Source organism: Cyprinus carpio, chromosome A11 (genome assembly GCF_018340385.1).
Source record: "Cyprinus carpio isolate SPL01 chromosome A11, ASM1834038v1, whole genome shotgun sequence".
Taxonomy (NCBI): Eukaryota; Metazoa; Chordata; class Actinopteri; order Cypriniformes; family Cyprinidae; genus Cyprinus; species Cyprinus carpio.
The window spans coordinates 10741689-10984088 of record NC_056582.1 but is presented as its reverse complement, the minus strand read 5'-3'; the positions used below and the strand labels follow the sequence as shown (position 1 = coordinate 10984088).

At 36.4% G+C, this 242400-nt stretch overlaps 2 protein-coding genes across 4 annotated transcripts in view; one reads left to right on the top strand and one right to left on the bottom strand.

Moving 5' to 3' along the window:
• Positions 1 to 33957, top strand: part of LOC109061219 (chemokine-like protein TAFA-4) — a 43282-nt gene extending 9325 nt beyond the window's left edge. Inside the window, exons 2-6 of the mRNA XM_042766193.1 lie at positions 7461 to 7565; positions 7678 to 7792; positions 18518 to 18673; positions 27502 to 27626; positions 32156 to 33957. Coding sequence (XP_042622127.1) covers positions 7678 to 7792; positions 18518 to 18673; positions 27502 to 27626; positions 32156 to 32167 — 408 coding nt within the window. The 5' untranslated portion in view covers positions 7461 to 7565 and the 3' untranslated portion in view covers positions 32168 to 33957. The remainder of the gene's footprint in view (positions 1 to 7460; positions 7566 to 7677; positions 7793 to 18517; positions 18674 to 27501; positions 27627 to 32155) is intronic.
• A 19546-nt stretch (positions 33958 to 53503) lies between these two features.
• On the bottom strand, positions 53504 to 193765 carry LOC109063640 (chemokine-like protein TAFA-1). 3 transcript variants are annotated; one of them, XR_006161107.1, is made up of 6 exons: positions 193066 to 193761; positions 191293 to 191430; positions 82340 to 82480; positions 64027 to 64151; positions 59925 to 60011; positions 53504 to 55461 (listed from the first exon to the last, which is right to left on the bottom strand). XR_006161107.1 is itself a non-coding variant. In XM_042766192.1 (5 exons), the coding sequence occupies exons 2-5, from the start codon at positions 191414 to 191416 to the stop codon at positions 55444 to 55446; spliced, it is 408 nt and encodes a 135-aa protein (XP_042622126.1). In that variant the 5' UTR covers positions 191417 to 191430; positions 193066 to 193765; the 3' UTR covers positions 53504 to 55443. The 3 variants fall into 3 exon arrangements, 1 of the variants encoding a protein (XP_042622126.1); XR_006161108.1 differs by lacking the exon at positions 53504 to 55461 and adding an exon at positions 56244 to 58854 and having other exon boundaries at positions 193066 to 193763; XM_042766192.1 differs by lacking the exon at positions 59925 to 60011 and having other exon boundaries at positions 193066 to 193765.
• Positions 193766 to 242400: the final 48635 nt, after the last annotated feature.

Genomic DNA, 242400 nt, shown 5'->3' with positions numbered 1-242400 from the left:
CAAATGAGCAGCGAGTTTAGGACTTCAGCTTACCTCTAACTCCACATCTAATTCAGAGTGCTTAAAAGTGATGTGTTGAAATCTGTTGAGAAAGAGATACAGGTGCTTTTTAAATTATAAGGCAATTGTGCATACACACACACACACACACAAACACACATACAGACCCTGGAAGGAAAGACTCTGGTTACAGATATTTCTTTGTACTGGGTCTGTGAGGAAATGGAAGAGAGGGGAAAAAACTGTCTGGTGGAGTCATTGGATCTATGGGACTATGACTCCAGTCTGAGCAACAGGCTGTGGATGGGACTTAAGTGCAATGAAGATCAATTCTTCTGTAACTTTAACTCAGTACCCTTGTCATCATTTTACCCTTGGGCTTTATACAAAAAACTGTAGTAAGCGCTGGGCTGTGTTACAGCTGACAGCAAAAATTTGCATAGATACATAGATTTTTATACCTGAAGCACACCTGCTTACAAATACTGTTTTAGTGAAAATACATGGAGAATATCTTGTGTCTGAGTACAGACCTTGAGCCATTCAAGTTGTATTAATGTTTTTCTATACATAACAAATCAGCAGTCATGTACTTTTTTGAAGGACATGGCCATGGCCAAATATATATATATATAGATATATATATATATATATATATATATATAATAACCCATTGACTTTAATAGTATATTCTCAATAAATTAGAATGCCGTGGAAAAGTTCATTTATTTCAGTAATTCAACTCAAATTGTGAAACTTAAAATATTATTAAATAAATTCAATGCACATAGACTGAATTGGTTTAAGTCTTTGGTTCTTTTAATTGTGATGATTTTGCCTCACATTTAACAAAAACCCACCATTTCACCATCTCAACAAATTAGAATACTTCATAAGACCAATAAAAAAAAAAAACATTTTTAGTGAATTGTTGGCCCTCTGGAAAGTATGTTCATTTACTGGACATGTACTCAATACTTGGTAGGGACTCCTTTTGCTTTAATTACTGCCTCAATTCGTGGCATGGAGGTGATCAGTTTGTGGCACTGTTGAGGTGGTATGGAAGCCCAGGTTTCTTTGACAGTGGCCTTCAGCTCATCTGCTTTTTTTGGTCTCTTGTTTCTCATTTTCCTCTTGACAAACCCCATAGATTCTCTCTGGGGTTCAGGTCTGGTGAGTTTGCTGGCCAGTCAAGCACACCAACACCATGGTCATTTAACCAACTTTTAGTGCTTTTGGCAGTGTGGGCAGGTGCCAAATCCTGCTGGAAATGAAACCAGCATCTTCAAAAAGCTGGTCAGTAGAAGGAAGCATGAAGTGCTCCAAAATTTCTTGGTAAACAGGTGCAGTGACTTTGGTTTTTTAAAAAACACAATGGACCAACACCAGCAGATGACATTTGCACTCCAAATCATCACAGACTGTGGAAACTTAACACTGGACTTAAAGCAACTTGGGCTTTGAGCTTCTCCACCCTTCCTCCAGACTCTAGGACCTTGGTTTCCAAATGAAATACAAAACTTGCTCTCATCTGAAAAAGAGGACTTTGGAGCACTGGGAAACAGTCCAGTTCTTCTCTCTTAGCCCAGGTAAGATGCCTTTGACGTTTGTCTGTGGATTAGTGGCCAAGAGGAATACGCCCAACTGTAGCCAAATTCCTTTGACCCCAGCCTTGACCCTCAGTCCATTCCTTGTGAAGTTCACTCAAATTCTTGAATCAATTTTGCTTGACAATCCTCATAAGGCTGCGGTTCTCTCGGTTGATTGTGCATCTTTTTCTTCCACATTTTTTCCTTCCACTCAACTTTCTGTTAACATGCTTGGATACAGCACTCTGTGAACAGCCAGCTTCTTTGACAATGAATGTTTGTGGCTTACCCTCCTTGTGAAGGGTGTCAATGATTGTCTTCTGGACAACTGTCAGACCAGCAGTCTTCCCCATGATTGTGTAGCCTAGTGAACCAAACTGAGAGACCATTTTGAAGGCTCAGGAAACCTTTGCAGGTGTTTAGCTGTGATTAGCTGATTGGCATGTCACCACATTCTAATTTGTTGAGATAAATTGGTGGGTTTTTGTTAAATGTGAGCCAAAATCATCACAATTAAAAGAACCAAAGACTTAAACTACTTCAGTCTGTGTGCACTGAGTTTATTTAATACATAAGTTTCACAATTTGAGTTAATTTACTGAAATAAATGAACTTTTCCACGACATTCTAATTTATTGAGATGCACCTGTATATATATATGCGGGGAAGAATATGTATATGATGTCAGAATTTTCAATTTAAAGCAAATAATTAAGAGAGAGTTGGAAGTTCTGCCACAACATTTTAGACAAACACACATTTGTTAACCCACAATAATTATGCAACTTATAAAAAAAATATTTTTTGGAAATTGCATTAAAAATCTGAATGGGCAGTTTGCATGGGCATGATGTCTATTCCACAAGTGTGTGTGTGTGTGTGTGTGTGTGCATGCATATGTGCTTTTGTGTGTGAAAAGGTAAATGTATTTATATAGCCTTGTGTCGTCTTGTAGATTAAACTAAATCTCACTGTTCCAATAGTCTCTAAAATAATCCCACACGCACACACACAAGCTATTAAATACATATTGAAATGAGATGCTGTATAGTGCAGGGTGTTGAAATTGCCTGCTTATCTCCAGTAATATCGGCTGAGTGAGAGCTGATGTACTCATCTGCAAACACACTGATACGGCAGGGCCAGCGGTGTGGAAACTCTCTGTGTCCATTCGGATTGGCTGTCGGAGCTTTACTGTGAGCTTCCCCGCAGATGCTTGTGCACATAAATGCATGCACCGATATTGCCTGGAGATGTGGGAATGCAGCAGGCTGGAAATGTTTCAATGAAAAGCCAGATAAATGCACAGGAAGACTTGGCCTCCCACCGCATTTCAATATTGTGCATTTTCTAGAAATCCGAGATGCTTTTAAGAACTTCTGTTGGCCCTCACACCGATTGGACTCATTTTCGGCAGGGCCTCTCGTTGGAGAGATAGTTGTTTTGCAGGGATTCATTTTTCTGCTCTGTTTGAGCCCCAGAGCATGAAATGGTGTATTTAGGATCAAGTCTTGTTGTTGCAAATGGCTTGTGTTTGTGTGTGTGTGTGTGTGTGTGTGTGTGTGTTAGTGAAAGAGAGGGAGCAAAAATGAGCGAGACAGTGACAGGGCGCAAGAAGGTTGACAGAACCACAGAAAGTTGATGACTTTTTTAAACACAGGTCCCCAACTGACAAAAATATATAAATAAACATTTTACTAACATTCAAAACGTCCAGTTCTTAAAACGTTTTGAGAACATAAAGTTCAGGTAATTCTGAATAAACATTCTATTAACATTACTGGTTCATTTGTTCTGAGAATGTTTTCTTGTTAGCTGGGTACAACTTACACCTTTGGCATAGTTAATGAATATAACGGAAAGACTAACATTATCTTTATCTGCTTACATATGTACACTGTTCCTTTTGATACCGGAAAATGTTACACTTAGTCGTAGGTTAAAATTCCAAACAACATCTAGATGATAATATTATCTGTTCAAAGTGCGATAACGGGTCAGTTAATTCTAGCCAAAAGGTTTAATACATTATATACATATTTAATGGACAGTTCACTCAAAAATAAAAATCCTGTCTTTTATTTTCTCATTCTCATGTCTTTCTGAAGCTGTATGACATTATTTCTTATGCGCACAAAAGGAGGTCATTTTTTAAATATTTGTTTTGAAACAATGTACGCTTTATACTCCTGTCCAGTAGATGGCAAAAATGGAAGAAATGTTCACTTGCTTCTTCTAGTATTTTAGTTGCAGTTAGCACACTAATGTAAAAAGTGTATATTTGCCACCTACTGTACTATACCTACTGGAGTGTGAAGCAGGAAAGCAATGGTAGCTGCCATGATTTCACTGCACAATTGCTTAAATATCACATTGTTTTTTCACTAAGAATTATTGGAACAGTTTGAAAATGATCATTCAGCCACACAGAGCTGTGCTTATTATGTTCCTATACTATAGACAATAGACAATGGGCCCTCTTTACCCATGAGGTGTTGCTAAAATGTTGCTATCGTGACTGCACCTTTAGTCAGGGGAGCGCCATATTTATTTTTTGACAGGAATGAAAACAAGACAAGTGAGAGATGCAAGTATGGTGTGTTCTGTGGCTTATACTCTTGTTTGATAACATGCCATTTGTTCAGCTCACACCACATCTTTCCAAAAAACGTGTGCATGCTGAACTAGAGGCTAGCGGGACGTGTGACATAAGATCTTAAAGGACCTTAAAGTTCACCCAAAAATTGAAATTCTGTGTCGTTTCAAATCTGTATGACTTTCTTTCTTCTGTGGAACATAAAAAAGATATATTGAGCAATGTCTCAGTGTTTCTTGTTTGTTCATACAATGGAGTTCAGTGGTTACCAAAACCAACATTCTTCAAAATGTCAGGCATATAGGTTAGGAACAACATAAGGGTGAGGAAATAATGACAGAATTTTCATTTTTGGTTGAACTTTCCCTTTCAAGACAACTCATTGAATAGGCTGTTTTTACAGCCTAGATTTCATATGCATAAAATTAAAAATTCTATACAAAATACTGCCAGTTTAACATCCCAAACAGAGTTATTTAAACCCGATTTCACCATAATGTCAACTTTTTCCTTCCAAATGTATTTTTTGTCACATTAGTAATAGGTAAACAAGCAGTTATCATCAAACCAATATTTCTTTCCTCAATTAATTTTTCATGTTATTGCAAGACTGATACGTCAAGAAGTCAAAAAGGGTTTTATTATCATCAGCCAGCCAGGCATGTGATATTGAAGTTTCATTTTGGTGCACCCCATTTTTGTGAGACTCGGAAATTCAATTCACAATTCACTGGTCAATTTAAATGACTCTGTCTAGCAGGTAATGTACAATTAGGACTGTGCTTTATTTTCAACAGGAAAATGGGCCAAGAATTCCACCTTGGGTGCAACATGTCGCCTCACCTGCATTCGTATTTATATTTAATTCTTCTGTTGTAAGATCCGGGCAGGAGAAATCGGAATTAAATTAAGGGCACAGTTCTTTATCTTAGTCAGAGGTGGCTTTGAGCTGGTGCATGTCAATGAAGCGCGGTTGTGCGCGTGGCTTTGTGTTTGTGATTAAGGTTAAGCCAAATGCAAATCAAAGCAATCTCCCGACAGACCTTTCTATGCAGACCGTCCCACTCCACTTAATGATCAACTCAGTCTGTTCTGCTGAAGAGTCCTTCAGTTAACACACTGATAAATACCACACACACATAGACACATTCACCAGTGAGCAAACACAGGTGCATTTGCATCTGTTTAGGGCTATTAGAGGTGTGCGGGATGAACAGTGTAACAATAACAGGATGATTTAATATGTCATAACTGTTGACAGCAGTTACTGTATGTGTGTTAAATGCGTATTCAGCTTTTTTGTGTATCTATTTTCACTCCAGTATGGGTTTCTCTAATGAATGTGTCAGAATACAAAGCTGTTGGTAATGTTGTTGTGTGACTGTCTGTGCCTAGAAAATGGACAACGTGCTGCACACACACACACACACACACACACACACACACACACACACACACACACACACACACACACACACACACACACACATGCTAATGTGTAAGGAGTGTTTAATTAAAGTGCTAGGGCAAATGCACACTTTATGAGCTCCTCATGCACGCCTATAATCAAAATACCATTGTAAGTGCCCAAATATGGGATATGAATCATACATAAACTCTTTTGTATCACAACATTTGGATCGATCTATTCACTGTTTATTTTTATTTTATCTTTGAGCAATAAATCAATAAAAATTATAATTCATAATATTTAAAAATGTAAAAAATAAAATAATAATATATTTTTGGAAAATGTATATTATAACATCTCATAGCTTTATTTTTATTTTTTCGTTCAAAGCAGTTCTCAGTTTATCCACAAGGGGACAGAGTGACACTTCAATGTACACAATCACCTATTCAGACCTGTGGGGGAAATCTCTACAAAACATGTCCAAGTGATGTCACCTCAGAAGTAATAAGAATACATATATATTCATTTTTTATGACAGTTAAGCATATTTGTGTATTTTTTTATAGTAATGCATTTGGGTGTTTATATATATACTGTATGTATATATATTTCAGTACAGTATGGGAGGAGTGCTTAACTATCATAAAATATGTAAATATCAATATGCATCACCTAATAATTCATGCAAACACAGTAATTCAAGTGCATACATTAACTTCCTTGTAATGGTTGCACACAATATATATGTTAATGATGGTACATTTTTCATGTTGTCATCTGTGTGCTATGGGCTCAGGTTCCTGTGGTACTCAGTATTCATTTATTAATCCTAATCAAACTATCGAGGTAAAAGTGTCAAGCAGGAATTTGACCGGGTCGTTTTGTGTTTTACCGAGTCTTTTTGCCTATGGCAATTTCTATTTATGGGCATGTTCACTGTGCACATGAGCAACTGTGTATTGGCATGTTTATATATATATATGAAAGAAGAAGAGAAAAAGAGAGCATGAATGTGTGTGTATGTGATTGAACTCGCAAGATTGGTGATCTCTGTGAGTGTGTGATGTGGCTGTGAGATCACTTCGAGCCTGGGGGTAGGTGAACTACAGTAAACAATATATCAGTCCCATCTCTGTGGCCCCACCGCCTGTGTGCGTGTGTGGGGTTGCCTTTGAAGAACAGGGGTTGCATCGGGCCCTGAGGGTGGATATCCCTCTCTGAAGCTGCCCTTCTTTTGCTCACCCCATCTCTGTTACTCTCATGCCCTGCTCCATCAGGACTTTCATTCCTCTCTCCCTTTCTGTCCTCAGACCTTCCATCTCATCTCACCTCTTTTTATTTCTTTCCTTCCAATCTCACTTTCATCGGTGCTGTTCTATTATCATATTCTTGTTTTTATTTTCTCGCCTATATGTGGGTGTTTCTTTAACAAAGGGAACTTTTATGTGCCAGGGGTTACTTTTAATTAAAACTAGCAAATATATCTTTTCATTTTGTTATATGAAGGTCACATAACAGTTTTGTAAACATTTGATCATGCCTTGCCTTATATATATATATATATGATATTTTCAAGTGATTTTTATGTGTAGATTTTATTGTTTAACATCCTCGATCCAGGTTTTCAGGCTTTAAATATGAAAATCCATCATAAAAAGATTAATTATTACAGTTTACGATAGTATAAAAAAAGGAAGAAATTACATTATTACACAAATTACAGCTTTCTTTCAGTTGTGGTGTTATTTGTAACATCTGTATGCCCAGAAGACCAAAAGTGCCCATAGTTGAAGAAAGACACATGTACTGCTTTTTACCTCATCTGACCTCATCCCTCTCCTTCTTCCTTCTGCCATCTCAGGATCTGAACAGTGATTGAGGACGTGAGGGAAGACAGAAGAGGACAAAGTAGGAGACATGGTCTGCTCACAGGGAAGAGAGTGAACAGAGAGCACAGGACAGAAAGGTAACACAGCTGACGTCTCCTCACAACCCTGAGGCAGATTGTGACTTGTGTTTACACTTTTCAATGCTCTCCCTTGCCTTCTTTCTCTCTCTTTGTCCTGGTCTTTCTCCAGATGAAGCTGTGGGGGCAGTCATTGTGGCAGTTGCAGGTTGTAGTCCTGGTCACCTTGGTAATGTGCTCGTGCCAGTCGGTTTCTGCAGGTACACGGAGTCTGCGGGGACACACAGGTATGTCAAAGCCCTGTTGGCTTAATTACAGGAGAGTATATATTTATGAACACAAAGCATATTTTCTGGTTTACTCCAAAAGTAGATCACTGAGGCTCAGAAGACTGCCACTCATAAGTTAATCTACTGCCTGTTGTGTGTTTGTTAAATAAACAAATATTCCAGGTAGAAGGTAAAGGGGACATCGGATGAAATGTTCACTTTTTTTTTTTTTTAAAGCTTTTTTTGCATTTAGTTAGGTTTCTGGTGTGTCTGCCAGCACAGAAAAGCTAAAAAGAAAACTTTCAGCCAGTTCGTTATGGTCTGTGTGAGTCTGAAACTGTCATCCAGTTGTTTCAGTTTTCTGTGTAGATAGCTAGCTATTTGAATAAGACCACCTCTGAGCCATATAAGGATATATTAACATCATGCCTCATGGCAGAGAGGGGCGGGGTGAGCAGTAGCTCATTATCATTTAAAGAGACATCCACCGAAACAAGTCGCTGTGAAAAGAGCTGTTTATGACAAGGTAAAAAGGGTGTTGTTTTATACCCTAAAGAATCATACTAGCTTGTGGAAAATGGGTTTGATGTCCAATAAACAACATTTGCGGCAACATGTTGATAATCACAAAAATTAATTTCCACTCGTCCCTCATTTTCTTTAAAAGTGCAAAAGTCTTTCATTTGTTTGTTTATTTATTTATTTATTTATTATTTTATTTATTTTTCTCTCTCTTGATTCCTGAAATTCATGTTTTATGATTCCTGTGGCTTTGGTTTTCTGTTAACTTTTCTATCCATTATGTACCCCATGATAAAGAGACCGTGGGATGAGGTTGGGGGAGGCAGGGAGGGATGTTGAATTGATGTGTTTTCATGTTCTTATTCCTGTTTGTGTATTGTTAACAATTAAAAAACAAAAACAAAAAAGTGCAAAAGTCTGAGTTACACTGAGCACTTACAATGGAAGTGAATAGGGCCAATATGTAAAAGTTAGCATAGTCACACGTTAACATGATTTTAGTGTGAAAAAACATCTACTACTATATTTTCTGTATGTTATGTGCAATTTTTCAGCTTTGTTGCTATGGCAAAATGCCACAAGGAAAGCAACAATGATAGTAAAGGATTCTTCACATTGTCTGTTTAATGAATTTGAAAAATAGCCTTCAGAAAGGTGCTATAAAGAAATGAAAAATTATTTTTAAGAGGTCTTTTGTCCTATTGTCAATCAGTTTACTGATTTATTTATTTTCCCATTCTTTTTCTCTGTAATGGACGTATTGTGTTTCTGTGTTTCGTGAATAAGCTGTATTGTGAATTTAGTAGCAAAAATCTGGGTTACAGTGAGGTACTTACAATAAAAGTGAATAGGGGCAATCTGTAAATATTAAAATAGTATAGTCAAAAATATGTAATCACATTCTAAAATAGCCACAAAAATGACATTAAAAAATTTACACCCCAAATAATACATACGTTTTGACATATGAATAATTATGTTTTTATAAAATTATAACCTTCACATTTCTGCTTGCAAATCTTCTAAAAATTTGCCCCATTCAGTCTCAAATATTTGTTGGTGTTTTTGGTAAAAAGTTTTTTTTTTTTTTTTTTTGTGGTAATTATGTCACTAATGTTGGAGATTAAGCTTAACCTTTATTAAACCTGGAATATTTCTTAAACTATGAGTGTGGTATGCTAAGCTCTTTAAACACATATCACCATGTTTAAATCCATTCCAAAAATTTCTATTCAAAATTAGTGTAGAAAAAAAAAAATCCTCAGATTCCATCCACCCAACGAGTATAAACCACAGAGGATGTTGGCAAACCTTTCAACATCAGTTTATTTTTTTCACCCCATAAAGGACATTTAACTATCTTGACCTCTAATATAAACACACAATTACTGTTTTTGTCAGTGCTGTCCTGTTAAGGAGATTAAATGCAGGTAATTTGCATCCATATCATATTTATGTGATTGTGCTCCTGCCCTACAGTAATATTATAATGGACAGCAGCAAAGTCACTCTTTTCATTAGAGTTCATGCCTCCACAGTAAGGAGTTTTAAGCAAAGGGACAATTCAGTAATGACTGTATTAATATGTATGATCTTAAATGGTCAGGTAATAAACTCGTCACACCTCTGCGTGCCTCTGTACACACACACACACACACACACACACACACACACACACACGGATACAGACCTACCCGTCTTTGTAAAAAAGAGGGAGGGTAACTATGTCCACTTTCCCACGCTAATTGACACCCACAAACTAACTAATTCTGATTTGCATAATTCATGAAAGCTTCTCTCATGGCGACGAAGTGACCAGCAGTACATAAATATTTTAGCATGCCAAAAAAGAGCAGACTCCGGCTCTTTCGCTGAATCATCATATCAATGCAAAGTCCTTCCCCAATGTCAGTGTTGCTCCAGCTAATTATCACACTTTCTTTAATTACGACTTCTCTTTGTTTAGTTGTTGCTAATGCAAGGTGACCTTTTTGCTGGCACAGCATCTCGAGTTGGTCTGACTGATGATATTACTTTTCATTTTGACGGAGAGAAGAGGTTACTTTTCTAAGGGGGTGTTTTTAATCAGCTCGCTGCTAATTACAACAGCAGTGTGTTGTGAAGGTCACCAAAGTTTTCACGTTTCATATACCACCAAAGTGGATGTCATTACCAGTTTTAGCCTTATCCATAATTTCAAGGAAGATTATTGCTAATTGGGTAAAAACAGTTTGTTGTGAAATTGCATATTTTTAAGGGGAACAAAAGAAAGGGGTCAATTGTTGGCACACAAAATTGCATTGCCAACATTTTTCATTGATTCGTTGTTCCTTTATTTGCCATGCGATGTCTATGTTGGGGAAACTTTCAGAGTGACTTTTTGCACTGAGTGGCTGCACAAATCAGCTATTTGTACCCCAATAGTCTGGAACTCGACCTGACTACAAAAAAATTACAATTTAGCTGTTGCAAAATTGGCCTGGAGAATAAAGCATGTTTAATATTTTGCAAAGGTGACCAGACTACTAACGAAAAGGGAAAAAAGCTGAAAAATTGTAAAAATTTACTATTATAATAGTATTATGCAATATATAATTATATTCAATATAAGTATAGTCTATTTAAAGTGTCACTTTCAATATTTATATATTGTATAAAATTATATAATATTTTAATATAAAATAAATGTTTATATCATACACTGCCTTTCAGAAGTTTGGGGTCAGTATGATTAAAAAAAAAAAAAAAAAAATACTTTTTTTAATCAAATTTGCATATGGTTACGTTTTATTTTGCACTCCTGTTCTGCATATACACTATGTACTTGTAATAGTAATTACAATATGAACCCACCCTTAAACCTAATCCAAATCCACGTATCATAACCCTAACCTTATATTTTATAAGTACAGTCAAGTGCATATACTGTAAAATAATGTGCAACCTATAAAATTGATAAAAAATTATAGTAAAGACATTTATAATATTACCAATGTCTATTTAAAATACATTCAGCAATATATTTTTTAGCAGTTTTCAACAACAATAATAATAATAAATAGGAAATGTTTCTTGAGCACCAGATCATCATGTGACACAGATGTCAGGAGTAATAATAGTAATAATGATATTATATATAAAATATTTTATATTCTGTAATTTTTTCATATTTTCCAAAATTATTTACATGTATTTAAGTGTTTTAATTATGTAATTATACTGTCTTATTATCTATCTTATTATACTATCTTATTATCTTGTACACAATTACAATATCAGAAGTGCAATATATGTTAATAACATTTTCCAGTTTATAAATAGGCTTTGTCACATCTTACAGGTACCTTGAGAAAAGCAAGTTCTTCACTGCAGTGTCATTTATGACCACATGGTGGCTCTGAAGCTCTATATATGCCTGCACAGGACTAACCCCTCGTGTGTCTGAATGAGAAGCAGTAATGGGTCATTTGTAAAGTTTTCCTGTGGAAACATGGACACTAATGGGAACGGATGGTCTGAATCTTACCCAAACGAGGCAAGGGCCGTTGACTGATGGTTGACACTGAAACCAGACACTATAACTAACAACCACTTTTTCTTGTCTTGCGTGTCCTGTCATGCTTGTCCATGCTTGCAGGTAAATAGACACAATAGCGTGTGAGCGGCTGCCTTTGTTCCTGTCTGCTGTAATAGACCCTTATATAGCCAACATCGAAGGCCAGCAAAGTCCCAATGCGCATTGCATTTAATGAGTATACTCACATTCACCAACATTCCTCCATGTCTACACAAACCATTCATGGCCTTTTTCGACACATTGCTTCAGTCGCCATATAGTACAGTGTATCAAAGTGAGTCGCCTGCAGCCAAAGGCCACCCAGTCTGAGACCTCATTTGTGTTATGTGAGCTGTGCTTTGGTCTGTGTCAGTCTTGGCCATTCTTACACTCATGACATAAAGATTAAATACACAAGTTCAAACGTCCATGCAACATTGTTCAAGCTTGTGATGACATTTGACACATCCAATTAAAAATAACAGCTAACCTGGAGCTATTACCTGGGCTGAGTTATGGAGGTGTGTGGAAAATGTCATCTGGGCTCAGGTAGTACATTACAGGTGTTCTTGTTAGAAAGCTTGTTAGTGGTCACGTTGCACATTTTCTTCTTTCATGGACGTTGACATTCATCTTTCTTGAACACTGAACCAATCATCACATGAGGTGTTATTTTATGAAATCCACATCTTGAATACCTTATTTTTAATTAGTAAAAGGTATGGATGGACAGATGGGAAACAGTGCTGTAGACCATGTTTTCTCAAAAAGGAATTCTGTTATGATCTCGAAACATTGCTCTAATTTTGATTAAATTATCAGTATTAGTATAGTATTGTGGTATCCCATTTATCCCAATATTAAAGCTTTGTTTTTCAACTGTTTTTAGACTTTTAGATGCCACTGTATCTCATATGTTAGCAGGTGTTTGAGTAATTAGTGGCTGCTCCGCTAGCTGATGTGGGTTGCTAGATTGTCATTATCTTGTCTAGCAAATGTTGCCAAGTATTAATTTGGAATTACAAACAATTGTTCTTTCAGTGAAGCTGGCGGACAGAGACAGAATTTGTACTCTGTAAATGCATTCTTCTCAGTATATTTTCTGACAGTCTGACAAGAAGCCATGCTGGCTATGTTTTATTAGACATAGATCCATGTATAAATGAGGGGCCTGAAAATTATTGTCACAGTTTCACTTTTATGTCAGTCAATTAGGGAGGTCAATCAATTAAAATATTTAATTAAATTAGCTAGACAGATGTAATTAATTAGAATTAAATGCATATCAGTATTTGCTGGGGGGATAAAACCTCATTGTGTCAGCCAAATGCATGAATAAACATTTTTGTGGTTTCAGTAAAAGTTTTAAAAAATGATTCCATACTCATGTATGTGCTGTTGCTTTCTGTAAAACCTCCTGTAAGGATTTTACGTATGGGTCAGAATGCTGGATTATGATTTTCTTTTAGCACATTTTTTAAATAAAATTAATCTCACTAAATTAAAAAATTACATTGACAGTCCTACTCATAGTGCATATTTTTTGCAGTCATTGTCATCACAATCTACCGAGTTCCCTCAACCCGAGTCACAAAATGTCTGCCCTTTTGGTGCTGACACGCCAATCGGCTATTGACAGCAGAAAGACATGCTTCTTGATAAATCGCACAAAGGCTCACCCACCTCGCACTGTCAGAATATATCAATCGCCTGGCTGCCCCATCAGCTCAAGGTAATGGCGTTTAGCTTGACACCCAGATGCGTCCGCCACAGGGATAGAGGCAGTTAGCCATGCTTGAAATCTTATTTGATTTCAGGCTGATCTGAGATTTATTACTCTGAGACCATCATAACAGCGCTGTAAAATACAGAACAAGATGGCTATGGTGGAACGCTGAGCAGTTAATTCCAGCGTCGCAGTCCTGGAGGAGAAGCTGTGCAAAAACGAGCGATTATCCCTGGAGTCTCCTCACTGTGCTTAATGGTGCGGTGGAGAATTTTACAAATGACTTCTGCTGCCAAGTGTGTAAGAAGAGGCAGATACAGAGAAAAGCTCATTCAGATGCATTTGAGCTGTTCATACAGCACAAATTTTCCATGCCTGTTCCCTCATTAGCTTAATGCCACGTCTACAAGCATTCTAAACCGTTTTTATGCTCTGAAAACTCATTTTTGTGAGTTGTCGGTTGCTGTAGTCCTTAGGGCTGGAGATGTGTCAGATGGAGTGTCCAAGATGTGATGCCTGCCTGTATGTGAGAAAGGTGTAAGACATGAGTGATAGTGTGAAGTGTGAGACCTTCATCCTCTGGTGGCAGTGTGATTTCTCTGCACAGTATGTTGTTAAATCCAGGGAATTGCTCATCTGATTAATTGTAAATGACTGTTAATGCTGTATAAAGGGTTGTTATGCACATGAGTGTATCATTGAAAGCAAGTGAGCTACTTAGGTAGGAAGTGGGATGTGTATACGCTTGATGCTTATGGCTTTCCCGTGACCCCGTTATGCAAGTAGGAGGCAGTATCGCCTTTGTTCTTGGGGTTTGGTGGTGATGGGGTGTCTTCCTCTGAGCACTGAGCCTCCAACCTCTTGATTCTCTGCAATCTGCACACTAACAAGGCCCACAAAGCCCCCACACACATGCACATGTGCAAATTGGAACACACGGTGCGCTTCCAGGAAAGTTACACTCTTGTGAAAAATAGAATAGCATGCTATATTTATATGCACACTACCATTGGAAAGTTTGGTGTCAAAAAGTCTCTTATGCTCACCAAGGGTGCATTTATTTGATTAAAATTATAGTACAACCAAAATATTGTGAAATAGTATTACAATTTGCAATACTTTTTAAAATATTTTAAAATGAAATAGCTGTATTTTCATCAGCCATTACTCCAGCATTTAGTGTCCCACGATCCTTCAAAAATCATTCTAATATGCTGATTTGATGCTTAAGAAACATTTTTTATTATTAATTGTAAAAAACAGTTGAGCTGCTTTATATTTTTGTGGAAAATGATACTTTTCGGGATTATCTGATGAATAGAATGACACACACAGCATTTTTTAAATATATATATTCACACACACACACACACACACACACACACACAGACACACACATATATATATATATATTCAAAGCATCTTGCATTTAAAAAAAAATGCATGAAACTGCAAAGAACCACTGAAAAACCTTAATATTTAAGAGTTTAACACAATAGTGACTAATTTCTACAGTCTTTTAATTCTTCATTGCTATTTAGTGTTTATTTATATACCATTATAGTATTTATTAATATTTTGAATTTATAGCTTTTGTTTTTATATTTTGAGTTTTAACAATTTCTATTTAGCTTCATTTCGGTTTTAATTTTTTCCAATTTTAGTACTTCAGCTTCAACTTATTTATTTCATTTAGTTGGCAAGGCAACATTTAAAATTCAAATTAAATTTTTTTGTTTTAGTTTTTCAGTTAATCTTTATATTTTATTTTATTTCAGCTTTTTGATCATTTACTGAAAATGATTTGTAATAGTTTTAGTTAACGATAACAACACGGTAAAGCTTCAGATACAAAATCACACATCAAAGACACTTTTTCAGATAAAATTCACACACGTGCCTCTCGTTGCAAAAATCCCCTACCACCTCATCTCGAGAATACAGAAGCACACCATCCATCATTCATTATGTCTCCGATACCCGTGCAGGATCCGACATGAGGCCCCGTGGTGTCAGTCATAGTCACAGTTAGAGATCTGCCCTTATCTGTTGTTTATCCAGCAATGTCGGAGCTGACAGAGACAGAGCATGTTGAGTTCTTGAGAGGCACGCACACGGCCATCCAGCCTGTAAGCATTCACCCCCTGGACTCCACACACTTCCTCTAATTAAAGCCCAGTTGGTGGGGTCCATGTTGGGCAGAGAGGACAGGGTGATGGGGTAATGTGGCTACACATGGAGCCTCAGGGGAAGAAGGCAGAGGGGTGAGTACAGGAGGAAATGAAAAGAGAAAGAAGAAAGAATGAGACCTCTCTAAGGTGAGGAGCATCACCTTTCCCAGGAGGAAGCTGTCAAATAAACTCCACATCATAGCAGGAAAGCAAGTTCATGGCCTGATGAAATGGAAACCATCATGCTGCTTTTTGTGACTGTGTGTGCAGACCCACTGTGTCCAACTTATGTCCAAAAAAAGAGTGAACATTTAAAAGAATAAGTGGATTTTATATTAGTTAAGATACTTTATTGCATTACTTTTCACCTAAAAACATAAAAAATTGACAGTTTATTATTACATTTTTTTTACCTTTTTTACTACAATGAAAAGTTATCCTTTTATCAATAAGTTGCAGCAAGGCATCTTCTTTTGCATGTGAATAAAGAAGATCTGATCACTAAAGATTTGAAAAGACTAGAAAGTCTCATAAAAATCCAAGAGATATTCTTCTTTATAAAAGTTAACACTCGTCCACGCCCTTGGTTGAATAAAGAAGATCTGTGACCTGCAAAGAAACGTCTCAAATCCAAGAGTAAAAGTTAACAACAGACGCCCCCCTGAAATATGTCTACAGTTAACACTCGTCCACGCCCCCCTGAAACGGCTGGGTCCAACGCCGCACAGATGTTCATGCAAAGAAAGAAGGCGTACCTTTTATACTTGTTGTAGTATTGTGGTTGCCGCCGCTGCCATGTCATATAGATGCTGTGTGTTTCACTGTGAAAGCAAAACTACTTTGTTTGGTCTTCCAAAAGAGGAAGATATCCGCTTCATCATGCCTGGAGCTGATCCGTGCTGGTCACTGAGGAAATACATCAACTTTGCACTGTGGATCGCCGAATCGGCTTTCACTGTGGACGAAGTGGAGTCCAGCCTGGGGTCGTCACATGTGGTTGCCTCAAGACCAAGGTATACTCGTTCATAGAATCTGCCTGCCACACCGTTCTCAAGCCGCCCACCTCTGCTCACTCAAGCCGGCCGCGGCTCACTATAGACCGCGGCTCACTCTAGGCCTCTGGCCTCTGCTCACTCAAGGCCTCGGTGTGTGACGTTGTTTCTTTGAGAAAGCGGAACTACTTTGTTTTTGCCTTCCAAAAGAAAACACGACTAGAAATCATGTTTATATCATGTTTATAATGGGTTTTATGTTTTTGGCTCGTCGCTCCGGCCGGACAAGGCTTCACAATATGTTAAGAGGTGTAACATTTCCGTCTCACGCTTGAGGCATTCGGCCAATCACAATGCGCTGGATAGCTGGCAAATCACAGCACACCTCGCTTTTCAGAGAGATGAGCCTTGTGAAAATCGACACTTTTCAGAAGGCGGGGCATAGAGAAGAAACAATAATGTACAGTATGTGGAAAATAATGTTTTTTTTAACCTTAAACCGCATAAACATTTCATTACACCAAATACACAAAATAATGTTCTTTTTTAGAAGCATCATATGACCCCTTTAGGTTTTTTACCTTTGCGTTTACCATCTGACGTTTATTCATTTATTCATTCATTTATTTGTTACTTTTTATCCAAAAATATGTGTTGCTTGGTCCAAAAATCATTGCATACTTTATTTTGCATTAGCACTAAAAAGCTTTGTCAGTAAAAAAAACAAAACAATTTTTTTTTTATTCTACTGCACTGCGTCTTGGATTTTTAAACACAAAAACGCTTTCTGTCCAGTAATGAATGTTGGCTAGCAATGTCCCAAGAGAAGAAAGCGAGTTATGTTCAACTTAAATCCATGTCGCCTGACACCTGCTTATTCTCTCTCATGACAGCAGGGCAGATGGTTATGCCACATATAAATTCATCAGTAAACACAGACTGACTAGTTACTTTTGTATTTGAGGAATGCAAATGATATTTGATGACATCATCCAAACTGTGATTTAAATAATTTGGATATGTTATTTTCCACAGCCACCTGTTGTAACAGCTCTAAATATGTCATAATGCATTTTCGTATTACCACATTCATTCATGTGTGCATCTCTGTCCAAAAATCACATATTATGATATATTCGTATTACCACATTGCATGTACAATGAGGCACTGACCAGTACACACACACCCCACTGCAAAGAGGAGCCTGAGTTTCTTGGAGACAAATCTTGGCTGTAATTGAGCGCTCATGTTAGACTGCCTGTAAAAGGAAAAAAATCCATTGCTCAAGCAATTTATTTACACTCCGAATGGAAGAATAGAGCTCTGTGTTCATTATGTACAGTATGTACTGCTAGGGGAAGTGGGAAAGAAAAAGAGCGAAGACTTGGACCTGGCAGCCCTTAAGCTGCTTGTTAGATGCTGACACTCTCATTAAATATAGATGCTGTTTCTTATATTGGGTGGGTTATTATTATTAAATGTTAGGGTTAAATCCATGAGCAAACCTTTAAATAACTTTGTTTATTTACATCTATACACAAATTAAGTTGGCATTTCCTCTCTTGATCTTTTGCTATCTTGCTCTGCTAACTGAAAGAACAAACTTTATATAATGTTGCAATTTTTCTGGCTGGGAAACGGAAGACCAGCATGCATCGATATTTGCTTTGAGCAAAACATTTGCTTTTTGTGCATATTTTTAGAACAAGCTTTACTAGGATAAATTAGAGAAAGTGTTTTTATTTTTTCCATTTTTTTCTGTCTCTTTTCTGCAGCTTCGTACCAGGTGAAGCAGGGAACCTGTGAGGTGGTGGCTGTCCATCGGTGCTGCAATAAGAACAAGATAGAGGAACGTTCACAGACCGTCAAGTGCTCCTGTTTCCCTGGTCAGGTGGCCGGGACGACACGAGCACAGCCTTCTTGCGTGGAGGGTAAGTGCTTTTCATGTGTTGATGTTTACCCTTTATTGTCAACAAAACAAATTATGATTACAGGGGCAGATTATCGATGAATGAAAGCACATTTTTTGAGTAGTTCCTTGCAAAATACTATGGTATGACCTCAAAAAATGTTTACTATAGTGCATAAATTGTTTGTTATTACATTTTTATTTCTTTATTTAATATTTATTGCACACTCTACAAAAGTACCCAAAGGCTTGAATAAGGAAGCTAAAATGGTAGTTCAGCAAATGTGTTTTTATCTCGTTTATCTCGTTATTTCTATCAGTTAGGATTAGGTTAGGGTTTAGTGTAGGTGGTATGTTCATTTCAAATGTGATAGATGTGGTTGTGATGGATATATATAAATAAAATAATATTTTATGATAATTTTTGAGAATGTTATTTATTGTCATTTATTTCAATTTATTTCTTTTTATGAATTGTAATTTTGTATCTTTCTATCCATATGCATGAATTTTGTAACATTGTGTTGTTTAACAAACCCGCTTCTGCAATGGAGAAAAAAATTATAGCCTATAGCACCTTTTGTGGACATGACCTCTGAAAAGTACATTGAAATTTACTCGGTGCAATGCATTTCAGGTCTTGCAGAAATGTAGGCAAAGTCAAATATTTCTAATGAGCCTGGGTTAGAAATATTATGAGGATGTGCAAAATAAAAAGTGCATCAACAGTAGTGTAGTACAGCATGAGGACATTAAAATGGCCCAATTTACCCTGGTATTATCATCCATCTTGGGTGATCCATTCACGCATGATCAGCACAGACAAGTTACCATTTATACCTGATGTTAACATTTCTCTTGTGGCCAATTGTGAATGGGTTTCATTGGGAAAGGTCTCTGATTTTGCAAAATATTAGGTGTATTTTGATATCAAAGCCATTATCCATGTGACAAATGTGACTACAAAGTCCTCCGCTCCATCTCTTCTCTATTACCTAAAGGTTTAGGACAAGAGAGTGTAGTTTGGGTGATGAAGGAGGTTTAAATGTGTCCCCTCGGTCATACTGTACGCTCTTTGGTTATGAAGGCAAAAGGGCGAATGCTGGCAGCCATTTTTCTTCTTTGTCTTCTTTGACACCCGAGACAAAAGACCCCAATAGAAAGTAGGGAGGGCTTCCATGTTATGACTTTCATGGCTCTCTTTGACTATAGTTCATGTAATGACAAAAATGGGTCCTATGCACATTTTGTATTTTCCACAGATGTGGACTACAGGGCTATATTATGGAGGCAGAAGGAATCTGATGTAACCGAGAGAAAGACAACAAAAGACTTTGTAATTTATTCTTAATGAAAAAAAAAACAAAACTGAATTTTAAGCAGTCATTACTCCAGACTTCAGTGTCTCATGATCTTTCACCAATCATTGAAATGTGTTTCTTATTATTATCATCAATGTTGAAAACAGTTGTGCTGCTTAATATTTTTGTGAAAATGGTGATGCCGTTTGTTTCAGGATTTTTTTTTAAATTTTTTTTTTTTTGATGAATTAACATTTCAAAAGAATAGCATTTATTTGAAGTAGAAATGTTTTGTAACAATTTAAAGTCTTTTAGATCAATTTAATGCAAAAACAGTTGAACCGTAGTATTCATACTAATCTTACTATTAGAATATTATGTGATTATATGCATGTACTGTACGTGTGATTGTCTTTGTCTTTTTTATATGCATGTGTGTGCATGCATGTCTTTGTCTTTTAAAACTATTGGTATACGCAGAACAGCAGAAAGAGAGTTGGAAAGGCCGTGCATGAACTCACATCAGAGGACGTTTGGCTTTGTGCTGATGTAAGAGAGAGTCAGTATGATTGACCTGTGTTTTTGTGCAGTGAAGGAGAGAGTGGTGAGGGTCATTTTCCTCTATCAACATCGCTGGATCTCTAGATCCCTCAGGCCATCAGTCTCACTTTCTCCCTCAGGACCACACAGGCCTCTGGAGGGAGGTCACATAGGAACATATTCTCAGCTTCTGAAGATTCATAAATATCTAATACTCAGCACAGAGCTGGAGAGTAGCTATCTAGAAGTAGTGACATGACTAACTACATTTTTCAGTAGCTTAGAAACTGTGTAGGTTTTCCAGAAAGAAGCTAGTTTTGTAGTGGTGTAGCATGAGAAAAAGCTTTATGTTATATTATATGGCATCAGTTCTGTGCTAAAGTTCCCGTGTGTAAAGCAAAAATGAATAAATATATCATTCGACAAAAATTATCAGGCAGCACAAGGCAGTTTTAAACATTGATAATAATGATAAATGTTTCTTGAGCATCAAATCAGCATATTCGAATGATTTCTGAAGGATCATGTGACACTAAAGACTGGAGTTATGATGCTGAAAATTCAGCTTTGCATCACAGAAATATATAAGTTCCATTTTAAATATATTGAAATAAAAAAAATTGTAAAAATATTTCATATTATTATTGTTATAAATAAATGTAACTTTGGTGAGCATAAGAGACTTCTGCTTTTTGCTAGCAGCTTGTATCTTTCTACCTTACAAAAGGTTTACTGTACTTTATAGCTCATGGTTTGGCTGCAGTTTAACTAGCATCTAGTTTAGCAAGCGCAAGCAACATTTATATATATATATATATATATATATATATATATATATATATATATATATATATATATATATATATATATATATATATATTCTCATGCAAACATAAAAATCGAAGGCGTTTTTGTCACTTTGTATACCATACAGTTCACCTTTAAACAGCAGATACTGAGAAATATATTTAATCTTATTTTTTAAATAAAAATAGGATGTTAAGAAAAGAAATGTGAGATGGGAGTAATTATGATTTTCCTGTGATATATTACAAAGTAACTTAAAGATCATATTTCTATTTCTATACCGTATTAAATATTTGTATTGTGTTGTTCCTCTATTTGGCCATTAGAGGGCACTTTACCCATTCACATATCATTAAAACATCAGCGAGAGCAAGAGAGGAGCCTGAGAAAGAGTTGATTGAAACTTCACTGAAACCTTAAGAAGAGAAGTCTTGAGATATACCTTCTTATGGCAAATCAGCTAGGATCAGAATTCGATCAATGATGCACTGAGAATTTGGACTTTAAATCTCATTCAGTGAGAATGTAATAAATAAGGGATTAGTCGTCTGATGCAGAGGTCCTTTGGTACTCTGTTCTGGCTGTGGTCGTATCTCTAGTCACTCCTCGGTGAGCTCTCGAGTCTCTGCAGGCCTCTGCCGACCTGCCCATTAAAATCTCATTAGAAGGAGTGAAGGGAAGGTGATTCCCTTTGGCGCTCTGTGGGGAGAACTGCTTTACTCTGCATAAGGGCCTCTCTTTCTGCCCTGTGTGCCCGGGATTTCTGCTCTGCTTTGGGGCTTGAGGCGAGCCCCCTTTGAGTCTCTGCCATCTGTGATTTGGGAATCATTGCTTAGCCATACATTCAGAAACATCAAGGCCCTGTCTATTAAGTCCAGCACTTAGTTCATCTAGACATTTGTCCACAGGAAGCGCCATGATTCAAATGTAAGCCTGGGTTTATTTTGCATTCATGCCAGACATGCTTTACCTTATTCTGCTTATTTTACAATAAATAAATAAATGACATATTACTTTTTGAAATGAATAGAGTGATATGAGCCACATGAAATTAGACCTATTAAAGAAACCTATTTAATAGAAACCATTAAAGTCAGTTGCCAGGGATGGTCATGGTTAGAGTGTCAAAAATAAATACATTGTAAATAAATAAATGAATGATTAAATAAATTCTAGATTGAAATTTTTATTCAGATTACGGTTAGAAATCTCTCTATTTTCCAGTGTCAGACTTTTTTCAAACATCTTCATTTTGTGTGCATTAGCTATAAGGCAGGCAAATGACCAATCAGAATCAAGTGTCATGTTCTCCTTTATTGTTTTAATTTCTTAAAATAATGCAACTTTTTAATAAAAAATAATTAAATAAATAAACACATACTGTACATACATGCATACAAACATAAATGGTTTAGATTATATGTATTCCATTATAAATTAGTATTTAGATTACAGTTAGAAATCTTCTAATTTCCCAGTGTTGCATTTGTTAAAGTCTATCAATCACCTTATCGTCTAATTGTTTTTAATAAACACTAATTTTTGTGCATTAGGTATTAGGCAGGCAAATGACTAATCAGAAACGAGTGTTGTGTTCCCCTTATTTAATTTCTTTAAAAACAATGTAGCCTTTTTTTAAATGAAAAATTATAATTAAATTATTTTAATAATTATATATAAATTATAAAGAAATTATTTATTTATTAATAAATGAATTAATGTTTTAGATTGCAAGGATTCAGATTCAGTTTTTTTTTTTTTTTTTTTTTTTTTTTTTTTTTGGTATTCTGGTTTTTTTTTTTTTTTTTTTTTTTTCTGTTGTTGCTGGGTCCTTGTATAAACACTTGTTTAAACACTGATTAGTCCCACCAGTGTTGAATTCGATTAGAAACATGCACAGTGAATGACTTATCTTATGTGACATTTACAACCAGCCTGTGCCTTACTCCATATCTTGTGCCAATGTAAGGCACAAGTTATATTTATGCAGTGGCAGATGTGGAGAAAACCCACAGTGACTTTACTGATGCACAGCAAGTCGTGTGTCGGATTCGTGAGCTGGAATGCCTGCTGTTTAATAAATAGGTCGTTGGGGTCAGGTGTGTTTTCTGCGCTGCTCTCCGGGCATATCCTTAAGGAGACAAATGTGCTTTCAGCCTGCGGAGAGTGATACTGAATTAATACACTGCATTAATGTGTGTCAAAGGCAGAATCTGTAGCTAAGCTGATAGTGTTGTAAATTAGGTCATTTCAAGCTTTGTGCTGCTGAGACGGAGTTCTGGCTAATCTAATAGACGGGTATAAATGGATTTGGATTGATACTAAGGAGTTTTGAGTCTCTGGCGCATAAACCACAATGTGAGGTGTGTTAGTTGGACTGCACACACATATGCATATACTTGCACAGATACACATTATTGTTTACCAATCCCATTAGTCTCAGATACTGCAAAATGTGCATGTTTGTGTTGTGCAGGTTATAACTTTGTCGCGTACTCACATCCTGTGTAGTACATTTATTATAATTTATAAGCTTGATTCATTCACCAAAACAGGCTGAATTCTGGATGCCTGAAAACATAATTAATTTGTACTGTGTAATTTCTGTGCTGCAAGTGTCAATAAATGTAATTGCAACAACAGAGCGCTGCAGGGATAACATGTTTTTGTTAGCATTTTTTAGCATGAGTTACCATTTTAGCACTTCTTTTTCCTTTGCCAGTCAGTGAGTTTTGGTTAAATGTCTGAAATAAGGGCTGTGGTTAACACAAGATCGAGATATTTTTTACGTTTTATTCTACAACATGCAAAATACATCAGTAATACCCCCTTGTGATACTTTTAAGCTTTTACTTGTCTTGAAAAATGCAGTTGCTAACAAGTGGTTAAATGGCATTACAGAGTCATGGAGGTAAACTCATTTACTCACTAGACCACTTTTTCAGCCTCTTGTTATATCGCACTTCGCAAACTATCGCAAACTATTAACTCAAACTTTCAAGAAAAATATTTTTAAAGACTGAAAGAGTTGCTGAAAGCTTAGTGACAGTGACGTTGAAGTTATGTGACTGCGGTGTAGTTCGTTTATAGCCTACGTTTAGCTTCTGATGACTTTATTTAGGCTTCAAAATTCACAAAAGTTGTGTTCATATGGAAGATTATAAGATTATGCTGGGTTTTTCGTTGAGGGAACCAGGTGTTAATGCTCGCATTAGCCTTTATAATGATGGTTTTCAAACAGGTTTCACAGACATGCCCTCCTCTGCCATTGGTTGGACAAACGGATAGTTTGAAGACCCCAAATGCACACCATTGCTTGAGTTAGTGTTGCTCTGTTGAGATGCTAAAATAAACAGATCAACGTTTGATGTTCAAATGAATTTACAAATGTCTTAGTTGACTAATATGAAACTCCATAAAATATGCAAATATTAAGTTTGCAAGCACACAAGTTGAATTGCTGATTGTTACATATGCTTCATATTGACAATAGTGGCAAGATTTGTGTGTTTGAGAGAAAGTCTACTTGATTTAGAATACTTATGATTACCACATGCTGGGTTTCCCTACCAGGCCCACTACAACATGCCACAAACCCCAGTGCCAACAATTGCAAACACAAACAAGAAAAGACAGACAGTAAGGCACTTTCTCAAGATGTCTGACATGCTGTTCCCATCTCATCTCTCTCTATTTGCCTTTCCCTCTTATCAGTTTTTTTTTCAATCTGTCCCCCTCTCTCTCCTTTTTCCTCCAAAGTTGCTTGTCGGCATCTTTTCCTGCAGTTTCCACAGCCGCCACATGATGTCAGACACATTTCAAACACAGTCCTTTATACCTCAGAAATGGGGGTAGCAAAAATATTTCTGTATCCTGGATAGTTTCTCACATCTGTTGCAATGATACTGTCTAAATCCTATAAGGCACCATACAGGAAACCAAAGCTTAAATTAGTGCCTTCATATCCTCAGATAGGGCTTTTCATGACTGGAAATAGAAGGACCATCAATGTCTTGCAGTTGTTCTTGCCACTCCAGCACTAAAGCAAGAAAAATCCTTCCAAGTATGTGGGCTTTGGCCAAACTCTTTCCAGTTAAATGCCTAAACGGTGGAGCGGGAGATTTGGTCAGGAAAAGCTGAAAAGAGGTTCAGATAAAGGTGTCCACAATTGCAAACCTATAAAGCCATTTAACTCCTGAAAAGCTTTAGCAGCTCAGCTGGCCTTTTTCTTTGGGAAAGTTTCAAATCCTCAGTTTAAAACACATGCTCTATCATGTGCTATAAAATATACAATTTTTTATTTTTTATTTTTTTTAAACAGTTTGGGGTTCTTAACCTTATTTGTAAACCTTTGATATATTATAAAGTGTAATGTATTCCTGTAATGGCAAAGCTGAATTTTCAGCAGCCATGTCAGTGTCACATGATCCTTCAGAAATCAGAATAACTTTTTTTTTTTTCAATTTAATGGATCCTTGCTGAATAAAAGTAATAGTTTCCCTTAAAAAGGAACTTTTAAAAGTAGTGTACATATACTTTAGGACTTGGCAGTTTGGGACCAAATGTTAACTTATTTGTTCTGCTAAACTTATGTTTCCTGTAAATTCAAGAAAAATATTTATCTGATCATTTTGTCTGATAATAACTTGGGTAACAGAGTTGAAGAATAGGTGTGTTTAATGTGAAATTGAATCATGACTTTGAGCTCTCCACAAGAAGCAGATGACCATGACCAATGTGTATCTTGCAGTTGCTGTTGGATGGTAACTAAAAGAATGCACTCATATTGTTGTGTGTATGTTTGTTTAGTTTCACAACACACTAACGCAGACAAATTATGGAGAGCTTTCAACAGTAATGAAAACATCCTTTCGTAAGGTTGCCATTATACCTAATAATGCCCACATTAATGCTAATTATGCACCCACTGATTCTCTGAACAACTGCAATCAGACATTACACACAGACGGAAAGATGCTCACACAGTAGTTACTGTATCCCACTGCCTTTGCAACTGCTAATTTTGTTGATTTACAACAGCATTATTTGGATATAGCCGTCCTACTCTCCAAATCAACAAACACACATGCTGTATGAACCCCTGCTTTCACTCCTGACGTTCACTCACAATGCTTGAGAAGATTTGCATGTGTTCCTTTGCATAATTCCATGTAAAGCTCATTTTCGCTGTGTATATCTTCTCTTCTCCTATTATTGGGGACAATGGGCTTGTGAGCGGCTCTTTTATGGACACACTCATCTCAATGAGCATCATTTGAACAGGCTATTGATTGGCTTCTCAGACCTGGATTTGAAATGAACTGAAATTTAACATTTAAACAGAAGATGTGACATCATGCGGTTTATTATGTAGTTACATTGGAGAAGCTGTTTCCAATATACCACTATTCAAAGTGAATAATGAAGCATGACTTCCTGTGCTATAACACATCAAGGTGGAAGTGAAAAGGAAGTTTTTTTTAATCTTCACGTGAGGTGTTAACAACTGATTTTCCAACCTGTGCTTCAGCAGGTGTCTGTTTGTGAGAAGATTTTGTTATTTTTCATGTATTTTCCTCTGTTTCTCAGTTGGGAAGTGATGAGATCTGTATTAGTCATCTTAGTTGTTTTACTTCCCATCACAGGAAAAACCTACACCTGAAATGTTCTATTATTACGGGTTGTTCACTCCAAGGATGATAACTATTACTAGAAAGTTTTAATAATAATTTCTGAGAAATTCAAAACCACAGTTATAACGACTGAAATCACTTTCAGAATTTCTTTTTCCAGCTGATGAACACTAAAAAAATTGACAATTAAATCAGAATCCCCCCAAATCTAAAGAGCTTGAGCATTTAAAGTGGCAGACGACAACTGCAACATTTATGATAAACAGAATTATCGTCTGTTGGTTTGGATGCTGAAGTTAATGTTATAGTCATCTTTATAGTCATCGTTCTTTGACCAGGCCTTTATCTGATGTATATCAGAATATAATTTTATTATTTTTATTCATCTCATTCGAATATTTTCACAACACAGAATATTCTTTGTTCATTTAGTGGATCGGCTCCATTTAAAATGGTCACTTTTGATGAAAATTCAAAGAAATGTTCAGTGATGCATACAGTAGGAGATAATCTGAAGATAATAATGTTGAGAGTAGTTCAATATTTCAATTTCCCCATCTCTTTTTCAGCTTCCATCGTGCTGCAGAAGTGGTGGTGTCAAATGCACCCATGTTTGGATGGCGAGGAGTGTAAAGTTCTTCCAGACCTTACTGGTTGGTCCTGCAGCACCGGTAACAAAGTCAAAACCACCAAGGTAAGTGGGCCAAGTAAATGCGAGTTGCATTTGATGTGGATTTGCTGATGTGGTTTATTTGGTTCTTAAAGGGATACTCCACCCCAAAATGAAAATTTTGTCATTAATCACTGACCCCCATGTCGGTGCAAACCTGTAAAAGCTCCGCTCGTCTTCGAACACAATTTAAGATATTTTGGATGAAAACTGGGAGGCCTGAGACTGTCCCATAGACTGCCAGGTAAATAGCAGTGTCAAGGTCCATAAAAGGTATGAAAGTCGCCTTCAGGATACTCCATCTGCCATCAGACATACAATCTGGGTTATATGAAGCAACGGAAACACTTTTTGTAAGCGAAGAAAACAAAAATAATGATTTTATTCAATAATTCCTTTGTCAACGGTCTCCTCTGTGATGGATTTGAAATAAAACAGCGCTTCCTTGTGGCGCGGATGACACAGAAGAGCATACACAGCATAAGGTGATATGGAGACACAGAGGAGACAAAGGAATTATTGAATAAAGTCATTATTTTTGTTTTTTGTCATATAACCCATATTGTACGTCTCATGGCAGATGGAGTATTCTGACATCTACTTTCATACCTTTTATGGACCTTGACACTGCTATTTACTTGGCAGTCTATGGGACAGTCACAGGCCTCCCGGTTTTCATCCAAAATATCTTAAATTGCATTCCGAAGATGAACAAAGTTTTTATGGGTTTGGAACGACATGGGGGTAAGTGATTAATGACAAAATTTTTATTTTTGGGTGGAGTAGGGTGGGGTGGAGAGAAAGAACTCGAATTCAAGATGGCGCCGATGTGTGTGGCTGGCCGTCTGTCTGGGGCAGATGTTTGTTTGTTGTTTTTATTATGTTTGTTTTTTTTAACCCAACAAATCTGTGCACTCCTAACTTATGACCGAGATCAGCTACTGTCCATCAAATTAACTGTGGATGAGTCACTGATGATAGATTGTACAGGAGAGGGCCGCAGTCCATTCCTGGCTAGTGTTCCCAACTACCTATGGCACTTGGCACATGACGCGCCACACAGTAAGCGTCGCAGGAAAAGAGGACGCCGTGGAGGCACTGCCGTCAAATTAAAGACGCTGTGGCCATTAAATCGTATGTCCACAGGTTGGCTTTCATTGCTCTCTCAGGCCAGTGCTTACAGGGGAGAGGTGTGGATCTCAAGAATCTCCGCAGCTTGCGTCATGAGAAATTCCATGTTAAGGATTTAATACCAATCAAGCTGGCCCTGACAAATGCCCGCTCGGTGGTAAATAAAACTTTTATCTTGAATGATTTTATTATGACATACGAACTGGACTTTCTCTTCAAATCTGAAACCTGCCTAAAGGTAGGAGACTCCTCGCCACTATCTGAACTCTTACCAGAGGGATATGTTTGCATTAATTCACCTTGCCCATCGGGTCGCGGGGGAGGTTTAATGACTATTTAAAAAAAACTCTCCAATTCCAGCTACTCTCAGTTGAACCACCGCAGAGTTTCGAACTGCAACTGTTTCAAATCGCACCTACAAACCCTGTTACAGTCGCTGTAGTGTATCGGCCTCCAAAACCAAATATAGTTTTGGTTAGGAATTTTTTGAGTGAAATGTACACAAAATATGATCGTTTTTTAATACTGAGTGATTTTAATGTCCATATCTGTTGTGGGAATGACACACTTTCAAGGGATGTAAATCCCGTGGCAAAATAGAGAAACAAATAGAGACATAATTAGCGTAGCTGCTGTTCCAGCCAAGTAAAATTAATTAGTTTAACCTAAGCTAAAGAATAATAATGCGCAATTGCTCAGATATAACTGCAGTACAAGATTATGAGATGCATTATTGGAATGCTTGGCCAAAGAGGTGTGTTTTTAATCTAGATTTAAACAGAGGAAGTGTGTCTGCACCCCGAACATTATCAGGAAGGCTATTCCAGAGTTTGGGAGCCAAATGCAAAAAAACCTCTACCTCCTTTAGTGGACTTTGCTATCCTAGGTACTATCAAAAGTCCAGCGTTTTGTGATCTTAGGGAGCGTGATGGATTGTAGCGTGGTAGAAGACTAGTTAGGTACGCAGGAGCTAAACCATTAAGGGCCTTATAAGTAAGTTATAATATGTTGTTACTGATACGGAACTTAATAGGTAGCCAGTGCAGAGACTGTAAAATTGGGGTAATATGATCATATTTTCTTGACCTGGTAAGGACTCTAGCCGCTGCATTTTGGACTACCTGTAGCTTGTTTATTGAGGATGCAGGACAATCACCTAGCAGTGCATTACAATAGTCCAGTCTAGAGGTTCAAACTTGGTTGTGTTTTAAATGGTGCTATATAAATAAACAAGAACAAGAACAAGTATCCCTTTAAGGAAATGTAGGGCCACACTAATTAAATCCTGGTTGCAATCTGACACATGCTACATTTAAGTCCAAGAGAGCCAGGTTGATACACAAATGATCTTCTACCCATGGTAAGAGGAGCATTTGAGAACCTTTTGGATAGCCATAAAAGTACCTTTTAAATAGACATTTCTAAGAGCTATATATGCCATCAAAACACTCCCCAGAAGTATCTTCAGAAGGCTTTTCTTTGAGGGGCCTTTCTCCCAATGCCTTTTTCTCAGGCAAAGCATCCTTCAGAGCAGCATTTTGTTGAAGCCTTACTTTTATAAGAGTGTTCTCTAAAGCCCCTGAGAGAAAAAGAGGGGCTATGTTGTGCGATAAAATGGTCATATAGGGTTTTCTACAACAATTAAACACACCACTTCAAATGATCTCATGTTTTATGGGCAGATTATTGCAGGGACAGCACTTTTTTTTCAGTCCTACAGTACATCTCTACAGTAAGTTATAGGCAGATACACCACTCAAACTTTCTAAAAGAGACTTATTAAAGAATGAGCAAAGCTTGAAGATATATACAATTTCAGTGGCTACACAGAGTTTGTGGCTCAGCGAATAAATCCCCAAGGACTTCAGTCGTACAGAGAAAGCTTTCAAAGGCCGAAGGAGAATTTTCAAAAACCAAGCCTAGACAAACATGCAGAGACAACATTGTTGGTCCATGCTAGCTTTGACTTGAAAAGGAAAATGCAAAATTGACTAATTTGCAATTAAAGATGTACAATTTGTGCACCAGCTCTTCTTCATATCTGAACTAGTGGTTCAATGCCTCAAAATGCCAGTATTCAAGCTAAAAATTGATTGATTGGTTACATTAGGTTTCCAAACAAATGTGCCTACCTCATAAATTGAAATAACAATTAGATATGAGAATTGGAGACGTGCTTCTGTTTGTTCAGTGAACGCCGGGGTAACTGCTGTTTCGTGCAGGCATGACATACATGTAAAGTATTAAAGAAATAACGGTGTCTGAAAACGCAACTGCCACAAAAATAATTGCTCAGAGTTATAAAGTAACAGCAGAACATCTGTTGTGTTCATTAAAATGCATTATGGCTATGAGCTCCACTGAGACTTTTAAATTAAGAGTCCTAATTAAATTGGTAAGAGGGAGAGATGAGAAATGTATGACGGCTCTGGATTTTCATTCAGGATTAATTACTCTGTTTATTGAGTCCATAATTGGCTGAGTTGACTGTCAGTGGGGTAAGCCCCGCCTTCTGCCACCACAGTAGCCAATGGGCTGCGGTGAGTCACAGATGGAATGCGGGAGGTGTGCCTTGCTCCAGTGAGCATTAATTCTGTATTTAATAGCAATGGAAATGGAACAGTAACCATCAGGCTTCACTGCATGTCACAGGAGATTGTGGCGATGAGCCAGGATACATAGTGTCTCTTTCCATCTGCCTTCTTATATCTTTACATTCTCCTCCTGTACCATCCACTGAATATCTGTCCTTTATTTTTTTATTATCCTTCCCCACTGTCTGCCTTTCTGGTGTATAGCCGCTGTCCAATTTATATTAAATAGTAATGTTATTATTTATAACAAATATATTACTGATATATAATTGTATATCAATTCTGTTTAATAATTTTGTTTTGGTTTAAAACATATTTAAATTTTTTTAAACATTTAATAATTTTTTTAATTTAACCGAGAACCAATAATTGTTTTCATGTGTTTGTGTGTGTATAATTTTGCAGTATAGTATATGTATTACTATAACATAAATCTATTATTATTGTTAAAACAAGACACATTCTATGAAAAAAATAAGATTTTTTTTTTAATTAGATATTTTTTTGTTTTTAAAAAATTCTGATCTTTACTGAAAATATTAATTAAACATCTCAATTAAACATTAAACATAATTAAAAATTAATTAAACATCTCCCCGGGTGCCGCAACATAAATGGCTGCCCACTGCTCCGGGTGTGTGTTCACGGTGTGTGTGTGTTCACTGCTGTGTGTGTGCACTTAGGATGGGTTAAATGCAGAGCACGAATTCTGAGTATGGGTCACCATACTTGGCTGTATGTCACTTCACTTTTTCACTCAAAGCAGATGGTGCCATTCCAGTGACTGTGTTACATTTTCCTTAATCCAACCTCTCTATTTATTCATAGGTCACACGATAGCAAGAACATGGCTGCCCTACCAAAAGGTCCACGGCTCCTTACCAGCCCCTAATGGAAAAGGAGACCCTCTCGTTTAAGACACTGACATTACAGAGGATTCCATACATGTGAAAGATGGACAAACTCATTATAGGCTATAGATGGCCGCCTTGCTTTGACAGAAGATATGAGGATGGAGAAGGATCTCTGTATAAACTTGAAGTTTGACCGAGGATGCTGGACACACAGGTGCTCACATGAGAGACTGCATCTGTCAGCTGAAAGTGACTTTTTGGATTTCCACTGGCTCTCTTGAGTGTATGTGTGTGCATCTGTGACACAGATTATAGTATGTGGGACAAACTGTGGACGGTTCAGACCTGTCAGGTTGATGAAGATGAGACAGTAGTTCAACACTGTTTATCTGCTTTCCAGCACACAGCAAACTTTCTATTCATGAGCAGGATGGGGATTGCTCTGAATGTGTGATTCACAAGTTATTATCAATTTGCTTTTTTGGGTTAAGTCATTACCCTGGAAATGTTTCCTTTAAGTCATTTTTCACATCTAATTAGGGTTGCTGAATAGGATCATAACAACAAATTAAAAATTCAAGGGCGATTTTATTTGGACTAGACAAGATAGGAGATGTTTTCCATTTTCTGGTCTTTTACTGTCAGTGTAAGATGGAATTCAAGAGAGAAACATTTATTAAGCTTTCTTCCACAAATGCAAAATAGAAATGCAAGTGATGTAGTCAACAGTAAAACAAAGGTAAACTGCAGTAAAATACGGCTCCTCTTTGCTGTAAAATGTTATGTAATGTGAGCTTTACAGATGCAATTCCCTTCAAAAAACATTTAAAACTGACAGCTGGCTAAAAATTTCTACTGTATGTTACTCTGTAAAATGATCCACAAACCACTTAAAGGTGCACTAAGTATTTTTACTGGATTTAACACCTAAATAAATTAATAATACTGATAAATATGGTTAAAATTGTGATTACTTAATAGAAACTGTTTTATTCTACAAAGGGCAATTCAGGTCCTCATGGGGCCCACCATGTTGCGATCACATGACCTGCCGAATAAAACTCGTTGGCAGCCCACTATTACCAATCACTGCTGGTTTCAGACTAAATTAAAGGAGTAGTTCACACACACACACACACACACACACACACACACACACACACACACACACACACACACACACACACACACACACACACACACACACACACACACACACACAAACCTTCTGTGTAATGCTACAAATACATCTATGCCACTAGGTGCAGTATAAGATTCCAGAAAGTTACTTAGAGCACTTTTAAACAAGGAACTTGTTTAACTTTGATCTTGCTTTTAACTTTGTTTTCTGGTTTAACTGTGAACCTCTCAAAAGTACTCTGTGAAGTTCTGAAAACAAGCTAGCAATGTGCTGACTGAGATAATGAACATGTTTAAAGATAAGCTCAGATGTGAAGCGGCCTAACTCGTGCCCAATACTGCATCATAATAAAGTTTGAAATAGAATCAGCTCCACCATTCATCATTGGTTTTCTGATCTCAGTGGGTTCCTCCACAGACTCTAACCTAACCTAAACTTGAATTCTGAACTCTAATTGGTACTTTTGTTCGCCCCTTGCTGAGCGTTACCTTTGCCAGGGTTGGATCGAACTTTCAGAAAGGACTTTGTCCATTGTGTCTTTATCTCTGTATGTCTTTCTCAGGGCTCTGGTGGCTTGTGAAGTGTTGAATGAGGTTTTCTCTCTACAAGACAGCTCTGTACGCTAGGCTCGCCCTGGGCCTGCCCAGACGTCTTCCTGGCTTCAAAGCCCCTTCAGACTCCAACCATCTGCTTTGTGAGCTATGATGAATGTATCAGACCCACTGTGATTCCAGTGTCGAGCCTTGGGAGATAGGGTCGAGTGCCATCTCAAATTCTCATTGCTGAAGCCCAGGATACTGCCAGCCCTCTCCTGGGATGGTCCGGATGTATTTTTAGGTCTGTTGCTATTGGGAAAAGTTTCAAGTGGTCAGCTGGAAGTGCAGGCCTGAAACCTGTGAACATTTTCTAGGTGTGTGTTTGTGTCTGTCTACATATGTTTATCTACAGATCCATCTAAAAAGGCTTTGTTGCATTGGGACATTCTCCCGTGGAAACAGAAAGCCGCTAAATCCTGATGCAGACATTGAATGTCTGCTTGCCATCCCAAGAGGCTGCCGTGCTCTGAGGATGAACCTGATACATAGACTGACCCAACATCACTTTTGGTTTAAAAATCAATATTTGAAGACAATTTCTGTACCACTCCCTAGTGGCTGTGGCCTGCTGTTGCAGATGCGGCCTGTCATCAAGAGAAGAAAAATGAGATGAGAATCACCAATAGGTCAGTAATATTTCAAACAACAGCTGCACTGCATTTGTAGACGTATTCAGGTGGTATTGGCAGAACAAATGCACATGCGAGTCTGTAATGTCCAAATAATGTATATATACAGTACACCCACTGTTTTCTATACCTCTAAGTGCTTTAAACAGCCTGGGAGGAGATGTGCCATGCACAACCCAGAACTTCGATTGGTTGATCAATGTTCTGCTCTGCCGGGTGACTTAAACCTCAGGATGAGCCTCTCATGAAAATAAAGCAAAAGAGAATGCCAATGAGTGTAAGATTGCAGGCAGATTTCATAAGAGAGTTTACTGTTTGTGCTCAAACCTCTCTGTGTCCCAGGAGCCCACTTAAACACTGGCTCACTCCATGGGGTGGCACGTACTCAGCATTCTCCTCAGCAATGAAAAGAAACAAAACCTAAAGCAAAGATAAACATAAGCAGTTCTATTTCTACTCTGGCTGTCATCTGTTGTCGAGTCCAATTTATGTTGGTTCAGAGTGAAAATTTCTTACGGCTGGGGTAGAAAGTGAATTGAAACCTTGATATAAACAATTGATTATCATGTGTTGTGAGGGAGCCGATGTAAACACCAGGACTGGGGAATGTTTATTACACAACTGAGCACACAAGCTGAATCGTCCCCCAAACTCTGAATGAATTTGAATGACATTCCCTTCATATCCAGTTCTCAAGAATTCTCTGTTGGCACCGCTGTCACAATACAATTTGTCAAAGTGCTACAAAGCATAAATAATCTATGATGTAAAATGCTTAGAATGAATAATTTATGGACACTAGACTATGAAATAATGAAAAGTAAGTATGAAAAGCAAATGACATCTCATCTAGTCTTTGAATTAGAGTGATGTGCTGCTTGCTTTGACAGCTGAAATTAATTACCGCGTATGACTACCAGCTACAAAGAATTATTGCTTTTCCGGGCATTTGAAAGGAGATGTAAAACTTGGATTTTGAGGACACGTGGGAAGGCTTTTTCAGAGTCAAATTACATTGCAGTTCGGTCTGAAGACATTGTTTTTTTGACGTAAGTAATAAAGCTTTTGTATAATTAAAGATGTCTTAGATGAAAGGTATCCTTGGTTGACTAAGGCTAAGCACTGCCAGAAAAGAACTGCAAAATCTCAGTCTATTTCTAGCATTTAAATTTAGGTGTTAACACGAAATTAATCATGTTATGGGAGATTTACTCAGAACATGTTTTCCGTAAAAATCTAAGGCACAGGGCAGTGGAGTGCGGAAAAAAATGCAATGTCTAGAGAGAAGTTTTTTTTCTTTTAAGTTGAACTTTAAACTTGAGTGCCATGTTTTTTGAACAACGTCATGCATGAGACGCTGCCAAAAACCAAGACAAGATTAAATTAAGTGAAAATGAATCTTGTTTAATGTTTTCGATTCTTGTGCACCCCTCAATTATTGATATATTAATATATTCATTGTATATTCAAATTATATACAACATATTCAAATAATAAAAAAACATGTATTTTATGTAAATCGTTTTCTGCTATGCACATTTTCATTTACAGCAATGGATTTATACATGTATAATCAACTCATAGTCTCCACCAAGGTTTGCTGTGCTGCATGGGAATGCTCCAGGTAATCACAGAAAGTAGTATGAATGTATGGTTTCCCTACCGATGTGGAGACGAGGAAAAAAATGATGCATCAAGTTTGATTCAATTCACACTTATTTGTATAGAACTTTTTATTATATACATTGCTTTACAGGAAATTGGGCAGTTTTATATGTTTATTCAGAGTTGGCCTCATTCAAAATCCTCTCAAGGGTTAGTGAAATCCTCTTCACAGGTGTTGGGTCGTCTAAAGTCTTCATAAGTGGCTGGATATAGTCAGGAGAGGCAATCTTAATAGCTATAGGTTACAACTACAAAATGTGACGTAACCATATTTGGGAATTTGCTCTTTTTCACAAAGAACAGGGAAAGACTTGCAAAACCCAGTGAGCTGAGAATCATTGTGAGAGTGATTACAGGGTGTCTTCGAGTGGTTCTTGTACTGAGAGCAAGACAGAGAAAGGAGAAAACAGGAGACATGGTGATCCATCTCCATCATCCAAATGATCCATCACATATCAGTCCTGTGGCATCACTGCTCCTCCACCACACAGTACTTCTACAGTTACCAAGATGTTTAAGTATAAAATGCAGTAATAATGTACAGGTTAACTGTGATTACTTCTATAATACAGTAGTGGTATATAATAAATTTTTGGTAATTTAGCCTATGATTCTGAAATGAAAACTGCTCGCCTATTTTAAACTTTTTTCATTCTCTCTTAGGTCCATCAGCATCCTCATGTTTTATTTTTCATTCCTGTTCTTTATAATCTAAAGCAAAGATGTATTGGTGTTGCCATGTTGTTTGTAAAATTAATTATTAAAATTTTTGTACGTGGATAATGTTCTGTGCAGAAATGTTCCCTCGCGAGGGCAGTTTTTATGAGCGCATAGTTGGTGAGACAGACTGTGACCCTGAAATTATTAGCTTTGTTTGTCTCTTCGTGCTACAATAATCCAAATCTGTTATCTCCCGAAACCAATTAATCACACTAGCATTCTATTTTGACCCCAGCATTTGCTCTGGATATGGGGTTCAGGAACATCCCTGATTCATTATCCTCAGATATCACTTTGCTTTTCACTAATATGTGCCAAGGGAGGTGCCAATGTGACCGAGCCTGATAATACAGACGCCTGTGGCCACCCACTTTAACTCATGGCCAGGGTTCCGGTGCTGGAGGCACATTGTCATGGCACAGCTAGTGTGTCGAATGGGATGAAAGCAGCAGATATTGCGACATTTGTTACATCTGTATGCTTTGAGGAAGAGCTGTGGTGATGGAGGAACCCTGAGTGAGAAACACAGTGCTGGGCACATGGCTTGAGTATTTATATGCTAAATCTAGCCGTGCACAATGTTTTGCTTGAGTGTCATCCATATATGCATGACGATACAGGATATTGTCGCATATACTGTGTAAATGGATCAAAATGTGCTTGTCAGTGATAAAACTCATGCATATTTGATATTACGCCATTCAGTTGTGTGTCTTGGTATACGTACATCCATGCAAACGTGTAAGTGATACTTGTAACCAAGCTGCTCTTTCAGTATCTCTTTCTTCCATTGGTTTTGTGACAAGATGAACAGATTTCTCACTGTCACATACAGCATAAACACAGACTGCCAAACAATACTTCATAAATCACAAACAGACTCAATATATGCAGAGACTTCATTACACGTCTTACAAAACCTTTGGAAAATGATGTAATACAATATAAATGGCTAGGAAAAACATGTTGCCCAACACAGCCTGGGAGTATGTCTTTTTAAAGAACTTTGCCCGAAAAATTGTGGAAATATGATTTACTGCCGTTCTTAATTACTGTCAAGGAGGCAGCGTGCAGGATAAGATTTAGAAACCGCAGTTAGCAAACGACCCACGGCAGCGTTTGGGTATAGTGCTAAACAACTGCTTGGGAAAATGTGGTTTTCTCTGGCACAGAACAAGTGTTGAAATGTTTGTTGTTAGTGGCGTTTTTTTTCCCCTTATATATCTATCATACATAATTTATCATTCATGCCCAGAATACAGGATTTGTAACCGTTTAAAAGATTAATAGGTTGTTTACTTGACAAATTGTGTCTGATTTCATGGGTGGAAGAGGGGAAAAGCTTAGAAATTTGATGGAGTTTGAAGCATAAAATGAACATATTTTTGTCCAAAATGAAACAATTAATATCGTCTTTAAATTATTAACAAGTATCTTGAGTATTTTCTAATGTACTGCCTACAGTAAATGTGTTCTTTCTTTCTTCACTGCTTTCTTACTTCAATTCCTTGTTCCTTATTTTAATTGCTTAATTTATTTGACTTTTTCTTACCTTTCTATCAATTCTTTAGTTTTTCTGTACTTACATTTTTCTTCTTTATGTTCATCCACTCTTATTTACTTACTATTTTCCCATCTTTCCTTCCATCTGTTGGTTCCTCCATTGTTCCTGTTTTCCTTTTCCTTCCATACCTTGAGTCTTTTCTTTTTTTTATAATTCATTTTTTTTTCTTATTATTCTTTTCTTCCTTTTTTTTTTTTTTTTTTTCTTTTTTAATGAGTTTTTTGAGGTAGAACCTTTTTCCTTTTCCTTCTTTACCTTCCATCATTTTCTTCTTTACATTCTTCTTTCCATTATTCCCAACTTCCTGCTGTCACAATCTGTGATGGTGAGGAACGATGGAGACGAGGAATAAACGAAACAGTCTTTAATCCAAGAAACACAGGGTACATCCAACACTGGGAACAGCAGGAAACATAAACATAACAAGTAGACCCGACAGAGACAGACTGCATAGACTATGACTTAAGTACACAGGGAAACAAGGATAATTAACACAGCTGGAAACAAATGATGAACTAATCAGGGAACCTAATGAAAACAGGAAGGACCAAATAAGGAAACACAGGAACAGCTGGGTGGGAATTAAGGAGGAGGTTCCGGAGGAGGACGGACACATGGGGGGGGGCTGGCAGACAGAGTCTAGGGAGGTGACGATGGAGGGAAGAGCCAGGGAGGAGCCAGGAGGGGCTTGGAGCAGGAGGAGCGCAGCTGGACCCAGGCCACAGCCATAATGTTGACCCATGGTGGAGCTGACGGAGGGAGGAGCCATGGAGGAGGAATGGCCGCCAACTACAGGGGGCTGACCAATGGCGGCGAAGCAGATGGTGGAGTCGTCCGAGGTGGAGACGAAGAGCCAACGAGCCAGGGGGATGCCGAGGATCCGGGGGGCCAGGGTGGAGCTGAGGGCTCTGGTGACCAAGGCAGAGATCCAGAGATCTGTGGCGGAGCTGGAGGGACTGAGGAGGAGTCAAAGGGATGAAGGAGCCTGATGGAGCGACAAGGTGCAGCCGGATGAGTCCAGAGGCGCAGGATGGTCGATGCCAGACCAAGGCGGAGCAAAAGGAATGAGGGAGCCAGGTGGAGCTGGTGGATCGATGGGTGACAATGGAGGCATGGGAGCTAGGAGCCGATGTGGAGCCACTGGGTCTACGGGCCGAGGCAGAGTCCGGGCCTCGGAGGGTGGAGGCGGAGTCAGTCCGTGGCTTTCTCCCACGTAGTGGGCTCTGAAGCCGGCTCTCGCACCTGGACTGACATCACAGCCTTCGGCTTTGCGATGATCCTTAGCTCTATCGCTCTCTCTGGCAATGGCTCATCGGTCACGATGGGTTCTCCGTCAGTTGTGGGCTTGGGCTGATGTGCCGCGCAGTGGGGTGATGGTGGGCTGGGCACTGTGTCTGGAGTGACACCGGTGACAAATGGTGACCGGGGATCGGTGTCTCACCAGTGTCCACTACACAAATGCGGCGAGGGCCTTCCTCGGACGGCGGTACTCTGTACGCGGAGTTTAAACTGGCGTCATAGAACGCACAGAGCGCGTCGTTCGGGTAGCTGGAGAGGTTGGCGAGCACAAGAAATACACTCTTAAAAATAAAGGTGCATCACGATGCCATAGAAGAACCTTTTTGTCTAAATGGTTCCATTAAGAACCTTTAACATCTGAAGAACCTTTCTGTTTCACAAAAGGTTCTTTGTGGCGAAAGAAGGTCTTCAGATTACAAAAAGGTAAGAAAGAGGTGGGTCTTTAAAGAACCTTTGACTGAATGGTTATTTGTGGAACCAAAAATGGTTCTTCTATGACATCGCTTGAAGAACCTTTTGAAGCACCTTTATTTTTAAGAGTGTAGTCTAGTGTGGCCCTCGAGTGATCTCTCCCCCTTCTCCATTCTGGACAGAGACCGACTGCACAGACTAGGACTTAAGTAGACAGGGAAATGAGGATAATTAACTAAACACAGCTGGAAACAAATGATGAACTAATCAGGGAACCTAATGGAAACAGGAAGGACCAAATAAGGAAACACAGGAACAGAAATGGGCAAAACACGACACAGAACAGTCCAGAGTCCTGACACCTGCCTTGCTTTCTATATATATTTTTTAATCTTTTGCTTTCTAATCTTTCTCAATTTTTTCCTTCCATCAAAACTTTTTTTTAATAAACTTACTTTATTACTACCATATTTCTTCCTTCTGTTCAGACCCTCCCCCTTTACATCTATTTTTCCATTCTTCTTTCTGCCTGTCAGTTCCTCTGTCCAGTTTTTCATTTCTTTTCTTATCGTCCTTCCTTTTTTGATTTCCTTTCTTGCATTTTCCTTCCTGTCTTTTCTCTTCCCTACCCTGCTTCCTTCATTTTATTTCTACTCTTGCTTCCTCCATCTGTCCTATTCCCCTTTTCCTTCTTCAACTTAATTTTTTTCCTTATTTCTTTCTCTTCCTCAAATTTCTTACATTTTCTTTAATTTCCTCTCCTTGTCCTTAATTCCTGCCTTTTTGCTTCCTTCCAAAAATGTTCAAAATGAAAAAAAGAGAGAGAGGGGGAAGTGAGAGAGGCAGATTACAGATGTCTTCCATTATTTGCTTGGCTGTGTTATAAATCTAAATACAGACTTCCATCTCCCTTTCTGTTGCTCTATATTAATTATTGCATGTTTCATAATCATTGTCGTTTGCGTTTATCTCATAAATGTGTCTCACACTAATTGTTCACAACATTTTTTGTCACAGTTCTCATTTCTCTAGAGAGTAATTCCAGGGGAATGTGTGTACAGTATGTGTTTGAGGGGATACTTGTCTGTGCCTCCTTCTTTCTGTTTTTATCGTTCTTATTCAGTCTCTTAAGGTGTTGGCAGGCTTGTCACGTTTAATATCTTCCAGCAGAAAAAGTGTATTTAAGATTGCAGGGTGCGATCGAGATAAAGACCCTGTAGTGGATACAGTGTCAGAGTGCACAGGATTGGAGACCTGTGACTTACAGACTCTGTGTGCACTTACATAACTGAACAGCTGATCGACTGAACAAAACATGGCATGCAGTCATGTCTCCTCAGAGGTCACAGTGGTTTAAGGGTGAGGAAGTGGACCAGTGATGGTTTCTTTGTTAGAGAAACAGAGAAAATCTAAGTTTTTTTTTTTTTTTTTAGAGGAACAGTTTACCACAAAACAAAAACATTGCCTTTATTTGCCTCAAACCACTAGGCATCATACAAAAACACCAAATCCATGTGGATTTCTTTCTTTTGTGCAACAAAAATTACATAAATCCTTATGAATGTATTTTACACACAATGACAGTTCATAATGTCCATTGCAGTTCAGCTCCAACATAGTCAAATATTACACCAAACCAGTTCTACAAAAGTAACCTATCCAACATTTTTCTGAATCTTCTAAACCCATACATTGTCTTTGTATGAGAACTAGACAGATTTTGAGTTATAGTTCATTTATAATATTCCCCTCCAGTGAGCTGTTAACTTCAGAACTGCTGCAACCTCACTGAGTCAGTAAATTGATTTGGTTTGTGAACGAACATTGAACCAGGTTCAGTTCTCTGTTCAGCTTGCAAAAGTTTTCTTGGGCATTAGAGATACAAGACATTGAACATTATATTACAATGAATACTGACATGCTAGTTATGATGTTTCATTGTCAGATCTCCGTTATAATACTGTAAATAATAAATTAAATGACATATTACAGAAGGACCTGTTAAAATATTCAAAAGTTCATCTGGGTTGAAAACGACATCAGTGAGCTGTCACACGAGAAGAAAGAAAGAAAGAAAAAAAGAAAGGCCACTGGTAACCATTGCTTAAAATATATTTTGTCAGATAAATAATTTTGGTTAATTCTTAATGTGTTTGATTTTTTTTTTATATATATATATTTTTCATATTAAAGAATTTTCACTTAATTTTTTTTTTTTAGTTTTAAAATTAAATAAAAAATTAATTTAATTTAATTTAAATGTAAAAATAAATTAAAAATTGTAAAATTAAAATATATATATATATATTTGTGTCCATATTGTTTGTGCATGTCTTCAGTGAGCAGATCATGAACAACATGCTGATCAAACAAATGTTTGCTGTGACTGTACTTAAGGCTTCTGAAGTCTTCCACTTTTGAACCGTAATAAGTTCTCTTTCCTTTTCCCCTCATGCTTACAAAGACATGCTCCAATCCCACAAAAACCTGGATTTCTTTTGGCTGTGTTCCCAGCTTGTGACATTCAGACAGGGATAGATGGAGCGCGTGGGTATGTGTGTGTCGTGCACAGACTTTGACTGACTCTCTGCCACCTGCTAGCTGCCTGTGAATGCCAAGGTGCCTCAGGGCATTCACCAGCACACCACTGATTCACATGTTTCCCATCCTGCCCCTGTGCCCCCTTTTATTACCACTGACTAAGGCCTGGGGAAGGGAACTCTCTCTGTTTCCTCCTTGCTCGCTCTCCCTCTCATCTCATCTCCCTCACTCCCTCAGGAGGAGACCACCACATGCTGATGTGACAGGAGCACAACACTAGTCATCATCCATCTGTGGAGTGCCGTCTGCTGCCACCCCGTCGTGACCTTTGACTGTCTCCAGGAGTTAAAAGGCAAGGGCAGCAACTGAGGGTCAGTCCCTGCTCTGTCAGGGGCCCAGAGCGCTAAGGCGAACGTGTCAGCAGAAGGAGGGGTGGGTCACAGACACCATGTTGACGTTCTGAACTATAGAGAATTCTCAGGTCAGGGGAGGGTTGTTAGAAACATGCAACGTTTCAGTTAATCAGACCTCTTACTCTATAGCTGTTTCCAATGTGGCGAGTGTGCTCTAGCATCAGTTTGGTCTCGTCTTATTAGTATTCTAACACTGACATGCCTGCCTTTTTATATGTTGATAAAATGGGTGTATTGAAAGCATCTAAAACATACAATTATTTAATATGCACAGCATTTGAAAAAAAAAAATCATGAATTCTTCATATTTGTATTATAAATAAATATATTTGTATAGTTCATTTTTACTTTTATCAAGATATTTTTGAGCCCATATCCCCAAATCTACCCTATACCTAACAGTGTCTCAACAATATAAAAAAAATAGTCACATAAATGTGCAAAGACAATAATTTGGTTAAACACTGGGGGGACCAATGTTGTCACAAATGAATGAATAAATGAATGAATGAATGAATAAATAAATAAATAAGAACTGAAGTTTATGGTAAAGTAATGCAATTGATCTTTTTAAAATATTCGTTTTATAATTTTTTACATTTATTTTTTAAATGCAAACATTTCTTGTTAATCATATGCCTAATATACTAAAAACAGCTCTGTTAATGTTTTTTTTGTTTTGTTTGTGTGTCTCATATTCAATTACAAATTACATTTCCTGTTTCACGTTAATAATATAGGCTATTTTTATTTCAAAATAATTAAAATTGAGAAAAAAAGTTTGCATTACTGCACAGTACTGTTGGTAACATCATAAAACAAGCTGGTTAATGGTCACACACAAATTGGGACCAGTTCTCACTATTAACTAACTATTAACTACAACTTAATAATCAACTCAATAAACTCCTAATTTGCTGCTTATTAATAGTTAGACTAACTAATAGTTAGTTTCATTGTTAAAAGTGAAGCATCACAATATCTATGATGGTTACTTCACTGGTTTCAATGTCTATGCAAATGTACCAGATTATGTACAAAAAGTGAAATATGGTCCCTACGTGACAGGTGGCTGGAGGAGTGGGGTTAAAAAAATAGGAGATGGAGCACGTTATTACATTTTACTGAACACTTACAAAGACAAAATATTTTGTTTGGAATAACATGCACTTAATAATTCACAATAAATCCAGGAATAAGAATGCAAATAGGGGCAATTTTCGTTTTATGGTGAATTTAAATTTTAAATGCCATCTTAGCCTGCAGATGTTAGCCTGTGTCTCACTGTTTGCCACACACTTTCGCCAGTAGATCCTAACTTGTTTATTCTTCAGGCTCTATTGGCCTATCACACCCTGATTTCACACTGCGCTGGAAATGACATGTTACCCAGCAGGCTGCAGTATTCCAGTCTCGCTGGTCTCTCCGCAGCCTAGAGACAATCACAACAACATGACTACATTATGATGGGTTTAACGTCTCCACACAATAACCTCCTTTCAGTCAGGGACAAATCAAACACGTTTCCAATAAAACAAATTGTCATGCAGATTGCCTATTACTGCTAGAGGTAATTATGAAATTTTGGAAATTATGGTTTTGCCATTGCACACAATTTTGGGGAATGAATCCTAGGGAAAATTGTGGTTATCTTTCACAAGTGGTTATCTAAAATTATATTCTCAGTGACAATCAGTTTATTTAGACAGTCTATTATGTAGTGTGTGTGTGTGCAGATTATCAGACCACAGTGGAAAGTAATCAAATCCTAGTGAAACCCCAGCAGGGATGAATCATATTGTTTTTGAAAAATAGAGCCGCTATTAAAATAAATAAGTGTCAGATTAAGAGGTTAGAAGAGTGGGATCAATTAGGTCCCAAGATCCTTAGTGACACTTTAATTATATTAGGAACAATGCTATGATAATTACATTGTCAATAATTAATAGCCTTTTAATGTAACAAATGCATTGGGAGCACAGACATCAGCTAATAGGTTATTGCTGTGTTGATATCATCAGCAATTCCAGATTGTAATACGGTGCTAACTAACTGTGAGTAGTGATAGTGTCAAACGACATGCTATGATGTATCAGGACAGTCCAGCATCAAAGAGAGGATCTACCTCCAGGGATTATATTGGCATGAATTTAAATTTTTAAACCCTGCCCCAAACAAACTAGTAAATTCAAGCCATTAGCTGATCCAATGTTACTGTGTCAGTAATTACACATCTCATTCACTCAATAAATCAGTCAAACCATTATATAAAAAGAGTGAAGCTATATTCAAGAGAATATGGTGTAATATTTATGAGAGCACTTTTAGCACCGGCAGTCCTAAAGGATGCAGCACTCACAGCTGTTTTTCACATAGTCTTGTCACACACAGTTCTCTGTCTGCGTTTGCCGTAATTTCAGTAATAACATAGCATATAAACCCATACCTATTCACGTGCCTGATCCACACGGGTTACCTGAGATTTCATGCATGTGCACCAACAATACACATATTCTTGTGTTGGCATTAGTGCATGTGTGATGTGACATGCTGAATTTTAGACTTCAAAAGAGCAGGATGTGGCACTAATATTAAATAAGGCTTTGAATAATGTCTCAACCTGTCAAAATGCGCCTTCCTTCCTCCATGATCTTTTATTCAGCTTCATCATGAGGAAGCACAGGGCTATAAAACACTTTCACCAATAGATAGAGGAAGAGGAGGAAAATGAGTGCCAACTTGCCAGTGAGCTGAAACACAATGAGCTGTGATTAATTTACTCAGCTCAACTCAATTCAGCACTGTCTACTCAAACTGTTCCAACAGCCTGGCACAGAGTTTGACCTTATCTTCTATTTTAGAGGATTTATTCTGCTAATACCCAGCACCCTTGAACATAAAACACATATTGACAACTGGGCCCATATTTACAAAACATCTTAAGGCTAAAAGTTGCTCATAACGCACCGATTTAAGAAAATCTTAAAAATAATTGGCGTGTCAGTCCTAAATTTAGGACTCCTCAATTTTTGCTCTAAGTATTGAGTATTTCACAAAGCGTTTTAGCTCTAAAACTAGCTCCTAAATCTGTGAAAGGTTAGGAGTAGTGAAGAGGACTCATAAGATCAAATCACAAACTATCCAAAAATGTATGTTGCCGGCAATCTGCCTCTGAACGTAAACATTTTAGAAACATTTGATGATAATGACCTTTTAAAAAGGTATCGCCTTTGGTTTTGGAGGTTATCCCAATGCTAAATTTTCCTTTGATTATATCCTTGTTTTCATTAACCAGTTGGGCAAGAATTAACAGATGTTCTTGCATTCAGTTTTTTTTTTAAATGTTTTGATTTTTACATTTGCATGTATTACTATCAGCCATGATTATTTTACTTAATTAAAAGGCTGTTTATATGCATATCCACTAATTGTTTATGAGAAGCATACATGCAAGAGGCTGACAATTAGCTGAACATATACTTGTTTAATAAGTAACACTTAGCCTGCATTTTAAAATCTGTATTTGAATGTGGCAACATATTTATTTTTAAATCTTTATATATGGCAACATGGTGCTCTACAATAATTTTCTATGAATAAATCTTTGACAGAGACTATCATCCAATCACTGTGTGCATAGTAAATAAGCACGCTGACATCATCAGTAGCAACGAGGTCAACCCCGCCCTTTCTCTTAGCTTAAGACTTCTCTCTATTCTTTAGTAAAAGTTTGTCTCGGCAGCTTTGTGAATAGGTTTTAAGAGAAAACTCTTAGCTAAAAACTTTTACTGCTATTTAGGAGAACTCTTAGTTTCATATTTATGAAAACAATGTTTTTTAGTCCAATATTAATTCAAATTTAATTTGATGTTTATATGGTTTCCAGGTTAAAGACATTTTGAAATTACTTTTTTATTAACAACCAATTCTATTATATATATATATATATATATATATATATATATATATATATATATATATATATATATATATATATATATATATATATATATATATATATATATGTCTCCATGGTGTCGCTGTTGAACAGCATTTTTATATAAAAATGAGTGATTTACACACTGTTTGATTTGAAATTTTGTGACTTTTGTAACTTTTTTTTTTGTTCTGTCAATTATTTTCTGATCTGAATATTTTGAGGAGGCACTGCCTGCTCAAAGAAAATGTCCTGATGTGTACATTCTGAATGATGGTGGAGGACAGATTGCCTTTCATGGTTAAAGGAGTGGAATGGAAAATCAATTTTACTTTTAGATTGAAAGTCTGGCTGAGAAGCTGAAAGACAAGTATGGGAGTCAGTAAGATGCTGTACATCCTATTCATCAAGAAGGCCTGTCGTGTACCTCTAACAGTCTTTACAGCATGTAATTCAATTTTAAATCAGATGAGCCTTCAAGTAAGCTGACTTGTATGAAATCTGCCATGTTTACTGTCGGCACCCAGACAAATATTCTGAATGTGATCTTTCGGGTGGTTGCTTATTCAGAGGCGGAAACCGACATGATTGATGAGTATCAGCAACAATGATCTGCTTTCAAAGTCTCTGATCCATGGGCACACGGGGCACTGATGCTGAACAGAGGATATGCACTTAAGCAAAGAAACCAACCACATATGTCTCCTCTTCTGTAGTCCACATTAATCACACAGATATTAGTGTCAGCTATAATTTTATCTGTTTGACTCCTGTGCATTTATGCAGACCTTCGTGCAGAGCATTAAGAATTCTATACAGAGCATTTTCAGATTATTATACATGCATTTCAGTACATTATGAGAATGCACATTGGAAACATTTTTGTCTCATGGTAATTGTCTGTTCATTAATTATGGGCCATTTTGGCCATGCGGACTTTTAGAGAATGCACTCTCTTATAACACACTTAATGTTCAACAAAGAATATTGTACAGTATATATGCATCATAGAAGAATTCTGTCATTTCTGTCATTTTTCTAAACATCATGAATGTTTTCACTACATCATGCATTCTGTTTAAAATAGATTCACTTTTCATTTACTCACCTTCATGTTGTTCTAAACCTCTATAGACTTCTTTGAAGATATTTTGAGAAATTGTCCATTCAGTGGATGCCATTGGTTGTGGTTACCAGCATTCCACATTCAAAATATATTCTTTCATGTAGGGATGAATGACATGAAGGTGAATAAATAATGATAGTATATTCACTTTTGGTTAAATGATCCCTTTAATAGCATTCTGATCACAACCGACTACAATGTCTGGCTAAGGATAATTTCATAGCTACTGTAGTATTACACATTATAAAATAATATTTTCATTAATTATTCCTTACAATAATATTATTTATGTAGGATTTTAATATTTTAAGATGATAAAAAAAAACAAAAATAAAATCCATGTATATAAAAGGCATTTAAAAAGTACAATGAAGATAGTGTGACCTCCATATGATTAAAAGAAAAAGTTTAAATCTGTTTTAATAAAATCAACCCATGGGACCTAAAAGTGCCTAGTTGAAGAAATACCAACTACAGGATCTAAACAAAGCTAGGTCAAGATTTAGACTAGTAGCAATTCCTTGAGGTAGCCTATATACACAATAATAAGCGTCCTCACAGACAGGCTTCCCAGTGCTCCTTAGCTGTTCAGTGAATTGTTCCCTTTTTAAATGGCTAAAAAAGGTGATCCATTGAGCTTTTGAAATGAAAAGGGGGGTCTTTCCCTCCTCTAGACCAATCCATTCATGTTTTATTAATGTCATATGCTCTTGGGTATGGAATCTTTTTAAAACAACTCACCAGGTTATCCTGTTCGTTGTCACAAATCAAATTAGCCCAGCGAGCGATTAATCTTCCTGTCGAACCGACTCTGAAAGGGCCCTGACACCTTATTCATTTTCTTAATTAGATCTCTTATTAGGTGTCGCAGTCGTCCACGTTAATTACAGCTTTCTTTGACTCTTGCACTTTCGAGTTGGCTATGCAAACTATTTGTAAAAAGTAAAGGCAAGAACGTAAGGTGATTAGAAGAAATGAACTGGATTAATGTTGGAAAGTACAGGGTGGAGGTGAGGCGATGTGTTAGGTGGCACATTAGTTTTGGACATTGTGTGGATTGCTATTGAACTTCATGCTGAACAAATATAAAAATGCAAATATGTGGACAAACACATTATTATTAAGCCCTATCACACAAAAAGAGTGCTGTAAAATATTTTGGAAAAAGACAACAGCACGATTGCGAGTGTGATTTACTTACTCAAGTTAGTCGCCATACTGAATTTAACGCTGATGAAAATGAGGATGTGAGGGATAGATTTACAGCAGGGGTATCAAACTCAATTCCTGGAGGTCTGGAGCCCTGCAGAGTTTTGTTCCAACACACATAACATGTCGTTTTCAAATAATCCCGAAGGACTTGATTAGTTGGATCAGGTGTGTTTAATTAGGGTTGAATCTAAACTCTGCAGGGCTCTGGCCCTCCAGGAATTGAGTTTGACACCCCTGACTTATTTACAATAGCACATACTATATAAAGGTCCTAATAAATCACCAAAATTTCACAACTCGCATCTTTCAAAACTGTTTTATGGGGTTTTTGTCTACTTAAAGTCAGCATAACAATCGTTGTTAAACAAAAGCACAATCCACTGAATGCACTGTAGCCTACTTCTATCCCTCACAGCATCATTTTCATTCATTCCAAAAAGTAAATATGACGCTACCCTGACTTAGCTCTATTGCTTAGGCTACAACAGTTCCAGAAGGTAATAGATACAAATTTGCCAGTTACCTTGTCTGTTTCCGCTCTGCAGAGAAAAAAAGCCACAGCAGGTGGTGTTCCGTTCTTGAACGAATAACTTGAATAAATGAGTCAGTGATTCACTCATAAGGACAATCACGTGTCGCCACCTACTGGAGTATCGAGGTAACCTTGAAAAAGAGTCATTGAAAAATCCCCACCACTAATGCACAGACTAACAGTCTGCCTGAAATGCAAAGACACAGACAAGAAGAGTGATATGAACAGTGAAAATCCCAGTGCTGTTATCCAAACAACCCGTTGATCCTAATTTATTTCTCCAGAGCTTGAGAGTGTCCTTCAAACCAGTTCATCTGAAGCTAAATTTAGAAACACACTGTGTTATTTAGTTATGATTAAAGGAACATCCTTGATCCAGCAATCACCCCAGAGGAATGAACCTTTCCTTGTGTCACACTAGCGTGTTACTGAGTTTCTCACACTCACAAATACAACAAAAACACTCATTAAACATTAGGAATGACATTTCTACAGGACACTTATTAGTTTGCAGTTACAAAATAATGAAAATAAACATGACAGCTTACTATAGGAAGCACAGCATTTACTGTAAATGGGTCAGTCAGTGTGGTTTGATGGGAAAGCCTCTCTTCAATTGCCCATTGCCTAGAGCATGAGCACTTTCTACCTTTGAAGTGAATAGCTGAGCAAAACGGGTGGAAAAGGGACCAGTAAAAAAATCAGAAAGTAAACAGAGTTGCGCTTGAAGCCTGGAGTTTCTTTACTTGCTGTAATGAAGTCTTTGGCCTGCTGTCAGGAGTGAATCTGATGACCCAGCAGGAGCGCAGCGTTGACCTGCATTTTATTGATCTTCTGGTCTTGCATAGTTGGATTGTACAGTGATGTAGAGCAGGGTTTGTATTAAAAATGACACGCTTGAAGGCTTTGGCTCCTTTGTTTGCTGGGCACCTGCTACAGATATCTGCATGCACAGCACTACAATTGTCCACTGAGACTGTCCACCTGCAAGAAGCCATTTTCATTTTTATTTATGAATCAGTACAGTTATATGAACATGTATATCTGTATAGCCTATAATAAATACTTGCAGCATTTTCAAAATACTTAAAAATCATATTTTAATCATATTTGTTTTGTAGGCTATTCTCAAATGTAACATTTCGCTTCTAGATGTTGATTAAATATTCCATATTAATTCCTGATTTGGAAAAAGACCACAAAAATCAGTGTTCAGGCAAAATAAACAAGTGTATGAATAAATAAATAAACAAGAGAATTAGCTGAGAAAGATTTTTTGTATATGTAGTAAACCCATCAAAACCCATGTTTTTTTTTTTTCTGAGAAAAACATCAAGAAGATCCAAAGAAGATTGTAGGGAGTGGATGAGAATAAATATTGTGATGAAAAAGGCTCTACCATCAGTGAGGCTTGTCTTTTGATCAAAAAGACTTCAATAAAGCTTGCAAAAACCTATTTAACTTGTCAAAACAATATGCAACCTATTTAAAAAATTGTTTTTTTTTTATAGTTACTTATGTATGCCATTTTTGGTTTGGAACGTCACAAGGGTGTGTAAACAATGATAGAATTTAAGTTTTTGGGCCAACTATTCCTTTAATTCAATTACGCTTATTCCAAATATGACTATATTTGAATTAAGGTATATAAAAATGCTGTTTTCATTTACTTCAGAGTATTGGAAATAGGATTCATTATTGCAGTCATTCTAAACATTGCCTGTGATGTTGTAATGTACATTAACTTTCCCATTCAAATACAATGGGTGGTTATAAATAAATGTTAGGTAACCCAAGAGCAGAAGCTTCTTCTAAGAACTCGATTGAAGTTTCCTCAGCAAAACAACAAAGAATTGGGCTACGGTAAATGCATTCGGTTATCTATGCAAAGGCAATTCTTGCTCTGAAAAGAAGCAGGGCGCTCTTCACAGCAAGACACCAGCATTCTTACTCAGAAAAAGCAGATGCATGCAAGAGAATTGAGAGCTCTTGGTTAAGCATCCATCCCAAAGCACCTTTTACGACCCATCCACATTAAAACCCTGAATACACAACGAAAAAATCCCTTGATTCCCATTTACATACTTTCCCCCCCACAATAATCTCACAATTCTGTCTCAGCGGCAAAGTCTTTTTCTCATGAAAGGTCTGCTGTTGAGGCCCTGGTTCCTATAACGCATTAAATGCACACTGAGGCTTTGAGCTGCTCTGTATCCTTTCAGATTGAAAAACAACAACAAAATGTGGGAACGCCTCATTGAAGAAGAGAAAACACAGCTTTTTGTTTGTAATTCCCTGCTTAGCATTCTGGGAAAACTGCTGGGAGATCGATGTAGCTGTCAATCTCTGGCCCTCTGTGACTTCGCTGATAGAAAAAATGACTTGAAACAAAAAAGCAGAGATTTATATATATATTAAATGATTAATAATATGGTACTTGTTGAGGAGAGAAAGCAAACCTGAATAAATATGACAGTAAGGAAGATTTATAATGGGAGTCAGATGGGAATATTCTTGATGTGGAACTGAAAATCTGTATACTAATTGAATAAGTTAACAAAATGGGCAACGCTGATAAATGCAGCATGCCAAAGGGAATTATATAAATCAAAGATCCAGTTATGCCTTTATATACAGTAGAGAATGCAGACATTGCCCTGCATTGCCATGCACACCTTGCTGTAACATTTAATATGTTTTCCTGTTTAAAAGGCTTCACTAGACAGGACATATTTACCATGATTACAAGTACCTCAAAGTTTTTTTTTTTATTGTTTCCTGTTTATATTCACAAATCAGACTGTAGAATTAATGTGTAATTGTTGAAGACATGTTCAAGTTCTTCTAATGGAGGCCAGCTTTCCTCCATGATTCTTCAACAGTTAGTTCTGATTCTCCAATCTGATTTCAGACAGTCATTCTGGTGATGATTTTTCAGTGCCTTTTTCTGCAGGTTGCATTGTTAGCCAGTAGGTGGCAGCAACCAATTTGTTCAAAAACATTGATTCATTCAGAAACAAAACAAGTTACTGTATTTATAGGTGAGGCACTGAATAATTCACTCAAAGGATTTTTTTTCAAAACCCTGATTAATTCAGCAATGAAACAAGCAACTCTTTTATGAGTGAGTCATTCAATGATTCACTCAAACAATGCATTCAAAACTACTGATTCATTCAGGAACAACACTGTGTGTTGCCTGGAGACATGTAACTGTCCAGCTGTGGCTTTGTTTTTGTAAAAGTTTTGATTTCTATAATTAGTAAATGGCAATGCTGTTCCTAAAATGTCTAAGTTACTCTTTGTAGTTTATTTAACTAATAACTCAAAATATCACAAAGAAATTATCAGTGGGAGAAATTAACAATGAATTGTTTACTTTGAGACTTCTAGAGATCTGTTTAAAACATCAATGTTCCCCATATCCATGGATGACATAAAATGTCAGCAGCAACAACTTGTGTAATTAAATAGATAAAACATGTTAATCAACAGAGAACAACATTACTAACAGAGACATAAAAGTAGACACAGTGTATAGAAAACCATTTTAATATTGATTTGATTCTGATAAGGCTGCATGTTTATCTACCAGAGCTACTGTAGTTGCATGTCTACTCATGCCAGTAAAGAGAAACGAAGCCCGCCTTTTTACCAACCCTTTAAAACTTTATTACACAGAAAACTAATCTCTTTAAAATTAGATCTCATCTTCCCTACGACACTGACCCTATCAAACTAGGGCTTCGTTTTTCTGAACTGAGTCAGGTTTCTGTCCAGTGACAAAGATCCAGTGTTTGCTTATCATGGTTATCACCTTTAACAAATTGAATGTCTTTTATTTATGGAACCTACACAAGCATAATGAAGCCTATCTATTCCCAGAACAGCATAGAACAAACTTAATCATGGACTGAACTGGCTATAGGTAAATACCAATGGTAAACTGAGTTCCAATAGGTGATTGTGGCCTTTTTTGTTGGGCTGATAAGACTGATATCCCTGCAAAATTACTAAGAATGAGTTGCGTCCGCCGACAGAGGCAAATAATTACTTTGTTTGCTGTGTTAAAGTGCCTGATTCAGAATTATGTAAATCAGATAACAAAACAATAGCACCAGCAAATTATATGCATGGCACAGTTCTCAAACTTGCTGGTTGCTTCTGTGCACTATTGTGGAGGATACAGTGGATACACTAACAACATTTGACGTTCGTTATTGGGACAGTACAGCACCAAGTGTAGTTGACTACTCCACACATCTGCTCTTTGCCAATATTTGCTCATTACGTGTTGAATTTCTTTTGCTGTAATCAGTAGAAAATGTACATAAAGTCATTTGCCATCTGATTTCCACCAGTAGTGGTAGTACTAGAGTAGCAGTACAGTTTTGTGAATAGGCCACAATCTATAATAAGCCTAATTTGCATGGAAACTTGTTTGAAATGAATGGCAATTACTTAAATACTTACAGCTCAGGAATATTTTAACACTAAAAAAATAGGTTTGTGTTGAAATATTATGTACAAAAATGTTGCAACTGTTTAGTGAATTTTCCTCTTTTTTTCATAATGGATCCAATGGAACAAATTCTCATTCAAGCAAAATAGCCGGATTTCCATTACATCAAGAGAATATGTATTTTCACAGACAGCCTTAAATTAGGGATTAATTGTACTTCTTGTTCAAGGAACAAAAACTATGAATACAGTATTAATTCAAACCCACTGAACAGGTTTTAGGGCACGATGGATCTTCATATGATGTCTTTTAATATGTATCTATATGTATATATACAGAAATATATACAGTTACTTTCAATACAAAGCTCCCACAAAATACATTGAGCATGCTGACAAATGAAAAGATATCTGGCCCATGTAGACAGTGGGGTGACCTTTGACTTGGGGGAATTCCAAACGGACAGCATGTGGGACACTAGCGGTGAGTGGTAAACCCAGAAGTGAAGGGAAATAGCAGGGCTTCACGAGCTCCTAGTCTGTTACCAAAGCCAGCGTGGACGTGGAACGACAAACTGATGGCAGGGATGGAAAAAAAATCTCCTATTGATTTCCACCTCATTTTCACAGACCAGTGCTTATCCGTCATGATCCTTCATACAGTCATTCACAGCTTATATCAGGATTGACCAGTTTACCTAGATAGGTAAAGGTTTCATATAGGCTCCGCTAAGCTGTATGAGTTTAGAACCAGAGGAAGGTGGTCAGGAGAAATGCAGAAAATCAAGAGAATTGGACACGGTCGAGTCTGCAGCGTTAGGCTCATTGATCAAAACCACAGATTAGCCTGCTTTATTTCTATTTGTCATATTCCTTGGCACTGAATGAGCAAATCTCATCTTTATCCCCAAGAATGTCAGTCACAGGTAATCCAGTCAAACACCCCTTTGAATGAATGGTTTCGTCCATTCTGACAGAAAGAATCCACATTCGCTGCCTGTGAAGGAGCTCTTTGTTAGGTCCGGGGATGAATCTGAAAACAGACAAAAAGGGAGAGAAAACACACATGCATGCTTAGAACAAAGGTGAAATGCTTGTGAAGAATGATTCCCAAATTCTATATTTTCAAATCAGAAATATCCTTTGAGTTGTGGCACTATTGTTTGTTTATAGATGATTATAATTTGTCTACTATAACACATCTATACTGGTAATGCAGCGATTGGCACAGTGTGAGTCAGTGTCTATGTGTTTCGTTGCCCATCTGCCATCTTCAATCTCTGTATGTTCCCTGTTTACAATGCACAGTGAAAAGAGCTCAGTAGCATTGCCAAGAGGGAAATAAGATTCTTTTCTTCCTCTCTGTTTCTCTATCCCTCGTTTTCTCTTTTTGTGACTTCAGGGACAACTATTTAGTCTGTCTGGTGAGTGTGTCTTTCTCTCAATGCTACATTGTGCTTCACTCAGACCGTTATTAACGATCTGTCTTCTCCCTCCTCAGACTGGAGGAAACGCACGATAACAGCCACAGTCAGTAACGATTAGCCAGTCTTATGTCAGCGCAAATCGTCTTTTGATGTGCTTCCAGAAAGCTTGTCACTGAACGGACATGCAGCAGTCCTTACGCAATGAATGTTTAATATCTCAAATACGCCACATAAATTATGACTGAGTTGTCATGCCATCCATCTAACTGTTCACATATCTATCTATCTATCTATCTATCTATCTATCTATCTATCTATCTATCTATCTATCTATCTATCTATCTATCTATCTATCTGTCTGTCTGTCTGTCTGTCTGTCTGTTCTGTCTAAAGAAGTGCTTTACTGGCATGATTGTTTCACATATAATATTTCCAAAATCCAAAATCGCTAATTAAATGCTCAAGCCTGTGGCTTTGCCCTCAGCGCATAAAGCATATGCTGACATTTCCCCATCTAGATGTGAAGAAAGGCAGCCAGGTGCGAGCTACAGATTGAGAGAGAGACATAGACAGAGACAGAGAGAGTGACTGGGGACAGAAATGAGAAGCACCCCTTGGGGCCCCCTATAACCCAACAGAGAGACAGCTATCATGTGGCAGAGTTACGCTCCACGTGCTCCCATCATCCTGGGCAAGGCACGGCAGAGGAGGAGGAGCTGTCCATCATAACGGATCCCCTCTGGAAAGGTACCAGTTCATGCCAATCAAAAGAGGTTAGCCAGCCAATGGCAAACAAACACAGCACCCTGGCTAACATCAGTAATATAATGCAACTCTGTGGCACTGCACCAATACTAACATGAGAAGGAAAAACAGCTGCTTCTTTGACAAAAGATGCAAAAAACACTTTGTTTAAAATAATAAGATTTGCTGGACTTGCTTATTTTATATACATGTAAGCGTTAACTGACAATTCTGACAGATTTTTTTTTTCGTGCTAATCATTTAGTTTTTTCGTAAGCCAAATGTTCCTTGTCTTTCCTCTCCAAATAAGAGCTTTTGCATGCTGTGCATACTTCCAACCCCCAAATACTACACAAGAACCAGTATAGTGACCCTGATGCAATTTGTATTCAGTTGCCTGCTAGTATGTATGGATCTGTCTCTCCCAGTGTGGTTTGTTATATTGGACTCTATGTAAATGCTGCCATATTTCCTCCATCTCTGCTCAGGTGTCCTTTACTGTCTGCTACCGCTTCTGTTGATGGGCTAAAGCACATCCTAAAGACATTTGTTGTACACCATTTGCATTTGAATTCTCAAATGATATCTCAATTTTGTTGTGCAAGCTCCATGCACTAAAACTGTAATCTGATTTAGACTATGCAGCTGTTGAATGTGACTTAACATACAGCAAGACTCCAGACAGCATAATTGTGTTAGAATTAATTTAATGTGACATTGACAGCTGAAAGAGATACAGATACAGTCAAGGCTCTGGGTTTAACAGGACTCTCGGGACACACTGACTTAATCATCCTGTGATTTAATCTTAAACCATCACTTGGCAGATTACTTTTACTCTGAAAATCCACACAGATGGGATTCTTTAAACAGCATAGGTATCTTGTACAAAAGCCTCCTGTTAAGAACATGTGTTTCAAACACAGAGGAACAGAGAGGAAACAGCAAGCCATTACATTTTCTGAGAACTAAACATGCTGTTTCCTTGTAAAAGTGTCTATTTGCAGAACATGCAAGAAAATGTTCTGGACAAATTGGCTGGATTTGAGTACTCACACTCCTTACTCATCTCATTAAAGTGTAGTTCTAGGACATGTACATTTTTGTACATAGATACTGAAATGCACAATATTAACATACTGACAGCATCTAAATGGTATGCATGTCACATATAAACAACATTAGAGATATATCAATTGTTTCTGAAACCTTTTAGCTTCATATAATAGTGAATTAATGAAATTATTAGGTTGTTTTTCACTGATGAGATTTATGAAATATGTTCAATCCCATCACGTTTAATGTATTTAATGCATTTATCTCAACAAAGTAGTTCAATAAAGAATGACAAATGCACCATAAAGTAATAGATGTAATCCCTTCTATTTATACAATACATTAAAGTCACCATTAACCTTATGATAGATTTGTGTGAGAAAAAGGCCACAATTTAACTCATAGACAATTGGCCCCATCCACTGTGACTTTGTATCACTGAAACTTATAAGCATTACAATGTTTGGTCTTGCATGTTTCTTAACCAGTTGCTTCATGAAAAATAAGACTTAAAAATATCAATATAATCGTACGGTAAATTTTAATTATAATGATTGTCATTGTACATTTATCTGCCTGGTACTTTTTAACACAGTAGAAAAGTGGTTAATTGTGGGTTTATGGGCTCAAAAATTTATACAATTGTAAAATGCAACTATACTAATATATGTATAATATAAAAATAATATAAAGGAATCATATATTTATGTTTCTAAATCTCTCTATAAGTAAATAGATTTTAGATACCGTCAATATGTCCATGTTGTACACTTCACCATCTATCTAAATGTATGTATAGATACCTATGAATATTAATAAGATCAGGATTCTTATCCACCAAAACTGTTCTGGCCTCTGACGTTCGCGACCAGCTGGATTTAGGGGCCAGTCCTGAGGTGATTTATCCAGCCTGGAGAAAATGGCTCACAGCTGTGCAATAGCTACAGGTTGAGTCCATCTCTCTTCTCAAATGAGGCAGATGAAGATACATAAACTGCAGTAAGATGTAAACCTTGTCTTTTTGTTTACACAGTGATTTTGGTTGTATTTTAAGGAGCTGAATGATATAGCCATTAGGAACAGGTAAAAGTAGGTCTATGCAGGGCGAGGGTGAGGGTGTCTCTCAGCCTCTCTCACTGAGTGCCTTCCTCAAAAGAGGGCTGCCTTGTCTGGAGCTACAGGCAAGGAGGGGTCCCTCTCTGTAAGACATAAAGAAAAAAAAGAGAAAAAAGGGTGTCAGGCACACGCTTTGGCTTTTTCTTACTCACATGCCAATTTGAAAAAAACGAGAATGGACGCCACATCAGCGTTTGTGAGTAAACAAGCTATAGTGTGTAAGCATGAGTGCTTAAACCGTAGTTTTCAGAGCAAAAAAGAATACTGCAAGTGATGGTTTTAGCATTTAGCTTTCTTTTTGTTTGCTCTGATCATAGACAAACATGCCTAGATTGCCTTGAAAGGACTGGGAGGGAGTGTGGGGTCAGGATGGGGGATGAAGGTGACCGAGCCAGGAAGATGGTCAAAGGTGTTTATAGAAAGCCAACGCTGGACTCAAATAGATGCCAACTCTCCAGTGGGGCAGATCAGACACTCCAGGTTAGGAGGTCACACATTACTAAAACAGGACGTGCACACCTACACACACTTAAACAAATACACCCTGGGATAATGGTGGGGAACCCACAAACATACATTGTAATCAAATCCTCACCATGCCTAGGAGCTTACAAAACGGGAGACAATGGAAGCAAACGACAAGGCAAAATAATGATTTCTGCATTATGCACTTATTACCGACTGTCACGCTTGAGCCCTTTTCACAGTGTGTGTGTTTGCACGCTTATTAATTTGAGCCTGTCCCTGGGTGTGTGTGACTGCGTGTTTGCATGCACGCAATTATGCTGCATTAGGACAATGGCACAGTATGTTTTGGAGTGTGTGACTGCACACGACAAAGATGGTTTGCTTGTGCATCTGTTACTTCATCGGTTTGTATTCGGTAATTACTGCGCAGACTGCCACGTTCACATTTTTCATTATGTTCATGTGTGCACATGCTTATAAATTACGCTGACGCGGGTATAGACACTGGAGGAGGAATATATTTGTGGCTTTTTAATCATCTGCAGCATATACACATGCTCAAAAACACAAACACTGACTCAGCAATAATTATGCTTGGGAGTGTAATGATTTTGATGAGCAGTGATTAAAATGTGCAAGTCTAATCATATGGCTTAAGATGTTTAAAAAAAAAGGAAACGCCAACCTTGATGAGGAGAAGGACACCACTGAGCTTCTGGCGAGCCAGCTTCAGTGGGCCTCAGAGCTAAAACGTTGAATATGGCTGGGTGTTCTGGAAAGGAAGATATGAAGGGAAAAAAGAGGAAGTTTAATAGTTAATAATAGCAGGTTTTTATTTCCCAATTACCTTTAAATATGGTTGTTTCTTTACAGTCCTTTTCTTCTGTTTAACCTCAGTTGGAGGTTAAGGAATAATTCACCTTAAAATGTAAATTACTCAACTTCATGTCGCCCCAAACCATTGTTTTTTTTTATTTTATTTTTTTACATGGAACTCAGAAGAAGAAATCACAATTATTGCTAAACAATGTGCATAGTAATCTACTGTAAATAAGAACAAAAACGTTGTAGTCGATGACTTTTATGCTATATTTCATATAAAATTGATGCTTTTGTGAGGTAAAGATCGAATGTTTAGTAAGCATTAACTTAGATTAGTCATCTCTACCAAAGCCTTCTTCTTCAAACATCCAAATTGCAAAATGGTGCATCAGATGCTTCAGCACTGGTTCTTGTGTGTGTAATAACCAAACATGACATTTAATTTTTGAATTTCAACAAAAATAAATGCAAACTTGGGCTAGACGTGAGTTTTAGAGCAGGATTATCAGTGAATATTGAGTTTTGAATTATGAATAATCAGTAATTAATATCTGATTACCTGTTCCTCAAAAACCTAGCAGATAATAGCACATTAAGGTTATTTTCAGAAAACAATGACATATTAGTTTGGAACGTCATAAGTGCATGTAAATAATGAGATTTAATAATGATGCACATTATTTTATTAATTCTCTTTAAAGTTATATTACACTAATAAATCAAGAGATGCTTTCTCTGGTTCATTAGGTTTGTATGCATGATCTTACCTTGGAAATCTCGAAAATCATCCAGCCACCATCGGATAAGCAGGGCTTGGGATAGTTTAAACACGTGCAGATGCCAAGGAGGGACCAAACCCTCTGTAACACTATCTACCTGAGCCTGTCCTCCAACAAAAAACGACCATATAGGTCGTTTGTGCAAGCACCTTATTACGACCTATATTTACGTTTTAAAGTTAAAGCGGCCTCTAGCGGGCGTAAAAATAATGACAATTGCGTTGCGTCTGTCGTCATGAAAAAACGCACGCTACCAATCAAAACGCACGTTTATTTAAATGCAATGTGTGGACTTTTTACACCGATCTCACAGTAATTCGTACATATTTTACTAGGTGGCTTATTCGTTCGAATGAACCACACCTAGCCCCACCCCCTAAACCTAACCCTCACAGAAATCATGCTAAGTTATGATTTATTGAGCATATACATTTTACGTGCACGTCCGTTCTCTGGGATAGAACCCATGACAGCGTGATTGCATATCAAGGAATAACGCAATAATCTACCAACTGAGCTACACGAAACGCAAATCACAGTGCAAATAAAAGAGTACAAAACATTAATACGAAAACGACCTTTTGCCGATAGGGGCGCAATTGTAGTATACGCTCTGATGGGTCGTATTTCAGGGATTTGGACAAACGACCTATACGAGCATATTAGTTGGAGGACAGGTTGATCTACCTGTGTTCACTGTCACATGACTCTCATAGATCCGCTGTCTGTCACCTCTCTACTGAATCAGCGTATGGGAATACTGATCTGCTCATCAAGTTTTAATATTGTGTCATGTGTACTTCCTGTCAGAGCTGTGATGTTTAGTTTATATTTGTCTGACTTGTCTCTTGATGTCCTGAACTTATTTAGTTTCTTATTTCTTAAAGGTGCCATAGAATGGAAAACTGTATTTACCTTTGCATTGTTGAATAATAACAGTTCTGTACTTGAAAATGACATACCGTGAGCATCAAACACCATTGTTTTCTCCTTCTTATGTAAATCTCGTGCATGCAAAAGACCACTGAAAAATAGGCGAATCAGAACATAACACCAACTGTGACGTTACAGTCGGGATCACTAACAGTTACGCCCCCAACATTTGCATATACCCGCCCATGTTCTGTGCCAGCCGGACCTGCACAGCAGAATCATCAGAAGTTCTGCAGGTATTGTTAAGAAACAAGCGAGGATAATAGCGAAAATGGCAGATCATGGAAATAAATGTTATGTTCCAGGCTGTGCAGGGATGGGTTGGTGTCTGTATTCAGAAAGGCACGGAAAACAAATATCGCGCATTCTAATAAAATAACGCGAACCACTAAAGGTACATGGTTAGCTGCTTGCTAGTGGTAGCCTGTTACATTACAGTACATAAGATTTCACTTACCACATAAACAGAGTAAGAAGAGATGGATGAGTGTGGTTGATGGCTGATTTACAGATCCTGAGCACCACTGACAAGCATCTTATGTTGTTGTATGTTTTGTGATTAGTGCTGCTGTTGTTTTTTAAGAGGAGGTGGTTTTTTTAATCTCGAAGGTGAAAGTAAAACGTGATTGTGCATTCGAACGCAGTTTCAATGCCCCACATATTAATAGCAGCTCCCTAATGCCCACAATTTATACACAGTATAATTACCCAATGATTTAACCTCTTAAGACCTGAGAAAAAAGTTTTAGGAAAAAATATTTTTTTCCATGTATTTACATTGTTTAGAGCATTAAAAATAATGTAAATTAAAAAAAAAAGATATTTCATTCATAAGTTATGCTATGTCCTCAATAGAGGACATCGGGACTCAATTTTATTTAAAAAAATGAAAAGACATGAATGACCATGCATAGGCAAAAACAATTGATATTTTTAAAATCACCAATACATTTTTAGTTTTCAAGATTTGTTTTTCTTTTACCAAACTCTGTATAAAGATGATTCTCAACTATGTTATAACAGGATGTTCATTACCATCTGCAAAATGTATGTAAAATGACCATAAACGGGTCTCATTATATACAATGTATCTATAAACTAAATCTAATTTGCATATTAATGTGTTTTTGGGGCTACATGTAATGAAAAAAGAAGTGTAATAATGGGAGTAATAATTGACAAGATTTTCATAATAATATATAATATTTCATAGAATATTGAAATTTAATTTTTTCCCCTATTCATTTGTTATGTCTCCAAAAATGCGTAATAAACATGCTTTTAGTCCCGGTGTCTTCATATGAGGAAATGTATGAAATCAACGTCCTGTTTCGTAACCGAAAGCCATATTTTGATTTGAAACCCCATAACATTTTCCTGAGATGTTGATTTATGACACACAATTTAAAAATTAGACAGATTTAAACGATAATTACAAAATATTATCATATTTCCAAAAGTGTGTCACTTAATTGATTTATTTGATGACCAAGTAGAGGGAGTGGTCATGGTGAAACATCCAATCATTTGGAATCTCTGAAAAGCCCTGAATGTGCTCTGTACAGGACATCCAGGCTTCAAACTGTGGCATCTGCAGTCTCAGAGAAATTCACAAAAATATAATGTCCTCATATGAGGATAACTGCGAGAGAAAGTATTGAAATATATACATTTCCCTGTGTTTCCTTCCTGTTGTGTGAGCTACCGGAATAGCCAATCATAGCAGAGCTCAACATTGAGCTGCACTGTGAAACAGCCAATCAGAGCAGAGCTCAACATTATTATTCATGACCCTTCCAAATAAGTAAAAACAGACCATTTCATTCTAGGGACTAATCCTAGGGTTGTAAATGGACATGTAAAACCGTTTCTGGAGATTGTTTGCCCTTACCTAAGCCACATACCTTCTATGTAGATATCAGAGAACAATTTAAAATATTGTATCAATGTATTCTATGGCACCTTTAAGTTGAACTCAGCACAGCATCCTTTATAATGCTGCATTAGGACTAAATGAAGAAGATGTGTTCTCTGAGCACAATCTACTGACATATCATATCATGAAGAATAAATAGGTCCAGAGTTACATGTGTCCCTTGGTCTTACTTGTCACTGAATCATTTAGTCGGTAAAGCTTGTTTTCAGAATACACAGGAAATTGTATTTACTTTATTTTTTTTTTTCCAGATAAATGTGTGTATATGTGTGTTTCTGTATGTGTGAAGTGATGTTCAGCATGTTCCGAACCCTCACCCTCGTGGTCTTGATCTTGTTCCCAGAGGAACACATCCAGCCGGAGTTGTCTGGTAGTGTCTTACACTCCTCTCCCTCCAGACACGGCTCCATCTCACACCACCACTTCCCAATCACGATGGAGGCTGATGGAGACACACACACAAACACAATAAAAGAGTTTCAAATGCATGGACAAATTAAGTACAGCAGGGTTTACAATACTCCCATAGTGCATGATTGCAGAAAAAAAAAAAAATATATATATATTGAACTTTGATGAAGCAAATAAGGCATAAAAGTTTTAAAACTCACTCCCAGTATAAATAAATACTTTACCTAAAGTAATATATTTTGCATAATATCTAAATTAATTCTTGTTCAAAACAATCACTTCAGTAAGTCTGTACTGTTTTCTTTATTTATTTTTGTTTAATTAGTATACTGTCATTAAAATCCAGAATATATATATAAATATTTTTCATATATATATATTCAGTAAGTCTGTACTGTTTTCTTTAATATACCTGCTAACAAACAATATGAAAGCTTTGATGGAGATCCCACAATAATGTATTATGTCTGTAGAGTAGAAAAAATAAATGTTTTATTATATTCTATAATTAATATTGTATTTTTAGATATGATGGTTTCATTATAAATGATGATTATATCTAAGGTAGACACTCAACTTAATAAAATGATATTAACTATCTGAATCTAACCATGTCATGTCAATAAATGAAAAAGACAGCCAGCAACTTATTATCATGTTCTAAGTTATTGTACTTTTTGTTTTTATTTCCTTGAACAACACTGAAGATCATTAGAGACATAAAAAACATTAAATGCTAAACAAATTCTATCCATTCCAAAATACATTTTTCATTGCTGCCTGCGATTGTGTCAAGAATCAGTAAAATTTCCATGCTCATAGTGAAATGCTGATGCTTAGAAAGTGCTGTGGTACGTTTTTGTGCCATCTAGTGATTTAGAGAAGAATAAAATCAAATGCTCATTTTACACTGATGCACCTTTAGCCCCACTGTACCCTATATCTGACTTATTAAATTAATCTTAAGCAATATGACCATTCTTGGCTTTTCACACTTTAAACCATTAACCAGGGCTATTCTAAACATTGTAATCACGGGTTATTGTGTACCGCGCTAATAATAATTTATCATGAGTTAGATATTAATCCTGGACATTCAGGTTTCAAGATTTCACACTGTAGTTTTGTAAACCCTGGGTTAACATTCTTATTTACATATTTATGAGGTCAATAACATTGACTGGATTTGCAACAGGTACGTGACCGGCTTTAAAGGGGTCATATGATGCAATTATAATTTTTCCTTTCTCTTTGGAGTGTTACAAGCTCTTGGTGCATAAAGAAGATCTGTAAAGTTGCAAAGACTAAAGTCTCAAATCCAAAGAGATATTCTTTATAAAAGTTAAAAGTCAACCACGTCCTCTTAAAATGGTTCATTCTAACACACCCCACATGTCTATGTGGGAAGATTTGCATAACGCTGCCCAAATGTTCACACAAAGAAAGAAGGCGTAACTTTGATTATCGCTGTAGTATTATTGTTGCCAGCACCATGTTGTGGAGTCACTGTGTGTTTCGTTGTGAAAGCGAAACTACTTTGTTTGGCCTTCCAAAAGAGGACACAACTAGAAATCAGTGGTTAAGTTGTATTTACAACACTGTTCCAGAACAGTTCAACCCAAATATTCAGATGTGTGCAGCACATTTTATGGAGGACGAGGACTGTTCCCTGAGCGAGTAGCCTATAATGCCAGTGTCTGTTTCTATAAAGTGGGGCGATAACAACTTTGCAAGGACAGTCTGGCCCTTCTGACACACAGTATGTAAGTATGTTTTCATATGTAAAGGATTTGCCAATGATGATTCAAACGTGAGTTTTGAGCAGTGTAGAGTAGTGCTTGTTGTTTTGTTGTTTTTCCGATCAAAAATGCAGTCATGGTTTTATGTTTACGCAGCGAGATACAAACGCAACATGTAAAAAGACAGTATAAGTCATTATAATCAGTAAATATGTCCCAAGTGGATGCAGCAAATGCCTTGTTTATAATGGGTTTTACTGGTTTTGTCTCGTGGCGCGGGGGGACATGGCATCACAATATGGTAAGGGGCGTAACATTTCAGTCACACGCCTGAGGTATTCCGCCATTCACAACGCACTGGATAGCTGGCCAATCAGAACAAACCTTGCTTTTCAGAATGATGAGCTTAATAACAATTGATGCGTTTCAGAAAGGCGGGGCAAAGAGGAGAAACAATAATGCACATTATGTGGAAAATAATGTGTTTTTTGAACCTTAAACCGCATTAACACATTGCATTACACTAAATATACAACATAATGTTCTTTTTAGCAATGTCATATGACCCCTTTAATTTGACTGTCCATCTGTGGAAATGTCATCATGTGAATCAATATGCCTGTTTTAGGTTACCTGATAAAGCATGTAAAGGTTTCTGTGACTGAACAAAGCTCATGAATATTTAATAAGGCAAGCACTGTTTAGTTTATGATTGATGGTATGTTACTAAACTATTGTAGCACTGTATGACACACTGCACATTTTTTGCAAGGTAATTCAGTGTTAGCACTGCAAAATCTAGACCAGGGTATCATACACTAGGGTAATCGGTAAGTATTTAGCCCGGGAATTAAAAAATGTGGTAATCCAGGTTGAAGTGCTATGTAAAAAGCCTCATATTTTACATTGATATTACATCGAAATTAAAAAAGGCATTCAGTATATTTTGACATAAATATTTCCTGAATAACATTTGCTGAAGAGGTCTTCTCAAGCTAAAAGCAAAACATGAAAAGAAAAAAAAACACTTCTAATCAGCATAGGTTTTGTGTATGTATTTGTGTGTGTACGTGTCAGGGTGCATTCACTGCTACAAACTACAGAGGGAGGAGAAAGAGAGGAAGAAACGTGGCAATGACAGAAATGGAGGCTGCCTCGATTCACTGTTTTCCCTCGACAAAACAAGCTCTTGAAATGTTTTCCACAGTTTCAGCACAGCTTCTGTTTCAGTTTCAAGCCAACAGACTAACATCACAATGGAAAATAATTTCAATTATCATATTTTTGAAACAAAACACACTATTAAGATAGTTTTTTTTTTTTTTAACCAAGAGATGAATGAAATTAATGAATGTAAACATTACTTTTGTTGCACTGGTCATGCAAATATGTACAGTAGTTTAAAGGTTTAATTCCTCCAGACACTGAGACACTACTCGTTTAGCTATTGATTTGGAATAATTAAATTAAGTCCATCTATGTCAAATCCAGTGTATATATGCTCATGTTTTCAATTTTATTATTATTATTTTATGTTCATAAGGTAAAGGCTTCCAAACAAAAAACTTTAAATGTTCCATTCCTTACATAAAAAGTCATCATTTAACCTCATGCTATTCAAAACCTGTATGACTTCCTTTCTTCTGCTACTTTCTTTCTTCTACAGACACAGTTCTCAAAATATCTTCCTTCTAATTTCACAGAAGAAAGTAAGTCACACAGGTTTGCAACAAAATGAGGAGTTAATGACAGAAGTATTATTTTTGGGTGAACTATCCCTTTAAGTCCGTCTACCAACAAACCCTCTTTTCTACTGTTCTAGTTCTGGCTGCAGAGAAGAGGATTTTCTGGGGTAAATTGTTTGGGATTTGAAGGTTAAAAGTCCAACTTAGATTTCATTATTCTGTACACTATCTTTGCTGTCTGTCACCAAGGTTAAAAGGTAAAAATGAATCAATATATAGTCTTAGCGCAATCCTCGCTCACTACCGAGTTAAATCCAAGCAGAGGCTGACTCCTTTCCCCTCACAAACACACTCTTAGCTCACTGCTTTACATCCATTTGATTTTAACAGCCGATTTTCAGTCTTTGTGAAATCCTCATTCTACTTTTCTCTGAGAAAGCCGGAAACACAGTTTGCACTTTTGGCATAGGTGTGCAAGTGAGTAAGCCTGGTTTAAGTCCAAGTTAAAATAACTTGATACAAATATATTAAAGTAATCTTCATGTTGTTTGTGAAGAAAAAAAAAAGAAAAAAAATGTCTGATTATTTATTTATCTAAAGCTTTTCTTCCCCTCAAATTACATCACTTTATCTTCCTATATCTAAATCACTACAATACCTGTTTCCTTAGTTGGTTGACATCCATGGCACCCATTGAAGCTCCACTGTAGGTCAGAAAGCATTCATACAGATTACTTTTTGACTAATACGCCACCTACTGTAGATATCAGCCTAATAGTCACAACAGATACCCAAACTCTGACAGCGTAATCTGTCCCATACTTCCTCCCTCTCATGTGCGGCGCACACACTAGCCCAAGGTTCATTAAGCACTAAACTCCCTCTGGTCTGAAAAGGATGGAGAGTGATTACCACAGACTCTTCCTGTTCTTTTACCTGCCACTTTTCTGTACAGCTCAGTTTTACTGTGTACCATCTTAATCACAAAGCAATTAGCGGTCAGCAGGGGTGTATCCACATTCTTTCTAGGTTAAAGATACACTGCGATTGTGTTGTTGTGCAGGACAGACACCTGCAGTTATTCATCCATGGATGAAATATTAGTTTTGTTATCATAGCCCATCTTCAGAACACACAGAAAAATAAATGGAAACACCCATCTGAGTGGTCAGACTCGTTAAAACTGTTGTAGCAAATTAGCTCAAAAGGGAAACATATTTAAATAATTACAATGAATTATAATTAATTACAATTATTTATATCAGCTGCCAGATGGAACTGTTGCAGGATTAATATTACAATCAACTAATCTGTTCATCCAGCAAACATTCAGTGTAATTTTATATCAACTCTAAGAAGCGATATTTTCAAAGCCACATAAAATAACTTTCTTTCAGTACTTAGCACATGTAGCACTATTGGTTCGTTAAATTGACTGAGTTTACAAGCAGTGATCTCATCTGGCTAAGCTGTCCTTGCTACCATCATAACAGTTACAGTGAATGGCTACTTCTGTTTTAAATGATGACTCCCACCCTTTGCAGAGTGAGTTTCAGCTTCTTCCCTCTGGACGGAGGTTTCTAGTCCCAAGGTGTAAGACAAAGTGGTATAAAAACAGCTTTGTTCCCTCTGTTTTAACTGTGTTAAATAAGCTGTAGGATGGTTTTGAGCTCTTGTATCATTTATCATGTTGTTATTATGATTTTATTGTGTTTATATTATGTTTTTAAATGTGTTTTGAAATTGTGTGTCAAGGTTTTGTGTAAGTATTGTTTTAGTGTGGATGTAATTTTCATTTTGGTATAAATAAAGTAACCTAACCTAACCATTGTGTACTTAAGTTGCTCACTTCTTCTCCCTCATTGTCTGGTATTTCTCGTTTATGTTGTCATGCTGTCTTGAGTTTGTTAAGCCTTTGGAGTTTGATATAATAAATATTACCGTTATTTAGAAACCTGACCATTTTTCTTCCTCATCTTGGAAAAAAATATGACAATGACAAACAACTACAAAAAATGTTGCATTCTTTTTGAGAGCAGATATTGCTCAGGTGTTTTGCCACAGGGTGCTTGTTCTCAAATGTAATGTTCCTGAGCTCAGAAATCGAGAGCAACCAACAAGCCTCTTTTTCATTGTGAAGGATTTATATTCACTCAAAATGTTGAAGCCATTTGAAAAATAATGAAGTAATACCTGCAAAAAGCAAAAAAGAGAAAAAAGAAATCAATTTCACAGAACAGAGCAATGATGGAAGCACTGAAGGACAGATTAAAACTCTGGCCTAACAGGGAGAATGACATGAAATGTGAGACTTTTTTGTACAAAAATTAATTGTATTCAGGGCACTCAGGCTTGTACTGTCTGAGGAGAATGTAGATAAATTTACATTCAGGACAACACATGTACTCTGAGATGGCTATTTGGAATTTATTAAGTAGCATGTCAACATTCAAATGATAAACACAATAGTTAGTTCTGGTCCTCAGATTTGAATGGTTGAATGTGTTCCAAAAGGTCTGATATAACATTGTGACTCTTTTTGCGGCTTAGATTATTTAACCAGCAGGGGCAACAATTAACTTTACAAGTGAGTCATTGAATCATTTATTCAACTGATTCATTCAAAGAGGTAGGCTGTGTCCAAAATCGCATACTCTCTTGAGTAGGTACTTTTTTGTATAAAGAGTATGTTCTATATAGTTTGAATGTAACCAACTACATTTTATCATTGTCACATGACCATCGTCAGTTGTGTCGTGCCACCGCCATTTATAAATCCTCTCCTGTGGCCTCATGGGAAAGTAAAGTACTGTGACTTCGGACATTTTGTCACATACTGTTTTCCACCTACTATATAGTAGGGAAGTAAGCGATTTCAAATGCAGTCACTAATTCATTCAATAATGAAACATGTAAGTGTCTTTATGACTGAACCATTGAAACAATGCTCCTATACCAACACTGGTGGCCACTCAAAAGTGAGAGCTGAACATTTGATTAACTGATGGGACACACTTACATCATAGTGTTGTAAAAATGCTAAATATTTACAGTGCTTTATTAACACAGTTGGCTATTCAATAATTTGGATTTTTTTTTTTTTTTTTTTAAATGTCTGTACGGTAGTCTCTATGTAACATATGACACAATTTAATTGTGCTTCTAATAAAGCAATAAAAAGCATTTGTGAAGAATAAAATAAAACCAATAAAATGTGCAACACTTTGTTTTGCTTCCAAATTAAATGTTACAGTTCCTGAACATGACAAATGAAAGGATTAGATATAGTGTAGATTTAGTGTATGTTAAACTTTTATAAAAAGCAATATCCCACTCACAATTATGCACTGTCTGCTTCTCTTCCACTCATGTGATATGGCTTAATTATGCAATTAAATTTTTTTTTTTATTTATACATCTCTTTTATAATGTACTATTCTATTTTCTTATTATAAGTTTCCATGATTTGGAATTATATCTGAAAGATATTGTTGTATAAACTTAAAGCAAGTTTACACAAAACATGAGGAACATGACAGATTTTCTCCAAAATTTTTTCCAGACACTTTCAGCACTTCCTGCCAGTACTTAAATGTGTGGATACAGCAGATTCAAAGTGAGACAAATGGTCACATGTCTGCCGCACCAGCGTTTGACACGTCAGACAGATGGCCCGCTTTCTCTCTTTCCATTGCAAACTTGGCAAGCAGGAGAGAACTCATGAGAGAGGACACCAGGGTCAGTGCTTTTGCTCTCAGACTTTTATCTGTCTGGATCCACGCCAGACCCTGTTCAGGTGACCTTCTCAGCCTGAAGACAGACCTTTCTCACCAGGCCTTGATCCTTATTTGGTCCCCTCCGGCTTCTCGCCCTCTTTTGGGTCCTCCCAGCCATCAGAAAGTCACAACCTCAGCAACTTTTTTGCCATTGTAGCCTCAGCAGGATAGTGTTTCCTCCCAGGAGAGGGCAAGAAAAAGTGGATTATTGGAGCAGAGCAGGACCCATGGGGCCCAGGTCTCACTTTCCTGGTCATCTGTCTTGAAGGAAGCGTAGGTAGAGGTTGACTCTTTTAGGCTGATTTAAGAGCAGTTTTTCCAGTTTGTTGTAATGGCTTGCGGTTGCGTTTGGAGAAGGTCCTTGATCACCATAAGTGCTGTATGATTGGGAGCAGGTGTGGACCTTGTGATGCGCTTGTAGATCTGTGACCCCGAGCAGCACGCAGGTTGGCAGCACGGTCAGGTATCAGATAATGTCATCTGTCACCCGGCATTAAATAAATCAAGCTGTCAAAAGGGTGTGTCTTTAACATCACACTATGTTGTCTATCACAGATGCAGAGGTGACACTTCCTCTCTCTCACACACACAAAAACACACACATATACAGAGGGTCATTCAAAAGCAAAACTGAGAGTGACAAAGTATCTGTCAATCATCTGTGGAAGAAAGCTCCTTGAGGAACAATTATAAGGGATTCAACCAGGCCCGTTTCTAGGTAAACTAGGCAGTCGCCTATGGCGTGACCAGCAGGAGGGGCGCCAATGAGCGCAAGTACTGGCACTACATTTTAGCAGAGTTGTAATAAAGAGTGGCACGGCCAACATGAAATATGATTGCCTCCCCCCACTTGATCCCCCAACATCACTGGGCTAGAGTTCTGTCAATCTGATGATGGCTGCATGCCTTTGAACCAGAGCACTGTCAATTGCTGCCTGATTGTTGCATGCAAAGTTTGCATTTGGAGCGCTCAACAACACAATCAGATCAATGGGTCCTGTCAATGCGTTGGCAATCTAATGCTTTTTTTTGCCATGAAATAAAGCTAAGTTCAAAGGCCAATTTAAAATACTGGTACAAGTAAAAAGTGCACAAAATCTGTATTTTGTAAGGGCAGTATTTGTGGCAGTAGAGGAAATTATGGTGCAAAATTGGTCCAAATGGGGTGCATTTTTTTTTAATGCTGGTTGTGGATAGTTTTATGTGAAAAAAGTCTAATTGTGGTTTATTTTTTATTGGTATAGTAAAATTTGATATTTAACAAGATCAAACAACCTTTATTAAACCACTTTGTCGAATTTAACACATCCTTACGGAAGTGCTGAAATTCATTCAAATTCATTCACTTCTAACAGTGCTTAATCGGAGCAGCGTCATACTCATTGAGGGTCAGTCACATACTTTTATGTGACTGATCAAGCTTTTATATGTACTGTAGTTTGGGGTAACAAAGGGTTTTATAGGTTTGACTTTATTAATATTAAGGATTTTAATATTAATAAAGCTTATTTAAAACTTAGACAACACATTTATATTTGCACTACTGCTAACATAAGGTGTTCCCTCACAAATAAGTATTAAAAATAAATAATTTTAATAATTTAGTTATATTGTTTAATGTATTATATTAAATATTTATATATTATATAATTACAAAAGAAATTAATATAGTTTGTGAATATTTAAGAAAGCTTATTTAAAGACAATTTAATGTATTATATTAAATATTTATATATTATATAATTACATATGTATTAAATGTGCAACTATTTTGCATTTAAAGACAATGTGTTCATTTACACATTGTAATTGCTATTAAAATTACTTACAGTTGCCATTAATTATAAATGTAACGTGTAAAATACTGTTTACCCAAATATAAAGTTTTGCACCCAAATAATAATTGCAATTACAGCACCTAAAAGTATATTTTTTTTTCTCTAAACAATCTTGGTACACCCATGTAGATTTGAATTTTATATGAAAACACCAGGGACCCAACGATGGATTCACCGGCACACTGTGCTTTCCCAACGTCACTCAATCGATCATTTCCAGCAGAGATTAAGAGAGCTAAGCAATTACACTTTAAATTCTCATGCTTTTCTTGCAGGTGTTAATTCACAGTGCCGGGGTCCGGATCGATACATCAGTGCAGATAATGGCCAGCCCCCTCTGGCCCCGCCCCCGACGTCCTGCACGTCATCAAAGTGAAGAATGAACTCGCTCTTTAAATCCACTCCAGCCACTCTCTCTTTCTTTACCTGCCCAGAGAAATGGTCTGTTAATGACCCGATTGATAAAAATAAGGCCTTTGCTGGGCTCTTGGTGAGGACAGACTGTTTTCTTTTTTGACTAGGCACAGGGAACATTCGCAATAAAGGCGGATAAGGTCAGAGGGCGAGCTGAGCAGCTCTAATGAACCTGGGGTGTAATTAACAGGGATCTGAGATCAGATCTCTGTCTGAGGGCCAGAGAAGGCCGACCTCGGAAGGGATGGAGTGCCGTTAGTCGCCATAAATCAGTTTTACACGGAGGAAGAAGTGTGGCTTGATTAGACATTCAAAGAGCAGTGTAAGGCCTCGTCAAAGCCCTCAACTCTTAATGAATAGACCTCAAGAGTCCTCAGCCTGTCCTTGAATTGAGCTTGACTGTGTGTGTTCTTCTTAATGAAACACTTGACTCAGCCGTGGTGTTATGATGAGTGCATTGTTTGGTCAGTTATGCTGACAAACTGTCCACAGCTCTCAATAAATGCACAAAACAATAACTAATTATTTATAGGATCAGAAAATTCTCAACCCACTAATTAGGCTATGTAAAGCAACTGTTTTGAATCTTGCTGGTAAACTACTTGTGAATATGTTTGACAAGTGTAGTTTTCTTTCCTGTATTTACCTGCTTCCTATTGGCACAGGAGGTGTGGGCGGGGCATATTAAAATGGCTCATCCTCTAATAGCCAGAAGGTTTTAGTTATAACCATAATTTGTTACTTGCTAGTTGGCTGCCTGTGGTATTAGGGGAGGGACATTCTCATTGTAGAGGGTCCAAAAAATTCACATTGTGAAATACAAAGTCACAGTTATGTCACAACTGAGGATGCAATTACAAGACCAAAAAATTGCAATTAAGAAATATAAAGTTGCAAGAGTAAAGAAGTTGCAACTGTAATAGTCGCATTTATGAGAAAAACTCATAAATGCAGTAAAGTCACAGTTGTGATATAAAAAGTGGCAAATTTGAAGTATAAAATCCCAATTGTAATTTATAAAGTTGCAACTGTGAAATAAAATGTCACAATTGTGAAAAATAAGTCCCCAATTAAATAGTAAAAAGTTGCAATTATGCTTAAGTTTGAGACAAAGTCGCAAGTGTTATGAAGTCAAAACTGAATTAAAAAAGTTTAAACGGTGATTTATATATATAAATATATAAATATATATAAATAAATATATATATATATATATATATATATATATATATACTGTATGTATATATACTGTATATAGTCACAATTGTGAGATATAAAGTTGCATTTGTGAGACATAAACTTGCAAAAAAGTTTGTGAGACATGCAATTTAAAAAAAAAGTTTGTGTTGAGTGAAATTTAAAAATAAGATTTTTGAAAAAAAGAACAGTCTTGTGAGTTACATACACAGTTAATTGATATATTTGAAATTTTTATTTGTGGAATTGTTAAAGATGTATTTGTTTGAGAGATATTAATTTGCAATTGTGAAGAAGTTGTGAGCTATTATACCTCAATGGTGATTTATGATCACAACCAATAGGAATAAAGTCACAATTACCTTTATATCCTAATTTTTTACTCTGAGCCAGAAAAGAGTTTCTATTAGAGACAAAGAGAGAGAGAGAGATCTAGAAAGAGCAAAATAAAAGGCCGTGTTTTTTGGTGCAGAGCTCTAATCCTGATCTGTCCTCTCTGCAGGCACCTGACTCACAGGTAGAGCTTTTTCAGAGTTCTTATGCCCAGGTGCTCAGAAAACTGTGTGCTCATGGATTCTGACAGCTCCGTCCTTGCGGGGTGCCACTGATGTTCATTATTTCAGACTTCCATTGGACGCCTAACAGTCACAATACTGCCTCTACCTCCGATGTGCACTAAACGCTGTGTTAAAACATCGTTATTAAAGTGAGAAGCGAATGACACCATAAATATGCAATTAATCTTCAGAACTGGGGCAAAGTTTAATTGCGACCAAACAAACAGACAGAATATGCAAATGTGGTAACATTATGTGAGCGGTTGTAATTATGAAGTTACACATAATGGTAATTAAAAAAGCTTGCATCCCGCAATGCCCTTGCTGGTTTTCATTGTGCTGTGCATCACTGCTCCTGATTGGGCTTCTGTATGAAGTCATACAATCTTATAGAACATGTCTGGACGAGCCTATGTACATAATCTCATAACCTGTGTGTTTTTTTTTTTGTGGGTGTGTTCATCAGCTATGTTTTTTTTTTTTTTGCTCTCTTCAAGTGTATCTTGTTTGTGTGTGTTTTGCAGGGCTTCTATCAAATGCACCATGACAACCTGTCATGCTCTGCATTAACGGCCCCCAGCAAAACAGAAGGGCTCATTCTACATCAGTGATGGTTATGGAAAGACTGTGTGTGTGTGTGTGTGTGTGTGTGTGTGTATGCAGCAGAGAGACGAGGAAAGGGGAAAAAAGGACAGAAAACATCTTGAAAAAAAAGAAAGAGAAAAAAACAGCAAAAGGGATGTAAAAGTGGAAACAGCAGTAGACTTTCGCACAATTTTAGCATTAGCAAAAGAGGAAACCTTTCTGAGAGGTTTTTTTTTTTGTACTTATGACCCTGCAAAATTGGGTCTAAAGATGGGTTTTTTAATCCCAATGTGTGTGAACAGCCCCCGTATGTGTGTATGTGGTGAATAAACCCTGCATTTGACATGTTAAAAGGGATGTTCTTTACTAAGAGTCTTGTTGGGCCTGACATAACTGGGACGTAGTTCTTCTTGTCAAAGCTAATAATCAATTCCCATGCTGGGATAATCTGACAGCACACTCCTATTTAATGTGCCACTGTCTCTGTGCACACAGCTGCATATCTACCAAAACAATCATTCTCCAATCTAACACAAAATTAGCTAATCTATGTCTTCGCCGCCTGTTTGAATGAAATATATTAAGCGCAGATATTATTCACTAATAATTTGAACTAAGTGGATTTGTATTGCAATGTCAAAAAAAAAAAAGGAGAAAAAAAAACAATAATAAAATTGCAAGATTTTTAACAAGATCTTACTTTTTTTTTTTTTTTTTTTTTACTCTAAAACTTGTATTAGCTGGACTAATCCCTATAAATACAGTTTTAGCATGATTGTGAAATGGAAAAAAGCCCTGCTGAAATAAAAACTGGTCTGCTGGACTTGAGCTGGTTCAAGATGGTCTCCCATCCTAGATATTGCAAAAAATGCCCCAAACCCCACTAAAACCAGCTCAACAGAGCGGTTAAGACCAGAAAACCATTTTACCTGGTTTAAGATTTAAAGTTTAAATGATTTAATGCAAAAGCAGCTCATGAAACAAATTTTGCATTTTTTTTTAATTAGATATTTTAAACATATTATGCTGTTTTTTTTTCTCCATATTTTTGTTTGTATACCCTTCAGGTTGAGAGAAAGCATCATTACCATGAGGTTTTTGAACTAGTGGATTTTTAATAAAATAAATACAATTTTAATACATTTATTTATTGAAATCGCTTTAATTTTAAGCTGGTTTGCTGGACTTAGCTGGTTTAATATGTTTCCAAGGCTGGACAAGGTTGTGTTTAACTGGAGAAAAGTGCCAAAGACCGCCATAAAACCAGCCACTAGATCACTTAAGCTTTGGTTTGTTTAAGACTTTATTTATTTATTTTCATTAAGAAATTACAGAGATTTAACAGAAATGTATCTAAAACTAACATATGAAACACAATTAGCTAATTTGTGGCTTCCCTGCCTGTTTGAATTAAATATTTTAAACAGGTTTTCCTACATCCATCCATCCATCCAAACAAACAAAAAAGCATTTAGATTTTATGATTATATAAAATATATATTATAAATGAATATATATTATAAATTTTTAATTGGCTTGTGTAGATAGTGAAAAAAGCCCAAAACACCAGAAAAAACAAAATTAAAAGGATTAAGAGGAGTTAGGTGCAGTTAGGTAGATTTAAATGGTTTAAGATATTTTTGTTGTTTTTCGGCAAGAAGTTACTGAGATGTAAGATAAAAGTAGCTTAAATTACCACATGAAACAAAATGAGCTAATTTGTGCCTCCTCTGCCTGCTTTTTTGGCACAAAGAACTTCATATTTTTTATTTGTTTACCCTTCAGGTGAAAAGAAAAGGAGATTGCATGTGTTTATTTTTTCATTATTAACTCTGCCTAAACGACTTCTAAAAAGTCAGATGACAGGAGGGCGACTGCTCTCCAAATTTAGCCATTCTCCATTTGGCACGTGTGAAGGATGTAAACCCCACTCACTGACAGATTTTGTAGGGCGGCACAAATTGTGTGAGTGTGTGAGTAATAGAGAGAGAATGGTGGTGACAAACAGTGTGTGTGCTTTAAATGTGTGTGTGGGGTGTGACTGTGCATAAGCATGCTAGTGTGTGACAGCAGCAGTGTGTTTGAGTCCGTCCCCGCAGGTCCTCCCTCAGGTCTCCATCAGGCTCAGCCAACAGAGTTGTTACTCATAAAGACAGTATTATTATCAAGCAGAAGATGAGTATATATCCAGGCAAGAGCACACATGAGGGAAGTGGGAACTTCCTCCACAACTGTATAATCACTCGATTGTCTCGATTTCATGAAGATGCAGAAAAAGGCTTCATTAATCAGCATTTACGCTCACTCAAACACTTCTGCAACTGTTTACATATAGTACTCTGATGAATATCTATACTGTGTTGGTTTACACAAAGACCAGACGTGATACACAGGTTTGTGTTCAGACAACATGATGCAAATGGTTTTAGCATCAGTGCGGCATTGTCATGAGACTGCAAGGAAGGCGAAAGGGTAGGATCTAAATGCAGAAGTTTAATGGTGTAAAATGAGTAATCCACAATCGTAGTCAGACAGGCATGAGGTCATACACAAAATCAGTCCAAACACTGACATAGTAAGGAGCTCAGGAAAACAGAGAAATCCTGGCTATCAGGCTTAAAAAAAAAAGACCATGAAACAAGTCCAGATCACGAAACAAGACTCAAGACAGCAGTGAAGTGAAGTGATGTGTGGTCAAGTATGGTGACCCATACTCAGAATTCGTGCTCTGCATTTAACCCATCCAAGTGCGCGCACACACACACACACCACACACACACTGTGAATATACACCCAGAGCAGTGGGCAGCCATACTGGGGGTTCTGTGCCTTGCTCAAGGGTCTCACTCCCTCCACCGACAATCCCTGCCAGACCTGAGACTCGAACCAACAACCTTCAGGTTACAAGTCCATTAGGCTTGTATGAGGCCACAACTGCCCCAGTGTGACACTATGTTAAGACTTCACAATCAATAGCAGAAACAAACAGGCTTATACAGGCAGAGGTAACAAGATAATTATTCTCAGCCTCAGACCAGGGACCGCTGCCTAAATGTCTGATGCATATGGCACACGAAAGTGGAAACACTTCAGGAGTTTCGAAGTCATCATCGGATTAGATGAATTATACAGGATTTCCGGTAGACGTTCATGTCGCGTTCTTTAATGTTCTGCCTGGAAACAAAAACCCCCTCACGAAAAAAGAAAGCCATCGTGTTTACAACTGTGACGACGAGCGCTTATCAGGATCAACTAAACACTGGATTTATAATAGTATGTGAAATATTTAAAGCTCGTGGCATAGAATCTTTAAAATATGTCAGAGAGTTTTACACAACAGTCTGTTATTGTGGCGACATTTCCACACCCCAAAACGTGACGATGAACCAAATGAACTGTGATTGGTTGTTTGACATGTCTGTCAAATGGTCTCATGGGCGGGTCTTGGCCAATGAAAGCTGCCATGAATTCCAGACCTCCAGCCGTCAGTCTGAAGGTCTGGCTACGTGAGACTACAAGATAATTAGACACAGGTGTGCTCAATCAGGCATAAGACTGGGCAGTGGTTTGTGGGAAAATGATGTAGAATGACAATGACGTAGAATGGAGTGCCCACTGGTGGACAACCAGACCACTCCATCTGACCATCGTTACAGGCATCAGACACTGGAAAACAAATCTTGCATGTAAATTGCAAACAGCTCATTTTTTGTTACTTTTTTAATAGACTAAAATAAATAGAAAATTAAAATATTATTTTCTCTCCAAAAATCCTGCTGCCTCCGCATTATTTCAATAACTTCTCAGAAATGGCCCAATTTGTTGCTAGTTCAAACTAATTCAAATTCATAATGAGAGGCCTCCATATGAGTAGATACAGTATATATCCTATTCAATTTGACGAGGAACTCTGTGACTGTTAAAAAATGTTTTTTATAGTATGCATGTGTATAGTTACTTTGTTTCACTGCCATTTAGCACTCTTCTTGGAATATGAAAGTGTCCACTGGATGTAGGGCTGTGCAATTAATCGCATGCGATTGTTATGTGCATCTCGTCAGTAAAGCTGGTCCCGGGATTAGTAGTAAATCTCTATCACCTGCTTTCAGATTGAGTGGCATTCACTACATAGAGCCGTAGTTCACTGACAAGCTGGGCAATAATGCGTTCCAAATCGAATGTGATTCATCTGCGATTATGAATGCGATATTTTCTAATTGTCAGTGAACTACGGCTCTGTATAGTGAATGCCGCTCAATCTTAAAGCAGGTGATGGAGATTTACTACTAATCACGGGACCGGCTTTACTGACAAGATGAGCATGACAATCGCATGCAATTAATTGCACAGCCCTAATTGGATGCGCACTTTATAATCTCAGTGGAATTATTAGATCATATGGGTACTTTTCATTTACTGTTTTATAAATGAAGACATACTGATCATTTTATAAACTGCTCTTCACCTACTATAAAGTAAGAAGTAGGCACATTCAGATACACTTCAACACTGAACTGAACTGATCTCAAGTGGATAATGACTATCTACTATTGTGCTTTTAGAGCTGCTTTACAGCAGAATTATTATTATTATTATTATTATTATTTTATTTTTTATTTTTTTTGCATTACTGAATCGCTATTTTCTTGTTTATCACTGTAAAGCTGCTTTGAAACAATCTGTATTGTATAAAGTGATAAATAAAGGTGTCTTGGCTTGCAGTGTTGGACTGTTGTATTGATCTGACCTATGAGCATCCAGAACTGTGCTGCACCAAATTCTGTGCCAAAGATACCATCTCTGATTAAGATACCATCACAACCATAATACAAATGTCACCCTTAACATGTAATTCAAATCCTACACTTGTCACACTCAAAGGACATGCATTTTGTTAATGCAGTGTATGTGCAACCATATGTAGATGGTGACTGAATCCAGACAGTCAACCCCTCACACATCACTGCCTAGTGATCTGTCAACTCCGTTCTTTATCTCACCTCCCCACATAACAAGCTGCCTGGCTTGATCGATACAATAGCAGATGTGCGAGACTTTGCCCTCCCTGCAGGACACTTGCATGGGGGCATGAAGTGTGAATCTTTCTTTATGCTATTACACAGATCACATCAGTATGCTGTGAAGAGACACACGGCTCCAGCTCTAGTGCACCGTACCACCTAGAGTTTGGCATTCTGAACAATCTGTTGTGGAACAGGGTGGTGAAATCACCGTATTGAAAGTATTCAAAAGACAAAGAGTGGAAAGCTTGAAAAATACTTCTGAGGAATGCTGAAAGTGATGTAGCATAAAAAAGTGACCTTTCAAAGTTTAAGAGTTTTATATTCTTCTGGTGAAAGGGAATTCAAGTGGAATACTAATTTAATGCCACTTTTGAACATGTGTATTTACTAATATGTGTGTGTGTGTGTGTTTGTTTTTTTTTTTTGTGTGTGTGTGTATATATATATATATATATATATATATATATATATATATATATATACATACAGTATATATAGCTCACCTGTTTTACACACACACACACACACACACACACACATACATACATATATATATATATATATATATATATATATAAGCATGTGAGATATATACATATATGCATACATATATACATGTTTGTAAATGTTGCATCTGCCATGGACATCTTGAGCCTAAGGCTTAAAGATTAGTTTGAGCTCTAATCTTGACACACACACACACACACACACACACACACACACACACACACACACACACACACACACACACAATGTATATTTACATATATTTTTTCTTAATATTTGTTTATTTATGTGTCAGCACAGGGTTATCTTGATTTAGTGAAGAGGTCATGTGGGCCCCTTGGCATTTGCATCAGATTTGAATAAATCCTCTAAAATCACGTCAAGGTGACAGCTGAAGCGAAATGTCATCTGAGAAAAGCTTTAAAAGTCTGTTATTCCAAATTATGCTTGTCTAAACTTATAATGGGCATTCCTTTTTGCATATTCGAATGGCTCACACAGGAATTGTCAAAGCACTTTATACACCTGCTCCAGCTTCAAAAAGAAAAAGAGACAACAATAAGTTTGTGATTTATGCAGTTTGCATCAGTGTTCACTTTTTTTCGTAATAGTTTTTGTCTTTTTATGAAAATGTCCTTCATATTTAGTCTATTTTGTGAAGTCCTATTTACTGTAGTCCATTTTACTCAAAAAGAAATTGCAGTTTGATGCACATTATAAGATTTGTTTTTATAGGAGGAAGCTTTATTTTTTCAGAACATTTCCCTAAAGGATGTATTATACCCGATCATGAAAAAGGTATCTAAACATGATTTTTCACTTAAAAAGGTGCTAAATTTTAGGCAAGGTGATATATTTGATAGTGATGATGCTGTGAAGTCACATCTGGATTCCTACCGTCTACACAGGAGGGTTTGTTCCGTGTTGTGCCGGCCACTTTTCCCGGTAAACATGAGCACTTGACTGTCTGGGAACGCTCCTCAATCCGGTTCTTGTTGCAACATCGGTGTGCTGCAATGACCTCACATGTTCCCCCCTCTGTGGACACACAAACACACACATGTACATGAGTGCCACATATGAGATACTCCTTCACCTTTGACACACAATAAAGATGCGCATATTTCACCATATTGGCATCAATGACATGCATCAGAAATACCCATTTCAGTAACGCGCACCTGAGATACAAGCACATCAGTGACAAGTAGACGTTCATGAGGTCAACAGTGGGAGACAAGCAAGATTTCGCAGAAGACTTTAGGAGAGGAAACGCAAAAGAAGTCATACTCATTTCCCTTTTCTTTTACATTAGAGAATCCTAGTCATTTATATTTGCATGTGGATGGTGAATAAGCAAAAAGGGGTTCAGCTTGCTTTACAGCAGGGATTAATTATGATTTACAGGGATTAATTACGATTAATTATTATTTGATCTCACACTAACCACTTCCTAACTTTTGTGCAAAAATTAAAATATACACAAAAACAATATCATGTCGACTTCATTCAGAGCTACAGTTAAGAAGCTCAAGCTCAGCTAAATGTTTTTTTTTGTCCCTGCCACATTACAATACCACATTCAAAATAAATAAATAGATTAACCTATACAAGCATCTCAGTCTGCTTGTATAAACAATTGAATTAATTTATTCTGTTCAGAAACCTTATGCTTTTCTACTTTTTACCTTCTTGATGATTACCAGTCATTAATTATCAATGAGATTCAGCTTCTTTGCAATGATCAAAACAATGGGAACACAGAATTTTCCACAAAAATCAAGATAATTTTCTGCACACATAAAAGGTGTTTTTAATTGTAATTTTAATTAATTTTAAATGTAATTTTATTATTATTCATTATATATATATATATATATATATATATATATATATGTATATATATATATATATTTTTTTTTTTTTTTTTTTGTGGTGTGTGTGTGTTTAGATATATTTACTTAAATCCATAAGTGTAAAAAAAAAACTGAAGCCTCAGCTCCTTAATTAGATTACCTTCCAAAGTCATCAGTTAAAAAAGCATTAGAGCAAATGGCCCTTGTAAAAAGCCTCTAAAGAGAAAATTATAGGCTCTTCTACAGACTCTTACTGCTAGGCTTTCTGTGTAATTACCATGTATTCTTTCTTTTCTCTACGTTGCAAATTGCCCTTGAAGCATGTTGATTATCTTATCAAAAGACAAGCCTTTTACCCTGGGGTGATGTAAGCAAGGGCTTTTATGGGGAGTTTAGGAAGGTGAGGGTGCTGGCGTGGGTTTGGACAAAGTGGTTACATATAGTACGGTATAGCATTGATGTGACTAAATAGGCAAGACTCATTCTAAATATAGGCCTTGTGACAATTATGAAGTCCTCACAGTCATTATCATCCTTCCTGCCATTTTAACACACACACACTTTACAGGATATCTGAATCTACACCATATGCACTGCGGCAAAGTGGACCCCATTGTGAAAAAAAGAGGAGAAAAGAAAGGGAAAAGATCAGAATGCACAAAAAGCTATGAGTGGGTCACCATAACAATAGAGAGCACCCTGAGGAGTGCTGGGGGATTGATGATGGGTAATGGTTTCCCCCTCAAACAGTGGGCTCACAGCTCCACACCAATCCCAAGACTGGAAAGAACAAGGGAACAGAGGAGGACAGAAGTGCAGGACAGGAAAAGAGCAAGAGGGAGGGAAGGAGGCAGGCAGCTCCCTCGCTGGTCCGGGCAGGGCCGGTTGAGTAATGACAGAGCTGTTGGAAGCACCCCTCTCACACAATTATAAAGCGGCCAGGTAATTCAGCCAGTGGGGTTGCTGCAGCGAGGCCCTTCATCAGATGCTCCCCTTTCCCCAACACCCGCGGAAACCCTCTTTATCTTCCCCTGACAGCTGTCCACCCATCCGATCCCACATCCCTCAATTACACCAGAGCTCATGCAAGGAAAAACGAGAGAAATCGCACCATTCTGACTGGAGCGAAAGCATACGAAGAAGAAGAAAGAGGAGGAAACCCCGTTCCCCACCATTCTGAGAGTCAACATGGCTTTTTGGGTTGCACAGTTTATCAGTACCCCATTGGTTACCGGCTGATAGATTAAATTTATGTTGATATTGGAGATGTTTTTTTAATTTATTGGTATTGGTGGAAACGGGCAAATATACTGTATATCTGCCGATATTAGAGATTGTTGAATATATCATTGTTGGTCATACCAGCCAGTTTTAGAGCCTTTTTTTTAATTGATCAATATATATTATTTGGTTATTTATGAAGGAGGTTCTGATAAACATTTGCATTCACCCTCCATGAAGCTGTATTAGAGGCCCAACTCCTGCTGCACAAAACATCCCCCAAACCAAGACACTTCTAGCATTATCCTGTCTTCTTGTGCATCTGTCTTACGTGGACAACCAGCCTTTTTGGGGAACTTGAATGAATTAGTGTCAATTAGCGTCATAGTGTCTGCAATACTCAAGAAATCACAGATTTGGAATGATCAACTTCTCTTGCAATGGCTGAAAGGGTCATTTCTTTAGCTATAGAGTGGCCATAGAGTGGCCCACCATTTTGCAATCTCAGTGAAAATTAGAGGAATGCTGCCAGTTAAATAGGGTTTGTTAGATAATTAAGGAAATTAGCACCAGGTGCCAGATTAACACCAATAACTTGGAGGTATCTGTAAGTGTTCTCTAATTCAATAATAACTTTTTCAAATATCTAATTTAAGGCTTCAGAATACAATTAATTTATGAAATATGCTTAAAAAACTGCCCTTCTATTAGGATAACTTCAAATAGGACTAAGCAGTAACCTTGAAATTTAGGAAATTGTAGGTTGTTCTCAAATTTTGATCTCCACTTCATATTAGGTACTTTTTTTTTAAAGATTTATCCACCTTTGATTTTTTATATTTGATACACATTGTCCAACACTAATATATATATATATATATATATATATATATATATATATATATATATATATATATATATATATATATATACACACATTAACATTATTCAATAAGTTACAGTAAATGTAAAAGTAAATAAAGTAACATCTATTTTTCATATTGTACATTGATTTTAAGATGCCAAAATTAATTTGTAGCATTTAAAACCATCAATGACTTTTTAGTGTTTTATTTCTATTTACTTAAACAAGATGGTATAGAATTTTAATAGCGTCCATGTATCAGTTATCGGACATAACATGAAGTATATAAAGGGTGTACATAAGAGAGGAAATTACAGTGTTCTCATGCTCGATCTCTCTGCACTTTAAATCTTTTTTCAAGCTCCTGTTTCAGGGTTTGAGTGAGCAATGAAAAACTAACAGTGCTAGGCCAGCAGTGAACATGATTTCCATTGCTGAGCTGTCATCAGTCCTCACGTTTGAGTGGGAGACATCCATTTGTCTAAGCGTGTTTGGCAACACGTACAGTACATCTAGTTTTGACCTTGCTTTAAAACATCAACCCCAACAGACTGATTTAGACTCAAAACACACGCTGCCATTCATGACATCTCACTCTGGACCTATTCCTTCTGTGCTCTCCATAATCTTGATTATATTTAAACCCTGTTAACTGCTTTAAATGTCTTATTGACTATTTTATTATTTCAGAATTCCTTCATATGTGGTTTCTAAGGCTGTTTTCTGGATAACATTCTCATACTCATTCAGTCAGACTAGTGAATCATAGCTTTCCATGGTGTTTTTTTAGAAGGTGAATGTTTAATACAACACCAGTTTGATAATAGTCATTATTATGGAACGTGGATTTCCATGAAGGTGGGAATGGCTTGTCATAAGGAATAGGTTCTTTATGGCTCTGCCCTATACTGGAAGCTCTAAAATCCATGCTATAGTTCATTGATCCAATACTGGCCCAGCAAACCATTAGATGAATGTTTTCATCTCGGTTTTTGACTGTTCAGAAAACGAGCTGACACACAAAATGAAAAATAGTGGACCACTACAACATTCACAAAGAAACTGACATTAAAATGTGAAGTGATATCCTGAAACAAAATAAAACATTCACCTCCCGGAGGTAATTTAATGTTTCAGCTTCTTCTCAGCTACAAGCATTTGTGAGCAGAGGGAGACAGTTTAAGGAGTATAACAAGCCTTAAACACAACTCTGAATAAAATGTTAATCTATTTGCCACTGCGATTAAACTCAGAATCAGCGTAAACACCACCCGACAAAGAACTTAAAGTAGGATGTGTTCCTGAATCAAAATTCCCATGAACCAATGAGTGTCCTCTAATTTTAGGGACAGAGTTCGAGCAGGAACGGCGAAAGAACTTCCAGACCCCAATTCCAGAACCCAAGTTTTTGTACTGATCTGTACTGATTTTTCACATGTTTAATGTGTTACCACATTTTAGTATCTTGATCTAAACAACTGGCTTCTGTTATTAATCTTGCACTTGCTCAAAAAAAAATCAGACTGCAAAGAACATTTAGAGAGCACATTTATCCAGTGACAATAAAAAGCTGTTCAGTATATCTGTTTTATGTGCACGTTGCTGGCTCAAATCACAAATTATGTGACACAGAAAGGTCTATTTTCTTGCACGGTATCTCATTGAGTTTGACTGTAATGACTTGAGGTGAGTCTAATGGAAGCTAATAATAGGTTTACCTACCGCAAGGAGCCTTTCATTGGGATTTAATGCTTTTTACATCCTGTGGCAGCAGAAGTATGTGTGTGCGGGTGTGCTTGCTGGTTTAATCTGTATGTGTGTGACGGTGAGAGATCAAGAGTGAGGCCAGAGAGGCAGCTTTTTGCACTGCCATCAGACAGGTGGACATTAAACCATCCTGCACTGGCACCATCTGTGCTCAGAATGAGTGTGGGGTAATGATGCCACCGGACTGTGAGCTAGCGTAATGCTGAATTTCTTAGAGGACAAATGGCCATTCCAGCCCTGCTGCTGAGGCCAAACTCATTCACACCATGTTTCTGTTAGCTACAGGTAATCACTACTCCATTACCTGTGCGAGTGTGTGTGTGTGTGTGTGTGTGTGTGTGTGTGTGTGTGTGTGTGTGTGTGAGAGAGAGAGAGAGAGAGAGAGAGAGAGAGTAGGTGCAGAAGTACATCTGTTTGCTTCATGACAGAGTTTTTGGGAGTTAAAGGGATAGCTCACCCAAAGTTAAATTATTCATGTTTGCAAGCGCTTCTTTAAGGCGTTTTAACTTTAAATCGTCGCTTCTGGACAAAATACCTGTCCATAATCCATAATAACACATCCTCCGAAAAATCTATTGGCTGTTGTCCTCTTATATCAAAATCTGCCGACATATTTGTTTAGAATTGTTTTGGACTGTTTTTGCTTGTAAACAGTGTTTGATCTGTGCACACTTCTCTCCTGATTCAGACAAGATGACTTTTTTCACTGGAGAAAACAATATTATGAATAGAGGACTCTTAGTTTAGCTGGAAGCAACGGTTTGAAGTTAAAAACATCTTAATGATGAATTAGCTTATTACAAACACAGCTTTTCACTTCACAAGATGTTAATGTATGGACTGGAGTCATGTTGTGGATTATTGTGATGTTTTTATCAGCTGTTTGGACTCTCATTCTGACGGCACCCATTCATTGCAGTGAGCAAGTGATGTAATGCTAAATTTCTCCAAATCTGTTCCGATGAACAAATAAACCTTCCAGCAGGTAGATGGCTTTAGAGTGAGTAAATTTGAAGCAAATTTTCATTTTTTTTTTTTTTTTTTTTTTGTGTAAACTATTACTTTAAGGTAAGTAAAGTTAAAGAAGCTTGATACTAGTAAAATTTACTTGCTTTTTGTTTCTTTTTCACTTTCTCTCTCTCTTTTTCTTCCCCTGGATTATGTTGGAGGTGGGTCACATCAATCAGTGCAACTCTGCTCATTCTCCCATCAGACCTTTCTAGACTCGAGGTCATTACAGTAGTGCATGTAGAGATTACCTTTAAGAAAATCAATGCTTTAGTGTTTTTGGTAAGTCAAAGGCTAATTAAAAGCACGGTAATGAAGGAGTGTGAAATATAGCAATGGGGCAAAGGGTTCAGAGTAATTAAAACAGCTCTGACACACTTTAGTCCAAGCTAATTTTTTCCTCTTGCTGCACATATGCCATATATTTCTGTATGTGGACATAGATAGTTACAGATAAAGAGAGAGTAAAACATTATGATGAATTACTATTAATAGCTTACCTTAAAAGCAAGTTGTCACTTTTTATTCCAGTTAATATTTCTCAGAGATGGTTTATTTAAAAAAAAAATAATAAATAATAAATGCATTCTCCTGTAATAATTCAATATATAATATCTGTACACTTATTAAAATTATTGCTCATTTGTAAACTGGTGTGGTTCAGTGTTAACGAAATATATGACAAGCTTGATAACAGGAAGAGACATGTGAATGTTCTTTTGACTCTTTTTCACCTTGTGGTGACAGGAATACAGAGTGTCATATCTGACAATCTGATGTATGCACACCTGTGATTTTTAACAAGGACAATTACCTGAGTCTCATATTAATAACGGGATTAATGCTGGTCATGATAGGGCTTGTAATATATAGAGTGCAAGAGAGAGGGGGTGGTTAGAAGAGTGGTTTGACAGAGATCTGGAGAGAAAATGCTCTGATTGGAAATTACTCTAGTGTGTAGAGGTACTCATTCTCAAATGGCACCCATTAAACTGTAATGTATTGCACAGGCAAAACACAAAACAGTGCAGCTAACCAGACTGATTCAGAGTTTCCATTAAACATGGCTTAATTACAGCTCGGCCTGGAGGACAGTGATGCTATAAATTCTCTTATTTTCTGAAGTTTGCAAACTATTTAATCTGAACTATTTATCAAATTCTTTGTCCCTTCATCTTTCTCTTTTGCCAATACAAATAGTTGAGGGACCCATGCTGAAACTAAACAAACAAATGAACAAGAACAAGAAAAATGCAAGTACTTCATCAGTCTGAATCCACAGGATGAAAAGTAATTACTAACTTTTTTTTTTTTTTTTCTGAACCATCAAAAAGTTGATAAGGAAAGAATAATCCCCAAAGATTAATCATTTTGAAAAAGTATATATTTTATGTAAATATATACATATTTAACTAATAAAATTCCATACAATATTACAATTACATTTTCCACACAACATTAAAATTATATTAAATATTTTATTATATTTAGTGTAATACTGTGTAAACACACACATAGGTACATATAAATACATAAAATATTTATTTAGCATCATGCTCCTCTATATATTTTTTTAAAAATATTAATGTAAATAATATAGATTTAAAAGAATCCATAAAATATACTATACAAAGTACCACAGCAGAAGTTATGCAAATATATGTTACACTGTAACAGGATGTAATTGTGGCTGAAATATTCTTGGGTCATATATTTCTAGGTCAGATGGACCCGTTTCATATGAACTAACACAAATCATACATAAGAAAGGTTTTTTCCCCTCAATAAAACTAACTCCGTCTGTTTCAATAATGCATGCAGTGGCTTCTCTTATTGATTATCATAAGAAATTAAAATCAGCAACACATCTCCCTACAACATGCTTCATCAAAGGGAATATGAACCAGCTGTTATCATGCATTTATGTTTAATACCTATAGCTTTCACGGCCGGCAGTCAGAATTTAACTTCTCATCTTTAAATCACCAATCTGAATTCCAACCCTGCATTTAAAACAGTATGTACAAACTTCTCACATCTTAAAATGCAGCCAAAAGCCTTTTTTGAGCTCTGTGGAATCATAAGATAACTCTCGACATGTTACTCCCTCTGGGCTGACATTAATTTTGCTCACATGACATATTTCTAAAAAATGTGCTGGGAAATGAAGCGTGAATGGTACAAAGACCGAATGCAGAGTTGTCTGAAGCAATCTTATAGCCCACATTGGCGGGGAAGATTATGTGTAAACACAAATCATTCAGTCTGAAAGCTCTTGGAGGGACTTTTTCAACACATAACAATAAGACACCGTCTGCATATTATGAGCCTAACATTTATTATTGCACTGCATTTGAAAGTGTTATAAACATATCATTGCATTTTGCAGATAAATGCTTATTGTTGTCTCATCCTGTGCACAATAGCAAACAAAGATATGCACAATTATTACAACAGTCAAGTTCAGACATAATGGCACTGTGAAAAAAGAAGAAAAAAAAACAATACTAGGGAAAATTATTGACTTGAAAATACATAAACACCTGACAATCAGAATTCCCCCAAATGTAGTCCCAACCAGTCAAACACAGTTGTCTGAATAATTCTAAACTGAACAATACTGCTGAAATGTTTAAGGTTTCTGAGTTCCCAGCATACAATGAATAAACACACACACACACACACACACACACACACACACACACACACACACACACACACACACACACACACACACACACACACACACACACACACACACACACACACACTATGCAGCATGAATAGATTATATAGATACTGTTATAAGTTTAAACTTTTGTTGTTGTTTTGTCATTATTGTTATTTATTTTTTGTGTTGTGATGTTGTTTTGTGATACACTCATTGATACACTTTTCATACAAAATGATACACTGTAAAAAAATATTTTTCAAAGTTGTAAATAAAACAGATTATGGGTGTACTTACAAGAAAGTACTATTTTACTACTACTTTATATTTCAAAATTTCACATTTAAATTAATGTGTTACTTGTTGTTTCTTTGTAAGTATTTATGAAATGTACCATTTCTTAGTAAAAAAAAAAATTATACCAATTTTTTTTAGTTATTTGTGAAATGTAGCATTTTCTGAGCAGAAATTGTTTCCACACCCTTTTTTTTAAAATTGTAAATCAGTTTACTGTATTACTAAATGAAAATTTGCTGAAAAAGACTGTGGTTCTTCGATGAATTTATTGGCTGAATAAGGCATTTTGCAAAATACAACAAGCAAATACAACAACAACATTTATTTATAAAGTACATTTAAACACAATACAGATTTATCGAAAGTGCTGTAGAGCGTGCACAAACAGGTCTTCACAATAAAAACTACAATTACAGACATCCAAAAGCTAAAGAATAAAAACAGGATTCAAGAATAGACTTGAGGTGCATATTTGGATTTTTTCAGATACATCAAGGTAAGTGCACAAAGGTCTCTCTCACACTTTCTCTCTCTCTCTCTTTCTCTCTCTCTCTCTCTCTCTCTCTCTCTCACACACACACACACACACACAATACAATTTGTTGTTATACTCCATATAACTCCATATACAAGCCAGAAACTAAGCCTTTTTTTGCACAGGCCTATCTAAAGGGTTAATGGTCCCACCTAGTGATCAACTGTAAAAAATAACAAATGTTACCTCTTCCCAACAGGGAAAACCACCAACAATCAAGAATCTCACACACACACAAACACTATAATTTGCTGTTATACTCCATATAGCTTCATATACAAGCCAGAAACTAAGCCTTTTTTTGCACAGGCCTATCTAAAGGGTTAATGGTCCCACCTAGTGGTCAACTGTAAAAATAACAAATGTTACCTCTTACCAAAAGGGAAAACCACAAACAATCAATAATGCATGATTTTATGGTGTCATGGCTTTGCAATCAAAAAATGTCGTTATAATGGAAGTCAATGGGGCAAAAACAGCCACGAACAACAAATGAGGGAGAAAAAAATTAAAATCTAATGCTGCACAAAAACTAACAATGCATCAAAGCCAAAGTTGTTACTAATCTTTGACATGCCCAAGACTGTGATAAAAGGTAAAAAAAATATCCAGTCCACAATCACTTTTTATATTGAAAATATGTCATTTTGTGTGTTTTTTTTCCCCAAATCAGTGACTTCATTTATGAACTTGGTAATTAAAGAGTTAAAATCTTGGATTTTTTTTTAAACATTTGGTAGTTTTGATCAGGACTGAGGTTGATTAATAGATTTATGCAAAAAAAAAGTAGAAAAAAATATTTATCTGATACATTTTTACAGAAGTTTAATTTAGTGGATGTTTTCATCCACGAACATAACGAAAGGGTAGTGAATTTGCCCGCAGTGTATTGTTAAGTTTTTGAAAATTTTCAAAGCATTTTTCCAAAATATGTGTCAAAATAAGATTTGTCACCAAAAATCATTCCATTAGCTGAAACACAGAGAAAGTTGTGGCCAAAATATGACTCAACTTTACCCCCTAGTGGACGAAAACGTCCCCAACAACACATAAGGGTTAAGTCCCATGCAGAGTCGCGAGATGAGCGGGTGGAACGTCTAGAAACTTCCCTCGTAGCCTTAACGGAGAGCAATGCAAAGTTCAAAGTCAAGACCACTGATTTGGAAGTGAGGAGTAGACAGAGCAACATAAGAATCATAGAAGAGTCGCAAGAGGGTCTGTGGCTAAAAACATTTTTCTCAGAGTTGCTTTTTGAAGTTTTTGGTGATCGAACATTATCTTGATTAGAAATTGAATAGTCATTGTAAACCATATTTGTGACTGAACAAGTGTTATTCGATGGGCTGTTAAAAATACATTAATTTACATTATTTCACATTTTTGTTGGTTATAATATTTTATTGGGGAAATATATGGTTTGCAGTTTAAATAGGAGTGAAAAAGGAAGTAAGGTATCCAAGTCACTGGTTGTTTGTTTAAGAGGAGATTGGGGTGGGTATTAGGGGCAGCTGACTTTTGTTGTATTTTTATGGATCGTGTTTTTTCGGTTTTCATTTTTCCCCCTCCCTCTTTTGTCTTTATCTCTTTTTTTACATCATATGGATCAGGGTCTTGCAATAGTTATTCTTCTACAAAAAATTCCATGTTGTTCAACTCTGCCAGATTTCAGAGTCTAATACTAAACAGACTGGCCTGACAGATCCCTGGAGATCAAGGTTTCTGACTAGCAAAGTCTTCTCTTTTTTTTTTTCACTTTTTTCACAACTTTCTAAACTAGACCTCCAATATTCTCTGACCCCTTCACCCACAATTTACAAAAAAACATCAACTTCATCCAGAGTATAATTTACTTCTAACTCATAAAGTTGAAAAGCAGCTGTTGATTGCCAAGCAGCATTTCTTTGAATTTGGTGAAAAAGCTGACAAATTACTTGCACTTCAATCTCGAACTGTATGTACTGATCCCCAAAGTTAAATCTCCTATGGGTGACATAGTTTCTGACCCAGAGGAAATGAATTCAATTTTTCAAAATATTACTCAGACCTTTATTCCTCAGAATGCAACTTAAAAATATTGTATGGCTCAAATATGACTCAAACCTCTTTAATCAACTTATATTCCCTTGTGTAAATGATGATTTGGGCAGGCCTGTGTTTACCAAGGAAGTACAGGAGGCAATTCATTCACTTAAAATGGTAAATCTCCTGGCCCTGATGGCTTAACCTTCAAATTTTATAAGACTTTCTCTTCTGTTCTAGCCCCAATTCTTCAAAGAATATATAACGAGGGCTTTCTTTCAGGTCAGTTCCCAACAACCAAGTCTGAGGCATCAATTTCATTGTTGCTAAAGAAAGATAAAGATCCGCTGCTCTGCAGTATAGCTACAGGCCAATTTCTTTGTTAAACGTGGACTTTAAAATTTTATCTAAGATCTTTGCCCTTCGCCTTCAGCAAGTGTTGCCTGCTGTTATTTCCCTTGACCAGACAGGCTTCATGACTGGTAGACACTCTTTATATATATATATATATATATATATATATATATATATATATATATATAATATATATATATATATATATATATATTTTTTTTTTTTTAATGCTATCCTTGTCGAGTGGGAATATTTTATTATTAATACTTTTTTTAGTATAAATTTAGTTTCAGCTCAAAATTTATAGCATGGATTCAATTATTATACTCCACCCCTGTAGCATCTGTGCACACCAATGCAGCACAGTCTAAAATCTTTCAATTGTGACCCCTTTGACAACAATATGGCACAAGGAGATCACTATTATTCCTCAGTGCATGGCCAGACAATGCCTTATTTACAAACATAAGGATATTAAAATCAACTCTGAACTTAATGGGAAGCCAGTGAAGGGATGATAAAACACAGCAGATATGGTCCCTCTTTTTAGACCCAGTCAGAAAATTCAAGTTGACAAAACAAAGTAGTGTTACTTAGAGGGTTTTTAAAGACAACACTTGAGAGAACATCAAATTTGAATGCATAAAATTACATTTTTCCAACTTTACTGTGACCAGGTCATAGGCCAAACAAGTCTGACACAACACCTGTGTGATCTGGTTAGTTCTTACAAAGCCACATAAACGGCTCATGCTAAAAAGGATGTGCATAGGGACATTTCCTCCCTGTGATATAAGGTGGCACACTGTCTGCATTCACTTGCCAGTATATCTCAAGTAGCTCCTCAAGAGCCCTTAGCCATAGGAGTGACTCAACGGAGACTCTGAGTCAACATCAACATATATGAAAAGCCAAAGCACCCTATAGTTTGAAGCTAAACACGGTGCATGGTCCTGCTGGAAATGTATCGCCTGTCTCAGAGAGTTTCTGCAATGTCAGGACAGTTTAAAGGAACAAATGGTTCATGCAAACGAAAAAGACACATAGCCATTTCCCTCAATTTTCCAACATCTGTAGAATATCTGTGTGTTTTCAGTCTATACTCCCACTCACAAACTAATATTAATGTCTGTGACCTCCTTTTAGAATACATACCCAGAATCCCCTGCAGCTGAGGTCTGCCTCCCCTGAGAGGCGAAACAAGCAAACACATACAAGTAAATACACACCAGCCAGTGGACACATGCGCCAGTGGGTGCTCGGATCAGAGAAACTCGCACACACATTCAAACATAGCCAGAAGCAAACAGAATATGGGAGCATAGAGAATTTGGTAGATAGGTTTTTAGAAAGTGGGTATTTTTCTAGTCGGAGTCTGTGAAATAGTAGTATGTCCTGTTTATTTAGGTGTCAGCAGAAACAGGCTGCTTCACATCAGTAAGTTTTTTTTTCTGTTAATTATGTTTATCCTCGTCGCAGCTGAGCAACACAAGTCTGGCCTGTTTATTTAGGTGTACACACATCACTTTATCTCTCAGTCTCCCTACTTAGGTGTTGACGCAGGTTTAGAATTCACAGGAAGAGATACTGAAATTAGGAAGTTAAGCAAGTACTTATTAATTCCTGTATAGAAACTGTTACAATAGCAATACATATAAAGAGCAGTTGTTAAACAAAACAGGATGATACTACAATATATGTATTTAAATGTAACACATAAATTCTAAATGAATTCTAACCTCTTTTAAAGAGAATTTCTGAGCTTTAAATACATTTTTAATCTCTTTTATTTTGAATTTGAGTTTAGGTTTGAATTTATTTTTTATTTGATTTTGTTTTTTTTTTATTGTAAAAAAATATATATATCTATGTATATATCTTTGTTACAGTAGCAGTATATATTACATGGGTTTTACACAAAACAGTGTAATATTACAATAAAGAAACAATATATAATATAACAAAACACAATATACAATATATATATATATATATATATATATATATATATATATATATATATATATATATATATATATATATATATATATCATTCTTTAGTATTATGTAATAAATAAATTTTAGAGAGCTCTAAATTTTAAGAAATATTTTTAATTTAAATAAATTTTAAAATATATATATTTATAGTTATTTAAACATAATAATAATAATAACAACCACTTCCTTGTACTTTGTTTCACTAGTAGCTCGGTTCTACCAGCTTATTGAGCTCTCAAAAAATGCCTTGTCTGCACACACAGTCCCTGCTGCATCCAGACTAGTCGTAAAAAGTAATGGAAGTGGTAATTACACTAAAATAAATGGGCTCTATCAATCCTTAATGTGTGTCACAAAATAGCTGTACATGACCCACGCTGTCTTATGGAGCCCCCAGCACCCAAAGTTACTATCAATACTAACACTACCATGAAATAACCACAGCCTGCTGGGACTTCTACAACAGGCATTATTAAGAAAACAGCAAAAACTAAAAAAGAAAAAAAAAAAGAAAAGATGCCTTGTACATCTAAAGAGAGAGGTGTGCCCCAAACCTCATATTTACACCGGAGTGTTGTGAGGTTACACTGAGGTCACAGCTGATGGTGCATTATGGGATGCCTGTTACTCTAAATGGAACTGCAACATTCACAGATCTTTTTTAGACATTAGGGAAATTTTATTTTGGCTGGGATGCTGCTGTAAAGAACTGCTCAAAACTGAACCACAAGATGCGGAATGGTGCCATGTAAATGGCGTTCAGCACTAAACTTAAGAGCATGCTGATAATGCCAATACCTTCTTTAGTGAATCAAGTGCTAAAACAATGCAGACAGCACATGCAAATAAACAATTCTTATTTAATTCAATTCAATAATTACGATTTCCCCTCCTGACAAGTTGGACCACATGATGAGAATAACTGATCAATGTGAAAAGAAAAACAATTACAGCAGAATGAATGAATTTTATGTTTGCATGTCAGAATTTGCAGTCTTCTGATCCAAAATATGGCTTACCTATCTTCTAATTTCAGATCTAAACTACAGTTTTCTTTATTCTCACCACTTGATACTGATTCAAACAGTTTAAGGTGCCTTTTCGACCCTGCATTAACAAAACAAAAGGCAAATGTCTGATCTGAATCTCTATTCATAGCTCTAGGAGTGTCAGTGGTTAAGAGAGAGACAGAACGTGCTTGTCAAGAGATGAACAGTGACAGTGCTAAATAAGTGGGGAAATCAGAAAAGTGGTGCAAAATCTTCTTGCATTTAACATACAAAGAGTTATACATGCTTGCGTTGAATACCCAAAAGCATGAAGTTATTAAATAAGTCATATCAGACATGTGCTTATGAACTGAGCACAAATCACCGAAGACTGAACTTTCTCTAGAGAAATAGTCAATCAATGTACTATAAACCATCTTTATTGTTTGAATAACGTTATTCACATTATTTTGAATCATTTTATGCTGTGAAATTTGAATTTTGACATCCACTGCAAACTTAATATCCAGATCAATTAATGGTTTACTCATAGATGTCTCTCTACATTAAGTTGGGATATGAGAAAGTAATGTAACATCAAACAAAATTATAGCTCAACATTAACTGTAAATGTCAAACAAAAAGTGTCCAAATTTACAAAATCCCATTAAATAATAGAACAACACTCTTAAAAATAAAGGTTCTTTACTGGCATCAGTGGTTCCATAAATAACCTTTAACATCAATGGAAACCTTCCATTCCACAAAAGATTCTTTATATTGGAAGAGCGTTCTTTGGAGGAGTTCTTCTTTCCTCTTCTAATAAATGTTTACTAAAAGGTTTATCAGGGAAGCAAAAATGGTTCTTCTACTGTGTTGTTGCACACCCCTCCTTTCTTATTTTAAAGAGTGAAGGACTAAACATTCAAAACAGTGTTTCTGCCTATAACACTTTCTAATAGCAGTTTCTATCAGCTATGCATTTTTTTAAGCAGTCTTCTCCTGCTTTAGCCTTGTGCTGTTCATGTTCCCGTCACTGAGCTTTTGGCATCTCACAAACTGTTCATTTATTAATAGGCATAATGCTTCAGTTGCCACTTATCTGCTCTGAATTATGCATGCATGCTAAAATCATTGTATGTGTCTAGAGAGGGAAATAGATAGACAGATACAGAGACTGAGAGAGAAAGAGTGAGAGAGATGCAGTGCTGTGTAAAAAATCCTTTTTCTCCATTACAATGGCACATTGGGGTCATGCATGAGTTTGCATAACAGGCCTCCATTTTCCATAAGCTCCAATTTATTCTGCCAGTTGTTTTTGCATGTTGCTTGTTTTTGAATCCTTTTCGAAGCATTTTTAACAGGACTGGCATCACTCCAAAGGTAACATGTTGTTAAGTCTCTCCAGTCATCTTCTGAGCGCCCGCCAGGCATCAATGCTATAGTGTCATCACACAGCTATGCATGATAGCACTCTTTTGTCATGCTTTGTATGTAATTGCTTGTGACATTCGCACTTGTGTTTCATGGTGGGGGATGTTGCCAAGCATCATCATATTAATAAAACCATCCTCACATGGCTCTCTTAAGCTTTTCCTTATTTGCCATGAAATTGTGCATCCATTGCTTTGGATCAGTCAACAATTGGAGTATGAAAATGTACAGTTTGACTGATATCTGTTTGTGAAGAGCTTGTTTTTGTTAAAGGTTTTTTTTTTTTTTTTTTTTTTTGTCAACAAAGGGATAGTTCATCCACAAATTAAAATGTCACCATTTATGAGCCATTCACACAGAGTTGAACTTCTTTTAACTTTAGTAGCATGCCATGCGTGAGATTTACAAGATTGATATGTCAGTGCAATTGTCAGTCTAACGAATGTTTAAACCCCCCAAAACTAACTTACTTTCTTCTGCAAAATGCAAAAGGTATTTTTGCCCATACAATCAAAGTCAATGGGGTTATATATATATATATATATTATATTATATATACATATATATTGGGGTTATATATATATATATATATATATATATATATATATATATATATATATATATATGAATACTGTATATATAACAGACCAATTAATAATCAGACAGATTAACATATAAATAAGTAAATAAATAAATACAACTTTAAAATTAATACAAATAAAACATTTCATTTTCAATTGTTTTCACTGTGTAAACAAACAAATAAAATTAATAAATTTCAAAAAGTCCCTTTATAGTGTAAGAGAATATGAAGAGTTAACAGAACGTAGACACTCAGTAACAGGAGCTCTATATTTGTGATCATGTGGGTGGAAGTAAACCTGAAATACTGACTCGCTCTGACTGTAATTTAGTTTAGAACACAGCAACTAAATGACACCTAACAAACAGACAAGAAGAAAACATAGTGTTCAATAAATTAACTGAGGGGCAAAAGGCACAGTGGCCAAAAGCAATCTATTCTATGTCAGTGAGCTCTGAAATTACATTTTTTGAAAGTGTAATAGTCATGACCCAAAAAAGAAACAGAAACAGTGAAGTGAGACAGATTTATCCACAGATGAGCTTCCCCATCAACCAAAAAAAGATCCTTATCCACTCATAGAATTACAGAAGAGCACTATATAAACCTGACTCAGTAAACAATGATTTATTGGACACTGTCTTTGTTCAAAAAAATCAATTGCTAAGCTATAAAAGGAAATGGGAGGATTTAGTGTGGTTAACAGCTGCAGACAAATGTTAAGAAAACTTTGCCAAAAATAATGACATCGAACAAACAACTGACTTCAAGAAACTACAAGAAAATATTTATGTACAACTAATCAAACTGCATAAAGTGCAATACCTCTGATAATGATGATAAGAGACATAAAAAGATGTGCAAGTCAGACTATATTAATAGACTATTCATTGTCATATTTTGATTTTTCGTTATATAATCAAACATGTAAAAGACCTTGAAGGTCATTTTGGTTACAAAACATGGAGACGGGAAGAAATGAACTTAATTAGGTAATACAGAACTATTAATAAGGTAGACTGAAACCATGTGCGTGTCTATTAAAATAAACTTTTACCAGACGATCTCAAGGGAACGTTGTGTCTCTTGATTAGAAAATTATCCGTCGCATATCAAAGAATAATTGTTGCATGGCTATGAAAATACTGTCTGTATAAACTAAACATTTTTTGGTGTAATTACAGGCAAAGTAAAAATGTAATCTGTGAAAGATTATTTTTCTGTAACAATTTTTCTATTCATTTAAATAAACATGTTGTCTCTACAGAGTAAGAAAGAACAGAGGTGAAAAAATGACAGAGAAAGTTTGTTTTCTGCTCACTGCCGACTACTGTGCTGACAAATAACCGATTCCCACAGTCAACCTGAGGCGTTTCATTTTCGGACATTTTAATGGCAACACAGTCGCCTCGGCAGAGATTAAATGTGGATGCTGCTTTTCTAATCTTCCTGGGCAACACGCCTTTAAATTTGATTTGTGCTATCAATGTGGACTGTGAAATCATGTGGCTACACATCAAAGTGTGACCGGAATTGGCCAGCATGTTAATGTTAAGCAGGTGTATGTCCTTTGTCTTGAGAAAGGTGACTGCATAAAGTTGCCTGTCTGTGTTACACTGAGATTAATACAAATGAGAAGTCACAATCCAGATTACAGCGACATTACTATGTTCCCTGCACCAATAATTTATTTAATCTGTGACAGTTGTTAATAAACTTAATCTACCATCACTTCATCTAAAACAGCACTGCTTAGATATCGCTTTATTTCTTTCAAATGCATGCTGACTGAAAATCTTTATTTTAACCACTTCTGCAGCACCTTCAATGGAATAGACTGTTCTGTACTGCTGTTATTGATGTTCCAGGTCTATGAAACTAAATCTGCTTTCATATAAGGTACACTTTTAGATAAAAATGCAATCCTATACTTTCTTCATTTCCTACTATGTCTAAGTAGTAGAGTATTTTTTATTTTTTCATTTAATAGTATGCTGTTCAGTTGTATTCAATTTTAAGTTTTATTAATTTTTTAAACTTTTTTATATAATTTTTTATTCTATGCTACCGTTCAAAAGGGGAAGATTTGTTGATGTTTTTGAAAGTATTGAAGTCTCTTAAACTCACCAAGACATTTCATTTATTTCATCTTAAATACAATAAAGACAGTTTCTATTTTAGCATTTTTAAAATGTCATTTATTTGTGTGATGGCAAAGCTGAATTTTCAGGGCAATTACTGGAAACCTTGATATATTGTTTCCAGGATGTTTTAATAAACAGAAAGTTCAAAAGAACAGCTATTATTTGATAGAAAAACTTTTGTTTCAAAAGAACAGCTATTATTTGATAGAAAAACTTTTGTTCTATGCATTCTTGCTCAATAACATTCCAAACTTTCGAACAGTAGTGTACAGTATTTATATTTTTTAATTACTACAGGCTAAACGTTTGACTGGCTGCGTATATGCATTTATGTCTTTAGATGTAGTAACTGTAGCTGCAGTACTGTTTCTAATAGTCCCTAAGCTAACAAAAAATAAAATATATTTCTCGTCTGGTTCCTCCATGTAAAATGATAATGGCTTTATTCTGGAAAGACCAGAAGCATATTGTTGGCACAAAGAGCTGCTCGCTTCTGGCAGGTTTGGGATGGTCTCTGCCTCAGCAGGTCCTCATTTGGCTGTTCTCTATGTGGTCGCTCTCTTTTTTCTCTCTTCTTGTAGGTAGGTCAAAAGAGAGATCCTTTCTGTCAGCTCATTGCTCACGTTGATGAAGTCGCTTGTTAGTGGGACTCTCTTCTCTCTCTCATTAGAGTGAGTAGAGCCGGAGAGAGCGGGGCAGGGGATGAGTGACCAGCCTGAACCCTGTCATGTCAAAGCGGGCCAGATCATTCTAGAGATGGGCTCTCATTACTCAAGGTCAGGGTCCACAGAAACCTTTAGCACTGGTCTGAGGACAGAAGCAAAGAGCCTACCAACACTGCCTCTGAACTGGCAAACATCTAAGGTCACGAGTGCTTGGCATGCTGGGTAAAAACAAGTCATAAAATAAAATGTAGTGTGTTTTAAGTGTTCTAAAAAGTGCAGTTATCTGTTAAAGTTGATTAAAAGTGTAAAATCAAAACATTACTTGATTATTCAAGACAAGACCAGCACGGCAACAATGGCATAACCAATAGTTTGAGTTTGGTGCGGGGCTATTGGTTTACTTGATCAATGGCAGATGGAGAATGTGTTTGGGAAAACCTGTTTTCAGAATTTTCAATTGTGTTTGTTGAAGGATAAATGGTGTAGAAATTAAATATTTTTAACAATGAATTATTGTTTTAAAATGCAATCCAAACTGCAAATGTTCAAAAGCAATTCAATTTAATAAAATGATTTAAACACACACACACACACACACACACACACAAACACACACACACACACACACACACACACACACACACACATACACACACACACACACACACACACACACACACACACACATACACACACACACACACACACACACATATAAATATAGCCTTAAAAATGTTGATTTAAAATCTTTTAAAATCTTAACCTTTTATATATATAAAAAATAATATATGAAAATAATACATCACATAAATGCTGTATAATATTAGTGAATTTGTCTGCTTCACAAATGCATTAAAAGCAATCAAGTGAAATGAAGCAAAGGTTATGATTCACTTCATATCAGACCAAGTGAAAATATAATTGTCTTTTCTCCAGCATCACCAGAGATGTTCAGAATCACATGATTTATCTCGTTATGGAGTAATTTGGGTATTAATATTTTCATCATTACATTGATTTGTCAACATCTATACAAACTAATTAGCAGAAAATATAATAACGTTATTAATTTGCCAGCTGCTATGGACATGTAATTTCATTTAGACTTGCACTCTCAAAATGGGTGGATATGAGACAGATGGAATTGTGGGTTGTTTAAATGCCTGAAACCTTGAAATGTGCATTTTTCCTGTCTGCGTTCACCAGTTGTTTTTTTTTCTTCATTTTTGAAAAGCATTAGAAGTTCAGAAAAAATAAGAGTAATGCGTCTGGAGACAAGTCAATTTCTCCTGTTTTTAAATGTCACTAATCGAACTAGCGAACGACCTCATATCACTCACATTCAGACTGCTGTTGTTGTCATTGTTGTCCTTGCTCGTGCGAGTCTTTTTCAGCCCAAATGTCGAGCCTTTCAGAAATGTAATTAATCAACCTCCTGTCCTTTCTCTCAAAACGCAGCACGTTCTCGCTGGGTGTCTCTGCCTTTGCTTCCCCCCCACTTCCTTTGTTGTGCACTTTTCAGTGTCTCTCCATCCACAGCTGTTGATGCTCTGGGGGAGGCTGTCATATGAAAAACAATGTTTAGGGGAGTGAGTGTACGGTTATCGCCCTGCAGTGACCCCATCAACACAAGCCACCATCATTGGCTTGGTCAGTACTTACGCAAGTTTACAGTTGCTAAAACACACACAAGAATCTGGCTCTTGTTTACCTTAAGGATGTGTAACACTATAATTCCCACATTAACAATGCCATAGAGACTACAGAAACAAAATTAGAGATCTGACAGAGCCCTAAACAGGTTGACAGTGCAGTGATTCTGTCATCAGCAACTTAGCAACATTCAAGCTGAAATTATACTATACTGAAGCAGCAGGGTATCTGAAACTACGGTAAAGTGAAACAGCAGGGTATCTGACACTACACTACACTGATGCCGCAGGGTCCCTGAAACTATACTACACTGAAAAACAGTGTCTTAAGTGAGTCAAAAATATATAGGAACAGAACAGACAGATAGATATACAGAAAGACAGTCAGTTGTTTCTTTTCTTGTCTTGATTTGAGTCCCAGTCAATACTTCAGGTCAAATTGTCATCTTTTCATAATCATGTGAAAAAAGTGATATCTGACAAATATCACTGTAGTTTATACTGATTTACTGTAGCTGGTAGATACTTAGACTGACAGACAATAGATTGATAGAACGATTGATAAAACGACAGAACGACAGACAGATAGACAGATAGATAGATAGATAGACAGACAGACAGACAGACAGACAGACAGACAGACATTAACAAGGATGCAGATATTGGAAAACTTTAATTAAACTGCAGCTGCAAGTCATGAAATGACCATTAGGGATTTTCCTAATTAAGTTACATTAAAGATGATCATTCTTCTTATTACTATCCATACAGCTATTGCATATGCACTGCTTTGATTTCATGTCTACATTATTAGTAGTGATTAAGGCAATGTTACTGCTAGAATTTCAGCCCAGTAACATAACGAGTAATAATTCATACTGAGATGGTGAAATCTTATGAAATCATACAACCTAACTTTAAACCTAACCATGATTGTAATGGGGGAAAAAACAAAACAAAACAAAACAAAACAAAACCAAAACTCATATTCATACCATTTTTCTGAGCTAAGTTGTACCGATCATTTCATTGTAGCGGCAAGCTTTGTGTACACACTGACCATTTGTGTTTGTTTCAGAAAATGTAAAAATGTAGTTTAAAGGGATACTCAACCCCAAAATGAAAATTTTGACATTAATCACTTACCCCCATGTCGTTCCAAACCCGTAAAAGCTCCGTTCAAAGATTCACTGTTTCTACATGTATTTAGCTTTGATTTGAAATAAAACAGCTCATCCTTGTGGCATGGATGATACAGAAGAGCATACACAGCATACGGTGATATGGAGAGACACAGAGGAGACCGTTGACAAAGGAATTGTTGAATAAAGTCGTTATTTTTGTTTTCTTCACTTACAAAAAGTGTTGCTTCAGATTGCATGTCTGATGGCAGATGGAGTATTCTGACGATGACTTTCATACCTTTTATGGACCTTGACACTGTTTTTTATTATTTGACAGTCTATGGGACGGTCTCAAGCTTCCAGGTTTTCATCCAAAATATCTTAAATTGTGTTCCGAAGACGAACAGAGCTTTCACGGGTTCAGAAACGACATGGAGGTAAGTGATTAATGACAAAATTTCATTTTGGGGTGGAGTATCCCTTTAACTTAGTGGTTGCAACTCCTGTAAAAATCCTACAAACCTATTCATGATTTTAATAGATAAAAAAACAAACAAACAAACAAAAAAACACTCATAGTTGTACCTTTTTTTTTTGTATGAGCCAAGTTACACCGACATAATTTAATTTCACCACCCTGAAGAGTCTAGAAACCCCCTAATAAGCACTCAGAAATGTCCAGGCAACCCCATAACAACCACCTAGCAACAGTAAGAACTTAGCAACCGCAACAAAAAAGACCACCACCACCACCCGAGCACTTTAGCAACTACATTGCAACATGTTAAAAACCATAACACAGCACTTAATTTGATGTGATTTTGTAGTAAGTCTACTCTTTTTCAGATTATTGACTGGTTAAAACACTTGAATAGAAAGGACAACTGATGGTTTTGAAGCGATGCATTTTTAATAAGTATACTAAAAGACTGATGGACACAGAAATAAATCAAAGCTTGCAAGAACAGTATGTATCTAGTCAGAGGTTTCAGGTACACTGTGGCCTGTTTGCACTTCCATAATTCATCTGGGTTGTACAGAATACAGGCATATGTATGTTCTCATTAAGATCTCTGTGTTCTCAGCCACAGGGCATTAGCTCCAAGCTAATACATTTGGCAGCTAATGAGCTGCAACGAGTCTTAGACTAGAGCAAAACGAGGGACTGGGCCAAGTGTCGCCTCTCCCTTACACTCTGCTCTTTACTGAAGCTAGAGAAAAGCAGCATAATGTCCATGCTAATGAATCAATCATGGCTCGCAGATAAATCACAACCAACATAACACTCTGGCTTACTGTCATTAAGATGAATCCCTTTATTTGGAGACACAGGCTCAGACCAAGAGCACCCTGTCTCCTTCATATGCAAAAAGTAATGATCATGGACAGAATGTGATACGGTGTGGCGAAACAGAAGTGAAATACACTGCACGCTCCACTGACTCATTTTTAAATTGCTGTGGCATGGCAGAACGAATGCATTTCAGAGGGGCTTGAAGATATTGAGGCTTAGAAGGCAATGATGAAGTTGTGCGATACATTTGACAGAGACCATGTAGAATATTAGACGAGCTAAGAGATGTTTTAAGGGTCTTTATTACTTCTACATTATTCCACATCTCATTGAATTTTACTTTGCATTGCTCATCTAGATTATAATTTAGATTCTAAAAATACTTTAAGATAGTGGTGGGTTGCAACTCAAAAATGAGTCTGCCAAAAGGGAGAAATATGTCATATGTTTTGTTGTTTGTTGTCAAATTCATCTGCAGAATAAAACAGATGCCAGTATGGACAGGTTGTGTCACATGCCCTCATCCTCCAAAACCATGAACAAAACTACAAATAAATGTAAATATATTCAGACAATATAAAATGCATGTTGACTTGCAATGAGGATAAATATGATTTGTCCAGTTGATACCTGGCTTAGAGTATCAAATTCATTCTTTTATAAGAACATTTCACAACAAGGTTCATTTGATTTTTAAATTTGTTATTTTGTTTATAGAATTCATTTCATTGTTTTATAATTTCACAACAAGGTTCAGTTTAAAGTGCAAATTTTTTGAGATATAGGTGCACAATAATTAAAGTTACTGTCTCTCAAAAGAAAGAATCGACTCTGAACAGCCTAAACGAGTCATCAGTAATTAGAATCCCACTTCCATGACGGCTACACGTCACTGGGTAACACCTTTGCATAATGCCAGTCTATGTTCTACGTTGGCCGGCCGTAAAAAAAAAAAACCTGACCCGCCCTCAAACACTGTAGCTTGTTCATGTCGAGAAGACACGGTGTCCTACGCTGTGAAAGTAAATTTGTTTTATCTCCACTTCCGTATGAAAAGGTTGCAAAGAATCAGTGGTTAAAATTCATTTTCTCCACAGTACAACTGCAGTACAACCCCAATCTTTTTTTGTGTTCCTGTCATTTTACTGACGACTGCTTCTATAATCTCGGGGAGTTCAACGCGGGATTCACAAAACACTTGCTCTTAAAAGATGGCACAGTACCCAGTTTATTTGGACCAGCAGTCTCCCCTGAATCACAACCTGTAAGTATGATGAATAATAGATGTTTATTTTTTCTATCAAGCGTTTAAAATATGGAACTATGGCAAAGGGTGAATCATTGCTGAATCACAACAAACTGGGCCATCTGACCAATCAAAGCAGAATAGGCTCACGGAAAGGAAGGGTTTAGAGAGACTGAATCTTAGAACTGCTTCGAACTAATCATTTGAGAATCGTTGGAAAATGAGGTGATATTAAATGCATATTGCATTTTTTGACCTTGCATGCATGTAAACCTGTTGTAGGAGACTCCCAAAGCAATATTAGGAACATTAAAAATGGCATAATTGAGCTACTTTAATACACTAACCATGAACATAAGTTTGTTCAGCATTTTTTAAACTTATTAATACAAGTAAATTTTTTTTTTTAAAAAGTTGTTCATTGTTAATTCGTGTTTGTTCATAATTCATAACAACAATTTCTAACTTGAAATGTTAATATGTATTAGTACATTTAGAATTGAAAATTAATCAAAATGAATAAACAATGTAGAAGTATTCTTCATTCATGTTAGTTATTGCAACTAATGTTGAACTATATAATGAATTTTGCAAAGTTTTGAAATCATCAAAATTCAAGAGATTTTTAAAAACCTACAGTAATTGTAGTTATGCAGCCAGGCATTTAAATACTATTGCATATTGTTGAGCCAATTAAATTCATGTTTTTACTTCTTTGTACATAGATAATTTCATACTGTTAGGCTGCCACTTAATATCTAATGTAAAATCTGGAGTTTAACCACTTTAATCACTGCTTTAAGATACCCTTGAAATAAACCTTTAATTTGTTTTTTATCTTCAAGGTTTTTACATTTTCATTAAATTAAAATCTCTGTTTAATTTGTTAATACATGGTTTAATATTTTCCACCAGGAAGTTGTATCAGAATGTGAACGGATTCCAAGCTCTAGCCTTGCTGAAGGGCTGTTCATCCGAAAAGTTTTTCCAAAATAACTAAATAATTAATGAGAGTAGAGACTGGTCACATAAGGAGCGCAACTGCTCGCTTGCAGCTGGACTGTCTGTTATGTAAATTTGCTCATATTCAAAACTGCAAGTTGTTCACACTTAGATGAAAATGCTAGTTATCATACAGTATACTAAATGTACACCAACAGGTTTGCCATTGCTCCTCCATTATTATCCATCACTTCATTGTTATTATAGTGAGCCAGTTTAAACCATTAGGAAATGCAATTATTTTTATGTTTGAATTAAGTTCATTATCCATTTTACAAATGATTTGGCACTTACATTGCATAGTATATGCACTTAGAAACATTTATATACACTCACCGGCCACTTTATTAGGTACACCTGTTCAATTGCTTGGTAACACAAATTGCCAATCACATGGCAGCAACTCAATACATTAAGGCATCTAGACGTGGTAAAGACGACTTGCTGAAGTTCAAACCGAGCACCAGAATGGGGAAGAAAGGGGATTTAAGTGACTTTGAACGTGGAATGGTTGTTGGTGCCAGACGGGCTGGTCTGAGTATTTCAAAAACTGCTGTTTTTCTCGGATTTTCACGCACAACCATCTCTAGGGTTTATAGAGAATGGTCTGAAAAAGAGAAAATATCCAGTGAGCGGCAGTTAAGTGGACAAAAATGCCTTGTTGATGTCAGAGGTCAGAGGAGAAGGGGCAGACTGGTTAGAGATGATAGGAAGGCAACAGTAAAAATGTTGCCTGGTCTGATGAGTCTGGATTTCTGCTGCGACATTCAGATGGTGAGGTCAGAATTTGGTGTAAAGAACATGAAAGCATGGATCCATCCTGCCTTGTCTCAACAGTTCAGGCTAGTGGTGGTGGTGTAATGGTGTGGGGGATATTTTCTTGGCACACTTTGGGCCCCTTAGTACCAGTTGAGCATCGTTTAACCGCCACAGCCTACCTGAGTATTGTTGCTGACCATGTCCATCCCTTTATGACTAGTGTACCCATCTTCTGATGGCTACTTTCAGCAGGATAATGCACCGTCACAAAGCTCAAATCATCTCAGACTGGTTTCTTGAACATGACAATGAGTTCACTTTACTCAAATGGCCTCCACTGTCACCAGATCTAAATCCAATAGAGCAGCTTTGGGATGTGGTGGAACGGGAGATTCGTTTCATGGATGTGCAGCCGACAAATCTGCAGCAACTGCGTGATGCTATCATGTCAATATGGACCAAAATCTCTGAGGAATGTTTCCAACACCTTGTTGAATCTATGGCATGAAGAATTAAGGCAGTTCTGAAGGCAACTTGTCTTTATGAGATGTTGAAATGTTATAAAAGTAAAGCAAATTACATGCTCACAATTTAATTCCACATGCAAGATGCTTTGTTAGCCTGTCTATGTTTTACTGAACAATATATTTGTTGTGGCTTCCTATGGAAGAATTCCAATAAATTACTTTGACTCATTGTGGCTAAACAGTTTAGCATCTGCATCAAATCCAATCTCGGCCAGGAAGTGTCAAGCACATTAAACTGTCTCTCCCTCTTCTCCCTGCTTTCTCCACCGTGTACTCCCATTAAGACAAGAGTAATAACTCGCTTAATTATTTTTTGCATGAAGAACAAAGTTCATAAATGAGCGTTTAAACGAGTCATGGTGGAGCCTGACATCCTCTCCTTATGACTTTATCTGATAATTAATTAAAAAAAACAAGATACTCCTTTGACTTAACTGCTGCTGAAACATGACCATGATATTGGAGGCATCCTTTAACGACATGGGATAGGGTGATAATTAAAAAGCTGTCAGGGCGCATTACATTATCAAGTCTACTTGCGTATGGATGTGTGTTTGTGTGTATCTTCCCACAGATGTATCTCTTGACCCCAGCCTAAGTTGATATGCAGGGTTGGCTACAGCGGGGGTCAAAGGTCACAGATTAATCACGGCCCCGAACATTTGTAATTTTCAATTATGATGCCCCGGGGAGCCCATCTCGAGGAAGGACACATGGAGGACGGCTTTGCTGAGAGGCTCCTACCGCCTCGCTCTCATATTTCAAACACATTGTCACCTGCTTCATAGGCAGAGTGATAATTAAAGCTGTGCTAAACACGCCATCTTTTTAAGAGCAATCAGCTATGAAAGGTCACAACCTGTGCATTCCAAAAAGAAAAGGCATGATAAATGGGATAATATAATATTGTAAATATACAATCTTTCTGAGTAGGCCAATAATGGTCCATAAAGAAGGTCCACTGCTGGTCAGCAAACTAATAGTCATCATGGCCACCCACCGATGTCCACTACTCACTGACCGGTTAATGACAGGCTTAGAGTGAAATGACAACCATTAACCTGCAGCGCTTTAATGGCTAACTTTAGGAAACACGCACCTACAGATTATCAACCTGCTGGCACCACTCAAACAAAGAGATTTTAGAACAAAAGATAACCTCATGCTACAAAATTGTGAGTGTTAAATTATTAGCTTGTTTACAAACTTTGGCAAATCCACAGATTATTTCTTCCATCACTGATACAGTAGTTTTTATTAATATTTTGAATCAGATTTTATTTGAACATTTTTTTTATATATATAGTTTTAACTTTTAAAGTTTTAGTGATTTTTTTGTTCATTTGTATTATTTTTTAAGCCTAAATAGTGTTTATTAATTTTAATATATAAGTTTTAGTTTAGTTAATTTGAGTTATTTTATTACTTCATTAAACTAAACGAAAATGACAAATGGTGCCTCAGCAACTACAGTAGCTGAAATACGTTTTTTTTTTTTTACTTAATGTTTATTTTATATAAATAAACAAAAAATAAATGGTTTGAATCTTAATTACTGATAATAACCTTGCCTTGAAAGCACTTGTTGAAGCATCCTGGTATCTTCTTAACACAACTTTGACAGAAACGTGTGCAGCCATCCTAGGTTATAAAAGCATCATGAGAACATTGTTTTAAAATGTTTCAAAAATGTTGACATGTCCAGTTTTCTTGTTGTGGTTATAACGTTATTTAAATGTTACAAAAATGTTTATTTCATCATTCTGCTACCTTTATTTTCACCCATAGTATAACATTATTTGAACATTTATTTGTAATATTCTAAGAACATTAAAATGTCCAGTTTTCCTGTCGTGATTAGAAAGCTATTTAAAGGTTACAAAAAACATTTCTCGGAACGTTCATCAAGTACAAACAACATCACGAGAATGTTTCAAGAATGTTGTTACAAGAATGTTTTCCCTCAATGTTATGAGAATGTATATCAAATATTAGTAAAGTTAGCAAACATTATTAATAAACATTACTGTTTTGTCTTAACATTTATACAACTTTTTAAAAAATATTAGTGAAAGTTGTGAGAATGTTCTCTTTTATCTGAGATCCATTAGCTATTGCTCATAGTAGCACTGGTGGAGCATGAACAATTTTACACAAACTTTACATTTAAATAGACACAGGTGTCATTGTGGATCAGAACTGTTTTAGAACAAAGTCAAGAGCATTTCATAAGCGCCAAACCAGAAATATCTTGGATGTGACATGCTAATCATATTAAGACTTAGCACACCAGGAAGCAGCGCTGTTGACCTTCATTGAAACAGCGAGTGATGAGTTCACCTTGTGCATACTGTATGTAAAGAAATTATGTAAATAGTGCATTCTTGTCCACATAAATCTTCACAGTGGGATGCTGAGGGCCTGTTGGGCAGTTTTCCATCAGACAGTTTGGAGCTGCTGAGTCCCAGCAGCAAGACGGTCTTTCACTCCCTCTGGGGCATGAAATGGGCTGACCACCATCCTTTAGATTTATCTTACTCACTTTCATTCACTCTAGCACACACTCTAAAACCTTCCAGGATGAAGCCAGTACAGAAAGCTACATTCACCCCAAGACATTTCCTCCTCTCCATGGGATATGTGGATTCGAATAGGTGATTTTTCAATTTCAACCTTGTCACATCTGTCAGAAGCATACATATATATATAGAACAATAGTGATATTTCTCTTAGCCTAGTTCAGTCAAAAGTTAACCCACTAAGGCTAAGGCCAGAAATATAATTTATTGAAAGTATGCAAACGCTGACAGAACATGATGGCAGAATTTTTATTTTTGTGAACTATCCCTTTAAGGGAGCTTTAGAGTAACTTTCAAAAGTTTGTGTTAATGCCAAATATAACTTTTCAAGTTCAAACTGTTGTTCCATGTTAGCAGTTGACCTTGAAGAAGATAGTTTACCGTAATGTCTACAACAGACTACTTGTTTTGTGTTATGAATTACAGTCTGACATATTTCGGAAAGCAACGACGCATGAAATGAGACAGTGTCATTAAAAAAAGTGGGCGAGAGAGTGGAAGAACAAAGGTAAAGAAATGCTACTTTGCACGGCAGACTCTCATTTTCTTTACACTGAAATCTGTATTTATAGACGACTTGCCTCATTTATCAACATAAACACCTGCCAGAGGGGGAGAGAAAGACAATGAGAGATAGAGAGCTTTCGGCATAAAGTCTGGTCCACATTGCACCAAGCAGAATTCTGAGTTCACATCTCACAACTGTGAGTTTACATTTTACAATTCTGTTTTTTAAGTATATATACATTTAAAAGTATACTTAAAAGTAACTTAGAATTTTGAGCTCACAATTCTGACTTTTTTCTCTGAATTGCAATTTATATGATACAATTCAGACTTAGAATCTCTCAATTCGGAGTTTATATCTCTCTGTTTTCTTTATATATATATATGTGTGTATGTATATGTATACATATATATATATATATATATATATATAAAACAATATATCTTATTATATTATATCCCGTGGCATATATATCATAGTGTGAATTGTTTAACAATAATATTATCTAATATAATATATCTAGCTTATGTAGCGGTTGATCAAAAAATGTTGTGGAAAAACTGTTAAAAATGCATACAGTTTCTGTCATAAGAATTTGTAGACTGAAGAAAAAAAGAAGAAGAATATACTGTACAGATTTACTCACAGATACCAACTCATGCCAGCCAATCAAATTCTAGCTTGTCACGAACATACTTCCCAGTTTTTTGCGCAAAAGAGAGTAGACGGTCATCAATCCCATCACCCTCTCTCTCTTTCTCAGCTTGTCACTGGTGTGGATTTTATGACACTGATCAGCCCCAAAATTACACTTCAGTGTCTCACTTCAGCGCAGCTCGTCATGCCAATCCAGCCAAACAACCCACAAAGTCAGGGAGGCAGTGGAGCATTCGCACCGTGGGATGAACCCAATAAAAATGCACATTTTCATTATTCCTAAAGGGGAAATGAATGAATTTATACAGAAATTTAAAGCACTGTCACAAAGCAAAAAAAAGCGTCTTAACATCTACTCATCATGTTCTGCAGAGCATCAATGTGGTCAAAACTGTCTCTGTTATATTTAGATTCTGAAAATGTAGGTGCTTATCAGTCTTGTGATCAGATTTCACAGCATCAGCCTCTAAAAATGTGATTTGCTACTGTAATACACAGTATGGACCACATGAAGGTTGTTACAAATGCCTTTTATTGAGGCATTTATGGTGTAAATATAATATAATATATATACTATATACTATATATATATATATATATATATATATATATATATATATATATATATATATATATAGTACAAATAAATTGGACCTGTTCCCTAAAGCAAGTGACCGCCGCTTTATTATTATTCATTTCATTTCATCTGTCTCTAGCGTCATTGTTTTGGGAGCTGTTTCAATGGGCTTAACAACAAGAGTTTGCAGTTATTATTTCCAAGCAGCACTGAGAATATTAATCCATTCCTAGATATTGCGTCAATACTTTAAATAAACCTTTCTTTGTCTGTCTCCCTCCCAGCACAAAAACAGAAAAGAAATCACCCCGGGTGAAGACCGGCAGAAGATATGTGGCAGCTGCTGTAAATATTTCAGAGTCCTTATGGCTTCTGAAACAAAATCAAATAGAGAAAATAAACACAAAACTGCATTAAAAGAGATAGATCATGCAAAAATGAAAATTCTGTCATCCAAACCTGTACACAAACCTTGTTTTTTTGCTTTTCTGCAGAACATCAAAATATATATTTGAAAAATGTGGGTAGAAAAACAGTTGCTGGTCACCACTGACCTCCATATTATGGGGGAAAAATAAATAAATACAATGGAATTCAATGGGGACCAGCAACTCTTTGGTTTTCAACATTCAAAATATCTTCTTTTGTGTTCAGCAGATTTGGCACAACTTGAGGGTAAGTACATTTTTATTTTTAGGGTGAACTATCACTTTAATTTAATTTAATAATGCAATTCATGATTTTAGTTGGGCATTTATTTCATCTTTTTATTAATGTATTAAAATGTACATGTATATGTACATTTATATAAATAAAAGTAGACATTTTTTTTTTCTATTAACCTAGAGGGCGGTATTAACGGCTCAATTAAAAGTAAATATCTGAGGGGTCTCACAGAAATTATTCATTAGCCTTCCTTTCATGGATAGTTTGATAGACTCTACTCTGTCCTTTCAAGGTCTTGTGCCCTTTGGATTTTCAGACCTACAACCACAAGTCAATAGAAAAGCCTTTTTCTTTGCTTACAGTTCAGTAAATACAGAGAGAGAGAGAGAGAGCCTCCATATCTCAAACTAACTCCCAGTAATATAGTCTGGTCACAGCGACCCAAAACAGAGGTGGTCTCTAAGAATGCATAGCATGTGCTGCCCTCTCCACCATACAGTCCCCTTCATATGCGCTTCCTGATGAGCACCAAAAATCACTTTTTCAAGGGTATCTCACGCTCTGCTTCTCCTGTGTCATGATTGATACAAGACACTTCAAGCCAAGTACTCATTGTTTTTAAGACCACATACCTGTGTTATGAATGTTGCATAAGTTGTGTGAAAGGAGAGAGAATTTGCCTGTGGTGGGAATAGAGGCTGGACACATGTGCATTCAATATTAATCCTCTATTTGTGGGGAAACTCCAAGGGATGAGTGCCGGAGAGAAGAACAGACGTTGGTGAAAGGACTTATTCAAAGATACTTTTTCTTTCTTTTACCTCTTGCACCACAAAAATCCTTGCCCAAAATTTCCTTGGTAAAAGCATCAACTAAAAGGACAAACCAAAAAAATCCACTGCAGTTTACACAGGGAATATCTGCTGTGACAGTCCCTCTCGCCCCTGTTTACGGGCAGGAGAGATTTATCAATATAACATGTGCTGTGCAGTTAGTTGACAAGCTGTGAAACTCCCACCGCCCTGAACCCACTGAGCAGGGAGAATTCTGGGAGAATGTAAGGCTCTTGGAGGTGTTCATACCTTCAGTGAACTGTGACCAGGAGAGAAAGAATGGAGAAACAGTGAAAGACATACTGATAGGAAGACGAAAGGAAAAGTGTTATGAATCCTCAAGAATCACGGAATTTAAATGCAATCAAGAGAATCTGAGGTTGTTAATGACAAGTGGAAAAAGTCATTATCAAAGTTGCGCCTCCCTTTCTCACTTATTCTCTTCTTACATAGAACAAAAAAATTATTTTCCAAAAATATATAATATCATACTACACACATATGACAATGACAATTTATTCATATAGCACAATTAAAAACAACCTATATTGACCAATGTGCTTTACAATAACTAAAACCACACACAACGAAATAAAAACAATAATTAAAATTGTAGTAGGGTACCATAAAAGAAAGTGTAATAAAAATAATAAATAATAAAAACAGTGCTGTACAAAGTATTAAATGTAATATGTATGTACTATAAATATAAAAATAATATAAAATAATTATAGATTTTCTCAAAAACAGTAAAAATAATAATAAATGAAAATATATTATAAATATTAATAATAATAATAATAATCTCCTTCCTACCACATCGAATCTAAAAAAAAAAAAAGATTGTTTGTACACATTTTCAATAAATAGGGGAAAAAATCAGACAGCACTGCATTTAATTTTGTATGAGTCTTAAAGGCACAACAGTGCAAAACAAATAAACAAAAAATAAAGTCTGTTCAGTTCTAAGGTTTGGTGAGAAACACTACTAACATTAAAGTTACACAAGTGGACACCATGGGAACAAAGTATGCTATGACCCATTTAAGATGACATGACAGAGCATGCCAGGATGTCATTCAGCACCTCAGCTGAGAAAGATACAGTAGGCGTCATGAGTGGTGGAAAACGAAACTTTACTGTCTGCTTAATGGACCTGAACAGGAGTCTTGAGGGACACTCTCAGTCCCTTATATTGCCCGACTGCAGTTACACTAATGTATGTTAGCATCAGTGCCAGTGGAATCCACACACAAAGTGTCTCATTCAGACTAATTCAGATGAGACGACGCTAAAGCAATGAGAGCAGCTTCCAGATGCATACTAATAACTTTCTCACTGAAAGCCATTTTCTTAATTAATATATTATATAAATATATAATATAAATATTACCATATATATATATATATATATATATATATATTTGTTTTTTTTCTAGCAAAAAACATCTTTACTTAATATTATAATATCTTGAATTAAGTTTATTTTATAATTGTGCTTAAAACAAAATTACTTGAAATTAAAAAAAAAAAAGATAATATGAATTTATTATATAATAGGCAGATTTTTCACTTGTTTACACTTAAAGGGATAGTTCACTAAAAAAAAAAAAAAAAAACCCTATGATTTACTCACACTCAAGCCATCCTACAGTAGTTGTATATGATTTCTTCTTGCAGATGAATAGAATCTTATTTATATTTAGAAAAAAAATAAAATAAATGTCCTGGCTCTTTCAAGCATTACAATGGCAGTGAATGGGGGTGGAGATTTTGAAGCCCCAAAAAGTGCAACCATCCATCATAAAAAGTGCTCCACACAGCCCCGGGGGGTTAATAAAGGCCTTCTGAAGTGAATTGAGCTTCTGCCAACTGTCATACACATGTTCACTAGAGAGTGGCGTTCCAGCAGATGATGTTGGACGTACAGTAGGCGTAGTGTAAACTTCGGTAAGCTTAAGCTCTGGGGTCATTTTTATTTTTGGGTGAACTATCCCTTTAATACCAGTGAAAATACACTGGGGATAGAGCATGTCTGATCACACGGTAATGTATTCATACTACAATCAGGCTAAGGGGGAATTAAGGCCACTAAGACATGATTCTTGATCTAGTGAATCTTATTAAAACAAACAACCTCATGCAAATTGCATCAGGCCTGTTCTAGTGCATTACCAGGGTCTGCATAATGCATGAATTCATGGATAATACACCTCTTTTTCAGCTAGTAAAGTACTTTAATAGTGCACAAAAGACAGATTTAATTAATTCAGAAATCATGGGACGGAAAAATAGTTACCACTGAAAATATTTAAATATTTAGTCAGTTTTAGTCATATTTAGTCTGTTTGTTTGAGAAGTGCATCATTTTTATGTGTAAAAAGAAAGTGGCATCAGAGCGGTGGTGCGACAACACCTGTCATAATGCAAATTAAAGAAAAGTAATGTGAGAATGTACAGTGTAAATAAGCTGCCATAAAAATAAAAGTCTAAGCTTTGCTGAGGATGCTGAGGAGAAACAAGCAGAAAAAAAATAAAATAAAAAGATTACATTTCCACAACAGAAAAAAGCTTGTGGTGCAGTAGTTGGTTAGCGCACATGTTGAGCTCAGATGCTCATGTGGCTGACAAAGGTTTGATTCCTGCTTTTTACAGAAACATTACCTAATAAAATTCTACCTTATAATTTCCATCCAATCTCTTGTCTCTATTTGATGAAGTGGAAAATGTACTGATAAGATTTAGCATCAAGAACAGAAGCTAACGTTTTTCTACTTATCAGAAATGATTAAGCACATTTGCATGTTAAACCACGGCAGTTACATCAGCCTACATCCTTCTTCCATTTCCTGTATTCAAACATTTCATTAGAAATGAGGGCATCTGCTTGATTTTCTCAGGGACAGCACATATATGTGTAACCTTGAGACTAGTCTCTCAGTAATGTCTTTCTGCACCAAAAAACAGAGCGTATTATACAGCATACAGAGATACTGCTGATCAATAAGGAAGTAAATAAATAAACCAAGAATTAAATAAAAATAAAATAAAACATGTGATTCAGTGAAATTAGGTTGTGTATTTGTAGTAGACAAAATATTAGAATGTGGGTGAAATTACAAGTCATTCACTTTGTAGACAAAATATTTGATTGTTGGTTTATATAGTATTATATAGAATACAAATAGAATATATAGAAATAACTATTATACCACTTTTGCCAGATTTTTTTAAAGCAGTTTTAAAACATTCTAAATTCTAATAAGGTCTAAATGTTATTTGAATACACACATTAAATAGACTAAATGCACATACTGCAGTAAAAAGTTGGGAAAAGCACTTTTCTTCTGTAGCCCGTCTGTCATTTTATGCAAACAAGAGTATGTTAGGGGATAAAGTAAAACAACAACAACAACAACAAAACACTTTTAATTGAAGTCAATGGCTACCAGCAACTGTTTGGTTACCAACATTCTTCAAAATATCTTCATGTTTAACAGAAGAGTGAAATTCATCTTTTTTGGTTTGGTTGATGAACACCATTGACTTGGACAAAGTCAACAAAAGTGACATGAACCGAAAACCTCAATGTCTTCGACAAACCTCATCAGCTGACCATCATGGCCTGGGGCAGCAGGGGCAGCTCAGTCAAATTATGGCTTGGTGACACTCAGACTGCCCTCTTGAAAAAGAGAGAGTTTGACTGGATAGTTGTGGCATGGAGCCACTGCTCGCTGGCGGACGAAAAGCTATTATTCAGCGGTTCTGAGTGCTCAGTCTCTCTGTCCACTGTCAGGGTCTCAAAAGGTTACCACGGCTGCATGGACATTGTGCTTTGGAGCAGCCGCTGTGAATTGACTTTGATTCAGTTGGCTTGAAAGAAACAAATGGTGGGTCCGGGGTGTCCAACTCTAATGCCCTTTTCATTGTTCAAATACACAGAGCAAAGATTTAACCCTTTTCTTCTTTGGTGTGCTATAAAAATAAACATTGCTCTCTTCCAGCATTATCAATGTGACGGGCCCTTTAAGACATGTGTGTTTATATGTGCACATAGTCCATTGAGATTTCACAGCAGAAAACATTCAGCATGAGCCTCCATTAAGAGTTGATGCTCAGAGCTATATTCAAAGTCATTTTGTACTTCTGACATTCTTCGCCTTTAACAAAGTCTTGCATGCACCCTGAGGATGCTTGAAAAAAAGGAACGTTCACTCTAAAACAACAAATGAATCAATTTCCTCTCTCATCTCGTCTCTCCATGTTGCTAACCATTTTCATTAATTAGATTTCTAATAAATATTATTACTTACTTAGCATTTATATTATATACATGGCAATTATGGTTTATGATAAATTGATTTTAATACACAAGCTGTAAACAAATACACACAAAAGTGGTATGTTTTGTTGTAGTAAAACATGTGATAGTAGTCCTAGTGAGAGAAGAGGCCAAAAGCACAATGAAACATCAGCTGGGCACTCCTCAGGCCGGGGTATCTTCAGTTCCTCTCTGGGGAGTTAATTTAGAGGTAAAAGTTAAGCTTGTGCTGTAGGACTAGACAAGCACACAGATGACTGACTGACATGGTACAGCGCTTCCTGCTGGAATACAGCCAGTGGAAAGTAACTGTTAACACATAAGAAAATGCAACTAAAAATGCATCTGAAATCTCACATCTGATAGTAAACCCTGAAGCCCTGACCTCCCTCCTCTCGAGTCCCTCCCAGATGTGTGAATGCACACGCAAAGGTACTGCATGTGAACTGTGAAAGTAAAAACATCAGCCACGTCCTGAGGGCCGATCCATACTCCATGGGCTGCATTAACCCAGCTGTCAGGCTTCTGGTCCTGTGTGTCTCTCAAAGCCTTGGAAACTCTCGTCTAGCCCTATGTGTGCAGCAACGACAATCACAACCTTCTATAATCAGATATATTTGAGAGTGGAACAGTGAGATATATGCAGCACAGGACTTATAGTTATTAATATCGATCTGAATGGATCACGAAAAGTGGAAAAGTGAAAAGTGAAAAGCCAGATCAAATGTTAAAAAATTTCCCAAATAGTTACAATGCCATTTAAAAGTTTGGGGTTGGTAAGTAAAAATCATTACCCCAAACTTTTGTGTATTTGGCTAATATATTATCCAATAAAATTGCTCTTGGCCTAAGAAAAAATAAACTCATTTTAGATTTTTCATTCTTATAATTTATGTTTACAGCCCGTGTTACATAATGGAACCATTTTGACTGCTAAACCAGTGCTAAAAGAGTTATCTGGCTAAGCAGAAAAGTCTTTTCAGAGGAGAAGCAAGTTATTAGATTTGAATTGGATTATAAAATAACAATGCACTGATGAATAGTTCACAATAAGACCAGGAAATCAAAAGTAGAAAAGATCAGTATTGATTTAATGTTCACTTTAAAAGCTAAAACCGCAATTCCTCAGTACTAGCTATCAAATGTACAGCTCCTTAGACACCTTTAATTAGATTAAATAACATAAACAATATTAAATTACATCAGTAGCACCTCAGAAGACTCCATTAGTTCAATTCTGTGATTCAGTTTTTAGCCTCCTAACACCCAGGCTAATTTATCACACAGCTAATCACATTGTCCAGGCTGACATAAGGCTCAAAACAATACATTTAACAACATCAGCTTGAGATACTTTGATATACAGTACTAATATTCTGACTGATGAATACTGTAGATTTAGATAGAGCTCAACAATAACAATGCTTATCTAGTAGTTCTTTTGAATGTTATTCTGTACATTGCATCGGAAAGTGAATGCAGAATATGTCTATCTGCCAAATCATCTACTGTTTTGGCATTCATTTGAGCTCATGCTTGTCTTTCTATTCCAGTTTGGCATGCCAATATGGTCATAAAACACAAAGGGATAGGGCATTCTCAGAAATGAATGACACATCATCTTCCTAATATCCGACTGACTTCAATTCTTCCTATTGTGTTTAGCCAGAGAAACAAACTCATTTCCCCTCCAACCACAAACAGTCTCTGTTGACAATAGGGTCAAAAGACTCAATTAACCCCCAAAGAAGAGGGAAAAATTGTACAGAGATGCATTGTGAGAGCAGAGAAAAAGCAAAATGAACCCTGCAGATGACTGCGGTAAATTGAGCTCTGTTGATGTTCTTATTTTGAAGAGATGCTATTCAGGGAAGGAGATGGAGAAAGAGAGTAATTGATGGGTTTTGATGAAGGATCCCAAAAAGCTCAGAGAGGCCTTCATGAGGCGAAGACCCTTTTAGAATCACATGGACAAAACTGTAATCAAAACTTTAGATTGTATTCCTCACATCTGCTCTTTATCACATGAACTAACACACTCTCTGTTCACACTTTACAGATGCATTAATTGTGCTGTCTCTTTTTTCTCCTTCTCAGTCACTTATAGACTTTCATAATTAACAGTAACGAGTATCGTGAGATATTTCATGATCAAACAGTGAGAGCATATGTGTGTATATATACAGTATGCTGAACATATGAACTGTACTAGAGTTTATACAAAAAATAAAGAAACCACACACACACATATATACATACATATACACAAACAGAATTTAATTTGTTATTTTTAGGAAAATAATGATTTAAACTGTTATTTATTTATATATAAACTCTACTACAACTCACATACTGAGCATATAGTGGGACAACAGCCTTGGGGCACCAGGGTCTCAGGGTTGAAGGTCATGGTGCACACAAGGGCTAGAATTTAGGTTTTGGATAAAACTTCAGGTTTTGGTTTATAAATAAAACACCAACCCTCGAGAGGTGTACATGCAGTGATAGTCCAGCTGTTCTGCTCTGCTGTGTCCATCCTGGGAACTTTTTTTCTAAGCTCACTTGCTTCATGCTTCTCTTGACGGTCTGCATTTATATGCGCAAGCACCCTCGTAACTGCTGCACCTGCCTTTCTGATTGGCAAACAGCTTTCCTTGGGTTACATCTAGTCTTAAGAGCTGGCAGGAGAGTGAGCGGCTGATGGGAGAAGACGCCGCTGTGACTACCTTTTATCCACACCCTAAAGATTCTGCTCGGAAAAGCATTTTAGTGTCAGTGTGCTGATGAAAGGGCTGGAAAGGCTCCAAGACACACACTAAAAAATCTTTTGGACAATTGAAAGCTGGAAATCCAGATTAAGATTGTTACTATGTTTTGGATCATGGTAGCTGGTTTCAAGCTAGTCCAAGGTCGCCTTGAACTGGTTACAAATCAGCTACCACCTAGTTCTAGTAACTAAAGGACATGCTGGTTTTGGAATAAGATGGATAGACAACAACTTTATGACCAGCTTGGGCAATCATAGATAAACAAATGACTATCTTAGATGAGCTAATGGACATTATTACTGACCATCTTAGACCCCCTTACACTAGTAAATAACCATCTGAGACCAAGCTAAAAACTATCATAGACTAGTTAATGTCCATCTTAGGCCCTCTTAGACTTGCTAATAATCATCTAAGATCATTTTATAACAACCTACACTAGTTAACCATCTGTGACCAGCTTAGACCTGTTAATGACCAACCTAGACCAGCTAATGACCATCTTAGACTTGTCTCCATCAAATAATCATCTTAGAACAAGGTTGAAATGATCAGTAGCTACCATCTGTCTGATTGTACTTTGAACTGGTTGAGTGTGAGTGTGTCTGGATAAATGTTACGCGAACCTCTGGTTCAGTTTCGTCAAGGAAACATACAGTGTTCCTCAAGGGTTAATCATCCTGTCATGCCTGAAGTGAGTAACAGCAAGAGCTTTTCCTCACTCCCTGCATTTGGAGCTTGTTGAAGCCATTCATTGGACATTACACAAGCGGGCGGCACAGGACTGGCAGGCAGCCAGTGAACAGACATCTGATCAATCATGCTGTCTCATTACCGTGCATCCTCTGTTCTGGTGCAGCCTGTCGAGAGCAAGTGCAGCCAGTTTGCAAGGAAAATGGGAGCAGGAATCCGCCTCCAGGTCACCTTGAATAAAATAGACATTATAAAAGCACACCTCACCATTTCTCAATGTATCTGCAGCGAGGCTTATGATTGGCTAGTGTGATTTTCTGTCTCATCTGTGGAAGCTGACAGGTCTAATTTACATGGAAAGTGACTTATGAGGCTTGTGTTGCCCAGAAAACACAGATGGGGTCCCGTGCACACATTTACCACTGGGGTAATCACAATGACTGTTAGAAATACTGGGCCAGAGGTAGATGACCACTAATTCACCTCTGATCTCGGGCCTACGATCTGTCAGAACAGGTAGAGGGAATGCCAAGCTATTTCAACATAGTGTACTGGTGCATGCACACCTGAAGCATTAGCTAGCTTTGGTAGTTTGGCATGCCTATGTTTAGAAGGGGTTGAATTTTACTTGATATTTTCAAGGAGTTTGTACAATGTACTGTAAATTACTAAAACTTTCAGAGCTGAAAATGTCCTTCCCAGTCCAAACAGTCCAATTTAATGCATCCGTGCTGAATGAAATTCTACATTTCTTTTCACAACATAGACCAAAAGAAGTCTTTTGAATGCATAACAATGAGAGTAAAATGGGGTAAGATATGGTGAGATAAGATGTGACCTTTGCCAAATGCTGTTCTTGTGTCATGTGGTTTTGGTTTGTGGTCATGTTTTCATGTCTTGTGCTTTCTTGTTCTTGTTCTTTTGCCTGGCTTGTTAGTTCCCATAGTTACTCTTGTTAGTTAGGTGCAAAAGGTGCAAAAGTGGTCATGTGAAACTGAATTATTTTCACACAAAGCCCCTTGAATATTGCAAGTGGGCCTTGGGGGGGTTTGGAATAAATTACGATACAAATTTTTAAAGATAATTACGCCTGAAATTACACAAATGAGTAAGCTGAGTATTTAGAAACATTATCTTTTGATTGAGTGTGATAGTGCCATTAATCAAACCTCTAATAATAATGCAGCATTTCACAATATGTCAGAGTTGTAACATTTTGCAGACGTATTGCAGACTAATATTGGTTTTCACGAAACATTCATGTCATGGCCTTATTTTCAATCAACATCTACTACACAATGATAAATTATGCATATTTCTAATGAAAATCAATAACAGTTAATAACAGTTTTTTTCCTGAGTCAATTATTTAATAAAAAATAATAATTGTTATTTTAATAGTACACTGGACCAGTAATTAGCCATTACTGCATAATAGCTCAGCATGTCGAGATAACATGCCCAGAGCTTAAAATAACAGACAGCAAAACTTTATAAGACCAAAAAGAAAAATGTCAAAGTGCCAATCTATCCTGCACAGTCAGCTATTTTTTATGTTAAACAGACGTGGGTAAGCTGTGAAGTAGAAAAATAAATAAAAGAAAAACTTATTTTAAACCTTCTTTTTCTTCTGACCATGTCTAATAGTGTTTGTATGTCTTTGCCATGAAACTTTATTTTATCTTTAGTGCCTCTCTCACTGTTGTCTCTGATGCGCTTCATAAACAGCCATTTTCATGGTCTTTTAGGTCAGTTGTTCTGATATCTGATGGGAATTTTCCTAGAATAATTGCTATTTATGTTGTTTGTCAGATGCTAAAAGGCCAAGCAAAGCATTTCTAGCTTTAGAAGCTACACACACACACACACACACACACACACACACACAAAAGTAAATTCAGATAAACCTGGAACAATTTATAAATGCTTGTTGCTTACACTATTAAAAATAAAGATTCCAAAAGGGAGTTTCTGCAGAAATAATAAAAATGCAGGTTAATTTTCTCAGAACACTGACCTCTGCATTCGTATTCCAAATCAATGGTAGAAGCAAAAAAAGGTGGTCCAATACGAGCTGGACTGTGGCAGAAATATGAGCAAAGCTCTTCTGACCATTGCTATAAAAATACATGGTCTGGTAAAAGAAATCTGAAAAGTGTAAGGATGTGTAAGGAGGGTAAGATATCCTTACAAGGAAATCCTTGGCCTGTCAATCAAACCTGCCTTGAGTGCATGTGCTATGAGTGAACAGGAATGTAAATAAATGTATGAATTCAGTATGTTGGGGAGTGGGAACAATATAAATGATATGAGAGCACTCTAACGTGTGTGTGTGTGTGTGTGGGAATTCCTGCCTGTCCTAGTGTCCATCTCTCTCTATGGGTGTTTGCGACTGACCTCTTCCTGATCCACTGCATGCTACAGTAGCTGGTCCATTAAATCAGTGGCTGCTCCAACTCCATCTGGCTTGTTAAAAGCTGAACATTCTCTATAGGGAGACAAAGTTGGAGCTCTGAGTGCACACTGCACCCGTTCTCCATCAGCACCTTGAGATCCAGTCTATGTCGATATCTCAGTTATTAATAAACCCATTAATGGTGCATATCCTGTGTCTTTTCAGTCCACATCAACAATGAAGTGCTGCTCTATCAAACGGCTGGGAGGAAGCCATCCGTAAATCTGTGTGCGCCGTACGCAAGCCCTGTCGTTTGTTGTGGGGTCATGGCCATTTGAGGGGACGTTTTTCTGCTCTGTTGAAATATTCATCCGTCTGTATCTTGACAGGCAAGCGCAGTGTTTTTGTGTACGTGTGGATATCTTTAAACGCACATACACAGAGCATCTAACATACCCTCCGGCTTCTTCTAATGATTTCAATAACCTTTTATTAAGGACAGCAATGAATCATTGAAAGCCATCCCTTTGAAGTAGTATGCAATTAAGCTGCTGCTAAAATGATACTCTGACACCGGCGGTGTGAAAAGTGTGGGAAATTAGTTAATTTGATTTAGTGTCTACATGAAGCCAGACCATACATGACAAGTTATTAAAATCTGCATACAGTACTTAAGAACATCCTTTGGAGTAAATAATCAAGTTAAACAGGTATGAAAGCAACAAAGTTGGTCATAAGAATCGCAGATTACTAGAGCAATCATATTAGATTACATACAAGATGCAGCAACTAGAAACTTAAATCAGTTCATTTCTTCGAAATTTGCACAGATTGCTAAATAAATAAATGATTTCTTAGTCTTGTTTGCTACAAAAATATCAAATCTTACTTAAATTAGATACATTTTCAAAATTTCATAAGATATTAAAGCTTGCTTTCAGAAAATATGGCATGAATTATACAGTGATGCAACAAAAAAAACAAAAACAAAACAATGTACACACACACACACACACACACACACACACACACACACACACACACACACACACACATATATATACATATATTTTACAAACTCGAAACTATATGCAGTCTGTACAGTATGGTGTTCTATTTCTATATCTGCATAAAAAATGTGACTCTCAGAAATAATTCATATTTCACAACTTTATATTTTACAGCTGTGACTTTGTGTCTCACAAACATGATTTTGCATTTTAAAATGTGAAATCATATTTTTTGAAATGCATTTCAGTGTGAGTGGTCAAATGAGATTTTTTTCTTCTGTTATTAGTGTCTACACTGATGTGAATGGTGAATGAGTTCATGAGTGAATGGTTTGAGACAGTATATGACCGTAAATAAAGTCATGCATCTGATACACTGCTGAATGGACATGATCTTGAGCAAAATTTCCAGTTTTTCATTCTCATTTTTCACAACAGTTGAGTCTCTCCCATGTCTCTTGGCATTGTGTTGATGCTCAAGTCATTACTACATCAACTGATTTAGCTTTACTAGATGTGGACAACACTGTCAGATTACCTGTCCGATTACCACAGTGCATATGGTTTGGACTGATGGTTGTGGGCAACAACGGCACAGCGGTCTCTATGATGCAATAACAGTCTTCTCATCTGAAGTTCACTTCCCCACGTGACCAGCTACAGCAGCATGAGATGCATTCCAACAGCCCAAGTGTTCTTGAATGACGGAATCAAACCCTTCAGATCTTTTATAAATGAGCAGGCTGGCTGGGGTCTGCAGTGTGAGACATGTTTTGGCGCCATAATCTCCTCTACCTTGTCCAGATTTTGGCTTCATGCAGGGTGTTGTCTCCAAAACAAAAACGCTGCTGTAATCTTGGGTGAAAAAAACTGGCATTTGTATTCTTTCCATAATGTATGCAGATGAGCTGGTGGAATCAAGGGCCCGTGTGGGGCTTCTATGGCAGTTGGAAGTGTGTTCTTTTAAAGGGCATGTCCTTTAAGGTACAGCATAGGATTGGATCGATATTAAAATTTTGACTTTGTTATGATCTTGACCTCTTGATACTTAAGGCAACAGATAAACGCCGTAGGCGACTGATGAACTGACACTAAAGTTGTCAATACATCCAATAATTCAATGTCAGTCATTCGTGTTTGCAGTTTTTTTTTTGACACTTTACAGAAGTGTTTATAACCCCCCATTGTGCATTTCAATTAATTCTAACAATTTGTTCTATAGTAAATATTTTATAGTATACAAGAGTAATATCTATCCAGTGTTATGCTATCAAAACGTGCAATCAGTGAGGATACGACACTGTAACAAAGTTAAAAACTCGAGACGAATGTTCAAACACTTTATTTACAAAATAAATAAACAAAACCAAAGTAAATGCAGCAGCCCCTCACAACATAAATCCATGCTTGGTCCTCTCTCCTCCTTCACTTTTATCACTCCTTTTATCCTTCTGGAGCTCCTCTGTGGGAGTCGAGACAGGTGTGGTCATTATCACTCGCACCACCACCGACCTCACTCCATTCCCACAGAGGTTTAGCATCATGAGGTTTTGTATCATTTGAGAGTAGAGCAAAGTATAATGTCAATACTGTAACTGATACAGTAAAAACTGTGAAACAAGTGCTTTAACTTGTGTATAAAGTTCTGTTCTGCATTTCCTGTACACTTTCTGGGTTTCTTGATGAAATGTTCTTACAGTACTGTATGACTGAAATTGTAGTTTGTATTTTCAAATTGAGGTTTTTTGAGGTTTTACATGTTGGGAATTTTTTTGATTGTTTTATTTATTGTATGTTTTTTTTTTTTAAATGTACCACTTACTAATGAAAATACTACCAAAGTTTTTTTTGTTTTTTTTTTTTTAAACAAATTAATACTTTTATTCAGCATGTTACAAATTACTTCTGTTTCAATGTTCACAAAATGAATAATGCAGCCTTGGAGAACATAAAAGACTTTTTGCAAAAACATTAAAAGTCTTACTAACCCCAACTATTTAATGTTAGTGTAGAATGAGCAGGTTTGTCCAAATTTATGTAGCTCCTAGGATGCCTACTCAAATTTACAGCAAATTAATAATTTTATCTACAAGTGGCTTCTTCCTCTCGACTCTGTGACTGACAGGATGAGCATGGGCTCTGCTGAGAGATGGAAACTCAGATTCTGTGCGGTCAGCAGGAGTGAGGGATTAAGAGTGGAGGGCTTGCTGAGGAGTGGAAAGAAAAAGTGGAGCAGATGCCTTCCATTGAGTTAACACGCAGTCTGCTCTGTGACCTATGTTCACGTGCAGACAAAGCCAACATGTCTCTGAAGTGTCATGAAGTCTTCAGGAATAAGAGTGAATCTACAACTGCAGTGAACTGAAAAAGTGATTTTTTAAAAACTATTTTTTTGAAAAAAAAAAAAAAAAAAAAGCTTTCTGGGGCCACCGTATGTGTGTTTCTACATACTTTTGGCCATATGGTGTATAAGATATTAGACATTCAGTCACATATACAGCATAATGTCTGAACGACTCTCATAATGAGCATCAAGGTAGGAGTGAGGACTCCCAAACTTCAAAGACGCGTCAATGACAAACACGCTCTCCATAATCGTAACCATCGTCCATCGTGGGCTATATGAGCTGTATTTTATTACTTGTTTCGTCTCAAACCACTAAATACGCGCTTCTGAAACTATCCTTGGAATGCTCATTACTTGTTAAACATCTCTGCATTATAAATGAGACACTTCTGCTGTGTGTACAGTCTGAACTAGATGCGGTTCAGGCCTGAAGAACCACACATTACAGTTTGACACTGGCCTACAGCCTGCCTGAGGCTGCCACGCATAATCTTCAGCCATATTCTCGCTTTCATTATTCATCAATTTAGCTCTTCCGGCCAGACACTGATCAGGGACTTAGTCCTTTTACTCTGAATCTAATCTTAGCTGTCATGATGGAAATGACAGAACAGGTCTGGGATCAGAATTAAAAGCACCATTATGGGCAATGTCCTAAAATTCTTGGCTGGGCAGTAATCGAAGTTCAATAATAAAGGACCCATAAACATAACAATTGAGCAACAGAGAGAGAGAGAGAGAGAGAGAGAGAGAGAGAGAGAGAGAGAGAGAGAGAAGCTTTGCATTTGACTTGGCATTGAACTTATCTTGTCCTCTTTTGTCTTGCGAGTAAACATCTTTATTTATCCCTCTTTCTCTTTGCAGCACTATGTTTTGTCAGACTGAGAAGGAAGGATGTTTGTTGATTTTCTCTTCTCATATTTTTTATATGAAATCTAGTGACTATATAAACTCTTTTATTTTAGCTATTTTAACTATTTTGAACACTTTAGCATGCATTTACACTGCACAGGAGTTAACCTACTGCTGATCCTTTTGCACAAAGATATTAATTCTGTCTTTGGAATCAAATTATTGGAAGAAGAAGAAGAAAGGCAAATGCAGGTGTTCTCTCAAACAGATATAATTATGTTTTGGCAGCTTTCACCAAAAAACCCACTCTATTTGTATTATTAAAAAACCCCACTGTCCATCTGTATATGTCATCAGCACTGTGATAATTCTCTGCCATTATACCTGGGTCTATGACATACACTTAATTCATTTAAAAATGCATTACAAATAAATTTAGACATTTAAAGAACTGAATATACATCTTCTATGATGAACATGTTTTTAATTTCTGAAATAAAATTGATATTTTTGGTAGGATATGAAATAAGAAATGTACTCTAAAATACTAGGGTGATACAAGCATCTTGATATAATGCAGAGAAAAGAAAATTAAAATGAAGGAAAGAAAAAAACCCAGGAAATTATATCATAGAAAGGATCCATGAAAACCCTGTCAATGTCAGTAAGTCTTAATATATCTGATCATTTGACTTTCTAATGAAAAGACATGGTTTGTTCAGGTTGTAAAATGTCATGTGGTGTCACTTCCCCCAATACTTTATTTTTTATTATTTTTATGAATTAATAATTCATATATTAAAACAAAACATAACAAAACAAAACAAAAAAATTAAACAAAAAAGCCATCACATATTTAAGGTGTAAGGAGAATCTGTACACCATATTTATTAAAAACATATATTTATATAATATTCCATATTTTTATTTTATATATAACCATGAACCATGAGTAGAAGGATTACCAACTTGGCACATTCATTTTTTTTATAGATTTTTCTTTGTCTTGGACCTTCTTATACAGTATGTCATTGACCCACCTACTCTAGTATTCAGATTGAGAGTGCAGAATCCCTGTTAGTGCATCATCAGAGAGCAAAGAATTGACTTATAAAAGGCATGGCTGCACGGCCTGGTCAGCAAGAGGAAGTTCTATTACTTTATAGGCCCTTTTCAGCTATCCCTTATCTATCAATGCCTTTTTTCTTTGAGCTCAACAGCCCAACATGTCCAAGATCAGTGTGATTGCATTGTTGCAGAGCTGTATCTTATCTGTATCTCTCACATGCTGCTGTGCATGACAAACAGAGTTGAGAGGAGAGAGGAATATACAGCCGGAGACATTCAGAAGCTATGGTTCTAAAATCAAGGCTTTTATTTGAACAAGAAAATCTGAGGGTAAAAGAACAAGTGACATCTTTTTTTATAATACATTTACATTTAATAATTCTTCAGATGCTTTTATCCAAAGCGACTTAAAAATGAGGACAATAGCAACAGTCAAAACAACAAAAAAGCAACAATATGTGACAAGTCCCGGTTAGTCTAACTCAGTACACGTAGCAAGTTTTTCTATTTTATTTTATATATATATTTTTATTTATATTTAGTAAATAAAAAGTATAAAAAGTAGAAAGATAGAGCTAGTGTTATTGTCATGTTAGGGTCATGTTATTATTATTTTTTCATAATAATTAAAAAGAAAAAAGTAGATAGAATATAAAAATAATAGAGAGTTCTAGTGTAAGAGGGTCAAGTGTAGATGGAAAAGATGTGTTTTTAGCCTTAAAGATGGATAAAGACTAGCGAGCAGCTATTGGTAGCCAGTGCAAATTGATGAACAGAGGTGTGACAAGCTTTTTTGGCTAATCTTGTTGCCGCATTCTGGATTAGTTGCAGAAGTTTGACAGAACTGGCTGGAAGGCCTGCCAAATGAGCATTGCAATAGTCAAGCCTGGACAGAACAAGAGCTTGAACAAGGAGTTGTGGAACATGTTCTTATAGAAAGTGCCTTATCTTCCTAATGTTGTATAAGGCAAATCTGCAGGACCGGGCAGTTTTAGCAATGTGGTCTGTGAAATTCAGCTGATCATCAATCACATCTTCAAGGTACCTGGCTGTCTTTGAAGGAGTTATGGTTGATGCACCCAGCTGGATGGTGAAGTTGTGATGAAGTGTTGGATTTGCTGAAACCACAAGCAGCTCTGTTTTGGCAAGGCTGAGTTGAAGGTGACGGTCCTTCATCCAGCAAGAAAGTTGCTGTTAGACATGCTGAGATTCGAGCAGCAATCGTTGGATCATCAGGATGGAATGAGAGGTAGAGTTGAGTGTCATCAGCACAGCATTGATATGAAAAGCCATGTTTCGGAATGACAGAACCTAAGTGATGCCATGTAGATAGAGAAGAGAAGTGGTCCAAGAACTGAGCCCTGAGGCATCCCAGTAGCTAGATGTTGCAACTTGGACACCTTGCCCCTCCAAGATACCTTGAAGGACCAATCTGAAAGGTATGACTCAAACCTCTGGAGTGCAGTGCCTGAGATGTCCTTTGCCATGAGGGTTGACAGGAGTATATGGTGGTTAACTGTGTCAAAAGCAGATAGATCCAGCAAGATAAGTATGGAAATTTGATAATAACGACTGAATGTGAATTCTGCATTTTTAAAATGGTATCACTAACTGAAAATGCATTTGTTACTCCTTTAAATAGCCAAACGTGTACACCAAACAGGAAAAAACAACTGTCAAAAACAAGTGAAACAATGTCCACATGTGTACACAAACTAGGCTATGTTTGCATTAATTAGTCTGAACATGCAAAGTATTCCTGTGGCCAAGTGTGTTTAATACTATTCTGGAATCTAATCACATCTTCGAAACAGGCAGACTAGATCACAAGGATGCAATTACTCTCCCGTTGACAAGCTCATCCTCTGTAGCTCGAACTAATGAAATTAAAATTGACCGAATGTGGTTCACTTGCAACTGATATTACTGTAAGATTAGCACTGGCCAAGCTGATACAGTGTCATCCCCTCAATCTCCCTCCAATGCAAATATGAGATTAGAGAAAATGAGAGAAATACACTCCCTCTCCCTCGCTCTAACACAGCATCTGTTTTTCCAGCTGGGTGAGCGGGAATGTATTTATGAAGTGCCATCAAACCGCCTGCAATTATTTTGCTCATTTAAAGGTCACGTTATTAGATTACAAATCTGTGCTGAACCTCCCACACTGTTTTTAAGACTGCTTTCACATTCGTTCGATTGCTAGGTTCGAACTCGAATTCAATTCCACCCCTGAGCCTCCGCAGGTCTATTTTCACATTGCATTTTTGGGACTGAACCGCGGTACAAGTACCAGTGACAGCTGCTGACACACTTATTTTTTGATTGAAATTTTGTTCATGTTTTTGGAAAGCAGTTGAGAATTTTCTACAGTGACTGTTCAGTCTTTTTTTTCTCTTTTTTTAATAAAAACAAGAATAAGTGTCTTTGATAATGCTGCTTAATGTCAACAATTTTATGCTTAAACTTTAAAACCTTTCTTTTTCTTCAATTTAATGCTTTTACATAGAAAAGCTTTTGTAAAATACTACACAAATTTGTTCTTCTAAAAACAACATTGTAACTTCATTGAAACTTCATTCGACAGAGAAAGTCGTTTTAGATAAAAGCATCCACTAAATGCATAAATGTATGAGATTCCATTTTGAATTTTGATATATGGATGATACTTGACTTGGTGAGACTTGTGACTATACATTATGATGATATGCCTCACAGTTTGAGCTAAGGTTAAGCTTTCTTATTCTCAGGTTCTGTCTCAGTAACTGTGAAAAGCAGTGTCACCAAGTATAGAGTGTGGAAGTGTTGGTGTTAAATGCACTGACGGTTCCACACGAGAGCAGAAAGCTATAGGAGCTGTGACTATAGTGTGTGTGCACGTGTGAACTAAGTGTTCAGACCACGGCTCTACATGTGTGCCATTTTAGATTATTTGTCAGGTTGTAGCTGTTTCAAAGGGGGGGGGGGGGAAATGTGTGTTAGAAGTTTGCCGAAGACACACTTTTGCATTAATCCCAGTAACTTCATCCAGCACAACATTTAATGTGATGCTTATCCACATGGGTGGCTTAATTATTTGGGCTTCAGTGGATCACAGCCCAGATAATGGAAACTGAAATACTGGCGGCTTGTAAACTCAATAGACAGTGTAATTCCTCTCTAATGTTACGGAGATATGTTTAAAAGAAATACAATTTCACAGTTTAGTGACGTAAATAATGCATCGGAGAGCAACTGTAGAGTTTTGTTGTTTGTCTTTTGCTTTTTCTAGAGTCATTTTTCCCTATCCAATTAAAAGCGTTTATTAATTGCGTTTCTGCATTGAAAAAATTTTGTGGTTTGTTAAAGTTTTAAATGATTATATGTCAAAAATTTATTTAAACAGGTTATTTGAGTGGGAAGTTTGATTGAGTAGGATATTGATGTTTTATGTGAATATAGCTTGAATTTTTAAAACTAAACTAAACAACAAAACAATTTGCGAATTGAGTAAGAAAATGACATTTGAAATAAAATGTAAAGAATTTAAAAATCTATTATTTATTGTATTATATTATTAATATTACATCATTATATCACTGAAAAGATTTTTTACCGTAAGCATTTAAATAATTAAAATTAATATATTGAAAAAGACAAAAGAGAAAATGCTGTATATCAGTCAGCACACAGAAAGCTTGTCACACACACACACACACACACACACAAAAGAAATGCATTTCTGAAATTAAACATTTTTAGTTTAATATTTTATCTGTTTTTATTTGCATTTTATAAACTGTGATGATTACTGCCGACCTATCAGTCAAACACACTGTAGGCCTATGCTATTTAATCCAAGAGTGTTTAGGCAATAGATTGAGAATGAGAGATCACAAATATATGTCTGACTTTGCTAAAAAGTCTGCACATCTGAATTTGCTATTCAGGTTTTATGCTTTTAAGTTCAGGTTTCAGTGTGGAGGCTTCAAGGTCTCAAAGCAGATGAATATGAAGCAGATGTATATACTGTAAACATTCATCTCTATGCCTGAGCCATTATAAAACATATGTACAGTAGGAAGACTTGTGGGTAATGCTTACAGTCACAATTTCTGTTCTCCCACTGTGTTATTTACAGAATCCGTTTCCTAGCTATGTTTTAAGTTTTTATTTACAGAATCCGTTTCTTGTTTGATGATCCTAGTACTCACAGAAGTGTTTTTCTCTCCTAGCAGCAAGTGTCATAAAACCTCCTGTCCTTTACATTTTTTTTCATTCATTCAGCAGTCAGTCCTTTCCATGAATAGATACAAAACAGGGTCAGACATACATTTTTTTAAGGTGCTTAAACTTCAGAAATAAACTGCTAACTTTTTTGGAAGGTCAAAACTAGGGTTGGGGAACCACTGGCGCCTTGCATGTCGTTTTGTCTGACTGTACATGTACCGGCAGCGCACAGCACCTGCCGCCACTAAATTACATTATATTTGTCCCATATTGTCATTAATATACATACTGACTTCAACTTGGACCACTAAATAAATAGGGACTATTTGGTCAACCAGCTTATTCCTGCTTGAAAAGCAAAATGTAATTAATGGTGCAAAAAACATAAACTTTGAAGCACATGCTAATTGATGGACTAGCATTACTCAACATTACTACCTTCCAGCAACACTACATTCAATGAAGGTAAAATAGTAAAAAAAAAAACATAATAATAGTTAATTTAAAAGGAACCGGAACCAGAAAATTTGTATACTGCAATATATGTTGAATTTTGACATTGCCAAACTTTAAATTAAGTTGACAGTAAGTAATAAGCAGTTTTGAGCATTGAGTAGTTGAGTATTGTGCATTTTTCCTTACCACAATTTTTTTAATAGTTGTTTAATGATTTTAATAGAACCGGAATCAGAACCGGAACCGGAACCGTTAGGTGGAACCGGAAAATTTCTAACGATTCCCAACCCTAGTCAAAACAAAGTTGCACCATTTAACACTCAATTAACTTTATATGAGGTTTTACATTTTTGTGACCTTGTTACCAAAATTTTTAAATTAAAATTTGTTGCACATTAAATAAACATAAAAATCTAATAAAATACGTAAAATATTACATGCAAATGGAAAAATAACAACAACAACAACAACAACAACAAAACTAAGCCAGACATTGTTGCAAATTCCAGGGTTAAATTAAATGACTGAAAATCATATACTTTCCTTAAAACAGTATCCATGTATCCAGATGTCAACGTAAGCATCTTCATTTAGTGAGTGAACCACCAAGTTTGACAGCACATTAACGAGCTGACAGAGCCGGTACCTTTGACATGTTTCTGACACTTCTATAAATAATCTTGATACTGTGCTTGTCAAGCCACAAACAAGAAGATGTGCTCGCAAATATCTCCCTGACAGTTATGTATACACATCTATGAGCTATAATCATAAATTCATACTATTTTATCATATTGTTAGATTGTGTTTGTAATGTTGTTACTAATATGGTGTATAAATTTTATATAATGTTTATTTTATGTATATTATATAAAATATAGTTGACTCATGTTATAACTTTCAGACTTCATTTCTCGTCATTTCCTCTGTTTTGGAATGACAGTCCATACTAATGTTCTAAATATAACCTCCAATTCCTTTGAGAAATGTGTCTTCAGTGTCACATGATCCTTCAGAAATCATTCTAATATGCTGATTTAGCATCAAGCTAATATCACTTCCTAAAATGGACTGATCAACTACTCATTCAAGTAACCCACTGACTAGTTTTGTACATCCTTATTAACACCAACCATCCATATCGCAACCTCCAACTATTTACATGTCAGAGGACAGCAACTCTTACCACAGAGACAGAAGCAAAGGGAATTATGGGTAAAAGACAAGAAGCTGACAGGACAGGGCCAGTGAGCAAGGTAAGAGGATTCAGTGCTCTTGTGGCCCAAAACTGACAGTAATGAGAAGTTTGAGGCACCGTGCGATTCCATCTTTGGTAATCCATGCTGCATATTCTGCCTGAGAGGATTATGGTTCCTAGTGTCATCTTGACATTTTTGTCCCAAAGAGATACTTAGACAGCAGATATTATCTTGCACAGAACAGAAAATCACCTTTTCCAGTCTTCAAAGGACTACAAAATGAAAATACCCTAACTGTAACAGTTTGTAAAGGCTAGATATGTCAAGGTGACTTTATAAGAAACAACTAATGTGCATTATTTATAGCATGCGTCCACCTCTTAAACACAATGCATGACTCATTCATCTACATTTATTTTAAATATATTTACTTAGAAAGACAGACCACCGAAAGCAACTCCATTTCTAGAATGAGTGACACACATATTGATTTACCTCCTAGAGATCTTGTTTATCCTTCCTTTACTTAAAGGACCCCTGACAGGCTACTAACGGCCACCTGGCAGAGCGGGAACGAACAAAAATGATGTTATTAATTGATGACATGGTGGGGGGTCTTTTATATTATTAGATTTCAGTGCAGATGGCTGGAAGAAAACACATTCAGAAAGAAAGATGTAATGAAGAGAAAGAGAGTAAAAGAGCACAGAAGAAGAGTCTGTCCTTGTTCATTGTGGAAACAGCAATTTGAGCCTAAGGACAGAATTCAAACAATAGGAATGACCGGGGCTAGTTGTCACAGGGGTTTTGACTCAAAAAGTCAATTTACTACATATAAAATGATAGATATTCCATTTTTATTGGTGATTTTCTTTATAATTTTAGTTTACTTGAGTTTTAAATTGTATGAATGCATACAATTTATTACATAACTTATTATTTAAAAATCAACAAATAAATAAATGATTATATGATATATATAAATAAATATATAAGTATTTATTGTCTTTGATTTTTTTCTGTTTCAATAATTGCTTTACTATATATATAAGTGTTTTAAATGCTGCAATACAAAATGTAATATATAACTTATTAAATTAATGAACATTAAAATAAATAAATAAATAAAATAATTGAAATAAATAAATAAGCTATTTATTTGCCAAATTTATTTAGTTTAGACATTATTTTGTTTCATTTGTTCGACTTGTTTTTGTTTAAATTTAGCAAAAATACACACATTTATGGTTTTTAAAATGCAATTTATTGTATTTTTTGTATTTTTATATTTTCATTATATTTTATATAAAATATAAAATGTAATTAAATAAAAATAGATAGAAATGAATAAATATACATTTAAAAAATATATATTAAACATTGCATGTTTTTTAGGGTTAATTCATGACACAAAAACGAAAAAAAAAAAAAAAGCTAAACATCACATATCTTTGGAAAGCAGACATACTTGTGATTTGAATGATGCAAACAATTTTAGGATACAATAAACATAGCAGGTACAATCAGTGTCTTTTTCAGACTGCCAACAAGGCTTCATGCTAATAGCTCCCAGCTATACTCATCTGCAGGCATCTGTTTACAAAAAAAAAAAAAAAAAAAAAAAAAAACCTTTTATTAAACCAAATAAAGGTTCATTACCAGGACAAACCTCAGAGTGTCACCTTTCAAAAGACCAAAACCATGCATATAATCCAAATGGTTCAAAAACAGCATGCAATTTACTCTAGGTTTGCCTTTTTTAGGCGTTTTAGGCAAATTTTACAGGAATGGTAAAGGGTTAATTGTTCCACAGTTGCTGTTTTTCTGTTTAGATTTAGCTGAAATACCTATAATAATGGCCAGTTCCAACTTACCACATTACGTGTGACTAAATATTTTTCCTGGAAAATAATGGTGGAAATATTATAAAACAATTTGTGGTCAAGACTTTAATGTGAATGTCTGTACACAGAGTGATTTTCAAAACTGTATGTATCAGAAGAAACATCCGCACATAATTCAAGTGCAGCATCAAGTCTGTTTAGAAAGTTGACGGGAGGCTCTTTACGTCTTTAACTCAGAAATAATTTACGTTTTCACTTTCATTCTGCCTTTTAGTGAGGCGTCCATTAGGGGCAGGGGCTGAGGCTCTTCTAAAAGGAAGCACTCAATAATTCAGAAGCCATTGTTTCCTGTGATGTGCTTTGCACACTCATTGACCTTTGATCTACGTTGTTTATCCATCTGTACTTGATGGATCTGCCCAGGGCAAATGTGGCATTCGCTGCAGAGGAATAAATCACAACTCTATCTGTTTATGAGCGAAAGGTGAAGATGCGACACACCGCCTAGATGTCACTCAGATAACACTTTCATTAGCAGAGCCATCACAACTTTATCTCCCAGGCAACGCTTGTTTGTTTTCATGCCCATCTTTGGGAAGTGTGATCGAGATGAGCGTCTCGTTTCAACCCGCACATGCTGCGAACACACAAAGGTTTGATCTTATCAGAACACCCATCTACTAATCAACTGACTTTGTCCGACAGTAAGAGGCTTATTAGACTTGCTGCGTGTGGTGAAATCCACAAACTGGCGGCTTAGAGAAAACAAAAAGTCACAGAGAGGGAGAGTGAAGGAGACAGAGCTGAGTATTAATATGCACAGTGTTGAGATGCACACCAGGGATGGTTTTAGAGGCTATAACAGGCTGCGCTGATGTGTCTGCTTGTGCAATAACATACACCTTTAACTTCATTATCTGTTGCCACAACATTGCAAACAGCTTTACGCACTTTTGAACACACGCACTTAGACCCAATTATGAAGGCTGGAGACATCATCCAGAACTAATTAATAGAGTCCGATTATCACTCATTAGCCTCTGTGTTGCTTGGCTCATCCATTCAAACTGGGCAACACGTGTGTGTGTGTGTGTGTGTGTGTGTGTGTGTGTGTTTTGTGTTGTGTCTTGAGACTTCCAACACTTTTATTTATTGGCTGCTAACAAGATCTTGTTTAAAAGCACTACATTTTTGAAAACAGAACTTCAGTTTAGATAAATCGAGGGCATATGGAAGTAAATGGAAGTTTCTTTGCACTGAGGTCAGCAGGATCAACATCCACACACTCTGTGCTTCAAACCAGTCTCCCTGGAGGATAAACGCTGGTCTAAGTGTTCCATGAACTTAGTATCAAGAATAGAATTTGAAATAGTTACATAACTTTCAGTTCTTTTACATTTACACTGCATGCCTTCAAAATAGTTAATTTTTTTTTTTTTTCTTAAAAGATGCATTAAATTTATCAAAATTAATAGTAAAGACATTATATTGCAAAATTTGATATTTTAAATAAATGCTGTTCTTTTTAACTTTCTAAAATAAAATCATGAAAATATTCCAAAAAAAATATTAAGCACCTTTTTAGCACTGATAATAAGAAACAATGCAGATCAGCATATTACAATTATGTGACACTGAAAACTGGATTTATGGCTACTGAAAATTCAGCTTTGCCTTCACAGGAATAAATTACATTTAAAAATATTTTAATATAAAAAACTGTTATTATAATTTATGATAATATTTCACAATATTATAGTTTTTTTACTGCATTTTTCATCAAATAAATGCAGCCTTTGTGAGCATCAAGAGACTTCTTTCAAAAACATACTTCTTTAAAAAGGAAATTTTTTTGTTGTTATTTCTTTAAAACTTTTACAGACCCCAAACTTTTGAAAAGTAGTGTATTTCCCCTTTTTCAGCGCATATTTTCCATATTATAAAGAAAGTGTAAATCTAGTGGTCAGTGCTGTAGATTTTGCCAGAATTGCAACATTCTAACAGTCATGTAAAAAAAAATTAGTAGGAAGTGATTCTGTGATTCTAGAAATTTTCCTTCACATCACCGAAAAGCAGTCTGACTGATCTCCACTCTTCAACTTCATGTCAATTAGCACTTCACGTATTTGGTCTGCTGCACAGGTACTGTATCAATAACCAACAGAGTGGCCCCTCAATGTCCCATAGAGATGAGCTCAGCACACATACTGGAAAATATATCAAATAACATACCTGCAACAAAAGAACAACTTAGACCTAAACTACCATTATCTTAGATCTACAGTCATTTATAAAATCAAACTGTAATCCATCACATTACAAATTGCAAAAGACCCCGACTGAGTGTTTAGGCAGTGAATATTTATAATAAAAAGCAGGCTGTGGTGAGTGTTGCTCCCAGAGCTCTCTGTATTAGCCCACACATGGCCAGAGAAATTAGCTGCCTCTGCAGAGTTACAAATTTGCCCAGTTTCTGCATAGATTTACAGGAAATGGATCAACCAGAGAGGAAGTTGTCTACCTCTGCATGGCCCTACCCTGGTGTACTGCACATAGATCTGAGGCAAACAGATGTAGAAGTGCAGTTTGGGAGAGCTATTGTATTACAGTATGTTGTTCCACACGCAGATCTGAGCAAAATCCTTCTGAGGAGCTGCTTCTTTACAGCTTTTAACTCTACAACCCCAGACAGCAGTGTATAAAAAAAAAAAAAATCACCCACTGGAAAAGCTTGAAGTTAGCTGTTAAACCTAAGTTGCATTTGGGATATATAATACTCTTTGGAAAATATCAGGGGATAATCCATGCCCCCGAAAAATTAAAGCAATCATGGACAAGATGAAAGAATTTCACTTATTTCCTGACTGGGAGAGCATAATTGAAGTCTAAGGAAATTCTGGACCCCATAGATAATGTTGTGGTAAGTTTCCGCCTCTGTCTGTTCATGGTAAATTGGATTAGCTTAAGAAATGGTGTGCTAGCAAAGGCTCCTCTCATCCTATCGTCACTGTATGAAAGTCTTGAATGGAATCATGCTGCTTCTGCAGAATCAGAAAGAATAATACACATATTTTTGTGTACATCCTCAGGGGTCACTGACGGCAAGCATCAAATACATGTAAAGCCAACATGGTTTATTCTGGATGCAATAACTGTCTCTTGTGACACTGAATTAAAGTTCATCTTTTGGGAGGTTGGGAACATAACTGTGAATTTCACTTGACTGACTTATGTTTCTCTTTTTCTCAAATTTTTCTCAAAAAAAAGACATTGACTAAGGACATACATAGACAACCCATATATAAATAAATAAATCAACAATCAATTCATATCAGTCAATTTAGTCCCATCTATTGGTTTAATTTGCACATTAAAATTCTTAAAAAAAGCCTCATTGATAGAATAAAATGTATTGAAAGTATTAAGTAGATAATAATAATAATAATATTATTATTATTATTATTAATATTTATTATTTGTTTAAAGGTTGAAGGATGAAGAATGCTAATAAATAAAATAAAATTATATATATTTTTTTTTTTTTTATATATTTTAAAATTATATATCTATTATATATATATATATATATATATTTATACATATATATATATATACACATTTATACATATATATATATATACACATTTATACATATATATATATATATATATATATATATATATATATATATATATGTTATATATATATATATATATATAAAATGTAATGTAATGTTATGTTATGTTATGTTATGTTATGTCTGCTGTAGAAAGGCAAAGAAAGACATGCAGAGCTACTTCACTTTACAGTTAAACTGAATAAACCTTCCAGAAGTGAGATTTTCTGAACACTACTGAGATTTCAAGATTAGGCACTAAAGCATGAGATGTACATCCTAAATACTCAAGTGTGTTAACGCTTTATGCGCTGCCCTTTCTGAACAAACGTGGCTTCCTTTTTTTAATCTTCATTGCCATTCATGCAAAACTAGAATTATGTTGAAAGTGTTTCTCAGATCTGAATCGCCTCAGCTGGGCTGACTTTCAATTGGATATGAACTTTAATTTTCATTCTGTTCCACACAATGCTCTTTCAAAGCCAGTTCATTCACTCAGTATCAGCATGGGATCAAACTAAGGCCCACTCCTACATGTCATCTCTGACACAAAAAGGCCACGAAAGTAATTGTATGTTTTCTTCTACTCTAATCAGCGTCTGTTATTGACATTACAAGAAGAAAAGTCCAATTCATATAATACAGAGTTCTGGAAACAGCGTGAAAGCAATGGGGCCAGTTATAAATCCAGTGAATCGCAATATTTCACCTAATAAAGGATAATTGTTTGATCAGTGTGTTAAATTGGGCAGTGAAGGTGAAATTACAGGCAATTTCTAAAATGGAATCGTTCAAAATCATGCTGGCATTTCAATCAACACTTTAGCAGGGACAAGAACACAAATAAGATAAGGCATCAAAAAAATCTATCCATCCATCCATCCATTGTTCTTTATGAATAGATAATGGAATGGAATACTTATATTTGAAACTTTATTGGAACTCAATTTAAACTCCATTTAGAAGCAAGAAAAAGACAGACTGACTCAACCCTTAAGATCTGAAGAGTCGTCTCTTTTCAGTGTTCATTACAAAGCAAATTGGTGTCTCATTGAGTACAGCAATAAATGCAGCCATGGCAACCCTATCCAATATGAATGCAATATTACACATATTAAAGATCCATTAAAAACATGTCCCAAACAATGTCGCGTGAGCCCCAGCAAAAATACAGCTGTGTCCCAGTAAAATGTTCTTGATAAATTCTTAAATTACAATCAAGGTTAACATACATCAAATTGAGAATATTTTTTTTTCTGATTATATTTCAGCAATGAATATTTTTTCTATCAGCTGTTTAGAATCAAAACTATCGTGATGCCAGATTTGTGAATGAATCACTCTTTCGAACTAATCATTCAAATGAGTTTGATCCGAAAAAGTTCAAGATTCAGTTCGATTCATTTGGACAGTTCACTCACGTACTGAGTTGTTTGCAGTGGTTTCTCACAACAAAATACTAATGGGATATTTTTTAAGACAGAAAACAAAAAGAGCACTGAACGAGGAACTTACAATCCATTATAGAAAACAAAACTTGCCAATGTGTTCTATTATTTGCTAATGATGAAGCAGCTCTTTACAGAGTGTGCCACTTGTGAACGACTCCGTACTGTAAAGATGATTTATTTCCATTTATATCCAAAACAATATTTTAGAAAAGAGAATCAAAATATGGGCACACTTTTTTTCCTGAAGGGGTAGCCTGTGTCCAGTACTGATGAAAGGATAGCACAGTCTCAAATATTACATTTTAGACTACTTCTATGCCATCTGATTTAATGAATTAACTACAGCACAAAACCTAAAACGTCACTTACTGTATGAAAGAATATAAGAAACCAATGAAACATGACATTTGCGCACACCTCCCAAATGAACTCTTTGCATTTTCTAAGGACCTGACATTGCAAAAAAAGTCGATAAAAAGTTCAATAATTTATTTTTGAATCAGTTATTTTTCTCAGTATAATTGGTGAAGGTAATTATAGTATTAAAAAAAGGCTGACAGTCAGCAGTCTGCAGTGGAAGATCAGAGCAGGAGCTCCTTTGTTCCATTCCTAATTAGCATCGTTCTCTGTTTGAAAGAGTGAGTGCTGAAAATGCATGAGCTCTTGTAGACCTCTGAATGCGAACCTAACTAGACTGGGGGTCTGAACAAAAGGGACAAAAAAAAAAAATTGTGTGTGTGTGGGGTATATATGCATATCTATAAGGAAGCTGCCAGGTTACAGTGCTGCAGTGCATGGTGACCAAATGACTAAAAATGTACCTTGCTCATGAAAAATATGAGATTGTAACAAAAAAATGTTTTATGTTGGTTCATACATGTATCGCAGCAGTTCAGAAATCAACAGAATTTTTTTTTTTTTTTTTTTTTTTTTGCTGAAGTAACTATGCCATTTTACCTTGTTTTTACATGGTTTTGAGCTATTTTATTGAACGTGTTTCATGGGGCTCGTACACAAGTGTTCAAATCACAAGTGCAATGCTGTACCATGTGAGCTACCGAGCAAGTTTACTACTTTAAGTTGGAAAAGTCATATGAAGACGAATATGTGATGCAAACAATAAAATGTATTAGTTTACATATCATGCACTACTGGACAAACTTTTTGAGGTCATAACATTGTACAAGGAACTGTGCGGAAGTGAGTATTCTTTAATTAATAATCTGCCTCGTTATCATAATTTGGGTTAAATATTTAAGTTTTTCCAATGAGCCTGGAGTGGCTTAAGTAGTTAGCTGGACCTCACTGTCCTTTTTTAAAGCTAAAATGCATCCTAGATTCTGCACTACAGAAATATATTTCCTGTGCCTTCTTGTGAGTACACATGCTTACACAAGGTACTGATAAACACGAATAAGAAAGTGAACTGAAGGCATGCAAAGTAGCTTGATTTCACTTAACACCCTTTTCTTCCTCTGAAGAGAAAAGCACAACAAAAACATTGACACTCAAAGCTCTCTAGTGTTTCTGTCAAGCTCTGAGTGCTGAAAAGATGAGCAGGTAGGGGAGTGATGGGCAATCAGATGCAATTACATTGGAGGGCACAGATGCACGATTAGCTAGTTCTGTCAGAGTTAAAAATACTGTATAAGCACAGTACAGATGCTGAAATTGAGATGGTGTTTAGAAAAGCCACTGTCAAAGCTGAAAGTGATACTGGGGAAATAACTGACAGCACTGTGGAGACCTTCTTTGTTTAGGCTGCCATCCTTTCGCAAGCTGCTTGTAAATGTGCTTTTATATGTGGGTCATTTCTGCTATGCAGTGTATTTTCATTTTCCCATCATATTTGTCTTAATACATGCTACTGTTCAAAAGTTTGGGGACAGTAAGATTGTTTTAAATGTTTTTTGAAAGAAGAGTCTTATGCTTATGGAAGCTGAATTTATTTGATTAAAAACACCAGAAAATGAAATATTATAGATACTATAGATAATGACACTACCATTTTTTGTCATAACCCAGGGTGCTCTGTACTAACTGACAATGTAAATAAAAACAAATCTGAAGCAGAAAATCTAACTTGTCTGTTCAAGTCAGAATTGTTAAATCTTTGACAAATTTTAAGAAATACTTGTATACTTAAGTTTTTTTTTTTTTTTTTCATTTTTCTTTCTCTAATTGAAACATTTCAAACAAAACAGAATTTTTTTTGCGAATATTGCTTTTATTTATAATCAATTTAAATGTTTTCCTGTCTCCTCAAATTCTCTTTTCTATCCTGTTGTTATGTTGAAACATCCATTTACCTTATATAGGCAAGTTCTTAAACTTTTGGTAAGGAAAAAACAGCACAAACATTAGTATCAGCAAGGCATGCTTTGTGGATTTGCTTTGTCTCACTTTAAAACAATTCATCCTGTTTGATAAAAATTAACTATCTGACTCTCAGTTTCTTATAAAGCAATGACTTGGTTTTTTATTTTAATCCCATTATTTATAAATTCATTCATTTATTTTTGTTATTTTACACATAATCAAGCTATTATAAGATACTTCCTTGAAATTCAACACAAGCATAGATACTTTTTTTTTGGGGTCATTTTATTTTTTTTTGTGTTTTCCTTTGTCTTTGGAGTGTTACAATCTGTTCGTGCATATATAAAATCTGTAAAGTTGCAAAGACTAAAGTCTCAACCCAAAGAGATATTCTTTATAAAAGGTTAGACTCATCAATGCCCTCCTAAAACGCCTCGTTTAAACACGCCCCCACATGTCTACGTCACGATGTGGTATGATTTGCATAACACCGCCCATATGTTCACACAAAGAAAGAAGGCGTAACTTTGATTTGAGCAAGTTTTGAGCAGTGTGGAGCAGCGGTTCTCAATTCCAGTCCTTGTGCCCCCCTGCTCTGCACATTTTGTATGTTTCTCTTATGGCTTCAGATGTTTGTTCTATTCGAACGTAAGCACCCTGCGAAGTGGACATCACCAGATATTCCGCCATGATTCCAGTTCGAAGTGAACGTATACTGTATGTTCCATTCAAAGTGCGTTGAAGTGTGCAAGACATGAATTTAAATTGTATTTATTAACAGAGGTATATGATGTCACATTACACCAAATACACAAAATAATGTTCTTTTTAGCAACATTATATGACCCCTTTAATGTAGTAATGAGCCATGTGCCTTTGCATGTGCGTTAAAGTGATGCTTTTTTATTGAAAAAAAAAATATAAAAATCTACACTGAAAGAGCAAAACATGATCTTTTAAATGAATGACATGCTGTCAATATTGTCACACTAATTATTTTCGTAAGTACAAGGCCCAGTGTAATTTCTCATAATTTTTTTTCATTTCAGGCTGCAACTTTACCTTGTGGTTTCATTATGAATGCTTTAGAGAATTGTCAACGGAACTGCAAGCTGAAGGTCATCACCTTAACGAAAATCACTTTCAATTAAAAATTGCATTGAGATATGCCCATTATCCATTAAACCACACATCAAAATCTTTGATAAAAAGAAAATACAAGAGCTAAGAAATACAGATACCAAGCCCTTATGTAAAGCCCATATGACGTTTTAGCATTCACTCTCTAGAGGTCTAAAACATCCTCAAAACTGAAAAGTCAATGTCAGTGGCCATCAGGGCAGATTTACAGCAGTTATTAATACCAGGTTTCATGTTCCTGCACCTCAAGCAAGTGATTTTTGACCAGATACACACTAACTCAATTTTCTGTTCAGTGCTTGGTATCTCCCCATATCTGAACCACTTATGAGTTAGAGAGATAACTGTAATCAATCGGATACATTTATGTCGCCTTGCTTTGTATCATAAAAAAAGGCAGCTTTTGGCCAGTGTGTTTAACTTAAGTTTGTAAAATGTGGTGAGCTAAACAGTGACTGCTGTGGAGACCAGTCACTGTTTAGTGGAGATGGGTAATGAGGCTGAGTGTGCCTTGAATGTGTGTAAGTGAAGACAGGCAAGTGAGACAAGTGTGTATTGACTGTGAATGAGGCGAGTGTGTTCTTAAATCACTGCAAGTGTGCAAACTCATTATCTTAAATGACAGTGACAGCACAGGTGCAGTTAGACTGTTGAATGCTAATGACTTTCTCTCTTACTTTAGCTGTCTTTAAAGCATTAAAACTAAACTAACGGCTATGGTCTCTACATATAAGTATACAGAGTACCATTCAAAAGTTTGGGGTTATTCGTTAGATATATTTTAATTTAGATTATGAATTTAAGATGAAATGATTTTGTAAAATTTATTTTATTCAGCCACGACACATTAAATTGATCAAAAGTGACAGCAAAGAAATTAACATTAAATAAAAATGTCTTTTTAAAATAAATGATGTTCATCAAAGAATCCTGTAAAACAAAAAAATGTATCACATTCACAGGAATGACATAAATACATACATACATACATACAAATATGCTTAAAATATGCTTGGACGATCAAGTCATATTATTCATGCCATTCATGAATATGCTAACAGTAATTCGCTGAAGCAAGTCGGTCCAAATATCTGCAGTGGCTCTGCGTAGGAGAGAACAAGATTAAAATGAAGACTGTGCCACTCGTTCATTCCTCCCGCCGTCTCCCTTTTTCTCTCCCTCTCTGTACCGCTATGTCCCTCTCTGCATCTATCTATTTTCCCTGGTCTCAGTACAGAGCTCTCAGTCAGACAGTGAAAAAAAAATTTAAAATCTAATGATGAAGTCCAAACCTCTTGCCAAATGGTATGATGGGTGACGTTATTCTGGGCAGGTGCCCCTGTGTTGATGAAAAGAAACTCTGAAGTATGCAACTGCTATTTATAGTCTGCCTCTGTCTCTATCTATCTATCTATCTATCTATAGATATGTACATTTGTGGAAAGTACCCATTTTCCTTGCTTGAGCATTAGGTGAAAAAAAAAAACACAATTTTCTTTATTTTTTAATATGCTGCTGTCATACTTATCCTGTTCACACCAATGTTTAGCACTAAACAAACCTGAAACCCACTTAAAAAAATAAAATTAAATATTGGACACATTCAACCATATCCTCCAGCGAAATGCAAATATTTCCAGTTTGCAAAGTGTTGTTCACAACAAGACATAAGCGTTGACCCTGTCAGGGCTTCACTATGGCTCAGAGTGCTGAGAGACCCTGGCTTTCTCTGTTGGCAGCATGACTACTACATCTCCCCATCATCAGTGGGTTACTGCTCACCCAGCCGCCACTTAGCCCACCTCCAGCTAGTGCTGAAATAAAAGCAGACCCCTCTCTGAGAACACCTGTCTGCACTCCAGAAAAGCACTGTAATGCATGAATTGCGATTCCTGGTGCAACTGGAGCAAGAGTTTTGGCATACACCGATTATAGCTAATGGCAATGTGGACGCCCAGGTCGGGAAGTCAAGGTTACACAGGCTACTGAGGCGGAGAATGCAGAATTCTTCCTCACTATCCACACTTCTCCTCTTTCTCAACAGTCTAGAGAGTAGATGCAGCAAAGGGCAAGAAAAATATAAATAAAAAATAACTCCATAGAGAAAAAGATCGAGATTTTAATACCATTGCTTGCAAGGCGGAAAAAGAACAGTGTTAAAGTTTCAGGTAGGATTATGTATACATATAAAAAATTATATATATATAATTTTTTATGCTAACCAAGACTGCATTTACTTGATGAAAAACACAGTAAAAACAAAATATCACACAATATTAGATTATTTCCATAACAGGAATAAACCATAGTTATAATTATAAATTAAAGCTGCTGTCACACTAGATTTTGAACATGCAATATTTCTTTACACACTACGACAATACAGGGCTTCTGTTTTTAATAACTGAGTGAATTATTTAACAAATAACAAACAATAAAAATTCCAACTCTGAAAATATATCATCTACTCCACTTTCCCACAACACAGCAAGTCTGCAGCTTTGAAGTTTGTCTTCTTTGTATTGAGCAGCTACTCCAGGCATGCAAAAAACAATCTCCAATTTACATGAATGGGGAAATACTGAAATTTCAAAAAGTAACACATTTTGACATGAACTGTCATAACAAAATGTTGTTTCTCATGCTCAAATGCCATTAAAAAAGCCATTTCAGTTATATTTATTCATTTCAGGTATATATATTCATTATATTTCAGGTTGGTGCAATGGTCAGACTAGTATTGCAGTTAAAATACAGTTTAGTGGCTATCAGTGATTTATCGTTCATTATCTGGAAAAATAAAAATACAATTTCTTTTGAAAGTGATTCCAACAGTATAGCTCCTCTATGTCTTTATCATTATAACTGTAGTGTGGACTTCCTATTCTCATAGAACTAGAACCATTACTTACATAATTATTATTATTATTATTATTATTATTACAGTTATCATCTTGGTGGAAACGAGCCTTAACTCCAATTTTAATGTTCAGGGTTATGGATTTAGTACAATCTTTAACTAGATTATTTGCGGAATATCAAATACAGCAAATTTTGGCAAGCACTGAGTATGAGTGGAATGTACAGAAAGCTCCCGCAGTTATCTACTTCCACTCAGAAGCTGCCAGGAGAAGTATGATAACCCCTGCAAAGAGCACACCACAGTAAATTCCACCTCCAGCCATCGCAACCGCAAGGACCTGACCTAATCTGAAATATGATTGTGGGATCAGCTTTGCTAAAGTTTTCTTTGTGCATTCTTGAAGCATCCAAATCCATGTGATATAGTCAATTTTCATCAGCATCACGCCAATTTAGCCTCATACACCATCAGAATGGACTTTAATTACAGTGGTGATGTGTGTTACTGATTGTCTCTGCCAATTCCTTGCAATTCATATTTAAATAAATAACAATGAGATGTTGTCATTTGAAGTAAGATGGGTGCTGTTTGGTCAGGGGATTTCAACTGATATCTCATTTATTTGTGTTCCTGTAGCTCAAGTGGTAGAGCATTGCGTTGACAAGCGCAAGGTTGGGGGTTCGATCCCTGGGAACACATGATAGGTAAAAATTGATAGCCTGAATGCACTGTAAGTCACTTTGGATAAAAGCGTCTGCTAAATGCATAAATTTTTAATTTAATTTATCATCCTCAATCTATTACGCAGGACGTGGGAGCGATTGAGGAAGTTGACGGTAGGAAATTGAGAATGTGTATGTGTGCGGATCGATAAAAAATATTGCCTTTTACGGTAACCACTGACCCATTCCCTCGGCTCTCTTTGACCCCTGACCCACATCCTTCCTTTCTTCCTCCTCCTCTTAGATGAGTTCGGTTCATCTAAGCCGTGGCACCATAACCCCATACTTCTCTGCTGTGGTCATATTTCCCCCATAGAGAACAGTGTCCCGTCTCAACATGCTTCAGTGATGTGGGCACTCTAAGCACTCTAAGCTCCAAGGTCCCTAGAGAAAAGAAAAAAAAAAGAACACACACAAAAAAAAACACCCACAGATGTTGGATGTTTTTGAGGACATTTCAAGCAGGTAAAAATAAAAAATAATAAGCCAATAGGGATCAGTGTTCTTGAAAGTGGTGTTACATTTTTGTGGTTAAAATATTAACTGATGTAGAGTCCCGTTCAAAAGTTTGGGGACTTTTTAATGTTTTTGAAATAACTGCTTTCTCTTCTGCTTACCAAAGGCTGCATTTATTTGATAAAAAATAGAGTAAAAAAGTACAATTGTGAAATGTCTAACAATTTTAAATCACTGTTTTCTATATAATATATTTGAAAATGCAATTTATTCCTATGATGACAAAGCTGAATTTCCAGCAGTCATACTTCAGTAATCATTCTAAAACCCGATTTAGTGCTCAAGATACATTTATTATTATCAATGCTAAAAACATTTGTACTGTTTAATATTTTTTATTTTGGAAACCATGTTACATTTTTTTTCAGGATTCTCTAATGAATAGAAAAATTCAAATGAACCACGTTTATCATTTAGAACAGCAGTTTAATGAATCCTTGCTGAAAAAGTCATAATTTGTAAAAAATAAATAAACACCAACCTGACCCCAAATTTTAAATGGTAGAGTACAACTGTTCAAATTTTTAGTTAAGATTGTTGTAGCCAATAGTGAGTTTGAGGCGAGGCTATTTGTGTGTTTTCCCAATGGAAGACTGGATGAGATAAAAATAAAAACAATAAATATTTTTGCACTTTTGTTCGATGGCCATAGAGGCATAGAAATGATAAAAATAAGTATAATTTTTTTTCCCCCCTCCAGTGTGGTTTAAGTGCCAAAAACTTACATGAATGATGAAATATCTGTTCATGGTATGGTGTGCATGTATAAAGGGATCTTCTGAAAGCGATCATTGGCATAATATCTGTCAGGGAGAGTGAGAGAAGTTCAAATGATCAGATTTTGCATGTTAAAATGAGATGATCAGTCAGTTTTGCATGCTAAAATGAGATGACATTTCTCCAAGAAACATAGTCGGCAGGTCTCTGGTGTGTGCTGCACAGAGGTAGCTGGATATGTGTGTGTGTGTGTGTGTGTGTGTGTGTGTGTGTGTGTGTGTGTGTGTGTGTGTGTGTGGCAAGTATCTGCCCTTTCATCATAGACATCGCTGATCTTTGGAATGAGCAGATGACTTAATACCCCAACACGGCGCTCAAACAGAATCCACTATCTGTCACCAGGGAGAACAGATTGAGCTAAAATATCTCTAATTTTCTCTCTCTCTCAGTCTCTCTCGTTTTCTCTGTCCTGTTCTCCAAAGCCATATCTTCCATATACAGTGCATTCGCCCTGCTCTTCGCAGAGTAATCTGTTGACAGCGCTGTAAAGACCCTATATAACCACTAAGGAGTTTTAGTCCACGTTAATTATCCTTGAGACCTTGAAGAAAAATTAACTTCTAGCAGATATATATATATATATATATATATATATATATATATATTTATTAGGGATGGAACGGTACACAGATGTCACGGTTCGGTATGTACCTTGGTTCGGGGGTCACGGTTCGATACGATTTTGGTGCAATAGGAAAAAATAAATAAAAGATCTACTACGCTCGGTTTCTTTTCATTTATTTAGAACAGAAAGTAGGGATGCATCGATCCGATACTCAGGATCGGTATTGGCTCCGATACTGGCATTTTCCTGCGGATCAGGTACCGGTCCGATGAACCGATCCAAATCCAATATTGTGCTTCTACTATTCTGTGTAATTGTTAAGCCTCATGAAAGCACAAATACATTATAAAGCACCATAAAGTCAAAGTCCAAGTGTTCTGAAGCTGTTCCATAGCTCAGTGTGACAGATGAATATTTCTCCACTGTGGCTGAGTGTCGCGTTTGGTTACGACAGTCAAGATGATGAAACTCTCTCCAAGAGCGCACAATAAACTGAGATTTAAAACTGTTAAAAGAAAAGGCTCAGTATACTATTGCACAGATTTATAAACTACGCATCAATATCTCTTCTCTTTGTGCTTTGAACTTCTCTATGCGCAGCTGCGTGCCTGCCTGCGACTCTGTGTTGCTTCAAGCGCATCATTCTGTGCACGGGATGCGCATAAGCACTTTGTGCAATCTGTATTGGAGCTTTTCGTATTATGTAATACTTTTGCGCAATGAAAGATTATTTATAGCGTTTCTTGTTCTGTCCTATTAGGCTATTAATAATCAAATTTATAGCACAGTAATGGAGGCAGCAACATATGGAAAAAAACAGTGTGACACGTAACATAACCCATATATGCTGAGTTTCAGTTCATTTTTGTGATAATTTGTTCACAGAAAGGAAACTCAAATGGTAGAAAGCGACATCCTATTTGTTTTATTTATTTTACAAAAGCACAATATTTTGTTTTCATTGTGAGTGTACACAAATAAAAGCAGACCTTTATACAGTGATGCATTATTAATAAGACAATAAGTGTTTAAAGTTGATTCTGCTGATATAAAGAAACAGTTGAAGTGATCGCGCACACACACACACACACACAAACAAACAAACAAACACACACACACATGCATGCACACACACACACACACACACACACACACACACACACACAAAACACATCAGTTCCAGCATAACTTAACAGAACAGTTGGTACTTTATCAAAATAAAATACAGTGAACCAAACATCAGCCATAGTCACCATTGGAACTGAAATACAAAGCCTATAATTTACATAATAAATAATAGTTTAGCATTCAGATTTACATCGCAAACATAGAAATATTATGGAATATTTGGATTTGTGTGGAATGAGAGGGGTAGGGTACACGAGCACAAAGCTCCATTTCGCATACAGTTGAGTGCACAAGCCTTTAAAGTATACTGCTTTGTCAGTTTCTGAGAGACGCATTCAGAGTCAGCACATGGTCACTGTCTAGTGGGCTTTGTTTTCAAGTGCGCAACTCACAGCATTCGCTGTTCTTCTGCTGGCGGCCGGTTATCAAACAGTGTTGCATTGGGGGTGAATTTCCTGTATTCGTTGAAAGGCATCATGCACCGAACCGAGATGTCCGTACCATGACGGTTTGGTACGAATACATGTATAGTTCCACCCCTAATATATATACGTTTAAAATATACAGTATTTCTCTGCTAAAAATATTTATGACTCATCCTTCCTATGGTGGGTCATATACACATTTTATCCAATAAAATGCTCACTTGTATTTAACCGCCCTTTAATGAGTACCATCTACAACCTCAACATAAACACATAATATTTTTCAAAATGAATGTTCAAAATGCATTGTGCTTAACTGATAAAATGATAAAAAAGAGAACACTTGGGCAAAGCTATGCAACTGTAAAGGTGTTCTATAACTGCTATGCAAATGTGTAGATCAAAACATTAAAAAAGATTGCTACAGTAAACAGACAAAAGTCAAACAGCTTTGGAACAACGTGAGCAGGAGTAAATGATGACATCATTTTCATTTTGGCAGAACTATGAGTTCAGAAAGAAACCTTGGACAGTGAGAGGTAATGGAGTTCTTTATAAAAACTCAGTAGGCCCAATTAGACTTGACGCTTTTCCATTTTATTATGCACTCCAAATGTGCATCTACAGGTACGACAGCTTTTAGGAGCAGTACAGGCCATGCTGGGCAGTTCTGGTGGGAATGTGTGTGTGTGTGTTGGCTCTGTGTAAAAAGCTTATGTGAGCGCTGGGAGGCTGCAGGTTGAATCAAAAGGTCACGGTAAATGCATTCTTTCCAGCTTTGCACTAAGAAAACATATTCATTCCACTGAGTATATGTGTGTGTTGATGGCATCACACATCTACAGGAGAAGCCTTACTATAGTTTGACTGACAGCATCGTCACTGGCATCATTGTATTTGCCCCAGAATATGAATATCCTTTGCTGTGTCAGATGGAGTTACCATCATGCGACCAGGCAAGGTGAGCAACGACTGACTGCAACCGCTGCTTGTTACCATGGCACCTAGGAGTCGTCCTTTCATCTTTACACAAGCCTCATGTTCCTTCTTTTCTTTAGGGAACATCTCTCCTTCACTCTTTTTGTTATAAATAAGTGATGTAATTGCAAGTGCTAGACAATGCTCTGTGCAATTCAAGTGTGTTTTAGAAGTTGAGAAGAAGACCACAGAATGAGATGGAACAACAGAAAGTTAGGTGTGGAAATATGACCTGAAGGACCTTTCTTTGGCTAGGGAGAGCAGAGAGAAAGTTCTCACTGTGAATAACTTTATAGACAAGTTAAATAACACCCTGAAAGCCTGAGTTTCTGACAAACCAGTGAGGGTACTGTGTAAGCGGCCGCATCAAAGAGCATTCATGCAAATATGTGATGGATAATTACAGCATTCAAGACTTAAAGAAGTGTGAAAAATGCCAGAAAAAGTGCAATAACAAATTCATTTCTTATCCACATTCTATACAGAATCATAATCACCGTGATGAATCGTGTAATCCAATCAATTTCTCAATTTCGTGTTTTTGCACCCCAGTCAATACTTTGGGTCAAACTGTCTCTTTTACAATCATGGGAACTAAAGTGATATTTCCCTACAGTGGACAAACAGCACAGTAATTTATACTGATTCAGCTCTGAAAGCCGACAGACAGATATATAGAATGGTATGCAGACAGACAGATATATAGATTGATATGGCAAAAAGATACTTTTTGGATTTTTCTCCATTTGTTTCCTCATACTCAAGACATTTCTTTAGTTCTACTCTTGGTGTTTCCATCAAAAAATTGCAAACTCGTGTTTTTCCCCTGTGGCTGATCAAGGAAAAGTTGGTTTATAAGCAGCGGCGTGTCTCGGTAACAGCTACTTCCTTGCTTATAAACTACAGCATTCAGCTCTACTGAGGGCTGCCAGCTATATCATCACCTCGCTATCAAATGAGCTCCCACCATTTCCCCCTCCTGTTAAAACGTCAGCTTGAGAGAAAAAACTACCACATCCAACCACTGTTGGATTTATACAGCATGGCTCTGAAAACGAATCTCTGCTGGGGTTCAGATAGAGAGGATGACTGTGACTGTGTGGGTATCAAGACCCACAAGTAGGTAGACCTAATTGTAAGTAGACCTAATGCAATTTCTAGCCCAAATGATGGTGTTGTGCAATCATAATGCATTAAAGCTCATTTGGCAAGATTTATGATATCCCTGAATTGAATTTAAGTGGCTGATTAGGATGTTGAATACAAATGTTGCTGTTCCACAGAGTTAAGCTCATCATTTATTAAACACTCTGTTTGAAATGCTCAACCCCATGCAACTAAGACCTTTGCCTTGAGCCTTGTGAATTAATGCAACTACACTGCCTGTGTCTTTCAACCTGGTAGTGCCTCGTCGCAAGCTAGATTCAAGGTTTCTTGCCCATCTTTTCGAAAATACTAAAAGAAATGAAGAATATCATAAGATACTGAAGGACAGAATGAGAACATATCAAATGCTGATTGATAAACAGACAGATAGATAGACAGAGGCGGTAGATAGATTTTACAGTCACGATTCAGTATGTTTTTGATACAGGAAAGTAACACATTTAATTAAACATACAATTTTGAAGTAGAAAAACTGAAATAGTATTTTATTGTAAAATGTACTCCAATAATCTTTCATTTATTTTACAACTTCAAACAATCTTTTTGTGGATTTTTTTTTTACAGTGTAAATAGACCGATAAACAACTAAACTGATAGTTAATAATAAATTGTAGAGAACATGTTTCGTCTTTATTTGAGGTTACTACAAAATACATCTAGTGTTACACTTCTCTGTGTTTTCAGTGTTATACTGTGGTTGTCATTGGATGTCCATTGGGAAGTTTTCTAAAGTTTAGCTAAATTCTGGGCACAAAAGGTAGCTAAATTTGATACAATTTCCATTGAGGGACATCCGGTGACTTCCTCAACTGAAAAAAAAGAAAGAAAAAAACAACTACATATGCACACCTAAAGACATGGAATACACACAGAAAAATTATAAAACCATTGCCAAGCAAATTTTAAATGCAAAAAGACAAAAACAACAACAACAAAAAAACTTGATGGATGGGGAAAAAAGAGAGAGGGGAAAAAAGAGAGAGGGGAAAAGAAAGAGGATAATGAGGATCAAACTGACAGCAGTGATTTATAAAGTGAGAGCTCATCGCTGTGACTTTCCTCGGACACTGCTTGCACCTTCGTCAAAAATGGGTGACAAACACACACACATAAACACACACCACAGCTGGTGGTTTTGTGGGTAATGTGCTGTTGTGATTAATGTGTCCACAATGAGGGCTGTGTAAACAATGCTCTGCACAGCTGTTCCAGAAGTTGATTTTTATATCTGATTCAGTGAGCTACTCAAAACCCAGCCCCACACTGGTAATGATCTCTCCCATGAGACCAATCACAAACACACACACATTTATTCCAACACACACACACACACACACACACACACACACTGCCAAGACACAATAACTCAACTTGAGAACTAATTCTCCGCCACATTAAGGAAAATGTGCACTTTAATTTATGTGTGGAGACACTGCCGTTGCAAAATGGTGTAGCATTCTCTTCTCTGAAAGAATTAGACCGCAAAGACCAAGAAATCCATTTTAAATCACTGATATCTCAACACATGCTGACACACACTCAGGTATACAATGTTACACAATGTAAAATTCTCATTTAATTAAAAAAAAATAAAAATAAAAATTCTTTATTGTGGCCACATTTGGAAACATTAAAACATCTCAAAGGTTGTATCATGTAGAAACAGATCCTTTAAGCAAATCTAACAATAGCATGCAAGCACTTTTAATGGAACATGCCATAGCTGTCATTTCTAAACATGCTCTTTCTCCTGATTCAAATACGTGTTCAATGGAAGTGAGGTGAGCCCATTGGATGAAAGCTTTAGTTACCTTACAACACCTTTCAAGAGGAAATCTTGAGCAGTGTTAACAGGCATGCTTTCAATAGTCTGTCATAATGGGATAAAACATACTCCATCTGCGAATGATGAACACAGTTAGCATTGATGTAGCACTTACAGTAAAAGCCGAGATACTCAAGACTGTAAAAGCTCTATTAGACTAAAATATATTAGTGCTTGTTTTGTCAGGGCATGTGTAAGAGAAAGAAAGTGAGATGGTGTGAAGGAGAGAAAAGAGGAGAGAGAATGTTAATAGGTATATGTTGCTTTAGTGTAAGCGATCGTGGCGATGGATAGACCAGACATCAGAAAGAAATATGATGGATGGATGATTAGATAGATTACAATATTCATAAATAAAGATTCGCAAATGGATCGTGTACATCTAAAAATTTTAGACGGAAGGGCAGATGGTTGGATAGGTGGACAGACGTATAGACAGACAAACGACAGAAATAAAGATATGTCTTTAACTTTAGGGGCAGTGTTTGTTTATGATTCTCCAGATTGATGGCATTGAAACAAACTTTTGTTTCTGTAGTGGCGTGATGTTCAAGTCTCGTGTTGCCCCGGGGCTGTCTATGCATCTTGTTCCTCTCAGGTAGCATTGTTCATTGATTTAAGCTCAAGTTTAAGGGTTCGGTTTACCTAACGATTCCCCTGGTTCCATTTCTGCCTGACCAGAAAGTCTAAATCCCTTGAGACATGCACCGTCTAGCGCTGCTCAAGAGTGGATGCTTACACACACAGTTTAGACTGAGTGTGTGAAAACAACGGCACATTTGTGACGCTAAAACAGCCCACTGCCATGAGCCAAAGATGACTGTGCATAAGCCGACACAAACACTTAAGCCGATACTCTCTGTTGTCGAAACACTGCAATTGCTGGTAGACGAAAATGGACCCTTTTTAGATCCTCTGCGATAGCGTCTATCCTATATGTATGCTCTGCGTTACCAATATAGTCTGCTTTACTCTGCTGATCTGAGGTCTGTTTTGCTTTCTCTGACAATGGCTAAGCTAAAAGCAAAGCAGTGTTGTGATCACTGAAAGCACTGTTTACTTATGAAACCAGTACATATTATTAATTTCTGTTGGGAGACATATTATTAATTTCCTCCACTTAAACAAACTGAGTTGAATTTATAATCTGTCTGCTTCCGGAAGAGCTTTTAGTGTTTGCAGGGCATGTACACAGCAAGGAACAATCAAAATAGAACATTTAGTACTTGTGCATTAGATTTATAACATGATTCTGTTCAGACCTGACTGGATCAGGTATTTTAAATTTTCTTCTCAATGATATCAGTATAAAGTGACACTGATCTGTTTCATCTGACCACTTGTGATCAGATCACACAAGGCGGATGTGCCATATACTGTACAGGGCTTTTGATAAACTGACCCCATGGAAGTGATGAAAGAGAGCATGGAAATAAGGTAAACCCAGAGAAATTATAGTATTTTTCACAAATGAAGAAATTGTTAAAAACACAAATGAAAAGGAAGTAAACAGGAAGTAATCAACATTGCACTCAGTAATCTTGTAAATTAGTTTGAACTGGGAATCATATATTCTCAAATAAATACTGAGTAACATTAATTTTACATAGGGGAAATGACATGTATATGACAGTGGCAAACTGAATATAGCGTGCATAATTTGAAATCAAGGATTTATAGTTTGTGGCTGGTGCAGAATCGTCCTGTCCATATAAATGTACAGTGTAGTCGCCAAATGGTTGCAAGGTTTATGGAATTATTTTCAATTTAGGTGAGCTTTATTGGCATGACAAAAACTGTACATTTGTATTGCCAAAGCAGTTGCATCTGGGCTGCTTACAAATAGTGCACATATGTATTAACAGAAAGAAAAAGAATAATAGTAATAGTAATAATAAAAATATATAAAAAGTATCAAGCATGTAGTGCAAAATGAATAATGTGTATGTAAGTGTATAAGTTAGAAATAAAATAAAATAAAATAAGATAAAGTATTAGATTTACAGAGGCAAAATATACATCTAAGTAATATAATAGAGTAATATGGCATATCATAATCTACATGTGCTGGAAACATCAGATCAGAGCAGACTTCTCTTCTATGGTGACAGACAGACACATATTGAGCAGCAAACACTTCTTCTGTTCTCCTAACAGATATGGCTTACAAATAGTGTTTGTATGTGTTTTGAATGTCTGATGGATCTGCTGTATTTTATCATAGAACACACTGTCTGTATGTCCGTGCATTTCTGTTAGGAAGTGCAGTTCTGTTTCCATCTGATTCACATCACAGTGTGAACACAATCTCTGCTCAGGTGCCAGCCATGTTTTTCTGTGTCTGCCCATCTCTATCATCAGCTTGTGTCCGCTGAGTCTGTATCTGGTCAACGTGCTTCTCAGTTTCTTATCTGACACTGTGTACAGATACTCTGCCATACTGTACTCTCTCTTTAGAGCCAAATAGCATTGCATTTTACTCTGTTGTTGTGTTTGGGTTTGCCAGTGAGTGATGTAGTTCGGTTTGATTTGTGCAGTAATCTGACTGATTCTGATGTTGTGATTCAGAGCATCAGTAAATGTTAGTGAAGCATCAAGACTGAAGCTCTGGATCAGCTGAGGGAGGGGCTTGCTTTCTTTGCTCATCTCTTGGTATTGCAGGGCTTTATAATGATATAATTGGTGGTCATTGAGTTTCAGATGTTTCCAGAATTTAATTGGAATTAAATGTTTATTAAATGTTCAAAGACTTGTTTAAATTATATAAACGGATGAGTGCCACATAAAATATAATATAAGAAAAACATAAAATCCAGGCCTGGTCCTCTCTCGTTCTTCACTGTCGTTATTCCTCCTTTTATCCTTCCGGAGCTCCTCTGTGGGACTTGAGACCGGTGAGTAGCGCTGGTGTCGCTCATTATCAACTACATCCCTGCCCCAGTTGTCACATACCCTTATCGCCCCTCGCATGCCGGGGGTACTCCTGAAGGCTGATTTATACTCGACGCGTCCGCAAGTTCACTAAGGTGCCTGCGGAGAATATGACGTCATCGCAGTGTTGGTGGAAGTTTGCTTTGAGTTCGCACAAACTCATTTTGCGTGGCGGGGTGAACGCCATTTTTTGTAGCATTCTGCACAGCTCTGCATCCAAAGATGCATGAGTTCAGGGCGATTTTAGTCGTACAAGCACGTTTGTGTGAAAGAGAAGCAGTTTAATGTGAAGTTCAAACTCCATCAGGTCCTTTTGACGAAAACTTTTTTTTTGGAATTTTTCTTTTTTTTCAAAAGTCCAAGGCTTTTTATTTGAAGTACGTTTTACTTTTATTGAATAAAAATAAAATTAGAATTCATTTAGATATTAATTATACACTATTTGCTTAAAGTTGTCTTGTGTTTAATGCAAAATAAAGCCAATAGTTTAAGATTATTTTAAACAGTTTATTCATAAAGAAATTATTAATTCATCAACTCATTCATCATGCGATTCCCGATGGTTTTAGAGGACAATTACGCATCATCGCCCCCTGTCGTTTCAAAGAATATTACAACAGTGAACGCGACAAGTATAAAAGCCTCGTCAGTTTGGGAAGGTGCGCGCGCACCAGTCAGCGGAGGCTCGCGGAGCAGAGCCAGGCAAAAGTATAAATCCCGCTTGAACTCTAAATTATTGATATATGATAGAAAGATCTACATGCAATCTGGTAGCAATCACATAATTTACTACATGGTACAGGCTGATTGGCCTCTGTAAATTCTGCAGCCAATGAGGTTACTTTTTAAAAATTATTTTACTTACAGGGTTCGCAGTAAGACCTGTAGTGTAAGCTGGTTCCTCCACCTCCCCCAGCCCCACCTGTCTACTTCTGCTATGGAATGTATACATTTCTTAAATGCTCACAGCAGTGTGTCCATATTTGCTCTGCAGCAGCAGAAGCTCTAGAGCACCAGGACCAAATACATTAACACTTTCATACCCATGGCATTTTGAGACTGGCCTTGAAAAACAGATAGATAGACAGATTAATAAATAAATATAATGATAGACAGATCGATAGAACAATAGAACAATAGATAGATAGAACAATGAAACAATAGATAGTGGATAGTCATTGATAGCACGATAGATAGATAGATAGATAGATAGATAGATAGATAGATAGATAGATAGATAGATAGATAGATAGATAGATAGATAGATAGATAGATTTGGAAAGAGTTTGAGATGAAGTGGGACCCCAGGTGTGCCATCTTCCACAGAGGAAATTGAGCAAACGGAGGATAAGTGAGATGGAGCACTGTGTCTCAGAGTCGCCAATCAAACTGGCCACTCTGCCCCATTAGCACTCTCAGCCTCCCTTCACAAACTGGAACAATCATCCGCCAGCAGCACCCAGGACTCGACATGTTGCCTCTCTTATCTCAAGATGCTCTTGTTTTTGTTTTTTCTGACCCTAAAGTTCTTTTTTTTTTCAGGCACGATCTCTTTATTCAACCCTACAGCTCTTTTTACTGTAATGAGCCAAGTTTAGGAAAGACATACTCAAATTCCAAGACCATCATATATATTAAAATGCCAGAAACATGCAGAGAAACGAAAAAGAGAGAGAGAGCATCAGAAAGGGCCCGGGTGGTTGATGTGTGGGTTTGCTGAAGCAGTGCTGTTGAGCGTCTATGACAGGCTCCAGATTTGCAGGAGCCCAGGGGCCCAGCGAATTGTCGCTCCTCGACAGGCTCCAGATTTGCAGGTCTTATTTGCAGGAAGCCCAGGGGCCCCAGCGATTTTACTTGCGATTTTTACTTGAAATTTGTTATTTTGTGCATTTTGTACTTTTTCAGTACAATTTAAACTGGTTACTGTGTACTTTAACTTGATTACATTTTCTGGATAAAAAAAACTCTACTTTTCACTCCTTACAATTTTAAAAAAAGTACATTACATTTTTTTTTAACACTTGCAGTATAAATATGGAAAACAGTTTCAACTGTGTGTGCTTTGATGTGAGAACAAGTGATCATTGTTTTCACTCATCAAGCACACACATTTTCTACTTAAGTTGTGACTTTTATCAAGTAAATGTCTGGTCAAAAGTTTTTGAGGAAGCATATTGAGGTACAAATTTGCGCGTCAAAAAGTTTTTTTCTTCTTTATTCTTTCTGTACAATTTTACTGTACTTTTACTTGAAGAAAATTTTTCAGTACTTTTTACACCTCTGATCCCCAGTGCGACAGAGAGAGAACAGGACAGGAGGTTGGCAGGATGATTATAAGTGCACAGAGGTGGCATTAGGGAAAGGATGCGAGACATCTAAATAATAATAATAATAATAACAAGCTGCCAGAGGGAAAAAATGCTTGTGTAAGTCTATTAAAGTGCCAGGGACTGTGTGCAGGCAGATAACATTTTGTTCCAATAAAGGCCGGGAGTTGTAGATGTGATTGAAGATGAGGGGTGACGTGCTTCATCAGGCAATAAGGCAACAATTTGCTGCAAAAACTCCTTGAGGATGTGGCACAGTGCTTGCTTTAACAGACTATATAGATTATGTACATTAAGTTTCCAACATAATATTCTACATTTAATTATAATTTTCATCAGGTATATATATATAATATATATATATTATTAATTATAACTTATTAATTATAATAATTATAAAATAAAATACAAATATAATTATACATATTTACAATATTTTAGATATTGTAGATATAGATAGATTACTATCTATCTATCTATTGTTCATGTAATACATTTTTATATGCATACAGTACATGGCTGGATGGCAAATCATATGAGACATTACATTCACTCAAAATTTTAATAAAAAATTTTACTGACTCTCTCAATATGACTCAGATTGATTCTGTGAATGTCTTACATTCATTCTTTACCATTTTCCACCAAGACTGAGCCTCACTTCCATTAGCTAACTTTGTGGGTTGGGGAATAGAATTGGGCCCACTGACAAAATCCCAGACATCTCTGCATGTGTCCATCACAGTGTGTGAGTGGGTGAATTGTATTTCTGCCCTGAACCAGCGGGAATTAATGGAACTGAGATTGAGCAATTGCTACTAACGAACTTTTCCTGCATGGGTTTTCAAAAACACATCAAACCCAATACTGAACCCTTCTAAAAAGTACAGTAGAAAACATTTTAAATCCAGTTCTTCTCCAAAAATGATTGATTGCCTGATTCAAGGTGAGCTGTGAATGTAGTAAAGTAAGAAAGGAAGAGGAAATGTGCAGGTCGGATGTCAGTGTGGTGGATTCAACCTTAAGATTGCGAGTGAAAAGGGGGTCTGTCAGCGCAGCGGGACATAAGTGACATCAACCATATACTCTAACACCTATTTTGAGGTTCAAACCACCACTTCAGTGTCTGTAAGTGCACATTTAAGTGTGTGTTCACCCTGTGCGCGTTCAACTACATGTTATCGCCTAAACCCTACCCACCACGTTTAAAATAGCATTTCAGAGCGGCACAAGTTCAATCCCCTTCACAAAGACAGTGGCACACAGCTCACACACTGAGCCAAAAACACTTTATTCAGCCATTCAACGTTAGCAGCTAATTAAATACATTATAGTAGTGCATCCAAATAACGTAACATTAAATCAGGTCGCCGCTGTGTACTGCAGATTCATTAAACATTCTAATATGGACCTCTAAATAGCATTTTTATTATATACTTGACTGGATAATGATTTCGTTTTTTTAGAGGGTACAAATGAAGATAGTTAAAAAAAAAATATTATGAAAATCAAAATAACTTTATGAGCTTTTCACTAATTTGCTGTCATATGGAAATGAATAACACTATTTATGTTTTATATGTTATGTTATTTGTGCACTAAAAAATTTGATGTAAAAAAATGTTCACTCAGAAATTGTTAGTAAATTTCACAATTAATTACAAAGACATGGCAAGTACCACATTAAACTTGACATTTTTGAGAAAGATTGATAGTATTTATGTAAAATGTTCTCCAGTCTTTATTTATAGCGTCCAAAAAAAAATCATTTTTAAGTTTTAGAAGTACACTTTCTCTAGAAGTGTACTCTAATATTTTCAAATTAAATCAAAGCCGATATTTTTCCCCCTCTGTAAAATATATTATTTCCTGTATCAAAATCTCCCACTGCCTCTATGAGCTTTAAATTAGCTGATATTGTTTTTTATCTTGTTGTCTTTCTCTCTCCCCCGTTAACAAGTTCATGAGCCAGTTATGCGAAAGCAAGTCTGCTGAATATCCAAATGCAATTTATGAGTCATAAAACCAGAGGACCACATTAATATTTTATCAGTCTTATTACACCAACAATTGCTGGGGAGAATTCTATAAACACACACACACACACATGGCTACAGGAGCACGTGTGAACACACACACATATGCACATTCCTTCTGGAAGCATTTTAAATGTCTGTGGGGTGACAGACATGCTTGCCAATCCTCATTGGATAAGTCCCAAATATCATATTTATACACATACCTGCAAACCCACACACATAAACACAAAAGCAAGCCTATTGTGGATTTTGCATGCTTCTTCAATAATAATAATAATAATAATAATAATAATAATAATAATAATAATAATAATAATAATAATGTATTAAATAATTTGCATACAGAATAAAAATATTTTATAATGTTTTCTGTGTGTGTGTGTGTGTGTGTGTGTGTGTATAATTCAATTGTTATGTAGTTAATATTTAATTCCTCATTTAGTAATATTTAATAAATAATTACATATTTAATAATGAATGATAAAAAATAATAAAATAAGATTTATTAGACTATTTAATAATAACGTGAGTACAATTTAATGGTAAAATTGTATTATATACATAAATTAGTAACACAAATGTATAATAAACGTTATTACGTATATCATACACAAATCTAAATCTAAATGTATATTTAACATACTGTACATATGCACACACACACACACACACACACAAATTATTACACAATTTACATTTTATTTTATTATAAACTTTTATAAAACATAAATAATTAATTTGCTCTATTGCTATAAGGGAAATAAAAACCACGTTCTCGGTTTTCAGTTCTGCCATTACTTCAACCCTCCATGGCGTCTGTCTCCTAATCATCTGATAAAATGCCTGGAACCAAATCAAAGGCATAAAGAGGGAGGGGAATCTCACATGGTCATTGTATTGAAGATCAAAGTTATGTTAAAGCCCCGGAGGAGGTAAAGTGAGGTCTGCCGGGGTTCTGCAGCATTCCCGCAAGCCGCAGTGATTCTTCTGCTATTAAAAGGGTGGTTAGATCCGGGTGGCTTACGGAGGAAGACATACTGCGGGGGTGCTGGTGGGCCAAAAGTGCAACAGAGGTGAGGCCCCTTGAGACATTGCTCAATGTTCTCTTTCTTTTTCCATCATGAATAATGCACAGGGCCATGCTGACCTTTCTATCCAGGGTTCACTTATGGACTGGACTCAGAGCGCTCTCAGTTGAACTTGTTTGATCAATGCAAATGGAAGATTCGTCCCAGAATCTCATGGCTTTGTAATAATACGCTCAGTGTATTTCTGTCACCCAGTGTTATTTTTGCATTGACATGGCAGATTTTACAAAGGTTTGTCAAGACATGACAAACACTGTAGCCTATATGCTGTATATATTATTTGAGTTGTTATTGCTGCAGGCTGCGGTTTAGAAAACATTTCCTGACTAAGTGAAGGGAAGATGCAGTTAGAGAAATTGTTTATTTATCAGACTGGCAAAATGCCAAGTATATTTCTCCATTTATCCCATTATTTTAGTCAGTTTGTTGCAGCATATGCACTTCCAATATTTTTTGATGACTGTAATTTCCTTAATCTCAAAAATACCAATCTCAAAATGATTTAATATGTTTAATACTTAAAAGTGCACTCAGTATTTTTACACAATTCATAAAACAGATTGTCTTGAAGATATATATTATATATAACTGGAGTCATTTAATGTCAGTTTACAATACAAATTTAAAAACAGTTAAGTGATCTGTTTGATAGAGTAAATCATTAATAATGTGAAATAATTAATTTATAATACCTGTTTTATATTGCATTATTTTCCTGTGAACATCATTTTTCAACATACTTATTTATGCACAACAAACAAACAAACAATAAATAAATACTGAGTGCACATTAAAATCAAGGATACAACACTTAAAACAGCTATTGTTTTATTATTATTGTTTACAATCTAAAACATGATTTTTCACAACTGGAAACAAACATTATTGGAGTATGTTTTACAAGTATACTAAGTTTTTCTGCTTTAAAATTTAATGTTTAATTCAACGTGTTGCTGCTTGTTTTATTGCAACTGTGAAATTTACTAGAAATTTGTTAATACAATACAAGTAACACATTATGTAATTATGTAAAGATTTTTTTTTTTTTTTTGGGGGGGGGGGAGGGGGGTTTTAAACGTTTGCTGAAAATTTAATTTAGATTAAACGATTGAATTTAATTATATTAGTTACTTTTTGACTTTACAACATAATACAGTACCTATTTACCTTATCAAATAAGTAACATGTTAACATTTCATTTATTTATTGACCCCTTATGTCCTTCCCTGTATCAATCACACTGGCATAAGCACTGTGAATGATACCACATGTACAGTATGCTACAAATAAGCAGTGAAATGTGACGTAACAAAACTCCTGTTATAAGTGAATCAATGAAACTGTCTAGACTGCAAGCAGCAAAACATCTATATAGAGGTATAATTGTTGCATGGAAAGTATACAGGGTTGCCAACTCTCACGTAAGACACACGCTGCCCAAGTAAATCACACTCTAAATAAAACCGCCCAATAAACAAGACAACAGCCAGTCAGTGCCTGCCACTAATTCGACGTTTTGTGTGTCTCTGTGTAAATGAATGGTGTGGTTTCAAACACACATGGCACTCGCTGTGAATTCAGCATCTGCATCTCAATATATGAGACTTAATCTCCAGAGCTGCTCTGAGAATCACTTTACCAGCTTTACACTGTTTACTTTGAGAAAAACTACCATCAAAGACAAAAAGATAAAATGTCCGGTTTAACTTGATGAAATTATGACTGAAATATATTACTATTGTATACTAAAATGTAATTCTCAAGTAATAATAATAGCCTAATTTTTAAGGAATATCAAGGTTGTATGATATACAGTTACACAGTGCTGTTGTGCAGTGTCTAATTTGAAATAAATAAATAAATATAAATGCAACGTTTTGTTGTAAATTCATTGTTTTTATTACATTTAAAAAAAAAAGATTAAGTTGTAAAAGTTTTATTAAGACACCATTTTTAAGATAAATTTGTATCGAATCATAAAACAAATAATCTAGGAAAAAATAAAGGGGAAAACTGAATTTAGGGGAAAATAAAATAGCCTTCATGGGGACCCTAAAAGAAAAGATAGCTCTGTGGAGCTACATTCATTCTCAATGCCTAACAAACATGTGGATATAATTTCTTGCCCTGTTAATGGTAAATGAATATTGTGATAAATACAGTTTCTATATTATCTGATATGGAAGAATATATTGTGATAATATTATGGCCATATCTTACAGCCCTTCAAAATGTCTACCAATAAAGAGAAAAGGAAGAAACAGAGGTAAGACAGATGTTTCTGTTCCCAAAATTACCACACGCCAATTGTGCCAAATGCAAGTAAATGGCGATTGATAATTTAATTGTCCATTGTGCACTTTCAGTAACGTCACTTACAGTAATGTTTGTATTCCAGCAGAGAAATGGACACAACATTTTAGCCTGAAATTTGCATTTTTATAAGTAATTGAAATGAATAAATTATTTTATAATAAGAATAACTAGAATGGGACCAACCCTACACTCTCAGAAAAAAGGTACAAAAGCTGTCACTGTGGCGCTTTTCAAAAGGTACACTTTTGTACCTTTTAGGTACTAATATGTACCTTTAATATAACTTTCCCAATATGGAATCTTAAGGTACAAAGGAGTGCCTTCTGAAAAGGTACCGCCCCAGTGACAACTTTTGTACCTTTTTTTCTGAGAGTGTAATAAGGAACAGAGCCTGCATAATGTACAAAATATACGAATAAAAGTCAGTTAATGATTTTAGAGGAGAGTATGTGTCTGTTCCTAAAGTTAACATGTCAACATCAAAATTTTACTATATTGCCTTCACCACTCAAAGAGCAAGTCACAAGCTGAGAATAGGATCCATCTTTAGGTGTGTGTGTAACCCTGAGAAAAACACTCAGATGCTCTGTCTGCTGGAGAGGGTGAGAAGAGATGATAGCCTGATTAAAACAAGACGTGAGGTCTGAAAACATTGATCCACCAAATGCATTTCATATCAGCCCGAGTCCTGAGACACGGGACCTGATTAAAAGATAACAGCACATTATTCCCTGGAGCAAATGGCAGTGAAAAGGAAAGAGAGAGAGAGAGAGAGAGAGAGAGACAGACAGAGAGAATAAGAGTATTCTAGGGCAAGAAATGACAGAAAGAGCCTCAGCTCTGAAATCCATGACGGCTCCTTCACGCTAGAGCTGCACAGTACAGCCAAAGCCAAAAAACATCATTTTTCAGCCTTCTGATGACATCGGATGTAGTCTACATCTTGACGCTTATGTATTTGCTCTGAAACATTTTTTTTTTTTAAATTAGAATAAATATTTAAATATCATGGAAACAGCTATTGTAACCAATAACATTTAAAATGTTTAATCCAAGAAACTAAATGCAGTAAAAATTAAGTTCAAACTAATCATGTTTTCCATTTTTTTAAACTAAATGAAAACATAATGAATTACATTTAATAATTTACAGACATCAATATACCAACAGATAATAGTAATAGTAAACAGCCATTTTAACCTTGATTTGATATTGCATTTAATACATGAAGATTATTGAGTTAAAAACAAATGAATCAATGAGTCATATTACAGAACTGACTGATTCAAATTTAACTCTAATAATATTTGTTAAAATCAGAGAGACTATTAAACATCTTAACACTCACATACCATCAGCTCATAAGAAAAGTAGTGATAATAACTGGAGAAACGGATGTGAACAATGTGATAAGATTAGAAATGCCTATGCAACACAATTTCTTGTACTATAATGATTTTATTTTTATTCTATTTTACAGTGGTGGGAAAAAGTGTTGGCCCCCTTCCTGATTTCTTATTTTTTTGCATGTTTGTCACATTTTAATGTTTCAGATCATCAAACAAATTTAAATATTAGTAAAAGATAACACAAGTGAACACAACATGCAGTTTTTAAATGAAGGTTTTTATTATTAAGGGAAAACAAAATCCAAAACTACATGGCCCTGTGTGAAAAAGTGTTTGCCCCCTAAACCTAATAACTGGTTGGGCGACCCTTAGCAACAACAACTGCAATCAAGCGTTTGCGATAACTTGCAAGGAGTCTGTTACAGCGCTGTGGAGGAATTTTGGTCCACTCATCTATGCAGAATTGTTGTAATTCAGCCACATTGGAGGGTTTTCGAGCATGAACCGCCTTTTTAAGTTCATGCCACAGCATCTCAATAGGATTCAGGTCAGGACTTTGGCTGGGCCACTCCAAAGTCTTCATTTTGTTTTTCTTCAGCCATTCAGAGGTGGACTTGCTGGTGTGTTTTGGATCATTGTCCTGCTGCAGAACCCAAGTTCGCTTCAGCTTGAGGTCACGAACAGATGGCCGGACTTTCTCCTTCAGGATTTTTTGGTAAACAGCAGAATTCATGGTTCCATTTATCACAGCAAGTCTTCCAGGTCCTGAAGCAGCAAAACAGCCCCAGACCATCACACTACCACCACCATATTTTACTGTTGGTATGATGTTCTTTTTCTGAAATGTGGTGTTACTTTTACGCCAGACGTAATGGGACACACACTTTCCAAAAAGTTCTGCTTTTGTCTCGTCAGTCCATAGAGGATTTTCCCAAAAGTCTTGGGGATCATCAAGATGTTTTCTGGCAAAACTGAGACGAGCCTTTATGTTCTTTTTGCTCAGCAGCGGTTTTCGTCTTGGAACTCTGCCATACAGATTATTTTTGCCCAGTCTCTTTCATATGGTGGAGTCATGAACACTGACCTCAACTGAGGCAAGTGAGGCCTGCAGTTCTTTGGATGTTGTTGTGGGGTCTTTTGTGACCTCTTGGATGAGTCGTCACTGTGCTCTTGGGGTAATTTTGGTCAGCCGGCCACTCCTGGGAAGGTTCTCCACTGTTCCAAGTGTGAATAATGGCTCTCACTGTGGTTCACTGGAGTCCCAAAGCTTTAGAAATGGCTTTATATCCTTTTCCAGACTGATAGATCTCAATTACTTTCTTTCTCATTTGTTTCTGAATTTCTTTGGCTCTCGACATGATGTCTAGCTTTTGAGGATGTTTTGGTCTACTTCACTTTATCAGGCAGGTCCTCTTCAAGAGATTTCTTGATTGTGAACAGGTGTGGCAGTAATCAGGCCTGGGTGTGGCTAGAGAAATTGAAGTCAGGTGTGAACTCACTTCTTCACACAGGGCCATGCAGTTTTGGATTTTGTTTTCCCTTAATAATAAAAACCTTCATTTAAAAACTGCATTTTGTTTTTAGTTGTTTTATCTTTGACTAATATTCAAATTTGTTTGATGATCTGAAACATTAAAGTGTGACAAACATGCAAAAAAATAAGAAATCAGGAAGGGGGCCAAGACTTTTTCACACAACTGTATATATATACGTAGGTACATATGATTGTTGATCACTATATATTGTTATAGTGGTGCATATAAATGAAAAAGCTTTTTCCTTGTAATCATGTCCTGAAAAAACAGTGTGGGAAATATCCATTGATTATTTTTTTATTAAATTTATACTGAATTAAAGATTTTGAATTTAATTCAAAATGTTATTGTTGGTTTGGAATATTGGTTCCTCAAATAAAATAAAATAGTTTCTTAAAATACTTATTTTTTACATTATAATAAAATAAAATAAAATAAAAACCCTACTCACACACAACCACTCAGGTGTCCTTAAGGACACTCAAAGGGCATCCTGAGCCTAACTGCTGCATGTACTCTATATGTAACACATTTTCATAATCAGATGAGTGACATCGGTCCTTAATCAGAATGTTGTGAACTTTAAAGTCTCGCCTCTTTTTCATTCAAGATTTTCAATAACAATGAAAAGATTAAAAGTCTTCTGAGCCAGCAAGTCAACCTTAAAAAGTCATTCGGAGCTGCACATAGTGAGCAGATAGTGAGAGGAGGGAGAGACTGCTGCTCTTTCAATCCCTTTTCATCACATCAGAAGCTGACAACTGACAGCTGCAGCCCTCCATCTGACAAACACACACACAGAATCATCACGGGCACAGCATTGCCCTCGGAGACTGCAGGTATCCACAGTATGTGACAATAACCAGCTCTGTTATGAAGATCTGCAAACAAACACACACACACTGCTGAACAGCCCTGGCAGAGTTGGCAGAGGAAAGGGGAAATTGTGGATTATAAGGAGAAAATGTATTGGTTTCCCTACTCACTGCTTCTCCAAACTGTGCCAGCTCCTCTCCGCCACCTCGTGACGTGACGTCCATAAATGTACATTGAGCTCAAAAATGGCTCAAAATCATATGTCTAAATCTGACCTGCTGGTAAGTCAGGGTTATTTTATTGGTCCAATGAGAGTAATGTCATAATTGAAAGTCATAAAGTCATGTTTACAAGACACCAGGCCGCTACAACAAGCACTTCCAGAACTAGATGCTTGATTTGGCAAGCTTTGCATGATGGCCTGACATCTTCCTTCCTTCCAGACTCTTCTTTAAGTGGGCGGTTCTTGGCCAGAATTAGCTGAAAATTGGACCAGCTCTGCAAGACCATTTCACAACATTTCTAATCTCTCAAAAACTAGACTCCCATCAAACTATCTGTGGTATCTCAATCTCCCTCACCTGTCCAGAGTTCAGAACTCTGCACTGTTCTCTCAAACATTTATCACCTTCCTCTGTCTCTCTCTCTGCCTCTTTGTTTGATATGAGTTATATACAGTGAGTAGGACAATATTCCTTGTGAAACATTATTATCCTGGAAAAACATTATTATTTAATTATTTGTTTATTTATTTTTACAGGATGGTTGATTACAAAAGATGTTACTCACACACACACACACACACACACACAGTTAAAAACTTGAAATCATATTTAATATTAACCAAATATTTGTAATTTTTGTCCCCTTTCTATAATAAGTGTTTTAGTCTATTCTGTGACATTTTGTAGTAAACAACAAAAACAAACACTTTTTGCCAGCACTATTTTTCTCTTTCGTGGTCTTGATATACCTTTTACAGAAACACTTTTTTAAATTGCAACGCAACACTTCCAAAGATACTGCCTAAGAGGATTGACCTGACTGTAGGGTTAGAGCTTTGATTGGTTGATAGGACTGTTGTTCCAGAAGCAACAAAAGCTGCTCACCAAGGAACCCTACTTGTGAAATCACATTGAGTGTCATATTTTGGAGCTGCTCTCTGGGTCAAAGTTTTGATGTTTTCTCTACCGCCTCCCCCTTCTTTCGTCTCCTCTATAAGAACCATATGATTCGTCACTATTGCTGCTTTAGTCTGCTGGATGTCAGACGGCTGTTTAAAGAGACAATTTCTGTAGTCCATTACGGCTGATAAATTGGATTCAGACCAGAGAAGCGGTGAGAATGAGTGGCTAAATACAATGCTTGACACATTCTCTTGGCTGAGAAATGCTTGTGCTGGCTGCGACGGCTAGAGCAGTAAGACAATTATCATACGGAGAGTGGCAGAGTCCTAGATCAGGCCTAAAAACAGAAGCAGGGAGACAGACTTTGGGTTTCAGCTTTTTGGAAAAAGCAACTGTCTATGCAGGACACTCTTCTCAGGTTTTTTTTTTCTGATTTTTGGATTATTTTGTTCAGGAAAAAAAGAAAAAAAAACATAAAAATGGGCATTGTCTTATATATATATCTGACATATATATATATATATATATATATATATATATATATATATATATATATATATATATATATATATATATATAATAAATAATTTTCACTGGCTTGACAGGAATGAGTCTCAATAAGCTATTGTTTTAAACACCAAATCTTTTTTCTTTATGTGGTTGTCATCAAAAGAGGGTTTGGACGAAGAGAATTCAAGTTGGAGGTGGCTGTCAGTTTGACAGAACAACAATAACAGTTTATAAGCAGACAAGAGAGAGAGAGAGACAAATGAATATAATTTCCCTCAATCCACAAAATACAATTTCTTTTCATGATAAGGTTATGTGAAATGGACAACAGGCTTTTCATTGTGATTTAATCTAAAACTGATGCTAAATCTTGTTTCAGCATCTCAACAGACTGCACTGTGTCTGATTTATTTCATTTGCAAATAATGTTTTGATTACATTACAAATAAGAGTTTGATCTTCAAATTCTAATAAATTGTCTGCTTTAACAGTAAACTAGAGGTTTCATCAGAGTTTGATAAGCCAGTTGGTTTTATTTTATTTTATTATTATTTATTTTATTTTTTTTCTTCAATTTAAAGCAAAATTTCCCCCTAGGACATTGTGAACTGCACAAGTAGGCAAATGTTAGCTCAAATCAATATTTCTTGTAAATATATAAAATAAATAATAAAATAATAATTAGTATTATTAATGAAAATAATAATATATGATATATGATATGATATATGATATAATATTTAAAATTAATGTACACTTATTTGGTATGTAAGCATTTAATAAATCTAATAATAATCATCATCATCATCATCTTCACCACCAACCAAGTTTTACTAATATAATATAATTAAAGTAACTAGTATAATTATAATGGGTGAGTAACCATTAATAAGTGTAATATACAATAATTATATAATATATAAAGTAACAATAATACATTAAATTATACCAATGATGAATACATGAACTATATTTTTTACCGACACTGATCTGTACATTACCCCTTAAAACAAACACTATGAATATTAATTCTGATATTGCTAGCTTACAATGACTGAAGACTACATGTCATCTTATGATTTTGTGATTGTAGCACTCACTTTTGACTGCTCTGAAGTTATCATCCATGACCATGAAGTCGGCATCTTACTGCCGGAGGATTCTGTGCATGGACTGGCCCTTTAAATATGCTGGTTTCATCAATGGATTCAGTCAATTAGGATTCAATGACATATAATGACTGCTAATTTGTCAGCGTGTGATTTGAAAGCATTGAAAATGAATTCTTTTACCATTCAAATGTTAATTGCACAGTTATTTATAGAGTATAATAGAGCTCCTCTTCAAGCTGGCTGAAAGACAAAAGCCAACTGTGACACCTAAACACACACACACACACACACACACACACCCACACACACACATGCAGAGCTGCACAGATGGAAATCACACATGCACAGGGCTAAAAGATAACCTTAGTCCGTTAGATTAATGAAAAAGTGTTTCATAACTGCATGGACAGCAGTCCTGCTCACCTATGTCTTCAAAATATTGATAAACATGCAGTGTGTCCAACTAAGCCTCCAGTTAACCTGAAAGTGCCTCAGTTATGAGGCAAACACGAGACATAAAAAAACCTTTCAGGATTCCAGAACTGACAGGTCTCCTTCACTGTGTCACGGCTGAGCTCTCTCGCAATGATCTTAAAGTATTCTCATCGGGGCCAGGCGGCATCTATTCGATACACAGCTTTATATCAGGCCATTAAGGAACTAATATCATGATTTAGGCCTGCAGAGCTGTCGCCTTTATGGCCCGAGTGCGTTATTTACAAGCTGCACAGATTAGTTTCTGTCTATCGCTCAGGGTAAAACGTGTAATCTAACATCTCATAAGACCAAGAAAAAGGCAGATAAGAGTGGAATTTGTCTTGCCATTAAAATCTAACCTTCAGAAATGGATTTGCGAGTGTGTCAAGATAAGCCGGGAAAATAAATTCTGACGCATAGCCTAAACGTCTAAATGTGCAATAACAATGTTTTTAATAAGACTGCCATTCGTGACATTGGCGTTTGTTTACATGCTATTGGAATATTATTGCCTCACATGTGATATAATCCGTGGTACGTGCTGAACAGAAGAATATCTTCAGTCAGGCAACAGGCTGGATTAGTTGTTATTACACTCAAAATTTTCACCTTCTACACTCTGAAAAATAAAGGCTCTTTATTGGCTCTTTAACATGCAGTACATGGAAACTTTCCATTGCACATAAGGTTCTTTATAGCGCAAAAAAAGGTTCTTAACATCAATAAAATATTTTCCTCACACCAAGAAAATAATAGTTCTTTTAAGAAATGATCACTGAAGGATTCTTTGGGGAACCAAATTTGGTTCTTCTTTGGCATTTCTGCAAAAACACACTTTTAGAACCTTTATTTTTTAAAAGTGTATAGCAGAAATGGGATATTAAGAGCTTTAAAATGTTCTTCATACTAAGAAAAAAGTGTTTTTTTAAGGACTGTTCACTGAAAGGTTCTTTGGAGAACCAAAAAGTTTTTTTCTATGTCATCACTGTGAAAACTCCCTTTTGCAACCTTTATTCCGAAGAGAGTATCTTTGACAAACAAGCTGTATGACATATCATCTACACATATAATTGTTTTAAGAGATCCTCAGGTGTTACATTTTGACACAAGCCCACTCTAAAATGCGCCGATGGCAATGTGCCCAATGTGCCTGGCAGCACAACCCTCAGCTGGGCAGCTGCAGACCGTGGTCCATTTAACAATGTTAACATATTTATGGAGGGGGAAGCTGAGATGATGGCCAACTCATGAGTTCTAGTGACAGGGACTCGTTTAGACCATCTCCTCTGCCATTACTACCCCTCCCTGATCAAATGGAGACCATCTGTCTGCATAGCGACACAAATACACACACACACACATGCACGCAGACAGATGTATATGGCGAACAGGACGGTCCTCAATGATGAGTCTCTGCATCTCCCAAGAGCCGCATCTGCAAATAATGATAGATGCTGGTCATTTTTCAGGGATTGATCCTGTGTATCTTCTCTGGGCCAGTGCCGGCTACAGCCTCCAGCCTCTGAGCACTTTGTTCCTCGGCCCCGCGGCTATCATACTCAATTCTGAATAATAAATATCGGCTAGCATTTCAGGCTGAAACTGCAACTCATCTGAGCTTATGTTTCCTCTAAAACTAGACTGAACGAAAGATGTAATTCTAGACCAACAAGGGCATCGTTTTATGAGGGGCATTTTGGGAATAAACGATGTAAGCGTCAGCGCAGCCTTAAAACCAATTAATCTGAGTCTGTTTCTTTGGTATCGTTTTACTCGCATTGACCCGTTTAATGTAGAATTTCCTCCATATGGCTAAAGAACAGAATCCTTAACACCATAGCAGGGTTATGTGCCAGTCAGAACTGAATTGAGAATTGTTTTTAAATTCCAGTTAATTTCTGGATTTTTTCAGTAATTGGTGTAAAAGAAGGGTTGCAGAAGTGCAGAATTAAAATGAATAGATAGAACAACAAATAGAACAATAAAACAATAGATAGCTAGAACAACAGACAGGATGACAGAACGATGGATAGAATGTCTGATAGAACACTAGAATGATAGACTGACGGAACGAACGATAGAATGATAGACAGAACAATAGACAGACAGAAAGACAGAATGATCGTTAGATCAAAACAACGAACGACACAACAAATAGATAGACAGAATGATAGAACAATAGAATGAAAGAGTGACAGATCAGTACATCAATAGATAGATAGACAGACAGAATGATAGATAGATCCAGAGTAAACAACAGAACAGGTGAACAAGTGAACGACAGACAGACAAAAAGACAAACAAAGGCAGACAGATAGACTGATGGTTCAAAGCTGATACTGGCAATGCCATTAATCCTCCTATAAAAGCTATGGGAGAGCCAAATCTGAGCAATCTAATATAACTTTCCTCTTGTTTTTAGTGCATCTATGAAACAAAAGGAGTCTATGTGCTCTAGGGCTGGTCCGAATACCATTTTTTGAGCTTCGAAGCTTTAGTAGTAATCAACACCGAATATTCGAAGCTTCGGAGGGAGGGGGCTGAACATATTCTTCTCTCTAATAAAGGCAGGAATCTCTGTGTGTCTGTCTCTTTGCATTTTTATTATGTCGAGAACCGTTCATCCAACTGACTTCAGCGTGGCGGGTGTGTTGCTGCAGACCCAAGGGTGTGCAGTGTTGCATTTTGGTGAAATATGGACATGCGACACGTTCAGATTTAATCAACTTTTGATGAACTTTTGAGAACAGCACAAACAGGAAGTGGCATGCCTCATGCGGGCAGGGCTTATATGCTCCGAGAATGGACACTGCACTAGTGATACAAAACACACAGGTCTGTTTAGAGCAGTACTTTTAATATAGACAGATTATTATTAGGTTGGGCTACTAAAAGTTTTTTTTTTTTTCTTTATGGCTGCCGTATTCGCAAAGTTTTTTCCAAGCAAATTAAGTGCACGTTTTTATCATGTGTAAAATTAGCGATTACCATGGAGGATAAAAGCAGCTAGTTTAGGATACACCAACAATATACTATAGCCGTACTACTTACAGAACTCAGGTGATTTTTCAAACTTGATGTGCTGTTGTGGTAGGACAGTTTCAAATCTGGCACAATGCCTTTGTCTTGTCCTCACTCAATTTAAGTGCTCCCACACAGCTGAGGTCTTCGGCATTTCTGTCTTCTCTTTCAGATGAACTGAATCATGACATTCATAATGTTCACTCATGGGCGATTCATAAGCCGTTTTTCCATTATCAGGCCGAACGGTTCTGTTTGCTTAACCATTCCATGCTGATCTGGGCCAGTCAGCACGGATACTATTTCATTTTCCACTGGCGCTTATAACGGAGCTCTTTGGAATGAATTACAAATGTGTCAGTCGTTGCTCTGGTTGTGTAATATAAACAGCAATAAGGACGATGATCAGATATTTCTCATTTTTTTCTTCTGATTATTCTTCTTTTATTCTGATATTTACTTCAATAACAGAAAAAAAATGGGTATACAATGGGTATAATATCAATAAGCGCAAATGTTTCCTCCACAGACCAAACTGTCTCAGACATTTTTTTTTATTTTTTTATATTGAACGTAGCGTAGCTGTTTACTTGGCTGTTTGATTAAAATAGCGCACTTCCACTTAGTCAGCTATGGAGAAACTGGTAGCCAGGCAACAGAATGGCGATGTCACGCACACGCACTCTAACAGCACGACTGTGTGTCTAATGCTGCGTTCAAGTCCTCCTGGGAAGTTTGTACTTACAAGTTGACAAGTAGTAATTACGACGTCGATTGCGTTCAAGTCAGTTTAGTTGGCACAAGATGGCGGTGTACCTTCTTTTAATAAATTACAAGAAAATACATCAGGGTTTGTTAACTCTGCTTATAGAAAATGAAGAGCAAAGAATTTGCATCAGGTGTGTTTTGCGTTTTAAATTTTTTTTTTAAATAATTTATGAAGCCACTTTAGTCTGTGTTGCATAAAAACGTATTAATTGTTATATTGCAATCCTGTCTGTCAATTTCAACTAAAAAATTACTGTCAACAACAGACATTGCATCCATCGATCCATTGATTCTGTCATGTTTGTCATTGACACGCCCCCAACTCAGAAACTCAGAGCTTAAAGAAAATTCAGAGTTTCCCACTTGTAATTACGACTTTGTGGTGGCTTTCATGTGTGTTTAACTTGTAAATATGATGTATCTGACATGACTTGAATGCACCATAATAGTGCCGAGAATTCCAGGCCGAGAACGGTTTGTAATCATGCCGCGCCGTACCAGGCTCACGTGGAAATACAACTGCAACCATACTTGACAGTATGGTTAGAACCGTTCACCCCAATAGTAAAAAAAATGGCTATATTCAAGCGCGAATGTAGACCGTTTCGCGGGGGATGCCAGGTGTTAAAAAACAAAACCAAAAAAAACACCTGTTTGAATCGTAAAATTGAAAATCGAATGCCAACCCACCGAACGAATATTCGAATAATCAAATATTCTGGCCCAGCCCTAATATGCTCATAGACACAGTGTCACAGTATTCATTGCCACGCAGGAAGTACCAAATATGTTCTTGATACAAGAGCAAAAAACTGTGATCAGTAACCAGGGAATGGGATCTTACTCATCCAGTGCGCCTCTTCTCAGGGAGTTTGCCCATTACGTAGTCGTTGGGTAGAGTGCGCTATCAGAGGTGAAGGGGCTTTCATCTGTTAAATGTAATTTAAATCTTGTTCATTGATTCGGACTTGAAGTGGTGCTCAGGCTAATTCCAGCGTAACAGTAATTCTTCACACCCCTGCATTCGAGCAGCACGGACGAGAGTAAGGAGCCGTAGATGGCAGAGCTCACGTGTCTCAGCAATGCACCGAGACAAGAGAGAGATTTTCTCAATGTAATGGACAACATCTAAATGGTGTTAACAGTGCTGGACAGGTTAAATAGAAAATAAAAAAAATTAAGAAGAAGTTAGGAATGGAGAAAAACGATTGAACAGTTTGGCTGTAATCCTGTGGATATACAAAGCCTGAAAATGCTTTGAAAATATGTGATTTAAAATTTGGAAAGTTTTAAAACATTTAGAAAAAATTTTAAAAAAAAAGAAGAAATAAATAATTTTAAACAAATATTCCAAAAAGTACTTTTAAAAAAGATAATATCAATTATTAAGTAATAAATATATATATATATATTTATATATATATTATATATTTATTTATTATATATATTTATATATATATATTTATATATATATATTTTTTTTTTTTTTTTTTTTTTTTTTTTTTTTTTTTTTTTTTCTTCTTCTTCCAGGAACATGCACATCATACGTACAACCAGAACTAGCCTGGTCCTAACTTAATATTTTATAAAACTTACTGATCTTAACAGTAAGTTTATGTTTCTGCATGTTGGTTAGACTACATGACATTTTTTTAAATAACCAATTTTTGTTAATGACCAGTTAAGCAGTAGGCCTATTGTTAAATTTTAACATACTAAATCTGTCAAACTACTAAAGATTTACTCTGATTATGATATAAGGACATTCTGCCTATCTAGAAAATATAATGTATATATTGCAATTGCAATGTTTTTTTATTATTATTATTATTATAAAAATTCATAGATCTACAGGAAAAAAAATACCATCATACTAACCCAGATAATATTTATCATTTTAAAAAGTTAGGATTAAATAACAAAAATACAAAACAGAAGCATTTTCAAAAACGGCCTTCACTGGACTTTTGGACCACTGTATGGCAACTCAACTGTGTTGAACTGTCGTGACATGGAAAAATAATATTACATGAGGACTTACCAATCAAGAACATGGAAGGAACCCAGGGGAAGAAAAGGTGCAGTGATGGCATATGATGCAAAATCTCGCAGGTGTCTTTAAGACCCAGGTGCAGAGCCATACAGAGCCATTCTTCAAGCATGACGCTTGATGTCAAAATGGCACCTTTGTGCGTGACAAAAAATTCTGAGAACGCCACTCCGAGGCATATTACCAACATCCACAGCTGCTACCTTCTTTCTCTTTCTCTCTTTCCCTCCGTCTCTTATGCCTTCCTCTCTGTTCCTCCATGTCACAGAAAGTGTCACAGTGTCAGGCAGAGGACCTGTCACGCAACACAAACACACACCACTTTAATGAGAACTCCTCGCTGCCTCCTCCACAGCTATCCATACTGAACCCACACACACAAAAACACATCACAATTGACTGTCACGTCCGGCCCCTGTACCCTTTCCAGCCTTCGTGGCTTTTGGATTCGGCATGACAATCCAAATGTATTCAAGAAAAGTTGGAGAGAGATCGCAAACTGCCATCCTGTTTTGCCCTCTCCAGCGAAGAGTAAAAAACTATAATTGCTTCATCCTCGCTTCGGTGGAATGGACGAACAATACAGCGGAAGTGACAGGTGGTGAAAGAGAAGATATACACCATGAGTCACATATGCATTTGAGAGTTTTCAGCTTATGAGAGTACAGGGCTTTTTTTTTTCTCCTTTTTTATTTTTTTTTTTTTTTTTTTTGCCGGTGTGGTAATCAATGCTCTCTGTGCCCTTTCAATCCACAGGGAAGATATTATTCACTCCCTTCCACTGTGACGCCCACTGCTCTGATATAATGTTATGCTTTAAACAAAGACTTCTGCCGATCTTTTCATTCTGAAACAAGACATTTTGAGCATTTCATTAATTTAATGTGCTTAGTTTATTTTATTTGCCTGTCCAAGCTGCTTTAGCTAATCAGTCACTTGGTTCAAACCAACCGGGTCATGGGAAAACATAAATAAAACATACAGTAAACAAGAAATCTAAAATATTTAGCAAGGTGTCAATTTGTACGATGTGATTCATATGGAACAGCATGATTTTTTTGGAAAAATTTGAAGGTAAAATTTCAGAAAATTTTCAATTTTTGAAAATGAATAAAAAAAAATAAACTTAATAGAAAAATAAAAGTGGTTTATTTAGATGACAACTTTATAATTCTGTAAGTCTATAAAAGTATTTTTTCACAAATAAATTCTTATAAAATTTGAATGAAAAGCAAGTAAACATACAGCACACAGTGAATATGAAAAGAAAATGGCATAGCATTTACATTTTAATTACTTTGTTTATTAATTTATTAATTTATTAGTCAGAACTGTTAAACAGAGACAGTAAACAAATGAAGACTTCATATAGTTCAGGCACTGGCGTTTTCAGCGCTGTCAAAATAGAAGTCCCTCTTCCAACATATCGGCCAAACAGAAAAAATTTAATGCCCAATGCAGTAATTAAATACAAAATATCTGCCTTGGCAACATATCAGTCGACCACTACATGACCCAACCCAAAATAGACCTTCCAAACCAGAACGGAAGTCCAGCAAACCAGTTTCGGCTAGTTTCAGCTGTTTTCAGGAGCGTCAGTATGATAAAACTGTTTATTCTTGCAGTGTGTTTTAAAAGAAGGATGTCACAAACTTTTTTGGAGGAGGTCACTTAGAAAGTGATAAATGAAAAATGGAGTGGCACAAGCCTCTCAGTGTCTATCTGAGGCAGCTCAAATAATGTTTCTTCTAAATACTTGCAGTGAGCTTTGCTATATAGGCCACAAAAGCACGGTAATCTCAGACCTGTGTTTCTGTGATCCAACAGCAAAAAAACTAGACAGTGATGCATGCAAGTCATGGATGTAAAACAATAGGGATAGACGCTGGGGAAAAGCTTTCCGGAAGGTAATGTCCACTGGGGCCTGAGGTGAAGGATGTGTTTGTTGACTAGGTCATTTAGCTAAGGACGAAAATCAAGTCTCGCTCCTTCTTATCCTACATACAACTAACACAATGAAACTGAATCAAACAGAAAAAATCAGGGAAATTATTAAAATAAAGTTTTTGGCCAGTTCTGCTCACATACCTCAATCCCAATAGTAATTTAATTAATCTAAGTGATTCCTGTTAATTATATATTTCATTTTATTATTATTTATTATTTCAGTTGTTATACTGTATGCATATATTGGCAAAATTTTATGAAAAAAAAGAAGTGTGATAATAAAAGTAAACATAAGACTGAAAATGAATAACGATTCAGTGATTCAGACAGACTTATGATTTTCTTGAAAAGGAAAAACAAAGTTGTTGAAATGAAGAAAAATAACAACTCCAGAGGAAAAAACATGACCTGTGGCAACATGGTGGGGATTGATCTACACCTGAATCACACTTTGAACAACCCAGTCAATAACTGGGTCTCTAGTCAAACTTACACGCCTCAAGGGTGAGATTCATGGAAAAGAAAGAAGAGAAAAAGATATAAATAAATAAATAAATAAAAATAAAGAACAACAAGTGGAATAAAATTGAAAAACTTAAGTTCAATCATTGAGATCAATAGCGGAAATTTGGCTCTTGTCTTTCCAATTATATAACTGCAGCCAGAGATTCCCAAATATCATCCTGATACTCAGAGAAGTACAGCTTGTTGACAGTCTAGGAAATGGCACATTTAGGATTATAAATCCTGACTGTCACTAAACAAATTAGATATTACGGTGCAAACCGGTCCAAGCCATCTGCAGTAGCATCCACTGAAAGAGCCAAGAAAAGAGCGAGAAGCGCTGTGGCTTTATATCAATATCCTGCTTGTGATTTCAAATTGCAGAATAAGAATTCATAGCACTTTGAATGAGAGGCACTAAACAGTCGCAATGATTTGTGGGCTGGAATTCATTTTATATATGGCTCATGTACTCTGCCTGCATTGCAGTTAGCCAGATGGGGAATTTGGTGTCTGGGATCATTTCACTTAATGGAAGCATTGACCATTGGCCGGCCTGCGGCTCCACATCTCCACTTCTCACTCGAAACTCCTCTGCCTAAATTGACTGACAGAAAGCGCTTCTAAGAACTAAACCTCAGGGACAAACAAAGACATGAGTAAGATGCAGCTGTAATTAGCACATGTAATTATATCTAAATTCTAAAATTCAAATGCTATCAAGGCTCTGGCATGAATTAGAATACCCTCAGACAGAGCTCTTCCGCAATGGATGTTTTCGAGATGCGTATAGCCATAATGAATAAACCCATGGGGATGGAAAGAGCTTCAATGCCCACCTTATTTTCAGGCGGAGGCTGCGATACGAGAACAGGTCTCTAATCCTGTCCCGTCTCATTGCACTTGGCAAAGAAAATCCTTTAATGCACACACCATGCTCTTTCCTCTGAATGACAGTTTTGCTTTGTAAATATGAATAATCTCCATATCTCACTTTTGCTGAGTTGCATGTGCAACTCAGAAAAGATAAAGAATATCTCTTACTGCAATCTTTGTAGTATCAGTAAAGATTTCCATTATAAAACAGCAGAAATCCAAACAAAACGCTCAATGCACTTTCGTAATGTTCTGCATGGGTAAAGCTACTTGGGAAATCTGGGCAACCTTGATACGGTGGCTTGTTTTGGGTGACAAAGCACGCAAACCAACAGGTACCAGAACAATGTCTTTTACATCTAACATGTGGATAAAACATTGTATGCAAAAGATTTGCAAAGGTTCGTGCGCGATCCGAATTCTACTCAAATGTGCAAACGTGTACATATGAGCATGCACACACATACACACTACCATAAAAAGAAATGTAATAGGATTCTTCAGCTTTTCCAGTGACTGCCTTCACTATCACACACACAGTTAAGAGCACTAATCCATGACAAATTGTCTCATCTGATCCATGACAAATCATCTGAAGGCCAGATAGAGATGAGGAAATTGAGAGAAAAAAGGAGGTAGAAAAAAAGACGGAAGGGGGAAGGGCATCAGGAACAGCTCGAGAGAGACATCTGACAGAGAGAGAAAAAGAAAGACAGAGAAAGCGTGAAAGCAAGAAGGTGTGAAAGAAAGAAAGAAATCGTGAAAAGGCAAAACGAAAAAGAAAGAACAAAAGAAAGCACAAAAAGTGAGAACAAGAAAGAGTAAAAGAAAGCACAAAGCAAGAAGGCAAAGTGTGGAAGCAAAAAATTATATCTGGTTTAGCCATGAGGCTTCAGTTTAACTTAATAAAGTTTAGTTACGATGTCCATGTGGGCAACATGAAGATCCTGATGAGGTGAAATCGGGTTAGTTGTGGTGCAGTGGTGACAAGGTGCAAGGGTTTGAGCGAGTGAGTGTGAATCATCCCAGCTAGCCCAATCAAACCTCTCCTTCATCCAATTTGCTAAGAAATCAGATTACTACGCCATTCCAGTGAGCTGCATATAATTGAATTTGGTTTTATGTCATCAGTTTCCCCTTTTATTTAGTTTGCCACAATTAAAAGTATGTGTGAAATTAATCTGATTGATTCACAATAAAACCGCCGCACAAACGTCTTTCTTTCAAACGCATTCTTTTGGTCGCTATTATTGTGATTTGAAGAGATAGCAACATTGCTCTTTGAAAAAAACAGATGTGTACGTGTGGACTCAAACCTGCATTGCCCACATCAGCACCAAAACTCAACATTCAGCATTTGATTATAATTATACACACTACTATTCAAAAGTTTGGGGGTCAGAAAAATTTCTTTATTTTTATTTGTTTATTTTATTAATTAATGTTTTATTGATTTTAATTAATACTTTTATTCAGCAAGGGTGCATCAAATTGAGTAAATTTAGGAGTAAAAACATTTATAATGTTACAAAAGATTCTATTCATTAAAGAATTATTTCCAGAAAAATATTAAACAGCACAACTGTTTAAGAATAAATGTTTCTTAAGCACAAAGTCAGCATGTTAGAATTAGAGTTTTTTTTTTTTTTATATTTTTTATTACTATACATACAGTATATAACATCTGTGCTGTCAGGCTCTTGAAAAACATCAGCCACCACTGACGTAAATGCACCCAGTTAAATTTTATTCAAGCATATTTTTTTTAAAACTTACTGTATTATTAAAAACTATAACATAACATATTAGTTGACATAATTTGATGAAAGTGAGAGCATATCTGATTCATAATCCATTGTCGTCATTGGTTGTATAACAGGAGACAACTGTGACTAAGGTTAAATCAAACTATGACCCAACGTGCACCTACAATATTGGTAATTCGCATTCTCAGGAGCACTCTGGAGGCAAGCAAATAAACGCGAAAAGAGATGAGGTTAGTTTCTCTCTCTGTTGCTGGGCTACAACACCAGCTGACTGGGAAAATATTTAGCAGCGGTCGCTGTATCAGGCCAAAACCAGAGCGGCATGGGCCTTCATTTAGCAAGGAGAGAGGAGGAAGAGAAACACTGCAGCTTGGGATTGTGTCATGTCACATTGTGCTCATCTGTCAATGTAGTGGATTATTTCTTGAGAGACCAGAATTGGCTGCCCGGAATCGGACCGCCATCAATATCGGCTGCATGGGCTCATGGGATGCGGACGACTTGGAGCCGGTGCCTGAACAGGTGATGGAGCAGCGGAGTGACTCAACTCGTTACTCAATATAAGCCTCAGCTGTGACTGTTTTTTTTTTGGTTGTTTCTCAAAAAAAATAGGGTTGTGGGGGACAGGGAGAAAATTCAAAAGCAACCAAATCCATTTTGGTATTCATGTCAAGCTCCTGTTATAGAAGGTAAGCCGATTTCTGCAGTATTGTGAAATGCCTGAACTGCATGGAGGATTACACTTGTACAGAGACACCTCTGACCTGACAACTACTGTATCCATCATCCTCAGATAAATAATGATTCTGCTAACTGTGCAGCTAAAGCTACCCAACTGCATTAGTTCTGTATTCACTGCATAAACATAGGCTATTTCTTTTAAATACATTTTTAATAAAAAAAAAAAAAAAAAAAAAAAGTAAAAGTAAAAGGAAATGGTATCAGGAGACAATGCAGGCTGGACTCAAACCTGCATTACCCACTTAAGCACCAAAACTCAACATTCAGATTACTTGTTGCCTTGTCTACTTAAAGAGATAGTTCACCCAAAAATGAAAATTAGCCCATGATTTGCTCACCCTCGAGCCATCCTAGGTGTGTATGACTTTCTTCTTTCAGACAAATGCAGTCTGGGTTATATTAAAAAAATGGCTCTTTAAAGCTTTATAATGGCAGTGAATGGGTGTTATTTTTCAATAGTCCAAAAGACGTCAAATAAAGCACATCCATCCTTAATAAAAAAGTGTCCCACACAGCTCCGGGGGGTTAATAAAGGACTTCTAGAGCGAATCGATACATTTGTGTAAGAAAAATATCCATATTTAAAACTTTATAAACAGAAATCTCTATCTTAATCACTGGGTGAGCTTAAAGGGCCAGTACTTTGCAACAAATGGCCGATAACTGATACTGACCGATTTAAAGACAAAAACTCAACCTCCAGCTGCTAAATATTTGTTGGTTATTGGCCTATCTATCACCGTTTATATATATATATATATATGAAATAAAAGAGGTGGTAAAAAGTAAAAAGGTGGACTGTGTTCAGGACGTGTTACATGCCAGACTTGAATCCGCATTGCCTATCTAAGTATCACAAGTCAACCAATTAGAAACCGATGTTCTGCCGTAAATAGCACTAAACTAAACAACATCTAAACAATTCTCCCTGAAATAGAAATCGCTGTCAATTATTCAGCACAACATGTACAATCTTGAGTTTGTAATAATTGGTCATTAAGAGAGAATGTAGAAAGATACACGTCTGCCTTAAACATCTTTTCAACATCAAGGACTTCAGCCTGCATTTCATCATTTACAAAATTTTGGCTCAGGCACCTAAAGGTCCACCTTTACTATGGAAATACAATTGCTCCTGGCTACACTGATACACTTCTGTCTAACCCACAGAGTAATATGGTGTTGTTCTCTCCTATCTGGGTTTTGAAGCATTTTTGGCACTGATATAAAGTGTTTGTCCTCGAGTATCATCGGTGGGGGTGTTTCACAGTTAAATAAATGATGACAGCTTTTCAAAATGAATCATGCTCTGCTTTCCTTTACCCAGTCTCATTTTTAATCTTAGATACTTTTTTAAATAGGCTTTGATTGCTGGATAATAGCACCATGGATAAAAAGAAAGGCAAGGAAAAAATAAAACATTTCAAAATGTTAGATCTCTCTCCAGGCAATGGAAATCTATTTATAATAAAAGGTCTTCTTAATGAAAGTAGAGATGGTTTTAGAATTACAAAATCAATTTTAATTCAGGTATTAATCATAGTTTTTTAATTCCCAGAAAATTGCTGCTGTCCAAGTGATTAGGAGCCAGTGTATTATCAAATTCTTGAGTGAAAGTGCTAGTTTTATTTTACAAAACTTTACAAGAACTGCACACTTGGGTAGAGAACCTCAATCAGTAAAAATGAAAGTTGCAAGAAAGAATAGTACAAACAAAATTAAAAAAGTAAATAATAATAAAATAAAAGAATTTTCAAAAATATGAAAAGATACAAAAGTAAAAACAGACAAGTTGTTTTTTCTTGTCAAAAAATCAGTGCTTAACGTGTCAAGCAGAGCAGATGTCTTAAAAAAACCTTCATCAAACTCTCCATTCAATAAGTTAATTTAAGATATTCTCTAACATGCAAAGTATAAAGTTTTAAAGTCAGTGGAGATGGAAGAAGCCAGTAGGTAATACTGAAGGGTAGCCAATGATGCCTGCAGACCTGACATCAAGAAAGCTCATTAATACTGCCGATACACTCAGCTTTACATGTTTGTTGATTCAGTTCCTTTGCAGGAAAGCTTGAGGAGCTCAGTGACACCTAATTAGCATGTTCCATGTCTTTGCACCTTTACCATTATAAAGGAATTATATAAAAGTCTCCATTAAGCATGGTTCATCTAAAAGATGCAGTATTACACCACAGAGTTAGAACTATAGACTAAGATTTCATACTTTGAATCATTATTCAGTCTCACTAAAAACTTAACCAGTTATTCCATTACTAGGTCACTTCAATATGAAAATGTTTGCAACATTTTTACTCACTGCATATCAAAAAGAACATACATGAATTGTGGTACTGTCATGATGGTCCAATGCAGATTATGTTATTTAAACACCTGCATAAAACTCACAAAAGTTGCAGTTTCTACAGGTTTTGTTTTTGTAGTAAAAACATCTTTAAACCAACATTTCTGAAATGTATATTATTATTTCATTCAAGGTGTGGTTTCTAAAACATTTTTAAAATGTTGTGAAACATTACCTAATTGCAACCAAAATACAACATTGTGAAAAGTGTGTTTGCTAGGTATGGTATAGTCCACTCATTTGGCCGGGTAGAGGAGGGGAAATGCTTGTCCCAGGCCCTGAGCATTTTAGCTATGACCCTTACTGACTGTACAGAGAAATGTGGCACGTCAACCAATCATAATCAGCCCATAAAGAACGTCTCAAGCTTTCGGTTTAGTTTTTCCTAAACAAATATGTGCCAAACAATGAGCACTTTAGCAAAACAAGATCTTCAGCCACTGCATTATGGATGCGTGTGAGAGTGGGAGCATATTTAAAAGCTACAACCCTCCATTACCGAGCCCTTCTTGACCTTGCTAACACCAGAGATATGATTTCTCACACAAGTTTTTGTCTAACTTTTCCATATACCACGGAGTGTGATGGGGGATGATTTCTTTTTGTTGTTCAGCCGACCCCTTTAATAATTCAGGGAACACTTACTATGGGGCACGCTCTTTCTTAGAACATCTCTGGCACCATGCTCTGCTGGACCTGGAAGCACGGTGTTAAAAATTCACCCGGGTCTTTCTGACGTTCATCGCACTTTTCTCTCCTTGTATTGGATTAATGAGTGCTTTCTGAGAAGTAAAGCACTCTCACACAAGTATGCTGTCTTATAAGATGTTAAAAATAAAAGAAATGAACAAAGTTTGCAATAGTTTAAGCACTTATCACACTACACTATACTAGGACTCCTGGTGTGCTCCTTTTTATACCCTGGATGCAAATCGATAGTAATGAAGTAACAAACACATTTACTACATAATCTATAAGGACAAGACGTTGCAAATATTTAATGAGCATGCGGCGATCTAATGCTTGCAGCGTTAAATTGCTTTGGAGTTCTTTGTAGCCTTGCTCCGCTGTTGAAAGTATCGCTGCCATTTGCATACTTAGTGTTGAAGAGAGACCCACCTTGCTGTCTCTCCTCCAGTCAGCCCTTGTAGCGAAACACTACTTAATTGCCAAATACTTCCATAGAGCGGGCGATAGACGTAAATTGTCATTTCCACCAGAGCCTCTGTGATCAAAGCTGCTTGTATTCACAGCATGCTGATAGGAGAGTTTAGCCTCAAGCCTGTCTCGCGCACACACATATACGCACATGGAAGATTTCCACCGCTGCAGTCTCAGGATAACTCACGATGCAAAACCCTTTACAAGCCACTCGTAGAAAACAAGAACAAAGCGTCTTGAACTGGGTTTCTACGTAAATCTCTTTTCATGACAGAGGTGGGGCACAAGAAGAGGATAACACACCTACCAAAAAGATTCACAAGCATTGCAATGAGCATTTTATGGACTTAGGCTCACTTTTATGCAAAACTGATAGCGATAAAGTCAATACACAGTCATCTCCATCTCACATGCATTTTAAAACCTGAGCGTCCCCAACCGAACATCTACGATACAGGGAATTCCACAACCAGCAGAGTTAAACACTTCAACGAACACATCACTGACTCAGTGACAAGGAACATATGGTTTAAACAAGACACTGACCCAGAATCTGTATGGCGTTGCGGCCCGGGTGGGTCACATGATGCTGCTGGATGGTCTCGTACAAAGTGGCATGGCACAGCAGTAAGCAGCTAACACTTATCCACAGACACAGGAGCCAGGACATGGCAGGAGCACCGGCTGAAGAGAAAACACACCAAAGACAGAAGATAAAAGCAGAATGTTTATTCTATCTGACACACACCTACATGCACGTACTATTTCAGCACTCAGCATTATTGAATATTACGCTTTTAACAAGCATAATTTCACACTTTAACTTTAATTCAAAGTCAGTGTAAATTAAAAACGACAATGCTTTTTTTAGATCATCAGGTAAAGTACATTATGACCACTGACTGATCATTACATATTCTTAAAACCACACTAATTAATCTTAAGGGAATAACCTTTTTTTTTTTTTTTTTGCTTTTGCATTACTTTATGGTGAGTCCTTTCATAACTAGTGCATAAGCTTGGATTGATCGGCACTGCAAGACAGGAACACAAACTAAATGAGTTCCGCTTTATTATGTAATGACAATGATTTAGAGTCAAAACATAAACAATGAGCCTAAAAACTCAATACACAAACTCTTGGACTGTTTAAACAAGTCCAAGTTTAAATTTATAAGCCAAAGACTGACATCTGTATTGCTTTAACACTTTTAAATCAGTGTCCTGGACTCATCTTCCAAAACTCCATCACTTTAAATGGCAAACAGTGTTTAATTAATGGATAGTACTCCTGCACTCTTCAAGCTGACAGGTATCACTCAGTGCACCCTCAAATGACATTGAAATTTCTAAGCCTCAAAATTAAGCATATCATTATTAACAGCACATTGTAATCCCCTTTGCTACACTAAAGCCTCCTTAATCCACAGTTTTGTGGAAATGTGAACTGTTCCCAGAGGAGTGCTATTCTCTCCCTGGCTGGCGAACTGCCTTGAAAACTTCAACTGTCTTCTTGCATATCTTTAATCTTCCAGGTAATATTGTAAGTCACTTTTCTATGAGATGGTGTCTGAGATTCTGACAAGTTAGTTACAGCAGCTTTGGGAGTCGCTGCTCACAGCTATTGTATAATCAATGCATTGATCTGATAAATCATCTGGTTGGATGCTTTTACATGTTTTACTTTGTGGTCCACATGCTCACCACCATCCTCGGACACACCTGCACACAACCACCGCAAGATATTCTGTACTCACACACTTAAGATGATGTGCATAGAAATGAAGGTAGAAATAAATAATAACAAAACTAATAATAATATTATAAATAAATGTTAATAAATGTTTTATTTTTAATAATAATAATAATAATACATATTATTATTATTTTACAATCTCTATGTGGTTTCATACATAATATTCTGAGAAGAAAAAAAAAAGAAACACTATCTACTCTATTTTGTTCTTGCACTGTATTGCAGATTTTATTACAAAACACAGCTCGTACGTGTTACTGAATGTAAAATACTGGCCATCATATGTTCATTTGTGTCACAGCAGCAGCACTGAGCTTTGGATTGGCAGGAAAATCTGCACCGTATTGAAACTGTCAACTCTTAGCATCATTGATAAGCATGTACGCAAATTATCAATGACTCAAGAAACGAACAAAATGCATGCTTAAAAGTGGCTAGTCAAGTTTTCCGTTTCAAAAATGCACACATCTGCTGACCTTCTAGTCATTCTTGTGAAGTGACTTCTTGTAGATTTAAGATTTTATTTCACATCCTACCATGGCAGAACAATCACCTAATCTTACCTGTGAGATACGGTGGGGAGAACGTTTAAGTAACGTGCCGTCAATTGTTCATCCAATATCCTCAGCACATAGTCATAAATCCATCCATGCTCTCAGGAAAGAGCTTCCCAGCAAAAGTTCCTGTTCGGATCTGCGGGTCAGTCAGAGGGGGGGATGAGGAGACTTTCGTTCCCGCTCCTGCCCTTGATCCCCTCTTCTGTTGCAAGTCCTGTTTGCAATCCACCGAACACAGTCAGGCACCCGACAGCACAAACTCCCGTCACAGCTGTGGAACGCTGTCAGAAACTAGCTGGGATTTGAGGGACGAGAGGCTTGTCATGTCACCTTTAAATCACCAGAGAACCAACGTCTTCCTCCTGTTTCTCAGCCTCCTCACGCTTCTCTCTGAAGGTGAAGCTTCTTTGGGGGATAACAAGCTAATTTGTCTCTTCACTTTTTGGAACTGCACATGCGACTGCACCTCTCGCTCTCTCCCTCTCTCTCTCTCTCTTTCGTGTGCTCGCTCTCTCAGTCTTTCTCTCCCATTGAGAAGCCACTCAGTACAAGTCTCTCCTCTTCCCAGTGTACTGATTGTTGTGCACACGCATGTGTGACTGCAGGCGTGTTCGTGTGTATGACAATATCGCCTTACGAGTGGGAGAGCGAGACACATCACACGTCTTAAAGCAAGACTGCCGACTGTAGCCGAACAGAAAGGCACCTATACAGTTGATATAACCTTGTATGCGTGTGTTTTCTGTGCGCAACTGCAGCCTGGAAAGAAGAAAGACAGGATGGTTTAATTTCACACTATGCTTCCTCAATTCTTCAGATTTTGGAGGGTTTGAACAAAGAGACTGAAATATGTTCAGAGCATTAATAGAAGACTGTCCGCAGCTGCGTTTGCAATCATCTCAATATTCGGATTCAGATTGCTGCGGTGTTTCTTTGCCTGTTTGTACAATCTAAATGGCTCTTTGTGTTGCGCGCGGGTCTCGCTGGTTGTTGAGTGTTGCCAGAATAAAGTTGCAGCTGGCACGCCTGGCACACAGGAACAGTCGTCCCCTTCATGTGTGCTGATGCTGTTGTGGGAATTCAGTGGTATTTATCCGAGATGATTTTTGGATAATAAAGAATGACTATAAATAAACAATCAGATAACACATAAAATAAAATAATAATGATCACACGTGTGTGGTGTGTGTGTGTGTGTGTGTGTGTGTGTGTGTGTGTGTGTGTGTGTGTGTGTGTGTGTGTGTGTGTGTGTGTGTCTTTCTCTCTCTATATATTAACCTATGTAAAACGAATAAATATATTAGAAAAATTTGAGCAATAATTAAATAGATACATAATTAATTATAATATTAAGTATCATACAGAATATTTACTTTAAAAAGGTACTTTTTAATAATAAAAATAAATCTATTAAAACTATTAAAAAACTCCAGAAATGATTGCATATTGCATAAAAACAGAATAATGTGGTTAGAAATGTGTAATATGAATAGTATAGAGTTCAAGTGTTTATTGCCATTTCTCCCACAGGGAGAATCGAAACACAGTATCTCCAATAGTAACATCATAATGCAAGAAATAAGGAAACATCGAACAATAGCAACAATAATGACAGCAAAGCACAATAGACAAATATATGCAGCGTTATCTCATAAATTAAACTAGAATAATGAGTCTGCAATTGTTGCAATAAGGTAAGCCATGGTGTGCAATAATAAACATTAAATAGTAGTCCTTAAAGTAGATTGGTGCAATAATAAAAATTAAATTGTAGTCCTTAAAGTAGAGTAGTGCAACGTATGTTGGGAGAAGGAGAGTTAATATGGCATCCAGAGTCCATTGCTGGGTCCACAAGAGACAGAGATAAAAGATGAGGGCAGTGGTCAACCACAGCTGTTAAGTAACCTGATCACCTGAGGAAAGAAACTGTTTCTCAGTCTTGTAGTTTGTTCTTGATCACTAGAGTCTTCTTCCAGATGGGAGTAGGCAGAACACTCCAGCAGTGGGGTGAGTGCTGTCCTTCATAATTCTGGTTGCTCTCTTAAGGAACCACACCCTGTAGATGTCCTCCATAGATAAGAGACTGGTTGCAATGATGTTCTGGACAGCCTTTACCACCCTCTTGTAGGGCCCCCCTGTCAGCGGCCAAACAACTGCCAAACCAGACTGTGATGTTATTGGTCAGAATGCTCTCCACTACACTACAACTGTTAAAGTTGATCATGATAATGTTACTCATGCCTGTTTTTTTAAGTCTTCTCAGGAAGTGTAGTCGTTGTTGGGCTTTCTTCACCAACGAAGTGATGTTCTTGTTCCATGAGAATTATCTGTTAAATGAACAACCAGAAACTTGAAGCTTCTGACTATTTCCATTGCAGCACCGTTAATGAGTAGTGGAGTGTGAGTCACAGATGTCTTCCTGAAGTCAATGATCATTTCTTTCATCTTGCTGACATTGAGGGTCAGATATTGTTTTTGCACCACCACTCCAGAACCTTCACCTCTTCTCTGTATGCTGTCTCGTTGTTATGTGAGATGAGGCCCACCACTGTTGTATTGTCAGCAAACTTAATGATATGATTGTCATGATGCTGTCCAACACAGTAATGGGTAAGTAGTGTAAACAATAGTGGGCTGAGGACACATCCCTGAGGGGCTCCGGTGTTCAGAATGAAAGGGTGAGATGTGTTCTTGTGAATCCTTACTACCTAGGTTCTATTAGTCAGAAAATCCAGGACCCAGTTGCAAAGCATGGCTTATTAGTATAGGTAGGCAAAATGATTCACACACACACACACACACACACACACACACACACACACACACACACACACACACACACACACACACACACACACACACACACACACACACACACACAGGTTTGTCTCACTATGTTAGTGAGGACATTGAACATTCTTCCATTGATTTTCTATCAGGTTAATAATCACCAAACCCAACCCCTACTAGTGGTTTGTCAAAGAATTTCACAATATAAGTGAGGACATTTGGCCCTCACAAGTATAGCCAAAACAGATACACACTTTTTGTATATAACTTTATGCCTTTTCATATTACTTTTCTAACCGAATCTATACTGTATTAGCAACAGAAACCACTGTCTCTCGGGGGCCAACTGGGAAATGAAATGTAGGCAAACCAAATCTCTTGAAATTTTACAGGCGTATGCTAAGGCAGTCGTGTCAAGATCTATTCCTTCTTTCTTGACACAACTGACTACATTGTGACATCTCAGTGACAGTAAAGCTGACAAATGCTGTACGGAGCAGCTGGAGCAGAGAACCTGCCCACGCTGTCGTCACATGAATATCTAAGGGCTGAAAAATATGTGTGAGAGTGTGTGAGAGTGTGTGCGAGTGTAGATGAGTGAATCGAGATCGGACAGATAAAGCACTTGACTTCCGCCACTGATGCTTAAATCGGAGATTCATTTCAGATGGTAGGAACATGGATCTACTTGAGTGCAGACAGTGAGCCTAGCCAAAGGGTGTTTCTCGTCCTGCTGTTGTCTGAGACACTCGATGGTCTCCATGCGCAAGACTGCCAAGACCAGAATCACAGGCTGGAGTGGAACAACTGTTGTTAAAGGGAGCATGGAAAAAAAAAATTACAGTGTAACGAAACAGTGAAAGATAGATATTTATTACTCTCTCAGTAGGGTGCCCTAAAGAGACCAAGTGACTGGTTACCTGCTGAGGAAATTGGCACCCGTGTAACTGTTAACAAGGCAATTCTGCATGTACACTAGTGGCTGATGACGCCACATTGCATTGCAATGGCTTGAGAAAGTCTACAAACAACCACTGGAAAAAAAAAAAATCTTAAAGAGAAAATATAAGATACTACATATTTAAATACAATTTAAATGTATGCATCTGAGAGTTGCTTTGGATTAAAGCATCAATAACAAGGCTAAAGAGGAACAGAAAAGGGGCTACCATCAACTGAAGGAGCATTATGTGATGTTGCTTCCAGTCTTGACAGCTCCATTGATTATAATGGAAGCAATCTAATTTTGATACGCTGACATGGTGTGAGGAAAAAGGAAACCATGAGTAATGAGGAAAAAGTTTATGAGTCCCTGTGAACTTTTAGCACAGACCTTGAATTTTATTATGGCCGCCCTGTTGACCATTGCTTTCATCAGAGCGTTAGCACCATAATGTAATGGCCGTGACTCAGCAAAATACAGCCGCTAAAGATGAAGGACTTAATGGCACTGACGTGAAGCACAGAATGTAACAAAATGAGTATAATTTGTAACTAATGGACTTCCACAAAAGCACACTGAAAGGGGAGAAGGTGGAATTATAGCAGCAGGGTAAAAAAATAAAAATAAATAAATAATCTGAATTAGCTTAGATGAGTGCATTAGCATTTGACTAGCTGTGTTTTTAAAACTCCTTTTGTGCTGGCTGACTTTATGAAAATATATGGCTTATGATTATGGCTCGTGTTTATTTTCGGAGCTTCAAAATCACATTTGTGTTCCATCAGTGTTGTGTGCCACTAAAACTTGAAACATGGTCTTTCTTGAAAAATCTGTATATGCCTCTAAGGACGACTTAAAAGAAAAATCATCCAATTAGCAGTTTCTCACGGCGATTATGTATGTTCACAACAGTGAAGCCGTTCCTCATCTCATTGTTTTGTCATCTGGGGTTTGGTTTTCTCATTTATGACTAGTTTTTTTTCACATCGTGAGGCTTGCATTTTGGGGACGCCACTGGCTTTATCGTTACTGTAACTTTCACTCCCTACCCTTCCTTCAGCCTCTCATATCTCTTGGGCTGCTAATATTTCCAAGCATCTGTCGCCGCTGTCCATGCCAAGCTGGGTTAGACCAGTCCAAACACCAGGAGCCAGCTGTTTGCATCCAAGCACCACAGATAAATGCTGCTTCTACCCACGATTTCTCCATGCTGCACATTAGTTGAAAAATGCCTTAAAGGGACAGTTCAAGCAAAGATGTAAATTATGTCATCATTTATGCACCCTCATGTCATTCCAAACCAGTATGACTTTATTTCTTCTGTGAAACACAAAATATATTTTGAAAAGTGTCTTGTTTTTATTTATCTGTACACTGAATGTCAATGGGGTGCACTGTTGGACAATGCATAAAACAACTGTTTTGAGTTAAGGGTGAGTAAATGACGACAAAATATTCTTGATTTTTTTTTAATTTAGTAACCAAGATTATATCAAGTGGATTAGAATCCAACACACACTTGGATAGTTATGAGGCTTACTGCAGCATACTTTGTGGAGTGCATGTTTTACAACATAAGATGTCTTCATAGTGAGACACTCTAAAGCAGGGGTCTCCAACCCTGCTCCTGGAGAGCTACTGTCCTGTAAACTTCAACTCCAACCCCAATCAAACACACCTGAATCAGCTAACCAAGGTGTTCAGGGCTACTTGATAATTACAGACAGGTGTGTTGGAGCAGGGTTGGAACTGAAGTCAGCAGGGTTGGAGATCCCTGCTCTAAAGCAAGAAGAGGAAGTGCACTCAATGTTTTATAAACTTAGTGGGGTGAGTGTGTGAAGCACGTATGAAACAATCTTGCTTCACTCAGAGGTGCCTCAAGGCCAAAAGGGCCTGGAAATGAATTACAAAAGCTAAAAAAAAAAAAAAAAAGTTTTGCGTGATTCAGACAAAGAGCGCGGCTCTCTGGTTCTAAAACAGAAAAAAACAGACTTTACCTTGATCAACCTTTAGCTGAAATCAAAGTGAAAATGTTCTTAAATCTTAAAACATCAGAAGGAGGATCCCACCCTGAAAGTGATACAATGATACTGTCATAAAAGTCAGATGTGAGACCCCACAAATTTACACTGAAGTTAAATATTTGAACATTGCAAATGTCTGACAATATTAGGGTGACCATACATCATCTTTCTTGGACCAGGGTCCAGGTGGGATATCTAAATTGGCTATAATGTCCAGGTTTTGGCTTTATTTTCCTATTGACATGCTCTCTAAAGTCCTTGTACAACTAGTATGCACGTGTATGCATTGTTTTGACTGTTCTACAGATCCTGCCTTCTCGCAAAGCATAAAAATGAATGATTATGTACAAGGCCTGTGTGCTATAGCCAAAGAACTTTTTAATCACTACCTTCAGTAAAGGTAACACCGGATTCACATATCACATGCAATAGCATTAACAAGATTACAGCATTCACACTGACAGTGTGAATCATTTTGTTGTGTCCCATTCATCGAAATTAAAATGGCGTAAAAGGTTTTGTGCAGCTACAGGTACAATAGCAAATAGCTGACTCCCATACACAAAGTCCTGTGCTTTCATCCCAGGCAGGATTGCCTACAAAGCGAATGTGTCAGTGGCAAATTAAGGAAACCAATTAGAAGCACATACTGTATTTGTTAAAAAACATTAGCAAAAGGAATGAGTTTGTGAGATAAATTAACTGAAATTAATTAACTGGCTCATTAACATTAGTTCATAAACTATATTTATTTTCTAAACGTATAAGTAGAAATTAATGAAATTCCTGCATATAATACTGTTTTTACATTTAACAAGTTGCATAAATTATAAATTTATACACTTGCAGAAAAAAAGGACAAAATCTATCACTGGGCTGGTACTCTTTTCAAAAGGTACATCTCTGTATTTCATTTTCCCCTAAAGAATGCGCACAACTTGCTAGTACCTAAAATCTACATACAGTATTAGCACCTAAATGGTAAATATTTGTTCCCTTTGAAAAGGTACTGCCCCAGTTGTCAGTTTTTGAACCCTTTTTTTTTTTTTTTGAAAAACCCAATATGTCACCCTAACATTATTAGCTTGTTACTTTATTATTAGTCACCTCAAGAGAACCTGTTAGTGTTAGGGTAAAATTTTAAACTGATTTGCATGACTGCAGTGTTATGAAGTTGTTTGTCTGTTGCACTGACCTGATTAAAACTCCACAGTAAATATTATGTTCCTGTCTCCTCATTTGAATTTCAATGAAAGAGCTGCATTGGCCCATAAGTTAAATCAAATTCACCTAAACAGCGTACAAATGTGTATTTGCATGCAATGTCTGCTTTTTTTACTGTCCAATTTTCAGGCATCTAGGGCCCTAAAACAATTCTAATAGTTAAAAGAACTTGTAATGGAAACATCAACCAAAATCAGAACATCAGAACTGCAAACATGTGAGTGTGTTGTTAAATTATTTAAATATTAACTTCAAATTTTGAAAAAATAAAAAAAAATAAAAAAAATAATAATAAATTGAACAGACATTGAAAAAGGCTAACCCTTGGGGTCCTAGACAGACTTGACTCAAAAGGCGGACCACACTGTTGATGTTTTTGTGCTAAAATACACCATGCAAAAGTGGTCCAACTGGTTAGTGAATTTGCCCCAAAATGTATTTAAAATCACAGCATGTCTCTATTTGCTCAATTATTAGGTCTTAATTAGCAGTTAACAAATAAAAAAATAAAATACATGACTAAGATTGTCGCTTCATTCTCCTCCAGCATTTTGTGAGACAGGATTTCTGCAGTTTTCCTTAAAATCAATATTTATGATAGCTTCAGGACTGAGAATGATGTGGAACGTTGCGTATTGAAGGCTCATCTTAATTATTCCCTCATGGTAAAGAAAAAAGTAACACACAAGCCTACAAGCTCTAATTGACACAGTGTAAAATCTCCCTCAGGTGCACGGCACAGAAACCGATATAAAACAGGGTGTTTGTGCATTTTTCAAAGAGGCTGGTTTGAAGGAGGATGTGGGATAAGACAGACTGAGACTTCATATTTGTCTCTGAGGTGTTTACGTGTGGAAGAAAGAGAGCAGATTGGTGGCTTCTCGCAATCCCCGTGGAATAAACCTTCTATTAGCAGTTAGAGAAGATACTGAGAGGAGCTTGGGTGTTTGTTTTGTGTTGTATTCTCTTCTCCCTCTCACACAACATGTTTGAAGTAGGTCAGAGATGTTGTGTTGGTAAAGTGTGGGGACCTGCGAGGCCTCAGCAGGAGATTTCTTCCAGCCTTCTCGCAAAGAGCAAAATAATTGAGTGATATCAACATACTTTTTTTTTCTTTTTCAAAATGTCTGCAATGGTAACATACTGTACCTGATTCAAATCAAAGCCTGCATGAGTTCCTGCTTAAAAATAAGTTTAAATGAATAGTTTAAAGAGATAGTTCACCTAAAAATGATAACTCTGTCATCATTTACAGTCTCTTATGCTCACTAAGGCTGCATTACTTAAAGCTAAAATACAGTGAATAAATAGCGTGGAATATTACAATAAAAACTATTTCTATTTGAATATATGTTAAATGTAATTTATTCCTGAGATGAGCAAGCTAAATGTTCAGGAGTCCAGTCTTCAGTGTCACGTGATCCTTCAGAAATCATTCTAATGTGCTGATTTGCTGCTCAAGAACCATTTCTTGTTTTCAACTTTGTAAACAGTTGTACGACATACTCATAGATAGATTACAAAACTATACAGGTATCCAAGGGCAGGCTTTAAGATGGTTTAGATTTAAACCATCTTAAACCTACTTGTCCGATCACTACCACTTTGTTTATTTAAATGGGGAGTCATCTCATTTATCGCCAGTAAAATATGGAGTGCCACAAGGATCTGTCCTAGATCCTCTGCTATTTTCAATACACATGTTGCCCCTTGGTAATATCATTAGAAAATATGGGATTAGTTTCCACTGTTATGCTGATGATACTCAACTATATATCTCAACGAGAACAGATGAAACTTCTAAATCATCTAAGCTAACAGAGTGTGTTAAAAATGTAAAAGATTGGATGACCAATAATTTTCTCCTATTAAATTCAGATAAGACAGAGATATTACTTATAGGACCAAAAAAAATTACACAAAATCTCGTAGATTACAATTTGCAATTAGACGGATGTACTGTTACTTCCTCTACTGTCAAAAATCTGGGTGTTATATTAGACAGTAACTTGTCTTTTGGAAATCATATTTCCCATGTTACAAAAACAGCATTCTTCCATCTTAGAAACAATGCCAAGCTACGAAACGTTACCTGTTTCTGATGCAGAAAATCTAGTTCATGTGTTCATGACCTCTAGACTGGACTATTGTAATGCACTGCTAGGTGGTTGTCCTGCATCCTCAATAAACAAGCTACAGGTAGTCCAAAATGCAGCGGCTAGAGTCCTTACCAGGTCAAGAAAATATGATCATATTACCCCAATACTACAGTCTCTGCACTGGCTACCTATTAAGTTCCGTATCAGTTACAAAATATTATTACTTACTTATAAGGCCCTTAATGGCTTAGCTCCTGCGTACCTAACTAGTCTTCTACCACGCTACAATCCATCACGCTCCCTAAGGTCACAAAACGCTGGACTTTTGATAGTACCTAGGATAGCAAATTCCACTAAATGAGGGAGGAGCTTTTTCTCATTTGGCTCCCAAACTCTGGAATAGCCTTCCTGATAATGTTCGGGGTTCAGACACACTTTCTCTGTTTAAATCTAGATTAAAAAAACATCTCTTTGGCCAAGCATTCCAAATAATGCATCTAATTTTGGACTGCAGTAATATCTGATCAAATGCGCATTATTATTCTTTAGCTTGGGTTAAACTAATTAATTTTACTTGGCTGGAAAAGCAGCTACGCTAATTATGTCTCTATTTGTTTCTCTGTTTTGCCACGGGATTTACAATCCGTGGTAACTAGGATTTACACAAGCTCCAGTCTGGATCCAGAACACCTGAGAAGAGATGATGCCAATCCCTCAGAGGACCTCAGATGATGCTAACCCAGAGACAACATACAGAACTACCACATTTTGCTATAAGTTTGATTGCATAATTGCTGTTAATAGTGTTAATCATCTGTTTGTTTACGATTTTTCCGAACATTTCTGCCGTATGCACACTGATCACCACTGATAAGCTCCTACTAAATATTGTAGAAACTTAATTTTCTGTAAAGTTGCTTTGCAGTGATTTGTATCGTAAAAAGTGCTATACAAATATACTTGAATTGAAAACTTGAATTGAGTTGTGCTGCTTAATATTTTGGTGGAAACAGTGACATTTTTTTTTAAGATTAAGATATAACCATCATTACATTTATTTAAAAATACTGATGTGATATTTTCATATTAAATAAATAAAGGTTTTGGAACAACACAAAGGTGAGTAAATAAAGAGAAAGATTAAATTTTTATCCTCAGGAAGAACATATTACTCAACAGCCAATGTATGGCAGCCTCAAGAAAGAAGCAGACACTGATTGAATAAGAACAGACAAGTGGTTTAGGCTTGACCGGACCTTTATGACTCGCTCATTGTTATGTGTTTGCTGGGATAAGAAAGGGCTGAGCATAGACTTCTTTGACTTTCATGAACACCCAGAATAAAAAGTACAAATAAAAATAAAAATCAACTACAGCCTGGTAGGAATGAGACTCAGTTTATGCAATTCATAAAGGCCTCTTTTTTCTTTTTGCAGAGGGGAAAAACAGCATTGATTCAAAGGCCCATTCACTATTTTCATTACCTCTATTGTGTCTAACCAACTCTAGAGCAATGCTATTTGGTCTTCAAGGTAATTTTCTGAATTGAGTGCAGATTGTGACTGATCTGGGGCCTGTTCTGGGGACTATGGTGTGCAGGCGCTGACCTTCGGAGGGCAACAGCTGCCTTAGTGTTTCATAAAGTGATTATTAAGGCATCTGACCTCTGTCTTTTCTTCTAACTATAATATTGAGTGACACCCATCATCAAGTGTCTATCAAAGTAGATAGTGAAGGGCACATGGGAATTGCATTTGGGTCCTTTTGTAAAAAAATAAATAAATTCCAATGTAAAGCAACACAATTTAAACGTTCTGTAACTGTCCTCAAAAACAGCACTGTGCAACTAACACTCCTGTTTTAGCCTTGGTATCAAAAACAGGACACCATATACTCAATACATTAGAGTGAAGGCAAGTGGGACATTTCTTTCTAGCAATGAAGTATGTTCGACCGTCTGCAAATTGTAAACAGTTCTTGATCTGAGCATATTTCTCTCTTGTTTCAGTTTTAATTACTTTTTCACTGGAGAAAGCAATATTACTGATAGAGAGCTCATATTTTGCCTGCAAGTAATTTTTTGAAGTTTAAATCGTTTTGATGGATTTGTTTCTTACAAACACGTAGCTTTTCGCCACATAAGCCATTGATGGACTGGAGTCATGTTGTGGATTATTGTGATGTTTTTATCAGCTGTTTGAACTCTCATTCTCATGGCACCCATTCAATGCACTGGTGAGCAAGTGATGTAATGCCGAATTTCTTCCAAATCTGTTCTGATGAAGAAACAACATCATCTAAATCTGAGGATGAGTGAAGTTTCAGCAAATTTTCATTAGTGGGTGAACTATTCCTTTAAATAAAGTGACAATACATTAATTTTTAAACAGTCTCCTTAAAGTAATACAAGAGAGAAACATAAAACTGGATCTGAAATGGACGTGGCTAGATGAGACAAAAGCAAAGACATCTAGTAGTCCCAGCCCATGTCTTACCCTTTTATCGTCCACACTCCAGGCCGTTCATCTCTCAGTCTCCCAGTGGACCTGAGGGAAATGGACTCTTAGTCTGCTCTCCATACATCACCCACTGACACTGATGGCCTGACTTTTGGATTCCTACTTCTGATGTTTCTTTCTTAAATCAATTATTCAAGATCTCAGATTCATGTCAGAGAGCACGCATATTCATCATTCCTAATTGCCATGCACCACATCGCCACTGATCAAAGCACCTTCACCTTCCTCCTCAATATTTAACACCATTGAAAAAAGACATGAAACAGTACAAAAACTGTCACTTACTCAGAAAGCTCACTTGCGACCCTTTTATTCATACTGTGGCTTCACTCAAGATAAACGTCAGCTTTTTAGGAAAGTTTATCGCCATATCGTCAGGAGCTATGCATGACAGGTAATTTCAGTATGTTCTTCCCACAAATCTACAGTATCTTAAGGCTTCAAAAGACTTGGAGTAATGTTCATGTCACAAAGACCATGTATTTGATACCTTTAGGGTGCCTTTTGGGTGCTTTTGAATGCCAATGAACAGTGAAATAGGCTTTTCACTGTTGTCAGCTATGCAGGTACGCCATATATGTATAAAATAAGTAAGGAATAATTGACAATGGGCTGTTGAATTCACATTGAGGCCGTTACACCTCCTGTCTGAATTATTTTCTAATAATTAAACTGACCGGAGTAAATTATTCCACTTATACCACAGTTATCACATCTCAAATATTGTCAAGATGTTGTATTTCAAGACAATCATCAAGTTTTTGTCTTTAAAACGCTCTTGTGTGTAGAATTAATTTCTTACGCATCTCATCCCACGCCTCAGCGTTTCTGTGTGCTTGTTTGTCCGTGCTGTATGTGTGCATTTTTAAAGCAGAGAGAGCAGGAGAAAAAGTTTGTGCTGCTTATATGATTAAATAATTTGTCGTTTTTATCTTGTTTACTATATTTATTTGCATCCTCAGTGTCATTGTGGGTTTTGTTTCTTTTGCTGTTGTAAGTTGTAAAGACCTTTAAAATAACTGAAAATGTTTGGTGAAGTGATATGTAATGCAGTGAAGACCTGCCTGGAACTACTTTAGCTGTGCGTTTCCCTGAAAATAACTGCACACCTTAGAACGTTTGTCAGCCAGATTCAATAGCCATGCATGAAGCAACATGGAAATTCAAGCTTGGGTCTTTCAACTGACCAATAACTCAAGTCAAGGAAGCAGTGCTGTTCACCATATGACCTTTGCTAATATGATAGTCATGAACAAATTATTGGAAAAGTGATTATCTGAGTTTACTGTCCAGACATTCTTCCTAATTCAGCTGTTTGTGATAAGAACCCAACAATTGATTGCATCTTTGGCCATGTACAGAAACAAAAGAAGATATCAGTGACCTCTCCTTGGTCTCTGATAAACCTATACAGAAGCATGGTTTCAGCCGAGCTACTTTAATGATGAAGGGCTCAGAGTCAACACAAGAAAATTAAGGTCATTTGCAGAAAACTGCAAACAAAAATTACTCTGTGGATCTGTTATTCTATAGTGTAAACAGCCAGTGAATAACAGCGGTCTACAAAGAATGATGTGAGATTAGGCGATTATTTAAATATTTTCAGCTAGCAAAAACAAGAACAATCAAAAACAGTTTAAAGTTTATCAGAATAATGTCTAAGGTCTATCAGAAAGGATAAAATGTGTGTCTGAAGCAGACCAAAGTCCCCTGAAATACATTAACCTTTATAAAAACATACACTGCAGCAGAACAAACATCTTCCCTGAAAATCTGTTTGATCAAGGAGTCCATTTACATTTAACTGCAAAAAAAAAAAAAAAACCTGGCCTAGTCTGAGGTAAATAATATTGGCATTACGGTCAGAAAGGCTTTGGAATAGAGTGCAAGTCACATTTCTAATGCAAATGATTACCATCTTGTATCCATCTTCAGGACGCCCTCACCATGACCTTTCATAAAAGCTCTTTTTCTTTCTCTGATAGACTAGCATTTCAAAGAAAACATTTTCTTTCACAAAGGATGCAGAGAGCAAAGGCTGGGGGCACTCACAGATCTTGGGCCTATTTAAGGATTCTGTCGGTTTTTCTATGTCTTAAAGGTTCATAATTTCCTGTGAGATCATCAGTTGTACATGGTTGAATCCACTGGGGCCAAGACTCACTGAAGCTACACTCTTAAATTCAACTGGCATAGACTACCATTTAGTTGCCACTGTAGCCGAATTGAAGGTAAATGGGCAAACTCAGCTGAAGAAACATCTTAAAGGGTTAGTACACCCAAATATATATAAAATTCTGTCATCATTTACTTACCCTCATGTTGTTCCAAACCTGTATGTATATCATTGGTCTGAGGTTTTTGACCATTCAATAAAAGTCAACTTTCTTCAAACTATCTTCTTTTATGTTCCAAAGAAGAAATGCAGCTTGGAACAACTTGAGGGTGAGTATAATTTTCAGATTTTGGAGCATTATACCTTTAAGCTAGCATCCCAATTACCAACTCGATAATTAAAGTAGACGATTACCGTGTTGAGGTGCGTTTGAATGAGAAATGTGCGCCTTCAAGGAGTGGATCAGGATAATAATCTGGATAATATTTTCTGAGATTAACAATTTAAATTCTGCTCTGCACCTAACACAAACTTACTGTATTGCACCAGAGAGGACTGCAACACTTAGCCATTTGGATTACTTTTGGTACTGCTTTTTTAAATATGTCATGCTTTTCTTTATACTGTACATATTTTTAAGAAATGGTTAAGGTTGGGTGTAGAGGTAGGGGTGGGATCATTGCTGAGAATATTTTTTAATTATTTTTATTGTTTCTTTATTTATTTTGTTATTTTTCTATGTTTTTTGGTTTTTTTAGTTTTTATGGTTAAGGTTGGGTGTAGAGGTAGGTTTTTAAAACATTCATATTAAATTGTTTTGCTATATTTTTATATTTGCTATATAAAATGGTTAGGTTTGGAGGTAGGTGAAGGGGTTTAAAAATCCCATGTGGTCCCTGAGGCACCATGCATGACCATCGGGGGGATCTGAGAGGTGAAAACTCTGCTCAAGGATGAGAAGAATCAGCTGGAGTATCTCTCATTCTCTCTCATGAAGGAGAGGAGAGCATCTCTTGAGTAAGAAGTGTTTGTTCTTTTGCTGTGCAGAACAAGGACAGAGGCTGAGTGACTACTAAATGTAGCATAGCAATTGAACAGAAAGAAGTTCCTCTCTTTCTTTATCTCGACACTGCAGCAAATGCCCACAGCCAAAGATGCTTGTTGCTCAACACTGTGAAAGCAAAAATCTACAGTTACGGCCAGATTGACAAAAGAAGCCTAAGAACAGTGTGCAGTAGACAGTTGGTCTTAATGATCTGCGATCATTTTCTTTCATCAAGCCAACAAAAACAAATTTGACTGATGCCATCTAACGAAGTCTAGATGAAGACATCGATATCCTCTCTACATGATCAAATGACCATGAAGGTCCTTTTAAATACCACACCACTAAATCAGTAAAGACTTTTATTCTTTAAGGCTCAGGCTTGATGTGATTTCCACATTTGCCCTTAAAGAAAACTCAATTTAAATAGGATAAACTACTCCAAATAGACTTGAAAATGGATTTCAAAGGCAATGGCGCCACATACACAACAGTGCCCATGACATTAATTCCCAGAAATCCAGGAACCAAGTTGAAACATGTGTCCAAATGTAATAGAGTGATTGGAAAGTGCATGAAAACCTGGTCTCTTGATGTCCTCGAATTGTGAACGCAACGATGTGGCCAGCTCGCCAAGGTCCTCCGTTTGCTTTCCAACCTTATGTCCTATTCACCGAGTCCTGGAAATAGACTCTCTTCAGGGACGTGTTTGAGAGCATGAGTATCAACTCACCAATGTTCTGATTAAAAGCAGGTTCAAGCAGCTTGAAATATAAGATTACGTGTCTTTACCTTTTTTTATGTTCCAGTTTTCCTTGTTGTTCTTTTCTTCTCTGCTTGAGCTTAATATAGGTTATTATAGTGAAGATGAGAAATTAGGCAAAATACATTTCGTTCCTTTAAAGGTGCCATGTGTAAAAATTGAGGTAAAAATATCCAAAAAATGACCTACACGCATCAAAAGAATGAGAAGAATTATGGCGATGGTTCATTAAAAAATGTCAAGTTATAGTGCTGCAGAGATATCAACCTTAAAGCATTAGCATTACTAGCCACGGCCCGACAGGTGTCGTAATACCAGTTTCGGCCATGGGAGGGCGGTATGCGGGCAATATGCCAACCTGCAATACACTCGCACGGCTTGTGGGCGTACTTGAACCTGATGTCAAGCAACCGCGCTCGGAATCACAAATCAAATCCGATAAGGAAAAGGAGCCGAACCAGAGTAAACATCGGCACTGCTTTCCATCGCTGAGACAACTGATGGACTTGAAAGAAACTGCTTCGACTCCGAACTTGCAACATTTCTTTTGGATTGGTAAGTAAGATGCTGTTAGTATTTCGCTAGAAGTTTGTTTTATATGTTTGCGTATTTTTTTTTTCGGGAAGTTACTAACATAGAAATGTATCGAAGGCTGTTCGATGCTAACCGTAGCTGCGTTTGATAGTTGCTAGCTATAAACTTACCCACAGATCCGATCCTCTCTGCTGATGCTAAAATGTTTTACCTAAGCTTGAAATGTCTTCGATAGAATGAACCCGAGAGAGAGAGAGAGAGAGAGAGAGAGAGCAAGCGAGTGATCGCGCGCACTCACTCACTATATTCAAGCGTCAAGTTTTTTGAAAGCGTGTGAAAGAGTCAATTGCGTGTGTCTCTCACGGTGAATGCTTGAGAGTTGGCAGCTCTGTTTACGTTGGTTGGCGCTAGCTTGGTCAACATCAGCTGTCTGATGTTGACCCATGATGTTGACATGCTGTCTTCAAATTAATTTAATTCAAATAAGGTGTATATATTCAAAATGTAATATGAACAAACGAATATGAACATATTCACTGGTAAAGGTGAAGGGGAGTAGCTTTGAAGATGTCATGTTTCAAAATCACTTGACATCACCCAACGTTCCTCTGGAGGCAAAACGTCCTCTTAGGCTTCGGCTATGGCTCTAGGGTTGTTGTCGTTGTGAAGGTAGGGGTGGAGCATAGAGACTATGCCGTTTCTCGTTTGTTACTCTAGAGTAGACCAATTCACTTTATTGAGGCATATTGCCCCCATCTGGTATGGAATGTGGAGTATGACTTGATTTTTTTGCCAGACATTACACATGGCTCCTTTAATGCACCCATAATGGGTCTAGCATAGATTGCAACTATGGCCCAGGGCTCTCTGGCACTCTATGAATATGTTTTACAAATCTGGTATTAAACAACGGATCAGACTCACTCTGAGTGATGCCACTTGTATGCTACACATCAAAATTTGCTTTTTTTGTTTTTGTTTTTTATTTATTATTGAATGATGGTTGATAGTTCATAATTTAGAATACAAATCATTGTCAATTCTAGATCATTGTTTTAAAGAGGTAGTCCAACCAAATAATAATAATAATTATTATTATTATTTACTCACCCTCATGTAATTCAAAATCCATATGACTTTCTTTCAAGGAACACAAAGGGAGATTTTATTTATTTATTTATTTTAGAAAGAATATGTTGGCCAATCTTCAATGAATGAGGATGGTAGAGGGAATACACAGAGCATGCTCAGATGAATCAAAAATCAAGCGGACTAGTGTAATTCAAGTGAACCGGAACAACCTTGTCAGATGCACAGACTGTGAGATGGGTCCTCTGTGGCAGTCACATACAAACACACACACACACACAGACGCAGAGGTGACACAAATTCAGTCCTTCTCGATCCCTGTCAGGTAGGAGCCAAAATTCTTGCTGACTGATGAGACAGTCTCACATGGTGCCCACGATAAAGTAAGTTGTCAATCTGGGATGGACGTTCTCTGCCAGAATGCTCACCTTCTTACCCCCTTGAAAGAAATGGCAAAACTGGTCGGTATGACACCTTACGTGTTATCATCAATAAACACCATTTTCATTGACTTTGTTGCAGTCATGTGATTGCTGCTTATGTCTGTCTTAAAAAAAAGGTCCACAGCTTGTGGTGGAAGGACAGAGTGAGTTTATGAGTCTCTTCAAATGTCATTTGTAGTTATGTGCCATTTAGCAGCTACTTTTTTTATCAAAGTGACTTACATTAATTGCTGGGACAGTAGCCCTGAAGCTAGTGCTCACTTCAAGGTCAAAATGCTGATAAGGCTGGATGGAATACGCAATTTCTTGGTTAGCAGCCCATCTTTTTAACCATTACACTTCCCTAACAAAACGCTTGATGACAAGGACACATTAAATTCATCAAAAATGACAGCAAAGACATTTATAATGCTACACTTCAAATTTATATTTCAAATAATGTTCTTGCTATTCATCAGTATATATATATATATATATATATATATATATATATAGATAGATAGATAGATAGATAGATATAAAATAAAATAGATAAAATAAGATAGATAGTTATAAAATAAAGTAAAATAAAATAAAATAAAATAAATAAATCCTGAAAAAAACATGTATCTCAGTTTCCTCAAAAATATTAGGCAGCACAACTGTTTGTTTCTTTGAGCACAAAATCAGAATATTAATTATTTCTAAAGAATCAAGTGACACTGAATAAAGCTGAAAATTCAGCTTTGCATCACAGGATTAAATTACATTTTTAAATATATTCAAATAGAAAAACCTAAATGCAGCCTTGGTGAGCGTAAAAGACTTCTTCCAGGAAACTTAAAAAAACATATTGTATTAGATATCAAGCTAACTTATATGCATAGCCTACAAAAAAAAAAATGGACCAAAATATTATATGACCCATTCTGCATTATACACACTTTTTAGCCCAATCAATTATATATTTTTTTAGATACTATTTAGATACTATTTTTTAGATATTTTTTTTTAGATACTATTTCTATTCTAAAAAAAAAAAAAAAAAAAACTTTATTCACCTTTCTTAATCTTTCTTTTTTAGTGTATTTTCTCATGTATCTGTGTTTATGGCATCTGCATGCAAGTAAAAGTTAGCAAGCTTTTGGTTTCATTAAATTAATGGACAGGACAAGCCTGTAATCTCTTTAATCTGTTCCTAAAACTTTAGTCTCTCCTACTCATCCACTAATGCATTAGCTGCTAAATCGACACAAGATTCAAACAGAGTGAATCTTAAATGGTTTCCAGCCATTAATTGGATGCAAGGAAAAGGAAACACACAATTAGAGGTCTGCACGCACAAGTAGGTCATGCACACACAAATCCATGCTGTGGTTTTCTTGACAATGTTCATTCAGATTACTGTCTGGCTGAATATCAGTGTTGCCATTGTAATCGGCAGTGCAGCCATTACAAGCATTTTAATTAATTACATTCCCACTACCACAAAACCCACTATCTTTCCACGCCTCACTGCCTTTAACTTAATCCGGCCAACGCATGCTGACAAGGCTCTCAGGCCTGTGCTCCTCCACCACCACCACCACCACCACCACAGATCCCTTACTAATCCTGCAAATTATAGTGAAAACACAATGTTAAACTGTAAATATACTTCAGTTCCATCCCTGCTCCAACGCACCTGCCTGTAACCTTGAACACCTTTACTAGCTGGTTGGGTCTGGAGCTTTGAATAAATTTACTTTGTGGTTTCTTCAAATGTGGAATAAGCTAATCTGCCATACCATGCTAAACACGCTTATGCACCAACATAGTTCAAATCTGATCAATATATATCTTACAAACATTACTTAAAGGGATACTCCACCGCAAAATGAAATTTTTGTCATTAATCACTTACCCCCATGTCATTCCAAACCCGTAAAAGCTCCATTCGTCTTCGGAATACAATTTAAGATATTTTGGATGAAAACCAGGAGGTTTGAGACTGTCCCATAGACTGGCAAGTAAATAACGGTGTCAAGGTCCATAAAAGGTATGAAAGTCATCGTCAGAATACTCCATCTGCCATCAGACGTGCAATCTGGGTTATATGAAGTGACGGGAACACTTTTTGTAAGCGAAAAAAAAAAAAAAAAACTTTATTCAATAATTCCTTTGTCAATGGTCTCCTCTGTGTCTCTCCATATCACAGTTTTTTTGTTTTCTTCACTTACAAAAAGTGTTCCCGTCACTTCATATAACCAAGAATTTTTATTTGGTATTTTCTTTGTCTATGGTTATCACAGTTTTTTTGTTTTCTAAACTTGGCATAAACTATGGGACACACAGGCCTCCCGATTTTGTCGAATCACATATACTGTAGATGACAGCTTTGACGGGTTTACATGGGGTGTATAATGTAAAACTTTATAAGTGGAGAATCCCTTAAGTTACAATTCTTAAACTACGAGCTGAGTCTGTTACAATATGTTATGTTGGAAACAAATGCTTTTGATCATTAAATCACCATCATAACTACAGCACAGTGTGCGTGATTGTGTGTGCACCCAGAATTGTATCATGGGTTTCAATAAATAGTGTATGTATTGTTCTTTAAGAATTTGAGAAATCACTGTATTGTGTGAAAAAGCCTTTCAGATGTGTTTGCACTATTTCCTAAATTTTTATTTAATACCATATGTACATGCTACAAATTGAAGTTTAATAAGCAGTAAATCTACTACTTAAACTTCTACTGTTAGATCATACCAAATCTGAACCAACAAAATAGCAAGTAAACAAATAGGTTTACAAAATAAGCAAGCCATTATCTATAATCATCTTCAACATTTGTGCTTCCCCGACTTATATTCATAACAGGGTACACAGTTTCTCATATTTCTGTCGAACACATATACAGTAATGAGGGAAACCCATTGGCACAATTCCATTACTGCTCACTTTTTGGTTCCTATGTGACCACACAATGCTTTTGACATTTATCACCATCATAACTACAGTGTGTGTGCGTGACCTGCACCCTCATAGGTTTCCCTCATAGGGTTATGTATTGTTCTTTAAGAAAAGAGCCTTTCTATTGTGTGAAAAGCCTTTCAGATGTGCTTGGAAGGTCACAGTAAATGGAGGGAATGGCAGCCCTCATCAGAAGATGGGGGAAACGATATCATGTCCATGTTGCGGGCTGAAATAAAAGTGTATTCAGAGAATTCTCACTCTCACTTTCTTGGCTGAACTGTCAGTCAATCCTTATCCTTAACTGAATGATCCCAATGGCTTTGGTCTGCTCACTGGAAAATAAAAGTGTGCATGTCTGAATTTATGACCTGTAATTTAATATAGACTCAAATTTAGAATGTATGCATATGTCCTTTGGATATTTTTAAACAGATGAATTCAATTGTCAACATGGAATAAAAAATAAGCGTGGTTGTTGTTTTTTATTTAATATCTCAATTCTTTTTTTTTTTTAATCTGTGTATATCTACACTAAAGAGCGACTATATGTGGTGGTTTTAGCTATATGACTTTTTTGTCTCATACAGCACACTGCCTGGGTTTGAGTAACAAACTAAGTGCATATTAACAGATGAACTATGTTCATATTTATAAGCCCAAACAGTCAGTAAGTGACAGGTGCTTGCAAACGCTGTTTTGTACTCATTTATTGATGATGTAACTAAATGCGCTCTAAGTGAGTATTTAAGTGTGAGGTGTTTGCAAACGCTGTTTTGTACTCATTTATTGCTGACCGATTGCTATAAGGCTGCATACGAGTCGATGACTGACGCTTCAGTCAAAAGTTTCTGATGAAATGGCACTCAGAGCCGACTTATATGGCACCCACCCCTTTTGACTGGTTGAAGTGCCATTGGTTCATGCAGCTACACAAACATGATCAAATCATGCTTCAGTATCAGAGTAAGCAGTTCATGTGCCAGGCAGACTGAACCTTGGGGCAGAAATGCTGTCCAGGGCAATGTAGCTCCAGGAGAATGGAGACTACATCCCCAAATGGTTCAAACAAACTGGTCTGTCTTCGGGAGGGCAGAGGTGGACCTCTTTGCCTCAGAAGACAACTTTTTAAGCAGCGAGATGCCCTGGCCCACGATTGGCCCAGCACTTGCCTGTATAACCCCCCCCCCCCTCAGGGAAGTCCCCCAAGTTTATACAGTTGCTATCGGCAGACCCCTGGTCGATACCATTAAGGAAGGACCTCCTCTTACAAGCTAGGGGCATGATTTGACATCCCCAGCAAGAGCTGTGGAGCCTTCATGCTTGGCCCCTCGACGGGAGTCTTTGCAGCTCCCCATGATTGTAGCTAATACCATTTTGGAGGCTACAGCTCTGTCTGCAAGAGTTTCCCCCATAGCGTGTTAATGTAACGCTTGATTCCTTATGTCAGGGAACTGAGGTTACACAAGTAACCGGAGGGTTTTTTTTTTTTTTTTTTTTTTTGCCACAAAAATAAATAATTAATTAATTAATAAATAATTGTTGTTATGTGTTTTTTTATTTTAATTTTGTCTTTTTTTTTCCTCATAATTATTATTTTTTTTTTTCTATATTTCAGACTGCAAGAGAAAAAAAGTAAAAAAGTATATAACCAGTCGCAATTACCTTTTTTAATTTGTTATCCCATGGTATAAACAAGTTTCTATCAGTCTGTCCTTTAAAAAGACTATCTGAAATTAAAAACTTTCTTTTTTTGTGTCACACTGTAATATATGAGTCATGATGCTTTTCATTTAAATATTTAAAAAACAAAACAAAAAAAAAAAAACAAGTGTTTGCTGGATTCGGTGATACATGGCATTTAAACGCTGAATTAGTTAACAGCTGACTACATTTATATGGGCTTCAATAATGTGACTATTGGTCTCATAAAAATGAGGATTTTCCATTTAAACAACATTTTCTAATTACCCTCAACGTAATAAGGTCAAATTCAGAATATGAATAATCAAATTAAGACATGCGTATTCCAATTTTAGTCGCATTACCGAAGACACTCAGAAACAGAATGTGGCTGCCATTGTTCCATGGCATTTTGCACAATACAGCAAACAAACCACAGCAATTTATCTGCATAATTAATGATACATAAATGAAAAATGAATGGAATGGTTCTATAAGCAGCTCAGTCTGAATATTTTTGGATTACTGCTGTACAGAGACACTGTTTTGAGCTACTCCAGTTTCTGTTCATTTTCAGCCTTCATTTTTTTTTGTATTATTGATTACATTTGAAAAACACTGCCAATTAATATCAAAAGCAAGCCTCTAGTTATGTTTTAAATACAAACCTCCATCTCCATCCACTTCAATGCTGTTATCCAATTTATGTTTTTTTTTTTTTTTAACTGTAGTCAGAAGCTGCAGAAAATTTTGAAGTAGAAAGAGCTACAAATGCCATGCAGTTCAATGGCATTGCAAATACTTAATTCATAAATAGCTTATTAATTAGGTGATATTGACGTTGTTAGTAAACATCAGTTCAGTCATATTATCTGTGATACCATGTGGTTGATATTTAAATGGTATGTCAGGGTAAACGTTCAGACTAGTTGTTGCAGTGTTTTCGTGTACTGATACTCTTTTAGTCAAATTCATATCTTAACCTCACGAGTTTCCACGGAGTCGTTCACAAGCCCCACGTTCAGGTTGAATGTAACGAAGACCTTATTTATCGAAAGGATGGTTTCAACGGGTGCTTCCACTGATTGTAGATGAATAGCTATCCATTTCATTCACTGGTGTTTTCGCTCTCTGAAAAGCGCTCTAAATAATACAGTGCAAACTGACTGAATCGCTAACTGATTCACACTAAATAAAGCAATTCACCCAAATAAACGACTCAGATGATTCATTGTTCTGATTTTAAACAATATTATAACAAAACAAACAAACAAACAAATAGTCCTACCAGAAAAAGCGACGTCACTGCAGAAAATGAGGAAAAATGTTTCTCAGGTTGACGAGTGGTTCTCAAACCCCCAACCTTTTATATACATGAGCTGACTGAATCGCTAACTGATTCATACTATATAAAGCGATTCATGCAAATAACCAACTCAGAGTGATTCATTGTTCTGATTTTTTACAATCGAATAACTAACCATAACAAACAAACAAACAAAATAAATAAATAAATACCGTAAAAGCGTCGCCATTGCTGAAAAAAATCATGAGGAAAAATGTTTCTGAGGTTGGTGGGCCAGTGGTTGTTCATGTAAAATTCCATGTAATTATTTTTAAACAAAACAAATTCGATATGGATTTAAACATTCAGTGTTCTTTTTTGCAAACATACTTCACAAAAATATCACTGCAATTTTTACATATTCTAAAACAATCTTTTTGAAATTGTATCCATTCGAAAGAATCGCAACAAGCATGCACTGCATATAAACTACTATAACATACTTCACAAAAATATCACTGCAGATATTCTTTACAACTTGAAATTGATCCATAATGGAGGAAAGGAAAAAAAACATTCAGATTAACAGGAACCTCAACGATCTGAAGGCGGCACGACGTCATCAGTGTACAGTTCAATTTGGAGCGTCTAGATGCCACTGATCCTCACAAACATCTCCAAAACACGCTTCTTTGGTGAGTAGGCCTATCCGATATAAAACACTCGCTGTACATTAATTTTGACAACTACGTGAATATACCGAACTGTTAAAGCAGAAATATTATGTTAATAGTATCAGTAGGCTTCACGGTTTGTTTATGCATCAATGGACACACACGCCTATGTCTGTATGACAGTATGCCTGTATGTCACTATAATCTTCTTTACCTTGAATACAATCGTCATTCATCAAAACTTTACTAGCACCGCACTGGCTTGCTTTATCCAACCGAGAGCTGTAGTTTGCCTAGCTATCACATGCTCTTGCAGTGGTTGGGTGTTTTGAGCTGCCGTTCAGAATGAACTGCAGGCCTATTTCACCCAGCGTGATGAAAATGGCTTGAGCTGCTTTGAAACACAGAATATCACAGAATACGTACAAGTGAGGTGGTGTTTTTTTTTTTTTTTCTTTTACATATTAATCATAAAATCTGTGAATTGAATATACTTTAATATTAAAGGGATAGTTCACCCAAAAATCTAAATTATGTCATTAATGACTCACCCTCATGTCGTTCCAAACCCGTGAGACCTCCGTTCATCTTCGGAACACAGTATAGTTCATTTTAGATTTAGTCCGAGAGCTTTCTGCCCCTCCATTGAGAATGTATGTACGGTATACTGTCCAACGTCCAGAAAGGTAATAAAAACATCTTCAAAGTAGTCCATGGACATCAGAGGTCCGTTAGAATTTTTTGAATCATCGAAAATACATTTTGGTCCAAAAATATCAAAAACTACGACTTTAATCAGCATTGACTTCTCTCCCCCGGGTCTGTTTATTTCGCGTTCACAGCACATCCGGTTCGCGAACGAATCACTCGATATAACTGTGGGGGACTCCAGCATCACCAATCGAACTGAATCGTTCAGAAAACGGTTCGCGTCAACAATAAGCATTAATCCACAAATGACTTAAGCTTTTGTATTTTTTAACATATCTGATCACTCCCTCTGAGTTTCAAATAAACCATATATCCCGGAGTAATTCATTTATTATCAAACAGTACACTGACTGAACCGAGCCATAATACTTTGAACGAAACATTGACTCCGTTCTAGAGTTTAGAACCGTTTCTGTCGGTGCGTCCGATTCGAGAACCGAGGAGCTGATGATACTGCGCATGCAACAGCAGACTGACACACAGCGCGTCTGAACTGAAGCTGATTCTTTGGTGATTGATTCTGAACTGGATTCTGTGCTAATGTTATTGAGCGCGGGTAAACCGAAGGCTTGAATCAAGGGCAATCATCGCCAATGGAGGTCATTACGTCGAGCGCAAAAGAACTGTGAACCGTTTTTCGGCAACCGTTTTATTGAATCAAACTGTCCGAAGAACCGGTTCGCGGAGAAGAACAGAACTTCCCATCACAACCGGTGATCCTAAAACCGATGCAACCGGTTCTTGACTCGAGAACGAGTCAATGTTTCGTTCGTTATCTGGCTCGGTCATCAGTTCAGTCAGTGTACTGAACTCAGAGGGAGTGTCAGCCATGTTAAAAAAGTTAACAGCTTAAGTCATTTGTGGATTAATGCTTATTGTTGACGCGAACCGCTTTCAAACGATTCAGTTCGATTTGGTGAACTGGTTCAAGAAGATCCGGTTTACATCGAGTGATTCGTTCGCGAACCGGATATCACTAAACTGCAGTGCTGTGAATGCGCTCATAACAGACCCGGGAGAGAAGTCAATGCTGAATAAAGTCGTAGTTTTTGATATTTTTTGGACCAAAATGTATTTTCGATGCTTCAAAAAATTCTAACGGACCCTCTGATGTCACATGGACTACTTTGAAGATGTTTTTGTTACCTTTCTGGACGTGGACAGTATACCGTACATACATTCTCAATGGAGGGACAGAAAGCTCTCGGACTAAATCTAAAATATCTTATACTGTGTTCCGAAGATGAACGGAGGTCTCACGGGTTTGGAACGACATGAGGGTGAGTCATTAATGACATAATTTTGATTTTTGGGTGAACTATCCCTTTAAGTTATCTCTGTCTGTCTGTCTGTCTGTCTATATTTTGCATAACATTATTGTTGTTGCTGTTAGATTCTCAAACTGAAGTTCAGGTGGAAAGTGTGGGGAACCCTGGCAGTCCTACCTGTACACTTCAACAACTTTCTCTGAAATCTTCTGCAGTAGTTGCTGAGGAAATTACTAACAACAACAGCATGGTTTCTGTTCTCTCTCTTTCTATACCTTTCTGTCTCTCCCTCACTCTTTCTTATCCACACTCTCTCAAAAAGAACAACCATCCCCTATATAACTGTGGGACTCCAGCATTGCCCTTCGTTTTGAAGTTCAGGTAAGGTGCATGCCAGAAAATGCTCAATAAATGAGTGGACCTTTTGTATTCAATCTATCTATCTGTCTTGTCTGTCCATCTTATATACCCTATACTTTTTATTATATAACACCACTTTATCAGACAGCACATAACCTTTGAATAAAAATAATTGAGTGTTGAATTAGATTTAATCAGTGCCGTAGGTGATAATGTAAAGATATTCATCTAAATGCTGCTTTCAACAATAGACTCAGATCACCTCTGGTTTTTAATGAGAGCTGTGATCCGTGCGCTTTCTCAGTAATACATTTGTGAGTCTGCTTCAAATGTAGAGATTAAAATCACCACTCATGTTTCACATGGATCCATCCATATGAACTGTGAAGGGTGAAGTGGTTGTTCTCGAAGCAGTCAAGCGGTGTAATTAAGGATTACACCTTCACAAGTGGGGCTCCATAACAGCCTATTAAATGTATGTACTGTATGGCTCAAGATAAGAGTTTCCATTATTTTTCTTTCTTATTTTTTTTTTCAGCTTCTAACATCTACTGACAAACCAGGTCACCGAAACAAAGGAAATGTCTTATAGTTTGATATATACCTGAAAAGTTTCTCAAAGGCAGTAGCTGCAGGACTTTTTTGTTGCTTAAAGTATATATGAAATACCACTAAGTATATTAAATATTTCATCTTCTCTTTTTTTCCTCTTTTCTTTATTGTTTATCCTCATATTACCTTAATTATTCAGCAAAACTAGTTCTTGTTTGTGTGTGTATGGGTGTGGGTGTGTACTGCACACTAGGGTTGCTGGGTAATGGTACTAAAATACATATGTATAAATGTATACACAAACACACACACACACACACACACACACACACACACACACACATATATATACAGTATATATAGTAATGTTTATTACATTTTGGTGCAGTTTGGGAGCAATAAAACTTGTGTGAGCACTGCTGTACAAATACACTTTTGTTGATCCCAACACATTGACACTGAATTATTAAATCTATTTACAGTTATCTATTTTAGTTTCATTTCAACAGTCTACTGAGGCTGTTTTTTTTTTTGGTTTTGTTTTTTTTGGCAAAGGAACCGATACCAAGGTACCAGAGACTTGTATCGGGCTGAAGCCAAAATTTTGATATTGATTTAACTCATTTTACTCTTCCCAAGTTCCCTTTAATTTTGCACAACTGTAGTTAGGAAGTGCCAAGATACATTTGTTACATAAGTTATATTTATTTTCTTGTAAAAAAATTAAAAAGCTGCTGGTGTCTTTATGCCACAACAAACCTGATAGGAAGATTTCCCAACCAAGAGCCAAATATATCTAAAAAGAGCTTTTTCCAGGTCCCCTGGGCTCCCATAACCTCCTCTAAAGTACTGTTGTGTGGCTAATGGATTCTCTGTATATGGTCACTCATCTTTTCTGTATCATTTGAGCCAAAATGCCATGACACTAATATACCTCGCATCTCTGGTGCTTTAATTACTCCCTGCAAGCTGAGAGGAGCATGAAAGGAGCATCCTGTGGAGAAACCTGCTGCTAATGCAGAACAGTAGCAAGAGCATTTGTACAATGAACAGTTCATAAATGCAGACCTAAACACAGTTATGTTGTAACTGAGACAAACATGGAGGAGAAACTATAAAGCCCAAAGTATTTCTGAAGTTTAAAGGTACCATGTGGAATTTCTGCACCAACCAAAAATGTAAAGGTATAATGTTGTTCTTGTTGTCAAACAGGTTTTCCAACATTCTCTTAGTCCTACCCCTTTTGACATGATGATGATTGTTGTTGTTGTTCACTTAGTTAGCTTAACAGTTAACTTAAACTATCAACAAGTAAACAATAAGTAATATTGTTGTTTATTTATATTGTTTATTTACTATATTTAACCCTCTGGGCCTGGGGTTGGCAAATGCGCTGGCACGTTTTATCACATTTTTTCCTGATAAAGCTGATAAGAACTACTCTGTCATTTTTTATTGTACAGATAAGAGCAATACCTCATTCGAATCTGTAACAGATAAGAGCAATACCTCATTCGAATCTGTAAAGAATATGCCTTTGTAAGGTCCATGCCATTGGCCTAATGAAGTGTAATGAATTTAACATAATCTACTAGAGTTAATCGTTTCAGAGTTAATCGGAAAAAATACAAAGAAAACAATTTATTAGCCAGGTAACAGAACAATAATTCAAATACAATTCAAGGAATAAAACTTAAATCAATCATATACATCAATTAAGAAATTAAAGAATATAGAAGCATTTACCTGGCAATGAAAAATACTCCAGCCTTACACCTTTATTTGTATACACTCATAATAACAACAAAACGCTGTGCTTTTGTAAAATAAAGAAAACAAACAGGGTGTGCTTTCTGCCGTCTCAGTCTTCATGAACTTCTTTCTGAACTGTTTACGTTAAGACATGCCTAACCGACTGTGTTTACTAGGATATTCGCCAAAACGTGTATTTTGATGTAATTTTGTCTGTATTTCTTCATCCATGTACAAAAAAAGCGGAATAGAGCTCAGTTTAGTATTTGCATGGTGCGGCTGTCTGTGTGCGTGCGCGCGCTTCAGATGTGTGCGCTCAAAACTTCTCACACATCGCTTGACTGTTCCACAAACAATCCCGAGCGTCTTTAATTCTCACATTGGGCTTTCAGGCAGTCTTTATATCGAGTCCTGATATGTCAGTTTGAGCGAGAATGCACGCGGTGGCGGTAATGCATAGACGGACATTATTTGAAAATGTGGACAGCGCCAAATAAGGTTCCTATTTATACTACAGATATCGATATTTTACGTGTGACATCGATGCATCATATCTATGTATCGATCCATATCGATGAATCGTTACATCCCTACTACGTTATGAACATCTTAGGCTGTCATTATCCAACTGACAGCATGATCAGCTGATCACAGCACGATGGAGGCCTTGCCTTTTCTTAATTCTTTTGTGAAATCACTGCCTACCTACCTCCTCAGAGAAAACACTTTTAAAACTACTAAATGGCTCACTGTAGCTTTAAAAGGTAATAAAAATGTATTACCGGTTCCCCGAGATTTCAGCTGATGCTGCGAGCTGTCAGTGGACACTTTACCTAGCTCTGGAAATACTTTCAAACATGACTCACCCTTGTGAGCACCACTCTAGTCCAAAATCTGAACTCTGATTTGATTAAAAAATCCAATCAAGTCAATATTTCATCTCCACTCCATCAAATAATGCCAAAGTCATTGTAGCCATCGATATTTCATTTGTTTTCAACGGCATCCCTCAAGTGGTTTTCCCCACACAGATGCCTATCTGACTGTGCTGTTTAATTGAATCACTCTCTATCTGGATTAGCAGTGGGTGGACCGCCTATGCACACCTATTCTCAGTATTCCCACTGGTCCCAACTGTTCCATCTAAAGCGATCACACAGTTTCTTGTCATTCTTTATTGGATTTTTTAAATCCCCTACATGCAATTATTACTGGAGGTGACTAGAACAGTAGGTGGTTTACAGGAAGAGGGGCTCATATGTTAGTGGTTTCATCTCATACTTAATCCTATAGGGGCATCTAGGCTGATCTAGTATCATCTTCATGATCTCAGCACTATTCCAAGTGAAATCCCGAGGCAAGATTTGGATCCCCCAAAAAACACTCAAAATGATTCCTTAAGTATTCAAATAATGCTTTTATATGAAACGTGTGGATGTTATTTAACACACACACACACACACACACACACACACACACACACACACACACACACACACATACATATATATATATATATATATTTATATATACAGACACACATTATATTTCTGTTCCTGTGGCAACTTAAGGTAAATGAGGATACTATGGGAAATTATTAATGTAGTTCCAACACAAATTAATTAATTAATTTATTATTTATTATTTCAATTAATAATATTCTTATTACAATAATTAATACTTATGTTAATATGGCAATAATTGGTTTTATTTTTTACAAAATTAAATGGCCAGTTCTATGCCAAAACGATTAATTTATTATTATATTAAAAATATATTTAGTTAAATTGTCAGTAATATTCTTATAATAATTAATATTAATGTTTCTCATTTTTGTTTTAACAAAATTAAATGGATAGTTCCAACACAAATGCAATAATTTATTATTATATTAAATATATTATTAAATTACGCAAACACTATCCTTATAATAATTAAAGTTAATGCAAGTAATATGTTATATGCTAATATAGTAATATAGTAATAATTTGTTTTAATTTTACAAAATGGATAGTTCCAACGCAAATTGACTGATTTATTATTGTACTTTTTGAATTATTATCTGAATTATATAAATATTATAACTAATTGTGTTAAATGTTAATTTTAATATTAATACTGTAAATAAGATTCTTAGATTATAATGATTATTATTCATGTTAATACTATAATAAATAAATAGTTTATTTAATGGATACTTCCAACACAAACTGACTGATTTATTATTGTATTTATGTAATTGAATTATAGAATATTATAAATATTAATCTTAATATTAATAATGTAATTATCACATTCAAATGGATGCACGCCATTCATTAAGTTTAAATGTTATGTTGCATTAGCTCATCTTTCTTTTTTTTTCTTTTCTTTTTTTTTTTTGACAGGTGGTCCAAAGATTTTGGTCCATTCTGGTCAAACTTCACGGCAGGAGTTTGGCTGGTTTGCAATGCCAGCTGGTGCATTTACAGATTGATTCCATGCCATTATTTACTTCAAAGTTCTCTCTCTTTCTGTACCTGTCTCACTGTCACTCTTATGCAGTCTTTCTTTCTTCTCCTTTTTTCTATCTGTCTATCAGTCTCTTTTTCTTTCTCTTTCTCTTTCTCTTTCTCTTTCTCTTTCTCTTTCTCTGCACATCTCTTAACATATGGTGATAGACTAGGAATAGTCCTGACCTACTTGCAGCTTTGCAGCTCACCACCAACTCTTGACTCGCTCCTCTTCCTGGTTTCGATCCGGATGCGGCACTCTCCCAAACTTTACACACTAAATCTTACTGACATCTTTTGACCTGCACTCATTTTTCATAGTGTGCAGTTGAGGCATTTGTTTGAAACACTCCGCTTCCTTATATTATTATCAGACCTGGCTTATGAAACAATTGCATTTTTGCGATGCAAATAAAAAACTGAACTCTCAGCTATTTCAAACTGTGAGAAACCTCCATAGACGCTAATGCAGAAATCTACTATTGTATAAAAAGAAAGTGATTTAATATCTTCCACTAATTCTTTTTCTGCTAAGTTCGTTTCAGGTCTTCTGGCCCACTTGTTTTAGATGGTTTATTATTTCAGATGTGGATCGAAGAGTCTTAGCTTGAGTTTTGGAGCATTGATTGACATCTAAAGGCCGAGGTTAGGTTGGATTTATAGTTATAAGTGGAAATAATCCATTCTCTCCCCACTCCAAACCTGAACCATTTGTATACAGGAAGGTCACACTATCGATGGATGCCGTTAAAAAACAGGCAAAGCAAGGTGAGGCACTTTTGGATCAATATGTTAACAATCTAAATCCTGAACAGCAGTAGCCATTTAGAGTCAAGCTTTTCATTTCTAAAGCCATCAGGCTGTGGACCTTTTCAAATCTGATTTCCAAAGCTTTTTCACAAAGTTTATATTAAACTGGGCAATATTAGTTGTCAGTTGTGTCATTTGTCCGTTTGTTAAACTTTTTTTTTTAATTGTTAGAAATTCATAGCAGATAAATATTGACATTTTTATTCCTTAAGAAAAAATAAATAAATAAGTAAAATAAAAATTACAAAAATAATAATGAAATAATTGTTTAATAATAAAATAATGAAAACTCAGGTTTCTTAAAACATAGTGCCATAACCTGAAATCAGTTCTACCAAGACGGCCCAGAAATCTATCACCTGAAGAAGTTTTTTTTTTTTTTTTTTTTTTTTACAAAATTTGTTTAAAATACCTTAATGCATAAGTTAATGTGTAGGGACAGTTTTATATGACATATATTTAAAATATGATATTTTCTCAAGATTTTGAATTGTTATGAAAAAAAATGAAATCAACATAAAAAAAATTTTTTTTTTTTATAATTATTAGCGAAAGAGTGAAAAAAATAGTGTTTGATATCACATCAAATTTGTCTTCCTAAGGAGGTAGTATACTTTCAATGTATTGAAAATAAATAATTTATGGAAGATAAATAAACGCGTTTTCAATAAAGAAATAAAATAAATAAAAAAAAGTTTGTTTTATGAATAATCTTTTGCAAGATAAAAGTATAGCTAAAGTGACATTTCTTGAAATTATCTGAATATGATATAGGCAAACTTGAAATGTATGGTTAAAGTATGACTGCTGTTTGAGATAAAGACACATACGAGCTTGTTTTTTCTCTGTTGGTTGTTTAAAAAAATACAACGTTGTTTGCTGTTTGTGAACTTGCAAGTATCCCTGTCAAGTGCATACTCTAAGGTTACAGGGTTCTTTAAGACTGAAAGAGTGTGCAGCGTTGATGCAAAACCTCTTATGTAGTGGCTTCAGAAGCGATAAGCTTCAATGTTTATTTTCCCAGACACTGCGTGAGGTAAAATTGACTTTTGCTATCTCAGCGAATAGCAATTATCTGAGGTGCCAGAAGCTTCTGCGCAGTGAAGACTAATTAGTTTCATTAACCTGCGTCAAAGATAAAAACAATTGCCATAATGTAATTGAAATGCTAGTTGCACCTCTCTTTCCTCCTCTCTTTTTCTCTCTCTCTATTTTGTCTCGGCCTGATTTTCTTCATATTCTTATTTGTTTTGTTAGAACATTTCAATTTGAATGTAGAAGAACAATACCTCAATCAATAGAGATGTTGACTCTTGCCTCCAATAACTGGAAGAATGCACCATTATGTGCTATTGTATTTACATAAAAGATTGCTTATGAATCCATTTTCCTAGTATGTATGCAGCATTTGTTTTGTTATAAAAACATACAAATAGGCAAAGTACCTGTTGCCCTGCAGTTAAAGAGTCATGTATTTTATTTATATGAAGTATTAATGAGGCTTTATATGTACTCAGCCGTCAAAGGTCCCAAAATTAAACAGTAGTGATTGAAATTTGCATTTAAAATGTCATAATCAATTTTGTATGACATGCATGCAAGTAAATTACCAAATGCCATTTTTCGATGAACTGTTCTTTTAATATCTGTGATTAATAACAGATTTAGACTCATAGAGGCATGTTCTAGATGTTATGTGTGAGAGGGAACATTGTAATACAACATCAACACCTGAAAATTTATGAAAAAGTTAGATGATTTCATGGGTGTGCAATTAATATGTGTGAATCTCTCATCATATTCATTATAGGTAACAACATGTGTATGTGTGTGGCTTTCCCTGGTGGCCCTCTTGTATGTGAGCTTTTATTGGGAATAAAGGAGAGATGACATTTGTAAGGACTTGTTTGGTCTTGCGTACACAATGGCACAAACACCAGAGCCAAATCTCACAGCGGGGTTTCTCAGCTCTCTCTCCATGTGAGAAGACATTGGACTTCTTGTTTTGACCTTTTGACGTGGTGAATCAATAGAATGCATTCAAACTCATCTCAGCTGGATCTTGGGGTTTTTCACAGACTGAAGAATATGCCAACGTTACAGCATATCTAAGCCAATATTTTTGCGGTTAAGATAAATGCACACATTTTTGTATGAGTTTACACAAATAGCAGCACAACATTGTTTTCAACAATGACAATGAGCTTTGCCATCACAGGCATTTATTACATTTTAAATAGATTTTAATAATTTTCATTGGAAATTATTTCACAATATTGCTGTTTACTGTGTTTTGAACTATTAAATGCAGCCTTGGTGAGTATAAGAGACTCTCTTCAAAAACATTTAAAAAAATCTTGGTGACCCCCAAACGGTAGTATATATGAATCCTCTGCATGGTCATAAACTGATTCAGTATAAATTGAATTTATATATAATTATACATATACATGTGCATTTAAAATTTGACTCATGGTTATATTACCATCAACCATATCAGTATCGCCAATGGCCACATATCCATAACCCTACATTAAATCATATCGCTACATTTAAAAGCATTCATTTGACTGATGGAATATCATTAAGAGCACACGCTCTTTAAGAAATTCACAGCAGAGACTGATTTTCCAGTGTAGGTAAGAGAATCTGAACAGCTCTAAGGACTCATCTCCATCAATCTCAGTTAGTGGCTGCTTTATTTAGCAGAGCCGGTAGTTGAAGTATGTCATACTGACAATATAGTTTTGAGTAAGTGCTGCTGAGGTGATGTCGACTCCCAGATCCTCTGTTTTCCAGTCTCTGTCTAATATTTTCAGCAAAGTTTATCTTTATATTCTCTCTCTAGATCAATTTTAGGTCAACATGGACAGAAAATAGATACGATAACCTGCAGGATATTTAAATTGAATGAAGTCAACCAATGCAAAACTATGCAATTTTAGCACTGAAGTTCTCTGTCAGGAAAATAAAAATCCTCCGGCTTGATGTGAATCATATTTGGTTTACTAAGAAAATAATGTAAGATATGATTTAATCTGTTCCAGTGAAATCCTGCCTTATGTGTTATTATAGTTATGGTCCCCTTTTATATGTTGCAGCACAGCAGCATAAATCTGAAGATGGATGACCAGTGATATTAAACTTCCTTTATCACACAACATTTCGGATGTGCTGTAAATCATGTCGGAGACCCTGTTAGCTATTTCCTCCTGCTATGAGTTGAGGATGGTCAAACAATAAGTCTGGTTAGCAACATGGCAAGCAACCCACATGAAAGAGCAGAGAGATGAAATAGTGTGTGTCAAGAGTATTCTGCACTAGCCAGCTAATATGTGTGTGTGAGACGTGTGTATTGATGGCTTTGTTTGGCAGAACATGTTAGGTGGCTGATTGCACGATGAAAGCTTTTTTAGAAATGCAGGTTCTGGTCATTTCATCTGTAAGTAGGAAGTGCAAACCCACACTAACATAGGTCCTCTTGTTTGGAAAAGCAAAGACTGTTATATTTATTTATTTATTTATTTATTTATTATTTTTCCTGGCAATGGAAGAGTCACAGTGTGGTTATTCTCTCTCCCTCTTTCTGTCATTTTAATTCCAGCCATTTTTGTGCATCTCATTAGCTATATACAAGTAACAAGCTAGACTGCTCCCATTATAGTCACTGTTTACACTGGTAAGAATGTCCCTGTTAAAAGGCCCATTCACACCAAGAACGACAACTATAAAAATAACTATAAAGATAACGATATTAGCGTCCACACCAGCGACGATATCGTTCATTCTAAGCGCACGCGTCTGCCTCTTTAAATTCTCGAGCTTGTTACAGCAGGAAGGATTCAGAATGGCTGTCAATATTTTTATCGTTTATCAGCTTGAAAAAAAATCTGAAAGTGATTTCAACGATATCATTTCTCTATGACTTTATCATTAAGGTTGTGGTGTGGTCTCTGATATTCTTTAATATCGTTAACTTTATAGTTATTATCATCCTTGGTGTGAACGGGCCTTTAGCCTTTACTAATATGCAATCTGCCTTCAAAAAGTATCTTTCTCCATTGACAGCCATTAAAAAGTACCCATATGGAAATGTAATATATGACATATATTGCCCTATATGAGTGATATTGTCATATATGTTACCTATAAGCTGATATTATAAATATATAATTTATAATGTAATAATGTCTGCATTATAATTAATATGTTTAGCCTATAAAATAATATCTATATAATGATTTGTATATGGTATTGTATTTAGCAACCATATATGTTAACAATATATATTTTATTTTTAACAGCATATAGAAAAAAATCTGTATGTTATTATGTGTTTTTGTAATATATGTGTGTGTGTGTGTGTGTGTGTGTGTGTGTGTGTGTGTCTATCTTTTATGTTTACTTATATAATATCAACATGTATTGATAGGATTTAGGATGGATGTACACATAGATAACAAATATGTCCACAGTCGTGGCCTAATTGGACTTGTAACCCAAAGGTCGTGGGTTCGAGTCTCGGTATCAGCAAGAATTGTCAGTGGGGGGAGTGAATAACCAGCACTCTCTTCCACCCTCACTACCACGACTGAGGAGAGACCCTTGAGCAAGACATCGAACCCTCAACCGGGTGTGTGTGCACTACTCACTGTTGTGTGTGTGCATACATAAACATACATATTTGTATGGGCTAGAAACTGTTCTGGATTCTAATATGTTTTTTTTATTATTATTATTATTTTTTTTTCATATGATATTTCATAATGTCATGGTTTCTGTTAGTTTGTGTTTTCATCGTTCCTGCCCCAGTTAATTGGTTGTCACGGTTATTTATTTGATTATGTTCAGGTGTGTTTAGTTATCACGTTTATATTAGTTCAGTTTGTTTTTCCTTTGTCCAGTCTCATCAGTGTTACCCTGTGTGTTGGATTAAATACGTTCTAACCCTTCATCTTTGTGTGTTTGCTTACAGCGTAGTGTGACACATACATGGAAATGTAATATATGTACATTTATTACATTTGCATATGGTAGCCATGTTTTGCTAACAGACACATACTGTTCTGAAGGTTTATTATTGACCTCCTCAGTTTTGTCAATAAACAGCTATTTAATTTCCGTTGAGCTGTACAGAACTCTGACTCTTAGTAAACGGAAAACATTTCATCACGCTCACACATACACACACACGCACGCAGCATAGTCACTTAACATTTCTGCTTTTTTTTTTTTATTGAAATATTATTAATAACCTGTTTTGTCTGAACTAAAATGTAAAATTAATTTCAGATATAAAGTAAAATAGCTGACCTTTCTTTTTTATATTTAGCTCACGTCTCACTCTTGGTTTTCTCTAATTATATCCAGTGAGATAAAGGGATAGTTCACCCAAAAATAACTATGTTGTCTTCCTTTAGTCACCCTCAAGTTGTTTCAAACCTGTGTGGATTCCTTTCTTTTGCTGAACATAATGGTCACTGTTGACTTCCATAGTATAGAAAATACAGTGGGAAACACCAACTGTTTGGTTAGCCCACATTCTTCAAAATATCTATTTTGTTTTCAGCAGAAAAAGGTTTCAAACAACTTGAGGATGAGTAAATGATGACAGAATTTTTTTTTTTTTGAGTGAACTATTCTTTTAAATGTGGATTCATTTGTTTCAATCAATCATTCATTCATTCATTTAAAATTGCTGCAGTGAACCGATCTTAAAAAAAAAATAAAAAGATGAAGGAGGACAAGGATAGTCCAATAGCAGGGCCTGGACACGCATACAGATCACAAGAAAACCCTTGCAGCTCCATGTCCCATCAAAGTCATCAATGGACCAGCTCTCATCCTGCAAACAGCCTTGCTTTGATGTCGATACTGTAAGCAAGATAAAGGAGCTGCTTAGCTGAAATACAATAAAGACATTTTTACTCCGGAAGGATGGGATCAGTGTGTCTCTCTATTCGTGTTTTCCTGTAATGGGCATGCATAAATAACTTAAAGAAATAAGAAGTTAATCATAACGATTTCCCGCCGTCTTACACAACCTATCGATGCGTGACTAGGATATTATGGATTGCCGTATTACGTCCATCCTGGCACTTTACAAGGCCGCTGTGAAGACTGCAGAAGGATGGATGTCAGAAAAGATACTGGCTCTGCTGACTAGCCCAGTGAAGAGATTCAATAGTAGATTGAAATGCTTTTGTGGACGTTTAGGTGAGGCGAGATGTTTATTTAAATTCGGAAATAATTAAGAATATGGCTTGAGAAGTATTCATAGGCGTGTTTGGTTTATAGTTCTTGGGATCTGGTGGTTTTTGAAAAAGTTTTGAGATATTTTGGAGTCTTCTTACTATAGAGTACCATGTAGAGTTGTCTCTAATGCAGTATTTAATGTTTCGAGAGAAACATGAAAACATGTTTTTGATGAGTGAAATGCCTTCCCAGAATCCTCTTCAATCTATCTGAAAACCTAAGTGTCGTTATTGTGAAAATAACTTTTACTCGCCTGCTTCTCTGTTTACACCCATCTCAGTGAATTTCTCTCAGTCTTCAATGATTTGATGTTTCTTTTTGTCACCTTTCCAGAAAGACATACAACAGAGGAAGAAAATGTGAACTATCTTAAACAAATATTCTGCATTCTTTGAAGTGTAAATGTGTTTTGCAGGCATCGTGAACGTGCGATCAGTCCCAGCGAACCTGCCTGTCAAAGAGCATGTAAGTGTGTTCGCTTTCCTCAGTTCTTTCAAAACCGAGCTTTGCACTTTGTTTTCCCTCTGCTGAGCGAACGACAAATTAAACCAAATTAAGCTCACAGCTGTTGCCACGGGGCATTGCGAGTTTGTCTGGTGTACTTCATTCCTCTTGACTTTGTCTGTGACAAGATCATTGACAGAGCTATAGTTTAGGTCTTCTGAGGAGAATCTGGAATTTTTAGTCCTAAGAGAGAGAAATAAGATGACTAGTGCTGATTAACACAGATTTCTTTTACTTACAAAATGATTAATCCATGTTATATACAGGTTAGATTTTGTGCACAAGATTAATATCATACTTTGAGAAATGGATATATATATATATCAAAACCATTATGACTTTTGAATGAACCATTTTTGCACCACAAAATCCATAAACCTTCTAAATGGACTGGAGAAACATCTATGACCAGAGGAACACAGAGAAAAAGACAAAGAATACAGGTAAACAGTGTTTTGAGGCCCATCTGCAGAGACTCTCCTGGATTAAGTGGCTACACACACGTCTCTGATCTTGGCTTCACAAGAGTGGAGAGGCTGGTGGATGCTTGTTATAGTCACCCCTTACTGAGAGACACGTGGACATACACATAGATGAGTGCTCTGTGTTTATCTATGTGTTTAGAGAATAAACCACACACACACATACACACAATGACCCTCACTCCATTTGAGAGGCTGCACATACAAACATTGTTTGATTAATCATAGAACAAGATCAAAGCAAGTTTCGCAGAGAGGATGAGTGTGGATCAGCCTATTAGACATATTGCTTTACATAAATCTCATTGAAATGGATAACACTCAACATCTCCATCAGTGACTCACAGCTACTCAAACCATACGCCAACCATCCTGCTTTGATCTCTGCCGCTCACAATCCTCTCCGTTCCTTTGGAGAATCATTGGTCAACCAAGGAAATGCAGGGTTACCAGTGGGTCATTTGGGGCACATGCCCCGGCACATCCACCCCCTCCAAAAAAACAAAACACAACACCCCATGTTTTGGTCACCAGCTCCAACTAAAGCACACATTTGAAGTACTGATGTACTGATATTGAAATTCTAGCTGAGTCAAGCATTTATTTTTATGCCATGGCCAATAACAGACTTCTAAGAAGGAAGCAGGCAAATCACTCTTCTGCATAACCTACAATAAACAATGCAATGGGAGTGAAGTTAGTGACAAAAGCTTATTTTCCCTGTTATCACTCTTTCTCCAATGTTCCAGCAGACGAGACTCTATCTATGTTTGTCCACGGTGCTACACATGATTTGTGAGATGATTTGTTGTATATGCATAAAGTTATTTCCTGTCCAGTAACAGTAAGAAATAAGCCAAACATATCTTCAAACATCCTCTTATTTATTTATTTGACATGGCACACTCCTATTACAGTTAGACTAGCAACAGAGAGTGCAATCTCAGGTCATCACCACCTGAATCAGCTGTTTGGTACATTTGTAGCTGTCAGTCAAAATAAAACACGTGCAAGATGTTCAGCCCTGTGAAATACTTATCGTATCACGAACCCATTAAAAATGCATGATATGATCCTGGGCTTTAGAGTTTTGGAAAGCTGACCCTGTCCGTTATTATTTATTTTTTTCCTCTAGTAAATTAAAATATGCTGTCATCAACAGAAGTATGCTTTCCATAGGCAGGATTTGCATATACATAAGATATTGGACATTTCACACAAACTCATTCTAATTGGATATTTATTTTGCTCAGACTTTCAGCTTTTCAATCAGAGGCTCAATTTGCAATTGAATGACTTGTGCATTGGAAACATCCATAATTCAGTGTCCAAATATGCACAAGATATGAGACTACAGATTAATTTGAATTAAAATAAAAACTTTTTTTGTCATTTACTTGCACTTTGCACAATAAAATATTAATTAATTAATTAATTAATTAATTAATTAATTATATTTTCATCTTAATTCATTGTTAATCTGTGAAGAAATATAAAAATAAATAAATAAATGTATTTATTCTTATTTCTTCACAGATAAACAATAAATTAAGATGAAAATATCTGTTTAAGAACATTAAAACATAAATAGGAATTAAAAATGAAATATTTATTATATATACATATATATATAATATATATATATATATTTAATTTATTATTATTATTAAGCAACACTAAGCAGTATTCTAAGTATTCTTACATTTGTCTACATGCTAAGCTATACAGCTGTGAAGGCTTTGGTACTTGGTGGGCTTTGGGGAAGGGTGTAAGTTTCATTGCGAACTAAAGGTTTTAACTCTTGGCACCAAAATGTCTGAACAGTTTAATAAAAGCCCCCTTGCAGCAATTACAGGTGTGATCAACAGACTCCCCGGCTCCCTTAATCTCAATCAATGTTGCTGTGCTCTAATTGTTCCAGAGGCTCTTGTAGCAGCAGTTACAGGTGCAAATCTATTGGCTTTGACAGAACTCAGCCACAAATATATCCCTGATGTATTCCAGCACCCCTCAGGCAGGATTCAAGAGCTTTTTTTCTTTTACCCGCACTTTTCTCTCAAAGTTGTGCCTACAAAATAGATCCCGGGTTATTGAACACGGTCAGAGATTTGAGAATTAATAAAACACAGAGAAAAACTATTGCCTTTCAATTTCACTGTTTTATAATTCATGAGAAGCTACCGAAATGTGCCAACCTCAGAAAGAGATGGACATGGGGTGGCATTGGACTGTGATCCAACTATACATATTTCAGGGATTTGCTGGAAAAATATGGTTAAATAAGTTACATATGAAAAGTTATCCACCTAAGAGTTTTTTTTTTTTTTTTTTTTTTTTTTGCTGGTCTTTTTTAATCTAAGTTGTAAAGTGCTTATGAAAGTTTTATGTGCTGCCATCCTCCTGTCTTTGAGGAGACTTTGAAGTGTATCCTCTACCTGACTTATATGTATTTTTCATTGTATCCTAAACCCTGACTTTTACAGATGCTTTTCCATTATATCATCTCACTGTTTCCTACCCTCTGCTGCAACCATTTATCACACACAAAAATAAACGTTACTCAGATTTTCTGCCACAGTCAATATATTAATTCAATATATAATAGTGTATGAAAAAGCGTAATCTATAAATGTACATGTACAAAATGTTCCCCAAAAATATTAAAGCAGCAACTGTTTTCCATAATGTTTCTTGATTTGATCATGTGATACTTAAGACTGGAGTAATTGCTGCTGAAAATTCAGCTTTGCCATCACAGGAATAAATTACATTTTCAATTTTATTAAAATAGAAACCAGTTCTTTGAAGTTGTAAGGATATTTCACAGTATTGCTGTTTTACATTTATCAAATAAATGCAGCCTCGGTGAGCATAAGAACCTTCCTTAAAAACAAACAAACAAAAATCTAACTGAACCTAAATATAACTCTGCAAATTAAACAAAAAATCTTCCATCAATCTCAACCGAACAAACTGGCCTACAGTGCAACAGTCTTACTTCCAATATTTGGTATGGGCACCAGCACAGTGGCTATTGATTAAAGCCATGCAGTCTGTAGATGTGCCTCAATGCGATGCAATAAAACATGTTTATGGCCTACTGCTGCCTGCCTTCCTTTTCCTCTTTTCAGCACTGTGACAAAGTGCACTTAGCCTAGACAGAGTGTTAATCTTCTGCTCAGGGGACTATAATCAGGTAGGGCAAGGCCCTTTAAACTCATTGTGACTACCATAGATCTTTGTCTCTCTACCCAGGGCGAGCAGGTTGACTACACAGAGCCAGAAATTAGCCTAGACAGGATCAAATGGCCATGACTGGGACTGCTGCTACCTGATCTAACAGTCTCTCTGGAGGAAATGGGCATCTCTCGCTCAATAACAGGTTTCTCAGATGCATAGGAAGACGGTGAGTACTGATCATCGTGCCTGTGTGATGTTTTGCTTTGTTGTTCTTGCTTTTATGTCTGCAAAATTCATCCTTGTCTTCATCACCTTCACAGCACACAGATTAAGACAAAGTCAACATTCCGAAAGAATCCGGTGAAGAAAGAGCCTTTGAAGCCATTGTTGGCCGAGCGGAGCTGTGCTCTGGAATCCCCTAGAGGTCACCTTTGAGCAAGTAGCCTTCTCAAATCCTATTGGTCCGTCTCCAGCTCTTTAGTGCTCCATTTATTTACATTGCAGCGAGGCACAGGTGTTGCTTTTAGATTACATCGAGTGTCTGTCGGCGCAGAGAAACGGTGTAATCAGGTTAGCCAAATAAAGAGACATGGTTCTCCTCTATTCACCGGTACAGCTATTGCAAAGATTCACTCACACTTTTCCCCATGACCAGGTCAGATGAAGTGTCATCTTTGGCAAAAACAAACTGAAGGTAAATGGCTACCAGCCTCCACACATGCAGCTCAGGTCTGAGCGGCCAGTCTCCCAACGGCCACACTCACATTTGGCTGGCATTATGGAGCATCTGCCATCGACTCCAAATTCATTTAGCAGTTTCCCTCAGCGACCATCAGCACTGTGTCTGGATGTGTTATAGTCCTCCAAACACACAAGCACAATGCCTGTTGGATCTTTCTCTATTGAAAATTGCCTTAAAAACTCTTTAAAACTAGCATGTGGTTTTTAGTACAGTGTATTCATGTCTGGCTATGCATATATCAGAACCTATTAACTGGAGTCAGGAGAGTACCAAGCCCATAAAGCTAAAAAAAAATAAAAAAAAATAAAGGAAAGATATTTCAGGGAAAAATATATTTCAAAGCTTTTGCATTCGCCTGCAAAATGTTTGCGTTCTCTTACAGAAGTATTGCATTCTCCTGAGAAAGTTTGTGTTCTCTTGCAAAACATTTGCTCTTTCTTATAAAACATTTGCGTTCTCTAGTAAAACACTTGCATACTCTCAAAAATTTGATTGCATTAAGAAACTTTGCTTTCTCTTGCAAAATATTTGAGTTCTCTCAAAAAAGTATTGCATTCCTCCAAGAAAGTTTGCATTTGTTCACAAAAGCACTGAAATTAAATTTTTCCTCCCATACTGAAAAAAAACTAATTGGTGGTGAAACATTTTTCACTCAGAAATTGCTTGTAAATTTCACTAATAATTGCAAAGAAATGGTAAGTAATATATTGAAATAAAAAATAAATTTTGAAGTAGAAAGACTGAAATAGTATTTTCTTGTAAAACATAAATCAATGATCTTTGTTTTATCTATTTTTCCATCGCAAAAGTTTTCTGCGATGTTTGAGGGAACACAATACTTTTGTGACAGAAAAGCATTGAAATAGATTTTCCATACATTGAAAATGCAAAAGAAAAAATGAAGCAGCTACATGTATACAATATATGTAAATGTATGCAACATTTGACAAGCTATTACGTAGTTTGTAATTTTCTAAAGGCCTAATATTCAGACATGTTCTTTGATGACTATATCAGCTGCAAACTACTCTCATCAAAGACAAAAGGCAGAAAAGAAAGGAATCAGTCAATATGCTAGAAATTAAATTAGCTTCAATAAGCTACTGCTTCCTTATCTCACTTAGTTTAGCAGCTTATCCCAGGTCTTAGTACAGCATATGCTTCCACATAGATTTCCTCAAGTACTCAAAATAACAAATCTTTGCTATCTTCAGGATACCAAGTTAAATTCTCCCAGTAAAGACTAGGATAATCCATGTACTAAAGGATTCCTGATGCTAGCTACTCTGCTAATCCCAGAGATACGAGATGGGGTCTATCCTGAAGTGGTCATTCTATATTCCCTGCAAGGAACTAAGCTCTTCTCTATTGGCCATTTTGAAGGGAAATAGGTCACGGTAGGAACCAGAGTAGGTATAACAAAAATGTTGCTTTTGTTGTTTTAATCTGAACACTCCAATCAAAGAACTGTGTACTGTATGAATGGCCAAAAAAAAAAAAAAAAAAAACATGGAGGTGACATGCTGTTACTAGTTCCCTCCAGAATGTCTACCCACCAGAATGCCCTTTAAATGGGCACTGCCTGAGGTCTGCCTACAGAGATGATGAAAATCTATAGTGTACTGTATATGTGCACCTGAGTCCTCTGCTGCGAATGGCCTGCAGATTAGAGACTTCTTTGGTTGTCTGTGGTAAAGAGTGTGTGAGAAAAGCAGCAGGGCGGATATCACCTGGGCACAGATGTTCATGGCTTCAGTTGTATTCTAAAAAGAAACCTCTTAGATTTATTAAGTGTGTAATGTGTATATATATATATATATATATATATATATATATATATATATATATATAGAAAGAGAGAGAGAGCTGCAATATTGCTGCATGTTGGTTTTATACAAAATCTATAGATTATTTTAAATAAGGACTATTTTTAAAACTACTCATTTCATATAATAATTAAAAATAAGGTTGCACTGAAATGAAAAAGCATTGAAAGAAACAACAAAAAAATGGTTTAGCTGCAAGGTTTGTTTGGTTGTTGGACTGATCGAAAAGAGAAGGAATGCATTTTTTGTTCAACAGCTGCGTTAGCTCTGAACCCAATCAGAGACCCTGTCAGTTAAGACTAAAGAAGGCATTGATTTTAGTCAAACAAGTCCCAACCTCAAAACCTTATCCTGGGAATGTTAGATCAAGTTAAATTATAGTTATACATCTCAAAAATACTGTAAATAATTCCACAGATTTGCCACGGCTAGAATGTTTGGAGTTCTACTTCTTTTCATTTTAATGTGTTTATTATATCTCTTTCAGAATTAATTAAAAATGTACCTGTTTTCCAATCATTTAGCCGGAAAGCTCTGCCTTCATCCAATCAACAACATTGGTTAGAACCAAGACCCCCCTACTTTTCTTTTTCTTTCTTTTTTGATAATCTGTTTAACTCGGATGTACGTTATGATACAGAAAATATCTGTCACTACATCTGGGACACTGCAAATGTAAAAATGCATGAATGTCATTGCATAAGATAACAAAATATCAAACAAACTATGCTTGACCTTTACTTCACTTATTTCACAAATACTTATATTCAACTGGTCCCAAGTACATTATCACTGTAACCACAGGTGCAATTAATCACATTCACTTTCACCAGAAAGTTCCCAAATAGGCTACTTTTTGGTTTTAATTTGAAACAATATATCTTTTATTTCATTATTTGAAACCTAACAAAGAAAAAAAAGTATTATCTTTTTAATGCACTTGTTTTCATTGATATTTATACATTTTAAGTGTATCTTAATGCATTGTGAAATGGTAACTAAAATTGTGTTTTAATGAACTGATTATATTAAAGTCAATATAAAACAAATAAATAAATAAAAATAACATCACTGAATCAACCTGTATCATCAAAACAAGTTTTTATGGGTTACATCAGGTAGAAATAGCTCTTTACAGCAACAACTGCAGTTACCACATTTTATAGTGTGGAGTCACTTTAGAGACCACCATCTATATAAAGAATAAAAATACGAAAACTTTAACAAAGTAACAAACCAATGTCACAAGATGACACTTGAGCTAACTACTTGATGAAACCATCACTTACTGTTTTTGATCATACAGTGCTGCATTTCCACTGTAAACCTTACAATTATTAATCTTGTCATCCAGAAAACTTTACTGATATATTCTACATGTGCCATCATCATAATAATGTTATCTAGCTAATTTCTTTTTCTCCCCAAGATTTTGCCATCATTTCCCAGCAAAATTAATGCTTTTATAGCTGTATAATTACAATTCTTTTTTTGTAAATAAATACATAAATATTGAATAATTATAATAAATATAAAATAATTATTGTCATAAAACATTTGTATTATAAACTGTGGCCAGCTGTCTATTTTGACTGAATCTTCTAGCCTTAGGATTCCCAATGGAAGTTCCCGCTTGATGCACTAAAGGAGGAGAGTAGAGCTGTGTACACAGAGACCTGGGGAAGGTCAGCTGGAGGGTACCTGACAATGTCTTTAGCCCCAGAGGAGTTTCTGCAGACTGAGATGAGATGGCCCCATCTCTACACTACATGCTTCCAAAAAATGAGTTGCAGTCCTCTGGGAATACCTGTCATAAACAGTGGGAGGGAACAGCGACATATTCTTTAGACCAGTTCAACCAAATCCCCCAAATCTACAAATATATATACAAAGAAAGAAAGAAAGAAAAAAAGTAGGGCTTAGAAAAAAAATACCTGGTCAGGGAGGGTTCTATAGGAGCAGGCTAGAAATAATAATCATAATAAAAAAAGATTAAACAAATAGGCTTTCGCCCTTATATTTTAATGGATTCTGTTTTAACTCAAACTCCTCCACAGTAGAGCAAAGAAAAGAAGAAGTGCAATTACACACCTGGGGAACTCCGATCTGTAATCATCAAGACTCCCATTAAATGCTGTGTGACACACAAAGAATTTCAATGAAGAAAATCTGCTCTGGAGAAATCCAGATGCTATATTTCAAGAAATTATACACATGGGATGTTATCTGAGAGGTGCGATGCTCCTCTGCTAATGCACTTGTTATTTCAAAGGTTCAAAAAACATTTTTTATTCTCTATAGATTTTTTTTTTTTTAACAGCGACACCTCCAAGAATGTTCTTTGTTAATATAATGATAGCATCAAGAACATACACTCAGCTGGATCTTAGCGTATACTACACCCACTCAACACTCAGCAGCAACTGTGGGCTCACCAGAGCCGCATGTCAATCCTCTGTCACATTAAACACCACCTTGGTGGGTTCCAGAACAAACCCTGACAGCTGGTGTCTTAATTATCTAGGCCTTTTCTCTCCCCTTCTCTCTTTCGTTCTCATTCTTTTCAGGTTGTGACATCTCTGTGTGATTTCTTAGGTGAAAGGGTGTGAGGGACATACGCTGCTGCACATCTGAGGGGGAGAGTCGAAGGTGAACAAGGCTTGTGTACACACACCAGCTTGTTTTGCTCGAGAACTGGAGCTTTGAATGTGTCCGCTTTCATTTCAAAAAACAATAGGCCCATTCACAATCACCTCCATGGTTTTCTTCTGAAAACAGCAGACCTCTTGGCCAAGAACATCGTGGAGGCTTTATTCTCTCCCTTTTGATATAGTGGAGCTATTTATAGAAGTTTTCTAATCATCAAAACACTCTGAGACTGCTCAGAATACAAAAGCCAGAGCACATTAAATGCGGGGTGAGTAAAATGAAGCCATTGCTTTATATGAGCATCCAAAGATAAAATTTTTGAGTTTTTTTTTTAGCAGTTTTATTATTATTTTTTAATTTATTTATTTATAAATTCTGTTTAGACTTAATTAATTGGTTAGCATCTGACTACATTTGCATTTCAACACTTACAGACCCATGGGCACTGACAATGTTTTGAAATCATTTAAAAAAATCCTTAATTAATGAACTTTTAAGAAAGGTGACAAATTGTCATAAAAAATTATATAATTATTATCTATATGCAAAAATATGCAAATGCTGGGGTCCATGGGATAGATATATAGGCCTTTTTAAAATACATAGAACACACACATACACGCGCGCACACACACACGTGCACACACACACACACACACACACACACACACACACACACACACATATATAATGTATCTCCATGGACCCCAGCATTTGCCATTAACCAGCTTACATGAGTTAAAATTGGTAAGTTAAAATTAATCGGATTCAGTTTGGTGAGGCTTTTAGAGTGGTCTAGGTTATTGATTTTGATTTTAGCGAAGGCCTGGATGAGAAGATCATAAGACCCAGACCACAATGAACAAAAAGAATGAAAGTAGTCAGTGTGGTCACACTTGCAGAACCACATTGAGATGAATGACATAGTTGATATCTATGTGAACGCCGCTCAGACAGAGCTTCACATGCGGAGAGACATGCACAAATAAACAGCTCAAAATAATGGAGCTGGACTGGAATTCAGAATCCAGACTGTGCTGTATGGTGCAACTGGCAGAAAGCCTGTCTGAAATAGTGACAGCAGAGCAGAGGAGGGGATACAGTAAGAAAAAAAAAAAGACCTGAATTACAATGAAAATGAAATATATATATATTGTCACATATTTGTTTAAGCAATGTTATATTATTTCTATTTAAGTGCCATTTAAGTGTCAAAACAACATTGTTTCATTACTGAATGAATAAGGGTTTGCATGAAATGGTTAATTCAATGATTCAGTGACTCACTCAAACATCTGTGTCTTGAATGATTCAATGACTCACTCATAAAGCAGTTGCATCTGAAATCTCATACTTCCCTTCTGCAGTACAGCAGGCGAAAAAAGAGTAGTATGTACGAATTCACAGTATTCACAGTATTAAATTAGTGAAAAGTACCCAGATGACTAACTACTTCCAGTGAGATTCCCAAATGCACATCCAATGGACAGTCCCTGTCCATTGTCCCCTATCCCTCTAATTTATTTAAACAGCTCAACCTTTTACTTGCTGCTATCTTTTATACTACCCTTAATACCTCCTCATGCATGT

What these genes read in the sequence shown, in the direction of transcription:
- LOC109063640 (XM_042766192.1), bottom strand. Translation starts at nt 191,416, where the DNA reads ATGTCCTGGCTCCTGTGTCTGTGGATAAGTGTTAGCTGCTTACTGCTG. An exon ending in CAACGCCATACAGATTCTGG is followed by an intron (nt 82,481 to 191,292) that starts GTCAGTGTCTTG and finishes GTGTGTCCACAG; the next exon opens with AGGGGGGAACATGTGAGGTC. An exon ending in CAAACCCTCCTGTGTAGACG is followed by an intron (nt 64,152 to 82,339) that starts GTAGGAATCCAG and finishes TGTCTCCATCAG; the next exon opens with CCTCCATCGTGATTGGGAAG.